The sequence below is a fragment of the Macaca mulatta genome, chromosome 5 (assembly GCF_049350105.2).
Source record: "Macaca mulatta isolate MMU2019108-1 chromosome 5, T2T-MMU8v2.0, whole genome shotgun sequence".
In the NCBI taxonomy this organism is placed as follows: Eukaryota; Metazoa; Chordata; class Mammalia; order Primates; family Cercopithecidae; genus Macaca; species Macaca mulatta.
Genome location: NC_133410.1, coordinates 129,510,195 through 129,798,552, shown reverse-complemented (window position 1 = coordinate 129,798,552; position 288,358 = coordinate 129,510,195). Strand labels below are relative to the sequence as shown.

Here is a 288,358-nt window from a genome sequence, read left to right as displayed (position 1 = left end):
ACTCTGTAGTATCAGACTTGGGAAATGGAAATGGAATTACTCCCAGTGCTAGGATTTGTCTGTCATTTACTGCTAAGTAAGCTCCAAGGCCCAACTCTCTTTCTCTTCTTGGTAAAACAAATGCAAAAGGCAGAAGAAAATTAACTATTTCTTGCTAAATTTACACAACTCTAGCAAATAATCTAAATTCTCAAATTATTTATTTGGCTTGTGGCAGACACATAAGTCATCCTCACAAATTAATTTATTGGATGATAGTTGAAAGTCCTTTTCCACTGGCCATTTATAAAAACAAAATGGTACTTCCTCACAAAAGTGTAGAAGATCAAGGAACTTGGAGCAATTCTCTACTGGTGAGGAAGCATTCATATTGTTTTATACATGGCTCAAAATTAAAAGGTAGAGTTTTCAATAAAAAGCATTTGCCGTTATCTAAAATAGATTTAACTTCATTAAAACATAAAAAGTGTTGATTAAATAAATGAGTTATTCAAAACACTTTTATTTAATGTCATGGATTTTTTAAAAAGTGGAGACAGTTCTGGAATTCAATTTTATATCTTATATTTATATCAGAAGCAACTTCACTTTTGTCAGCGATATCTGTAACTATAAAGAATCTTGTGTACATACCTATATTTTTCAATGGTAAGGTGGACACATTTTCAGGCAACAACCACACGTTTACTTGATTTTAATTTTTCTGGATGTGTTTATTAAGGGAAATTCTCTTTCTTTCCTGAAAATTTAAGATAATATCTACTTGTACCTTTTCAAGTTTAGGGTGAAACGACATCACCTACATTCTATTTACTCCCATTGTCTTCATCTGCAACAGACATAAACTATTACAAGAAGTAGATGGGTGTTCTAAAAGACAATGGAAATTTTTCCCTCAATGGAGAGTGAGAGAATTACCAAACTTAAGGTGCTAAAACCCACCCAGAAAATAATTTCTTCTTCTTTAATAGTAGTAAGGATAGTGATGATGATGATAGTAACAGTAGTAGTAGCAGCAATGACTAGGCTTAACTAAGTTTTTGGCATGTAGCAGGCACAGTGTGAAGCACTTAACATTACCTCATTTACCCATAGCCTAACCTGTCTCTGCATTCTGCCCACAAAGAGGTACTGCTTCCATAAGCATATCTTATCAAATAAGTCTACTCTGGGGAGAATCTATAGACATACCCAAAGTGGGATTCATTATAATAACAAAAAATCTGAAATCTCTTGTTTGATCATAACATATAGGTTAGTTGCACTTTCTATATCATAGTACATATATCTTTATTTTAAAGTAATATTTTAAATTACTTAACAATAAAAAATTTAAATTCCTTTTAGGGTAATCAGTATTCTTTATCTGGCATTTGATAAGCCAGGGGAACTGAGCAAGGCCAGTTTGTTCAGATTCGTCTCTGTGTCTCTGTGTTTTCAGAGGTAAAAACATAAAACATTTCCTACTTGGTATCTCTGGAATGGCATCTTATGACCCATTCTGGGGGGAAGGTCACCTAGTTTTTAAGCCTCGCTTCAGGGGAGAAAGGGTGAAGAGAATTCTTTCCAGTGTCTATGGCCGATTTCTGCTGTTTCCTGAAATACCCATGTGCCATATTGTGGGGTAGTGTGTCCTGAAGCCCATCATAGGTAAAGGAATGCAGGATGAAAAATGGAGACAGTTAAGGAGAATTCAGTGGAATAAGAGCGCTTACTATTGAACTATAGGACCTGAGACAAACCCAGGCACATAACAAAATGAGGCTCTTAGAGATGACTTGAAGTCTTTCATCTTCTTGCTCCAAGGACACTGTTAGTGACTATAGGAAGATCTGCTGCTGCATCACATTATTGTCATATATGAACATACTCCTTTCAGGGATAACTTGGATAATAATTTGGGTGATGTCTCAACCCACAGGATGCTTTTGAAAAGGATGACTCTAGTAAAGGAAACTAGAAAGCATAATGGCCTGGCGTGACTTGTAAGAGTTTCAGGAACGCTCAGTCAGGTCATAACAAGAGAAAGAACATTAAAAAGTGAGAACTGTTGTTCTTTTGCCAAGATGACTTTACCCTGTTCTGAGACATTCACAGCATTCTGGGCGAGTTCAAGCTTTCCTCCATTACCATGGAAAAAGAGGGGGGAAAAGTGACATCAAGGAAATCAAGTCCCTCTTGACCCTGATCAATTTTGTAAGCAAGGTTAGAGGAGGAAAATATATCTATTTATCTCTCCTTTCTCCTTGTCATTTCCTCCATTAACTGACAGTTTTGAAGTCCACACTCAAAGCACACTGGATACCCCTGCCAAATGATCCATTAGAACTGTCATAATTCAATTTTTCCTGTTCTTGTACCTTTGTTCTGTCACCTTTATCTTTTGAACTTTATAAGTAATGGAGAAGAATGGCACAAAGATGGTTTAGAGGCACATAGGTGAATAGACATGTGCCTATTTGATTTAAAAACACACCATTCCAATGGAAGACACATACAATTTCTTGAGATATTCCCCCATGGACCCAGCGCAATGAAAAGTAGTCCTTAACACTATGCAGCCTATAAACTTGCTTTTCCATGCCAGTTTGTTTAGATTTATCAACCTCCCCAAAGTTGTTGTGGAGGCATATATTTTCAAAGTATTTCTTTCTGTCTGTATGCGGTGACTCTGTACTTCATCTGTCATCAAAAGAAATATGTCTGGGGGTCAATTTTGTATGACACATTCTATCATATGAGCAAGAGAACTGCAAAAGTATGAAGTAATTTTTTTTTTTACATAAAGTACATGCTTGACCTATTTTTACAATGTACTGATAATTATAAAAACACTCAGAACGTGTCCATCTTTGCATCAATATTACCTCCCTGGCAGTTAAATTGAACATGGTCTCTTACTAATTATAACCATCCTATGTAGCTATTTGTCATCTTTCAAATAAAATTTAATAAATGATTAGGTGATCCAAATATAACACTTCACATTGAATATGAGTCAATTAGCATGGACCAATTAGGAAACTTCAGTTCTACAATAGACACATTTCCGTGCTTACAGAAAAACCGAACACAGAATATAAACTTTATATCCTGTTCAACAGCATTACAAAACACTTAAGACTGTTAAAACTCTTTCAGGAGTTCATAATGAATTTGCTGTATTGTTTTACTGCCAAATTTGGGGAGTTTACTGATAGACCATAGTCTCTAGATCAAAACCTAATTTATAGGGTTTTCCAAGAGGACAATCCTAACACTGGGGAAAATAAGCCAAGACTTCTAAAACACACTAGAGCCACTCAATCACTTGCTTAACTGTTCTACACAGTGAATAAATTCTGTCATTTTCAAGGTCACATGGGCTCTTTTACTGACTGCTATCCCCTTGTCTGCACTTGCACTTCTGTTGTGCTTGGATGACAAAGCAGACAGCTCTAACTCAAACCATGGAGAGCTCTGTGCAACTTGGAGTTTTCTTGTTTTCTTTTCTATCAGTTTTGTTTGGCCTCAGTGACCCAGATGTAGGCTAATGCCAAGCTCATATACTTTAATAATATTTAGTACAACTGAAAAATAACCCACCTAGGTTTGGTTCTTATAGACCTATTTAGAGTCTGGATGATCTCTGATTATTGCTCATTATCCTCAAAGTTGTTCACTGAGAGACTATTACAGCCTCTGCTACAGCACTAGCTTTCAAATCTAGTTTTTAAAATGCTATCTTTTCATCCATCCATTCATCACACATTTGTTGGGCCCTTCTATGTTTAAGTCATTGCATATTAGTTGTTATGGATTGTATCGTAATATAGAAGATCACTAAGGTGGTATGATTCTTCATTCTCAAATTCAGGTAAGCAAAATCAAAAATTGTATTTCTCTATTTTCTTTAAGGTCAAGCTGGGAGATAACTCAGCTTCAACCTTCACTAGGCTCCCCTGAACAAAACTATGCAAAGGCCCTAGACTTTCATATAAGTTCAAACATATCAGAGAGGTTCTATGGGTCACTGCTGGTTCATTTTTCTATACTAGTTACTGATGAGGCACACAGGGTTGTAGTCTAAAAGGATCCAACAAGATGGATCACTCTGATCCTGCTGTGCTACCCCTGGCATGGACCTTTTTTTCGGTCAAATCTAGTGTCTCAGACTGGCCTCTCTCAGTGTACTGTGCAGTCATTCCTTCCAGAGCCTCTTTAGAGAGCAAAGTGCAGTTCGCCTGTGCTCCACAGACAACCTTGCCCGTCCCAGTCTAAAAGGATCACTGCCTCTCCTGTCCTTCTTTCCAGGATACTGTTTACTGGCTTAAGCTTTAGGAAAATGGAACCGCAAAAGGAAGCATCAAGCAGGCAAGTTGTGATTTTTGACTTATAACATGAATCACAATCCCAAAAGGAGGTTAAAGAGATGCCTGAATTCCCAGAAAATGCCCAACTTTTTGCTGATAAGACCATTTCTTAAATAATCCCTATGACCAGGCAAATGTCTTGCACTCAGCTGGCCTAAGCATGAGTTAGCTTCCCTGCGGCAAAGGAGATGAAATTAACCTCACTGATTTACCAATCAGGATTCACTCTCGGAGTTTGGAGTTAAGTTTACCCAAACCAAATAGCTACCATATGGAAGAAGAAGTTGAGAAGAGAGTCTTAATGCATTTCATTAAATAGCTTAACAGACTATTTTCATCCCAGAACCTCGTAGTATTTTCTGGTACTCTGTATACAGAATATTTAAATACTGATTTCAACTTCAGTGGCTGTCCTAAAGAAGGTGCTAAATGAAGTGCAAGGGTCAGCAAGCCAAGAAATCAAAGATTCTGTTACTAACCACTCCATTACTAACCAGGTACATTTTATTTATTTTCTATTCACTAGGGACCTAGTATATACCAAGTTCTGTGTTGGACACAGACAAAACAGTGCCTGCCCTCAAAGAACCCAAGATGTTTTCTTCTCACGGCTAGCCTCACATTAAGCATATCTATTAAAAATATTTCCTGCACATCTCTTGAAATTGAAACAAAAATGTTAAAGAAGTGGGAAATTTAAAGAGTGATAAGGTATTTAAAAGTTTGCATGGACAGGTATGGTAGCACATACCTGTAGTCCCAGCTGCTTGGGAGGCTAAGGCAGAAGGATTGCTTGAGGCCAGGAGTTCAAGGCTGTAGTATGCTACAATAGTGCCAGTGAATATAGCCACACTCTCCAACCTGGGCAACACAGAAAGATCCTGTCTCAAAAAAATAATAAATAAATAAATAAATAAATAAATAAATGTTTGCATGAACATCCCTATCATAATTTCTGGCACATAGGTTCTCAAATTCCTTTCTCTTCAACTCTTAAAAAACCTAGCAAAAATATAACAGTTCTCACCACTTCTTGAAAAATTCAAATGGTCTTTTCTCAGTCCTCAACTTTGAGGCATTTGGTTCTTTGGAATTCCTAGACCATCTTAAAATTTCTTTCCTTGGCTTAACTTTAAGTTCTCTCCATTGTTTAAGTTTCTTCTTTGTTTTGTTGAGTCTCAGTCTTCTATCCCCTTACTGACACTGCCTCTTCTTGCCCAATACTCTGGTTTCATCCCCCACCCTAATTTTGTACCCAGCCGTGTCTGAGTACATCTGTTCATCCTTTTATGAACTCTCAACTTTGATTATCTTATCTAATTGCAGAATTTTGACCAATATCTCTTAAGATAATTCCTAAATGAACATCAAATTTCTTGTCTTTTGCCTATACTTCAGGTTCTCATTTCCTAAGTTTCAACAAGGCATTTCTCCTGACAGTTTTTAATATTACCTGAACACCACTATAGCTTAAGATCTGGCTCTAACTCTTACCACTCGATAACTTTGAATAAGTTCATTTCACTGTCTAGGTCTCAGTATGTCTCCACAATCAAATAAGGAAATTGAATTTAGAGATCATCCTAGATGATCTCAAAAGTTTCATGCATGTCCAAAGACTCCATGCTAATTCATTTCCAAAACTGAATTTATCTTCCTCTCCCTCAAAAAACTTATTCTTATCCCATTCTCTAGTTTCTGTTCCACTTTATTTTTGAACTCTTTTCTTTTACATTGTCTTTCACCATTTTTTTTCTCTTCAACATGTATCTTGTCTTTTGACTCTCCTCTGCCACTTCAGTTCTACTCTAATTTAGTTTATTTCCTCCAAGCCCACACTTTCCTTATAACTCTCTTAAAACAATGGTTTTTTTCAGGCCACTCTCTATGCAAAAATCCACAATGCTCGTATTGTCTATATTAACTTTCCTCAAAGTACACCAAATTGGGAAAAGTATGTGCATATCTCTTATAAGAGGTTCAAAAGCCTAGCCCAAGGAACTCTCTGCAAATGCAAACATTATTTCTCTTATTTTGTTTTAAAACAAAATTCATTTAAAAGGTGTTTAAGAATGAAATCTCCACTTTACTTCATGATATGCCCATATAATCAGCGTGATGTAAGGACAGTGTTTGGGACAGTGTACTGTAGTGGTTGCGTGTTCAGGCTCTGTAAACAGACTAGCATTTGAATCCCACTCCACTCATCATCAGCTAGGTGACCATGAATAGATAATAGTCTCTTTGTTCCTTGATTTTCCCCATCTACTGAATGGGGATGATAATACCCACAGTTGACACTTGAACAACATGGAGGTTAGGGCCATTAACTCTCCCATGCAGTCAAAAATTTACATATAACTCCTCCCAAACTTAACTACTAATAGTTTACTGTTGATCTGAATCCTTATCAATAACATACACAGTTGAATTAATACATATTTTTCATGGTATATGTATTATATACTGTATTCTTACAATAAAGTAAGTTAGGGAAAGAAAATGTTAAGAAAATTATAAGAAAGAGAAAATATATTTACTATTCATAAAGTGGAAGTAGATAATCATAAAGCTCGTCATCTTCATTGTCTTCCCATTGAGTAGGCTGAGGAGGAGTAAGAGGAAGTGTTGGTCTTGCTGTCGAAGGAATGGCAGAGCCAGTAGAGGTGGAGGAGACAGAAGGGGAGGCAGGAGAGGCAGGCACACTTCATGTAACTTTTATGGAAAAAATCTGCCTATAAGTGTACCAGTGACATTCAAATCCATGTTGTTCAAGGGTTAACTGTATAATGTAATATTCTTATGAGATTAAGCCATGAATGTAAGGAGCGCAACATACCTTCTGGCCCATGGTATGTGTCTCATAATATGTTTTGGGTTCCACACTCAACCACTTGGGGTTAAATCTTGGTTCCAGCCCTTGCTGGCTGTGTGACCTGGGTCAAGTCACTTGACATTTCTGAATTCCGTCATCTGGAGATGATGAAAGTGCTTTTCTCATAGGGCTACCATCAGGGGTAAACAAACTAATCAGAGGTGAATTTACCATAAAACTAATGACGTTTGAACTTCAGAACCTCTCACTTCCACAGGCTTCTTCCAAGAATCTGGGAGGTGGGGCGGGGCTGGTATAAATCTATTCATATGGTCATAGGTTTTTAATAAAATTGTAAAAAATAAAATGTTTTATCTACATGGTTTCTGTGGATAAGTTTGATGGTTCTAATCCAACTTGCCCTCCATCGCTGTTTCCTCTGGTTGGATGAGATTAGAATGATCCGTGGCATTTTTGAGATGCAGTAAAGGAAGCTAAGTTAGAAATCTATTTAGTGTGTGGTTATGGGGAAATTTTTACTGGCTCACACTACTTCCTATACGGGTTAGTCATCACCATCTGTCCCTAGTGTAGAAATAATTTCAGGAGTACAACTACCTCCACCTCTAACATGACAAAACATTGCATGTCATAATGTGAGGATGTTCTGTAGTGCCCAGCAGTGAAGTATGTGGATAATGATGGAGGAACCAGGTTTGAAATTCAACCAGAAGCCAATCTATAGGTATTATGCATTACTCCATAATGCATAATATAAAATATAAAATTATATATATTATATAATATAAAATTAGAAGTATACCATAATTTTTTCTTTTTCATGCATATGTCATATTTGATCAAGCTCTTATATGTCATTTTTAACTGCACGTTGGAAACACATTTTGGAATGTTTCAATAAAGCAAGTGAAAATTTATGAACTTCTAATTTGGACATAAATAAAGGGGATACTTCTTTTGTTGTCTTTCAATTTATTTATTAAAAAGTAATTAAAACTTTGCCCACAAATTAATGAAATATGAAACAAAAGTATTGATGAGTAAGGAGAACAACGTAAATTTTTCTGAAGTTTAGAAACAAGTTGTAATAAAAAATACATAATATCATTTCAAAAACAGAAATTAAAAGGAAGAGATAAGGTTTGAATATTAGGATAAACAGGCTCTTGGATTGTTTGATGATCAAATTAATGAAGAGAAGTAAATCATATGCATTCTGGAAAAGGATTTATATTTCTTGTTGATTGGGTGTTAAATAGTGACAGTGACAAAGGTAACATAAAAAGCTAATAAACAACACTACAACCAAGGATATCTATAACAAACTGGCTAACAGTGAATTTAATACATATGATTACTCCCTGCATGCATGTACACACACACACACAACTTCAAATGCCCTGAGGTGAAGTTGATACATATTTTTTAAGTAGGGCTTTCTTCAAACTTGACATAAAATTCCAAATATTTATATGACATACCAATAATTATATGTAAAGCTAAAATTACTTTTCTAAACTGTCAGTAACTATTAAAAAAATTTACAGTTTGTCATTGTTTTGGACTAAGACCTGCACTAGGTCCAACAGACCAGACCAAACCAGAATAGAGTCATGTGTGCTCAGTGCCACGGAATCAAACCGAACTTTAAAACTAGCCATTTTTCAAAAAATATAGGAGATTCGCAAAATCCAGTAGAAAAGGGACCTCGTCTACTTAAGTTTGCATGATAAGGAAGTCCCCTCTGCTTTAACCCTTACTAGGAAAGTTACCTGAAGTAACCAATCCAATGTTAGGTAATCCAGTTGGTTACCTAATGTCAACCAATTCACTTTTTTGTACTGTGCTATGTCCTTGTTCCTGCTCAAGCTACTTTACAAAATCAACTCTTCTGCCAGTTCGGAGGAGTGCCTTTCTATTTCATCGACTGGATTCTGCCTGAATCATGAATCACTAATCAAAGTCAATTAGATTATTAAACTAAAAATTTGTTTAAATTTTGTTTTTTGACATAATGAAAACAAGTTTCTAGCAATCATGGTAGGGAAGAGTCTAAATTATCTTTCTTTTGTCTCTGTGGAAAACAGTATCACTAAATCTTTGTCATTGGAAACAGCAATCAAAAAGAGTACAGCCAAAAAATAAGGCAACAAGATTATTACATAAGTGTGTACAAAATATTGCATCTTTTTTCTGGATTTTGGGATGTTTGTAGTTTTGTTGGCTTTTTAAAATTTGTTTTGAGATATAATTTGTATACTGTAAAATGCACATACTTGTTTTTTCAGCTATTTACAATTTAAAATATATTATTTCTTTTCTCATTCTAGGTAAACTCTCACTTTCAAACTTAATATTGTATTTGTGATTTTGTATTCTTTTTCCTGAAGGTACTCCCTTCCCCCACCTCAGCTGGATAAGCTTTAGGCCCCACAGAACCTGGTCCCACCCCTGGCGGTTTGTGGGGAGTGCCTGGCACATAGGAAGATCTCAGTCAATGTTTGCTGTGATGGCTGTCCTTCATGTTTTTAATTTCTTAGCATTGAGTGAAATTATGTACTCAAAGGTAGAGAGAGATTCAGATTTGAGAGTGAAAATATCAAATCCAAATTCCTTTGTTCAGCTTTCAAAGACTTCATGTTTCTGGTTCCAAACTCCCTTTTATGCAAACATTTGCTCTTGTTCTCAAATAGTATCCTTGGTTCTAGTATTTTTTGTTTGTTTCTGAGACTTTGCCTTTGCTATGATTTAGGAAAAAATAAATTGGCATGGAAATATATTCACACACACACATATTTCAGTGAAAAAAAGCAGTGTATAAACCTCAACTCAAGCATATCCTCAACTTTGTGAAATAGAAAAATTATGTACAGCAAATATACATATATATAAATGTAAATCTTTAATTATGATTTTCTCTGAATGGTGTGTAGTTTTTAAGAAAATTCTTCATATATTTCAAGTATTCTACAATAAACATGTGTTCAGAAAACTATATTGAAAAATTTAGTAGTTCAAGTACATATTTTATGTAGTTATTTTTAAAGAAGAGAAAGTGCTTTGAATAAAATGTGCCCTTATTCAGACTTTTCAATGGGCCATTTTTATGAATGTGATCTTCTAATTGGAGCTTAAAGGCAGGAACCTGGCATTCCTGTGATCTACTCTGAGAAAGAGTATTAACTTATTCAGTAGCCTTAAGCTCCTCACTTAACCTTTTAGCTTACCCTTTGTAAAGAGAGGATAATAGCCATTCTGCAGAACTGCAATGGCAAATTAGCTTAGGTTTGTAACGTGCTTTAAAGATGAATCCCTGCCTTAAATACCTTTGTAATTTTCGGTATTACTTAAGGAAACAATGAGGAAGGTAATTTATTATCCTATGTGTCTATGTTTCACATGGTAAGAGAAAACAGAACTTTAATAATGTATATGGTAAAGGCTTGGAATGGAGGCAAAATAGCTTGGTGGATGAGAGCAGGCATGTTTGAAAATAAGTCAGGGGAAAATAGCAGAGCGTGTGTCCTTTCCCCAGTACCCATGCAGTTGGTTCCTATACAAATTCTATTTATTTATTTATTTATTTATTTATTTATTTATTTTTGAGATTGATTGAGGATCGAGTAACCCAGGATGAGAGGAAAGACAATGTTCCATATAATGTTATTTAAAATACAAATAGGATGAGAGAAAACACACTAGAAAATCCAGAAATAATTTTAATCAAAGCCACTTCCATGTAAAGTAGCAAACTAACAGCATAATGTCACTTTAATAAGTATCTTTCCAGACCTGACCCAACCTAAATTTAACTTAGTTGGGTATGATGATACTCTTATAATTTCTGAGACTTCAGAAAATAATAGACTAAACTGGTACTGATTAAAGTGAAATGGTTTTGAAATAAATTCTAGAAGCAAATGTTACCAACCTTTATCTTTATAAACCATTTGTTTATAACAAACTAAAATATATTAGAGAAAAAATATGTTTTTAAAATAATCAAAAGTGTAGGCAGAGAAGACAGCATTCTAAAACGGGGGTGGTGGTGAAGGGGTAGCGTTTTCCCTAAGGGTGGGAGGGCCTTCTTAAATATTGACAAAAGGCTCATTTAATCATTGAAGAAAGTAGATTATGTCTTTGATTTCTTTTGAGAAACACAAAGTTCAAAATCAGTAGTGAACATGTGGTTTGCGTTGAGTTCATGTCAATGCAATTTGTTCCAGGCCTTATATCCCCAACTGTCCTGCTCCTGTCAACACCAGACTGTGAAGGAAAAAAGGGAGTCAAGAAGCTCACCCTTTCAGAAGCAGAATGTAGTACATAGGACATTATATGACCTTGCCCATGCCCTGCAGTGATACCATGTCCTCGTCTTAATCCTTATCCCCGCTAATGTCACAAGGGGACTCCCCTAATGCTGAGCAATTGCTGAGGAAGTATAAGAGCTGTCAAAGGCAATTTTAATAAAGTGGGGTGTCACCTTCCAGACCCACACCCTGAGACTTAGCCAAAAACTAGCCCAGTAGTTTCACATACTCTCACCTGCACCCAAGGAAACTTGCCCTTTGTAAAAGCTTAGTGAAGGTTTGTCTTGCAACTTCTGGCTCCAATTTTGTTCTTTTGAATGTTCACCTAAACCTTCCGGGAGTTCCTTCCAGGTTTGCAATTTTCTTGACCCTGCTCTACTTGCTTGGCAATTTTAATAAACAATGAGTGAAAACATAACTCAGTGTTAAGAAACAGTATTCACATATTTGCTGAACATACTATTTATAGAGCTCTTTTGGATTATGTCAGAAAAGAACCAACAGTTTTTCACAAGTCATGGACCTGTTGCTTTTGTTGTGTTGTGAAAGAAATGTACATATCTGAGAATCCTTGCCTTTGTTTAAAGAATATGAATCAAATACTCCTTGTCAGATTTTCTTATTTATTTAATTAATTAATTTATTTATTTATTTTTGAGACAGAGTCTCCCTCTGTTGCCTAGCTGGAGTGCACTGGTGTGATCTTGGCTCACTGCGACCTCTGTCTCCCAGGTTAAAGTGATTCTTCTATCTCAGCCTCCCTAGTACCTGGGATTACAGGTGCCCAACACCATTCCTGGCTTTTTTTTTTTTTTTTTTTGTATTTTTCGTAGAGACGAGGGTTTCACCATATTGGACAGGTTGGTCTTGAACTCCTGACCTCAGGTGATCCACCTGCCTCGGCCTCTCAAAGTGCTGGGATTACAGGTATGAGCCACTGTGCCAGGCCCCAGATTTTCTTGTCAGCATTGTCCCAGGCACTAAAATAAAAGGAAAGCGTAAGTGAGGGAAAAAAGTTTGATTCCAAGACTTCTTATAGTTCTTGTTATTGAACCCCTTGTCTCTGGAGTATAGTTTTTTTGGCCATCAAGTAGATTCTATAATGAATATTAATAACAGTAAAAAGATAAGGTAACATATACTAAAAATCTTGACCTTTTGAGATTTCTGTCTTGCTCTGAGTATTTTTTATGTGCTTTTCATAAGCAAATTAATTTGAATAGCAAGTTAAAACTGAATTCAACTCTGGGAACTCTTCACACTTTTTTTCCTTATCATTAACTCCAAGCGAATATACTCCCTAAGAAATTGGTTGGAATGTTAAGTAATGTAATGGTTTAGTTACCTGAATAAAATCCAGGGGGCATTAGGAGCTTTCAGCTTAACATAGTTCTCTGTTTAAGAGAAGAAAACTTGCTTTCAGCAGGTCAAAGACACAATCATTAGACCCTTCTTACTTTTTAGATTCCCTTAATGTTATTATCACATCTTTATAAATGTAGTAAAAGAAAAACTTCAGCCAAATTAAGTTTAAAGGAGTTTAATTGAGTAATGAACAATTTGTGAATTGGGCAACCCCAGAATCACAGCAAATTCAGAGCTAGTCCAGCACAGCCACATGGTGGATGATATACCAAAAAAAAGGGGGGGCAAATGATGTACAGAAATTAACAGTGAAGTACAGAAACAGCTGGATTAGTTACAGGTTGGCGTTTGCCTTATTTGAACACAGTTATTTGAACACTTAGCAGTCTATGAGTGGTTATGGCCACTGGGGTTGGCTAAGACTCGGTTATCGTTACAGGTGCATACTCCTAAGTTAGGTTTTCAATTTTGTCTGACTATTAAGCCAGGTTACAGTTCATCCACAAGGACTCAAATATAGATGTATAGAGTCATTCTCAGGCCATATTTAGTTTGCTTTAAGAAATGTTGTCCATTGACAACAGATTCTGAAAGGGCAAGAGAGTTGAGATGTCAGGGCTTCTTATTTAATTTATTTAAGAAACGTCTTTTAAAACCAAACATGAAGTATTGTGTCTTATCTACCCTGAGTACACTTGTGAACATGTTGACCATATTTTGGGAGAGGTTACCCTTCTTATATTTGTCCTCTGCAGAAGAAGGGTTGGCATGTACTCATCATAGTTTTATCTACACCTAAGGAAAGCTGATCTTTCCATGGAAAATTGCACATTGTTTTATATTTTTATTTATTCAAATTTACTTATGTGGGTTATTTATACTTGTCTATATTTCCATTGAGTTCTGTAATCACACTCCTCTCCACTTCCATGGGGAACTTGTAATGGACCAACCATGAGTAAAGTAATAGACTGCCCATGATTAAAGTCTTCAAGATTTTTTTCAAGTGAACAATATGAATCATTTTTGAAGAAAATACAGTATGATTACAGTCATATATTGTTCTTTGAAATACAAATCTTGACCATTTGAGACAGGAGAGGTAGTCAATGAGATTGCCATGTGTTTGGGATTCAGCAACGGTGGTGCCTATGGAGCCAACAGAATAAGCCTCAGCATTCGCACTGTAATTGAGTTCATTCAGACAAAGTTATCTTCACTGGGTACTTTCCTATTTAGAGACCATGTGGACTTTGATTTTACCTGTCCTCAAACTGGCTCTTTGTTCATTGTAATAGTATAAAATACACCCCTGGGTGGAGATTTAAGATGCTAATGAGACATGCAACATATGAACAAGCGTGTATAGTTACTGCGCTTGTGCACCCAGAGGACCACTCAGAACATGCTTACTGGTAACACCTCCTCCCACCTCCTTATGAATAATCATGTAAGAGTCCCATAAAAGAATCTCCCTCCTGCCAGTCTTTGCTGTCTCATTCTGATGAGTAGCCTGCCCTGAACTCTCTCTCTCTCTCTCAGGTTGTATTTCTATTCTGCACTTAACTTCCAAAATATTCTTTTTCTTTTGCAATAAATTACTTATATTGCATCTCCTTTGCTTTGTGTCTCTTGTTTAAATTCTTTTAAACTAAGGAAACAAGAAGCAAGGTCTTAAAACAGACATCAACATATCGATAATCTACCATTGATTTGCCTTAGAGTTATGTCTTAGTGAGATAATAATATTTTAGTAAATAAGTATAACTAACACTTATTTAACAGTTGGCATATGCTAGTCTATCTCTCTATGTTGTGTATGCCTCATCTCATTTACTCTCCACAGCAGCCTCAATAAATATTGTAAAATTTAGGTTAAATATTTAAGCCTTCTGTAAGTTAATCAGGGTTTGCTATGAACTAAGATAATATGGAAACCTCAAACAATTAGCAAGCTAATTTAGACAAAACACCTATTTTATACTTTACTGAATTACACAGTTCTAGCTAAAATAAATCATTTTCTGTATAGGTGTTTTTATACACCTTTGTGGGTGTTTGCAGACTCCAAGTAATTACTCTGGTTCAATTTTTTGTATGGGGATCATTTTTCTAAGGGATCTAAAGTTCCCTGTGTTTGTAAAGATAAATGAGAAAGTCTATGTGGGAATTTAACCAGTATTTCGCTAATATGCGCTCAATAATAGCTTCTATTGTTATGTTACCTTTCATTAATTCATTCAATAGTTTTATTGAGTGCTTTCTCATAGAAGATTTAAAAGGGAGATTAAAAAGTGAGCAAAACAGACAGAAATCCCTGTATAGTGTTGAACAGTGTGAGAAGACTTTGCAAGATAAGGCTAGACTACAGCCAATTTTTACAAAAATAGCAACTTCTAAATAATGCTTCTTGTTTTTATTCCTTATTATTATGTTTCTCTCGGGTGCTATAAGTGTTGTTAGATGTCTGTAATTTTAGCCAACTTGACAGTTCTTTTAAAACTTTTACTGTTTTTTATGTATTTGGCTGTATTTATGGAGTGCCTACCATAATTTAGCTATTCCTCTAAAAGAGTAATTAAGAGGCATTTAGCACTGAACAGCACTAAACTTTGCATTAATAATTTTTAAATACAGAAAGATTATTCATAGGCACATAATTAAGGGAGAGCAAGGGGACAATATCCAACATGTTAATACCAACTGTTTCCAACCAAAGTCAGAAAAGGTGATAGCTTTTTGGCCAAGCAGGGTGGCTCACACCTGTAATCCCAGCACTTTGGGAGAATGAGGCAGGTGGATCACCTGAGGTCAGGAGTTTGAGGCTAGCCTGGCCAATATGGTGAAATCCCGTCTCTACTAAAAGTACAAAAATTAGCTGGGCACAGTGGCAGGCACCTGTAATTCCAGCTACTCAGGAGGCTGAGGCAGGAGAATTGCTTAAGCCCTGGAGGTAGAGGTTGCGGTGAACCAAGATCGTGCCACTGCACTCCAGCCTGGGCAACAGAGTGAGACTCCATTTCAAAAAAAGAAAGAAAAAAGAAAAGGTGACAGCTCTTCATGCACAGCAGCACAGCACCCATCATGGGTAGGAGAGCAGTCATACATTAGGTATTTGACCATCCAAGAATTGGTGGGAGTCAAGTAGAGGAGCTCCTAGTGAGTTTGTGATACTGCCTTGTTTTGAACCATTGAGTAATGCCCTTTGGCCACATCGCTTTTTTTCTCAAAGTAGTAGGGGACAGAACAGGCATCTTACAGACTCAGACAAGACTCTGAGCCTAAATATCTTGATTTATGAATTAGTGGCCTGGGATGGGGAGAGAGGTGCATTAGATACAGGACTAATTTATAAAGGGTGACTAGGAGTGGAAAGGGTTGGCAGAGTGAAACCTGCTGGGTAAAGGGAGTTAATTGATGGCTGGTGGTGGATGGGCATACTATCTGATACCTAAACAGACTGTCCCACATAGGTAAAGAATGAAAGAAAGATTTGGAAACAAATGAACCCTTCATTCATTTCTATGAGAAACAATTTTCTTTTGGTTTATAATTTTTAGGGTGATAAAACTGTGTGCAACATTATATAAATACATTAAAATTCAGTTTAAAGTTTAATGATTTGAAGATAAAGTACAATATTCAGCCATGAGAGCAGCTATTGACTAGGCAAGAGAAAAAGAAGTATCAATTCATTTTAAAACAAAATTACTTGTGTTTTAAAATTCTGGCCAAAGATGAAGTTGGGTTTTCGACATATGGAGACATTTGAGGAAGTGTATACATGCTCCAGTAACTTATGCAAGGTAACATGATTATAAACTTCCTTTTGGAAGGAGCATAAAAATTATTTGGGACTATTAATCTGAATAGAAGTACAATATTTTAAGTGATTAAGTGTTTTTTTGATAACTTTCTTAAATGTTAATAAATATACCTAATACCAACAATATTGTACTAATAAATCCCTCTCTGGTTTTGTAGACAATAGGATGAAATTACTAAAGAACCAAATTCCAAGTTACAGTGTAGCTGTTCCTCAGAGATCTTCTATAATTTTCTTTATTTATGAATGATTGTGTAACATTTATATGAATATAAAAATACTTGTAATCAAAACATTCTTTATCATGATCATCTGCAGTAGAATTAGAGTAGTGAAATAAGCTTCTTATCTGAGCAGCTGTTTTAATATTAAAGCCACTTGTGTGTAAAAAAGGAAACAGGGGCTAGGGAATCAAGGAAAACGTCAGGGTTTGCATTGGAAAAGAGAAATGGAGAGGGTGTTCCAGATTGGGGGATTTTGATGAGCAAAGACAAGAAGAGTGAAAACTTAACTGTGAAAAGATGCATCTTAGGAAAAAAAAAAAAAAGGAATGGAAATTTCAAATGAGTTGTTAAGAAGCATTTCTAGGCTGGGCGCAGTGGCTCATTCTTGTAATCCTAGCACTTTGGGAGGCCGAGGTGGGTGGATCACTTGAGGTCAGGAGTTCGAGACTTGCCTGGCCAACATAGTGAAACCCCATCTCTACAAAAATACAAAAAATTAGCCAGGCGTTAGTAAGGTTTGCCTGTAGTTTCAGCTACTCGGGAGGCTGAAGCAGGAGAATCACTTGAATCCAAGAGGCGGAGGTTGCAGTGAGCTAAGATAGCACCATTGCACTCCAGCCTGAGTGACAGAACAAGACTGTGTCTCAAAAAAAAAAAAAAAAGAAGTAATTATAGAGAGTTTATTACTCCAATCATATTAATGCATATGAATCCTTTAAATATTATTATTTGTATTTATAAGTACTGTTTGTAATAGTTTAATTGAAGAATGATGGATTGAATGAGTACTTATTTGTCCAATAAAGATTGATAAAACAGATGAGTTCACCTTTGCAATTAATTTTCTCCAACATTGTTACACTTTGTATTTTCTCATGTTCTGGGAAGTTTGGTGAATGTCATCAAATGTGGAAGCCATGGACAGTTTTGGAAGGCTTGTGCTTTCCAGAGGACATAAACCCGAGTTGGTATACTGGGTGATGAGGGCTCTAAGTAGAACCTTTGGGGTAGATGTTTACCTGAAAACCCAAGTACTGTATTTACTGTAGATTTACCAGCAGATTCCTATTGCCTAGAGGGAAAATGTGGAAGAACTTAGTATTAAAGATAAAAGAACTCGTGTAAATCTGGTTTAAGTTACTTGATCTAGTGAATAGTTTACTTCTGAAAGACCAGGCCAGGTATGGTGCCTCATGCCTGTAATTCCAGCACTTTGGGAGGCCAAGGCTGGAGGATTACTTGAGCTGAGTAGTTCAAGACCAGCCTGGACAATGTAGTGAGACTCTATCTCTACCAAAAAAAAAAAAAAAATCGCCATTTGTAACATTATCAAGCAATACTTATTACATTGAAGTAAATGTAGAAAAACACATAGCTATAAAAAATGAATCTCTAGAGCATACCACTTCATCTGGAGATAAACAATTTCTCTAGTTCAACAGTAAGAAATAGTTGACTTTTGTCAATTCTTCAACAGCATTTTTTCCAGAAAGAAGATTTTCTGGAAAAGTGTGTTTTTTTGTTTCTCCAGAAAGAAGTGTTGCAATTTTGTGTTTTAAAACTTTTAATAATAAAACATGTTTGAGGATGAGAAAACAAAGCAAGAAAAATTATTAATAGCTTTACATATAATCAATATAATTAGCAATCACTAGATAATTGTCTCTCTACCAATGAAGAATAGAAGTGAATTTTGAAACCATTATACATTATATATATTGCAAAGTTTTAATTAGCAATGAAAATCAGCCTCAAAGTTAAGTATACAATTAACTATGAACTTAGAAAGATTTTGATGGTCATTCTTAAAAGTCTAGTTGACAATTTTCATGGGTACTTTCATTTGTATAATTTAACATTGAAATAAAGCATTTATTAGAATTAAACTATTTGAATAAAAGTTTTGCAATTTGCTGGGCGCGGGGGCTCACACCTGTAATCCCAGCACTTTGAGAGGCTAAGACGGGCGGATCACGAGGTCAGGAGATCGAGACCATCTTGGCTAATGTGGTGAAACCCCGTCTCTACTAAAGATACAAAAAAAATTAGCTGGGCGAGGTGGCGGGTGCCTGTAGTCCCAGCTACTCGGGAGGCTGAGGCAGGAGAATGGTGTGAACCCGGGAGGTGGAGCTTGCAGGGAGCTGAGATCGCGTCACTGCACTGCAGCCTGGGTAACAGTGTGAGACTCGTCTCAAAAAATGAAACAACAACAACAACAACAACAACAAAAAATTGCAATTTTACGTTTTTAGTCATTCAAATAATAGATGACTCTTACACCATTTAAAAAATCAGTAACTACTTGTTTGGTTAGTAAAACTCAAATGCTCAGTTATATATTTGAGCGTGTGAATGCATATTTCATTTTTTTAATGAACTTCTTTGAATCCAGGGTGAATGAATTAAAAAAGACATCCTGAAGGAATACCAGCACCTTGAACAACCTGGTAAGAGAGGACAGAACCCTACTTGTGTGGAGTATAGAAAGGAAGCTCCTCTCAGTTTTGTCTGTGAAAGTAAGGAGCGAGTGTTAAGACGGAGTGGGGTGTGTGGTGGAATCCATCAACTACTCTTACCAGCTTTATCTACTTTCTCTGAACCTTAGAATTTCTGAGGTAATTTATTTTCAGAATTTAATTCAGAATGCAGATTTTTTTTTCCTAATAAAACAGTGACACCCTGTCCATACTTCCATAAGAGTTTTATACCACTTCCTTAATTTGACATGAAAATTTGCCTGTGTCTTTACAAATGTTGAGGGCTGTAGGAATACTGGCAGACACAAGTAGGAGTTTTGGCTGGGTTTCTCTAGGTTTAGATCTCAACTTGGTTGTATGAAATCCACAAGCTTAGAGATGAGCTTGAGTGATTTAGAACAAATATGAAAAACAGAAATCATAGTGTTCTAACAATAAGTTTATTATGAAATCTATCAATGTTTCACTTATTACATAAGAAATGTACTTCATATTTGGCTTAAATCCATTCTCAAATCGTCATCACCAGATTAACTCCACAAATATATTGCATTTTACAAATTCCAAGAGATTAAAAGGAGGCAATCCAGACTGGAGAAAGAAATGCAATATAACTTGACACTTGTTTTTCACAGAGAACAGGATTTTCAAAGAAATATTTTTGGTTAAGTATTATTAGAGTTGGACTTAAGATCAGGGCCCATATCACTAGTCACATTATTATGGCCTGAAAGAGTTCATATGTCTTTGAAATGTGAATAGCCCTACTTTTTGGTAGTGCCTGATAAATGGTCTTCAATGTGCTTTAAACTCTTTCTTATTATATTCTCATTACATTCTTTTTAGCCAGGTGATTATGGAAAACTGTCAATTATACTTAGTGATGAAAAGCTAAGGTAGTACAAAATTGAAATCTACCGAGTAGACAAGCAATTCAATGTAGTTATTAATTTTGTAATACAGAATCATGGGTTAAGTGTACAGGTTTAAAGGTAGACTGTCTTCCCCATGTCTAGTTATGTGATTTTGGAATTTGATTTTGTTGTATGATAAATGAGAATAATAATAAATTTTACCTCCCTACAAGATAATTATGAGGATTAGAAAAAACATATTTTGGGCTGGGCGTGGTGGCTTACGCCTGTAATCCCAGTTCTTAGGGAGGCAGAGGAGGGAGGATAGCTTGAGCCCGGGAGTTCAAGACCTGCCTGGGCAATATACTGATACCCCAATCTCCACAAAAAGGAAAAAAAATAAAAAGACAAAAAAAGAAAAAACATATTTTAAAAGCACTTAGCTGTGTCTGGACTATAGTCAACAATCAAATCAGATACATTGGTGGCATATATATCAGTGTATGTAAAGAAGTTGCTCTCCATTAAACTGTGTATCCGAGTGGTTCTTGTTTTTCTCTTCCACTGACAATGATGGTAGTGCTTGGGAGCAAAGAGACTTGAACAATCTACAGTGATCATAAATTCAATAATGAAAAACTAGATTTCCTTTTGAGCAGGTCAGAAAATCTATGGCTTTAGAGAATCATTAAAATCACATAATAATTTAATGTTATTGAAAATATTAAAGTCTATGGGGTTAAAATATGGTTGGAATACCATCTCAGCTCCAAAAAACTCATTCCACAAGAGGCTTGTATCATAGTTGGGTGAGAGGTTTGGGCTAGCTAATGTGAATTTAATGTCCTATTCCAGCCCTTGGGTTTAGGATATACTTTTGGCAGAATGAATGCCATGGGTTGAATTGTGTCTTCTCAAAATACATATGTATTCGTCCAATGGATTCTTCTTGCCTGCTGCACAGATATCCCAATTATCTGAGACAGTATTACTGCAGTTTAAAAAAGAAGTTTAATTAATGCAAAGCTGGCCAAGTGAAAGAAGAGGAGTTTATCATTATTCAAATTGGCCTCCTCAAGAGCTCAGAGGCCAGTGTTTTTATGGATAATTTGGTGGGCAAGGGGTTAGGGAATGGGTACTGCTGATTGGTTGGGAATAAAATCATAGTGTGTGGAAAATGGTTCTCATGTGCTGAATCTGCCTCTGGGTGGGGGCCACAGGACGGGCTGAGTCATGAGTCATGGGTCCCAGTGGGATCTGTTGATTGCCGGAATGCAAAAGTCTGAAAAGCATCTCAAAATACCAATATTAGGTTCTACAATAGTAATGTTATCTATAGGAGCAAATGGGGAAGTGACAAATCTTGTGATCTCTGGCCACATGACTCCTGTGCTATTAGGGATTATAGAAAACCAAGCTAGAGGACAATGGCTGATTATCATTTAGCTACATCAACTTTGTAGTGGAATTCAGGCCCCTTCTATAATCTTAATCTTATGGCCTTTCATAAGTTGTACAAAGGCAGTTTTAGTCCCCAACCAAAAATGGGATCAGCTTTAGGTGGGTACTAGCATCATCCTTACTTTAAAGTTAAATTAAACTATAAAATAAATTCCTCCCATGGTTAGCTCAGCCTACATTCAGGAATCAGCAAGGACAGCCAGTCTGTGAGAGTAGAGGCAAGATGGAGTCAGCCATGCTAGACCTCTCTCACTGTCATAACCTTTGCAAAGGTGGCTCCACTTATGATGAAGCTTTTTTTTTTTTTTGCTTTTTTTTTTTTTTTTTTTTTGAGATGGAGTCTCACTCTGTTGCTCAGGCTGGAGTACAGTGGTATGATGTCAGCTCACTGCAACCTCTGCCTCCTGGGTTCAAGCAATTCTCCTGCCTCAGCCTGCCGAGTAGCTTGGATTACAGGCATGTGCCACTATGCCCGGCTAATTTTTGTAGTTTTGGTAGAGATGGGGTTTCACCATGTTGGCCAGGCTGGTCTCAAACTCCTGACCTCAGGTGGTCCACCCGCCTTGGCTTCCCAAAGTGCCGGGATTACAGTCTTGAGCCACCACGCTGGGCCCACTTATGTTGAAGTTTAAACCCCCAGTACCTCAGAACATGACCTTATTTGGAATTAAGTCTGTTGCAGATGTAATTAGTTAAGATAAGGTCATAGTGGAGAATGGTGGGCCCCTAATTCAATATGACTGGCATCCTTTTAAGACAGCCATTTGAAGCCAGAGACACACAGAAAGTATGGCATGTAAAGATGAAGACAGAAATCAGGGTGATGCAGCAGAAGCTAATGAACACTAATGATTGCCAGCTAACCACCAGAAGCTAAGAAAGAAGCATAGAACAGATTGTTTTCACAACTCTCAGAAGGAACCAACCATGCCGGCACATTGATCTCAGACTTTTAGCCTCCCAAGCTGTAAGACAATATATTTCTGTTGTTTAGGCCCCCTAGTTTGTGGTACTTCATGAGTGCATCCCTAACAAACTAATACAATTAGTAAAAAATATAAAATCAAGAAATGAGAACCAATTGATTCCAGTGACATATTAAAGTTATGATTTTTTTTTTTTTTTTTTTTTTGAGACAGAGTCTCTCTCTGTCGCCCAGGCTGAAGTGCAGTGGCACAATCTCAGCTCACTGCAACCTCCACCTCCTGGGTTCAAGCAATTCTTCTGCCTCAGCCTCCCGAGTAGCTGGACTATGGGTGCATGCCACCACGCCCAGCTAATTTTTGTATTTTTAGTAGAGATGGGGTTTCAACATATTGGCCAGACTGGTCTCAAGCTCCTGACCTGGTGATCCACTCACCTCAGCCTCCCAAAGTGCTGGGATTACAGACATGAGTCACCATGCCTGGCCAAAGTTATGAATTTTTTAAATTTAAAGAGATCTTAGAGATTTACTGGTCCAATTCTTTTTTTTTTTTTTTTTTTCTGCACCTGAGGAATTGAATTATAGAGTGATCTCTGTAGTATATATAAAGTAGTATTTGAATAAGACAGGTTCCCATGACTGGTCCTCTTCTCTCAGTTGCTTATTATTACTGAAGAGAAAGTACCAATAACCAAACTCAAGGATGACTATAAATAAAGTGGACAAAATAGATGAGTGTATCTGAAATTCAGGTTAGGTGAAAGCCACTTTTCTGGGATGATCAAGGTGGGGCTTAACAGGGAAAGTAGGGAAAGTGTGTGTGTGAGAGAGAGAGAGAGTAGGGGAGGGAGGGAGAGAGAGATTTTGTTTGTGTTTTGTCTTAATTTTTGGATTTGAATGAAACACAAAATTGATAGACAGCAGTGAAAGAAGGAAAAGCAAAATTGGTAGGCAGAGAGCAGTGAAAGAAGGACATTTCCACTGTGGAAAACAGCAAGAGCACACTGGATGGAAGCATGAACACACCGGGTATATTTTTAAAAGGTGAAGGATCAGTTTTATTGATAAATAGGGTCCTTGCGGAAGTTTAATAGTAAATAAAATTAGAAAGGGAGCAGAGGCCATCTTCGTCCATTTTCTGTTGCTTATAACAGAATATCTGTAATAGGGTTGATAGGGTTTGGCTCTGTGTCCCCACCCAAATTGCACACCGAACTGTAATCCCCATGTGTCTGGGAGGGGCCTGGTGGGAGGTGATTGAATCATGGAGGCGGATCTCCCCCTTGCCATTCTCATGATAGTGAGTGAGTTCTTATGAGATCTGATGGTTTAAAAGTGTGTGGCACCTTCCTCCTTCACTCTTTCTCTCCTGCCACCATGTGAAGAGAGTCCTTGCTTTCCCCTTCACCTTCCACCATGAATGTAAGTTTCCTGAGGCTTCCCAATCACGGTTCCTGTTCAGCCTGCAGAACTGTGAGTCAATTAAACCTCTTTTTCTTCATGAATTACCCAGTCTCAACAGTCTCAGGTAGTTCTTTATAGCAGTGTGAAAACAGACAAATACAAGAGTAATTTATAAAGAAAATGAATTTATTTCTTACAGTTGTGGAGGCTGCAGAATCCAAGGTTGAAAGGCCATATCTCATGAGGGCTTTCTTGTTTGTGGAGACTTTCTGCAGAGTCCTGAGGCAGCCCAAGGTATTATATAGCAAGGGTACTGAGTGTGTTAACTCAGGTCTCTGTGTTCCTGTGAAGCTACCAGTGCCATCCTATGATAACCCATTCATCTATGAAGTCATGAATAGATTAGATTAAGCCATTCATGAAGGCAGAGCCTTCCTGACCCAATTGCCTCTTGAAAGCCACAACTCCCAATACTGCCACATTAGGGTTAAGTTTCAACAAGAGTTTTGGAGGGGACAAACATCCAAAACATAGCAGAATCCATGCTGTCAAGAATCAGAGCATGGGCCAGGCTCGGAGGCTCACACCTGTAATCCCAGCACTTTGGGAGGCCAAGGCGGGTGGATCACGAGGTCAGGAGATCAAGACCATCCAGATTAACATGGTGAAACCCCATCTCTACTAAAAATACAAAAAATTAGCCAGGCGTGGTGGTGGGCGCCTGTAGTCTCAGCTACTTGGGAGGCTGAAGCAGGAGAATGGCTTGAACCCGGGAGGCGGAGCTTGCAGTAAGCTGAGCATGAGGTGACTGAGCATGAGTAAGGAGGGCCATGCAGTATGATAGTAATGTTAAGTTTTGCTGGGTGAGGAAATTTTCTTTGATTTTGAGCCCAGGTGTCCTAGGTGTCAGGATTCATTTCTTTTCTCTCTGGCAGAAGGTATTTGTCCATGGGTAATTCAGCTTTGATTATAACAGCATCGGGTAACTACTATAATTTTCTACCTGCTTTTAATTCCTCAAAATTGGTGGTTTGAGTGAATGCATGTATGTTTATGCATGTATGTGTATAAGAGACAGAACCCCAAAGTGAAGCCCCAAAATATTACACTTTTTTTTTTTTTTTACAGAAAGTTACAGTCTATTATAGCTGATCTCAGGCCTTTCTGGATATTAGAAAACTGTGGAAATCGTGAGGAAAAGAACCACAGTTCTGAAGACCATATACTTTTTGACAGGGAACGTTTGTAAATTCCACCATTCCCAAGAAGTAGAAGTGGTTCTTGGAGGAGATTACACCTGTTTATCCTTGTTCATCTCTAAAGGGAGAATACTAGTTTTAAAAAGGTTTACTTAGTACAAATGCTCATTAATAGCCATTTTTATTACATGTGCATTAATAATTCTTATAATGTTAATACACAAATGTAATTTTTAGTGTACTATTCTTGCAAAAATTTCTCACAAGCCACTTAGATCATGTGGCAACTACTGCAGAATGATGGTGACTCATTTTTCCATTTATATATATGTTAACACAAGGTAAAGTGCTGATGACTTTCTGATACCTTAAATTGCCACCTAGGGAAAATTATTTTCTGAATCAAAGATTAATCAAACTCAAGGTAAAGCAATGACACTTTATAAATAATGCCTGTTCTTCCTCTTCCCTTCCCATCCCAAATTGCTAAAGATTCTATAAATACTGATTTATGCTCATTCTTTGCAGAATATTATTTTTGCTATGGTCTGAATGTTTGTGTCCCCCAACATTTATATGTTGAAATCCTAATCCCTACGGTGATGGGATTAGGAGGTGGGGGCTTTGAGAGGTGATTAGGTAATTAGGACAGAGCCCTCATGAATGGTATTTGTGCCCTTATGAAAGAGACCAGAGAGAAACTCCTAACTCCCTCCACTATATGAGGACTCAACCAGAAGGCACTCGTATCATCCAGAAACGAGGCCCTCACCAGACACCAAATCTGTTGGAGCCTTGCTCTTATAGTTCCCGGCTTCCAGAACTGAGAGAAATAAATGTCTGTTGTTTATATGCCTCCCAGTCTATGATATTTTGTTATAGCAGCTCAGATGGACTACGGCTATTTTTTTTATTATAGTTTAAGTTCTGGGATACATGTGCAGAACGTGCAGGTTTGTTACACAGGTATACACATGCCATGGTGGTTCGCTGCACCCATCAACCCATCATCTACATTAGTTATTTCTCCTAATGCTATCCCTCTCTTAGACCCCCACCCACTGACAGGCCCCTGTGTGTGATGCTCCCCTCCCTGTGTCCGTCTGTTCTCATTGTTCAACTCCTACTTATGAGTGAGAACATGAGGTGTTTGGTTTTCTGTTCTTGTGTTAGTTTGCTGAGAATGATGGTTTCCAGCTTCATCCATGTCCCTGCAAAAGACGTGAACTCATCCTTTTTCATGGCTGCATAGTATTTATATATCTGCCACATTTTCTTTATCCAGTCTATCATTGATGGGCATTTGGGTTGGTTCCAAGTCTTTGATATTGTGAACAGTGCTGCAATAAACATACATGTGCCTGTGTGTTTATAGTAGAATGATTTTTAATCTTTTGGGTATATTCCTAGTATTGAGATTACTGGGTCAAATGGTATTTCTGGTTCTAGATCCTTGAGGAATTGCCACACTGTCTTCCACAGTGGTTGAACTAACTTACACTCCCACCAACAGTGTAAAACTGTTCCTATTTCTCCATATCCTCTCCAGCATCTGTTGTTTCCTGACTTTGTAATGATAGCCACTCTAACTGGCATGAGATGGCATCTCATTGTGGTATTGATTTGCATTTCTCTAATGACTAGTGATGATGAGCTTTTTTTCATACATATGTTTTTTGGGTGCATAAATGTCTTCTATTGAGAAATGTCTGTTCATGTCCTTCACCCACTTTTTGATGAGGTTGTTTGTTGTATTCTTGTAAATGTGTTTAAGTTCCTTGTAGACTCTGGATATTGGCCCCTTGTCAGATGGAGAGATCGCAGAAATTTTCTCCCATTCTGTAGGTTGCCTGTTCACTCTGATGATAGTTTCTTTTGCTGTGCAGAAGCTCTTTAGTTTAATTAGATACCATTTGTCAATTTTGGCTTTTAGCGCCATTGCTTTTGGTGTTTTAGTCATGAAGTCTTTGACCATGCCTATGTCCTGAATGGTATTGCCTAGGTTTTCTTCTAGGGTTTTTATGGTTTTAGGTCTTATATTTAAGTCTTTAATCCATCTTGAGTTAATTTTTGTTAAGGTGTGAGGAAGGAGTCCAGTTTCAGTTTTCTGCATATGGCTAGTCAGTTTTCCCAACACCATTTATTAAGTAGGGAATCCTTTCCCCATTGCTTGTTTTTGTCAGGTTTGTCAAAGATCAGATGGTTGTAGATGTGTGGTGTTATTTCTGAGGCCTCTTTTCAGTTCCATTGGTCTATAGATCTGTTTTGGTACCAGTACTATGCTGTTTTGGTTACTGTAGCCTTGTAGTATAGTTTGAAGTCAGGTAGCATGATGCCTCCAGGTTTGTTCTTTTTGCTTAGGATTGTCTTGGCTATGGGGGCTCTTTTTTGGTTCCATATGAAATTGAAAGTAGTTTTTTCTAATTCTCTGAAGAAAGTCAATGGTAACTTGATGGGGATAGCATTGAATCTATAAATTACTTTGGGTAGTATGGCCATTTTCATGATATTGATTTTTCCTTTTCATGAGCATGGGATGTTTTTCCATTTGTTTGTGTCCTCTCTTATTTCCTTCAGCAGTGGTTTGTAGTTCTCCTTTAAGAGGTCCTTCACATCCCTTGTAAGTTGTATTCCTAAGTATTTTATTCTCTGTAACAATTGTAAATGGGAGTTCACTCATGATTTGGTTCTCTGTCTGTTATTGGTGTATAGGAATGCTTCTGATTTTTGCCCATTGATTTTGTATCCTGAGACATTGCTGAAGTTGCTTATCAGCTTAAGGAGATTTTGGGCTGAGACAATGGGGTTTTCTAAATATGCAATCATGTCATCTGCAACCAGAGATAATTTGACTTCCCCTCTTCCTATTTGAATACGCTTTATTCTTTCTCTTGCCTGATTGCACTGGAAAGAACTTCCAATACTATGTTAAATAGGAGTGGTGAGAGAGGGCATCCTTGTTTTGTGCTGGTTTTCAAAGGGAATGCTCTCAGCTTTTGCACATTCAGTATGATATTGGCTGTGGGTTTGTCATAAATAGCTCTTATTGTTTTGAGATACGTTCCATCAATACCTAGTTTATTGAGAATTTTTAGCATGAAGGGATGTTGAATTTTGTCAAAGGCCTTTTCTGCATCTATTGAGATAATCATGTGGTTTTTGTCATTGGTTCTGTTTATGTGATGGGTTACGTTTATTGATTTGCCTATGTTAAACCAGTTTTGCATCCCAGGGATGAAGCTAACTTGATTGTGGTGGATAAGCTTTTTGATGTGCTGCTGGATTCAGTTTGCCAGTATTTTACTGAGGATTTTCGCATTGATGTTCATCAGGGATATTGGTCTGAAATTTTCTTTTTTTGTTGTGTCTCTGCCAGGTTTTGATATCAGGATGATGCTGGCCTCATAAAATTAGTTAGGGAGGATTGCCTTTTTTCCTGTTGTTTAGAATAGTTTCAGATGGAATGTTACCAACTCCTCTTTGTACCTCTGATAGAATTCGGCTGTGAATCAGTGTAGTCCTGGACTTTTTTTGGTTGGTAGGCTATTAATTACTGTCTCAATTTCACAACTTGTTATTCTTCTATTCAGGGATTCGACTTCTTCCTGGTTTAGAGTTGGGAGGGTGTATGTGTCCAGAAATTTATTCATTTCTTCTAGATTTTCTAGTTTATTTGCATAGAGGTGTTTATAGTGTTCTCTGATGGTGGTTTGTATTTCTGTGGGATCAGTGGTGATATCCCCTTTATCATTTTTTTCTGTGTCTATTTGATTCTTCTCTCTTTTCTTCTTTATTAGTCTGGCTAGCAGTCTATCTAATTTGTTGGTCTTTTCAAAAAACAACTACTGGATTCACTGATTTTTTGAAGGACTTTTCATGTCTCTGTCTCCTCCAGTTCTGCTCTAATCTTAGGTGTTTCTTGTCTTCTGCTAGCTTTTGAATTTGTTTGCTCTTGCTTCTCTAGTTCTTTTAAATATGATGTTAAGGTGTTGACTTTAGATCTCTCCTGCTTTCTTTTATGTGCATTTAGTACTACAAATTTCCCTCTAAACACTGCTTTAGCTGTGTCCCAGAGATCCTGGTACATTGTGTCTTTGTCCTCATTGGTTTCAAAGAACTTATTTATTTCTGCCTTCATTTCATTATTTACCCAGTAGTCATTCAGGAGCACATTGTTCAGTTTCCATGTAATTGTGTGGTTTTGAGTGAGTTTGTTAATCCTGAGTTCTAATTTGATTGCACTGTGGTCTAAGAGACTTTGATTTCCATTCTTTTGCATTTGCTGAGGAGTGTTTTACTTCCAATTATGTGGTCAATTTTAGAGTCAGTGGGATGTGGTGCTGAGAAGAATGTACATTGTGTTGACTTGGGGTGGAGAGTTCTGTAGATATCTATTAGGTCTGCTTGATCCAGAGCTGAGTTCAAGTCCTCAATATCCTTGTTAATTGTCTGTCTCGTTGATCTCTCTAATATTGACAGTGAGATGTTAAAGTCTCCCACTATTATTGTGTGGGAGTCTAAGTCTCCTTGTAGGTCTCTAAGAACTTGCTTTATGAATCTCCTGTATTGGGTGCATATATATTTAGGACAGTTAGCTCTTCTTGTTGCATTGATCCCTTTACTGTTATGTAATGCCCTTCTTTGTTTTTTTTTTTTTTTTTTTTTTTTTTGATCTTTGTTGGTTTAAAGTCTGTTTTATCAGAGACTAGGATTGCAACCCCTGCTTTTTTTTTTTTTTTTGCTTTCCATTTGCTTGGTTGATATTCCTCCATCCCTTTATTTTGAGCCTATGTGTTTCTTTGCATATAAGATGGGTCTCCTGAATACAGCACACCAATGGGTCTTGACACTTTATCCAATTTGCCAGTCTGTGTCTTTTAATTGGGGCATTTAGCTTGTTCACATTTAGGATTAATACTGCCATGTGTGAATTTTATCCTATCATGATGATGCTGGCTGGTTATTTTACCTGTTAGTTGATGCAGTTTCTTCATAGTGTTGATGGCGTTTACAATTTGGTATGTTTTTGCAGTGACTGGTACCAGTTGTTCCTTTCCATGTTTAGTACTTCCATCAGGAGCTCTTGTAAGGCAGGCCTGGTGGTGACAAAATCTCTCAGCATTTGCTTCTCTGTAAAGGATTGTATTTCTCCTTCGCTTATGAAGCTCAGTTTGGCCAGATATGAAATTCTGGGTTGAAAATTCTTTTCTTTAAGAATGTTGAAAATGGCCCCCACTCTCTTCTGGCTTGTAGGGTTTCTGCTGTTAGTGTGATGGGCTTCCCTTTGTGGGTAACCCGACCTTTCTCTTTGACTGTCCTTAACGTTTTTTCCTTCATTTCAACCTTGGTGAATCTGATGATCATGTGTCTTGGGGTTGCTCTTCTTGAAGAGTATCTTTGTGGTGTTCTCTGTATTTCAAGAATTTGAATGTTGGCCTGCCTTTGTTGGGGAAGTTCTCCCGGATAATATCCTGAAGAGTGTTTTCCAACCTGATTCCATTCTCCCCGTCACTTTCTGGTACACCAATCATGTAGATTTGGTCTTTTCACATAGTCCCATATTTCTTGGAGGCTTTCTTCATTCCTTTTCATTCTTTTTTTTTCTAAACTTGTCTTCTTGCTTTATTTTGTAAGTTGGTCTTCAATCTCTGATATCCTTTCTTCCACTTGATCAATTTGGCTATTGATACTTATGTATGCTTCATGAAGTTCTCATGCTGTGTTTTTCAGCTCCATCAGGTCATTTACATTCTTCTCTAAACAGTTATTCTAGTTGGCAATTTGTTTAACCTTTTTTCAACGTTCTTAGCTTCCTTGCATTGGGTTAGAACATGCTCCTTTAGCTCAGAGGAGTTTGTTATTATCCACCTTCTGAAGCCTACTGTCAATTCGTCAAACTCATTATCTGTCCAGTTTTGTTCCCTTGCTGACAAGCAATTGTGATCCCTTGGAGGAGAAGAGGCGTCCTGGTTTTTGGAATTTTCAGACTTTTGTGCTGGTTTATCCCCATCTTCATGGATTTATCTATCTTTGGTCTTTGATGATGGTGTCTCTCGGAACGGGGTCTCTGAGTGGACATCTTTTTGTTGATGTTGATGCTATTCTTTTCTGTTTGTTAGTTTTCCTTCTAATAGTCAGGTCCCTCTGCTGCAGGTCTGCTGGAGTTTTCTGGAGTTCCACTCCAGACCCTGTTTGCCTGGGTATCACCAGCAGAGGCTGCAGAACAGCAAAGATTGCTGCCTGTTCCTTGCTCTGGAAGCTTCATCCCAGAGGCGTACTCGCCAGATACCAACCAGACCCCTCCTGCATGAGGTGTCTATTGACCCCTGCTGGGAGCAGTCTCCCAATCAGGAGGCCCAGGAGTCAGGGCCCCACTTGAGGAGGCAGTCTGACCCTTAGCAGAGCTCGAATGAATGCTGTGCTGGGAGATCTGCTGCTCTCTTCAAAGCCATCAGGCAGGGACGTTTAAGTCTACTGAAGCTGCGCTCACAGCCCCCACTTCCCTCAGGTGCTCTGTCCCAGGGAGATGGGGGTTTTATCTATAAGCTTCTGACTGCTGCTACTGCCTTTTTTTTTTTTTTTTTTTTTTCAGAGATGCCCTGCCCAGAGAGGAGGAATCTAGAGAGGCAGTTGGGTCACAGTAGCCTTGCTGAGCTGTGGTGGGCTTCGTCCATTTCTAACTTCCCGGTGGGATGGCTTTGTTTACACTGTGAGGGTAAAAATGCCTACTCAAGCCTCAGCAATGGCAGATGTCCTTCCCCCACCAAGCTCCAGCATCCCAGGTCGACTTGAGACTTCTGTGCTGGCTGCAATATTTTCAAGCCAGTGGATCTTAGCTTTCTGGGCTCCATGGTGGGGGGGGCGGTGACCCACTAAGCCAGACCACTTGGCTCCCTGGCTTCAGCCTCCTTTCCAGGGGAGTGAACTGTTCCGTCTCACTGGAATTCCAGGTGCCACAGGGCTATGGAAAAAAAAAAAAAACAAACGTGCAGCTAGTTCGATGTCTACCCAAATGGCTGACCAGTTTTGTGCTTGAAATTGAGGGCCCTGTTGATGAGATTGAGGGAATCTCCTGGTCTGTGGGTTGCAAAGACCATGGGAAAAGTGCAGTATGTGGGCCAGAGTGCACTGTTCCTTAAGACACAGACCCTCAAGGCTTCCCTTGGCAAGGGGAGGGAGGGAGTTCCCTGACCCCTTGCACTTTCCTGGTGAGGCAATGCCGCACCCTGCTTTGGCTTACCCTCAGTGAGCTGCATCCACTGTCCAACCAGTCCCAATGAGATGAACCAGGTACCTCAGTTGGAAATGCAGAAATCAACCGCCTTCTGCGTTGATCTCACTGGGAGTCGCAGTCCGAAGGTGTTCCTATCCAGCCATCTTGCCAGAAATCTTTTCATAATTTTTTAAAAGAAAATATGTGGGTGTCTGCCAGGCCCTGTGGCTCATGCCTGTAATCCCAGCACTTTGCGGGGCCAAGGTGGAAGGATCACTTGAGGCCAGGAGTTCCAGACCAGCCTGGTCAACATGGAGAAACACCGTCTCTACTAAAAATACAAAAATTAGCTGGGCCTGGTGGTGGGCCCCTGTAATCCCAGATATTCAGGAGTCTGAGACATGAGAATTGCTTGAACCCAGGAGGCAGAGGTTGCAGTGAGCCGAGATCACATCACTGCACTCCAGCTAGTGCGACAAAGCGAGACTCTATCTCAAAATATAATAAAATAAAACATGTGGGTCAATTTAAACCAACACTTTTCATCTTGCATCAATAATTGCATTTAAGCATATGTTAGGTACAGTTCATAAGGCCATATATTTTTCTAGGAATATGATCTTTACTGCAACTTGTACATGGGTATGTACATTGTGTTTTTAGGGTCTGTTTTATTAACCTGTGGAATTATGCAACTCAAGTACTACCGTCAAATTCAAATTAAAATAGTTCACAAATAACTGAGAATAAATTTAGTCCCAAATATTTATCTCTAAGTTACAAAGTTACAGATGTTTTCTTTCCTCACTTTTCTGCCTTAGATGCATTAGATTCTTTTTTTTAACTTTTTAATCAGAGTTAAATAAATAAACGTTTCCATTGGGAAAATGATGGACTTTAACCAGCTGCAAACTTCACTGCATGGGTAAATTTATGTTTATTCTGTAGTAAAACAATAACGCATGGCTCTGGCCTGAATTCACAGCTAGAATTTAATCTGTTTAATAGGGCAAGTTCAGTCTGAGGTCCTTCTGTCCTTCATAAAACTGTACGCTGGCAGTTTACGATTCTAACAAACCTCCAAGAGTGAGTTACCTTTTGGTACTCAAACTGGAATATCCACAGGATTATTCAGAAAGTAATATCCCAATTGGGGGCACTTTATCTTTTTAGAATGGGATATTTAATTTTACTGTGCCCTTGAAATATTTGTCAAAGAAGCAAAAATGTCTTTTCAAAGAACTTTGGTTCTTTTCTCGAGTTTCCTAAGGTAATTAGTATAATAGTGCTTCAGTTCCTTTGATTGGAAAACAGAGTATATTAAAACTGTCACATGAGTTTTAAAGAGAAATCGAGGCTACACACAGGTTAATGAATTATGCTTGAATTTAGGTTTTGGGTTCCCCTCCATCCTCTTTGTTAAGTGTTTCTCAGATAGACTGAAAGTAGACTATGAACCCATAAATTAGGCATACCATCATAAAAAGGCTTCAAACGCTGTTCAGCTTGCTCTATTGAATGGAAAGAGAAGGAAACTGGCCCTCTGTGGAGCACCTAATGCTGTACGATAATCTACTACAGTATTTTGTTCTCATTTTGACTATTCTATCCATCTGTGATTTTATCATGTTTTGTTTCTCTATTCCTATATGAGAGGAAGTTGTGATTTCAATTACATGAATATTGTGACTCAAGAATATTCTCCTTGAGTATGTGTTAGTTTTTCTGTAAGATTAGAAGATTCCATGTAGAACTGCTGGGTCAAAGTGTATTGCAGCACTATTCACAATAGCAAAGACTTGGAATCAACCCAAATGTCCATCAGTGACAGACTGGATTAAGAAAATGTGGCACATATACACCATGGAATACTATGCAGCCATAAAAAAGGATGAGTTTGTGTCCTTTGTACGGACATGGATGCAGCTGGAAACCATCATTCTCAGCAAACTATTGCAAGAACAGAAAACCAAACACCGCATGTTCTCACTCATAGGTGGGAACTGAATAATGAGATCACTTGGACTCAGGAAGGGGAACATCACACACCGGGGCCTATCATGGGGAGGGGGGAAAGGGGAGGGATTGCATTGGGAGTTATACCTGATGTAAATGACGAGTTGATGGGTGCTGACGAGTTGATGGGTGCAGCACACCAACATGGCACAAGTATACATATGTAAAAAACCTGCACATTATGCACATGTACCCTAGAACTTAAAGTATTAAAAAAAAAAAAAGTGTATGTACATTTTTAGGTTTTAAAAGATGCTGCTCAATTTCTCCCCAAAGAGGGCCTCCCAGTTTTTACTTGTATGAATGGCATGTAATAGTGCCCATTTTGCCACATCTCACTAACATTTGTGGCTTTGTTCAGCCTTTACAGTTTTTTTTTTTTTTTTTTGCCTGATAGGATCAAAAAAAGTTATCTCACTCTTACTTCCATTTGTCTTTCCCTGATTACTATAGAAGTTAATAATCTTTTCAATGGTCATTTATATTTTTACTTCTATTTATTACTTTTTCATTTTTGTCCATTTGTCTTTCAAGTATTTGTCTTTTCTTATTGGTATGTTGTTTGTTAGATATATATCAAAAATTGTTCTTAGTCCGTAGCTTGTCCTTCAGCATTTTAATGATCTCTTGAACCATTCAGAATTTTATATTTTGTTGTGCTTTCCCATATCAAGTTTTTTTTTTTTTTTTTTTTTGAGATTGACTTTTGCTCTTGTCACCCAGGTTGGAGTGCAATGGCGTGATCTCAACTCACTGCAACCTCTCCCTCCCAGGTTCAAGTGATTCTCCTGCCTCAGGCTTCCAAGTAGCTGGGATTACAGGGGCACACAACCACACCTGGCTAATTTTTGTATTTTTAGTAGAGATGGGGTTTCGCAATGTTGGCCAGGCTGGTCTTGAACTCTTGACCTCCAGTTATCTTCCTGCCTTGGCCTCCCAAATTGCCGGATCATAAGGCAGTGCCCTGTATCAAGTTTTTACATTTAAAAAAATTTTATTCCTCAGAAAAGTTTTCTCCACTCCATAGTTATGAACATAGTCTTCTACATTTTCTCCTAGTAATTTTAAAATTTTCATTTTTATCAACTGTAAAGTTTTATTATAGTGTGAACTACTGTTTGAAATCTTTTCCTGTACTTTGAGGTTACCAATATTGCAAGGGTAAAGGTGGAAACAGCTCTCTGTTGAGAACAAAGTTACTAATTTTTCTAAGGTGGAGTTTAAAGAGGGCCTTCCCCTTGCTATTAGATTCCTGGTCTGATCTCAGGTACCAGTGGGACTAACCTGCTCTGCCAGCCTTTACCAATGAGATATGTGAGAGAGAATTTGGAAGGAGATCATACCTACTACTATATGTTTAGAAGTACAGCATTTTGTTTTCCACCTTAAACATTGTGGACAGTGAAAGAGATGTGTCCAGTGAAATTTATATTTTAGGGTGTTTTTTATCGTTTGAAGACTGAAGAAGAGATAGCTTCTTCCTTGCTGGTCATGAAGGGAGAAGAGTTCAATATGTGTCACTCCAAAGGTTCAGTATGGAAGGGCCACACCAACGCCCTATTTTCCTGTGAACCTTTGAATATGTGGAAGAGAACTCTAGTGGTTCCCTATGGTCAGAGCATGGAGAACAGCAGAGGGAGACCAAGGCCATGAGACTGCCCAGGTGGCCCGTCAGCCAAGCGATGGTATACCCAACCTGGAAATCCTGTTGGCGGTGAACCCCATGTAGCATATGAGTGCTACATGGAGTAAGGCTAACACTTTTGGGGTCAGAGGCGTTCATTTGTAACAGAGGCAGCCCAGGTAAAGCTGAATCAGTCCTTCTGAAAACCAACCTCAAATCAGATCAGTCAGAGCACAGTTACATAAGAATCTCTTATGCCTCTTCACTGCATTTGCTACCTGGACAGAGGCTAATATGAGCTAGTATTAGAGTTAGAGAGAGAAGTTCAAATAAAGAAAGATACAGGAGGCAAAGGAAGCAGAGGATATCCACTTCCTCACTTCCTGATGCCAGAGACACAAATCCAGCAGCTAAGACGTGGAGTTGCCAGATTCTGATTCAGGCAGTTAGGCTTCAAAATTGAGCTCTTAATAATTATGCTAATGTGTGACCCTCAGGTATGATCTCTGCTTCAGATTTCCTGCTTATACTCATTTTCAGATTAAGAATATTTCCTTTGAGTTCTAACTTGTGTATACACACTCACACATGCACACACACACATATACACACACATACATATCTATGATAAAGTTTAATTTATAAATTAGGCACAGTAAGACACTACCAGAAACTAAGAATAAAATAAAACAATTATAACCGTAAGCTATCATCACTGCTCTTGCACTTTGGGACCATTACTAAGGAACATAAGGGTGTTTGAACACAAGCACTTGCCGCCGGATCCGATAACCAAGATGACTACTAAGTGACTAATGGGTAGGCACAATATACAGTGTGGATCCACTGGACAAGGGAATGATTCACATCTGGGCTGGGCAGAGCAGGATGGCATCCGATTTCATCACATTACCAGAAAGGCATGCAATTGGAAAGTTATACATTGTTTACTTCTGGAATTTTTAATTTAATATCTTTGGACCTTGGTTGACTGCATGTAACAAAAACTGCAGAAAGCAAACCCACAGATGAGGAGGGGCTACTGTATATATAAAGATTAATGGGTATTGACTTTTATTTGGAAAATTGGGAGCATCTATTTAGATAAAAAGTTTTCTTTCTGTAAATTTGTTAATGCAGGGAACTAAAATGATGAGTTTTCTAACACTGAATTACCCTTGTAGCCTATTTTAAATATGTCATATTATTATGGTTTTTTTTTTTTCTTTTTTTGGGTCCGGGGGCAAGATCTAGCTCTGTCACCCAGGCTAGAACACACTGCAACCTCTGCCTCCTGGGCTCAAGTAATTCTCCCACCTTAGCTTTTCGAGTTGCTGGGACTACAGGCACACACCACCATGCCCGACTAATTTTTGCATTTTTGTAGAGAAGGGGGTCTCACAAAGTTGCCCAGGCTGGTCTCCAACTTCTGCACTCAGGCAATCCACTCGCCTCAGCCTCCCAAATGCTGGGATTACAAGCATGAGCCACCACACCTGGCCATGCATTTTCTTTTAATATCTTGTTGGATTCCATTTGCTAACATATTAATGTATTATTTAGGATACTGTTGTATTCATGTTCAAAAGTGAAACTGAATTATATTTCTTTTCTTGTAGTATTATTGTCCATTTGTGTTATCAAGATATTGAAAGCTGTGAGATTAGTTGATTAGATTTAATATTTTTCTAAATTCTGATGTGTTTACATAAAAGGGGGACTATCTGCTCCTTTATCTTAAATCTGTCTTGAGTCTGACAACTTCTGTATAGATAAGTTTTTAATGACCTGTTGAACTTTATTGTTGTTCTATTGGGTGGTTTTCTAATACTTCCTGGACCAGTTTCGATAATCTATATCATCCTGGAGAAGTTATCCAATTATGTAGATGACATGTCCAAATTCATTGGTAGAAAATTAGATGGTGCTAATTAAAATCTCATAACTTTGCAAACCTTTTAAAATTAGTAATGTCCCCCCTTTACTTACCTTATATCTAATAGTTGTATGTTCACATTTTAATTACATGTAATTGCCCTAAATTTGTCTATTTTATTAGATTTTTTTCAGATACCATCTATTATTATAATCAATTTTATTCATTTTTTGTTTTCTGTTTTCTTACTTTATACTTTTATTAGTATTATGTTCTTCCTCATACTTTGATTAATTTTTGTTTTTCCCTTTCTTGCCTCTTGATTACAAGATAAAGTTCATTTATTTCCATCCCTTTTTAAAATTAATAGTCAAGGCTGTATACCATTCCAACTAATTAACACTTTGCAGCTACCCTACAAGTTTTGTTTGGTATTGTTTTCTCTTGATAAGCCCTAAATATTTGATTACTATTGATTTTCAGTTTTATTGCTCTGTTCAATATGTTCAGTCTGTGTGATATAATTTCAGGTTATTGTTTTTTTGTTTTAATATACAGTCTTGCCAGTTTAGCTCTTAGGCCCTTGCAACGCAAACTCTGTTTCAATACTTGTGCTTTACAAGGCTACACTTTGGCCTTCATTGTTAAAACTCAATCAGTGACTCTGTCTTTTATAGATTGTTTTAAATAATTCAAAAGTTTATAATTGTAGTAAATAATATATAACATAACATTTACCATCTTAGCCATTTTTAAGTGTGCAGTTAAGTAGTGCTGAGTATATTTATGTTGTTGTGCAACAGATCTCCAGAACTTTTCCATCTTGCAAGATTAAACTCTATACCCATTAAAAAATAACTCCACATTTTCCCCTCCCTTTAGCTGCAGGTAACCACAATTCTACATTTTTTTCTAGGAATCTGACTACTTTACATACCTCATGTAAGTAGAGTCATACAGTATTTGTCTTTTTGTGACTGTTATTTCATTTAGCATAATGTCCTCAAGGTTCATCCATGTTTTACCATGTGACAGGATTTCCTTTCTTTTTAAGGTATGTATACACCACCTTGAGTTTACCATTCATCCTTTGATGAACATCTAGGCTGCTTCTATTTCATATAGATTATTTAAAAACCAGCTGCATTGATTGTGATTATTTCTATGTTTTGACTTTTCTTTTATTTTGTATTTTATCTTTATTTTTCTCTTTCCCTACCTATTTTTTCCCTTTTCTACTTCTTCATTACATCCTAAAAATTTTAACATATTGCACCTAAACTTTTTATCTGGCAAGTTATAAAGCTAATGGTTCAAATGAAGCTCCCAAATATCAACATGACTTTTATGTACCTCTGCTTCCCTTTACATCTTCCAAACAGACTTATACCTCTCACTTTCCACGTCAATAATGTCTAGAATTAAAGGTCAAGAGTGACATATTAAAAGATATTTGAAAATATTTGAAGTTTTGCAACCCATAATTATGTAAATTTACTTATTTTTTGTTATCATTGTTCATTATATCATTGCTTCAACGTAGTTTTATTTTTCTTCTTGCTTGTTTTCATCTCTTGGTTTCTTTCAGAAAGTTTTTGAGTAATAAATATTGTGAATCCATGTATATTTGAAAATGTCATCATATGATTTTGGGTGTGCATGATAGTTTCGTTGGATATAAAATTCTAGGTTCAGTTTTCTTTTCCTTTATTGGCTATCAGTTTTAAGATTTTGCTTCATTGCTTTACTGTTTCAGTATGGCTAATCAGATGACTCACACAAATCTGATTATCATTTCCTTTTAAGCTGTGTGTTCTGTTCCTCTTTCAATATGTAACAAAGTATAATAAGATAGTGATGGTTAGGTGCCAAATGAATGAACGGACAACAGAAACTATGGATATGTAAAAGCAAGAGAGGTCACTTCCAACGATGGTAGCCAGAAATAGTTTCATGGAAAAGAAGAAGTATAGATCATACTGTGGAGGATAGTACCAGGTAAATAAGAAGAAAACGATAGAGAAGACATTTCAGGCAACGGATGAAATGTAAGTATGACATTGAGCCAGGTATGATGAGGGAAGAGAGAACAAATGAGTTTGACTGAATGAGGGATTCTAAAAGAATGATAGGAGTTAAGGTACTAGGAGTAGGATGGAACTGGACTGTGAACAGCTTTTTGACTTCAGAATAAGGATTTCGGAATACCTGGTAGGTATGTGGACTTACTCAAGTTGCTAGAAAAAGGGATTGTCAAGATAATATTTTAGAACTATTAATCTATCAGTGATGCTGACAGTGCATTCAAGCAAAAAGATGCTAGAGTAGGGAAATATAAATATTGTAATAGATGTGGGGCTTTAGGGTCTAAACTATAATTAGTGCTAGCCATATGGACAGAGGCAAAACAAGAATCGAATGAATCTAAATCAAAGGCAATTGGTAAACAGGGAGTCCGTATTTCAAGCACAGATGCTGGTAGAACTGTTTCTAGAGTAAGAAAATCAGAATAATTAAACATATTGAGGTTGTGTCTCTAAAGGTCTAAAATAAACTTTTGACTCACGAATTTAGTAAAAAAAATTAAAGTTAGTTTTTCCCATTTAATTATCTTACTATTTGTCTCTATTTTTCTTAGAAACAGTGCTAGGATCTTTTGCTTGTAACTAAATATATTCCATGGCTCAAAATGCTTCTTTTATACTATACCTTAGGCAGTACTTGGAGCATTTTCAGGTTTTACATTAGAACTAAATGTCATATGAAATAGTGTTGGGCTAGACAATATTTATCCTTTGGAAAAAATGATGTTGGTACGAATAAATATTTTTGAATAAATAAGGCATTCTTTATTAGGTATATTCTTTAAAATAAGCTAAAAGTCTCCAAGGTTAGATAAATTAACAACTTATTTTTGATACTAATTCTAAGTTTTGTAATGTCTTCCCTTTTAAAAGTTCACAGCTACCATATAGTCATAAGCATAAGAAATATTTTACCTACCCTTCCTGCTCTACAATAATTTTACATTTCATGGATCAAATTCTCCTCTCAGATCTATTTTTTTTTTTAAATAAATCCCACTGAAGATAGTGGAAATGTAGCCAGACTATCTGAGGGCAAAATTTAAAATCACATCTGCAAAGGTATTGACTTTCCCCAATTCATATTTTATTGAGAATTTGGGCATTTAAATTGGTTGGAATTATCTGTAATAAAGTATTTGAACTTGATGTCACTGAGACATATTGGGAAAAAAAGAAAAATAATGTTTTACTGCAAGTTGCTACTTTTCAGATTTCGACTTTCATTTCCCATGGAAAAAAATGTAAAACTGGAGAATTGAACACCTCCACATTTCCCCCTACTGAGCTTGAAAGTTGAGAAGCATTGCAATTGCATGTGAAATATTTTGTACAGCATATAAGAACAGTGGAGCTTCAGGAGACTGGCAGGAAAAGGGAAAGGAAATGGGGGGAAAGAAGGGAGGAATGTATGTGAAATATTGGACCCAGGAATCCAAAACAAATTAAATAATTTTAAGGTTAACTCATATTGTTTCATCTCTACATTCTCATTGTGTAAAAATTATTACAAAGATTTTAAAGATTTCATTTTTTGGTGTTTTTAATGACCTTTTCTAAATATTAGATAGCATAGTATACCCAGGCAAAATTCAAACTCATGTATACAGAATCCTACAAGGGATGATGTTTATTGTGAATTGCCCACTCTGAGCACCATAATTTTGGTGGCAAACACAGAGGTCATTCAATTCTATTGACATTGAATTAGTTTTGGAGGAACTTTTTAAACACCTAGTGAATGATTTGTTTGAGATGATATTACTCATGCTCTCAGTGAGAGCAATTTGCACTTTATTCCACATAATGATTTATAAATCGCTATGTGTACAATTTACTACACATACATGTGTCTTGTCGCATGTTTCCCCATTTCCTAACCTTAAGTACAGATAAGCAATTCTGGCCCTTTGGGTCCTTTTCTGTGTCTATCATGTTTAAGTCCTTTTTTTTTCTATTTTTCCGAGATGGAGTCTTGCTCTGTCGCCCAGGCTGGAGTGCAGTGGCCTGATCTTGGCTCACTGCAAACTCCGACTCCCGAGTTCAAGCGATTCTCCTGCCTTAGCCTCCTAGGATGCTGGGATTACAGGTGCCCGCCATAACACCTGGCTAATTTTTTGTTTTTTTTGTAGAGACAGGGTTTCACCATGTTGGCCAGGTTGGTCTCAAACTCCTGACCTCATGTGATCTGCCCGCCTCGGCCTCCGTGTTTAACACATCCTTAAAATTCTCATTTCAGGTTAAGACGTCATGTCAACTTCTACCTTCTGGAAACTTGCTAAAGAATCTGTCTTTGCTTATGCACTTGCTCAAATGCAATATGTTAATGCTGAGTTTTATCAGTTGATGCTTAGAAGGCCTTGCTTCTTTGCTGTGAGGTCTGCAAGATGTTTGTATTGCTATGCAGGACTACAGTGCTCTGTCTCCAGTCTGACTGCTCAATATCTGTGTTCTCCTCTTATTAGTAGGTAAATGCTATCGTGACAGAAGTGCTGTTAAAGCCTCCTTGTTACAAATAATTTCTCCCCACCCCGACGCCCAAATTTATCCTACCTCCAATTGAGCAGTAATATGGACTGCATGACACATTCTTTTTTTTTTTTTTTTTTTTGAGATGGAGTCTCACTCTGTCGCCCAGGCTGGAGTGCAGTGGTGGGATCTTGGCTCACTGCAAGCTCCGCCTCCCGGTTTACGCCATTCTCCTGCCTCAGCCTCCCGAGTAGCTGGGACTACAGGCACCCGCCACAGCGCCCGGCTAATTTTTTGTATTTTCAGTAGCGATGGGGTTTCACCGTGTTAGCCAGGATGGTCTTGATCTCCTGACCTTGTGATCCACCCGCCTCGGCCTCCGAAAGTACCGGGATTACAAGCTTGAGCCACCATGCCTGGCCCATTCTTTGAAACACATTAAACAGGCTCCCCTGTCTTTCTTGCCTACCCTGAAGTAGTTTCAATTATAGGAATATTTTCATGTACCCTTGTATTTGCGAAATCTGATAAGTAGTGTTGCTTATTCTTTGTGCTTGGTGCTCAATTAGGAATTCTGTATGTACTTTTCAGGAATACATTGTTGTCTTCAAGGTTTATTTTTATACCGATACCATGTTTTATTTTATTTTATTTATTTTGAGATAAGGTCTTGCTCTATTGCCCAGGCTAGAGTACAGTGGTGTGATTATGGCTCACTACAGCCTTGAACTTCTGGGCTCAAGTGAGCTCCTTGCCTTAGTTTCCCAACTAACTGGGACTACAGTGCACTATCATACTTGGCTGTTTGTTTTTTTTTTTTTTTTAAAAGAAAACTGTAGAGACAGGATCTCAATGTATTGCCCAGACTGGTCTCAAACTCCTTTCCTCAGGTGATCCTTCCACCTTAGCCTCCCAAAGGACCGGGATTACAGGCATGAGCCACCATGTCTGGCCAGATACCACATAATTTGAATTAAAAAATTAAGGAACTTCTTACACAGTTTTAAGTAAATTTGGAGTATAATCAGGAACTTCAAAATGACAAAATATGTTTAACACAATTTAACTACTATTAAACTTATACATCCTTTGGAGACACAAGTGATCTATAAGCCCAGAAAACAAAAAACAGAAAAACAAAAACCATTTCTTACAAGCTCTTGCTAGAAATTTTTGGGAAACTGGTTATTTCTCTGAAAGTATCACTGGCTCATAGTCAGCTTCATGTAGATATTAATGACATCATTCTTGCCCTGGAGGGATGATTGGAGGCTGCCATGTGCCACAATACTAAGTAATAGATTCACTTCTGTATAATTATAGCAAAACTCAGATGACTTGGTGAAGAACATTGAAGTACAGCTATGAAACATAGTTCTAATCCATGGTAATAATAACAATAACATCCATTTAGTCTGAATAGGTTTTGTGTCTGGGGCTCTGCAAAACAGGCATTATCATCCTCATTGCCTAGGTAGGGAAATAGCACCTCAGAATGGCTATTAGCCTTTCCCGCCATCTCATGTTAATACATCTCAGATCTGTGATTTAAAACTCATACTCCCTGATTCCAAAATCTCCACTGTTTCCATGGCTCCTCATCACTCCAACTGAGACTGGGAAGCACTCAATATATGGGAATTCCCCTTAGGAGCAGTAGAGTCTATTTTAGTAGTTGTATTTGGAGGAAGAAGTTTCAAGAAACCATTTTTGTGGGTAGCGTATATAATTTAGCACAGACTCTGGTATGGCCTATGCAATTTGTTTTAAAAAAGTCTTTTTGCTTCCTTCTGGTCTAAGGTTCCTGATGGTAAAATTTTGCAGGAAAGTTTAGAACTTGTGATTTCAGAGATCAGCCCGATGCCAATTTTTTTCATTACAGTTGCATAGTTGTCTTTAATAAAAACAGACATATAATAACTGAACTCCTTACACAGAGAACAACAATGCGAAGGCTGGCTAGATTCTAACTCATGGAGAAAACATTTGACTCAGTCATGTAGGAGAATCTGTTATTTTTATGTATTTGATTATTATTATTATTTTGTATCTTTTCTCCAGGGAATACACCTGTCACACAGCCAGAAGTCTTCCAATTTGGTTTTCCATATGTTGACAAGTTTCTTATAATAAAGGATTTAAATTACCTTCAGGGCAAACAGTACTAGTCACTTTCAAAATTATATATTGCTTCTTATTTCAGTCACATATACAATTTAAATACTTTACTTCATAATTAGGGTTGGATATAAGAACTTGAAATCTACAGACCTGTTTCAGCAATAGAAAATTTTGCTGCTGTGTTAGAAATAAGTGACATTACTCTACTGTTGCCCAATTTAAAAAAAAAAACCTTTTAAAAAACACAGAACACCAATGTCAATAAATATTGTCTTGAACTTCTTGAAGAAGAATCATATGTAAAGACATATTAATATGGTGTCCAGTTACAATTGGAAACAACAGGGAGGAATTCTAAAATTAGTGATCTTCAAACAAGGTTAATTTTCTATGATTTCACACTCAGCATAACAGGATGGAGTTACCTTTCTGATGATAAAATACTACCTGAAACTTCAAGTTGCCAAGCAAAAGAAGAAATAAACAGTTGGTAGAGAGAAGGCCTTATGTGATCCTAATTCAGTAGGGGATAATCGGTCATTTGTGGTGTAAATGCCCCCTTTTATTGAGAGGTCACCAATCCATCAGCACTTAACTGTAATGTTTATTTGAAATATCATTTTCCAAGGAAAAGATGGTTTTTACTGTTATGCTAAATAATTAGTATTATATCATTATTGTTACTTTTTCTACATAATTTCAGAGAGTTTATAGAAAATGATCAGTTAAACTAATAAGAGTCCTCCTTACTCTGCTCTTTGTTTTTAAAATACTTTAGCTTTGAAGTTGCCATTTTGTTTTAACAAGGGCAAAGAAAAACAAATGGAACAAATTGCGAGGTTCTGACAAATATTTGGTATTGCTTTTTGATTAATTACTGATGTTTTTTAATGTTATCATTTCTGGGAAGTAAAAATTTGTGGATGAGCTAGGCTGTGGTTATAAATTGGTCAAGCCTCAAAATAGCTGCTAGAGTAAGAGAAACTTCCTGGAAAGGCATGGTCCTACCTTAGAGCCCCTCCCAGATGAAATATGTCCCTGGAGAAACTGTCTTCTCTTAGACACAGTTGACTAGACCAAAGTTGAACTGACCACAGATCAACCATTTTATTCTTTTTTACTGTTTATTGTTTGTATTGACAAAAACGAAGAGCTTGGCCAATCAAATTTTCTGCCAAGGTGTAGAGGAAAAATGGGAGGGGGAGTTGGAGGGAAGTGGGGAGAGAGAGAGAAATGGAAAGTTCTACCTGTCCTAGAGCCACTGCTAAGCTCCATGGGAAGTAGAACCGGAAAGTGGTCAGGACAGAGTAGGCAGGATATAGAATCAAGGGCTCAGCATGTTGAAACCAGCCACTCCTGGGCTTGAATCATCCCTATCATTTCATGAATATATGAAATTGACTAACAAGATTAATAATCTCTCTAAGATTTAGTTTCCTTGTATGTAAAATGAGGCTAATAAAATTACTTTACAGGTGATGAAGTACAGGACATACAACCCCAAAATATGGCACTTGGGTATTTGAGGAAACTGCACAAACAAAAAGGTCATTATTTGATCTTCCCTCACCCTTCTCTCTTGAAGCAGGTCATGAAACTTAGGAGGGGTTCTCTAATCTTCCCTGGGAAAAGGTTATAAGATCCTCATTTCAGAGGTACACTCCCTATATCTGGAGGAAAAGAACATCCTTATCCCTGAAGACACATAGACACAAAGAATCTGAACACACAGGCCTTGCTAAGTCCCCAAGTTTATCACCGTTAGCTCATACCCCCTTTGTCCAATTATATTTCTTCACAACTCTCCACTTCTTCATGAAATCTAGCATAAAAAACATGCAAGTTTACCTGTTTATTTGAGTCATTTCCTGATGAAGTCTCCTGTGTCACATAAAAGTTATTAAATAAACTTGTCTGTCTTTCTTAATAATTGGTCTTTTGTTATAGGGGCCTCAGGGATGAGCAAGGAACACATAATTTTTCATTCCCCAGTTTCTGGTGGCCAGAAGGAGATGGCCAAGACACCACTGGTTCTGGAACCTGAAGATGAGATCCTGGGAAAAATGACAAGTGCTGGAGAGAGGTACGAATTCTTACCAAGGTCACCTCTCTCAGATCTCTATCTGAAATGCCTAGTTGAGAGATGAAGGTAGAAATTTCCCCTTGTTCCTTCCTTTCCAAATTTAGATTAACAGATGAATTGCTTGTTTGGATAGTGAGATAGTGACTCTGGTTAAATTTGGTTTGGGGTACCCATTAGTTACTGGTCTTTTCTCTCTCAGAAACAGCTATTGCTTTCCTATTTGTCTTGTTTTTTTCCTCTGAAAACTTGGCTTGACTTTCTGCCTGTCAGAGGTGCATGAGTTATTGGGTTTGCATTGCAGGCAGCCAACTTCAGGATGGAGGCCCCAAGAATATGGCCAGGCAGAAATGTGGATTGCATCCCTTTTTGGCTAATACACTGACTATTGCTAGCTCTTGGGTGTGGGGGTGTTATATGTGTCTCTGTTTCTTTTGGCTATCTTTGAGAGTGGTTCTGGATCATGGGAGGGTTATATCTTTTTGCACCTGATTTTGAGGACATCTTTGGCAGCCATCATTAAGTCATAAAAGGCTTATTAGTTTCAGTTCTGAGTCACCTGAGAGATACCTTTGGTTTATTAAAAAAAAAAAAAAAAAAAGACAAAAAAAGGAGTTCAATACTTCTAGAAATATTTGCTATTTGTCCCAGCTGAAATCTGACAATAAGTTTTGAAAGAATGTATTTTTTAGGGCTCTATGGTCAGAAGTTGTCTTAATTGGAAGCTGATATTAAAGGCACTCCCTCTCCCTCTCTCTCTCTCTCTCTCTCACACACACACACACACACACACACAGACACATGGTTGATCCTTGAAAAACATGAGTTTGAATTGCATAGGTCCATATACATGGAATTTCTTCCACTCCTACCACCCCTGAGACAGCAAGACCAACCCCTTCTCTTCCTTCTCCTCAGCCTACTGAACGTGAAGGCAATGAAAATGAGCTTTATGATGATCCACTTCCAATGGAAATATGTTTTCTCTTCCTGTTCCTTATTAACATTTTCTTTTAACTATCTTACTTTATTGTAATAATTCAATGTATAACATGTATAACACAGAAAATATGTGTTAATTGTTTTTAATAAGGCTTCTGGTCAACAGTAGGCTATCAGTAATTATGTTTTGAAGGGTCAAAAGTTATACTCAGATTTTTCACTGCATGGGCGTTGGCATCTGTAACTCCTGTGTTGTTCAAGGGTCCACTGTAAATATATTTAAGGCGTTTTTGTTCTATTGGATAGCACTTATCTCATGGGAACTTCTCAGCTGACCACAACCTTCTTCTAGAATCCCTGCTGAGTATATGCTTCACCAAAGCTGTCCTATAGGCTCCATCAAAGGAAGCTTCCACTTTCTTCTTGTTGGAACTTTGGTAAGGCTGCTAGGGCTTTAAGATAATAGATACAAAGAACCTAGTCTGCTTTCTGGCATGTACTAGACACTCAGTACCTGGAACCTTAACCTTGGTTTCTTTCACATTTCTTTGGATTTCTGTTAATTTTCCGTACTCTGCTCCATGAACAGTACTGCCTGTTGGGTGAGATACTAATTTATCCTTCAGCTTTTTTTAAATAATGTGTCTTAGTTCATGTTTTGTTGCTGTAACCTGGGTAATTTATAATGAAAATAATTTCATTTGGCTCATAATTCTGGAGGCTGGGAAGTCTAAGCATGGCACTGACATCTGCTGAGGGTTATCCCATGGTAGAAGGGTAGAAGGTAAAAGCAAGCATGTGAGACAGACAGCAAATTGACCAAACTCACTTTTATAATAATTCACCCTCAGAAAAAGTAACCCACTTATCAGGATAATGACATTAATCCATTCATGAGGGATCTGCCCTCATGGCCCAATTCACCTCTTATTAGGCCCCACCTGCCAACATCATTGCATTGAAAATTAACTTTCCAACACATGAAATATTCAAACCATAGCATCCCACCCATGGCCCCCCAAATTTATATAATTTTCACAGTGCAAAATACATTCACTCCATCCCAGTAGCCCCCAAAGCCTGAACTAATTCCAGCATCTACTCAAAAATCTAAAGTCCAAAGTCTCATCTAAATCAGATATGGATGAGACTCACAGCATGATTCACCTTGAGGCAAATTCCTTCCAGATGTGGGCCTGTAAAATCTATTTCCAAAATACAATGGTGAGACAGGCATTAGATAGAAATTCTCATTCCAAAAGGGATAAATAGGCAAGAAGAAATAAGAGGTCCCAAGTAAGCCCCAAACCCAACAGAGAGCATTATGTCATAAAGCCAGGGAACAACCTCCTTTGATTCCATGTCCCACGTCCTGAGCACACTGATGTAGGGATTGGGCCACCATGACCTTGGTTAGCCACAGCCCCACAGCTTTGCTGGGCTCAGCCCATGACTCAGCTCTCTTGGGTCGATGATGTCAGCTCTATAGTTCTGGGGTCTTGGTGGCAGTCTCACTTCCACAGCTTCATTAGGCATTGCCCTGGTGGGGGCTCTCTTTGGCAGCTCTGCCCTGTGACAAGTCTCTGTCTGGGCCACCAAAGGCTGTCTGCAACATCCTTTGAAATATAGATGGAGAAAACCATGCCCCAATAGCTCTTGCATTCTGGACACCTGCAGACTTAACATCATGTGGAAGCCACTAAGATTTGCCACTTGAATCTTCTGGAGTGACAGGTCAAGTCACATCTAGGGTGTCTGAGGAACACTGTAATGAAATGGGTGGAGCAGAGACCTGAGGTGGCTCTGGACGGCAAACCAGGGCCCATTGCTCAAAACCATTCTGCCCTCCTATAGCATTGGATCTGTGTTGGGAAGGTTAGCCTGGAAGAACTCTGAAATACTTTCAGGATCTTTTCCCAGTATCTTGATGAGTAGCACCTGGCTCTCTTTATTCATATTAACCTCTTTAACAAATGGTCACTGGCCACACCCTTAGTATTCTCTTCTGAACAGGCTTTTTCAGTCTTTATCTGGCCAAGATGCAAATTTTCCAAATCTTTTCACTCTGCTTCCCTTTTAATTAGTTAAAACCTTTGCTCTCATATCTCACTGTGTGTAGTTAAAAGTAGCCACACAGAAGTCTGATTGGGTCACTGCTTCGATATTTCTTCCACCATATATCCTAGTTCATCACTTTTAAGTTCTGCATTCCATAAAGTCTTAGGATATGGGCATACTTCAGCCAAGGTCTTTGCTATCTTATAACAAGAATGGTCTTTATTCCAGTTTCCAATACCTTGTTCCCCATTTTTTTCTGGAACTTGTCAGAATGGCTGTTACTGTCCATATTTTTCTCAACATTCTGGTGATAATCCCTAATTAATTTTTAGGAAGATTTTCCCTAATTCTGGGATCTTTTTCCCTTCATCAGAATTGTCCTTCATGCTTTGTTCATGGCAGTATGTACCTTTTCTTGTTTGCTACTCCAAATTCTTGCAGCCTCTACTCATTACCCAATTCCAAAGCTGCTTGCACAATTTCAAGTATTTGTAACAGCAATAACTCCACTTCTTGGTACCAATTTTCTGTCTTAGTCTGTTCTCTTCTCCTATAACAGAATACCACAGATTGGTTAAATTACAAAGAAAAGAAATTTGAGGCCAGGCATGGTGACTCATGCTTATAATCCCAGAACTTTGGAAGGCCGAGACTGGAGGATCACTCGAAGCCAGGGGTTTGAGACCAGCCTGGGAAACAAAATGAGACTCCATCTATACCAGTAAAACAAAACAAAACAAAATAAAATAAATAGCTGAGCACTGTGATATGCACCTATAGTCCTAGCTACTTGGGAGACTGAAGCTGGAGGACTGGAAAGCCAGGAGGTGGAGGCTGCAGAGAGCTATGATTATACCACTGCACTCCGGCCTGGAGACCCAGCAAGATCTAGTTTCTAGTCTTGAAAAAAAGACAAAAAGTATTTGGCTCACGGTTCTGGTGTCTGGGAAGTTCAAGAGCCTACCACTGGCATCTGACAAGGGTTATTTCTTGGCAGAAGGACAGAAGACAGAAGCAAGCTCTAGAGACATAGAGAGGAAATGGGGTTGAGCTTGCTTTTATAACAACCCACTTTCTAGAGAACTAACCCTCTCCTGTGATAATGACATTAATTCATTCATGATGGCTCTGCCTTCATGACCAATCACCTCTTGTTAGGCCTTGCCTCCCAACACTGCTTCTTTGGGAATTAAATTTCCTATACGTTAACTTTTGAGGGACGCATCCAAACTGTAGCATAATGTTACTCAATTTAGTCACATTAATCTTCAGTTTTCGGGCCGGGCGCGGTGGCTCAAGCCTGTAATCCCAGCACTTTGGGAGGCCGAGGCGGGCGGATCACAAGGTCAGGAGATCGAGACCACAGTGAAACCCCGTCTCTACTAAAAATACAAAAAAAAAAAAATTAGCCGGGCGCGGTGGCGGGCGCCTGTAGTCCTAGCTACTCAGGAGGCTGAGGCAGGAGAATGGCGTGAACCCAGGAGGCGGAGCTTGCAGTGAGCCGAGATCGCGCCACTGCACTCCAGCCTGGGCAACAGCGTGAGACTCCGTCTCAAAAAAAAAAAAAAAAAAATCTTCAGTTTTCTTCCAGTTAAAAAATGTTATGATTTTTTTTTTTTTGGTACTACATACAAGTGTATGGTACCTTTCTAAAAATCAAGACATTAAGAAAAATTTAATGTTCACACTTTTTCAGGTTTCGGGGACATCTTTTCATGGTGCCATTGCTATTGTAGAATCAATGCTGAGGATAGATGTTTTAAGAGCAAGAATCTGACACCCTTACCCTGCATTTTATTTTAACAAACTTGTTTTTAATCACACCAACTAAATCTTTATTCTTTTCTGCTCTGGAAACTTGGTTTTATATTCAATTATTACAAAAGCCCTCCAGTTCTCTGGTAACTGAAGACAAATATGTTTCAGGTTATTATTATTATTATTATTTCTATCAATCAGGCTTTTAGTCTACCATGGTGCTTGGAATCAGTCATCAATAACCAAGACACAATTAAAAGAGTTCGACAGTATGTGTAAATACTGACACTATGGTAAAATAATTAATTAATATACAGTCATAATTCAAGCCTTCCCTAAAACAAGGCCCACTCAAGTACATACGTTTAAATGCAATAACTAGAGCTTGCTTTATCAATGAAGAAAATTCCCCCACAAGCAAATTTGAAAGTAAGGAACTATGTATTTTGAATAATTTCTTGTGTGTCAAGACAGTGCAATATTTTCTAGAATAAGTAAATCAGGTGCATGGTAGTACTTTAATACCAATTTTTTTGATTTTCTTATTTATTTTTTTAAAGACTGGATTTAAACTCTTGATATAAAGCAGACTTTTAATTTCCCGTTTTTCAAAGATAATATTGAAAGGTCACTTACTAGCTTTTAAAGTTTCGAGAAATGACTCATTGTACTACCACTGTCTTATAGGCTTCAAAATCAAATATCCGGTCAATATTGTGCATTTTGATTTGGCAAACATGTATCCTTTTTATGTGCTGTAATGGAACTTATTATTTTAAGAACTTTTTATTGCTAGTGTCCATGTTTTAGTTAGTAGATCTTCAGAACACTCCATTAAATAAATAAAAAAGAACACTGCATGCTTTAATGAAATATACTGAGTGTGTCAATTGTAACAAAACTATCTGATCAAGCTTCATAAAATATCTGGAAAGTTTCTCATCTTATTGATTTCAGATTTATCTTTAAAATTTTATTTATATACTTTTACCATTTTCTAATTAGTAAAGATGCCTACATTCAGAGAGGGGCATTCTCAAGGCTGCAGCCTTACTCCCCAGAAAGACAGCATGCATACCAATATTTGAGAGATATGACTAAATAAGGATCCCTAAATAAGGATTGATTCAGACTAAAACCAAAAAACACGTTTTCCTCTCCAAGTGATCAAAAGCTGTGGAAATTCTCACGCCCAAAGAGACAGTGGCATAGCATTTGACTGAGAGCCCTGTATGGCTTGAGGGTGGCTGGAAGCCTGTGTTTGACAAAGAGCTGGATGCTCCAGGAAAATGCCAGGGCCACCTTCTGGACTGTGGTCTGGTTCCAGCTGGGCCCAGTGGATCTGGTCTGGCTTGGTTTCAGCCCTGGTTCAAACGACCCCTGGAAAACCTACTTAGTCCAGTTCCTTGTGAGGCACAACAAAAAGCCAAGTAAATTCTAGGCTCACCATATAATTTTTGAACATCTCAGGTCACCCTCAGAAGTGACTTTCATTCAAGACATATTTACTGAACACCTACTACGTTTCAAGGCCATGGAACTCCAAATTCCCCCAAAAGAGAGTTTTTGTTTTTATTGATTTATTTTCCCCTAGAGAAGTTAGAGATCTTCTATGGCAAGTCAAAGGTATAAAAACTCACAGAGTGGCTAAGTGTTCCTCTCCCTACCGTGAAAGCTAAACTTGTATTTCTTAGAAAGAGGATCATGTAATCATTTACTGTGTTCCTTAAAGTCTCCGAATATTGACATTACATGATTTTTTTTTCCATAATGCCTTTTGTTCTTGCTTTTTAAACCTTTTTCCAAACTTGAATCAAAATCTACATAGGGGCTGGGTTTGGTAGCTCAAGTGTGTAATCCCAGCACTTCAGGAGGCCAACGCTGGAGGATCCCTTGAGCCCAGGAGTTCAAGATCAAGATCAGCCTGGGAGACATAGCTAGGCCCTGTCTATTAAAAAAAAAAAAAAAAAATCTACTTGGGAACTGTCTATGTTCCAAGGGTTTCTTGCCGGGACAGGAATCGTTTCCGTGGTGTGCGTGTAGTCTATAATTTTGTCAGACTTTTGTGTGTGCTTTTAATGGTTTATGAGAACTTCAATTAACAACATCAAATGGTTTCCAAGACAAGACCCTAGAGTAGATAATTACCATATCAAGAGAAATGAGTAGATGACCCCAGGCTCACCTTGAAGGATGAAACAGGCTTTTAAAGGTCCTGGGCACACTGCACAGCCTAACAGCTTATTAAAAACACTAGAACAACACTTGTGACTTTATTTCATTGTTGTGGCACCAGATTCTATTGTTTGGGTGTCCCCTCCTGTCTCCCACAAATCCACTTCCGTATGTCTGAAAATCCGTAATAGGTCGAATGATTATCAAGCAAGGGAAGTCTCAGGAATACTGTACCTTGAGAAATATAAGAACTTCCCAGAGGTTATGTTACCATAACATATCTAGTTTCTAGCGCTTTAAACATTAAATTGTTTGCAACATATTTCTCCGTACGTTAATCAACATACTTTGCGATCCCTTATTAAGTTCTAGCTTCTGCAACAAACGTGAAAAACAGTAAAGATGCATAACTCAAATGTGAGAAGCACGGAAATTTCCTAGACCGCAGGGTTTGTTCTCAGTAGTCGGCAATAAGCTGGTTTTCAGAGTCAGGAACTTGATAAAGTTGTTTTGGAGGATGCTCCAGCTGTGCGAAGGTCCATTTCGTTTTGCATCTGAAGAGAAGCAAGCGAGACTTCCCTACCGGGAGTAAAGGTTCAGCGGGGCAAGGTTCGAACACCCAGAGCTGGACAAAGGCGGGAACGCACGCCGCCGTGACGGGGCTAGGGGTGCTGACGGCCCGCGTAGCTCGTGGGCCTCCGGGTTTGAGGCCCCGGGGTCAGCCCTGCTACGGGCTTCGCGCCCGGGCGCGGGTCCGAGCAGCCAACTTCGGGCCAATCAGCGAGCGGCGTCCCGGCGCCCGCAGCGCCCAGGCCCGCGCCCCCAGCGCCCCCGCAGCAGGAATGGCAGCAACGGATCCGGGCCGAGCCCGACCCGGGACGAGGAGGGGCTGAGCCGCGGGGGATCCTGGAATCGGCAGGGAGGTGGGGATTCTGGGAGGAAAACTCCATTTCCTCCTTCCCTGCCGGCTTCTCCCCTCTACCCTGGCACCCCAAATTTCGATGTGTCGCCTGCCGGGCGCTGAGCGCCGGTGTTGAGAGACGCGGTGGCCGCCGCGGCCGGGAAAATGCTGGGCATGTACGTGCCGGACAGGTTCTCCCTGAAGTCCTCCCGGGTTCAGGACGGGATGGGGCTCTACACGGCCCGCAGAGTGCGAAAGGTGGGTGACCCGGCGGCGGCCTGCGCACCCCTGCACCTCGCGCGCCCTGCGCCTCCCGGAGTCGCCCTGCCGCAGGGCCCGGGGCGCGGCGGGCTTCCCCCCGGTCGCCCCTCGCCCGGGCCGGGCCAGGCGTTCCGCTGGACGGCCGGGGACCGCGGGGCGCGGCGGGGGTGGCCTTTACTCGCTGCGCCACCCGAGCAGGCAGCGCCACGTAGGTGGCGGCGGGGCGCGCTCCGCTGCCGGCCGGTCCAGGGGCGGAACTGCCACCGGCCTCCCTGCTGCAAGATGTCTTTCCTCTCTCCCGCAGGAAGTGAGCGCGGCGGGAGCCTCCCTCTTCCTCGGTTACGGGAGTGAGCTGCGTCTTTGCGTTGGCAAAGGCACGCGTGGGCGGGAGTCTTCCCCCGCGCGCACGGTGCTCCGCCGCCGCCTCTTTTCCTTTAGGATGAATTAATGTGGCTAGAAACTCCTAACTTTCCATGCGGGGATGGGAAGAACAGCCCAGAGCGCCGCTCCACACAGGCCGTAGAATCTCATTCATACACCCAGCATTTCCTTCCCTCCTGGAATGTGTTATATGTGCCTTCAGGGAGGTGCCAACCAGATAATCTTTGAATGTCTGTACCTTTTTTCTCTGATTTTTTTTTTGGATTTGTCTCCAACATCGGTTCGATCTCTCCAGCCAGAAAGTTACAGGCATGTGGTGAGAGGAAGCACATTGCTCCGTTCGTACAGGAAGGGCCTGGAAGTGTTGGATGTTGAAAGCAAAGGCCTAGGAAGAGAGGCCACAGGAACAGTCCAGCTCTTTGGATTTGATCTTATAATATTATAACTTGTTACAGTCGTCCTGGCCTCCCTCGTCCCCTTTTCTTAGTAGATATTTTGTAAGATGGAGGTTTGGGCAACAACAGGCTTGTTCAGGTAAGGTATGTTCACAAGAGGTTCAGAGGATGCAGTCAGAGACACTAGGGTCTCTTTCAACTGCATTTAACCCCCTCCCCTTAGCCTCTGACCTAAAGAGCTGGTGAAGAGTAGTAGAAAGTGCTACTAATCTCCAAAAAAAGGGCTCCATTGACAACATGATCTCCAGTCATCCTTCAGGGTGAAATTGGAAAAAATAAACCACTTATTTATTTTTCCAAATGGGAGTTGGGGAGAATGTTCAAATGTTAAAAACAGGAATAAATACTTTATCTGAATTAGAGATGTATTGAATAGTTGCCAGATGGCCAAATGTTAAAATCAACATTTTTTGAAGGCCAAATACAACCATCACCAAATGACTTCTGTACAGAGTTCAAATTCTGCTTTTAATTCCTTCTTAAAAGATGTGAAAAATTCTCAGACCTTCCTTGAAGGTTTCTGGCTTAAATGTAATTACTTTAAAAATTAAACACAGTTCTTAAAAGTCATTTTATTTAATGTTATGAATAGTACTATACCAAACAACTCTACAAAGATTAGAATTATTACATAGTCCTTGTTGTTTCCTTATATTACCATGTAGGTTTTTAGAAACAGCTGGCCAACCTCCTTTCTTTTGAGATTTTTATTAATTTCAGCTTATTTTTTCATATATTTGATTCTTTGTAAGTATTTTGTTTTTGGGCATGCAATGAAATGAACAGCTTCCAAAATCATCATATATTATTGCATCACTTTACTATTGCAATGATACTTATCTTTTCTTGGCCAGTTTAACTTTAATATATAAAACACATAGAGATTTTCATCCAGATCACATTTAGAATACTTCTCTATATTTCAAAGTGAATATGCAGATGTTTGCTATGAATCCAAACTATTATTGACTTTTAGTTATGATCCCAAAATATTCAGTCACAAGGTCATGGACAGGTTTGTTGATCTCAGAACTGACCCTAAAGGAAGCTTCAGTTCCTTTTCCTTCCAAAATCTGAGGACAAAGACAAGGCTAAAGCCAAATAGCAGACTTTAGCTGAATTGTAAGGCTGCAGCTGAGTATCAATGCATCCCTTACATGCTTGTGAAAGGCAAATGGTCCCTCAATTCTTAGGTATTTTCCAAGTTACCTTGTACTAGACCTAATTCTGGCCATAAATCAAGGGACCTGAGAAGACAGATTTATCAGCAGCTACATTAAGGACCTTACTTAAAAGTTTTCATGCTCTCTATTCTAAACAAACTTTAGAAGATACCGCTTTTAATACATGTGTTGGAAATTACAGATGTTTTGCCACACTTTTATAACACATCTACTTGTATAACACTCCTGTTTTAGAAAGTGATTGCAATTCAAGCCATCTGTTGATTTCAAATTCAAAGAATCTAATCCAGACTGAGGTTGGGAAATCTTGCTAGAAACCCCACCCACATTACATTCACCAGATTGAGATGGGATTTTCTTGCTGATAGGACCCCTTAATCCTTCTCTAGTCCTACCCCTTTTCGTGCAGTGCTTCCTAGAGTGGTGGTGTCTTTGCAGCAGAATCACCTAATTCCCTGGCTTTACCTTAGTCCTACTAGATTTTTCCTTGGCAATTATCCTTTTTTGCTGGTCTGTTGCCTCTAATTTTTTTTTCCCAGTATAAAAATCTGTACAGTGACAATTCAAGAAAAGGAAAAGAGTCAGTTAGAAAGCTTTTGAGAAGAAAAAGGAGACCTGAGTTCATTCACACTTTTACACATTGTGATTTGCTAATAATCAGAATAAGGAAAAATAATAAAATTGAAACTTTTTGCATGCTGTGTGCCAGACCCTGTCTAATGCTTGCTGTGTTTTCTCAGGAGCACAGTTGAATGCTTCAGTGAAAATGTGGCATTTTAGGTTGCAAAGTATTATGCAGATTAAAATTAATATTAGTTACTCAAAACTCATAAATTAAGTATACATCCAATAAAAATTTAAAGTTAAGCAAACACCTTACTACATTACATTTTTTGTCTCACGACCATTTTTTTCCTAGCTTGCTTATATGATTGACCGCCAGTGGGTGGTCTTTTTGACATTGTGCCTGAAACTGCAAAGTGGAAAGGTTATTTCAAGCTCTCAGATTATGTAATTTTAAGGGAAAGATTAAGGTGGAAATATACTACTTGCAGCTTTCTTTCCCTTTAGATATTTTAGGATGTAGGTTTTTCTTCTCTGACTTTCCGTCATTTAATCATTCATATGTGGCAGGTACTGTACAAGGCCCTGGGGATACACAGGTGAGCAAGACAGACAAGGTCTTTTTCTTCAAGGAGCTTGCTTTCTTGTGTGGGGAGATAGGCAGTAAACAAGTAGAAAATGGAAAATTACCAAAATGATTGAGGCATGTGTTAAATTAATTGCAGGAAATAAACAGGATGAGGCATTAAAGAGTAAATGAGGGGTGGGTCTACTTTAGGAGGGCCAGCAGGGAAGGCTTCTCAGAGGAAATGACATCTGTGCAGAGAGCTGAAGTCGCTGAGCCAGCCAGGAGATTCTCTGGGAAGACAAGTGCAGAGAGCCAACCTGTTCAGTGTAAAGCTCTTCCTCCTTCAAAGTGCCTGTCTCTGGGCTTTGGCCAGAGGCATGCTTCCCAGACTGTGGGATGGCCACTTGGCAGGCTGTAACCTTTTAGGAGAAATAAAGTATTGTCTCCACCTCTCCTTTTCTAAAATTATATCTTGTAATTTTTTGCTAAGTTAACAGACGTCATCTAATTGGCACATCCTCCTTTTACAGGTGAGAACACTGAAGCCCAGAGAGTTGTAGGGAGTCTTAGAGCTCACAGTTACCTCTCAGATTCCTATGCCTCTCACAGTTCCAACTCCCTCCTTTCCAAACAAAGACACACACCTTGATTCTCACTGAGGGATTTGTACTAAGATCATTTGGTGAGGTAAAATCCTAAGTAAAAATCAATCAATCAATCAATCAATACCTGAAGTAAAGGCTTAAAGGTGAGTTTGTAAAAATATAGTAAGATTTCAAAACAAAAGTCAAATTTTACAAAGTTTAAAAAAATATCAAAGAGAGAAAAAAGCTGAAACAGATGAGTAAATAAAAGCCTGTAGAGGAAAAATCACCATGCATAAATGTTAATACAGGAAGACCAGACATTGTGGGATGAGGTGTTGTGTTGATCAGCGTAGAAGGTGACTTGTCTGAAGAAACACGGATTTGTAGCCTAGGGCTAAAAATCTGCCAGCCAATGTTTGCTTACGTTTCCTGGTGGCTGATGATAACTTATCTGGAAACATTATTGAAGAAATGTAATCATGAAGCCTGCCATATATGCTGTCTCTTCCCTGTTTTCACACATTCACACTTCTCCATAGTGACTCAAGGCAGCTTTGTATTTCCTGGTGTTGTTAAACATTTTTTTAAATTATGTAACTACTCTAACATTTTCTCCAAAACTATATATATATATATATATATATATTTGTGTGTGTGTGTGATAATGGCAGCTACAATTAATTCAACAAATATTTATTGAACTATGGCAGTTTTTAGGCACTGTTTTAGTTACTAGTGGCAGAAGAGTGAGTGACAGAGACAACGGTCACTAGATGCTTTACACAGTTTTTAGTGAAGTCTTGCAGTAAGCCTGCAAAGGGGCTGTTAGTATCCCTGTTTTATAGATGAGAGAGCTGATGTTGAGGAAGGTTATTTCAATCATAAGTGGATTAATGAAAATTTGAACTCAGGTCATTCCATATACCCTTTTCCTTAAAAATGTTTTTTTCTCTATTGTGATGAAATGCTATATTCACAAATATACAAACACATGCACACTTTTAAAAAAACATGAGTTTACAAAAATAAGAAAAGAGTAAACTCACTTCATCATCTCACATTTTTCATTCGATGGTATCTTGTGGAAATTCCTTTAAGTTACCTACCTTGGCTCTGCTTTTTTTAATGTCTGAATATAGTCTAGGCTGTGGATATGCTGTAATTTGTATTTATTTAGGTCTTGTTTTACACATTCATTTAACAAATCTTTATCACTGTATATGCCAAGACCTATACTATTCACTTTGGGGTACAATAGTGAAGAAAATCGGTATTCTGGCTCTTGGGGAGCTTGCATTCCAATAAGGGAAGACACAAAATAACAGACCTATCAGACCTAACTTTTATACTATGTTAAATATGATAAGCATTATAGAAAAAAGAAAAAGAGCTAGGTGTGGTTGACTTGGCAGAAAAGGTGTGTGGGTGTGTGTGTGGGATGTTATACGTGTTAGATGGGTCAGTTAATCCTCACTAAACAGGAGAGATTTGGGCAATTATTTGAAGGGTGGTAGGAAATTAGCCAAACATATCTGCGGGAAGAGCATTCTAAGTGCAGAAGGGGCAGCTACAGTAAAGGACCTAAGACGGGAGTTTGCTTGTTGCTGTCCAAGAACAACGTGGTCAGTGTGGCTGGAATGAAGTGAACAAGCAAGCAAGTAGTTGAGGAGGTCAGAGGGCTAGTGAAGGGATGAGTATTAGGGGAAGATCCACTGCTTAGAGCCCTTTAGGCCACTGCAAAGCCTTTGGCTTTTACTTTGAGTGAAAGGAGAAGGCACTGCTGAGTTTTGAGCAAAGGAGTGACATAGGTTTATCAAGCATGCCTCTGGCTGTTCTGTTGAGAATAGTTTGCCCGTTTATCAAACATGACTCTAGCTGTTCTGTTGAGAATAGTTTGCCACAGGACAAGTGTGTGAACTGGGAGAGTTAGGATTCTACTGCAGTAATCCATGTGAGAGGTGATGACAGTTTCGACCAAGATAGTGGCTACTTTGGTAGTGTAGGGGTAATAGAATATGCTGACAGGATTGGATGTGAAGTGTGAAAGAATGGGAAGGATTCAGGATGATTCCAAGGATTTTAGCCTGAGGAATTGGAAGGATTGGATTGTCGGCCAGCAACTGAGATGGGGAAGGTTGTGGGCAGAGCAGGTTTGAAGAGGGCAGATCAGGGGTTCAGTTTAAGGCATGTTGTTTTTGAGATGTCTGTTAGACAGCAAAGGGATATGTGAAAGTGAGATACAATTATATAATGCAGTTCCTCCTTCCCATTCTTTAAAATGTCACACATTTTATGTTACATGTTATAAATCTTACAGTACATTTTTACTCTTGTTTCTTTAGATCATCAGTGATCTTTTAGAGCAATTAAAATGAAGACAAATTGTCTTTGTTATGTACCTTTACTTTTTACCATTACATTTATTTATTTATTTATTTATTTGACAGAGTCTTGCTCTGTTGTCCAGGCTAAAGTGCAGAGGGGCGATCTCAGCTCACTGCAACCTTTGTCTCCCAGGTTCAAGCTATTCTCCTGCCTCAGCCTCCTGAGTAGCTACCACCAAACCTGGCTAATTTTTGTATTTTTAGTAGGGTTTTACCATGTTGGCCAGGCTGATCTCGAACTCCTGACCTCAAGTGATTTGCCCACCTCGGCCTCCCAAAGTGCTGGGATTACAGGGGTGAACCACCGTGCCTGGCCCATTTATTTATTTTGAACTAAGTTTCTGTCTGGTATCATATTCTGAATGCTGAAGAACTCCATTTAACATTTCTTATATCACTTGTCTTCTGGCAATGAATTTTCTCAGCCTTTATCTGCCCTTCTGCCCTGCTGTTGTTGTTCTTCCCACAATGGACTTCACTGTGTTATTTTTTGGTGTGGGGTGAGCTGATGGTGAGGGGTATGGGAGAAGGGTTTCTGTTGTCTTGTTCCATTCTGCCTCTTATGTAGGCTTTCTCTGCCTGGGCCCTGGGAGTTGGGCTTTCTCAATATGCCTGTTCCTCTTCCCCAGGAGAGCTCATCTTTTGCCTTGTGTCAGTGGTTGGTCTTTTGTGGGTGAATATTTCTTGTCCCTTCCCCAGTGGTAGGGGTCCTTTGATGGTTGTGGTCTAAGTGCTTGAGCCTGTACTGTTTCCTGCCCTTCTGCCCACAGCGGTGGATCTTTACTGGGGTCATCCTAGGGATGACATAGTTTGCTGCTTTCCTTGCAGTAGCTAAAGGCTTTCTTCTGATATGAGAAAAGGGTCAGGACAGGAGGTGTACACTGTCATGCCATTCTTGCAGCAGCTGCTGTTCCGCTCTTGCATGCCAGCACCACTGGGGAAGTCTCTCTTTGTTTTCCCATCTGTTCCCAAACCTCTCTCACATGGGGAGGTCCTTGGAAAAGAATGTGAGCATGCCTGTGAGCATCCCTTGGGTCTGGGGCTTGCCATAGTTCTATACCTTCATGCTGTCTCACATTCCTCTTTTAGCAAGTGGTTAAAATGCTAGTTGATTTTTTACTTGTTTGGATGGTGGATAGAGGAGGACACTGGCCACAGGTAAGCTAGTGCTCTCCTTAAGAAAAGTTATGATTTTACAGTTTATCATTCTCATTGTTAGGTTAGTAGTGATACTCCTACTAACCTTCTTGGTGGAAACTGAACTTTTATGTATTTTTTATTTCAATAGCTTTAGGGGTACAAGTGGTTTTTGGTTACATGGATGAATTGTATAGTGGTGAAGTTTGAGATTTTGGTGTACCCCTCACTGAGTAATGTATATTATATCCAATATGGAGTTTGGATACCCCTCCTAGCCTATCTCTTCTGAATGTCCAGTGTTCATTATACCACTCTGTATGCCTTTGTGTACCCACAGCTTAGCTCTCATTTGGAAGTGAGAACATACGGTATTTGACTTTCCATTCCTGAGTTACTTCACTTAGAATAATGCCCTCCAGCTAGATCCAAGCTGCTGCCAGAGACATTATTTTGTTATATTTTATGGCTGAGTAGTATTCCATTGTGTATATACACCACATTTTCTTATATCAACTCATAGGCTGATGGGCACTTAGGTTGATTCTGTATCTTTATAATTGTGAATTGGGCTGTGATAAACTACATGTGCAGGTGTCTTTTTGATACAATGCAGTTGATACAAAGCATTTCCCCTGCTTGCACTCACTCTGTCCTGCAGCCCTGTGAAGAAGGTGCCTGCTTCTCCTTTGCCTTCCACCATGATTCTGAGTTTCCTGAGGCCTCCCTCAGCAATGTGGAACTGTGAGCCAATTAAACCTCTTTCCTTTATAAATTACCCAGACTTAGGGAAGTTCTTTATAGCAGTGTGAGAATAGACTAATACACTTCTCATCCCTTTAAAAAAATACTCTGGAGTTAGTTTTTATATGCAAGGTTTCCTGGATCTATTCTCTAAATATCATATTTTTATCTGTCCATGGTTTTCACTTGAGGTTTTGATTTTGAATTTGATTATAAATATCATATTTTTATCTGTCCATAGTTTTCACTTGAGAATTTTTTTTGAATTTGATTCTTGTCACTTTCTTTCAATTCATTCTCTAAAGATAAATATCTTTAAGTTAATGGTTTTTAACTCTTAAAAGTTTTTTTTTTTTTTTTTTTTCCTAGTGCTGTATTTGAATCTCCTTAAATTTTCTTAGGTAATTCAGGTATTCCCTTTAGTTGAGGTATTCTGTCTGCTGTAGAACACAGAGCGTGGGTCTCATTTTCCTGCCTTATCTTCCTCTTTCTAGCAGCTTTGCTCCTTTGTATGGGCTGTATCCCTTGGTTACCTCACTGGAGCTCAAGACTGGTTATTGAATAGTCCTCTGTGGCTTCAGTCCTGCAGGTGGTAGAAGGCAAATGGGTCTCTCTTCAGTGGGCCTGCACTGGCAGATAGGCTGTCAGTTCCCTGTCAGTCAGCTTTCTGGTCTCCTTGTACTTTCCTGGGCGTCAAGAGCAGGAAAAATTGTGGGTTGTGGCCCCCTCCATCTCTGACTTCCAAATTATTTTTGGGATTCCCTGGTTTTCAGCCCTTGTCCCTGGTTACTCTGCTGTTTTCTACTTTATTACCAAGTCCACTGGAGAGAACACCTCGCACCAGTTGTCTGTCAGAACCTAAGGCTTCATTTGCACCTATCTGCCCACAGATGCTAGTAGTAGTTGTTTTGCTCAAGAGAAGAAAGTAACTTAGGTTTGAGGGTGAAGGGGAAAGTTGCTGCCTTCAGGTCACCATATACCCACAATTATTATTTTTTTCACATCTCTGCATTTCCATTTTGTGTTATTTCATAAGTGATGCATTTCGTAAAGAAGAATTCTGTTTTATTATAGGCACCACTACATTTCTTTCCCCTGAGCTCTGCTATATCAACTGGAGTAAGAGAGACAATTGCAGTAATTAAACTTGGAGTTTTTGTTCTCCCTCTAACAGAAAGTTGGCAAATGGAACAAGATGTTTGTGGCCATTAGTTCAGTGGCTCAAAATGTCAGGGCAGAAGTCTTTGCAATTCTCTTGGACTCAAGATGGCTGCTTCAGCCTCAGCTATCATGCTGATATTCCAGGTGGGGAGAAACAGGATTGGGTATACTTTCCAGTTGACTCAGCTTCATTTAAGAACTTGTGTGATAGTTCCATACAATGATTTCTGCTCGCAGGTTGTTTGCTCCACTCTCTTCAAGATAAATGTAGTATTTTTACCTGGATACATTAGTACCCTGAACAAGATCAGTGTTCTAGTACTAAGGGGAATGGATATAGGGAGGCAACTAGTCTGCCTCAGACTTCCTACAGTTTGGAAGGAAGATTGGTTATTTTTCACATTGAACTTTTAAAAAGCACATTAATATACTATTGAAGGTCTAATTGTATTGCAAGGGCACATACATGCACAGTAGTTCAACATTGAAACATAATTATGTTCTAAATGGGGACTCCAGTCTCCTTCTGTGAAAAACATCATTATTTCAAATATAAATGACTCAATTGCAGATTGATTCACTTTAATGTATTTATGTCATCTGTATGTATATTTTTTATTTCCGAACTATTTCAAAGTAAATTACAGACATTGTGACAATTCACCCCTCAATACTTTAGCATAAGGACATTCTCCTAAATAGCCATGATGCCGTTTCAGCAAATCTAACAAAAATAACAGTAATTTCCTAATGTCTTCTAATGCTAGCCCATATTTAAATTACTCCAATTGCCTACAAAATGTTTTTATAGATATTTTTGAACAAGGATCTGATCAAAGACTACATATTACATTTAGTTATGTCTATTAACTATCTCTTTAATTCCTCCCCCCCACTTTTTAACAACAGTGACTCTCTGAAGAGATCATGCCCGTTGTAGAGTATCTTACATCTGGATTTACCTGATTACATTCCCAGGGCTTTATTTAACTTGTTTCTCTATCTCCTATAATTCCTGCAGTCTGGAAGTTAGATATAAATATTTCTGGCAAAAATACATTATGGAGTGATGCTGGTTTATTTGTGCTGCGTAATAGTAGGGGGCATATAATGTGTCTGGCTTCCCACTGTTACTGATGCCAACATTGGGTTAAGGTAATTTTTCTATTGTAAATGTACTGTTTCCCCTTTGTTATTAGCAAGTAATCAGTGAGCTGTTACTACTATATGGATATTTGTTTTCACCATCAACCTTTTGCCTAATGGTTTTAGTATCCGTGGAGAATTCTTGACAAATCAGTAATATTATTAGGGATTTCAAAATGGTGATTTGCTAACTCAGATATTCCCCCTTTATTTATAAGTTAGCATTCTCCTGTAAAGAAGAGCTTTTCATCATCAATTTCGGCTGTCTGGTTATCCTGAACTATGGTTACTATTGAAAAGGCAGGACCAAATGCTTAATTCCTTTTCTTTACTAATTTTAATAATAACTTATCCTCTAATGATAGCAAATGAGATTTTAAAAAAATTTCCTTTTTTCTCTCACTGATGGTATGGACTTACAAATTTGTTAATGTGTTTCGATCAGTTATCCTTTTGTCCCCTTTGAGTCTCGAATTGTTCTAAATTTGGTCTGTGGAAGCTCTTTCTATTGGGATTTAAAAACTGGAAGGAATCTTGGAATCAACTAATCTAAATCCCTAAGTTTTGTAGATAAGGAAACTGAGGCTTAGAAGATAGTGCTTTTCCCCACAATTCTGAGAGAGAGATCTTCAGTGAATCATGTTTTTAACTTACTAATAGCATTCAGCAAAATGAGAGAAAATGGCTCACATTTTTGCAATCATACAGTTTTTATTAAAAGTTACTGTCTAGTCCAGTGAATAGCAGATTGAATGAATTAATTATCTGCTTTATTCAGAAACAGTTTGAATAAAAACAAAGATGCTCCATTATGGACTGGACATTGGATCAGTCTGAGAAGTAAGTTTGACTCAGACAGTTTGGTGTGTACAGGCTGAATTTATCTTGAAGTCACATTTTATTTGACCTGCACAGTGTTGAATTCTTGGAATTCATTGCCAATGTAAAAAATTCAGTGATTTCACACACAAATTTGAGTTAGTAACTTCTCTAAAAATAATGTATATATCCGGCAACATTGGGTCCACATGGTGATATAGCAACATTCAACTGGAGTGGAAAAAGTTTTTGGGTGGCATGCCCTTTCCACCTTACCTCCTGGCTACTCTCTAACGTATCATTTACATGTTTATTGTTGGGTATCTGGTGTTGTGTTGCCTTACTGCCTAACTTGTAAGTGTTTGAGGTGGTGACTCTTGAGATAGAAGCTAAGAAGCCTAGGAAAGTTCTTGCAAAGAAATCACAGATCAAAGGTAATACCACTAATGCAGGGACAAATGGACAGCAAGAAAATGGAAGAGCGGAGAGTTTTCCTATCTGCTAGTGTGAAATTTTCAGCAGATTTATTACAAAAAGTAAAACCAATGATATCGGGAAATCAGCCAGAAATTTTTGAAGTTTTCAAGAAGAGTGTTTGAAACACTGAATTTTCAAAGATGTTCTTTGAAACCAATGAGAACAAAGGTACAACATATCAAAATCTTTGGGACACATTTAAAGGAATGTGTAGAGGGAAATTTATAGCACTAAATGCCCACAAGAGAAAGCTGGAAAGATCTAAAATTGACACTCTAACATCACAATTAAAAGAACTAGAGAAGCAAGAACAAACACATTCAAAAGCTAGCAGAAGGCAAGAAATAACTAAGATCAGAGCAGAACTGAAGGAGATAGAGACACAAAAAACCCTCCAAAAAATCAATGAATCCAGGAGCTGGTTTTTTGAAAAGATCAACAAAATTGATAGAGTGCTAGCAAGACTAATAAAGAAGAAAAGAGAGAAGAATCAAATAGACACAATAAAAAATGATAAAGGGGATATCACCACCGACCCCACAGAAATACAAACTACCATCAGAGAATACTATAAACACCTCTACGCAAATAAACTGGAAAATCTAGAAGAAATGGATAATTTCCTGGACACTTACACTCTTCCAAGACTAAACCAGGAAGAAGTTGAATCCCTGAATAGACCAATAGCAGGCTCTGAAATTGAGGCAATAATTAATAGCCTATCAACCAAAAAAAGTCCAGGACCAGACGGATTCACAGCCAAATTCTACCAGAGGTATAAAGAGAGCTGGTACCATTCCTTCTGAAACTATTCCAATCAATAGAAAAAGAGGGAATCCTCCCTAACTCATTTTATGAGGCCAACATCATCCTGATACCAAAGCCTGGCAGAGACACAACAAAAAAAGAGAATTTTAGACCAATATCCCTGATGAACATCGATGCAAAAATCCTCAATAAAATACTGGCAAACTGAATCCAGCAGCACATCAAAAAGCTTATTCACCATGATCAAGTGGGCTTCATCCCTGGTATGCAAGGCTGGTTCAACATATGCAAATCAATAAACGTAATCCAGCATATAAACGGAACCAAAGACAAAATCCACATGATTATCTCAATAGATGCAGAAAAGGCCTTTGACAAAATTCAACAACCCTTCATGCTAAAAACTCTCAATAAATTCTGTATTGATGGAATGTATCTCAAAATAATAAGAGCTATTTATGACAAACCCATAGCCAATATCATACTGAATGGGCAAAAACTGGAAGCATTCCCTTTGAAAACTGGCACAAGACAGGGATGCCCTCTCTCACCACTCCTATTCAACATAGTGTTGGAAGTTCTGGCTAGGGCAATCAGGCAAGAGAAAGAAATCAAGGGTATTCAGTTAGGAAAAGAAGAAGTCAAATTGTCCCAGTTTGCAGATGACCTGATTGCATATTTAGAAAATCCCATCATCTCAGTCCAAAATCTCCTTAAGCTGATAAGCAACTTCAGCAAAGTCTCAGGATACAAAATCAATGTGCAAAAATCACAAGCATTCTTATATACCAGTAACCGACAAACAGAGAGCCAAATCATGAATGAATGTGTCACAATAGCTTCAAAGAGAATAGAATACCTAGGAATCCAACTTACAAGGGATGTAAAGGACCTCTTCAAGGATAACTACAAACCACTGTTCAGTGAAATAAAAGAGGACATAAACAAATGGAAGAACATACCATGCTCATGGATAGGAAGAATCAATATCGTGAAAATGGCCATACTACCCAAGGTAATTTATAGAGTCAATGCCATCCCCATCAAGCTACCAATGAATTTCTTCACAGAATTGGAAAAAACTGCTTTAAAGTTCATATGGAACCAAAAAAGAGCTCGCATTGCCAAGACAATCCTAAGTCAAAAGAACAAAGCTGGAGGCATCACGCTACCTGACTTCAAACTATACTACAAGGCTACAGTAACCAAAACAGCATGGTACTGGTACCAAAACAGAGATATAGACCAATGGAACAGAACAGAGTCCTCAGAAATAATACCACACATCTACAGCCATCTGATCTTTGACAAACCTGACAAAAACAAGAAATGGGGAAAGGATTCCCTATTTAATAAATGGTGCTGGGAAAATTGGCTAGCCCTAAGTAGAAAGCTGAAACTGAATCCTTTCCTTACTTCTTATACGAAAATTAATTCAAGATGGATTAGAGACTTAAATGTTAGACTTAAAACCATAAAAACCCTAGAAGAAAACCTAGGTAATACCATTCAGGACATAGGCACGGGCAAGGACTTCATGTCTAAAACACCAAAAGCAACAGCAACAAAAGCCAAAATTGACAAATGGGATCTAATTAAATGAAAGAGCTTCTGCACAGCAAAAGAACCTACTATCAGAGTGAACAGGCAACCTACAGAATGGGAGAAAATTTTTGCACATCTACTCATCTGACAAAGGGCTAATATCTAGAACCTACGAAGAACTCAAACAAATTTACAAAAAAAACACAACCCCATCAAAAAGTGGGCAAAGGATATGAACAGACATTTCTCAAAAGAAGACATTCATATAGCCAACAGACACATGAACAAATGCTCATCATCACTGGCCATCAGAGAAATGCAAATGAAAACTACAATGAGATACCATCTCACACCAGTTAGAATGGCAATCATTAAAAAGTCAGGAAACAACAGGTGCCGGAGAGGATGTAGAGAAATAAGAACACTTTTACACTGTTGGCGGGATTGTAAACTAGTTCAACCACTGTGGAAAACAGTATGACGATTCCTCAAGGATCCAGAACTGGAAATACTATATGACCCAGCCATCCCATTACTGGGGATATACCCAAAGAATTATAAATCATGTTGCTATAAAGATACATGCACGCGTATGTTTATTGTGGCACTATTCACAATAGCAAAGACTTGGAATCAACCCAAATGTTCATCAGTGACAGATTGGATCAAGCTTTAAGTCCTTTAATAATCTTCCTAGGCCTGCATCCAAGCAGGCTTCCCCCCAACCCCCCAACCCCCCGATCCCATTGCATTTATTTCAGTTTCTATTCTTTCCTCTTTAGTCCTCTGAACACTACTTAATTGATAGATTCACATTTTTCTCCCCTCCAAATTTGTACTGCAAAGAGGAATTGATTGGTTTGGATAGATCAGTTACTTTGGAAAGTGTGTACTTAGATTATTATTACTTTCTGTAATAGTTGATAAAGGCTAAATACATGACAGAGTGGACTGAAAATTGAACCACATTCATTCATATTTAACCCTCACATTTATTACAAAAAACACACCTTATTTTTTGGTCTGTTTTCTAGATTGGCTTTAACATAAGCTCACGGTTTCTTCAATTCAGTACTCAACGTATTGAGTGTGTACATTGGGCAATTGCATGGCCCAGGTCATTGCTAAATTGTAGTCAATGGAAAGCTGAGGAGGTGGCATCAGGCAGCCTCAGCAGTGGGTCATGCAGCTGTCTGTCAGGGTTTTGAGTGTTGGCTTGGTGAAGTGGATGGTGCCTGAGCACTCCACTCAGAATAAACCATTGGTTCCTGATACTATGTCTAATCATTGCCACCTGATTGATCTTAATCAAGCAAACTATTTCAACTCCGAGGCTCAGTTTTCTTAGTTGTTAAACGGGGAAGCTCCCACATAGGATTATTTGGAGTGTGGCACATGGTAAGTGTTAACTTTTCTCCCCTGTTCTTGTGGAGCTTTTCCTACCTGCCATCAAATCCTGGTTAGGTCCCGTCTGGAGGAGAGAAGTGATTACTTTGTAAAGAAAGCCTCTTTGGGGCTGTGGTGTTTGAGTGTGATGTTGAATACCCATTTCAGCATGAGGGGACTAGTGAGGCATGAGAGGATTGCAGAGCAGGCTTCTAGCTTCTCTAAAATTGGCTATCTAACCTTTCTGTTAATATCTCTAATGTTATGAATAGTCAGCAGTCTCTCTGTTTCTTTGCTATGCCTGTATTCAAATTACTTGCAATTATAGTCTTGATTTGAGGAATCTCTGTGGGTATTTTCTGCCCCTAAGTTAACATTAAAGAAATGGTCTTCCTGGCTCTGCCAGTATTTATGGCTTCTGAGGACCTCTTTCTTCATCTGTAAAAGGAGGGGGCTGGGTTAACTATTAATATTTGTAATTCCTTTAAGTGTTAAAATTTTACTATTCTCAGGAGTTGGGTGTTCTGTTGTTCATTAAGTAATTTATATCTTTGAAACATTGCCTTGGTGGTTATCTTTTCTCCTTACAATGTTCATCAAAAGAGATTTTGTTGGTTTTTTTCTTTCATCACCTCCATGTGAAGGGTAGGATTCTGCTGAAAAATAGTCATAGGCAGGTTTAGAAGCACGAGTGACTCTGTGTCTCCTCTGCACACATTTCAACAAAACATCTGGTTGGACAAATTCAACTCATTCCCAATGTCTCTGCAGTCCCTGCTTTGGTCACTTTAAAGAGAAAAGAATGTTACTTGCTCATTGAACATGTCTTTAACAGTCCCTTTAGGGTAGATTGAAGGACAGCCCATTCCAGATTCTGATTTTAACAGAGACCAGAATTCTGTATCTCAAACTAATAACACTGGTGTTTCTCGTGCAGATGGGCTTCAAAGCACACGCTTCGAGAAAGCCTGGTTTAAAGTGTGCCCATTTGCCTGTTTGAAAGATTGGCAGGCAAATTTAAAGTTTATTTATGAACACTCTTCCTCTGAGAATGGCAAGCCCACTTCTTTCTTGTCCAGAATATGGATGAATTTATGATGTTTATGGAAACCAGGTGATTTTCTGCCTGGTGGGCTTGTCTCTCAAGTCAGACAAAACTCAGTGCTTTTTTCAGCATCGCTTGCCAGAGGCTATGAAGAGGATTGAAACATATGAAATACAATGTCCAATACCTCCTCAGAATTTGAAAGTAAATGATGTAACCCTTTTATGTTGGCTCCTATGTTGTGGATTTAGCGTTTTAGGCTAAAAACAGATTAAGTTGGATTGTAAATAAACATTTTGTGTTGGGTAAATTAGTTAATATTTTAAAAGTGTCTCTTCTTTGGGCATGAAGATTTGCAGAAAAACATTCCAGAAGAAAAAAATAGTTTATTTTAGTATGTTGATTTATTGTACTAATCCTTGTTCAATATAATCATTGCTACTCAGGGTGAAAAGTTTGGACCCTTTGCTGGAGAGAAGAGAATGCCTGAAGACTTGGATGAAAATATGGATTACAGGTTAATGTGGGAGGTGAGGATATGACTGTTATTTTAATGTTAAAAATATATTTCTTTTGTACCATTTAATGCATTTTAAGGCTATGTTAATTGATATTGATTCCAGTTAAGTATTTAAGTATTGAAATGTTTTAGTTTTTTTTTTTTTTTTTTGAGATGGAGATTTGCTCTTGTTGCCTAGGCTGGAGTGCAATGGTGCGATCTTGGCTCACTGCAACCTCCGCCCCAGAGGTTCAAGTGATTCTCCTGCCTCAGTCTCCTGAGTAGCTGGGATTACAGGCACATGCAAACACGTCTGGCTAATTTTGTATTTTTAGTTGAGACAGGGTTTTGCCACATTGGCCAGGCTGGTCTTGAACTTCTGACCTCAGGTGATCTACCTGCCTTGGCCTCCCAAAGTGCTATGATTACAGGCGTGAGCCACTGTGCCCAGCTGAAATGTTTTAGTTTTTAAAGAAAGTTTAGCTTTTTTTCTTTTTTTTTTTAAGAGAAAGTGGACTGTTGAAATATCTTACTAGACATTTGTTTTAGAGATCTGAAGTTCCTCATCGAAAAATAAGTGTGATGTTTGAATTTCAAAATAAGCGTACCCTGAATTTAGAACTTGACTTCTGTAAATAAGATTATACTTAATTTTTTTTTATTTAGTAGTTGAAGTTCTAATTGTATAGAAACAAATCTCAGTTTCATGTTGTAATAAAGGCCTGCCTTAAAATGTACCTTACCTTTAAAAATACATAGTTAAGGAGCTGTAACACTAGAGACAGTCTTTTGCAATCTAAAGTTTCGCTTAGGTAGAGATCTGTATATACCAGTATATATCTGCATGTTATGAGAATTTTCTTCTTAGTTTATGCCAATTATATTCGTTGCTATTCTTTTCTAGGTATTAGAAAAAGGACCCAAGGTATCAAAATAGGAAAGCAGCGGTGTAGACTGTTGAAATAAAAATTTGGAAAATGCAGCCCTAGGAATTATATATTCATGTATTACTTAATGACAGGGATTCATTCTAAGAAATGCATCATCAAGTGAACATCGTAGAACATATTTGTACAAGCCTAGATGGTATAGCCTACTGTATTCCTAAGCTATATGGTATAGCCTATTGCTCCTGGACTATAAGCCTATACAGCATGTTACTGTACTGAATAATGGAGGCAGCTGGAAGACAGTGGCAAGCATTTATGGATCCAACATATCTAAGCAAGCCAGGCACAGTGGCTTGTGCCTAATTCCAGCTACTCAGGAGGCTAAGGCAGGAGGATTGCTTGAGGCCAGGGGTTGGAGCCCAGCCTGAGTGACATAGCAACCGAATCTCTAAAAAAAATATAAAAAATTATCTGGGCCTTTTGGTACATGCCTATAGTCCCAGCTACTCAGGAGGTTGAGGTGGGAGGATTGCCTGAGCCCAGGAGTTCAAGGCTGCAATGAACTATGATCATGTCATTGCACTCCAGTCTAGGCAACAGAAGGAGACCCCTTCTCTAACAAATGAAATTGAAAAAGATCTAAATACAGAAAAAGTACAATAAAAATAATGTATTATAATCATATGAGACCACCATTGTATATACAGTCTGCTGTTGACTGAAACATTGCATTGTGGCACAAGGCTATTTGATAGTTTCTATGAGGAGGGTAAGACCTGAGATACATGTAGGAGGTAGAGATTACACAGTAAGAAAAGGTTGGAAAACTAGAGTAAGGAACTACATATAGAGAGTCTCTCTGTGCTTGTATCAGTAAGGGTCTTCAGAGAAATAGAACCAAGGAGATTGTGTATATGTTTGTTTATTATAAGGTGTTATCTTACGTTATTGTGGTGGTAGCAAGTCTGAAATCTGTAGGGCAGGTCCTCAGGCTGGAACTTCAGGCAGAAAGATGATGCTGCGGTCTTGAGGCAGAATTTCTTCTCCAGGATACCTTCATTTTTGCTCTTAAGGGGTGTGACTAAATGGATGAAGGCCACACACATTATGGAGCATGATCTCCTTTACTTACAGTAAACTGATTGTAGGTGTTAACTATATCTACAAAATACCTTTACTCCTATATCAGCGTTTGATTAAATCAGAATACCTTTACTCCTATATCAGTGTTTGATTGTTAGATGTTAACCGCATCTACAAAATACCTTTACTCCTATATCAGCGTTTGATTAAATAATTGGGTACTATAGCCTATCCAAGTTGACACATAAAACTATCAGTGTGTTATCTGTAAGCAAAATGCATTTTTAAGCATCACCCGTATTGTTGAAACTGCTGGGGGTGGGGAGTGGAGGTGACTGAGAAAGGATTCTAAAAGGTTTCTTCAGTGCAAGTGATAGAAAATGGAAATTAATAATATAGTCATCACTATAATTTAAGTGGGAAATGTTATTGATATTGCCTGAATTTAGCCTGCTGTTTTGTTTACTGTTATGAACTTAAACATCTTAATGGCTTTCACTATTTTTCTATAAGGTCTTAATTTTCTCAGCAGTTAATTCTTTTACTATGAAGGTTTTTCAGAAACCAAACATTTATGTGACCAAAAAAACCTGACAACTTAGTAAGTCATAAAATGATAAAAATAATACATTTTTAACTGTTTTTTTCTTTTTTAAAAATTTTATTTGTATACATTTAAGGGGTACAAATTCAATTTTTAACGTGTTATTAATGGTTTTTGATACTTGTTATCTGAAAATTTTAGTGTGATGATCACATTAATGTTTTGTGTAGCTATGAGGTATCATTAAACAGATAATTTTTATTTTAAAAGGAAGACTTGCATGTAAAACAGAATCATTTTTGTACTATTATATAGTTGATAGTTCCGCAGTACATCATCTAGTTTTGCGTTATCTATTCCTGTGTTCTTTAATGTCTTTGCATTATTATTTTGTTTTCACACTAGTTGTCTCCAGCTCTCTCACTCTGCTACCCAAGGAGCTATTGATTTTATACATTTTTATGCTCAGGTAATGGTACACTCACGTGATTGCCATTCTCTATTTCATTTTACTTCACCCTTTATGTCTTTGTTTTGAACAAGTAATATTTGTACTTGTTATACAATTCAGAAGGTAGAAAAGGGTATTGATGAAAAGTCTCTGTTCCCTTCCAGCCTGGTTTTTTCACCTGAGACCTTTTGATACATTTAATCCCTTAGTTTATATACCTTCCCCCTCCCCTTCTGGTTCTTTTTCCTCTTGGTGTCGTCTTCATTTTGGATTGTCAGCCATTGTATTAGTCTGTTCTCATGCTGCTAATAAAGACATACCCGAGACTGAGTAATTTATAAAGGAAAGAGTTGGGTTTTTTTTGTTTTGTTTTTTCTTTTTTTTGGAGAAGGAGTCTCCCTCTGTCACCCAGGCTGGAGTGCAGTGGTGCGATCTTGGCTCACTGCAACCTCCATCTCCTGGGTTCAAGAGGTTCTCCTGCCTCAGCCTCCCAAGTAGCTGGGATTGCAGGTGCATGCCACCACACTCAGCTAATTTTTGTATTTTTAGTAGAGACGGGGTTCCACCATGTTGGCCAGGCTGGTCTTGAATTCCAGACCTGAAGTGATCTGCTGGCCTCGGCCTCCCAAAGTTCTAGGATTTCAGGTGTGAGTCACCATGTCCAGCCAGGAAAGAGGTTTAATGGTCTTACAGTTCCATATGGCTGGGACAGCCTCACAATCATGGTGGAAGGCAAAGGAGAAGCAGAGGCATGTTTTACATGGTGGTAGTCAAGAGAGTTTGTGCAGGAGACTCCCGTTTATAAAACCATCACATCTCATAAGACTTATTCACTACCACGATAACAGTATTGGGCAAAAGGCCCCAATGATTTTATTATCTCCACCTGGCCCTGCCATTTACATGTGGGGATTATTTCAATTCATGGTGAGATTTGGGTGGGGACACAGAGGAAAGCCATATCAGCTGTTCCCTGCTCTGCCCAGTTGTGCAGTTGGGCAGGGGAAGGGACAGATTCTATGGTGGGTCTTCTAGAGGGAACATTTAAAGAACAACACCTTTGGAATTGCGGAGTTATTGCTTGCTGTCTTTAATCTTATCTCTTATTATGTTGAGTGAGCAAGCTGCTTCCAAACCCTGAGTTATACTATTGAAGGTCCTTTTTAATAATTATTATTATCATTTTAGCTTTGGAGGTGCTAGGATTCAGAAAGAGCAAGATACAGGAGAATAACTGGTTCTATTACTGGTCCTATGTCTGTCCCTTGTGGAACTGTTTGAGTCTTTTCAAAGGGAGATAATGAGCCTTCCCTCCTCTGGTGAGTAAATTTAAATTGGTTATGGGAGTCATTTCTGCTAGGCCCCATAGCTACGTTGCTAACCACAATGAAGCTCTCAAATGAATAATCCTTCTCAAGCCAATAGTTACGTATATTGTGGTTATGGAACATGAACCAGAACCTGGTGGTAGTGTCTGGAAAATGATGTCATGTGAGAGACCATGTGGCCTAACTCTTTCTCTGTTTATACCTGTATTCTGCTTAAGATGCCAATGGTTCTGGTGGACAAGGCCAGGAGCCCCTGGGGAGCCATTTCATATCAAAGAACTTGGAGGTACCAGTCAGGATTGAGCCTCCTGGTAGGTGTGAGCCTCTGTGAGCTTGGGACAGTATATGAAGGGACCTTAGGATCATGGGGAGCACTGATAGTGTCCGCTGCCACCTCTCCTTCTTTGTCCAAAGGTGTAGCTTAGAGCTTACTGATGCCCACTGCTTCAGAGTGCTCACTAGTACCTCAGTTACTTTCTGTATTGGCCATCAGGATTTGAGCTTGGTCTCTGAATAGACTGAGTATTTTGGGTCTTTAATCTTTCTTGATCACCTCTGATTTTTACTTTTCTTTTTAAATTAAGTGCTTAAGCAGAAGAACTCTGGATTTCTTGGGCCTCAGGCATATTACAAAGCTTGAGGATAGGAACCAGTGTTTGACTGTAAATGCTTCCGTTTGACAATTTGGTGGAATGTACCCAGTTTTCTGCATTGTATTCCATTCTTATCTTAATTAGAAGTCTTTCTGTCGACTTTTTGCCAGGTGGTTTGGAGCTTGAGATGCATTTCCTTCAATTCTCTACTAATTCAGACTCACTCTGTGACCTATGACCTATGTTCTACTTGCTAAACTCTCAATAATTCTTTGTTTTTACATCTCCAAGACATCCTCTTTCTGTAATATGTTCTTAGATGTTTCAAATCACAATTCAAATATGTTTTCTCCAGGCACTGGCTCTGTGCATCCGGCATATAACTTTAAGTTTTGGCACCTGTGGAATGCAGGACAGTTTGTGCATTTTCCTTGCTACCTGTTCTGACTATTATTTAGTTGTTCTAAAGTGACTACTGGTGAATCCAGTAGATGCTGGAATCCTCCAAACAGCTCTGCTCTGTTGGCTCTGGGTCTTTCTTTCCATTTGCAAAGTTGCTTGCAATAGGTTTTGTGTGGAAACTGGCCTGATAAGTTCTCAGAAACTTGGTGTTGTCCTGTATTTCCAGTGAAGTCATTCATTCTTGAACTGTATATCTGCTCCGAGATCACAAGGTCTCTACCTCATTCTCTTTTTCTCTCACTCATGCTGAGTCTGCATTTGCCTCTTACTCTTTGAACATTTCTGTGGATGCAGTGGATGTTCAGTGGTGTGATCTGATGCAGGTGGAGTCATATGCCATGCCACAGTTCAGTATACTGGGTGGGCCCTCTGGAAAGACAGCTCTTACTGTGTGCAGAATCCTAAAGAACCAGACACAAACTACAATTTCAAGTGAAATATCTTAATTCTGGGTGGCATTTTCATGGGAAAAAGTTAAGCCTCTTTTACTTAAATACATTATGTCATCCATAACTTATGCTAAAAAGGCATTTATCTCAACACAAGGAACATTAGGACAAAACCAAAACAAATAGAGGTGAAACTTTGCTTTTTAAAAAGGCCTGTGGCCTCGTAAGGGATCCAGATGTAACACAATTGGGATACACAGAGCACCGTGAGAGCCATGTACTTCACCTGCACCAGCCTGACTTAATGTCATTTTAAAAAGTTTTGTGTGTATTTATTTTCCTACATCTATCTCCTGGATCATTCATGAGAAAACTCTTATGTTTTACATCTGACGTTAGTGTATTACCAGGGTAATTAGTCATCACAACCTACTAGAAAATTGCATATTACAAAATCCAGAGTATCAAATTATGATGATTTTATTTATTTTTGTGGGCAGTTTCTGATTTTGTGGCCTGGGTAAATAACGTGTTTTCAAAATATAGCCATCATGGTGGGAAGAGGGTGAGGGATAAAAGACTGTGTATTGGGTACAGTCTATACCGCTTGGTTGGCAGGTACGCTAACATCTCAGAATTCACCACTGTAGAATTCATCCATGTAACCAAAAACCACTTGTACCCCCAAAGCTACTGAAATAAAAACAAAAAACTTAAACATTTAAAAAAGGATGGAGGCTTGTACATAATCTATCACTCATTTATTTAAATACATGAGGACATATGTAAAAATGCTTGATGTACCTCAAATATAAGTGAAGGGGTAACAATAGCTGTCTCTAAGGAAAAGGAATGGGTGACAAGAAATAGAGGAGAGAGGGAGACTTTTTTATTACTATATAATCTTTTTACCTTTAAATTTTTATTGTGTATGGGCATTACCTGTTGTGTTAAACTTTTTTTAAGCAATAAACCCCCCCAAACTCCACAAAATATAGCCATTAAAAGACATCATCAGAAGATTTGCAGCTGTTTTTGTATGATTGTGAATCTCTTACAGTTATAGCAAATTATTATTTCAAAATAAGTGTACATACCAGATGAGTTGGGGCTCCTTCTGTTATTGATGGGGTTTAAGACATCCATTTATCAGTTAAAATATATATGGATTGTTTTTGGAAACTTCTTTTCCAACCCTTGACTCCCCTCTTCACTTATACATGTTGATGATTCTTAGTTAATAACCTCTCTTTGTCCTTGGTTATTAATTTGAACCAATGAAGAACAGATAGGAGCCAGATGAAGATAAAATATCTACTTTATTAATAAGCATGTGTGATATTATGAAATCTATATTTGGTCCTCATCTACTTCCTTGACTTTTAACTCCTAACATCTTTGGAATCCCTAGAGTATAAGAGTGTTTTTTGTATGCTAATGAGATGACTGGAGGCTGGAGTCCCCTCGATACCCTCCAGGATGGGACCGTTTGCCAGGGGAAACAACCAGGTGATTAGAGGGTTGGAACTTTCAGCCCCCTGGGTCCCCCTCACCTCTAGGAAGAGGAGAGTAGCTGAAGGTTGGGTTGATATATAAGTGACTAATATCAGTCATACCTAGTAATGAAGCTTCCATAAAAACCCAAAAGAACTGTGTTCTGAGGGTTTCCAGATAACTGAACACATGGAGATTTCTGGAGGATGGTGCACCTGGAGAGGGCATGGAAGCTTTGCGTCCCTTCTTTTATAGCTATGTATCTCTTCTATACCTATGCCTTTTTCTCTATCTATGCATCTGTCCCATCTGGCTGTTCACCTGTATCCTTTGGAATATCCTTTATTAATATACCTGTAAACATAAATGAAGTGTTCTCCTGAATACTTTTAGCCTCTCTAGCAAATTAATTGAACCTGCGGAGAGTGTCATGGGAACTCCAGTCTATAGCAAGTTGGTTAAAAGTTTCAGAGGCCTGTACTTGCCACTGCCTAGTGCAGGACAGTCTTATGGGACTGAGTCTTCAACCTGTGGGATGTGACATTATCTCCAGATAGATAATATCAGGATTGAATTAAATTAGAGGACACTCAGCTGGTGTGATACTGAATAATCTGAATAATCACCAAAGAATTGCTTGCTCGGTGTGTGATGGGGGAAACCCCGCCACATTTGGTAGTAGAAGTGTTCTGAGTTGATTGTGTTGTGAGAATAAAGTAGGAGATACTAAGTTTGTAGTTTTCATACCCCTACAGCATGCAATAATGTTCTAAGTACCTAGATCCAGAAAAGCTGGATTGGTGACTAGGAGCCTAGGCCAGAATGGGGACTTCATGCCTGGCTTCTTAAATCTTGAAGTGTGTACCAACTGTGGCAGAAGTTGAGTCAGCAAAGTAGATTCTGAATCTATTACCAATCAGCTGTGTGACGAATTGTGGCCTCAGACTCACTTTGCAGCATAATTGGAATGGAAGATAACAGAGAGCATAGGAGAGAGACAGGTCTCCAGCCTGTGTAGAAGGCACACCCTGAGTCAGCTGGTACGTCTGCTTACTACGGAGCAGGCGGCTGGGCACAGGAAATTCTGGACCCCGCTTTTTTTCTGAGGTATGGTAACCAAAGTAAGTATCAGACCCAATGACTATCAGGGTCTCAGTAATCAGCTGAAGAGAGGGAACCATGAAGGAAACCTAAAGTATATTTATTCCAATTTATTTCTCTCATGGAGGAGGAAATAAGGAAATATGAAAAAGGGGAATAAGGATTCTTTATGAGAACATACAGAATTATGTTCTTCTCATTTCTCATATAGAAAAAATGATGTGCTCATTTGGAATTCTTCACAAAACAAAAATAGGCATGGTGAGTGAAGCGGGATGGAAAGAGGAGGGCTCTCAGACAGTCAGACAGTCTTTAGTATGATTGCTACCCCTAGGATGCAGTAGAGCCCTTGTTCTTCTGGGGCCTATGTTTTAGTAGCAAAGATAGAATTAAAACACCCCTAATAAGTAATATAGTGAAAGGTAGTGATATATGGTATAAAGAAAATAAAATAGGGCAAAAAACTTCTGTCTGATATGAACTTGAACACATCAATATTACTGCTGATAACAAATCCAAAAGACAGGTTAAATATAAAAATAATTTGTTTAATGCCTTCAAGGGTGTTAAAGCAAGGAGTCCTAGAGCGACTAACGCTCCAGCGAGGTGATAATTTTGGAGAGATAAACTGATAATCTGCAGTTTCTTTTCTCTTGGGGAAGTGGTCAGACTTTGCTGATTCTGGGTGTAGGCAAGAGGCTGAAAATCTGAGCTCAGCCTGTGTAGAGGGTTACTCTTTGAGGACACAGAAATAGGTAGAGCTTCTGGAAATCTTGTCCTGTTAAGCAACAATATTGGAGACCCAAAGGGACTAAAAAATATTGCTGTCTCCTTCTTAAGACATTTGCAGAATTATGAAGCTGCATGGCAGAATACTATAAAGTTAAGCCACATGCTTCTGAAAAGCAAGGTGTTCTGTGGTCTCATCTTGCTGAGGAGAGGCTTTCAGTGCATGCCATATTTTGAATTGGAAGCACCGTAGGGCTGTGGGTAGGAATATAGCACACTGAAACAGACTGAGCCTTGCTGCAACTGAAGCCCCGCTGTGAATCACCTCACTCCCTGATTCGTTTAAGGTGAACAGTTTCTGCTCTGCCTGATAGAAAACAGGGTAAATCTACTCCAGAGAAATATAATACCTGGATCCTCTAAACTTTCAAATATATAATATCCAGCATTTTATAAAAAATGACTAGACATGAAGAGATAGGACCGTATCACTAGAAATGATAAAAGCTGGACAATGGAAACTGACTTAAGGATGATTCAAATATTGATTGGAGTTGGCAGATGAGGACTTTGTAATAACCATGACTGTTACACTCTAGCATATGGAAGAAAAGATGAGACAAAAAGAGGAAGAGATGGAGAATTTTACTAAAAAATTGAAATGTATAAATGTCAAATTTATACATGTAGAGCAAATTCATATTTTAGAGCAGAGAACTCAGTGTGTGAATTACATAGTAGGTATGACAAAACAAAAGACAGAATGAATGAAGAGGAAAAGAAGTCAGTAGAAAATATTAAAAATGAGTTACAGAGACTAAATCGATATATGAGACAGTGAAAATAACTAATATATCTGTAATGTTAGGACCTTTTAGCTTGGCAGGAGAGGAGGTAGAAAATGGGACAGAAGCAATTTTGATGAGGTAATGGCTAAGAATTTTCCAGGACTTTTAAAAAAGGTTATCTGATGAATTGAGGAAGCTGTATGAGCCTCAAGCAGTGTCAGTAGAAAGATGGTTACACCTACAGATATCTTAGTAAAACGACTTAAAACCAAGACAATCCTAAAAGCAGCTAGAAAAAAAGGAGACAGTAAAAAAGTAACAGTAAGAGTGATAGTTGATTTTTAACAGAAAAATTAAAAGATAGTGGACAACTGAATAATATTTTTAAGGTGCAAAAAGAAAATAGCTGCCAATCTAGAATGCTTTACCCAGCAAAAATATCATTAATAAAATGACCTAGTTCTTCCCATCTCTTCCAAATGTGACCTAGTTCTTTCAGTCACTTCTATGTGACTATGTGACTGGTTCTTTGGAGTTGTCAAAGAATTAGCTTTAGTTTAAGGCCAAGGCTAACAGCTTAGCTTTAAATGTAAGTGTTCATTCATTCTTCAAATGAGAGTACTCAGACTACCTCCAGATCTTACCCAGAGGTAAACTTTGCTACTTTGGATTTACTGAAAGGAGGAAAAAAAAAAAAAACAAAAATAACTACGGTGGCTCAGGCCTGTAATCCCAGAACTTTGGGAGGCTGAGACGGGTGGATCACGAGGTCAGGAGATCGAGACCATCCTGGCTAACACGGTGAAACCCCGTCTCTACTAAAAATACAAAAATTAGCCGGGTGCAGTGGCGGGCGCCTGTAGTCCCAGCTACACGGGAGGCTGAGGCAGGAGAATGGCGTGAACCCGGGAGGCGGAGGTTGCGGTGAGCCGAGATCGCGCCACTGCACTCCAGCCTGGGTGACAGAGCGAGACTCCATCTCAAAAAAAAAAAAAAAATGTTATATATATATATATATATATATATATATATATATATATATATGAAATATTTAAGCACAGGGATGTTGCACAAATTGAAATAGACAGACTTTACAAACAAGCCAGTGAGGAAATTTCCAAAGTAGAACAAAAATGTAACAAACTTCAAACTATTTAAAAGAGGTCGTAATTGATCTCCTGAATTTCAAATTTAGAGGTAATGTTAATCAACTATGTGCAAGTGACTTCCCTGCTTGAGATATGAATGAAGAGATGCTGTACTATCTCTTTAGAATGAAAGTGACAGAATTTAAAGATATTAAATAATATTATAGATTTTTATTTTGCTGAGAAACCTTATTTTATTTTATTTTATTATTTTTTATTTTATTATTACTATTATACTTTAAGTTCTAGGGTACATGTGCATAACGTGCAGGTTTGTTACATATGTATACTTGTGCCATGTTGGTGTGCTACACCCATCAACTCGTCAGCACCCATCAACTCGTCATTTACATCAGGTATAACTCCCAGTGCAATTCCTCCCCTCTCCCCCCTCCCCATGATAGGCCCCGGTGTGTGATGTTCCCCTTCCCGAGTCCAAGTGATCTCATTGTTCAGTTCCCAGCTATGAGTGAGAACATGCGGTGTTTGGTTTTCTGTTCTTGTGATAGTTTGCTAAGAATGATGGTTTCCAGCTGCATCCATGTCCTTGCAACAAATTTCATCTCGAGTAGAGTGGCGGCCCATCTTCAGTGTTGACTAAAGTTAAATGGGAATCTGAGAAGGACTTGATTAAATGATCGTGTCAGAAGTAAAATAAAGCTGTCTGAAAGAGGAAGCATGAAAAATCTCAGGCCTTCTTCACCTGATTCACCATTGATTCTGATGCAGGTGCAGGTGAATTAAGAGAGCTCATCAAAGATGCTGTTTGGGACTAGACATGGTCGCTCATGCAAATAATTGCAGCAGTTTGAGAGGCTGAGGCGGGGGGACAGCTTGCAGCCATAATTTCTTTATTTTTTGTAGAGACAGTGTCTTGCCACAAAGCAAGATTTTTATTTTGCTGAAAAACCTTATTTTAAAATAAAATTCTCACCAACAGATTTCATCTCAAGTAGAGTGGTGGCCCATCTTTAATGTTGACTGAAGTTAAATGGGACTCAGGAAAGAGATTGCAACAAAGCAAGACCCTGTCTCTACAAAAATTAAAGAAATTAGCCGGGCATGGTGGTACATGCCTGTTGTCCTAGCTACTCATGAGGTTGACGTGAGAGGATTGTTTGAGTCAAGGAGGTTGAGGTGTCAGTGAGCTATGATGGTGCCAGCCTGGGCTACAGAATGAGACCCTGTCTCAAAATGAAACAAAACAAAAACCTGCTATTAAAGCACAGCTTGGCTTCTTATATGATAGATAAAGAAGGGGAAGGAGAAGAAGCTGATGTTCATGATGATGATGAAGAAGACTTGGAACATATTTTGATGAAGAAGATGAAGGCAGAGGGGAAGAAGATGAAGATGGTGATGATGTGGAAGAGGGAGGAAGGTTGAAGAAGAAGATGACTAATGGAATACTGATAGATTCTGACCCTCTTTTTACTTTTAGAAATTTTGCATTCTTTGGGAGCCAGTTGCCATCTCCTATTTTTCCCCCTTTTGTGCTCAGTTGCCTTGTTCTAATAAGGTCTCTTTCTCTCTCTCTCCCTGATCTGGTTCTTCACTTACTTTGTGGGAGACTCTTGAGCAAAATACAGTGGAAAAAACATCTCTTCCCATTTCTGTTCCAAGTTTCTTGTCTTAAAAAAATGTGAATTTAGTGATGTGGACCTAACACAGCAACATGCACTGTGGGAAAGAAGAAAATTTTCTCCCTTTGCTTTGCTGGAAGCTGTAGGGTGCTTATCCCCTTTGCATTAGTGCACAAAATTCTTGATTTTACTTTCTCTAAAGGATTCAGAGATTACACTATGTCTTTTTGTGATTATGGACATTTAACATTATCATGTACATGCACTTTCTCTTGTTAAATAAAAAAGAAAAATCTTATAAAATGGAATTAAGTCAGGAAAGGATGGATTTCCAATGTGTTGGTATTTAGTGTTACAAGAAGAGGAGAGAAAGACTGGAGCAGAAGCAGAAATGATAATGGCTTTAAGTGGGTATTTTGATAACATGGCTTCTCCTTGTGCATGGGTAATTGAAGTTGAACTTATATTTTTAAAACAGAATTCTAGTGATGACTTGAGCTCTACTGATTGCAAAATCATCCAGAATATGTAAGATCCTTGGAATTGACATTCTTTGTTTTAATTTTGTCCCTTTTCATTTGTAAATTCTACTTTTCTTTCCTGAGAAAGGAGAGTCTCAGTTTTAAACCCTAAAAATACATATATGTTTCTTTTGTTTTTACAATAAAACTAAATGTATACACAAAAGATTTGATGCTGTTTTCCTCAGAACAGATAAACTTGAGATCTTCCAAATTTCATTTATAAGTAATGTTGTCAAAATTTAAAGGCAAATAAAGATGTTTTCAAACAAGCAAAAACTGAGACTTTATCACCAGCTAACTTGCACCAGAATAAATATTAAACTAAAGGGAGCTCTTCACAGAGAAGGAAAAGGAGTCCTGATGGAAACATGGAAATGCAGAAAGGAGTGAAGAGCAATAAAGGGTAACCATATTGGTGAATAAACATAAACATTGTTGGTATTGAACAATAATAATGTTGGTTTAAAAATATATGCAATTTATATAATAAGAACAGTTTGAATGGCTGGAGGGAAGTAACTGTAATTAAAGCATTCCAAATTTCTAGTAAGTAAATTTATCTAACTAGATTATCTAACTAAAATGATACTAAAATGTGATTTTAACTAAAAAGTTAATACAAGGGAAAAAATAGGATGATAAAATCATTTTATTAATCCAAAAAGAAGACAAGGAATGAGGAGAAAGAGACAACTGTGTCATATAGAAAATAGTAAGATGGTAAGTATAAACCCAATTAGATCAATAGTTGTGCTAAATTTAAATGGACTAAGTATTTCAGTTTAAAGACTTATACTGTTAATGAATTGGACCAACGAACAAACCTGATGCCTCTTTAGAGACAATTTTAAAATTTAAAGGCTCAGAAAGCCTGAAAATAAAAGAATGAAACAAATATATTATGCAAATATGAATGAAATTAGGTTTAACCTTACTAATATTTGATAAAATGCACTTTAAGGAAGAAACATTACTAGAAATAAAGAGGGTCAATACATTCGAAGATAGATATGTTCCAAATGTTAACGCAAAAACTAAAATAATTAGCAGTAGAAATAGGCGAATGAATAATCTTAATGGGAGACTTTAGCACAACTTTCTCAATTGCTGATAGAATAAGCAGGAAAAAATAACCTGGAAAGGACATATAGACAATTCAATCAATACAATTAATACTAAATACCTAATTGACAGGTATAGAATACTGTGTCCAGTGACAGTTGGTCACGTAACGCACATGGAACACTTACCAAATTAACTATATGCTGAGTCATAGAGTGCAAGTCAACCAATTTCAAAAGATGCAGTCTTGGGGGAGGGGCCAAAGTGGTGGACTAGAGACAGCACATGTGCACCGTTGACAGAAAGGAAGCAAAAGGGCTAGTGAATCCTGACCCTGCAGGCTAGTCATCTGAGAAGTCACGTGGGCATCTATCAAGGCAGCAGGGAGACAGAGCAGAGAGGAATAAAGCTGGACACCAGTCTGTCGAGGTTCAGTGCAGGAGAACCTCTCAGACATGGGAAAGGGTGAGTGAATGAGAGCCTCCTGAGGTATTCATACTTCCCATAGGGACCTCTGCAAGACTGGGAACGGGAGAATCCCCCTGGACCCCCAGCACCCTGCCATTGTGCTGCTGGACTGAGGCAGAGAGCCGTCATAATGTTTTTCAGGGGCAACTCTTTTGAGTCCAAGGGGACTTAATAAGCCTTGGGTCCTGGAGCAGACCACCACTGGCACTGTAGCCCTAACAGAGGCTTCAGTCATGGGACCTGGGAGCAGTAAGATTGCTGTACTCCCCCTTCACTGGATGGGGCTTAGTGCCAACTTCTGACCCAGTGGTCCTGCTTCTGCCTGAACTTGGTGCAGCAGCAATTTTCTGCTGTCCTCGGAAGTACCCAGATGGCGGGGTGGGAGCCCCTACCCACCACTGCCACTGGTAGCCAGTCAGGCAATATGTGATAGAGCTGCCAGCCAGTCAGTGGTCCCACTTCTGTGTGAACTTAGCTCGCAGGCACAACCTTCTGTTTTCCTGAGAAACAACCAGATAGCAGGTAGGTGACTTCACCCTCCTCTACCTCTCATAGCCAGATGAGCCACACCCATTAGAACTTCTGGCCCAGTGGTCCTGCTTCTGCCTAAACTCTGTGGGCAGGTGCACCCCTGTGAAGCACTCAGACAACAGAGTAGGGCTGACCTGGCAAGTATATGGCCTGTCTGCCGAGTGTGGTTCTTACCTGAGAGAGCCCTGTGGACCAGAACACTCAACACCAGGAACATCCACATTCATAAAATGAGTTCTTACAGATCTACAAAGAGACTTAGATAACCACACAATAATAGTGGGAGACTTCAGCGCCCCACTTGACAGTATTAGATAGATCATTGAGACAAAACTATCAGTGATGTTTGGGACCTGAACTCAACACTTGACCAAATAGGCCCAAAAGACATCTATAGAACTCTCCACCCAGAAACAACAGAATATACATTTTTCTCATCTGCAGGTGGTACATACTCTAAAATTGATCACATAGGCATAAAACAATCCTCAACAAATTAAAAAAGAAAAAAAAATAACCCTAAAATCATAGTAAACACACTTTCAGATCGCAGTGCAATGCAAGTAGAAATTAACACTAAGAAAATCACTCAAAGCCACATGACTATATGGAAATTAAAAAACTTGCTTCTGAATGACTTTTGTGTAAACAATGAAATTAAGGCCAAAATCAAGAAATTCTTTGAAACGAATACGAACACAGATACAATATACTAGAATCTTGGGCACACAGCTAAAGGAGTGTTAAGAGGGAACTTTATGGTGCTAAACATTCAAATAAAAAAGTTAGAAAGTGGCTCACGCCTGTATTCCTAGCACTTTGGGAGGCCGAGGCAGGTGGATCGCTTGAGGTCAGGAGTTTGAGAACAGTCTGGCCAACACAGCAAAACCGTATGTCTACTAAAAATACAAACATTAGCTGGACATGGTGGTGGGTGCCTGTAATCCTAGCTATTTGGGAGGCTGAGGCAAGAGAATTGCTTGAACCCAGGAGGCGGCAGTTGTGGTGAGCCGAGAACATGCCACTGCACTCCAGCCTGGGTGACGGAGTGAGACTCCGTCTCAAAAAAAAAGTTAGAAAGCTCTCAAATGAACAACCTAACATCACATCTAGAGAAACTAGAGAAACAAGAGCGAACCAACCCCAAAGCTAGTAGAGTACAAGAAATAACCAAAAATCAGATTTGAATGGAAGGAAACAGATATGAAAAACCATACAGAAGATCAAAGGGTCCAGAAGCTGGTTCTCTGAAAGCATAAATGAGATCAATGGACCACTAGTTAGACTAGTAAGGAAAAAAGGAGATTTAAATTAGCACAATCAGAAACGACAAAGGAGACATTACCACCAACCCCACAGAAACACAAAACACCCTCAGAGACAATTATGAAAACCTCTATGCACACAAATTAGAAAGCCTAGAAGAAATGGATAAATTGCTGGAGACATATAATCTCCCAAGATTGAACCAGGAAGAAATGGAATCTTTGAACAGACCAATAATGAGTTCAGAAACTGAATCACTAATAAAAAGCCTAACAACCAGAAAAAGCCCGGGACCAGATGGATTCACAATCAAATTCTGCCAGATATATACAGAAGAGCTGGTGCCATTCCTACTGAAACTATTACAAAATATGTTAGGAAATTTCATTCTGGACATAGGCCCTGTCACAGATTTTATGACGAAGATGTGATAACCAATTGCATCAAAAACAAAAATTGACAAATGAGGCCTAGTTAAACTAAAGAGCTTCTGCACCACAAAAGAAACTATGAACAATGTAAACAGACAGCCTACAGAAGGGGAGAAAATATTTACTAACTATACATCTGTAAACATCCAGAATGTATAAGGTACTTAAACAAATTAACAAGCAAAAACCAAACAACCCCATTAAAAGGTGGACCAATGATATGAACAGACACTTTTCAAAAGAGGACATACACATAGCCAACTAGCATATGAAAAAATGCTCAACATCACTAGTCATTAGAGAAATGCAAATCAAAACCACAATGAGATGCCATCCCACACCAGTCAGAATGGCTATTACTAAAAAGTAAACAAAAACAAAAACAAAACAAACAAAACGTGGGGTGAGGTTGTGGAAAAAGGGAATTCTTATACACTGCTGGTTGAAATGTAAATAAGTTCAGTCATTGTGGAAACCAGTGTGGTGATTTCTTAATGAACTAAAAACAGATGTACCATTTGACCCAGCATTCCCATTATTGGGTATATACCCAAAGAAATTGATATAGTTTAGAGATATGTTCCTACCCAAATCATGTCAATTTGTGATTTCCCAATTGGAGATAGGGCCTAGTGGGAGGTGATTGGATCATGGGGGTGAGTTTCTCATGAATGGTTTAGCACCATCCTCTTAGTACTGTTCTCATGAGTGAGTTCTTGTGAGATCTGGTCATTTAAAAGTGTGTAGCAACTCCCCCTACTCTCTCTTTCTCCAGCTGTGGCCATGTGAGTTACCTGCTCCTTTTTCACCTTCAGTCATGATTGTACATTTCCTGAGGCCTCCCCAGAAGCTAAGCAGATGCCAGCACCATGCTTTCTGTACAGCCTGTGGAACCATGAGCCAATTAAATCTCTTTTCTTTATAAATTATCCAGGCTCAGATATTTCTGTATTGCAATGTTAGAATGGACTAATATAGGAATTTAAATAATTCTGCCTTAAGGATGCATGCACACAGATGTTCATCACAGCACTATTCACAATAGCAAAGTAATGGAATCCAGCCTACATGCCCATGAATGGTAGACTAGATAAAGAAAATGTACACTATGGAATACTGTGCAGCCATGAAAAAGAACTAGATCATGCCTTTGCAGCAACATGGATGGAGTTGGAAGTCCATAATCCTAAGTGAACTAATGCAGGAACAGAAAATCAAATGCCACATGTGTCACTTCTAAGTGAGATAAACACTGAGTAGACATGGAGACAAAGAAGGGAACAACAGACATCAGGGCCTACTTGAGGAGGGAGAGGATTGAGAAACTACCTATTGTATACTATGCTTTTTACCCAAGCCACAAAATAATCTGTATATCAAACCCTGTAACACACAGTTTACCTATATAAGAAACTTGTGCATATGTCCCTGAACCTAAAATAAGAAAAAGATGCAATCTCAATAGAAATCCTGGAAAATTTATTTTTATTAATTTTTTTTTGCAGGGAGGGTGATGGTATGGAAATTGATTTTATAATTTATGTAAAAAGCTAAGGGGCCATCAAGGCAGCTTTGAAGTAAAAACACAAAACTGGAGGACTTACACAACCAGATTTATAAAGGGACTTTGAAATTGTCATGAGAATAGACAAATAGAAACGGTTTTCCGCAAAAGTAACTTTAATGATATAGTGGAAAAGGATGTCATTTTCAAGGATTGTATTAGATCAAAATTATATCCTCATGGAAAATAGTATTTTGACCCCTAATTCACATCATATATGAAAAATCGACTTAATATGATTGTAAATTAAACATATCAGATGAAAGCAATAAACCTTTTGAAGAAATTTTGTAAGAGTTATGAACTTAAAGACAGAGGTTTCTTAAATAAGCACAATAAACACTAACCTTAAGTGGAAAAATGATAAATTGGTGAACACTAAAATTAAGAACTCTTTATCAGAAGATACTACAAAGAGAATGAAAAATTAAGTCACAGAGGATGATAAGATATTTGTAATACATTTCTGAAAAAAGGATTTGTATCCAGAATATAGTAAGAACTATAAAAATCAATTTAAAAAAAAGAAAAATGGGCAAAATACTTGAAAAAGGATGTCATACAAGAAGATGTCCACATGGCCAATGAACATGAAAAGATACTTAACTTTATTAGTTATCTGGGAAATGCAAATCAAAAGCACAACATACCACGATACGTTCACCAAAATGACTAAAATTAAAAAGGAGACAATGCCAAATGTTTGCAAACATTATCTGAAACTCTCATATACTGCTTCTGGGTTTTTTTAATTGGTCATATCACTTAGGAAATCTATCTAGTGGTATCTACTAGAGCTGAATATATGCATATAGTATGATTCAGCAGTTCCACTAGACAGATATTAAGTAGAACACATTACTGAAAGATTTGTACAAGAACTTACATAGCAGCAGTATCAGGAATTGTCTCAAACTAGAAGTAACACAAATGTCCTGATACTAGTAAATGGACAAATACATTCTGGTATATCATAAAATGGAATATTATAAAGATTTTATGATAATGAGTATATTTCTATTATGCTTAGCAACATGGGTGAATCTCAATAACAAAGCCTTGAGTGAAATAAGCTAGAGAAAATGAAGTACATCTGTTTGATTCACTTTAGCTAAAGTTTGACAGCAGGTGAAGCTAATCTATGAAATTATAAATCAGGATTGTGGTTACCTCACTGTGAGGGTAGTGATTAGAAGTAGAGATCTGGGGAGACTCTTGATCTGTGTGATAGCTATATGGCTGTGTTTACTTTGTGAGAATTCATTGAGATGTATGCACAAAGTTTCTGCACCTTTCAGTAGTTGTGTGACACTTCAATAAAAAGTTTAGTTAAAATAATAAAACAGAACAACAACAGGCTAAAATGCCTAGGCTGTGGGTTTCTGCTTTAGCTGGGCTGTCAAGTTATGGTAGGACCTAAATAATAAGAGTAGCAGCTACCTGAAGAAGATCTAGGTGAAGAAACCAGATTGTAGCAGGGATGACAATGAAGTCAGATTGTTCAAAGGACAGAAACAAAGCCAGTTAGGCTGATGGTTAGTGGATGAGAGGCCACTAGTGGTGTGTAGGATTAGAGAGGTAGTTCTAGATTAGATAACAAGGTTTATTCTGGTGGTAGAAGGAAGTCATTGAAGGGATTTGAGCAGGAGACTGATGAGATTTGAAAATTAGCCGGGCCTGGTGGCACATACCTGTAGTCCTAGCTACTTGGGAGGCTGAGGCAGGAAAATCGCTTGAACGCGGGGAGTGGAGGTTGCAGTGAGCTGAGATAGCGCCACTGCACTCCAGCTTGGGCAACGGAGTGAGACTTCATCTCAAAAAAAAAAAAAAAGAAAGAGAAGAGTCAAGAATGACTTTTAAATATTTGGCTTAAGCTATATGGGTGGAAGGTGATGACATATCTGAGCTAGGGCAGTTATATAAGAGTGACAGGGATGACAGGGTGGGGTGGACTATGTTGTAGACTTTTGAAGGGAGGGCATTATCTTTTATTACCTTATTATTAACTTTACTTCCCAGGTCTTTGCAGAGTATCTAGAACATAAATATAATTGAATAAAAGTTCATTTCATATTCATTAGTCAACAAATCATTCATATTGAATAAATGCATTGTGTTAATTGTATGGCTGTTTTTACCATTGACATTCTTAGAAAATAAGTTACTTAAAGGTTACAAAAAGGAAAAACTGATTAACTTCCTTAGTATTTTAATTGTTGGGTCTTGCCTACTTTATAGGCATTTTTCTTTTCTTTTTCATGATGATGGTGATTTGACTGAAATACAGTTTTTAAAGGAGCATATTGGTTGGATATTAAACTGAACATTTTGTTTACATGTTTTTCTCATTCTTTGCAGTTATTTTGTGATTACAGCTGTTCTGCTGTTGGGAACTTGATTCAGTACCAGGTTTCCAATGTGTTTTAGTTTTGGGAAAAAATGTTTTCAATTGTTTAAAATCTTTTATTTTCTTTATTGTTTATGGAAGTCCTTTTAGGTGTTTGGAACAAAGAATTCTTTTTACCAAATGTTTTTCTTTTGCAGATGATAACATGTTGTTATGGGGTCCAAATGGAACCACTTAGTGTAGACCTTGGTGGAAAAATACCACCTATGAAGCCTTATAGAATGCTGGAACTCCTAAAACAAATGTCATAGTGCGTTCTTCCTGACACTAGTCCTCTAGTTAGGGAAAACGCAGAGCAATCGAATGTTTCATGTCTTCTGGAAGTTCTGTGTTTTGCGGTTGTCCTTTACCTGCCATTCATAAGATGGGTCCTACCTAAATATGTCAACCAATTTCTGGTCATTCAGTGAAACCTGAGGTGTGATTAAAGAATGCTTGGAATTGGAGGCCAAGTAGTTTGACTAAAAGAAAAAATAACACGTAACTTTTGTGTTGTTGGAGTACTTCCACTATCTTTGTGGTTCTGATCACAACTTATAGAACTAGAGGAATTTTTTTTTTTTTTTTTTTTTGTCTTTCGGTGACAGGGTCTTGCTCTGTCACCCAGACTGGAGTTCAGTGGTATGATCTCAGCTCGCTGCAGCCTCTGCTTCCCGGGTTAAAGCAATTCTCCTGCCTCAGCCTCCTGAGTAGCTGGGATCACAGGCGTGCACCACCATGCCTGGCTAAGTTTTGTACTTTTAGTAGAGACGGGGTTTCACCATGTTGGACAGGCTGGTCTCGAATTCCTGGCCTCAAATGATCTGCCCACCTCGGCCTCCCAAATGCTGGCATTACAGGCATGAGCCACCATGCCTGGCCAGGTAGAACTAGAGGAATTTTATCAAATAGATGTAGTTGGGGTTGCAACTCCAAATCCAACTTGTTAAATAATGAGGGAAGGACTTTATGTCAAATAAGAGTAAGTTCAGTAGTCAAGCAGGCTTCAGGGCTGGTGGAGTAATAACTTAATGTTACCCAAGTTTTTTCTACCTCTTCACCTTTCTACCTTGGTAGAGGCTTAATCCTCAAGCTAGTGGCAGGTATCAGGTAGGTTGCAGACAAGATAGTGTCTGTAAGGAACAGGGGTACCTTTTGAAGAATCTTCTCCTAGTAGATCTCCTCTAATATGCCAGAGATGGGCAATATGTCTTTTCTTTTTTACTTTTTTTTTTTTGTTTTTAGACAGAGTCTCGCTCTGTTGCCGAGGCTGGAGTGCAGTGGCGTGATCTCGGCTCACTGCAAGCTCCGCCTCCCAGGTTCAGGCCATTCTCCTGCCTCAGCCTCCCGAGTAGCTCACCACCATGCCTGGCTAATTTTTTGTATTTTTAGTAGAGACAGGGTTTCACAGTGTTAGCCAGGGTGGTCTCGATCTCCTGACCTCGTGATCCGCCTGCCTCGCTGGGATTACAGGTGTGAACCACCGCGCCCGGCCGATATGTCTTTTCTTGAACTGGGAAAGGCAAAAAGATTGCTTTTATTCCAGTCAGGCATAACCTAGAGCTGGGATAGGTCAGCTTTTTATCAGACTTCGTAGGAAAGAGTAGGTATATGAATAAATGTAATGTTGTTTGAAGAAGGAGGATGGTCAGGGTGTACACTCAGAAGTAGTGTCCCCCATGAGAATGAACACATTTGTTATTTTTCATTCAACAAATATGTCTCGGATGTTTACTCTTTCTTAGATATTTTGTACTGGCTGCTGGATTTACTTAGAAAGATAAAAAGTATTGGACAGAGAAGGTAAAGCTTAAAGCCTGGTAAGGAGTCCAATATTTGTATCTTTCATTATTTCCATGTGATACAAATGTTTTGATTGGGGAGCATAGAAAGCATATTTAATGAAAGTGTTTTTGGTTGTAGGAACTATTACAAGAACATTTCTTTTATGTATTTTTAGGGGTTAAAGCAAATGTTTCAAGTAGAGAGAAAGTGTAAATGAAGGTAGAGAAAGTGTAAATTAAGGGAGATGCAAATATCAACCAGGTTATGTTTTCAAAAATTCTTATTTTTCATTACATATCATCACACATGATGTAAAAAATTATAGCAATACATACAAAGTTAATGTTCCACATTATTTTTTTGTCTATTCACTCTTGCTGATATTTTTGTGTGCATTTCTATGTATATATGAGACCAATAGGATGTATATAAATATTTTAAAGTAACTCTTATTTCAATATATGCATTAGTAATATTGCTTATCTGATGTGGTCATGGAGAGATTTGATTTTTCACTAATAGATTGAGCATAAATGCAGGAGGCATTTGTGAATTTTTCATAGCAGTTTTATTACGATTTATACACCACAAAATTTACCCTTTTAAATGTATAATTCATTAGTTTTCAGTGTATTTATAGTGTGCGATTACCCCCACTGTCTCATTTTAGAATATTTTCATCACTCCAAAATGAAGCCCTGTACCCTTTAGCAATTGTTTTTGAATTTTTTATATATTTCATTAATATCTTGTGCAAAATTTCATTTGAAGAGCTATGATTCTCTTAAGTAATCTATACACATTAAGTCCTTATATTAAAAATTCAGTTAACTTCTTAGAACCAGTTTCAGAGAAGTATTTTGGATTCTTAGAAGGATCTCCAAGAGATGAATGTGTGTACTTTTAGAAGTAAAACCATTAGCAGTGCAGAAAATTTTCATGCGGATTGATATCAGTTTTTAGTATTTATTGCATAAATAAAAATATGAATTGCATTAAACTAGTGGTAGTCAGGTTTCCTATGTTTTTAGATTTCTAATTGTATACTAGAAAAAGAAAACATTTAGCAAAATAAATGAAAATCAACTTTAAGAAAGTGCAATGTAGGGATGATTAGATTAATTGATCTTTATTGTAACTTCTAACACTGTAATACTTAATAATTCTGTTTGCTTTACATTGAGAGAAAAAAATGAAGGCAAAAGGGGAAAATGTAAGTAATTTGCTTGCATTTAAACTTGTAGGAAATATATGACTTTAAAAGACATTAATTTAACCTTAAGCATACAAATGGCCACTGTCCAGTATGGTAGCAACTGGTTACATATGGCTATTGAGCACTTGAGATCCAGCTAATACTATAGGGGACTGAATTTTTAACTTTATTTTAACCTTAATTAATTTTAAAAACTGAGGCAATGTAAAATATGTTTTTATCAAACAGCTTTATTCTTTGGTAGGACTACATTTTAGTTTACTATTGCATTGTGTGAGATATCACTGTATTGTAGGGTGTGTGTATGAGGCATGTACATTGTTTTGAAAATTACACAGAAATATATCACTGATTTAATTGTCAATGGAATAATTCAAATGATTTTTTGAAAATAAATTTTTCTACACACGAATGTAACTTTGTAATGTGTTCATTGAATATTTCATACAGACAACATGATTTCCAATAATACCTTTGTAGACTATAGATTAGTAATAATATAGATATTTGTTATACATGCATTACATACATGGTATTTATGTATTATGAAATGGTTATTTCAATTACTGTATTATTGCATAGCTTTCTTTTTTTTTTTTTTTGAGACGGAGTCTCACGCTGTTGCCCAGGCTGGAGTGCAGTGGCGCGATCTCGGCTCACTGCAAGCTCCGCCTCCCGGGTTCCCGCCATTCTCCTGCCTCAGCCTCCTGAGTAGCTGGGACTACAGGCGCCCGCCACCGCGCCCGGCTAATTTTTTTTTTTTGTATTTTTAGTAGAGACGGGGTTTCACTGTGGTCTCGATCTCCTGACCTTGTGATCCGCCCGCCTCGGCCTCCCAAAGTGCTGGGATTACAGGCTTGAGCCACCGCGCCCGGCCTATTGCATAGCTTTCTAATATAAACATGCAAATATGGCAAAAATTTATATAAAGAAAATATACTACTGATGCAGAATTAAGTGGAGATACAGAAGCTAGTACCAGAACAATAAAGGACAAAATGAAAATGGAAGAAGGTGGCCAGGTGCGGTGGTTCACGTCTGTAATCCCAGCACTTTGGGAGGCCTAGGCATGTGCATCACCTGAGATCAGGAGTTCGAAACCAGCCTGGCCAACATGGTGAAACGCTGTCTCTACTGAAAATACAAAAATTAGCTGGGCGTGGTGGCAGGTGCCTGTAATCCCAGCTACTCGGGAAGCTGAGACAGGAGAATCGCTTGAACCCGGGTGGCGGAGGTTGCAGTGAAGCCTTATGCTTCCTTCATTGGTTCAAGTCTCAGTGGCTTGCTGGACACACTCTCCTGGCACCGTTATTGCGCTTTTCTGCAATGCAACTTTGTTAGCAGCTTGTTGCAGGGACTGGCTTGCTCAGGACTCCGCTGAGCAAGGGGGAGAAGGAAGGAGGCAAGGAACCTGAGAGATTGCCCTCTGGGGCTGTGCATATGGTCAAGGGGCCCACAATAAATATTTTTCATATGATTTCAACAGGATCTGTAGATTTGATCACCTTGGTTCCTGCCTCAAGAGAGAGCCTGTTTTGGTCAGAGGGATTGCAAAAGAAATTATTTCAGTTACCGAAATTTTATTGCAAAAGTATGAGGAAAAGCCTAAAAGTGAAAGGTTAGACAATTGTCTGTAGAATACATGGCCTTTCCAACAATAAGGAAGATCAACTGAGTCGAAGTTTAAAAAATTGCAAGTAGGTTTTTACTTTTTGGCTTTAGGTGAGTCATATTACATGAGATACCAACCAGTTAATACTTTCCATACAGTTATTTTCAGAGGTTTTCAAGATGCACAAATAAATGTCAATTCATGGCCTAAATAAATGAACTTGTGGTGTAGATTTTTAAAAAATTGTTTATATGGTTAGTTTTCTCATAGAGAATGGTGCTCTAGCTATGGTAAGTCAAAAAAATCCAGACATGACATTTTTAAAGTGTGAGACTAATGTTTTCCATACTGGTTAATTCTACTTCATGACACGTAATGAAAATATTTGCATTTAGTTTTTTGAAGTAGACTCTATGAAAAATGTCATGGATTTAATTGTTAAATTCATTCATTTATTTGCCAATGATTTTAATTATTGCCAATTTGTGGAACTATTAGAAGGAATAGAAGACAATGAATTTAATGGATTTGTGCTCTTTGCCAGTACTCTGTGGTTGAGTTGCAGAAGAGTTTTACAAGGATTTATCATACTGCTGACTCTTAAGATTTTCTTGAGAAATAAATACCTGACAAATAATCAAAGACAAAAGAAAAATCTTGGTGTGATTTGTGTTTTCTCACCAATATCACATTGGGAGGGGAAAAACATTTTATAACCTAGCTGGTTGTTGAAACTTTCAATACAAATAATAATTATGTTTTTACACATAAAAAACATATGCAGTTGATTATAATTATAGTACAGTGTTATGTAAACTTGATGTGAAAAACCACAAGAACAATTTGATGAATGCTATATTGATGATGGTAAGTTTAGTGTTGTTTTTCAATTTATACAATATTGCTTGAACTTAATTCCATTAATACATCATTGACACCCAGAGTTAATAAATTTACTTGTTTTGGATTGATGTAGTTTTGAAATTGATAAATGTTTTCATCAAAGTCAAATCAATTATAAAAAAGGACAAACCAGCTTTGTCAATGTAGATGTAAATGTATTAAAGGACAATGATTTTTTGGTACTGTATTTAGATATTGGAATATTTTAAGTGTCTTTGGAACAACTTGCTTTTGTGAATCTATTTTTTTAAATTATGAATTTTATAAAACCTAAACTGAGATTAAGTATTAATGATGAAAATGTAGTATATGAATTGACATGTGCTGTAGGTATAAAATACAACCAGATTTCAAAGATTTTGAAGAAGGTAAAATGTCTCATTAATAATTTTTGTATTGGTTACATGTTGAAATGATAATATTGTGAGTATATTGGTTTAAATATAGGTATTAAGATTAATTTTGTATATTTCCCTTTGCTCCGTTTAATGTTACTACTATTAAAATTACATATGTGGCTTACATTATATGTCTGTTGGACAGTGCTGGCATAGACAGTGTCAAGAGTACCCTGAACTCCTTCTCAGGAATTAGCTCATGGCAAATTTAGAGAGAAGTATGGGTCATATTTATGGAGAAAGTGAACTTTAATATTTTAGTTTGTATATTCTTTACTTGTATTTAATTGTGACATTTGGCAGTTGATTTTAGCTTCAGTTTAATTCTTTGTGTGTCTGTCTTAATTTAATAGACTTTGTTTTTTGAAGTATATTAACAGAAAAATTAAGCATAAATTACAGAGTTCCCATGTCTACCTTCGTGTTACCCCCATTTTCCCCTATTATTAACATCTTACATTAGTGCAGTACATTTTTACATTTGATGAACTAATACTGATACATTATTATTGAGGTCTATAGTTCACATCAGAATTCACTCTTTGCATTGTTCATTCAGTGGGTTCTGACAGATGCATAATAACATGTGTCCACAGTTACAGTGTCATATAGACTAGTTTAACTGCCCCCAAATTTCCTGTGCTCTATTCGTTCCTCTCTCCTTCACCCCAGTGCCCAGTAGTCATTGATTTTTTTTTAAACTATTTCCATAGTTTTGCCTTTTCCAGAATCTCATAGTCAATTGATCCTTGAACAACACAGAGGAGGGGCACTGAATCCTCTGCTGTTGAAAATTGGTGTATAACTTCTGACTCCCCCAAAAACGTAACCACTAATACCCTACTGTTGACCAGAAGCTTAATGTAAATACTTGATTAATGCATATTTTGTATGTTATGTGTATTATGCACAGTATTCTTACAATAAAGTAAGATAGACAAAAGAAAATGTCACTAAGAAAATCTTAAGAAAGAGAAAATATATTTTGTACCTATTAAGTGCAAGTGGATCATCATAAAGGTCTTCATTCTTGTCACTTCACATTGAGTAGCCTGAGGGGGAAGAGTAAGAGGAGTGGCTGGTCTTGTTAACTCAGGGATTTCAGAGGTGGAGGAGGTGGAAGGGGAGGCAGTCATATTTGATGTAACTTTGAAAAAATCCACCTATAAGTGGACCTGCACAGTTCAAAAATGTGTATTGTTCAAGGGTCAACCATAGTTGCAATCACACAGAGTGTAGCCCTTTCAGATTGTCTTCTTTCACTTAGAAATATGCATTAAAGATTCCCCTCTATGTCTTTTTGAGGCTTGATAGCTCACTTATTTTTATTATTGAATAATATTCCATTGTATGGATGTACTACAGTTTCTTTATCCATTCACTTATTGAAAGACATTTTGGTTGCTTCTTAATTTCAGTAATTATTAACAAAGCTGCAATAATTATTTGTGGGCAGATTTTTGTGTGGTGTGGACATAAATTTTCCACTCACTTGAGTAAATGCCAAATTGCATGATTGCTGGATCACGTGGTAAGAGTATGTTTAGTTTTGTTAGAAACTGTCAAAGTATCTTCCAAAGAGGCTGTACCATTTTGCATTCCATTCAGCAGTGAATGAGAGTTCCTGTTGCCCCATGTCCTTGTCAGCATTTGGTGTTGTCAGTGTTTTAGATTTTGGCCATTCTAATGGATATGTAGTGGTATCTCTTTGTTGTTTTAATTTGCAATTCCCTAATGACATATGATATTGAACATGTTTTTCCTATACTTATTTGTTATTTGTTCATCTTTTGGCCAAGGGTTTGTTTAGATTTTTTTTTTTGCCTATTTAAAAGAATTGAGTTGTTCTCCTATTTTGAGTTTTAAGAGTTCTTTGTATATTTTGTATACCAGCAAAGATTTTTATATCACTGTGTAGCTCATCTTTTCATGCTCTTTACACTGTCTTTCACAGAGCAGAAGTTTTTAATTTTAATAAAGTCAAACTTACCAGTTTTTCTTTCATGGGTCTGTGCTTTTGGTGTTGTATCTAAAAAGTCATCACCAAGCACAAGCTTACCTAGATATTTTCCTGTGTTATTTTCTAAGAATTTTATACATTTAAAAAAATTTTACATTTAGATCTATGATTCATTTTGAAAAGTTAATTTTTGTTAGAAGTATAAAGTCTGTGTCTGGATATGTATTTTGTATGTGAACATTCAGTAGTTCCAATACCACTTGTTGAAAAGACAATCCTTTTCCCATTGAATTGCTTTTCCTTCTTTCTCAATCAGCTTATTTATTTATTTATTTTGATGAAAATTTCTACAGAGTACTTTTTAATCAGGAGGTAACTTCAACAAGTTTGTTTCTTAGGGAGAAGGGTCATAGGTATAAGAATACAGGAATGAAAGTCTACGGAAATTAGATCTTCTGTAGTCCTGCAGACCTCTGTAGCAGTTAGTTTCTGCTCAAATATTGTGTTATTCTCTTTAAATGTTTAGTTACCATATGGATGTATAATACCTGTTTGAGATTTTGGGTATATCTGAATGATTTCACTGACTTCCATTCTGAAAACAAGGTGGTTAGTTTTTTGGTTAATAATCCAAAACTAGTTGTTTATTATTTTATTCTTCTTTTATCTTTGTTGTGTGGACAGTAAACAGAGATTCTTACCTGCCACATTTTATGAGTTCCTGGGCAGTAAACACGAACTTGGCTGAAAGATAAGTTTGTTTGTTTGTTTATTAATTTATTTATTTTTGAGACGGAGTCTTGCTTTGTCACCCAGGCTGGAGTACAGTGGTGCAATCTCGGCTCACTGCAACCTCCCCCTCCTGGATTCAAGCGATTCTCCTGCCTCAGCTTCCCAAGTAGCTGGGATCACAGGCCTGTAGAGATGAGGTTTCACCATTTTTGGCCAGACTGGTCTTGAACTCCTGGCCTCAGGTGATCCACCCACCTCAGCATCCCAAAGTGCTGGGATTACAGGAGTGAGCCACCATGCCCGGCCCTGTTTATTTTAATATAAATCGTTCCTTGAGCAGCCTGGAGTTAAAAATTGAGACCAGGAATGGAAAAGCAACTGAATTGTTAAATTGCAAAGTTATCCCAGGAACATAATGTGGTTTTCACAGGAGCTGGCCAAATAAATAACTGCTAGGCTAAGTAAGTGTTACTTTGATTATTCAGTTAAAATTCCAGCTTAAGTAATGTGGTACATGAAAATAGCCATGGTCAGAAATATGGGTATTTTAGGAGGAAACTATTTGCTACTCGTAAAGGTCACTTGTGTTTCAGAAACAAAGTCTTCTGTTTATTCAAGGCCGTAAAAATATAGCTGAACTTACCTCATGCTCTCTTACTTGTTAAGATTATGATTCTGAACTCTGGCTGATTGAACTTACCTTGTCTCAGAGTTGGCACTGGAGTTATTTTTCAGCAAGTTAATCTTTATCCTTCTAATGAGACAAAGTTATTTTTTATTTATAATAAAAAATATAATATGTGCTGTTTCTCAGATAAGATTTTTCTGGATAGGTTTTGATAACACAACTATTTAGAGTTTTAAAAGAGAATGTCCTATAAGAGTTTATTTTGTTTTTAAGGATTCCTCTGGATTTGACTGCTCTCCCATGGCCCACACTGTAAATTTTTGTCAGTATTTTACTAAAGTTATATAAAACCTAGTACATCCTAGTTCCTATAGCAATGGAGAATAAAGGTGGTTTTTATTTTTCTAAAATTTTGCATGCATTCCTTTATGTCCTGGGAATTCCTGAGATTTGTAGTAAATAGAATCCTTATATTTTTTCATCAAATGTATCTCTGGTAAATAAAGCTTGTAAAATTTTAATTTCACCCTGGAATATATCCAAAGTGGGATTCATTTCATGGTCTGAAGTGCTTTCAACTTTTTTACTTTGTAAAATCTTTATATTTTTAGACCTTGTTTCTCTTTAATTGTTTGGTTATACAGTTGGTTCTGTTATAATGCAATTTATGTTCTTAAAAATCACTGTACTATGCCAAATCAAACAATAAAAATCACAAGTCTTATGGGAAAAATGGGGTTAGGGACATAATACACAAAATCTTTCTAATTGACACACAAAATAAAAGATAGGCATCTAATAAAAATGATAGCACAGTTTTACCTGAGTTAAATGATTAAGAATGATAAATAGTACAATAAATATTTCAGTTTACTTTAAAAAAGACCTGAAGTTTACTTGTGGAAGTCTCCAGCAAGAAGAGCTGCAGGTTGTGATTCTTTTGCAGTGGTGGAAGGAGGGTAATCTGAGAACAGATGGAAGGGTCATAACTCCTGATGTGGATGTGTGTGTCTCATAATACATGTGGTGAACCAAGGAAGGTGGTAGATATTTGAGGTGTGAGTGTTTTGTGCATTTCTCTGTGGCTCATGTGTATTTCTGTGTGGTTTAGCTGGATGCAGTTTTCTTCATTCACCTAGTGTTTCTGGGAGATGAAATTGTGCATGAGAAAAATCAGAATTTTTACTGTGCTCAGATTGTTCCCTAATATATCAATAGCATTGGAGCCAATTGTCATTTTACAAACAAGCATTCTAGCAGAACGAACTCTATACACTTTTGAAATACGATTATTTTATAGCTTTATAAAATAGTGTTTAGAGACAACTTGGCTTCAATTACTTACCCACTTGAACATGGCACCTATCCTGTAAGCAGCTATTCTCTGTGAAAAAGAAATTTTTGGAAGCAGTTTCTTACTTAAGGAATAGCTACCAAAATGCCCACTCATTTGTATCTTGCCCCTTGTTTACTACTCTACTACTTTTTTTGTGAAATCTGTCACTAACTGCACTGCTTTCTTTCACATCATGCTTTCCCCATGCCCTTGGGTTAATCATATTCTCATAGTTTCCTCAGAAATCTAGCTTTGGCTTGTTTTTTCTAAATGACCTGGTCCCCAGAGACCAGAGTCAGCTTTCCTAACTGCTCTGCCTCCAGGGCATAAATGAACTGATGGTTTTAGGGTTGTCCCTGTGAAGTATTTCAAGTGCCATGACCGTCTGACGCTGGTTTGAAGATAAACTCCTCTCCTGTACACTAATTCAACAGCTGGTGCAGACAGAGGCTGCTGTCTCCTTGGCAGTCTCAGAGTCATCCTCAGCGCAGTGCTCCAGGCAGACACCGCTGATCAGTTGGAATTGGCACTCAAGTTGAAATTGTTTTCCTGTCTTTGTTTTAATCTGTATTTGTGTGGTCTACGCCCTGGCTTCTAGGGTGGCCTGAGTCAGGGCCCTGGGCTGGCTAACAAATAGATGGAAACGATTAGCCACATGCTTTAGGTCCCCAAATCTGGCCAGGAAACTTTCTTTAAATATTCTAGCCAGTTCATGAGGGAGGGCCAGGCCAGGCCCTCTTGACATCACCACAGGTGGGGGACACTGTCCATCCACCGCGCATCAGAAAAGTGAGCTTGTTCTTAGCTCAGTGTTGTGATCTGCTGCTGAGAGCCAGGCCAGGTGATTATGCACCTGGCACACAGACCATCCTTAGAACAGGAGCCTCCCATCACTTCTTCCCTACAAGGTGCTACAATTGCTTCCTGAGCAGTGGCTGTAGTCCCAGGCCATAGGACACACATATACTTCCCATCAGGGCCAGAAGCTCAGATGCTTCAGAGACATAGACAAAACCTGCAACCTGGGGCCAGTTTCCTCAGTATACCCACAGGATCAGTACTGGGCAGGAAAAAGAAACTCAACTTCTTCTTCCCCCTCTTTGGCTAGATTTTTTTCACAATAGTGTTAAAGAATAAAGCTAATAATAAGCAATCTTGTCCTAATCTTGATTTCAGTGTCAGTATTTATGTGTTTCACCACAAAGCATATTGGCTTTGATTTAAATTGGCTATTATTTGCATTTTAAAATGATTTTTTTTTTTCCTTAGTGAACTAAGAGTTTTTATCAGGAATCTTGTGAAAATCGAAACCAATCACATGGAGTTAAGCTGGATGTTTCATTTGCTTTAATCTTCTCTTGTGATTCTGAAGCAGAAATCTATTTTAAATTCTACATATTTCACTTTAATCTCTATTTTATCTAATAAAGACAGAAAGCAAAGAAAACATTTCACCTCCACTGCTTTCTACTGCCACTTTGCATGCTTTGTTAATGTGTGATTAAAGTCATTATTATTAACTTTACATATTCATCTTCTACTTAAATAATAGAAGCTGTTGGACTTTGGAGTTCCTGATTTTGATTACTTGGACAATTGACTGTGAAATCTTCATTAATGATAGGAAGAATAAGTTCTAGTGTTCTGTAGCACTATAGGGGGACTATAATAAACAACAGTGTATTGTATGCTTTCAAATAGCTAGAAGGGCGCATTTTGAATATTCTAAACACAAATATCAGATACATATTTGAGGTGATGTATATGCTAATTACCCTGATTTGATCATTATAGATTAATGCATGTGTATGAAAATAGCACACTATACCCCATAAATACATACAATTATGTGTCAATTAAATTAAAAAACTAGATAAACATTTAATAAAGTGTACATATTAGCCCAAAATGCATGAGGAGCTAATAAAAAAAACCCACTTATTTATTTTTATTTTTTTTATACTTTATGTTCTAGGGTACATGTGCACAACGTGCAGGTTTGTTACATATGTATACATGTGCCATGTTGGTGTGCTGCACCCATTAACTCATCATTTACATTAGGTATATCTCCTAATGCTATCCCTTCCCCCTCCCCACACCCTACAATAGGCCCTAGTGTGTGATGTTCCCCTTCCTGTGTCCAAGTGATCTCATTATTCAATTCCCTGTTCTTGTAATAGTTTGCTGAGAATGATGGTTTCCAGCTGCATCCATGTCCCTACAAAGGACATGAACTCATCCTTTTTATGGCTACATAGTATTACATGGTGTATATGTGCCACATTTTTTTCATCCAGTCTGTCACTGATGGACATTTGGGTTGATTCCAAGTCTTTGCTATTGTGAATAGTGCCACAATAAACATATGTGTGCATGTGCCTTTATAGCAGCACGATTTATAATCCTTTGGGTATATACCCAGTAATGAGATGGCTGGGTCATATGGTACTTCTAGTTCTAGATCCTTGAGGAATCACCATACTGTTTTCCATAATGGTTAAACCAGTTTACAATCCCACCAACAGTGTAAAAGTGATCCTATTTCTCCACATCCTCTCCAGCACCTGTTGTTTCCTGACTTTTTAATGATCGCCATTCTAACTGGTGTGAGATGGTATCTCATTGTGGTTTTGATTTGCATTTCTCTGATGGCCAGTGATAATGAGCATTTTTTCATGTGTCTGTTGACTGCATAAATGTCTTCTTTTGAGAGGTGTCTGTTCATATCCTTTGCCCACTTTTTGATGGGGTTGTTTGTTTTTTTCTTGTAAATTTGTTTGAGTTCTTTGTAGGTTCTGGATATTAGCCCTTTGTCAGATGAGTAGATTGCAAAAATTTTCTCCCATTCTGTAGGTTGCCTGTTCACTTTGATGGTAGTTTCTTTTGCTGTGCAGAAGCTCTTTAGTTTAATTAGATCCCATTTGTCAATTTTGGCTTTTGTTGCCATTGATTTTGGTGTTTTAGACATGAAGTCCTTGCCCATGCCTGTGTCCTGAATGGTATTGCCTATGTTTTCTTCTAGGGTTTTTATGGTTTTAGGTCTAACATTTAAGTCTCTAATCCATCTTGAATTAATTTTTGTATAAGATGTAAGGAAGGGATCCAGTTTCAGCTTTCTACTTATGGCTAGCCAGTTTTTCCAGCACCATTTATTAAATAGGGAATCCTTTCCCCATTTCTTGTTTTTGTCAGGTTTTTCAAAGATCAGATGGTTGTAGATGTGTGGTATTATTTCTGAGGGCTCTGTTCTGTTCCATTAAAACCACCTATTTAATAGTTTCTATGTACTATCCCAGAAAAATTATATACTTGGGTGCTGAAAAAATAAGTACCTGTTCTTGCAGAAACTTTCTATTATATTTTGAGAAATTATGGCAAATAAAGGCAAATGAATCCCCTAATGTGGAAAAAGTAGATTTTGGAAATTATGAAGTCCTTCAGTTACAAAATTTTGGAATGAAGTAACCGACATATTGTTGGAGAGTATTCAGAACAGTGGCAAATCTAGAAATCTGTAGGATGTTTTTAATGGTCATGTGAACCCAGGAGAGTCCAATAGACATAATGAATTTTGATTTGAGTGAAATGTTTCGACAATGACTATTGTAATGTTTTGTGGGCGATGAAGAAATGTGGATTGGGTGATAGTAAACTTCGAAGTATTGGTGGATAGTTGACCACTTAGAGCTGGAGTGTTGAATTTTAATTGAAAAGCAGGCTCTGTCTGGGCTCTTCCTGTTCCATTATTTCTATCAAAGACTCATGAAAATTGAGCACATACCTTGAGCCCACTGTCTGTACAATTAGGGTGAAGGTAGGGGATACTGTTTTTTCTCTTCTTAAAAATTGTGGGTTGGGCGTGGTGGCTCACGCCTGTAATGCCAGCACTTTGGGAGGCTGAGATGGATAGATGACTTCAGGTCAGGAGTTCGAGACCAGCTTGGCTAACATGGTGAAACCCTGTCTCTACCAAAAAAATACAAAAATTAGCCAAGTGTGGTGTCACGTCTGTAGTCCTAGCTACTTGGGAGGCTGAGTCATGAGAATTGCTTGAACCTGTGATACAGAGGTTGCAGCAAGCAGAGATTGCACCGCTGTACTCCAGCCTAGGTGATAGAGTAAGACTCTGTCTTAAAAAAATAAAAATAAAAAATATGGTAGAAACACACAACATAAAATTTACCATCTTAACTGTATACTTACCACATTAAGTGTACACTTCAGTAGGGTTAAGTATATTTACATTGTTATGAAGCATATCTCCAGAACTTTTCTATCTTGCAAATCTGAAACTCTATATCCTTTAAACATCTTACCTCCCCACTACCCCCTGCCCCGGGTAATCACCATTCTACTTTCAAATTCCAGGAATTTGACTACTTTAGTTATTTATTTTTTTAGAGATAGGGTCTCACTGTGTTACCCAGGATGGAGTACAGTGGTGTGATCATAGTTCACTGCAGCCTTAAATTCCTGTGCTCAAGCCATCCTCCCAGCTCAGTCTCCCAAGTAGCTAGGACTACAAGTGTGCACCACCATCACTGGCTAACTTTTTGTCTGTTATTTTTTTGTAGAGATTAGGGTCTTGATATGTTGCCCCGACTGGTCTCAATTTCTTGGCCTCAAGTCATCCTTGTGCCTCGGCCTCCAAGGATTTGGTGACTTTAGTTGCCTCATATAAGTGTAATCATACAGTACTTATCCTTTTTTATGACTGGCTTATTCCATTTAGCATAATGTTTTAAAGATTCTTCTGTGCTGTAGTGTGCAATAGGATTTCCTTCCTTTTTAAGGCTGAATAATAATCCTTCGAGTGTATACACCACCTGTTGTTCATTCATGTGTACAGGGAGCAGGAGCTCCCTGTTCCCACATGGAGAGGGAGGAATTAATGTCCATTCATTCCTCAGTGGAAATTTGAGTTGCTTCTTCCTCTTGGTTATTGTGAATATGGGTCTGCAAATGTCTCTGTGAGATCCCACTTTGAATTATTTTGGATTTATACCCAGAATTGGAATTGCTGGATCATACTTGTGTACTGTTTTATTTTTTGTTTTGTTTTGTTTTGTTTTTGAGACAAAGTCTTGCTCTGTCACCCAGGCTGGAGTGCAATGGCATGTTCTCAGCTCACTGCAACCTCCGCCTCCCGGGTTCAAGCGATTCTCCTTCCTCAGCCTCCTGAGTAGCTGGAATTACAGGCATGTGCAACCACACCCAGCTAATTTTTGTATTTTTAGTAGGGACATGGTTTCACCATGTTGGTTAGGCTGGTCTTGAACTCCTGACCTCATGATCTGCCCACCTCGGCCTCTCAAAGTGCTGGATTACAGGCGTGAGCCACCACGCTTGGCTCTGTACTGTTTCAACAGCAGTTGCACTTATTTACAATCCCATCAACACAACACAAAGGTTCCAACTTCTCCATATTCTCACCAACTCTTACTTTCTTTTTTTTTTTTTTAAATAGTAGCTACCCTAATGTATTTGAGGGATAGATAATATTTTAAGATACTTAGCATTCAAAAAACTTTCAGTAACTAGAGTGATGGATTAAATGCATATATGATGAAATTCAGTGTAGATCAGTGTAATTTTTTAAGTTTGCAATGGAGGATACTAGACTTAATATTGACCCATATGCAAATGTCTTACTTGATTTATATGGACATTTTGGTTAACAATATTATTTGGCAGCAAAAACAAAAACTCAGAATGCAATAAAAGAAGTAGAGAGTGGTCAGATTAGAGGAGAGAATAGTGCTATGGTACTGTGCACTGGTCAGACCATATCAGGAGGGTCGTGTCAACATCTGCCTGTTAGACACAGACCTGGAAGTTGATAAACATGTGACGTACTACAGGGAGCCATAGCCAGAAAGGGTCTGGAAGCTGTGACCTGTCAGTCAGTGAGGGAACTGGGGCCCAACCCGAGGAAGAACAGAAGCAGATAGTTGCCTTCATATGATTTAAAGTGGTGTCATGTGGAAGATGGTGAAGGCTTAGCTTTCCTGTTCGATGACAGAACAACAACAACAACAAAACATTATGTGGAACTAGAGAGAAGTGTGTTTCTAATCAACATGAGGAAAATCTTTCTGGCAGGCAGAAGGGTACAACTGTGAAACCTGCTGATTCACAGTGTAGAGAGTTCCCTGTTCCCACATGGAGAGGGAGGTGTTCAAGGAAAGGCTGGATGATGGTGGGGGCATGGCTGTAAAGGATAGTCCTCTACTGGAGGGGAAATCTGGCAAGATGAATCTATACACGACCCATTCTGTGACACCTTCTTCTGTGCACAAGAGAGTAGGAGAAGATAGACAAAACATAGTTCCAGAGGCAAAACCCCTAATGTATAGTAGGTGGTCATTCTTGCCTGCCCAGGCTCAACCCTACCTAGACTCTGAATAAATCTCCTTCTTAGGAAGAATCTGAAACTCTGTCCTGACTGCTGAGAATCCACTCAGGGATGATGCTGAGCTACTCTCTGCTCCACACTGCCACCAAATGTCACATGGAGCCCAAGATCTGACCCACTGCGGACCTCTCTGATCCTTGTTCTTCAGAATCTCCTGCCTCACACTTGACTCTTTATAGCTTCACGTTTAATTCACACCCACACATGTGCCTTTCCTCTTGCTTGTCCCTTTACTTGAACTGTCAGCTCTTTTCTCATCCGTACTCACTCATTGTTTTTCCTGGGCTGGCTTAGGAGCCTCTCCCTGCTATTCTCTGAATACCCGAGGAAGGTCAGGCAGGTGAGGTTTTTCCCCCACCTCCCACTAGGTGGCTGTTCCCCCACCTCCCACTAGACTGTGAGCTCTTTCCAAGCAGGTCCTAGATGTTGATCTTTGATTTGTTGGTGCAAAGGATATTTATCAAATGGAAGAAAATGGGGCAGAGTTCTTTTGTTTGTGTGTCCTAGTGCCTAGTACAGTGCTTAACATGTAGTTGCTTAATGATTTTTGGAGTAATAGAAGACTTAAATATTTCTTAAGTGTTTCTTTCAGTTGAGATCATAAAATAGTCATAGGGCTCTCAGAAACCTTAATGTGGTTGGGATGTGCCTGGTGAATCAGACTTTGAGACCAGCAGGCCTCTACTTTCCTCCTCTTTCCTGCCTCTCCCTGTGCTCTTCCTCCTCCATCTTCCCTTGCTTTCTTCTTTTCCCTCCTCCTCCTTTCACTTGCTGTTCCGCCTCCCTTCTTCTCCTAGTCCTCCTCTCTGCTTCTTCCCTCCATGTCCTCCTCTCCTCTTCTTCCTCTCTCCTTTACTTCCTCCTTTTTTTTTTCTTTTTACTTTTGTGAACTGTGCAGTCTCCTTACACAGTGCTCTCATGTAGACTTTGGCAGGCTTTAAAAATTCTGCAGTTCATGCATGGGTTAATTGAGGCTGAGTATTTCACAAGATCTCAGACGCATAAATGCTAACAGAGATTCCAGACCTCTGTGTGTTGATGTGAGTTTTTTTTTCGACATGGCAAAGGAGGATCAAAGACACCTTGTTCAATTTCTACACATTTGCCTTTTTATTTACTTGTCTTTCTAGTTTTTCTGTATCTGTGCCAGTCTCCTGATGCCAACCATCTGTTGATTCTTTAATATTATAGCAACACAGGCTCTGTTTGTATTCAGGGTAGTTTACATTTTTTATGTTTGCCAAGACCTTTTGTTGTTTTTATGTACCAAATTAAATGTGAGAACAACAGGCAGGCTATGAGTGTCTTTATGAGCAGCTTGATTTATTTGTATCAGATTATATAAGCTGTCAGGAGGTTACCTTTTGGTCTGTTTTAGCAACCAATTGTAGGTCTAATTTATGTTTAACATAAAAAAGTGAATTCAATGAAATTTTTAAAAGTTAGGTATGGTATTTTCTTTCTTTCTTTCTTTCTTTTTTTTTTTTTTTTTTTTTTTTTTTTTGTTGGGACGGAGTCTCACTCTGTCATCCAGGCTGGAGTGCAGTGGCGCGATCTCGGCTCACTGCAAGCTCCGCCTTCTGGGTTCACACCATTCTCCTGCCTCAGCCTCCTGAGTAGCTGGGACTACTGGCACCGGCCACCATGCCTGGCTAATTTTCTTTTGTATTTTTAGTAGAGACGGGGTTTCACCGTGTTAGTCAGGATGGCCTCGATCTCCTGACCTCGTGATCCGCCCGCCTTGGCCTCCCAAAGTGCTGGGATTACGGGTGTGAGCCACTGCGCCCGTCCTAGGTATGGTATTTTCTACATGTGAAAACCACTTGAATGAATGTAACTACATTGAACAATGGAGGCTCTCCAAACACCGCTGAAAAAGTATGCATAATATTCTACCTGAGAAGTTTTGTTTTCTTTTTATATAAAGAAGATTAATGTTCATGGACTTGAATAAATTCCATTTAATGATTTGGCCTATAATTTCCTTACCTTATGATAAATGATTACTCAGAAGTACTTTGAAGAATTTTTTTGTGCAGCTTAGATGATTAATGTTTTGATGTGTATATTTGCTACATTTTAACTTCTGATTTAACAATCATGTTTTTTAAAAAAAAATCTGTCAGGCCATAGAGATCGATGGAAACATATATATGTATATTCTTTTGTCTGCATTTAAGGTAGTAATTTTGTGTTTTATAAATCTCAGGCATTTCAAATCCTAAAGGAGGGCCATGTTGATATATTGCCCAGGACTTGCAAGTTGTTTCCAATTTGCATATTAATAAGTAAATTGCAGGTGACATGGAAAAGAATATAATATTTATAAGTATGGAAGAGACTGTAAATGCCTTATTTTTATCTATGGGCTTCATTTATAGGTCAAAGAGAGTGTAGAATTAGTTCTCCAGAAACGAAATCAGTTTTCTTAGGAGCGTCCTGAACAGCAGTGTCAGGACATTTAATCATCTAATACTCCTTTGTGTTACCTACTATCCATGCCACCTTTTACAGACAGAACACATAAGCTTTGGTCCCAAATAAATTAACAGATTTTTCTTTAACTCTTGGCATTGCACTTTTCCTTGTTACCATTGCAAGAGGACCTGTCATCATTCTACTAAGCTTATATCTACTGAGTTATATCCTGTCATCATTCTACTAAGTTATATCCTCCCTGGAGGAAAAGGACTTTAAAGTCGTATCTAATCACTCCTTCTAACCTCTAGGTTCATAGGTCCTTAATCTAGAAATCTGAAATCCAAAAGGCTCTGAAAACCACATTTAGAAAAAAATAACTCGTTTAGAAGCAAATCCTGACTTGTAATTATGTGAAGCTGTTTGTAGCTTTTTGTTTTTATCCTACCTGGCTAGCATTACTATTTATACATTTCGTTGCAGGAATGTGAATGTGCTTGATTATTGAATGGTGTCCCAAACCCTGCGGAAAATGTTATATAAACACAGTATATATACCATGTTTTCTTTTACAATAAATTTTTTAAAAATCAGCTATCCAAAACCTCTGATTAAGGAATTCTGATGCTATGTAGGAACATTTCCACTTCTTGTTTAGGTAAAAATCCCAAAAGCTATAGATATTTCCATAGGAGAGAACCATTAGAGGAAAGTATAATAGGGTTACAATGTGAGAATAAAGCAGTAGATGTTAGAGTCAGTAAGAAACTGTTAACGAAAGTAAAATATTATGCATATTCATGATACAGAACAGGATAATACCCATATTTAAAATCCGTCTTGAAGGAGTTCATTGGCAGCAGCCCAATGTTGTTCCCATTTCACTCAGTGAACGCATTTGGAAGGTGAAGTTGGGTCCAGTTTGCTTGTCATTAGAGTTTAATATTAGGGTTTTTGTATGTGCTCAGGCCAAGTTTTTCTCACTTTTGTGCTAACAGCTGCCAATGAAGTGAGATATCTCTGGACAAAGAAGGTATCTTTGTCACTTTGTAATTTTAGATGGCTTATTTTAAAGGGTAGTTTGTTGCAAAATTAAAAACACTCCCTTGGGGAAAGCCCCGGATTTGTAAGCATACTTTAAAAAACTCTAACTAAAGTTACATAATACCTTTTGAGCATCGGTTTTCCCAACTTCTTCTCTTTATTGTGTTCTACATCTGTATATTTAATGGTTTATTATGTCTTTATGAGGTGAAAAAAGCAATAGAAAAAATATTTATGGTCAATAGTTTCCTTATGTGTTAAATTATTGATACAAGTTTGATATCTCTATATACACTGGTGAAAGTGTACTCAGACCATTCAGTAATAAATGAAAAATATATATAATTTAAGTCTTAAGATTTGGAGAAAACCGACGAAATGGGAAATGTAGAAACATATGTTTTGGTTTTTTAAATTTTATTTTATAAGAGGAACTGATTTTCTCTATTTGTAACACAAGAGTTAGTATTAAAATTTATGAAGATTATTTAATATTCCCTATACAACTTTTTTTTCTTTTTTAATCTCACAGTTGTGTGGGTGAGAAGTCCAGATAGGTTCTCTGCTTAAGGGTCTTACAAGGTCAGGTCAAGGTAGTGGCAGGGTTGGGTTCTTACTAGGAGGCTTTGAGGATCAATATGCTTCCAAGCTCATTCAGATGGCTGGCTGAATTGTAGGACTTAGGTTCTTATTGTATTGCTGGCCTTTGGCTAGAGACTGTTTTGAGTCCCTAGGTCTGCAAATGGCCCCTCTCAGGCCACCCCGTGAGCCCCTCAATCTCAGCAATATGTCAAATCCTTCTCACGCTTTAATATCTTTAACTTCTATACTTACCAGCCAGAGAAAATTCTCTGCTTTTAGAGAGCTCATGTGATTAGGTTGGGCTCCCTAAAGATAATCCCTATATAACATGATCATAGGAGTGATACCTCATCATACTCTCGGGTTCCTTTCATACTCAAATGGGAAGGCATTATACAAAGGTGTGAGTTATGGGGAGTCAGTCTTAGAATTCTGCTTACCAATTGGCAAACTAGTGACCAAGGTAGTGAGTGTGTTAAGGTAGTATAACACGGTGGGCTCTGGAATCAGACTGTCTTGGTTCAGTCCCAGTATCAGCTGTGAAATCTTTGGGAAGTTACTCATTCTGTTTCTGCTTCAGTTCCCTCATCTGTTAAACGTGGTGGTTAATATGTAGCACTTACCTCATAGAGTTGTTTTGAGGAGTAAATTATATAATAATATAAAGGTGTTTAACAAAGTGCCTGGCACATAATAAACACTCAATAACTATTAGCAGTTATACTATTATTATTTGTTTTTTAAAGCAGATTTCTTTTCTTTCATGCTTCGCTTTTCATAGAATAAACGAGTATAAAATGCAAAACACATGTTTGTAAAAGTAACATGATGTTGACCCACATAGGAATCTTTCATCCTTATGGAATCTGACTTATGTGAGAATCTCTCAGATGAAAGTGTGAAGCACTGTTCCCCTGCTCCAGGCAGTGGATGTGCGTTCTTAGATGGCCAGGGCCAGGTGTGTGTGCAATGAAGTGTGCAGTGAAGTGGGAGGAGGTACAGTGATCTTAGCTGAGACAGACAAGTCAGCATGTGAAGGGCCTCTTTTGTCATGCAAAGGAGTTTGGAGTTCTGGCAAGCAGCATTAGTATGAGGAGAAGGATGAACTGCAAAGAGTACTCGGCAATATTGTGAAAGATGCATTTGAAGATAGATTTTGAGTTGATATAGAAAAAGAGTCAATTATAAAAATGCTATTGATATTCAAATAGTGGGTCATTGATTGTCATAACATGCCCCAAATCTAACAGTTTTTCTTGACATCTTAACAAGAAAAGTTGAGGAAGCTCTGATGGGAGTGGGGGCTGAGTCAGGCTGGAGAAGTCCTGGTGGATACTCTTGGTCAGGAAGAGACAGAGAATTAGAAGCAAGTCCAGGTTTGAGTGAGATTCAATTTCTAGAGTAGATGAGAATCCAGGAGATCAGTGTATGAGGACAGTGTAAGTGATGACCAGGAACTATAATTCACCATTCGGGTTACCCGTCTCAGAGGAGTGGAACTGTGGATATGTTGAGGACCAGGGAGTGCCAGCTGGCAAGGATCTGAGCTAGCAGTCATCTGACCTCGAGCAAATCCAACCGTGCATGACTATGACCCTGTCACCAAAATGTTGGGATTGAAGAAAGCGTTTGATGAGTAGAGTGACTCCACGGTGTGTAGAGCAGCTGGTGGTAACCCAGTCACTTAAAAGCTTGGTTGGGAATGAGATATCAGATTGTCCTACAGGAGAACAAATCACAAATGCAGTTTTAGGATTTTGTGATGCTAGAGTTGGAGCAGGATTGATATCAAGGCTGACTCAGCAATGGCAAGGACTGAATAATCTCAGTGTCTGTCTGTGTTCTTCTTAAACAGGCCATGTGTTTTTCTCAGAGTGAGGAGATTTGAGAGTGATTATTAAATGCCCTGAGTGGTGGAGTCGTTGGACCCAGACAGACCATTAAGCCCCATATCTCTGGAAAAGACAACATTCCTGAAGAATTCCTCCCCACTTGGAGTTTCCCAGATTCCTTTCTTGAAAGGTTCCCGTGCAGCTCTCATTTTCAGTTCCTTTGGTCCAGGCACTTAATGCTGTAAGAAAATCACGTCAAGGGAAGAAGCCCTAGTTTTCTTTGTAGAAAACATCTGCTGCTGCAATATTTGTGTTCTAGATTTGGATGGCATTCCTTGCCAGATCTTTTGTTGCCAGAGCAGTTATTGATGTGAGACACAGCTGGGTCTGTAGCAGGGAGATATTGCTATGTCAGTGATCCTACCTTCTGGCAGCATGAGCCTTTTGGCAAAATTCTCAAAAATGACCTATAGCAAGAGAAGTGTGTACAACATGGGTGTACGGGCTCTTCTGAGTTGGTCCTTCTGTTCCCATTTGATTGTTAGGACATAAGAGCTTTAGTCAGGTTCTGAGTGAGGAAACAAAATCTTTTAGGAACAAGTAGAGATCAATTTCTTATTTTTATGAATAAAATTTTTACTTTTAGAGAATATTTTTTCTGAACGCTCCTTAACTTAAAGGATTTTCTGTAAATCACCCTTTCTGATACTGATCCACTGTAGGATGACACTGCTAGGAGATGGAGAGTTGGGAATCCTCTGCCAACCTATCTGATGGCTGGAAGTGTGGAAAGAGGATTTGGAAAGGATTTTCTGTGTTCCTCTTTGATTGCATGTAACATCAATATTTCTTAATTTTGTGTTTTTATTCTTTTCTTTAGTTATGTTAAGTTTGCCTGTCCTGATTTCACCTGCCTTGGATTAAAATTGTCTAGAATATCGGTCTGTCTGATTTTTAATCTTTGATACTGTGCTTTTTAGGTATCAGATATTAACTTTATGTTCAAGGCCTGTAAATCAGTACTTCCTATCCTTACCCTTCTCTCCTTATCTCCTAAGATGTAAATTAAAAAATTAATACATTTATTGTCATAATGTATTTAGTTCTTTCACCTTTCACAGAACTTTCTCTCCACACACAATTCATCCTGCACATTAGGGTTGTTGGTCACCCATCATCTATTCCCCTTCATCTTTCGCAGTTGAGTCGAGATATTGGCAGAGTTTCCACCCTTCCTCCATGCAGCAGTGTATTATTACTGAGAAGCTAACGCCCTACAGGGGTGGCCCCAGATTAGCCTTAGCCGTTGAAATTTCTGTTAGCTGGAGGACAGAATATCCTAATTCATATAGTCACCATTTATTTCCCGTTATTGCTTTGATTTTGCTGCTCCAGCCACAAAATTTGAGTCCTGTCATCCTGACTAACTGCATCTTCCTAGCCAGATTTACTTCTATCGTTCATTATGTCTCCTCCACACTAAATGATTAAGTTACTTTACCATTCTTTCATTGTTACAATTTTCTCTACAGTGGATTCACCTGTTTGCAAAACTTAGATTCTGAAGCCAATTTATAAGGCAATAATTTCTTACAATTACTCCTGATTATTCTTCCTTATCTGATCACTAGATGGAGTTGGTTTGTTTTTGGCCATGAAAGGGAAAGGTCTTTATTATTTCAATTTATTTTCTTTCTTTGCTTTTTCTCATTTTTTTAATGCTTTGGTTGAATTGGTATAGTTTAATTTCTGTAAGTTAAATATTTGTATGATAAAACTTTGTTAATCTTGAAATGACCCTCCGCCTCTCCTGTTTGCAAATTTGTATCCCATTTTCAGCACATGGAACTAAGTTCACCTTGTATGTTGAAGGTTCCCAACACTGCCCCAACATTTGATTTTCTAGAAGGACTCACAGGACTCAGCCCATTGTTGTACTTGTGACTAAGGTTTCTTCTAGTACATAGTAGGTGTGTACAGCCCTATCATAAGGGAAAAGGCACAGGCAGAGTCTGGAAGAACCTGTGTGCAGTTTTCCTTATGCTCTCTCCCCCCCGTGAAGGATCACACAAACCAAATATATATATACATATATATATGTGTGTGTGTGTGTGTATATATAATTATTTATTTATTTTTTTAGACAGAGTCTTGCTCTGTCACCCAGGCTGGAGTGTAATGGCCTAATCTCGGCTCACTGCAGTCTCCACTTCCTGGGTTCAAGCAATTCTCATGCCTTAGCCTCCCAAGCAGCCAGTTTATAGGTGTGTTCTACTTATAAACAGCTAATTTTTGTAATTTTAGTAGAGACAGGGTTTTGCCATGTTGTGCAGGCTGGTCTCTAACTCCTGGGCTCAAGCGATTCACCCTCCTTGGCCTTCCAAAGTGCAGAGATTACAGGTGTGAGCTACCGCATTTGGCCAGAGCGTACTCTTTGCCCAAAAATAAAAACGCAGCCACACGTGTGTGATGTTTCTGTACAACGTTCAATGCCCAAGATTTTTATTAGAAACTCATAGGCACCTTCTCCCTAGGATATACCAAAATTCCAGGCTTCCAGAAGGAAGACAGGTGTTCAACATAACCCATATTGTTTACACACGTCGTCTAGGCACAGTAAAACACCCTGATATGTTAAGTATTGACAGGGAACACGCTAAGGGCCAAGTTCCCCCATGCCCACCAAAGGCCAAACTTGCAGGCAGGACTTTTTGGCAGTCTCAGGTCTGCTAGGTTTGTTCTAGAGGCATACCTCTCTATTGGAAGCTTTTCATAATGCACCTCTTCTCTGCTGTAACTCTTACTTTTCATCTTGGTCCATCCTCAGGACCTGGCTCTGTATGTTACTTTACACCCATCTGTACCAATTCATTTTGGAAATGAATGCAGTTCATATGTATGTCCCTTATGGTAATCAGTACATTGCTTTGTGAGCTTTGTAAACATTGTGTTTTCTGCTTCCTCATACTGAAGGCATAAATTGAGTAAAGGAACTGTGTTCAAAAATGTCATCTGTGGCCTTTCATAGCACATTTGAAAATAACAAATAAAGAAATGTATAGTAAATGTTGTTCAGTAAATGTTTACTGACAAAGGATGTTACTTTTTAGAATTTTTCAGCACAGAACTATGATTGCTGGATGATTATGAGAATTACCTTAGTAACTGGGAAGTATTTGGTTGCCTTAAGTTCATTCTTATGCTAAGATCATTGATTGGTTTCTCTGTCAAGTTATGTACATTTTGAGGAGAATACTGTTAGATTTAAATGGTTTGGGTGGATTCAATTTTAATAGCTTTAGAAAACTATGCAGTTAGGAGAGGAATTTGGGTTAGAAGATCAAGATCAAAGGAAAAGTCGATTAAAAAAACTTTTTTCTCCCTGTGGACTACATGATGTTCTTTTCTTATTTAGAGTTTCTGTAACCTTTGCACAGAAGTTTTCAGGTACAAAGCATCTTCTCCTTTTTTTTCTTTTCTTTTATTCTTTTTTCTTTTTTTTTTGAGACGGAGTCTTGCTCTGTTGCCTAGGCTGGAGTGCAGTGGCACGATCTTGGCTCGCTGCTACTTTCGCCTCCCGGGTTCAAGTGATTCTCCTACTTCAGCCTCCTAAGTAGCTGGGACTACAGGCATGTTCCACCATGCCTGGCCAATTTTTATATTTTTAATAGAGACGGGGTTTCACCATGTTGGCCAAGCTGGTCTCAAACTCCTGACCTCAAGTGATCTGCCCGCCTTGGCCTCCCAAAGTGCTGGGATTAGAGGTGTGAGCCACCACGCCCAGCCCAAAGCATCTTTTTATAAAAACACCATCAAGACTGTGATCTCTGGATCTTGGATATTGCCATTGCTTTATATGTGATCACCAACTCTTTAAAATAATTTCATGTTTTATGATTAGAATTTTGCTACCAAAATAGCTTATTATTATTTAATACATTTTGTAAACTCTTTTAATATGCTATAGGGAAAATTCTCCAAAAGATGACTACAGTCTGGTCATGATAGCTCATGCCTGTAATCCCAGCACTTTGGGAGGCTGAGGCTGGCAAATCACTTGAGGTCAGGAGTTCAAGACTATTCTGGCCAAAATGGCGAAACCCCATCTTTGCTAAAAATACAAAAATTAGCCAGGTGAAGTGGTCACATCTGTAATCCCAGCTACTCAGGAGGCTGAGGCTGGAGAATTGCTTGAATCCAGGAGGCAGATATTGCACTGAGCCGAGGTTATGCGTCTGCACTCCAGCCTGGGCCACAGAGCGAGATTCCATGTGAACAACAACAACAAAAACATAACTGATGACTATAAGGCTAGAAGTCTATGCAGGTCTGAAATCTATATTAAAAATTGGGCAACACTAAGGCTTCATAAAACTTTAACAGGATTTAAAGTGTTATGAGTCATTGCTGAGGGATCTGATGGATACTGCCAAACTGTCAGAAGACATGGTGGCCTTATTATGGTTTTCTAATACCTTGGTGAAATAACACTTTTTGCTTATGGAAGTCATTTGCTTTACAATATTGACAAAATAAAAAGTAAACAAATAAGCCACTAAGTAGCTAAGAGAAATGCTGTAACATTCGTGCATAAAACCCTGCATGTTTTACAGAAAACCCCTAAAGCAATGGGTACAATAAGCTAATGTCAGTTAAACTCAACTTTATTCTTTTTTTTTTTTTTCCCAAGAAGGGAGAAAGTGGTCACTGTTGTATTCTTCATGTGATAAAAAAGCTTCTGTCCAAAAATGCCATTGAAATCTGAGGAGCTGAACAAGTTCATAAAACTATAGAAAAGGACAGTTTCTATGCTGTTAAGACACTTTCATAAATTTGCTGTGGAAAAGATGATGTGGTTTTCACTATGTCTTTCATTTTATGTCACGTATTTAGTTTTTTAAAAAAATTAGCCCAATTTAAAAAGTACTTTGAAAGGCAAAGACATGGAGTGCTTTAAAATATTTTACATTAAATCTCTCATAAAATATTTTTGAACATTTAAAGGAAATAAAGGCAACGAGAGTCAAAGAAAGGACACATTGTGTGAGCTTTTAGTTAATAAAATATTTATTAAGACTGTATCAAATGACAGGCTTCCTTCTTTGAGTGGTCAGCTGTCCAGGTATAGGATTTGCTTAGCTACAGAAACCTCACCAAGTTCTTCGGTTACACTTGTCTTTGTGTCTTTGACAGTATCATGAGACCTTCCTGTTTATAAAGGCAATCTCAGCTAAATGTCTGGTGTGGCAACCAAAAATTGCTTTTGTGATTTTTAAGCTGCTTCAATAGAAAGAATGCCCAGGTCAGAGGTCATAATCGTCCTTTCCAGGCTGGATTCTGTTCTGTGTTAGGAGGGTTTTGACAAGTTTGTGTGCACCCATGAGGATAGCCAGGACAGTGACGGAACTGAAAACCATGTCCGATAAGGAAGGAGTTACTTGTTTTGTGGAAGAGAAACATGGAGAAGGAGGGATTCTCACCTTCAGAAATTTGAAGGGCTATACATGGAAGAGAAATTAAAACTCCTTGAGAGGGCAGAGCTGCAGTTACTGGCTGTGGGTCACAGAGCAAGGTGTTTCAGTTTGGCATAAGTAAGTGTGTCAGTACAGCTAAAATGACATCTGGGTTTGCTACTACCTTATAATATTCAATTAGAGGCTATTTGAATATGTATTTGGATTTGAAGAGTAGTGTTAAGATATCCTTCATGGGAGGCTGAGACGGGCGGATCACGACGTCAGGAGATCGAGACCATCCTGGCTAACACGGTGAAACCCCGTCTCTACTAAAAAAAAAACATACAAAAAACTAGCCGGGCGAGTTGGTGGGCGCCTGTAGTCCCAGCTACTCGGGAGGCTGAGGCAGGAGAATGGCATAAACCTGGGAGGCAGAGCTTGCATCCAGCCACTGCACTCCAGCCTGGGCGACAGAGCGAGACTCCGTCTCAAAAAAAAAAAAAAAAAAAAAAAATGATATCCTTCATGTTTGTTCCTTGAAAAAGTTGACATGACTGGGTGTGGTCACTCATGCCTGTAATCCCAGCACTTTGGGAGGTCAAGGCAGGAGGATTGCTTAAGCCCAAGAATTCGAGGCAAGCCTCGGCAATATAGGGAGACCTTGTCTTTATGAAAAATAAAATAAAATATTAGCTGGGCAAGGTGACATGCACCTGTAGTCCCAGTCGCAGCTATGTGGGAGGTTAACATAGGATAACCATTTTTTGAGCCCGGGAGGTTGAGGCTGCAGTGAGTCATGATGGCGCCGTGCCACTGCCCTCTAGTCTGGGCAACAGAGATGCTGTTTGTAAAAAAAAAAAAAAAAGTTGACATGTTATATATGTCCCAGCTGTGTCATTGAAAGCAGAATGTTTATATTTAAGGTGTCTATAGCCACTGTGGGCCCAGTTTTCTCATTTTACTAATACCTTATGTTTGCAACAATAGACATTGATATAAAGAACTGTCAAGTATCTTATTTCATTTGATGCTCTCACAGGTTCTGTGAATGCGCAGGGCACAGACTGTTATACCTATTTTAGAGGTCAAGTGATCATAGCTTAGTTCAGTCAGACGAAACCACTCACCCAAAGTGATGTAGTCAGAGCCTTGGATGACATCTAGATTTTTGATTCCTAGTTCAGCATCTTTACCACTCCAGAATGGTTTTCTTCCACTTGAAATCTAAATATTTGTCACAAAAAGTGACTATTTTTCTCATCAGTCCTTTTATATTAACTTCGTATGTGTTATATGATGGATGTTAAAGAAACAGGGATCTGTAAAAGTCTGTATTTCCTTTCCATCTGCTTTCGCATATGAAGGCAGGGGAATCCATGGGTTAGGATTATCAGATAGCAACGAGCAGGTGGGAGGCAGAGGGAGGGAAGGTAGAAGGGAGTTATCAGTAGATAAGCTACAGTGATGTGTGTGTGCGTGTGTGTGTGTGTGCACGTGTGTTCATGAGCACACAAGCAAGTAGTAATTTCAGAGAGAATCCTTTGAACAATTGGCGGGGGAGATCCCATGCCCTTTTCTTGGAAACTATAAATCACTACCGTTTCCTAGCTATGATCGCTGCTGATTTCTGAAAGTGTGTCTCCCTTCGGTTTAAATCTGACAACAATGTGCCGTCAGAATTGATTACTTGAGCACACTTGCTTTTTTGTGCTCCTAAAGATATCCTGAAGTCTGGATAATTAAACACTGAAGGCAAGGCATATGGCCTTACTTAGGTAAAAACAATTGCAGAAAGAATGTCTGTAATTTAAATACAAAAATGTGATGGCATTTTAAACTCTAAAGACATCCATACTCTAAATTTTAGTGCTTAAAACTGCTTTCTTTGAAGAGCCTTGTTGAAAGACAGAAAGGTAAATATGTTTTATTTAATAAATAAATAAATACTGTAGCATAGCGTATTGTAATTTCTCATTAAGGATATTATTGCTGTCTTTTTTGGAACTGACTGTATTTGCTGCCATTAAATTTTACCATACGTTAAATCAAATTTTATCTATCAGTTACATTTTGCCACTTCTAGGGGGCAAATCTGGCTGACTGGCTTTGCTCTTGGAGCCTTGATGGAATGTACATAGTTAGTGAAAAATTCCTCAGGCATTTAAATTGTTGAAGGAAATAATAGAGTAAGCAACACTGTAGACTCTTCTTTGAAAATTAACCGTCCAAATAATAATTGAGCTTCTCTGTCTATAGTTGACCCAGTTTAACAAATAAAATATTTAAGTTTAGGGAAAGAAGATTTGTATCTCTCTCCCTACTCTCTGTTCCCACTTTCTTCTTTCATTTAAACATTAGAGTTTTCTCTAATCGATCTGAGATTTTTTGTGGTTTCCTCTGTCTTTTTCCGGGTGGGAAGACAAAATCAAGTATGACATATTCAATGTTGTGAACTTTTAGTCTGAAAAAGGATACAGATACACGGTAGCAATGACCAGCACATTCTTTCTCTCAGATACTTGAAAAGTGATGGCAGTAGCATTTAACAGAGGCTAAACCCTGCCAAATTCCCGTAAGGGAATAATTTCATTAAATGTGAAGTGGCAAAGTCATAGAGATGTGAACAATTACATTGAAGCATGAAAGTTTTCATTTTCACATGAGAGTATCTTTCTCTTTCCTACTTTATTTTATTTTGAGAGATGGAGTCTTGCTCTGTCTTCCAGGCTGGAGTGCAGTGGTACGATCTCAGCTCACAGCAACTTCTGCCCCCTGGGTTCAAGTGATTCTCCTGCCTCAGCTTCCCAAGTAGCTGGGACTATAGGCGTGTGCCACCACACCAGCTAATTTTTGTATTTTTTAGTAGAGATGGGGTTTCACTATATATTGGCCAGGCTGGTCTCAAACTCCTGACCTCAGGTGATCTGCCCGCCTCAGCCTCCCGAAGTGCTGGGATTGCAGGTGTGATACCTGACGTGTTTCCTACTTTAACTAACCTTTTTGTGTAACTATTGTGGGAAGCCTGTGCCAATCAAACAGGTTTTGGAACTGAGATGGTTTTTACTACATGGTGAGACTGTCGAGTTCATCATTGGCCCCAGGTATGCAGAAAATGATCGTAAGTTGGATAGTAACCAAACACACTTCATTTCCAAGAAAATTCAGGTAAAAGAAGATGATATTTGGAAGACTAAGTTTTGACAGTAACATAATATACTTTGGCAGCAAAAGTTAGTGAGATGCTGGAACATGGTACTAGGAGGAATTTTCTATCTTTTTTATTCCTTAGATTTAAAAAATGTTCAATTTATTACCTCAGGGTTCAGTATCAAATTGAAATAGATAAATGGAGACTTTAATAATAGCCAGTTGTCTGGAGTTGTTTTGATTTGGTGTCTCTGGGAAGAGGAAAGATGGATTAGATTACTTTTGGATGTCTCTTTCAGATGATATGTCAGCAAGGCGAACGCTGTGGTTAGGGTAGTGAGATAAAAGGCGTGTGCACAGGTCATCTACCAGCTTGGTGGAGTGTTGAAGATTAGACTGGTGGAATGAGGAAATGGCCAGCCACTTGAAAGCTGGAGAAAACAGGTGGGCCCCAGAGAGCAAAGACTCTCTAAGAACTTAAAAGTTGTTTGGGTAAGCATATTTAGAATAAAATGGGCAGTGATTCTGTTAATGAACAAAGAAAGTTATTTCAAATGTGAATATGTAGGTAATGTAGTCTATTGCTGGTTGTGATAGTGTTGTTCTGAGAATAAAGGTAAATCAGCACATAAATTTGTGTGTATTAAAAGTGATACATTTCAGAATAATTTTAGTATAAAATCAAATTATGTATTTCCTTTAAGATGGAATATTGCATGAGAAAGTGATAGCCAGGAAGGTACATATGTCTAATGGACTGAAAAGGAAAATAAATTGCTAATACTGAATAATTGAACATAGTTGGGGCCAAAGGGCCTGGGAAAAAGCTGAAGTACACAAAGGAAAAACAATGCCCCTGGTAAAAACTCAAATGTTCTTACTATAATAAGTCACAGAGAAATATTTCTTCTGTTTTGTATCTTTGAAGAAAGAATTCCAAATGTTATACACATCTGGTGTATATTGTGCTTACTACTGAGTGACAAATGTGTGATTAAGAAGGGCCATAAACTAATTTCTGTAAGTAGTGCTGTCCTCTCAAACTGAGATATGCCCTGGGCAAACCCATTTGTGTTTCACTACATAAAGTTAGTTGTGTGGATTTCAGTATCAGCTATAGATTTTCAATTTCAATTCTTCTGAGAAAATTTTTCTTTCAAGTATCAGGTGGCATTGCCTTAATTTAGCTTTTTGTCAATATAAACAGTTTTGGTGCTATTGCTGTGAGGGTACCTGAAAGGAAGGACTTTATATCCAAAATATTTAAAATTATTTGTTTACTCTGCCAAAAAAATGTGAACTGACATGCCCATTGAGGCAGAATTGTAGAGTGTACATTCTCTTTACCATATCAGTGTTCTGAACATTTTTGGAATTTCCCAGTGGGCAGTGAGTGTTCTGAGCTAAAGGGTAAGTAGGGAGGCAGGACAATTATGAGGCACCTCCCAAAGCAGATCTTTTCAGTGAGAGTTTGTTATTTAGTAAGAAGTATTACAAATTCCCATACCTTCACATATAAGCATCTTAAGTATAAATATGAGGTATTTATAGTCCTAAATTGCTCTTTTAGAAATTATAATATGAAAAATTACATTCTTGCTTCCCAGTGATGGTCTGGCATTAATTATTGAGGATCCTTGGGCACGTAAGAAAACAGGAATTGTCTGAGAAACATGGCAGTAGGTCAGATAATAGGAACAGGCAAACTGTATTCTTTCCTGGGTATTTATATATTAGAATCTTGAAATATCAGTTTTTGCAGTGCATGTAACAGATGTATTTAAAATGTTTTTTGGGTAAAAATAACTGTACCTACCCAAAGTAACTGTCTAGATGACTTCCTGGTCTGTTGGTCCCCACATGATCTGGTGTCTGCCAGTCTGTTAGATCTCAACGCCCACCACTTTCTCAGTTGCTCCTTCTGTTCCAGCCTCATAACATTTTTACTGTTCTTTGAAAGCACCTAATTCATTTCCAAACCCAAGGCCTTTCTCCTTGCCTTTCACTTGCTGTACCCTCTGCTTGGGAGCAGTCTTCCCCTAGCCCTCTACTGGTCTGTTTCCTCCCTTTAGAACTCTTAAGGTCCTCTCATCAAAGGGCTTTCCCTGATCGCCTCATCAAAAAGAGCCCTTCTCTTAGTACTCTATTTTCTCCTGCTCTGTTTTAGTTGTCATCGTAGTGCTCATCTTTACATGAAATTATATTCTACGTTTGTTTACTTTGAAGTGCTGTGTGGTCTGGGGCTTTGTCTTGTTCACTGAAAGATTCTTGATGCCTTCAGCCATTAACGACCTAATAATTATTTGTTGAATGAACAAATGATTGTCCAGATGTGTCATGAAAATACATACCTTATGGGACTGGTTGTCTTTTATTTTATAAAATAAAATTTTGGAAATCTAGAATTCTTATCAAGTCTGCCAAGGTGAATTTGTAACCTTCATGTTTGTGTTACTTGGTGTTGGAGATATGGAGTGCTCATCACTCACTCCTCTCCTTTCTTTTCTGGATTCCAATGGAATAGAAACATGAAATGAGAGTTGAATGGTGATTGGTATATAAGTTTTATAATATGGGCAAGTCCCTAGCAACTGATAATGCAAGGGTTTTGGAGAAGCTAGATTTCAAGTAATTTGGATTCAAGAATGTCCAATGGGCTATCTGCTTTGGGAGTTACTCCCCTCCTCTCTCCAGCTGAAGGTAGAGTAGGCCTGAACAGTGAGAGCGTACGGTCTGAGACAAAAACCAGAGAGCCCACCGTCCTTCTCAGCAATCCATTAGTGGGCCATGAAAGGATAAAATGGGACTGTTTCATTCATTCACTAGTAAAGAGCATGACATTTTGTCTTACTAGATGTCAGATTCCCACTGGCTAGATGAGCAGGTTCTCCTTTTATGGAGATGATTCAATAAACAGGTCCAGAGGGGAATTGAAATGATTGCTTCAGTTCCAACCCCTGTCAATTGGGAAATTAGCAGTATGACCCTTCTCTTTGGAGAAAAGAGGGAAGTTGCAATAATAATTATTCTCTGAACAATTGTGATTGCAATACATATACTGGAATGTACCTACAAAACGAAATAATTTTGACCAGAAAACAGCTATCAACATAGGATGTTTCTGAGAGTCCACTGCAATTGTGAGTCATCTAGACATCTGCCAAATGAAATAGTAGGCTCTATTTGTACATGTGTTTAAGAGAAGAATGCATGTTATTCCAACTTCTATTTATCACCTATCAATGAAAAAGGTATATACTTATGAAAAAACGTAACCTTGATGTGTTTAAAGGCTAATATTCTGACTTCCATTGTAAACTCAGGAGCCTTTAATGTTTCAGGTTCGTGGGAGTAAGGGAGAAGTTTTGTACATTTTGGATGCTACCAACCCACGGCACTCCAACTGGCTTCGCTTCGTTCATGAGGCACCATCTCAGGAGCAGAAGAACTTGGCTGCCATTCAAGTGAGCTTATTTGCTTCTTATTTGTACTGTGCACGGTGAGGGGGGATGAATGAATATATAACTGTACTCCCTGTTTTAAATTTATTTCCCAATGACCTGCTTTAAATAACAGTAACTAACTCATAAAAGCAGAGAAATCTCATCTAGTCAGCATATGTCCCGAAAGGGCAAGCCTAGCCGTAAAATAACACCAGGGCACTTACTTTATGAGAATTCCTGAGGGAACGAATTGCACAGTCTGATATTGTCCTTGGCAGATCTTGCTTTCAGGTACTTTTATTTCATTCAGTGAATATTTATTGATATTATTATTTGTTTGATAGTTTATTTTGTTCATAGTACTATACCCTGTGTTAGTGTTTGGGAAAGGCTTTATGGAGAAGGTTTACTTTGGGATATTCCCCATGACTAGGTTTTGAGCTTGTTGGAGGTGGTGTGTTAGTCAGGGTTTCCCAGAGAAACAGGTGCGGTGGCTCACGTCAGGTTTTCCCAGAGAAACAGGTCCAGTGGCTCACGTCTGTGATCTCAGCATTTTGAGAGGCTAAGGTGGTAGGATCACTAGAGCCCAGGAGGTCAAAGCTGCAGTGAAGATACTATTCCACTCCAAACTGCGCAACAGAGCAAGACTATGGCTCCAAGAAAAAAGGATATATCCTTATATATCCTTTCTTTTAGTATAAAAAGATATATATACACACATACACACACACACGTATGTATGTATATGGTTGTGTGTGTGTATATGTATTTGTATATGTGTGTATATGTGTATATATGTATATGTGTTTATATGTATGTATATATATGTATATATAAAATAGGGGATTAGCTCACATGATTATAGGAGCTGGTAAGTTTAAAATCTGCATTGCTGATGTTCCAGTTTAAGTCCAATGGCCAGAAGCTGCTGTAGAACCTGGAAGAGCTGATATCCCACTTGGAAACCCATCAGGCAAGAAGAGCCAGTGTTCCAGGTTGTAGGCTGTTAGGAGAATTCTCTCTTACTCTGGGGTAGGTCAGCCTTTTGTTCGATTCAGGACTTAGCATGATTAAATGAGGCCCACCCACATTATGGAGGGCAATATACTTTATTCAAGTCTCCTGATTTAAATGTTAATCTTTTCTGAAAACACCCTTACAGAAACACCCAGAATAATGTTTGATCAACTATCTGGGACCCTGTAGCCTAGTCAATTTAACATATAAAATTAACCATCACTGACGAGAACCATGTTTTATTGAATTCTATTTCCCTGTATCCTAGCATACTGCTGGACAAAACATAAGGTTTTGATACAAACTATGAGTTAAACTTAGGTGATCCCTCAGTGGAAATTAAGGCAAGAAGAGAAAATGATGCAGTTTTTAGAGGGGCCCTATATTTAAAACACATTGATCAGATGACCAAAATTATAAGGAAACATTAAATTCTGGCAGATAATTGACTGATTACATGTGAAAGCCCGTCTTTCTGGATCCTAAACTTCGGAAGAGGAAGTAAAGCTATGGTTGGCAAAAGTAAGAGGGGAAAGGAAAAGAATAAGACATGAACAGTATTTGAGAATCTACCACGTACACTGTTCAAGAAGCTTCACATACATGTGGTCATTTATTCACAGAAATTCTGATAGTTTGACAATTGGTTGACATTACACTGATTTCATTTAATTTTCAGTATAAAATCAACAGTAGCAAGAAGGAAAATGCACAGAATTAAGTTTTAAAGTAACTAGCAGTCATCTAGACTATTTAATTTCCTAATGTCATCTAACCAATTTTTTTTTTCAGTACAAATAAGTATTAGATAATCAATGTGATAACTGTCCCTTTTTGCATGGATACATGAGAGATGACTCTTACTAAACAGCTGAGGTAAGATGGAAAAATAGGATCTCTGGCAGCCAGAGATATTCAAGCTACTTTTCCAATTATTCATGATGGCCATTGATCCAACCACAAGTTTGAACTGATCTGTTTTTTTTTTCTTTTTTAACATGTAGACATTATTTTTTTCCAAGTATTTTTATATTTTTTCATGGTTTTCTGAGGCAAACTCATGAGAACATCATTTATGTCAATATTTTAATTTACAGACTCAGTTTGTTTCTTTGTAAATGTTACTATTATCAAAATTGCCTGTAGAGCCAGGAATTTACCTTAAGCCAACCCATTGTTTTGGTAGGTTCTTTATCATTGTGATTGTGGAGAATATTATTTATGCTAGATTGTTTTTCTTTTTAGGTATAAATAATGATTTTAAGCCTTCTCCAAATTCCTTCAGTTTGAGAAATATCTCCCTATTGCCTATTATTTCTATAGAATCAATAGGTCTCTTTCTTTGCCTAAACTTACAAAGTGTTATGTGAGTTTCGTCTTATATTCCCTTAGGTAATACTTGCTTAGGAGTTCCCCTTAACTGAACATCTTACTTGTAATGATCCCTTTAGTTAATAGAAAACAATGTCGGTAAGTGTTTATACCTTGATCTTTCACCATTTACTCTGCTACTCTACTATGACCTGTATGTTATCATGTTGTAGGCACTTTGCTCATTTTCAGTAATCACATTGTGTAAGACTTACAGTTTTAATGTTCGTTTAGTACATTCAATGCAGCACTTTCCTTCCTCTATATCAACTGTGTTTTTTCCTTGAAAGAAAATATAAATCGCAGAAGATGACAGGTACTCCAAGAAATTATTAATGACTTAACAAGGGGAGTGAGGGGGGATTAGAACAGGACTCATGTAACTGTAGACTCTCTGAAATTTCTCTCTTGAATTAGAATCTAAGTATGTTCAGCGGCCACTCTAAGAGGCTTTGGTGCAGAGCAATGACCGCGGCTTTCATTTCTTTTAACACTGTTTTGCACTTTCTCAATGGGGATGCAGTGCACTGCTACCATGTTTTTTGTCATAGATTACAATAGGGATCTTTGTTAGCTCCCTTGAGGTAACATCGTTTTTATTTTGAACAGTAGCTGGAGTAGAGGATTGCTGAGGGTTCAAAATCACATCTGAGCTAAGGGCAGAGAGCATAATAGTTGGGTCACATGGCTTTAAGGGATGTCAGCCTTCTAATTGGTTGGAATGATCGCCTAAAGATTGCATTCTAGAAACATTGAGTTGGTGAGATCACAATGTTTCCTGCATGACATTATGAATCACTTGCATTGCAAATTGCATCTGAAATTTAGGGTATTCAGGAAATTTTTTATTTGAGCTGTGTATCCCAGGAGTGGAATAAATGAGAAACATTTGTGACTATGTGGCTTGCTTGGTGGAAAACGTCAATACTTGGTCCAACTTTTCTGGACAAGGGATTATAAAGTTGAGGTCTGTTTTGGCAGACGATTGGAACTCCTTCTTGGAGATGTGATTATATTTCTAGTTTTGCAATTTATTTGATTTTGGAAAATTTGCTTTGGAAATGATGACTTAAGTATCTGTATTATCAAAGAAGGAGCTAGTAAGCAAACAGTTCTTCCCACATGCACACTTTTCAGAATAATCATTTAACTGTATGTTCAGTTAAACTGTATGAAAGGTTTCCAACTATGGCTAGAAAATTCTAAATGTGAAAGTTGTGGCTTAAAATGAACTAAAATGTCCTTAAGCTCCATAAGAAGCAGGCGATTCTTATTAAATGCTAATTTTGTTGCACTAAAGGAAAAAATGTATATGTAGCTTAAAAATGTTTTTGACCTAGTTAGTGTTTTGCAGGCTGTTAAAAATTTCTGATCTTTTGATAGAAAATGAGTATTTTATGCCACTTACAGTTGAAACTATTAATTATTTGAACATTTCAGAGATAGAGTGCTACATCTCATATTCTTAAGCACATATTTTCAGGCATGTCTTTCCTGGGACTGTTTGCCATACATTATCAATTTACATAAAAAGATAAAAACATTTGGGTCCTGGTTCTCTTCATGAGGGGTATCAGGATGTAAGGATGGTCTAAATGAGGTGAGAAGGCACTGGGTATTGAGACAAGATATTCTCACAGCTCTGCCCCAATTCTGCTGTCAGTTTAGAATCCTCATTACCAGCAGTTATTTTGTCACAGATTATTGAACCTCCTTTCTCTGCCTTGCCTGAGGATGAATAGTCATAGGCAATTTTTCCTGGGGCCTTCTCTGGTGACATGTGAAATTTAAATATGACAGAACTGGAAAATCACATGTAGATCTCTAAAGAGAGAAGCAATTTTGTTTTTCAAGCACAGATAAGACATTCTCCATTGCCACTAAACTACCAAGATCCATAGGAGTAACAAATAATGTTGATACAGAATTCAAATAGCAGCAGTACCAACTAAGCAACCAACAAAAATAAATACCCAAAGGATTTACTACTTATATGCAAAATTATGTTTTTTTTCCAGTTCTCTATCTTTCCTATTTCTGTTTTTTCGTACCAGATTTATACAGATGGCATTTTTACAATTTTTTTTGAATCTGTCACAAAATGGTGAAGTATAACTGTTTAGTGATTTTCTTCAATGATAGCATAAAAATAACACTTAAATAACTTACAGATCTATCTTTTAATAGGTTATCTTCCAGTAAGGTATGTATTTGTATTTTATTAGCGTAAAATTTTAAACTAAAGTAAAAATGCAAGCAATTGGTCCTGTGAGGTAATAAATACCTACTCTACTTTGGTCTTATGTGGGGGAATTTTATTACTTATCAATACTATTTTCATTAAGTTTGTAGTTTATTGACAGGGCAAATATGTATTTATAGAAATATTCTTAAGTTATATGTAGTGGTAAAGTTGAAATCTGTGTTGATCCTTAAAATGATGATGATGGCAGCTAACACTGAATGCTTACTGCATGCCAGTAAGCAGTTATTCATTTATTAATGTATTTGTTAACTATTTACTGTGACTGTATGAGAAAGATATTATTATATAATTTTCATCTTTCTTTGTCAGATAAGGATACTGACCCACAAGAACATCTAAGTAACTTGCTTGAGACCACACAGCCTTGTGAGTGCCTGAGTTGGATTTGAATCATTGTCCACTCTTTTAACCCCTGCATTCTAATACCTTAGAGTTGAGATACTTTTAAAAATGTAAATTCAGATCTTAAAAATGTTTCATGTTGCTGAACTTGGTATTAGATATTTTTGAAACTGCTGAGAATTTTCAAACCAGGTTAATTTTAGAATATGTATTTTGAGTTATTTATATTATGTATTCCTTGATTTTTTTTTTATGTTCCCAAACTGTCCTTAATTCATTGTGAAGCATTGCACCTGCTTCTTCTTCATATACAGGTCATGCCTAGGCAACATCTATTCTTGTCTCTTTTTCCTTTTGTCTCCTCTTGCTTCATTTTAGCTGCTAGCTAATGTGCTAGAAATGTGATAAAGGTAACATTTAGATCCTTTGAAATTATTATAATAATACACTGTAGTAAAATTTCAGAATCAGAGTCTGTCAGGTTGGGTGTAGGGGAAATTTTTAATTAGGTGGGACTTTCTGTGCCTCTCATCCTAGGAACCATAGAAGAAGTTTCCTTTTCTACTTCTATTGAAGACCAATCCTGCTTCCCAGTATCCATGTCCCACCCAGCAGTAAAACAGAATCTTTTATAACCTAATCTTTGACTAATATGAAGATTCTGCCGGTCACTTTTATTAGAATATGACTTTTGAGTTACTCTTCAGAATGACTTTCATCTAGTCTGTCTTATCTGTATGTATTTATGATTGTAGTAGTTATCCATTGCTATGTAACAAATTTATCCCAAATTTTAACAACTTAAAATAACAAACATGCATTATGATTTTATACAATTTGTAAGGATCAGGAATTTAGGAGCAACTTACTGAGCGGTTCTGGGGTTCTGGTTCAAGTACTTTCATGAGGTTGCCGTCAAGTGGTCAGCCAGGGAAAACTTGATTGAAGTCTCTGAAGACTTGATTAGGGCTGGAGATTCTGTGTCCAGGGTCTCTCACATGGCAGGAGGCTTCAGTTCTTTACCACATGGGCTCTCCTGGGGTTGCTCAGGACTTGACAGCCTGCTTCTCCCAGAAAGGGTGATGAAAAAGAGTGAGAGCAAAAGTGAGTGAGAGAGAGAGAGAAAGAGAGAAAAGGGGGGAGCTGCAACTGTTTATAACCTAATCTTGGAAATAACATTCCATAGCATCACTTCTATTGAATACTATTAGTCACACAGGCCAACCTTGGCACAGTGTGCAGGAAAGGACTACACGATGGTCTGGATACCAGGAGTTGAGACATCCTAGGGGTTGAGACATCCATCTTCAAGCTACAACAGTGATCAGTGGGGAGAATTTGCTTTATGTATGGATGGAATAAGGTTAGAGTAAATGGAAAAGGCAAGCACTTGATACAGAATCAGAAGGAATGCAGAACCCAACCCGGTTTGGATAATATTAAGAAAGGCAGTTTCAAGTAGTAGAAAGAGCATGAACTTTGTTGTCTAAAGGACTTGAAGTAGATCCCTGGCTCTGACTTTTGCTGGCTAAGCAAGTTACTTAACTCATTCATTCAACCCGTAGCTATGGAGCATCTGCTATGTGCCAGGCCCAATGCCGAGCACTGGAGATACTATGACTGAAGAGATGATCTAACTCTTGCCTTCATAGCAGTAAAAATAACCTTTAAAACTGCTCTTCTTCATGAGTTGATTGTAATAATGCTTACTTCATTGGATTTTTGTGAAGTCTACGTTAAATGAGATAACATATGCAAAACACTTAGCTTCTACACACCTGGGGATGCTCTGGGTTTCATTCCAGTTCACTCCAAGAAAGTGAGTATCTCAGTAAAACAGCATACCATCTTTGGTTTCACAGGGCACGTGAGTATAGGTTATATTTACACTATAGGTGTATTTACAGCATACCATCTTTGGTTTCACAGGGCACGTGGGTATAGGTTATATTTACACTATACCGTTGTCTATTAAGTGTGCAGTAGCATTATGTCTAAAAAATATACATACCTTTACAGAATACTTTGTGGCTAAAATGTGTTAATGATTATCTGAGCCTTTAGTGAGTTAGAATCTTTTTGCTGGTGAAGTGTCTTACCCTGATGTTGATGGCTGCTGATTGATCAGGGTGGTGGTTGCTGAAGGCTGGGGTGGCTGTGGTAATTTCTTAAATAAGACAACAATGAAGTTTGTGGCATCAATTGACTCTTCCTTTCACAAAAGGTTTCTATGTAGCATGCTTTGCTTTTTGATGGCATTTTATCCACAGTAGAACTTCTTTAAAAATTGGAGTCAGTCTTCTCAAACCCTGCTCTTGCTTTATCAGATAAGTTTATGTCATATTTGAAATTCTTTGCTGTCGTTTCAACAATGTTGACAGCATCTTCACCAGGAGTAGATTCCATCTAAGGAAACTACGTTCTTTGTTCATCTGTAAGGAGCAACTCCTCATATATATATAAGTTTTATCTTGAGATTACAGCAATTTAGTCACATCTTCAGGCCCCACATCTAAGTCTAGTTAGTTCTCTTGGTATTTCCATCACATCTGCAGTTACCTCTCCTGAAGTTTTGAACACCTCAAAGTCATCCATGAGGGTTGGAATCGACTTCTAAACTTCTGTTCATATTGACATTTTGCTCTTATCTAATGAATCACACATGTTCTTAATGGCATTTAGAATGTTGATCCTTTCCAGAAGTTTTTCAATTTACTTTGCTCAGATCTATCAGAGGAATCACTATGACAGCGATAGCATTATGAAGTGTTTCAAAAATAATATTTGAAAGTTGAAATTTATCCTTGATCTATGGGCTGCAGGATGGATGTTGTGTTAGCAGGAATTAAAACATTCATCTCCTTGAACACTCCATCAGAGCTCTTGGGTGATCAGGTGCCTTGTCAATGGCAGTATTATTTTGAAAGGAATTTCTCAAATGAGCAGTAGTTTTCAGCAGTGGGCTTAAAGTATTCAGTAGACCATGCAGTAAACAGATGACAGTGCCATCATCCCGACTTGGTTATTCCCTTGATAAAACACAGGCAGAGTAGATTTAGCACAATTCTTAAGGGCCTTAGGATTTTCTGAATGGTAAGTGAGCATTGCCTTCAACATAAAGTCACCCGCAGCATTAGACTCTAATGAGACAGTCAAGCTGTCCTTTGAAGCTTTAAAGCCAGGTGTCAACTTCTCCTCTCTCGCCATGAAAATTCTAGATGGTATCTTCTTCCAATAGAACTATTTCATGTACATTGAAAATCTGTTGTTTAGTGTAGCCAGTTTTCTTAATTATCAATATCTTAGCTGGATCTTCTGGATAACTTGCTGCAGCTTCTCCATCAGCTCTTGCTGCTTCACCTTGAACTTTTGTGTTACAGAGATGGCTTCTTTCCTTAGACCTCATAATTCTGCTAGCATCCAACCTTTCTTCTGCAGCTTCCTTATCTCTCAGCCTTCACAGAATTGAATAGAATTAGGGCGTTGCTCTGGTCTGGGCTTTGACTGAAGAGAGTGTTGTGGTTGGTTTGATCTTCTATCCAGACCACTCAAACTTTCTCCATATCAGCAATAAGATTGTTTCACTTTCCTTATCATTTGTGTGTTCACTGGAGTAGCACTTTTGATTTCTTTCAAGAACTTTTCCACTGAATTTGTAACTTGGCTGTTTGGCCCAAGTGGCTTAGCTTTCAGTCTGTCTCAGCTTTTGATATGCCTTCCTCATAAGCTTAGTCATTTCTAACTTTTGATTTAAAGTGAAAGACATGACTGTTTCTTTCACTTGAATGCTTAGAGGCCATTTTAGGGTTATTAATTGACCTAATTTCAGTATTGTTGTGTCTCAGGGAATAGGGAGGCCTGAGGAGAGAGGGAGAGATGGGGGAAGGGGCACTGGTAGAGCAGTCAGAACACACACACTATCAGTTAAGCTTGCCACTATATAGGTGTGGTTTATGGTGGCCCCCTAAACAACTACAATAGTAACACCAAAGACCCCAGATCACAGGTTATCCTAACAGACACAATAATAATAATAATAAGGTTAGAAATATTACAAAAAGTAACAGAGACATGAAGTAATCACATGGTGTTGGAGAAATGGCTCTAAGAAACTAGCTCGATGTAGGGTTGCCACAATCCTTTAATTTGTAATATCTGCAATGTCTATGAAGCACGATAAAGCAAAGTGCAGTAAAACAAAGTACGCCTGTAAGTGCTGATATAGTAAGCTGAAATTTTCATTATCACCACCCCTTGCCAGGTTTGTAGTTTTTGTCTTTATAATATTATCTGTATATGAACAAAATAAAATCTGTTTTATTTCTTATAAAGCTTTCCCAGAGTATCTAGTATAATTCTGTGCATGTAGAAGACTTCTCAGTAATTATTCACCACTCAAGAGACAATCTGCTGTGTGGAGTGACTGAATCCAGTGAGCCTGCCCCACAGTGGCCACAGCGGCCTATGCACCCTGCTCCTGAGCTCCTCCGTGGTCAGGTGCATGGGAAGCATCCTCTTAGGCCACTTGAGTACTATTTACTGTGGATGACATTGTGCTTACTGTGTTCTGTGGCCACTCTCCTCTTTGGAAAGATAAGGACTTTATAGACACAAGAAATGCCCTGTGGGGAAGAAGTGTTACTGTACCGTGTGCTGAGATCTTTATTAGATGTAGTAACTTGGTGACCCTAGGGATAGGATTAAAATCATTATGCTTATATGTTTGTACCAAACCACTTTTCAGCTTTTTTAAAGAAGAAAGTTTTGTGCAGGTTGATTCTTTCTTTCTTTTCTTTTCTTCTTCTTTTTTTTTTAAGGCAGGATCTCATTCTGTTGACCAGCATGCAGTGGCCTGATCATGGCTCATTGCAGCCTCCATCTCTGGGTTCAAGGAATCCTCCCAAGTAGCTGGGACCACAGGCATGTGCCAGCATGCCTGTTTACTTTTTAAAATTTATTGTAGAGATGGGGTCTTGCATTGTTGCCCAGGCTGGCCTTGAACTCCTGTGCTTAAGTGATCCCCCTGCCTTGGCCTCGCAAAGTGCTGGGATTACAGGCATGAGCCACCATGCCTGGCCTATAGAGCACCATTTATGTGCTCATTTATAGTGGTCTTGTGGAGGACATTGGCATTAAATTAAATTAATTAATTAACTTATCTTGAGACAGAGTATCCCTCTGTTGCCCAGGCTGGAGTGATACAATGGCACAATCTCTGCTCACTGCGACCTCCGCCTCCTGGGTTCAAGCTATTCTCCTGCCTCAGCCTCCCAATTACAGGTGTACACCTGTAATTACAGGGATTACAGGTGTACACCATCATGCCTGGCTAATTTTTATATTTCTAGTAGAGACAGGATTTCACCAGCTACGTTGACCAGGCTGGTCTCAAACTCCTGATCTCAAGTGATCTGCCTGCCTCAGCTTCCTAAAGTGCTGGGATTATAGGTGTGAGCCACCATGCCTAGCTGACTGATTATTTCTTATAGAAATCCTCTGAATTCTGCCTGCTCTCAGATGTTTTTGCAGAATGGGTAATGCTGGATATTGGAAAGTCGTGTCCCTAGAAATCATAGCCTTATAGGACTCATATTCTTTCCGTATTTTAGTGACCTAACAAAGCCTACCTCTGTAACATTAACCAAAAGAAGGCTAGAGGGCTGAAGAATGTTTATTCCCTCGTTGATTTGGGGCTTTTGGTTGTAACAGGATTGGTGATAGTGAAAGTGCGAAGTAGAATTGAAAATAGAAATTCCGTGAAGTTGTCCTGGGGGAAAAGTGGCAAATCTTACATTTCATATTTAGATTAAATTATAGTGTTTCATTTAAAAATTTTAAAATTTAAAGCATTTTAAAAATAGTTAATTTGAAAAATTCCCAAGACTCCTAGAATTGAAATCCAAAATACTTAATATTATGATGACACTTAGATAAACTATTTATTTACATTGTCATCTCTATCACTAGACTGAATTTCTCAAGAACGGCGTTTGTGTCAGTTATGTTTATTTCCTAGTGTTCATTGCATCTAGTGGGGGTTCAGTAAGTGCTTGTTGAACTGGCCTCCTTTGGCAGCTCTTCTGCCTCTTTCCTGATGTGGTACACCTAGTTGAATGTACCTTGTCACTTGGGAAAAGGCTTACATCTGTTTCCTTTAAAACAACGGAAAGCAAATGCTTCCACTTGAACTCTGGCCTGCAGTATATGTGCCTGTGAGTATTTGGTCTGGCAAAGTGTCACATTTTTACTCTGTGAGTGCTGAGTATCTACTTGTATGTGTGTACACATTTCAGTCTACTGCTAAGTAGTTTTATCTTAGCCAGACTGCTGTGCAGCCAACAGCACCTCATCGTTAATGTCAAAAGTCTTTTTACAGATATAACCACAGACAAGCAGAGCCTTTAATTCAGATACTCTGTTGATTAACAACCAGAGAGTTCAGTCTGGACTCACTCAGAAAACTAGGATATAGAATAATGAAATAGCTAAGCCTACTGAGAAAAGAAGTATTTACTATGAAGTGGTAGGGTGCTTTCAAACTATACCTAACAAATGTAATAACGAAAGATTAGTATTTGTGAATTAATCAATATTGCACTAAATATACTGAAACTGTGCTATATCATTACAAAATTTAAGAGATACGGTAGAAATTAAAAAGAAGAATCTTAAGAATGTTAGTCACTAGAAAATATAATGAAACATTTGTTATATACGGAGCCAAGCTACATAAAAGCTCACTTATCAGAGGAGGAAATTAAACTAACAACTGTGTACGTGTGTGTGTGGGTGTGTGTGGTGTGTATTTTTGAAGTGTTAAAACTAAAATCTAGACACTCAGAATAAGCACATATACTGCTTTTTGCCAGGCAAGATTTTTGGTGTATGAACATAAAGAAGGAAATGACTTTGTTTCTGTGTTTCAAAATTGGATATATGTTTTATGGTAAGTTTTGAATTATTTTTTAATGGTTGGCATTAAGGAAGTCAATAAACAAATTACAGAGTGAAGTAAATGTAATGGATACAACACAAAACAGTAGAATTAGCCACATGTAAGTCTTTATCAATGGAAGTTGAGTAGTCTAGGGAAATTTCTATTCAAAGAAAACTGTACTACATCCAGTGCCTGAATAGACTGTCATAAAAGGTTCAGCTACTGTTGAGCAATACAAAGTAAAATGTGAAGTTCTGCATTCTGTCACTGAATTCACTACTCAAAAGAAGGTGTAAAAATTATCTTGTACTTTATATACTGTACTCAGTGTAATTTGTGTAACAAAGTTATACTGTATTAAGCCAAGGATATTTCACTCTGATAATTTTGAGAAGTCTACTATGTCACAAAATCTAGGAAAATGTTACCTTAAACCCTAATCTAATCATCCTTGATTGAGTCTTAGTCACCATAGAAATCTCACATGATTTAAAAAAGGCAAGAATAGGGAGAGATTTGTTAAAGGATACAAAATTACAGCAAGATAGGAGGAATAAGTTCTATCTTTTTCACTGGGGTCCCCAACCCCTGTGCCATAGACCCATACCTGGCTGCACAGCTGGAGGTGAGCCATGGGTGACCGAGAATTACTTCCTGAGTTCTGCCTCCTGTCCGAGCAGCAGTGGCATTAGATTCTCATAGTGATGGCAGTGGAGGGCTGTCTGGAATGGCTACTGCCATCATGCCAGCCACTGCAGGGAGGGTATAGGGAGGAGGCACAGTCCCCTACAGCCTGCTGCCCTAGGGGCCACCATGATGTGGCCGGGCTGGGTCGCCTGCCAGGCCCATTGTGGTCAGAGTTGTGACCTACGATGGACAGAGGGGCCCCATGTTGTGGACCTGGATTGGGCAGAGAGGGGCCCTGAGACGAAGCTGGGCCTGGAGTGGTGCCATGCTTGCCCATGGGGTGACGGGGCTGGGCCTGGGTCACGTAGCTGGGGCCACACTTTTTGGGCCTGAGGTGGGAAATGGGAGCAGTACCTGCTTTGAGGACCCGGCCAGCCAGGCAGCTACTGCACCCACCCCGCCGAGGTTGCTGGGTTCCTATGCCTTGGGAGGAGGCTCTGCATGGGGCTGTCCAGGGCCATGTCCATGGAGTCCACCTCGCATTGGGGTGACTGCCAAGCCTGACATTTCCAATGGGTGGGCCTAGGGCCTGTGATCCACTCCCAGAGGAGCCCCTCCCCAGGCAGGGCCCTGAGCCAAATGAGGGGGAGCCCCAGGCTGTCCCTGAGCACAGGGACAATGGGGGGAGTTTGTGGCAATGTCACTTCTACCCCAAATGCTGGCCCTGGCCCAGTGAGAACCTGGAGCCCTGCCCCCAGGTGTGAGGGGGCACAGTTGGGATTGCATGCTCCATGGAGCCAGTGGGAGCCAGGATCAGGTAGCAGCCGCACCCTCCCAGATGCAGCTGCAGACACCCAAGTTGGTGCTGTGGACCCAGGCCTCCCTATGCTGCTTGCAGGCTCTGAAGTGCCCGCTCCTGTTGCCTGGCTTCTCCCAGCTGTGAGCACCTGCTCTGATCCCAGAGCAATGTGGGGCTGAGCCCAGGTGCTGTCACAGCCCGGCTGGGGGTGCATACACTTGGGGCAGTGCTGACACACAAGTTGCCTGCTGCCTTGGCCTCCCTCCAGACTTTGGGCACCAATGAGTGTGGGGGGGTTGGAAACTGATGCGGAGCTGAAGGCAGCTCAGTGTGGCCTGCAGGTGCCCCTTGGCACAAGCACCTGGGCTTCATGGAGGGTGGCAGGAGGCAGATAGGCTCCTGGACGAAAGGGGGCAGGTCCTCGGTGAGGCCCCACCTTCAGGCTAGGGAGTGCCTGAAGGCTGGGGGCCAGGCTGACGGTCCAGTCGACCAGAATGGGAACTTGTGGTGCCTTTTCTGGGCCTGCCCATGACTGTCAGTGGACCAATGAGTGCACACTTCCTCCCCTCCGAGGCCCATAAAAGCCTCAGACTCAGCCAGAGCAGAGCAGATGATGGAATGACCAGCTGCACAGAGGAGCTACTGTCCCTGCTGAGAACTGAATGCTTGTTGTGATGACTTGCCTAGCACAGAGGAGTTACTTTCTCTGCTAGCAGCTGAATGGATGCTCATTGGTATACCCTGCCTGTGGAAAGAAAACCTGCAGGTTTCCTCTGAGCTGTGCTGTTGCTCAATGAAGTTCCTCTTCATCTTGCTCACCTTCTACTTGTTTGTATACCTCATTTTTCCTGGTCACAGGACAAGAATTGAGGAGCCGCCGAATGGCGAGGCTAAAAGAGCTGTATCACAAACAAGACTGAGACCTGCTCCTTGCTTGCCACATTGCCAGTGAAGAGAAGGAGAGAAGAGCTGCAGCCTTTCAGGGAGCCCAGACCTGGGAGCGCCCCAAGCCAGGGCTGTGACTCCTTCTTTGGGGCGCTGCAGTTCCTGGTGTCTCCAAGCTTCTCGATGCCACTGTGTTCCCTGGTGTCAGCTGTGGAAGCTGCTTGCAGTGTGCCTAGCCCAGCTGCAGCCTTGCAGAGAGCTGGCACCTGTGCTGGCACCTGGAGCTGCCCACCATTCTGCTGCCCACCCTTCTGCGGCAGCTGGCATATCTGTGAACTAGCCAAATCCCACGCTCACTCTCACACCCCTTGCCACTCCATGCAGTCTCCTTTGGCAGGTGTGGAATCCAGGCCATTAGTGTGAGCTGAACACAGCCTGCCAGGTCGAGTGGGCAGAATGAGCTCAGTGGGCCGAAGCAGTGGGCAAAGGCACGATTGGCCACAGAGGTTTCCAGCCAGAAAAGCAACACCCCAAAGATCCCATAATAATAGGAATGCAAAACCTGTTGTAAACCGCACATGCCAGGGATCTAGGTTGTGCTTTCCTTATCAGAATCTAACTAATGCCTGATGATCTGAGGTGGAACAGTTTTATCCTAAAACCATCCCCCACCCAATCCCTGTCCATGGAAAAATTGTCTTCTACAAAACCTGTTCCTGGTGCCAAAAGGTTGGGGACTGCTATTCTATACCATTGTAGGATGACTATAGTTAACAATAATATATAGTTTCAGATAGCTAGAAGGAAGATATTGAATGTTCCCAACACAAAGAAATGATACATGTTTGAGATGATGGATATGCTAATTATCTTGATCTGATCACTATACATGATATGTATTGTAACATCACTATGTACCCCATGAATATGTATAATTATGTGTCAGGATAAATAAATAATAAATCTTATTCCCTGAAAAAAGACAGCTTGAGGGAAGGAAAAAGGAAGATTACTAGCAGAGTTGCAGGCTATTGTCTATGGTACTTTACTGCATGAGGAAGGCACAGAGGCTGAGTGGAAGAGGGGTTGTAAAGTTTGAGTATGGGCTTTCCTTTCACGTGGAGCTTTGTTTAACAGAAGTCTAGAAAATAATTATATGAATCATTATCATGGTTAGTTTATGTCAAAACTATACATACTGTCTTATTATACTTAATTAAATGGGTAATCATTTGACAAGTGTGTCTGTGATTTCTTAAGCTGCTACTTAATGGTCATATTATTTAATTCACCTCAGTGGACAGAGATTAAAACAGAGTCATTTTCTGGTTTCTTTTCCTGTGGTTAATTAAGTCCTTTGAGATGGTGGTTTACACATATTAGTTTTGCAGACAGTAGACAGGAACAAAAAGGGGCATAGTCATTCTTGCTGAGAATTAACCCTACACTTCTCCAAGCAGTAGAATGTAAACTCAACTAGGCTTTTGAGAACTTTCTCTCAGTGACTTAATTAATTCCATGCCCATTTCTGTACTTTGGAATATAGTATGCATCTATGTGGCCTGCTTTTTTTTTTTTTTTTTTTTTTTTTTTTGAGACAGAATCTCGCTCTGTCGCCCAGGCTGGAGTACAGGGGCCGGATCTCGGCTCACTGCAAGCTCCGCCTCCCGGGGTTCACGCCATTCTCCTGCCTCAGCCTCCTGAGTAGCTGGGAGTACAGGTGCCCGCCACCTCTCCCAGCTAGTTTTTTTGTGTTTTTTAGTAGAGAGGGGGTTTCACCATGTTAGCCAGGATGGTCTTGATCTCCTGACCTCGTGATCCGCCCATCTCGGCCTCCCAAAGGTGGCTTGTGTTTTACTTTATCAAATGTAAAATGTTCATTATCAAACATTTATATTTTTATATAAAACTTTGTAAGTATAACCTGCTTTGTTTCAGATATTTCACATGCAACATGACATTGGTTGGAATAATGTTATGTTGTATGTAGAAGTGTAAGTTGTATGTAAAATATTAATATCACAATCCTTTGAAATACTTTGCACCTTGCTATTGAATAAAGTTGATGATTTTTAATTCTGTTGACATCACCTAGAACCCATAGGGAAACGCTATGATAATGTTTTACTTCTAGAAAGTCAGTCAATAAGTAAAAACAAAACAGAACAAACATAAAAAAAACTTTTATTATCCATGCTTATGAAATGAGATTTCAAATGGAGTCATTTTGATGCATCATACAAATTTATCAAATTATTGAAATTTTGCATCATCAGGCATCTCAGAGATTAAATATATCCTTCAGGAAACCTAGCCTTATAACAGTATCACTAGCCTCATAACAATCAGATAGTTGTAGTAACCAGTCCCTTTTGACTTCGTGTTGGATTGAAAGTCAGGCATGGCAATTCCTGAGCATGTTGGTGGTAGATTGGTGGAGATGGTGCTGGAAGTTACCTCCAGAGCATGGTGAATTTGATAGGAAGGTGGGTAGAATAGCCTCAGAACATCTGATTTTCACTCTACATAAATTTTGTGGCACATAGCTGTTTATATTTGGTTTATTAATAATAATGATAAAAATAGTCAATGTGACTAATAGTAATTAGCACTATGCTTAACACTTTAGATATATTGTCTTATTTAATTCTAACAATCCCCCCTAAAGTAGTAGTAATATTCCCATTTTGCTGATGAAAAAACTGAACCCAAGTATATAGAGCTTGAAAGTGGTGGAACAGAGCTTTTCACCCTAGCCAGTCAAACACGCAGTTTTGGTATCTAGATTCCCTCAGTTACAGAGAGATGATAAGCATAATAGTCAGTTTTTATCTAGAAGATTCAGATGAATACTTGTACATTTTACAACAATGATACATATATGTTTTAAGTACATTTTAAATATATGAGTTGTGGTGATGTTTACAATTGATCTAACACCAAAGCTAATAAAGTAACTGTAAGACTTACAGGAGAAATCATGGGTTACAAGTCATTTGGAATTGAGGGCACTTTCAGTGCTTAAGAGGATGTTTCTATAGAAAAATACAAGTATCCTGTTTTATACTTGATCTTAGCAAAAAGACCAAGAAGAGATGTAATAGTCTTTGTTAACATTTGGAAATATATTAAAATTAAAAAGATATTATAAAACATATATTTTTCTCATTTTTGGAATATTAGGAAAGATGATAATAAACAATACTTATATATTCCTGAACTTCTGACATCAACATTCACACTGCCTTACAAATGCACACTTTCTCATTCTTTTTTTCCTAGAATAGAGAAATATGCCCTCCTCTTTCTTAAGAACAAATCTGTTTCTCTTTCTGATGAACACTTGCCTTGTAGGTTGTCCCTTCTCTCCATTTGATCTTTATCCTCTCCTTCCTTCAATTGTCTATAAGCTGTGTCTTAATTTTCTTACCTCTAGCGTACTCTGCCACCCACACTAACCTGGTTTCTGCTTCCCTCTGGCCTTCTGTTTGTTCTTTCTCAGGTTGCTAGTTCTGTCCTTGTCATGAAGCCACTTGATGCTTTTCAGACTTCCTTTTGTTAGACTCCAAGGCAACATTAGGTGTTGTGGACAGCTACCTCCATCTTTCAACTCATCCTTTGTTGGCTTCCCTGAAACCACTTTTTTTCTTTCACCTTCATAGCTTATATTCTTTTACCCAGCTACTCAATGTACGAGTTCCTTTCCTTTTGTATTAGTCCATTTTCATGCTGCTGATAAAGACGTACCAGAGACTGGGTAGAAAAAGAAGTTTAGTTGACTTACAGTTCCACATGGCTGGGGAGGCCTCACAATCATGGTGGAAGGCAAGGAGGAGCAAGTCACATCCTACATGGATGGCGGCAGGCAAAGAGAGAGCTTGTGCAGGGAAACCCCCATTTTTCAAACCATCAAATCTTGTGAGACTTAGTCACTATCACAAGAACAGCACTGGAAAGACCTGTCCCTATGAGTTACCTCCCACAATATGTGGGAATTCAAGATGAGATTTGGGTGGGGGCACAACCAAACCATATCACCTTTATTCTACAACTTTCAAATATGTGTGTACGTGCATGCGCACAGGCGCGTGCACACACACACACACACACACACACACACACACATATTTTCCCTTTGCAAGGTTTCTCCTATTTGAACTCTAGACTATGTCAGTTTTCTATTATATACTTCAATAGCACCGTGTTGCTCTTTGTCTTCACATTCATCAAGTTATTTTTATTTCTTTGGTGGTTGATTAATGGCTATTTCCACTCTTTAGGAATACTGTAAACTCTTTAGGAATAGGTACTGTATTTTATTTCATTATGTTATACTTAGTCCTAAGTGCTTCACCTTATGTGCTCAAGTCCTAAGAGCTCATAAGTGCTCAACAATTTTTCATATGATTTATCTTTATCAGAACTATTTTCAAATTAGTTATGTGAAAACAATCATAGAATTAAAAATTGTTGACATTGAAGGATTATGTGCAGGTGAGTCAGGAAGAAGAACTGGGAGAGCACATGTGTAATTCTGGTTCATGTTTAAAGGCATGAGAGCCAGGAGAAATGATGGTGTAGTTTCAGTCCAAAGGCAGGCAGACTTGAGACACAGAAATACCTGAATTTGAGTCTGAGGGCATGAAAAGCCAAATTCCTTGCTTAATAATAGTTGAAATTCTCTTGCTTGGAGGAGGGTCAGCCTTTTTGTTTTATTCAGGCCTTCTACTGATTGGATAAGGCCCACCTACACTTATTAGGGTAATCTGCTTTACTTAGGCTACTGATATAAATGTTGATTTCATCTAAAAACAACTTCACAGAAACATGCAGAATAATATTTGACCAAGTATCTGGACACTCCATGTCCTAGTCCAGTTGATACATTGTCTTAGTCTGTTCAGGCTGCTGTAACAAAAATAGAATGTGTTGGGTAGCTTATAAACTACAGAAATTTATTCCTCACAGTTCTGGAGGTTGGGAAATCCAAGATCAAGGTGTCCGCTGTTTCAGTTGTCTGATGAGGGCCTGCTTCCTGTTTCATAGGCAGCTGTCTTTTTGCTGTAACCTCATGTGGGGGAAGAGAACAAGGGAGCTCTCTAGGGCACTAATCCCATTCATGATTGATCCATCCTCATGACCTAATCACATCCCAAAGACCCCACTTCTAAATGCCATTACATGGGAAATTAGATTTCAACATAGGAATTTGGGGGCAAACAAATATTCAGCACATATAAAATTAACCATCACATTGATCAAATGAACATTTCTCACAGGCTGCTTTCAACTAGTTTTTTTCAAATGTGCAATCCATAGGCCATGTTTAATCTATGCCTGACTTTTCAGTCCCTCCAGATGTTGAAGCTACTTTTTAGTCTGATCGTTTATAACTTTCCTGTAATAACCAAGCTAGATTTGTTGCTTTTTATAGCATAAATCTACTTTTCTTAGTGCTTTGACCTTGCTAATGTTGTTTTCCCTATTTTAATGAGCCCATTCCCTACTAATATTATATTGTCTAGAACTTATCTAGTTTTCACATATTCAGAGTGAGTTTCAAACTTCAGCGTGAAACTACCTTGAAAAATTCTGTAACCACCATTCTCTGTACAACCATCTTGCCCCTTTTTACACTTTGTAGCCCCCTCTTTGGGGATATGTTCCAAGATCCCCAGTGAATGCCTGAAACTGGATAGTACCAAGTCTGATTGTAATTACTGGGAACACATTTCTGTTCCTGTCTTCTATCCACAAATTTAATGCCTTTTTCATCTTAACTAAGTGCTTATCACGAACCATGGCTATAATTTTTGCAGTTTGAGGTGCAACAGCAAGACTAGTATAGATTTCTTTTTCCTTCCTCAAAGTGTTATGGTAGAAGATTCATTTTTAGCATAGATGTTGTCAATCTCAGCATATTATTATTATTATTATTTTCTTTCCTCATTAGGTCAAGAGCTTTCACCTTTTCACTTAAAGGAAGCATTTTACAACTTCTTTTGGGACTATCCGAGTTGTTAGCATCACTACTCTGCATTTTGGGGCTATTACGAAGTAGAATAAGGGTTACATGAACACAAACACTGTGACAGGTGGCAGTTGGTCTGATAACTGAGAAGGCTCCCAAGTGACTAATGAATGGGTAGCATCTACAGCATGGATACACTGAACAAAGGGAGGACTCCTGTCCCAGGTGGGATGAAGCAGGGCAGCATTAGATTTTATCACACTGCTCAGAATGACACCCAGTTTAAAACTCATGAATTGTTTATTTCTGGAATTTGTCATTGAATATTTTTGGACCACTGTTGACCAAGGTTAACTGAAATAGCAGAAAGCGAAAGTGCAGATAAGAAGGGGACTACTGTACTGTTACTTAACCTGTTTGTTCTGTTTCCCCTGAGGGCATATAAAGTCCAGGGGGAAGGACCAGCCTTATATGTGTGGGTATTCAATACTCTGCACATTATATGATGTAGTAAATGTGTTGAATAAACTTTCAGCTATCTAATACGTTTCTGGTATGTCAAATGGGGGTATGCTTGGCGTAATGCTGGTTCTCTTTCCAGGGAGCATAGTTGCTTGTCTAATCTTTTTTTAAGATTTGGATGAAACCCTCTCACCCTCTCAACTGTTGACCAACTTTTGACTTCTTAAGAATTTGTTGAGAATAGGAAATTTATTCTACAACCCCATTGTAGCTCATTCTACTTTCTGAATGACATTCTTGCCTTTACTGTGTTACTACTTCAAAAGGAAATGACATTTTTTTTTTCTCATATTTGATTCAATTCAGCAGATACTTTGTTGATAACCTTCAGTGAGCAAAGTGTCAAATCAGGTACTGAGGTGACACAAAGGTCAATATGATATAGTGCCTGCCCTCAGCAGGCTTACAAGCTCATGGGGAAGTGAGGAGGCCAGGGAGAAGAGAGGTTTGTGTTTAGCTAATTCTCATGCAATACAGCATAAATGAATATTTGGAGAATAGTTTATATATAATTTGTGATAAAGTTTGGCTGTGTTCCCATCCAACTCTCATCTTGAATCGTAGTTCTCATAATCCTCATGCGTCATCGGAGGGATCAGGTAGAGATAATTGAATCATGGGGACAGTTTCCCTACCTTGTTCTCATGACAGTGATTTAGTTCTCACGTGATCTGATGGTTTTATAAGGGGCTTCCTCATTTATTGGGCACTGATTATCTCCCCTTCCCCCAGAAGAGGTGCCTTCTGCCATGATTGTAAGTTTGCTGAGGCCTCCCCAGCCATGCAGAACTGTGAGTTAATTAAACCTCTTTCCTTTATAAATATCCTAGTCTCAGGTATTTCTTCATAGCAGTGGGAGAACGGACTAATAGAATTTGGGTGTATAATCCCTTCTCCATGGAGCTTCCAACCCAGTTGGGGATTCAGCTAAATAAATACAGATGAACATGGAAGACTCTGATAGGACCAGCACAGATGGTTAGGAAGCATGTATGGGGGGGTCTGTTCCTCAGACCTGCTTATATAATAATTTAGTTGGCACTCTCTTTTCTGATGTGATATGGACCAATTCATATTAAGTTAATAAAAGTTGGCCCCAGTATGGCATCATAGACTTGATACTTCAAACATTTTATTTTACCTTAAGTTTTATAAATCTATCTTTATTTGCCAATGTACTGATTTATGATCAAAGCTTTCTTGGTTCTAAGTATAGGTTCTCTCATTAGCATTTGCTGTCATATTTTTTCATAACCACTCAATATCCAGTTTTACTCTTTTTAAAGTAGTATAAGTAGACTCTTGCAAAGCAACCTAAGTTCAGAGTCCTTCTAGAGTTGTGATTTTCCCCTATCTTTTATAATTGTTTTGACTCATATAATTTGACCGTTTCTCTTATAGACTTATCTTTAAGACTTTTCAACACATTCAATTGATTTTCTTAGAAACAATTGAATTTTTCTTACTCAGCTGTCTTTATTTAAAATGTAGTTAAATTATATGATTACATATATTTAACTTGTCCTCAGTGTTTTGAACAGGTGTAGGAATGAATGTTTTGAATAGGTGTAGAAACAGGTGTGGGACTGTTGGAAGCATGCCTGACAGTCAGGTGGTAGGAACAGAATGTGTGGGCAAATAAGAAGACAGCAGCTTACTAATTGACAAGACTTCGCGTGGGGCATCATTCAGTAGATTTTGTGATATGCAGAGTGTCAGTTAAGTTTAAGACCCAATTAAGGGGAGGTCAGTTAAAAGCGCTTCTGATGTAAATAAAGCAAATTTGCAATAAGAACATGTCTGCCCTCTAATCATTTGTATATAAAATGGCTGCCCTCTCCTCCGCAGCACTATCTGATTCAACACTTTCATGGTTTGTCAATATTGATAACTTATTTTTAAATAAAAGAGGTGGAGTGTATATATTTTTCTTTCAAAAGCCACTGCTACCCAAGCTCACATCACAAGAAAAAGTAGCGACTTCTTCTGTTTATGTTCTTTTCTGTTGATTCTTTTCTCCATGATATCAGATTTGTGTCATGAGATGGTTCAGACATTACTATCTCTGCTTGAGCCCCTCAGGGAAAAATATGTGTATACATACACACTTATGTTAGTAATTTGTGATTGATATTCTTTGCTTATAGATTTGATTTTTTTTGTTTAGCATAGTATTCTGTTTTTAGGAATCATATTAAACTGTTTCCTCACTGTATGACTGATTATAAGTTATGACTAGCAAACAACATTTTATTTGCAGTTCTTTGAAACTTCATTTTTCTTATAGGACCTGATTAATGTAACTCTGAACATGAAATCAGTATATCCTGCCCTGTTCTTTGTTTTAAATACATCTGTCATTTTCTGCCTCACATTATTTTCCTTGATTTCAAGTCACTTGCTTCTTATTTTCAAATAAAAAAATTTTTAAGAATATTATTTTGCTTTAGTCAATTTTTGCTCAGAAGACTGCTCCAATGAACAACCCTAAACTCTTAGTGGTTTATAGCTGCAGAGGTTTATTTCTTGCTGATAAAAGTATAGGCTGCCAGAGGCTATGACTCTGTCCACAGCTTGGCTCCACATGGCATCTGAAGATACAACCCTTATCAGGGACATGTGTTTTCCTGGCAGAGGGGAAAGACAGCAGTGGCCAAAATGTGATGATTTTTAAATCTTTCACTTGGACGCAGTTCACTTTGCTTCTGTTCACATTTCATCAGTCAATGCAAGTCACCCGGCCAAACTCATAATACCCACACCCCAAAGGTAACTTTCTGTGTCATGTGGCAAGTTGGGAAAGTCCTCTTACTGCGAGAAGAGTGAATAAACAGGAATCCTATGGTCTATTACATTTATGTCTTATTTCAAAGACTTTTGGTTTTATTGTTGGATTATAGGTACATTTTGTGAATTTTAGTGTGGAAGTGATTTTTTTTCTTGATGTTTGTCAGCTTTGTAGGCTGAGCGCTATAGACATACTGATACACAGATTAAGGCTGATTCAGGAGTTTAGTAAAGAAGCTTTATGTGAGAGGATATTAAATATGAAATCTTTACTGTTTCATTCTGTTTTCTTTTTTTGCACCTTCGTCACTTGTCTTTTACTTCTATTGATTATTGGATAGCAGTTCAGAGACTTTTTTTTCCCTCTACACTGCTATAAATTGTTCATTTGTAAGCCCTTGCATTGTTTTGAAGATAATTCCCTTTTCTGTGGATTACCCATTAGTCATGTTAGCTGGATAGTGTGGATTTTCACAATTTACTACCTTTTCAATACGATGAATTGTGCCTTTGTCAATTTCACAATCATGGTTTTTCTTACAGTGTCCACGTGTAGATAGCAGCCTGCCAACAAGTAAACAAAAACTGAGTTAAGCGACATACAGATACAGCTGAAATACCAAATTACCCGTGGCCTCTCCTGGAGTTGTATTTATTTGCACACAGTGGGGACTAGTATTTCCTTGTGAAACAAGAGACTTTTACTGTTTTGAAATAGCAGAACTGAACCTCAGATGTATAAATTCATTAGGATAGATTTATGCTAGTGAGGCATGGCACTTGAGAAGAGACAAAGGGCAAATTATCAGAGAAAGTTGAGGTATACACATAATGCCGGATGTGGAAGGGTCATAGGGAATTTGAAAATTAGATTTATCTCCTAGATATCTAGGAGTAAATGTTTCTGTGTAGTGATAGAAGCAGAAATAATTAGACTGGAACGCATCTTGAGTTCATTTGGTCCTAACCATTACCACAATACAGAAGTAGTCACATTGATAAAATCTTATCAAAGCATGGCTTATGTTACTCTATGTAATTTTGGAGAATGGGCCTCTCAACCTTACAAGGTTGTGTATTCCAGCTTTTCATAGGAATCCTAGTTAGGTATTTCTCTTAATTCCATACCATGTTTTGTTTTAGTAGGGTGAGGTCTGAGAGGGAAAGCAGTAATCAGATCAACCTGTGTATGTACTTTTCCTTTTAAATTCATTAACTAGACTCCCCAAAGATGAGTTTATTTCACTTGCGATTGAGTCTAGCTCTAGAAAGGATGAGATTATAAAGTCCAACTCCATCGTTTTACAGATAAAATAAGAGTTCTGATGATAAGAGGCTTCCCCAAGGTGACAGAGCCTCAGAGTGGCCAAGCCAAAGCCAGAAGATAGTCTTAAGTGTTCTTCCTGTTATATGCCACATATAAGGAACTACTCTAAGAATATATTAATATCAGATGTAGCTAGGTAGTGGAATGTAAGCTTCTCCTGTACTGGAGACTGAGACCACAAAGTAAACTATGTTTTGAGCCCAGTGCTTGACCAAAAAAGAATAATTTTGTAAGTCACTGAAGTAAAGAGAAAGAATAAAAAATTATATGAGGCCAAATTCCCTTCAGCACTTAAATGCATTGGCTTATTTTAGACTCATTTGGAAAATATTTTATCTAGTGAAGTTAAAATTATAGTTGCATAATTTCATAATTAATTCTACTTAATTCCTGACCTGATTATTCTAGTTCTCATGATGCTAGTCCTGGCCTCAGGTTCTAGATTGGCTCTAGAATTTACTGTTTGTGAGATCTTTACACTTTATTTTTCATCTCTGAGCCTCAGTTTTCCCATACGTAAAATGCAGTTGTGTTGGAGGGTCTCCTTTGGAGAAGTTCCTGTTGGAGACAGACCTTGATGCTAACCATTTCCTATCTGCCAGGTGTACTTTACATATTCTGTGTTAATTAATCCTCAAAACAATTCTTTAAAGTAGATACTATTGAACCCACTTTATAAATGAGGAAAGCTAGACTAAGGGAAGTTAAGATAACCTTGCCTAAAGATCTGTATCTACTAAGTTATATACTAGGATACAAATTCAAGTCTCTCTTACTCCCAAGCCAGTATCTATCCAGTGTACTGGACATTTCCATCCATATCTCCAAGGGTTGCATGAAGGTAAGATGAGATAAAGTACATGAAAAACTAGAAACTGCAAAGTGCTATATAAATGAGGGATACTATTATTCCTTCTAAGTGTTCTTAGCCATGTAATTAGCAGAAATTTGCAGTAGAATCCATTCCAAAGCACTAATAAGTCTAGGGGCGTTGTATTTTCTATTTTACAATGAGGACATTGAGGGCCGTACTGATTCCTAATCGGGTTCCAAAGCCTACCATCTGGCTGGCTTCTCCAGTGCTTTCCCTCAGGCCTTGATATTAGCCGTTGGCATAGGAGCTGGGATTCTCTTACCCACGGATTGATTTTCTGTGATGGAACTTCCCACCCAGTGCGCTGAGATACCTTGGGAATCTAAGAATTAGGTTACTAGTGTGAGATGAGATACTGATGATAGTAGTTTTTTTCTTATAGTGTTGTTTAAGACCATTTACATAAAGTAAACCATTCAAAATTCATGACAGTTGAAATGTTATTTGAATATCACTGTATTTATATGACTGCTCTTCTAAACTTTCTGAATTTAGCAATGATTAATTTGATGCATAAGAAGTTTGGTGGTGCCCCTGCCTCCAGAGAATGCTCTGTAATGGCCATACCACATGGCACTACCTCTGACTTTTCTGCTGAAGCATCCTAGCCAGGTTATTGCTTTTTTTTCTGGATTTGCTTATCTTTATTACAAAAGTTTTTTTGAAAACCATGACAACTACCGTATTTGGAGAAGCTTTTGTGTGTGTGTTTGCCAGCAAATCTGAATTCCATATTATATGATGTTACCAAAATGACCAGTCTGAAACAATCTAAGCCACTGGTATTGTTTTTCAGGTTTGTTCAAAGAAACAAAATTCTACTCTCTTCTTTTCTTATCAGAATGCATTCGTTGTCCGAAGGAAGGGCTTTGTGAGTCAATTTTTCATCTAAAATAATTTTTTTTGGTTGGGGATTATGAATGACTGCTTTGTAGATTTGTTGAAGGATAGTAAATGATTGAATTGACTAATATTCCAGGGTGCCTTAGTGAAGGTCCACATGAAATTATATTTATATATACAGAGAAGAGATAGATTTAAAGCAAAAATTCAGTTAGTGTTTTGTTTCGATTCTGTAAGAAGAATCATTATTAAATACAGCAACATCTGTGAATGCTTCAGGGAAAACTTCATTACCTTGGACTCATCCTTGACCCTTCCTCTCTCACACTCCATATACAATCTATCAGGAAATGGCATCTGCTTTCCCTTCAAAGCATGCTCAGAATGATTACTTCCCACTGCCTCCACTACTCACTGCTACAGTCCTCTCGAGTCACCACTATCTATGACCTGGATTATTTTAATAGCCTCCCAGCTATAAATAAATGAAGGAAAAGTTGCGTAAGCTTATGTGTTGTTTTTCTTCTGGCACAACTATTTTACTACCTATTATTTAAAAAATATTGAGCAAGTATTATGAGATTAGCTTATACTTGATAATTCTTGTCCACTTGAGAAAATCATCTTTTGGGGAGGTAAGAGCAACACATATTAGAAATTCATTGATCACATGAATTAAGTGACAAAAAACACAGAAGTAAATGATGTGTCCAATTGAAGTTAAGGCAACTGACATAGAGAACTCCTAATTAAAAGTTCCTACATGAATTTAGTAGATTAGAGAAAGTTTCTCGAAGGAGGGTGAAAGTGAGCTGTGCCTCAGAGGACATGGAGGAGTTATAGCAAGGGGGCCAAGTGGCATTTTTGCAGTTGTACTAAGGTAGGAATTAGCTCTGTGTTTTCTGAGAAGTGTACTGGTTGGATGGAAGAAAAGGAGCAGGTACATTTGAAGAAGATTTGGGGATAAGAGAATGACATGAAAATTCAGATGATGGGAGTTCACTTGGTAAGGTGTTGGAGTTGTATCTGAGAATATGACTGGCCCTAAATGTTGAGAATCCTAATCTGGACCTAGAGATGGTGAAGGAGGTAGACCCAGTCAATATTGTTGTTAGGAAATCTTAAGTGGAGTTAAGAATGGGATTATGGAGAGCGTGATGGATGTAGTTAGGGTGTCCAGCTATCCTAGTTTGGCCAGGACTATCTCAGTTTTAGCACTGAATAATCCCTGTCCTTGGAAACCCCTCAATTGCAGGCAGACTTCATGGTTGGACACCTTAGGTATGGTTCAGACAAGTGATTGGTATCTGAGGTCCAAACCAGAGCAACACTTTAACATGTTAACAGGGGAAGAGAGCATGACAACAGGAGATCCAGGGCAGAGCATTTCAGAGCTCTGCTAGGCAGGCAGTGGAACTGGATTATATTTTGACTGAGAGCATTTTGGCCAAATGAAATGTAATCAAAAGCAGCATGGTAAAAGCAACTTTGTGTGATAGTTTGGTTGAAACAGACTTTGGAAACAAAATGAATATGTTAACCACTGGCATTCAAGTTTTTGTTAAATAGTAATGATAGTAGCTGTCATTCATGAATGCTTTCAGCTTGTAGGGCACCTGGCTAGACTTTGCAAATATTACCAAATTTAATCTTCACAGCCATCCTATGAGATAGGCACTACTATTGTCTCCGTCTTACAAATGAGGAAATTGGTGATTTGGGAGATTAGGCTGTTGGCTCAGTCCCATAGCTAGTCAATCTAGAGTGAGATTTTGAACCCTGAGCAGCCCAAAGCCCTGCTTTCTTTGGTCACCATGTAGTACTGCTTCCTGGTATCAAGGAACAGGATTCATTAATTATCCATTGTTATCTTTTACTATAAAAGTAATAAATAAAATAAATAAATTAATTCTAGAAAAATTATAAAATGTAGAGTAGCAGAAGATGACTATACAAAGTCCTCACAATTTCCTCCATTAGAAACAGCCCTGTTAACACCTTTGTTTACATATTTTTTTTCTTTTTGGGGCATATTGATTTACATACATTTTTAAAAATTAAAATGACATTTGATAAATGTTTTAAAACCAATTGTTAGAGATTTGGCTTTTTTTTTCAACTTATATTTTTGGGCCTTTAGGCTGTGGTGACTTTTTGATATTACAGTGTGCAGTAGAAGTGATTAGCCGAAAAACAACGTGCAAATAAAATAAAGCAAAATGAAATGAGACTAAAAAAAGACAAAAAATTCAAAACAATAGGCAGTAATACAAGAGATGAATAACAATTGTAAAACCATTCATTCTATAAATATGTTGTATTCAAATTATAATGCTCTGAAAGTCGATGGCTGGGGAATATTTGCTTTTCAGCAGGCCTTGATGTTGAACAAGTTTCTAAGTGTTTTTAATAAAATCACCTGGAGCCAGTGACTTGAATCACAAGCAGGATCTCGGCCCCTAGGCAGAGTCACAGGAAGGTGGCTAATCTTAAGTGTATATACAAGGAGTCCAGGAGGGACTGTGCTCAAGGGAATAACCTAAGACCAGAAACGATAGACGTAGTAAGGAGAATTAATCTCAGGATGAGAATATTAAACCAGTGATGATCAAATCTGAACCACAAGTTTACTGCTAGGCTAACAATAACGTGACAACAAGAAGCTGATACTGAGTCCCAGAGCATTGGGGCAACACTCTTGCCTTAGTTCATTTGTGTTGCTATAAAGGAATAGCTGACACTGGGTAATGTATAAAAAAATGAGTATTCGTCTCACAGTTCTGTAGGCTTGTACTGAAGTATGGTGCCAGCATCTGCTTCTGGTGATGGCTTCAGGCTCCTTCCACTCATGGTGGAAGGTAAAGTGAAACCAACATGTGTTGTAGTCGAAGAGGGGATAAGGAGGGTGCCAGACTCTTTCTAATAATCAGCTCTCTGGGGAGGTAATAGAGGAAGAACTCATTCATTACCCTGAGAATGGCACCAAGCCATGTATGAGAGGCTTGTCCCCATGACCCAAACACCTCCCATCAGGCCCCACCTCTAACATTGGGGATCATATTTCAACATGAGGTTTGTGGGCACAAACACCCAAAACAGGAAGCAACTCTAAATCCTTCCTGCCAAAGGGCAGGAGATTAGGCCTGGGATGAGCCTCCAGGTGGACAAAATGGCTCCAGAAATTAGGAATGTGGCAGGACTTGTCAATCTGAGGTGTGCAGGGAGGCGAACAACACCACGAAGAGTTGCAGGATTTGTAGGATGATTAAAAATTAGTGCAGTGTATGCAAGGAAGTGATTTGAGAGGATACTTCTTAATAGTATTGGGGTAGCAAATGAAAGGACAGAGACTGTTGGTCTGCACAGTGATTGGAATTATATGTACAGAGATATCCAGACATCCCCATTAAATAAATAGATTGAAGTAATACCTGTAACTATATTCCTCTTTATATCACATTTTTTTGGCAAACAGAGAAAAAACATGCAGCTGGTCCTGTGGAGCCTGTAATGCTGCCATTACTTTCATGAAATTAAAGTTTTAGCTGGTATATGAACGTTTTCTTTTATTACAGAGCCTCTAAACAGATGTGCCATATCCTATTATTACAGTTTAAGTTAATCGTATCGTGTTTTAAAATTAAAAATTATTATCTTTACTTGGTGCTATCAAAACCATCACAAAATTAATCACTAATATACTAGGATGACGGTTCAATTAACTTTCGTGAATTTTGATCAGATAAACACTAAGATTTATTATTGCATTCTGAAGTCTTTATTAGGTGAGTGAGTTACCCGAACAGTTAAAAACTCATCTAATAAAGACCTGGAAAATGCTGCTTTTGAGTTAAAGAGACCTCTTGGTGTCTGTATATTTTTTGCTTGTTTGTTTTTGTTGCACTAAGAGTGCCAATTGTATAGAAGTTAATTCAGTGATCTTAACTAGAAATAACCTTTTTAATGTTTTTGGATATATAAAATTTAAAAACTTCCAAGAGTGTTCAAATGTTATAGGAATGTCTATAAATTAAGTATAGCTCATGATTAGATTTGCTTCAGTGCTTTGAAATTTTGGATCAAGTCTTCTTTCCATAGTATTGGATGAATATGATCATAATTTCTGTCTCTTCCATGAAATTTTCTGATATATATTGTTTTAAAACTATAAAGTAGTCTATGCTTGTTATTCAAAAAAGTCCTCCCAAACTAAAACAATGTTGAATATGGCCCCTCTCCCATCCTCAAAATAGCTGTGTAAACAATTTGATGCATGTCTTTGCGATTTTTCATGAAGGTTCTAATTGTGTTTACATATATACATAAATATATACATGCATACACTCTCCTTCCTCCCCTCTCTCTTCTTCCTTCCCCTCTCACTTCTTCTCCTTTGTCTTCCTCCTCCTCCTTTTAAACATAAGTGCTGTGACATTGCGAAAGGAAAGAAGGCTTTGTTCTGTGCTCTGTGCTTTATTGAATTTCATTCATTGGTGGAGCTTATTTTCTTTGTCCTTTCCTGCCTTTGCCACTATGAAGGTTCAATAAATTCAGTCTCTGTTTTGCTTTTCTTTATATTCAGCAGCCTCACTAGGAACCCTCCCAGAACAAATCCTTAACTATGTAAAAGAGAGCAATTCTGGGTGCTTTCTCCTGGGGACAGCCTCAGTTCTGGCTTCCCTGGTGATTGGCCCAAGGCCCAGCGTGGTTTTTGTATCAGTTGATTCCAAGTGTGAAGTTTCTCTGGAGTTTCCTTGGAAAGAAGGTCCTTTGTAGCATTCCTCTTCTGTCTGTTATTGGTCGAGGTTTCCTCTGCATTAGTTATCTATTATTTTGACTATGTCTGATTTCTGTTTTCTAGGACTTTCTAGAATACCTTGATATGTTGAAGGTGGACTTTGTTTTTTTTTCTTCTTCTTCTTGTGTCTGTCATTTCAGTGGGATTTAGAGAGACCAAAGAGGTGAGGTACACATGATGGCTCCGTCAACACCTTGAACTTCCCAGATGTCTACTATTTTTTCTAAATCAGGACCAGGTTTCAGTAAATTCTTTCAGGGAACGAACTTATTTACACTTCCTCTGGTTTGTGTTTATATTAGAACTTGAAAGGCTTTTTTTTTTTTTAAGTTTTGTGTTAGTGTTAATAATAACAAAATCATTGATATCTCATTGCTCTCTGTCTGCATGTGTAAATAACAGTGTTGCATGACAACTGCAGTTATAGGCCACCACAAAGTGTTGCTTGCATAAGGCCAGTTAGTGATACAAAATTCACTTTGAAAACTGGACATAATTATCCATATTTCATTTGACATGTATAAATGTCACTACCCTTTTGTCATATGTATTTGTATTTTACTTGCCAGGTAACTGAATATTGCCACCTGCCTTTTTCAGCGCCTAGATCAACTAGAAATTTAAAAAAAGTAGTAATAACTTTTCATGCACACATAGTACTCTATTAATGTGTCTTAAAATTATTTCTTAATTACTATCAGAAACAAATGAATGGTTCAGCATTTAAAAAAATTTGTTTCAGGAAGGAGAAAACATTTTCTATTTGGCAGTTGAAGATATAGAAACAGACACGGAGCTTCTGATTGGCTACCTGGATAGTGACATGGAGGCTGATGAGGAAGAACAGCAAATTATGACAGTCATCAAAGAAGGGGAAGTTGAAAATTCTAGAAGACAATCAACAGCAGGCAGAAAAGGTATTGCGTCTTTAATTGGTGATCTGGGAGAAGAAAAGTTGTAGAAAAAATGTAGTTTAAACTGTGGTTGAATTATAGTTGCCTTGTAATATGGCATTCTCAAATAAAGTTAGTTTTTGTCAAAATTATTCTCAGAGGGTATCCTGTGGTGGGCTCATCTTTCTTACAGCGGGAAAAGTATGTTGGGGATGGGTGATGGATGTACCCTATAGGACTGCCTAGGCTGTAGGCAGGTCTGCATTGCTGGGGCAGCTCCTGGCTCTCACTGCTCTCACTGGCACGTTGGGATAATGAGTAATGAGGATTTTTGTAGTCTTGCCCTAACTCTGCCACTAATCAGTCTTGTAACGTTGGGCAAGTTGCTGACTTTCTGAGACTTTACTTTCTCATCTGCATATGGGAAAAGGTGAGTGTGGAAGTGAGCTACACGAGAGCTTGCTGGATCTGAAGGGGATTGATTCCTCTTGTTTGGGATCTTTTGGGAACCTGCAACTTCTTGGCATGTCTTTCTGTTCTGATCACAGAAGCCTGGAGGATTGCTAGGTCACCCTAGTGTCATTCCCAAAAACTTTCAGTGACCGTAGGTCACACCTTCCTCAGTCTATACTGCAGCCACTTGCTTGTTAACTGCCAGGGAATAATCAATTCTTATTGGCCTTGTTTCTATGTTATTGTGTTTTACTCCTAAGGGAAATTTAAGGGATATGTGACTGATGCTGTAGGTATTCACATTTTGTAATAGGCCTCATCTTAATCCTTTCAGGCTGTTATAACAAAATACTTTAGACTAGATACTTGGTAAGCAGCAGACATTTATTGCTCACATTTCTGGAGCCTAGGAAGTCCGTCAAGGTGCCAGCAGATTTGGTGTCTGGGAGGGGCTCATTTCTAATTAGATAGCACCTTCTAGCTATGTCCTCATGTGACAGAAGGGACAAACAAGCTCTCTTGGGCTTCTTTTACAAGGATTAAGCCCATCCATGAGGACAGGGTGCTTATAACCTAATCACCTCCTGAAGGGCCCACCTCTTAATACAATTCCATTGAGGTTTAAGTTTCAACATATGAATTTTGGGGATTCATGAACATTCAGACCATAGCAGGCTGATACTTACTATACAGTACTTTTGCATTTTGTGGAGCAAAGCCACTTCAGAAGTGATACTGGTTTCATTAGTCAAAGTGGTAGTATGCTTTTCCTATACTTTTTCTGTGCTAACTGCATGTTACTGGCTGAGAAAGTGTGAACATTCTGTCACCATTGCCGGCTTATGCTTCTGTTTCTTTATTTTAGTTGAATTATTTAAGGGGAAGATAAGGACAGGCTTATATGCATTATGCTATTTGGAATATCATATTTTGGGTGATGGGAATTATTTCTATATTATTCTGTATTTTCTTTATTTTTGTATTTTATTTTTTCTCTGTTGTCCTCAGGGCAAGTTTTTTTGTCCATTATTTTAATTTAAAAATAAGTCATCTACTTACCTATTACTGCCTGATTTCTGCTTTAGTTATTAAAGTACCAGTTTTCATTATCTTTGTAAAAAGAATCAACAGAAAGTTAAACAGAATCGTATGAACCAAGCACTTGTATTGTGGCTATTTTTATTCTAGAATTCTTAGTTTTATTTAGAAAAGCAAAGAAACAAAATAAACTCAAACTCAGCAAAAGAAACAAAGAAGCCAGCCAAATGTCTAACAATGAAGAGTTTGGTTAAATAAATTGTGGTACTTTAAGTTTAAAAAAACGCCAGCATTTGACTTGAGAAGATGTTAAGTGGGGAAACATATAAGATTGTATATAAAGTATGATCCTAAATTTACCTCTTCTTAGACTGCACATAGAATATGTATGCACTAACGGCAAGTCAGGCTTGCCAGTAATATTATGACAGTTGTCTCTTCATGATGGGATTATTGGTGTTTTTTATTTTCTACATTTTCTAAATCTAATTTTATTTCATAATCAGAAACAAATGTGTTACTTAAATAGCACACTGAGAAATTTGGTCAGACCTGCACCGGTCTACATGGGACCGTGTAGCCTAACCCACTCTACTAGCTTAATCAGCACTGTTTTTATGACCTTGGTCTTTTTTTACACGTATGTGAGAGTCCCCTTGGTAATTCAATATAGTTTGCCTTAGTTGGATTTTTCTCCTTGCGAAGGTAAAAATGAGCTAAAAATGACCAATTTCAGGGATAGTTTTTGTTTTCTAATTTAACATTTTGATATGAAAAGTTAACATTATAGGTTGAATTAAATAAGGAATTTGACTTTGTATTAATTTGCTGAAAGACAAGTGATTTTGAAAATAATGTATTTCTCTCTAGTAACACTTGCTATTATTTTTTTTGTGGCCAATACTATTAATATTTGTAGTGATAATAAGAATTTACTCATATGGTATCTTTAAGCACAATTAATTAATTAATTTAAAATGAGAGCAAAACTTAGCATTTCTTGGCTCTGAATTTTTGTCTCATGAATATGCTTCCTTGTAAATGTGCAGATCACCTTGGCTGTAAAGAGGACTATGCTTGTCCTCAATGTGAATCGAGTTTTACCAGTGAGGATATTCTTGCTGAGCATCTTCAGACATTGCATCAGAAACCCACAGAGGAGAAAGAATTTAAGTGCAAGAACTGTGGGAAGAAATTCCCAGTTAAGCAGGCTTTGCAAAGACAGTGCGTATATTAAAGAATATCTTTAAAATTATAAGCTAACACAGTTTATTCCATTTGGCTTAACTCATAGTTTTTAACCTGTGTGTGTGTGTTTGTGTGCACGCGTGCACGCGCATGTTTTTGTGTGAGTGAGAGATTAAGCATTTCACATTGGTATTGTCATTAACTCATCTTTTCTTAGTATAGTATGTTGATATTTGAAATATTCAAATTACGAATTTTAACACGTAAACACTGTTTATGGTAATTGATTTTGTCCATTTAATAATTTGCCATTATGTATCAAACTTACTGGTTTAATCTGAAATTCAGATATGCCTAATTTAGTTACTCCTTCGAGGTAACAGACTTTTAGTTGTCTACATTTTATATTGCTTCTGGAATCTGTTAAAATAAAAGTTTAAGAAATGGGGAGAGTTCAAAGTATAAAGAATTCCTGGACATTTTGGGAAGCACTGTTTATTTGAGAACAACTTTGGAGGAATCATTTAAAGATGCATAGGTCCTGGATATAACAATATGATGAATTAGATGATCCCACACATAGCTCTGTACCCTTTTTTATTTTAACAATTTATATTAACAACATAAAATTATCTTTATTTAAATATTTTACAGGATCAGAAATTATTAAAAGTGAGAAAGTAGATACATGCATTTGTAAAGTTTTATTTTTTTTTACTCATTAAAGTTTTTAATTTTAATCAGATAATTGACTTTAAGTAATTTAAAAGCATATTTACATGTTGGATACAACTGTAGACTATCATTTTGTTGAAGCCAATGACTTCCAGTATGAAAGTAATATAAATTGTCCCATCTCATCAACATATGTCTTTTTCTCTTCTCTTATGTGCTGCCATCCTGCCATTTACTTTCTTTCTCCAACCTTAGCTTCTCATTTTAACAGAATGTCACCTTACTTATGAGCAGGAAATCTTTAACATAGGCTTTAATGTTACATTTTTGTGTTTCATTGAACTAAAATTCTGAAATATGCTACATTTCATACTAAGACTATAAATATTATACGCATCAACTTTTGCTTATAAAAATTGAGATGAAAAATTGTGCTTGAAACTTACTAAATGTTCAGAGTTTCAGAACTTTTATAATAGCAGGATACTACATATTTAGAAGTTCTATTGTATATTCTTAAGAAAACAAGCAAGGGCTATATGCTTTTAAATAAATAGATGTTAAGTTTCATTCTCGTTTGCTTTTATTGCATTTTGTATTATATATTTATACAAAAGGCACCCTGCTGAGCAGGAGCTTAGAGTTAAATAAGGTACTACTAAAAATTTAAAAAGGCAAAAGACAGAATGAAAAAAAGGATCACGAACGTGACTTTATTCAGAGTTAGCATAGTTTCATTTTTGTCTTAGAGTTCCAGTTTTTGTTTTTTTTCTTTCTCTTTTTCCTATTTCCCTTTAGTGTTCTTCAGTGCACAGCGAAAAGCAGTCTGAAGGAGTCTTCGCGAAGTTTTCAGTGCTCTGTTTGCAATTCTTCCTTCAGTTCAGCATCGAGGTTTTGTGTCTGAGTTATGAAATGGCTGTTATATAATTGTGGGTCATTTTTTTGCATGCACACTTTCATGCTTCTTAGTAATTCAGTTTCACATACCTACAGAATTTAAATGCTTTTCTTCTTACCTGCATAGGTAATGCATGGAATGACCCCAAAACTCTACTAGGGAGCATGTATTACAAAATCTTGCTGATGTTAGAGTTTTGTAGGTATGTCTTCACCATTTCTTCTCCCTGTTCCGCTTTGCTGGTTGTCTTGTAGTTTTGAGCAGCACCAGGAGACTTGCCGGGGGGATGCCAGGTTTGTGTGCAAGGCCGACAGCTGTGGAAAGAGGCTGAAGAGCAAGGATGCCCTGAAAAGACACCAGGAAAATGTCCACACTGGTGAGGAGTCATTGGAGGGTCGTTTCCGAAGGGGCTTCCTTTCCCCAGGCCACAGCGATCTGTTTTTAATTCTCACTCTTGAGGAGAGAGCTGGCTTTTCCATTGTGTTTCACACAGATGTGGAGTGCTGGCAGTGGAGTTTTTTCTTTCACTGAACACTATTTCTTTCTCAAGTTGAATTTAGCAGCATTTATTCTTTTTCCCATTTCTGAATTAATTGTAACTGTAAGCCTTAGTTAGAGTCTAGTTATGTTTGGGTGGTCAGGTGCATTAAGAATTAATATTTCTAAGTAAGAATTTTAAATGTTTCAGCATATGACATTTCTTTTATAAATTGTTAAAATGTATGATTATTAAGTGATGTCCTTCTGCCTTATTATTTTTACAGTAAAATCCAACTTGTGAAAATACTTACAGTTCTCCTAAGTTAGAGAAAATTGCTAAGACATTTTGACATTGGAATTGAATATGTATGGATTAAGAAAACAAATATTATTTGAATTTCATCTAATAGCTAGCTAAACAGTAAAACAAATATAAAATTTGACTGTCTTTTAGGTTTATCTGCTTAGCACATGGTATACTGTCAGTAAATATATTTTGGCTTAGGGATTAAATCTATAGCAGTGAGTTGAACAGATGGCTGTATTGTCCCAGTTAACTTTTTACTTCTTGTCTTTTTACCTCCGTAGACTTCCTCCTTAAAGGAGGTTGAGATTTATGAAACCCTGTATGTTCTTCTATTCATATTCTTTGTTCATGTGTTTATTTTTGCCTTGACTTCTGGGAAGTGGGTAGCTATGTGTCTCTGGATGTTGGGGAAAGTGGATTTCTTTTCTCCCTTCAGTTGTTTATTTTTATATTCAGGAGAAGATGATAATCTGCAACCAGCATCTGTATCCTATATTTGTTCATTGTCCAAAAAGTATTAGGAGGCTAGTATGAACAACTGCTAGCTGCAACTTTCCATCATTGGTTTGGGCTGCATATTAAGTGCAGCCTGTGGTGAAAGCTCTGTGTGGTGGAAGTAGGGCCTTGTGAAATGCACCTCCAGCTTGGTGCCCTTCACTAGGCTTTTACAGTGTTCTGGTTTCTTTCTTTCCTTTTGAAGAATACATGGCTGACTTAGGGAAGATGACATTTTTTCTGAATTCAGTATACCGGGATATTCCCTATGATTGCAAAAGGCAAGCATAACTTTTTGATAGACTTGCCTTCATAGTTTTTTGATTTTCAATGCTGTTCTAGTTAAAATGCTATTCTTAATTTACTTCATCTATGTCTGCAATAAATTGTAATAGAACTTTCATGTCAGTTTTAAAGTTTAGGTTTGCTGAACTAAGTGAAAAACCAGATGCATACGAAACTCTGGAAACTTTCATTCTTACTGGGCATGTGGTCTTCAGGCTGTGCTATAAGCACAATTTCTTTGAGGCTTCTTGTAGTTGACCTTGCATATTGTAATATTACTAATTCTGGAAATTTATGGTGATTTTGTAGGAAATAATTCATAAAAGGAAATCTTGTTTTATAATTTTTTTTTATTTGTTGACCATACAAAGTGTAAAATCTTGCTGTATTTTAGCTAACGGTTACTATGCCATGTATTTCACTGGGGTTGGTACATGATGTCATTCTCTCATTCATAGGATGTCTCTTGCTTCTCCCCTTTCCTCTATGGGCTACACAGGCATTTGAGGAAAGAATATTCCCTATTGGAGATAGTAAACAAAGAAGCTCTCATATACATGCTTGTAGAATCCTTTATTATAGAAAGACAAGGCACTCAAAGAAAGAGATCTTTGATGGCAAATTTTTTTTGTTAAGGTGATATGAATTGAGGATGATGATTAGAGAGAAGCTGATTTTTTTAATATGGATCACATTTTTCCATAGCAACCGTAACATGTGGTAGGTAGGTTCTCAGACCAGCTCCTAGAAGCATACTTAGCTTCACAGTGTGTTGAAACTTGAGTATTTAAGTGATTGTGTATTCAGTACAGTTGTATTAATTTCCTCACATGGCCTACTGATGTAAGTAATGTGTTCCTAAATGTTTTTGAAAGTTTAAATCTGAAAGTCAAATATCAGATTTACCTCAACAGGGAAGTTAAGACAGTATAACATCTAATTAGAGCTTTGCAGGTGCTGTTATCCATGAGCCCAGGGGAGCTGGTAGAGTGATGAGGCTCCTCATAGTTACTTAAGAGGAAACAGAGAGTCAGGGGGCCAAGCTCCTCATCACTTCCCATCTTTCTCTTTTGCTTAGATTCCATGGTTGCTGACAAAGAGACTTTGCATTTATGGGAGATAACATTTATTTACATTCTCAGATGAATAGTCATACATTTTTCCTGTGTGTCTTCTCAGAGGAGCTAGGATTCTTCTAGGGCGAAGTAGAGGAGAAGCCATGAAAAGGAGAGAGAAGATTGAAGAGTGGGGATGAGGGTTTGATGTATTCCCCTTGATACCTGGCAGCAGAGCTGTGTCAGGAGTGCAGGGGTAAAGTGAGAGTGGTGGGTGGAGAAATCTGTTTCGTTCTCTCCTCTCTCCTTCTCGGACCCACCCAATGGGAAGGAGTAGGGACTAGTATCAAAGAACAGTTGCTATGAGGGCTAGGACAGGGCAATAAAGGATTGTCGATGGAAGATGGACCATCCCAACGAGTAGGAGCTGGAAAAGAGGGAATATTCTTTCTGAATGGTGACTCTCCTAGTGGTGTTTAGGAAAGTGATGACCAAATATATGCTATCAGATATTCATTTTGCCGGGAGAATTTTCTCCTTTAGTAGCCATGTTACTTTTCAATCACTAAGAAGCATTTTCTTGGCTGTCATAGCCTATTAAAAGCAGCACATTAAATGGAATAGGCATCTTGAATAATAAGACAAAAATTCCTATTTGCCATTTAAAAGTGTATTTCTCTTTCATAAATGTAGTCCTATAATAAAATGAAATCATTTTGTAATATTGATTTTACTTGTTTTAGATTTGCTTCAAAATATAGAGAAGTGGGGGAGTGAATGGGGTTGAGATTGGGGCAGGAATAGTCATGGTGAGTCATTGCTGGGACCAGGTGATGGATAGATGGTGATTCATTATACTATATGCTTACTTTTTGTATATTTGAAATCAACCAATTAAAAGTTGAAAACACATTTTATGGTTATTCATTGTGGTGCATTTGATACTCTTATTATATCATGTTTAATAATGTTTGATTGCCTCTTCATTTCTATAACAACTGTGAAATTTGAAATATGAAATGAGCTACTATAAACATAATCACTACATAAGAAGACAGATTTGGGCTTTGAGTAATAGTATGAATTGCCAATATATTGTTTTATTGTACTTTATTTCTTAACATTAATTTGAAAAGCATATACTTAAATATTTTATAGGACCCTAGTGCTGGGAAGAATAGTCTATAAATTCTATCTTAAAAAACTCAGCTGATTAAATAAAATATTCAGTTGAAATATAGAAGAATTAACACAATCAATTTATGAATTAATTTAGTTTTTTCTTTTACAAACATTTGATTAAATTTAATTTTGATTTGAATTCCTTGTGGATATATCATTTTCTCTTTTACTAATATATAGTATTAGTACATGGAAAAGTGAAAGGCCGGTTTTATATATGTAGAAAATGGTATATGAAACTGTGAAGATGTCTCAAATTTAAAAAGAAAGCTTTTACATAGAATGGGAGAGCGTATTTGCGAACTACCCATCTGACAAGTGATTAATAAACAGAATATATAAGATGCTCAAACAACTCAATAGGAAAAAATCAAATAATCTAATTAAAAATGGACAAAAGATCTGAATAGACATTTTTCAAAAGAAGACATACAGATGGCCTACAGGTATATGAAAAAATGTTCAACAAAATTAATCATCAGAAAAAAATGCAAATCAAAACTATAGTGAGATATCATCTCACCCTAGTTAAAATGGCTTTTATCCAAAAGACAGGCAATAATGAATGCTGGAGAGGATGTGGAGAAAGGGGAATGCTTGTATGCTGTTGGTGGGAATGCAAATTAGTACAGCCTCTGTGGATGATGGTATGGTGGTTACTCCAAAGACTGAAGATAGAGCTAGCAATTCCACTGCTAGATATATACCCCAATGAAAGGAAATCGGTATATCGAAGAGGTGTCTGCACTCCCATGTTTATTGCAGCACTATTAACAGTAGCCAAGATTTGGAATCAACCTAAGTGTCCATCAATGAGAGAATGGGTAAAGCTAATTTTCTTAAGTGAAGTAAGCCAGGCACAGCTGCACAAATTTCACATGTGCTAATTTATATATGGAAGCTAAAATTAAAACTATTAAACTCATGAAGATAGAGAATGGAATGATGGTTACCGGAGGCTGGGAAGGGTAGCAGGGAAGGGGTGAATAAAATGGGGATAGTTAATAGGTGTAAAAACATAGTTAGAATAAATACAATCTATTATTCGATAGCACAACAGGGTGACTATAGTCAACGTAACTTATTGTATATTTAAAAATAAAACAACAGAATATATTGTATATTTAAAAATAAAAGAACTAAAAAAAAAAAAAACAGAAGGGATGTTTCTAACACAAAGAAATGATAGATGCTTGAGATGATGGATACCCCAATTACCGTGATGTGATTATTACACATTGCATGCCTATATTGAAACATCACATGTACCCTAAAAATACATACAACTATTATGTACCCATAATAACAAAAATTCTGAAAAGGTATATAAGCTTCTGCATTTTCTTGGGAGCTTGGGTCTTTATTCTGAAGGCTCCCCTATATACATGTTAAGTAAATTTGTATGTCTTTTCTCTATTTAAAAAATAATTAAAAAGAAGATTTAAAATAGAACTTACTCTTTTAAGTTTAATGGATATATCTACAACACTGAATAGTTTAGAATTCTAAATTATGAAGATGAACTTACATATCACCTCAAAACACTATTTGTTGTTCCTCTTAATAGTCTCATTTTTAAATCATGATGGTATTTTATTTCTATTTTAGGAGATCCTAAGAAAAAGCTTATGTGTTCAGTGTGCAATAAAAAGTGTTCTTCAGCATCAAGCCTACAGGAACATAGAAAGGTCAGTAAGATAAAGATTCACCACAGTTTAATATCTATCTTTAACAATTTTAATATGTTTTATAGTAAGTATAAAAGTTAACATTATTTTGATGTGAAAAGATAATCTGAAAAATCAATGGCAATTGTTAACTCTAACAACATTAGCAACTGTTTAATAGAATATATAATAAAATAGAATTAAAATGTAGTTTTAATTTTTGCTCTTGCCATGACAAGGTCCAATATATGCATACTATATTTTATTATTATAACAAAGATGTAAATGATCATTCTTAATTTCACATATTGTTTCTTTTAGCATAGCTACGAGCATAAGATATTTTCTTTTAGTTTTTACAAAAGGGAAGGAGATGGTATTCGTGAAAATAAAATTTTACTTTTGTTATGGTTTGTAAAATGAATTTTTATCTCTGTTTATATATAAAGTATTACAAAGTAATTTGACAGGACTTAAAATTTATATGATTTTTAATCCAGTAGCTCCAACCATGTGCTGTGGATTTAACTTATAACATGTGAGGTAGCTAAATTATTGTGTTGGTATGACTGTTATATCTTGTATGTTTAGTGATTTTGATCCTTAAGGAGAAATAATAGGACAAGCACCAGACCAGGAATCAGGGTAATGGGTTTCTTTTTCTGTCACCAACCTTCCATGTAACATTAGGCCTTTCTTCTCTCATTTATGAAACGGGACACTGAATTGATCAGTATTCTCTTGTTTGTTTGTTCTCTATGTACCATGAAACTACTTTTCTTTGGTTTTCAGTTTTCAAGTGGCAGTCTTTTTAGATTGTTTAGAGATATGGAATGCTTTATGAATTTGTGTGTCCTCCTTGTGCAGAGGCCATGCTAATCTTCTTTGTTACATTCCAATTTCAATGCTGCTAAAATGGGCACTGAGACTGCTTTTAAAAGAAGTTTTGCACAGAATGCCAATCCAGAGGACCCTTTTATAGGTCCTTTTTCCTCCTTCCCCATCACCTTATGGTTTCTGAAGCAGAACCCTTATGACTGAAGCAGTTAATCTTTTGAAGAGACAAAACAATTAAGTCTGCTGGAATAGATATCTTCTAAGCATCCTCTTTTATAATTCTATGATTTATTTTTCTGACCCATTTAAATCTTAGAGGTTGAAATTTAAGCTATTTTACCAAATAGAGCAATCGTTCCCAACCTTCTTGGTACTAGGGACCACTTTCCTGGAAGGCAAGTTTTCCAAGGACCAGGGGATGGGGAGAGGTGGTTTTAGGATGATTCAAGCACATTACATTTATTGTGTACTTTATTTCTATTATTATTATATTATAATGTTTAATGAAATAATTATACAACTCAGCATAATATAGAATCAGTGAGAGCCCTGAACCTGTTCTCTTGTAACTAGATGGTTTGGGGGTGATGGGAGACGGTGACAGATCATCAGGCATCAGAAACTCCTATGTGATGGTAATGGAATATAGAAACTATAACTCATGCCTCCTGAGTGGTCTTTGCAGAATGTTAGTAAGTTGCTAGCTCAGTGCAGCCCTTCCTCCATTTCAGCCATAGTCCTTCACTATGCAGCCTTTCCAAATCCATAGGCAACTTTTATTGACTCCAGTTGCAACTTTTATTTATTTATTTATTTATTTTTTTGTTGAGACGGAGTCTTGCTCTGTCACCCAGGCTGGAGTGCTGTGGCTGGATCTCAGCTCACTGCAAGCTCCGCCTCCTGGGTTTACGCCATTCTCCTGCCTCAGCCTCCCAAGTAGCTGGGACTACAGGCGCCCGCCACCTCGCCCGGCTAGTTTTTTGTATTTTTTAGGAGAGACAGGATTTCACTGTGTTCGCCAGGATGGTCTTGATCTCCTGACCTTGTGATCCGCCCGTCTCGGCCTCCCAAAGTGCTGGGATTACAGGCTTGAGCCACCGTGCCCGGCCGCAACTTTTCTTATAGTTGAGAGTGTCTAACGTCTCATAGAGTTTGGTCACAGTATTTCACCTTGCCAGTAGATGATGCTTTCTGACAATGCCAAATTATAGTATCGTCTTGTATCTTAAATTACTGTATATTATTTCATATAATGATAAGGTATATTATGATTCTTCTTGAAAATAATTTTAGAGTTCAAATTTTAAAATATTACCCTCCAAATTGGTATACTGTAAATTTTATAAAATCTCATAAAAATATACTTTATTTAGCATCTGGCATAATTAAATAGTATTACTTGTCATTTTCACTTTAAGTATGATCTTTTTATTAAGCATTTTAAGGAATTTTGAAAATAGCTTTGGCTTGAATTTTTCACTATAAATGAGATAGTCAATGCAAAAATGCTTTAATGTATAGTAGATGTTCCCTTTATAATTTTGGGAATATCAGTTCAATTCAGCCTTGAAAAGTGTTTCACGTTGAAGCCATGAGAATTGAGAAGTGAACAATATTTCACTTAAAAATGAAACAAATGAACAGTGTTTCATTTAACAATTTCCATTTTATATATGGATGAATAATTTTTATAATTTTATATATCAATAGAAATTTAACATTAAAAATGAAAACAAAACTTTTCATTTATATATGACTCAGAAGGTATGACATCTCTTTAGAGCATCTTGTCATTATAAAATTATATATTATATATTACAGAAACATAGAGTTTAAGAATATAAATCTGCTTTTACTGTCTTTAAATAAACATTACGAATCATATCATTGGTCCTCAAACATAGGTGTTTCACTGAAGCCACTGTGAAAGTCTTTGATGATAGAAGATGCTGCCTTTAACATGCCTCAGGCTGGAAGTTTTTCTTGTGTGCTGTGGGGCACTAGCATTGCAAACGCTTGTGCAGGCAGTCATACAGATCCCCCGTGCTTTCTAAAGGAACTCTTTGGATTCCAGATATCCCCTCATAGATGCCACTGGATCTAAGTAGGAGAGATAAGTCAGACTCTTGTGGAATGGCATATTTTGGCTTCTGCCTTGTTTCTCTACTTTTCCCCTGCTTTACATAACTGAATTTAATGACTCACCAAGAGTCAGACCTGACAGAAACAGAGGCCGGTTGGCAGCCTTCGACCTGCCACGTGCTTGGGTATTGAATTAAGCCGTGGGCTGCAGGCCTGGGATCTGTCAGCCTTGCCCCAGCATCTGTTTCCCTGCCTTGAGGCCTTCTATGGCCATTTAGATCAAGAGAACCATTTATCAGGGGCCAGCCGAGTCCTCCACTCATTACTCATGTGCTGTACCAGTTCAGGGACTTTTGCCTAGATCTTTCACTCTGCACCGTTGTTCCTAGTTATTCTGCAGAGACACTGTCTTGGCTTCTTGCACAAGGGCCTTTACTTCTCTGGGGTTTAGTATTGTGAGCTGGACCTTTAATGAGGTTCAGACAAAAACATGACTTCACCACAACCATTTCTGAGTATTCAACAACATAGTGTGATGCTGCTGTTCACTGGGATGATCAACATTTCTAATCTGATATGATATGTAATATATTTCTTTTAGAATTGAATACATTGTTTCTGAAAAACTAGACTTCTACTTTTCATACCACCTATCCAGTTTCTCTATGTTAGTGTCTGGGAGGGAAATAGCTAATTTAATATTCAATTTTAATATTTATATTAGCCAATTGTTTACAAAAGTTATATCCCCCCTTATTGTGGTTTTAAAATATATTTTATCTGTATATTTAAGTTATACAACATAATGTCATGAGATACACATATAGTTAAAATGATTATTTTAGTGAAATAAATTAATGCATGCATTATCTCACATAGTTACCCATTTTACCTCCTGTGGCAAGAGCAACTATAATCTACTCACTTAGCAAAAATCCAGAATATAATACGCTATTATCAATTGTAACATTAGATCTTTAGAGTTATTCATCCTGCATGTCTGCTACTTTGGATCCTTTGACTAGATTTCCTCATTTTAAGAATTGTGGTCCTCCTATCATGTGAGACTTTTTTTTTTTTTTTTTTTTTGAGACAGAGTCTCACTCTGTTACTCACACTGAAATGCAATAGTATGAACCCAGCTCACTGAAGCCTCAACTTCCCAGGTTCAAACAATCATCCTGCTTCAGCCTCCTGTGCAGCTGGGACCACAGACATATGCCACCACACCTGGCTATTTAAAAAAAGTTTTTTTGTAGGGACGAGGTCTCACTTTGTTGTCCAGGCTGGTCTCGAACTCCTGGGCTCAAGCAATCCTCTTGCCTTGGCCTCCGAAAGTGCTGGGATTACAAATGTGAGCCACTGCATCTGGCTCATGTGAAACTTTTATTGTGTACTAAATGCTTTTCTGAATCCTGTATTTTCTGATCTTTTACTGTAATTAATGTTGCGCTCTGTACTATGTACATTTAAGTTTAAAATATTGTTGGCTACTGTAAAGGGAATATTATTAACTGCATGCTACATATTTCCAAGTCTAAATTTGTGTCTAACAGAAGAGTTATTATATATTAGGTATAATTTTATTACAGAGTATAAATTTAATATGTACTAAATAGGACAGCTATATTATACTTTTAAGGACTATGAATATTATGTCTCAAATGATATTTTTTATTAGTTAACTTATGTCCATTGCATTTTCAGTGTATATAGGTTAGTGTGAACTAATTAGGGCTGAACTATAATATATAGTTTGGGTATTGCAGTAGCAGCTGTTCACATGTTTACACTTTTGCTTGAGAGCTGTGTAATTTACTAGGCTTTGACAGTTTTTAACTGTCTATTTAATCTTTTACAGATTCATGAGATATTTGATTGTCAAGAATGTATGAAGAAATTTATTTCAGCTAATCAGCTAAAACGTCATATGATCACCCACTCAGGTAAACTATATACTTTTTTTGTTTATAGTGATATCATTACAAAAGAATTACATTGTCACTTTTATAAACTATAAGAGTGGTAATCAGGGGCCTTAGCTATAAATTCGACTTTGGACATTTACTAGTCATGTGATTCTGAATAGGTTACTTTATACTCTAGACCTCAGTTTATTTACAGAGCAAAGGTGCTTAGAGTAGATGATATTGAAGATCTTCAGAATCACCATGTAATTTGTCTCTTAGTCCTCCTTGAGCCTCAGTTTCTTTATTCTTCGTTTGTGAAATGGGATACTGATGCCTACCTTTCATATTAGCTGTGAAGATTATTTAGGTACTGTGCTAGCATAGTGTCTGACATTTAGTAGATATTCAAAAATTTTAATTCTTGTATTTCTAGATACTTTTACATTCTAGCTAAGTTACTAATAAATGTTAGTAAGAAATCTATAAATGCATTTTGAGTATGTAAGTTTTTAAAGCGGTAGTTTCATTTAAGCAAGTCTTAGAATAGGTCTGTTTTACTAATGCAAATTTAAAAATTCAGCTCTGAAAATAATATTTACTTTGTGGAGTCTCTAGTGTTTAAGATATCTATAATTTGAGGCGATTGAAGTCAGAATGTTTTTGAATATGCACATTGTTGATACATATGAATATTTTAGTAAATTAAAATCAGATCAAAACCTATTACCTTTTAGGTATGCTTTACTTGATTCATATTGTATATTTTTAATTTAGGTATCAATGTTATATGGATATTGCATAAATATGGATTTTACATACCAATCTAAATGTCTGGTTCCTGCTGAGCATTGGAACCTCTGCCTCCATGAGGCCTCTGTGGCCCCAGGGGGAGGCAGCTCTGTTCTTTACCTACATCCCTGTCAGGTCACTTTCTGCATTCGGGGCCCTGACCCTGATTTAAACTCTCACATATCAGCATGGTTTTCATCTGGAAATAGGATTCCTTCCTTGAATTTAAACCTTTTCTTTATATCTATGCTACTTTAAAAATTCAAAATACATCTGTAAGAGAACAAGCTCATGTTTCATTTGGGAATAGACACATTTATGTGTCTATTATGTGGATGGTAGATGTTTTTTAGTTGTTTGACCATGCTTTAGTTTACTTACCATGAGAAGCAATATAAGGTAAGGGTGTTTTCTCTTTTATGCTTTACCTTTATATCGATATGAGATTGTCTCCACTCATTTTTTTAATAGAAAAACGACCCTATAATTGCGAGATTTGTAATAAGTCTTTCAAGAGGCTTGATCAAGTGGGTGCTCACAAAGTAATACACAGTGAAGACAAACCTTACAAATGCAAACTTTGTGGAAAGGGATTTGCCCACAGAAATGTTTACAAGAATCATAAGAAGGTAAAAGCTTATTATTATTATTTTTATGAATTTGCTGGTGTGATTTTTATGTTTTGATGAAGCTTTTGTACATCTGGGGCCTACTGTATATAATGCAACAACTAGAGAAGATCACTCACCTGGGCCATAAACCCTCACAGCCTCCTTTCTGTCTTTCATTCTCTTTTGAAACTGTCCTTATAAGCAGAGTGCTTAGTTTTTCTTAACAAAGCTGTTAGATTAATTTTATGGGATTTACTAATTGCAAAGTCTTTATTCTCTTCCTTCTTTCCATAAACTTTGATGCTTTTTATTACATTAGCTTTTTGAAATTCCCTTCATCCTTGGGATCCTTGTATGCTCTGCTAGGTCTTCTGCCAATTTCTCTGAACGTTTTTGACTTCATTTCCCCTCAGGAGGTTATGCTGGATCCTTTGCCTGTGAACCTCTTCTGTGTTCTCTCTCCTTAAGAAATGTCAACTACATCCATGACTTCTGCTATCAACACCATACTGATGAATTCCAAATGATTTATTTTCTTTAATCCCAAGTTTCAGACTCACATTTATAACTGGGCATCTTTTCGACATAATGAATTCAGCATGCCCCAGAATGGTTTTTTCTTTCTCTTTGCCCGAGATAGCTTATCTTTTGGAGTTTCCTCTTTCTCTTAATGACAGAAGCATATCATTATCCTAGTCTCTTTATTCAGCATTGGTCCCTTTATAAAATTAGAAACCAAATGTAAAGACTCTACCCTTTACATTATCTCATCACTTTCACAGTCATCCCTTCCTTTACCATTCCAACATCCTGATTATTTCTCCTCTGGATTCCTTTAATACTCATCTAATTAGACTTATCACTTCCTGCTGCAATCCATCCTACAAGGCAGCTCATCCCAAAGCATCACTCTGGTATATCACTCTCATACTCTAATATTAAAAGTAGATTGCCAGTGCCTACATATGTAATAGTATGTACACCTTCACCTGTCATTCAGAGTTCTCTACATCATGACCTCAGCCTACTTCTCCAGCTTTTTATCCTTTTATCTGCATTAACCATGCCTAAAACAACTAACTATTTGCCTTCCTTCTGTGTGATCTCTCTACCTTTCTCTTTCTCTTCAAGTTATTAATATAATGTCCTAGTTTCTTCTGTTGATTTTGGTTTACATTTCTTATACTTTACCTTTGCTCAAGTTCTTGTTTCAGAATGTATCATGTAGATAATACATCATGCTTGAATTGAATTCGGGAAATTTGTCCAAAGATATTCAACATTTTAGAAATGCATATAAAAACATTTTGTGATATACAAAATATTTGCTAATTGATTTTAGTTGATGTATTATAGCATGCTGTTAAATAACATGTATATGATCTTTTAAAAATAATTTGTTCATATTTTTCAGTTATTATGCTCCGTGAGGATTATAATTATTATAATATTTATGGGATACTTCCGAAGACTTCATTTTATCTCTTTTGAAATCATTTAAAAATTATGATACCAATTTCAACTTTAGTCCAAAAAGAGAAAGAAAACGGCAGATTTACCAAAGAATAAACTGTTGATTATAGTGTCTTAAGTCATCTCTGCCTAATTTCTTCCTTACCATCTTTATGTTTACCTCAAGCATTGTACATTCGGGGCAGGACTGTGTTCATTACTGCTGCTTTGGAATTACATGACTATAAAAAATTATCTGGCTAGTTCCTGTTTAGTCTCTGGAACTCTCTTACTCCTTTCTTTGATGAAACTGATCTATCCACATTTATGAGTTTTTCACAGTTTGGCTCATGTTATATGCCATATGGGAATTTGGCACAGGATCTTTGCACCATCTCTCATGCTTTAAGCCATAAATCATGTAAAAGTAATAATGATGTCTTGGGAAGCATAGAAACAATGGTGCCTATAATTTCCAAACTGGAAAGCACATTCAATCCTTCTGCACTAGACAAATGTATTTCTTACTGTGTTATGATCCTAGCGTATATTTGGCATTGTTACGTGAAAATACCTGAAATAGTCTCCAAGAATCATGTAAAAACAGAAGATCAACCTTTTCTTCCATCATAATCATTAATGGCTAGTTGGGAAACATAAAAGTAAGGATATGCCACAGAAATCAGAAAAAAACCTTAAGAGTCAGTGTGATCTTTATCTTTTAGTATGCTCGAGGGTTATTACTTTAAATTAATTAATTATTCTTTTCTTTTTTGAGTATATTATATATATTTTATTATACTTATTTGAGTTATTTTGGGTTGGTTCTTTTTTAACATTCAGACTTGCTTGAAAAATGGAATATTATTTTTCATTGTGATTATGATAGCATATAGATATATTTTATTTATTTTTATTCTTTGAAATAGAGTCTCATTCTGTCACTCAGGCTGGAGTGGGGTGGTTCAGTCTTGGCTCACTGCAATCTCTGCCTCCCAGGTTCAAGTGATTCTTGAGTCTCAGCCTTCCAAGTAGCTGGGACTACAGGTGTGTGCCACCATGCCTGGCTCATTTTTCTATTTTTAATAGAGACAGGGTTTCACCATATTGGCGAGGCTGGTCCAGAACTCCAGACCTCAAGCAGTCTGCCTGCCTTGGCCTCCCAAAATGCTGGGATTATAGGCGAGAGCCACAGCGCCTGGCCAGCATATAGAGAAATTTTAAAGGGGTGGTTTTTATTTTGAAAATTTAGTTACTCATTTATTTCATCATCTTGCCAGTTATGTGGGTTTAATAGGTTACTTTTTCTTCTCCGTTTTTTCTGACAATCATTTGATCTGAATTACAGTTGTATTTTAGGATCTGGCTAAAAAAACTCATTGATCTTGATTCAAATATACTTTGATTCTTTAAATCACAATTGAACCAGCGTTTCAGAGCCAGAGGAGATAGAAACCGTTCAGTTAGTCTTCACTCTCCATTGTGTTCCCTGTCAAATATAATGTAAAGCAAAATGTGGGTAAGTTGTATAGTGCTTCCCGCCTCCTGCTGTAGGATACATGTTTAGACGTACTGAACCATCTTGGATCCCAGAGCTGGCACTACTTGCTTGATGACGGAAGTGAGTATGGAGGGGTTTTGCCCTGATGAAGTCACAAACAAGCTCCTGGGGGACAGGTGTGTGTCTATTCAAATAAATGATCTTTTTTCCTGACCCTTTACATAGCCTTCCAGGGATGAAACTTTAGAGGCTTATGAGGAAATCTAGTCACAACTTCTCCTGGAATAATTCCATTGGGCCTTAATGTCTCATAAAGTCTTTTTCAAATTCTGGGCCATGACTGCTCTGTAGGTCTTGAAATCGATTTACTGAGTGATGACTGGCCGTTAAAAAATAGAATAGAAGGCTGGGTGTAGTGGCTTATGCCTGTAATCCTAGCACTTTGGGAGGACGAGGTGGGCAGATCCCCTGAGGTCAGGAGTTCTAGATCAGCCTGGCCAACATGGCAAAATGCCATCTCTACTAAAAATACAAAAAAATTAGCCGGGTGTGGTGGTGCTCGCCTGTAGTCCCAGCTACTTACTTAGAAGGCTGAGGCAGGAGAATCACTTGAAACCGGGAGGTGAAGGTTGCAGTGAGCCAAGATTGCGCTGCTCCAGCCTGGCGACAGAGTGAAACTCTATCTTAAAAAAACAAAAAAAAATAGAATAGAAAATATAGAGTAATACATGTGTTTGTGTGTTTATGTGTATATGTGTGTTAGATTTTGGAGTCAGAATTATTTATTTGGTCATAGTCAAACTATTTAAAAGGCAATACAGTTCACTCTTTGCCTGGTATAGATTTTATTAGACCTTAAAGAAAGTAACAAGTTTCTCCCTAAAAATATCATGGATTAGAATCTAAAACCAAAACATATGGTGTAAGTTTAACATAGTTAAAAAAAAAAGTTGTTGAAAATTTCCTGGAAAGATGACATCTTGGAGACTGCGTGGTATTCACTCAACAGTTAGAGCCCAGCCACTCTTTCCTTCAGCTTTTGCATCAGGTTACTCTTCAGTGATGCTGCAGGTAGTACCCATTCATTTAAGGTGTTGCTATATCGTACAAAATCACCTATCTTTGTATGCTAGAAGCACATTCACAATGAGCTGCGCACGTTATGAGGGACATGCAGGATTTGATTCTGACAGAAGGAACCACAGATATAGATCATTATCCAAAGTTTATTTAGCTAATGGCAAATTGCTTGCCCTATTTTAATTGTTCTTTTTCTTAGGTGGATGATGAGATAGCAATGTACAATTTAAAACAATATTTTTTACTTATATTTTTTCTTTATTGAAGCATAATGAGTGAAATTTGTATATGTTTATGGTATACAATATAATGTTTATATATATATATACACACACACATTGTGAAATGATTACCACCCAATTAATATATTCATTAGTCACACATGTTATCTTTTTTGTAGTGAAAATATCCAAAATCTACTCTGTTAATTTTAAGTGTTCTCACTACAAAAAAAGGATAAGCATGTGAAATAATGGATATATTAATTAGCTTGATTTAGCCATTTCACTAAACATCATGTCATACACCATATAGATACAATTTTTATGTGTCAATTAAAATAAATAAATAAAATGAAGATCTACTTTCTTAGCAATCTTCAAGTATACAATGCATAATTACTAAATGTAGCCACAATGATATACTACAGCGGTCCCCAACTTTCTTGATGCCAGGGACCAGTTTCGTGGAAGACAGTTTTTCCATGGACCAGTGTTGGGCAGGGGGATGGTTTCGGGATGATTCAAGTGCATTACATTTATTATGCACTTTATTTATATTATTATTACACTGTAAAATGTAATGAAATAATTATACAACTCACCATAATGTAGAATCAGTGGGATCCTTCAGCTTGTTTTCCTGCAACTAGATGATCCCATCTAGGGGTGATGAGAGACAGTGACAGATCATCAGGCATTAGATTCTCATAAGGAGCATGCAACCTAGATCCCTTGTGTGCGCAGTTCACAATAGGATTCGCGCTCCTGTGAGAATCTAATGTTGCCACTGATCTGACAGGAGGTGGAGCTCAGGCGATAATGTGAGTGATGAGGAGTGGCTGTAAATATAGAAGAAGCTTCACTTACTTGCCTGCCACTCACTTCCTGCTGTGTGGCCTGGTTCCTAACAGGCTATGGGCTGCTATTGTGGGGTTGGGTAACCCTGCTGTAGCAGGGTTGGGGACCCCCTGCTGTAGTATACATCTCTAGAACTTACTTATCCTGTGTAACTGAAACTTTGTATCCCTTGACCAACATCTTCCCATTCCTCCCTTCCCCTGCCCCTTCACCTCTACCCCTAGTTCCTGGCATCCACCGTTCTACTCTCTGCTTCTGTGTGTTTGGCCTTTTTAGATTCCACATGTAAGTGAGATCATGCAGTATTTGTCTTTCTGTGTCTGGCTTCTTTCACTTATCATAATGTCCTCCATGTGCATTAATGTTGCCAAAAATGACAAGATTTCTCTCTTTTTTAAGGCTGAATAATATTCCATTGTGTCTATATACCACATTTTCTGTATCCATTCATCTGTCAGTGGACTCTTAGGTTGTTTTTATATCCTGGCTGTTACGCTATGAACATGAAAGTGTAGGCGTCTCTTTGACAAACTTATTTCACTTTCTTTGAAGATGTACCCAGAAGTGGGACTGCTATGGTAGTCCTATTTTTAACTTTTTCAGAAACTTCCATACTGTTTTCTATAATGGATATGCTAATTTACATTTCAATCACAGTATACAGGGGTTCCAATATTTCTTGCTTTTGTAGTAGATATCTTATGAAAATAACTTTAAAATCATACATGCATGTCTGGTAATCAGTTTTGGAACTCATGTTGTGAACCTTCCCAACAGCTACCTTCTCCTGCCTGCCATGGTTTCAGTCCCCGCACCAGTGGAGTGACTTTCCTCAATATGGTAAAAACTGTACACATTGTTTGTACAAAGTATTTGTTAATTATTACCACATGTACCAATATATATGAAGGCCAATGATCCTAACTGGAGGATATTTTGTAGACTGAGGAAAACACAATTTTTATCTTTATTACAATGCCTTTGATATACTTTAGGTCACAGTTTGTAATGGGTTTGCACATAGAAGATTAGAGGTGAGATGGTGAGTGTCTTCAGTTTAAGCTGCTATAACAAAATACCTTGGGCTGGGTGGTTTAAACAACAAACATTTATTTCTCACAGTTCTGGAGGCTGGATAATGTAAAATCGAGGTGCTGGCAAATCTAGTATCTAGTGAGGGCCCACTTCCTGGTTTGCAGATGACTATCTTCTTGCATCCTCACATGAGGGAGAAAGACGGAATGCAAGCTCTCCTATCTCTTCTAAGGGCACTAATCCGGTTCACAAAGGGTCCACCCTTAGAGCCTAATTACTTCCTAGAGGCCTCACCTCCTAATACCATCACATTGGGGGTTAAGACGCAACATATGAATTTTGGTGGGATACAAACATTGAGTCCATAGCAGTGAGAGTTGGTGGTGGTTGGGTGGTAGAGACAGAGGGTGAGGGTCAGAATTGGAAAAGGTGGGCTTTGGAATGGAAAAGAGAGAATGAGATGTCACTCAATGTTCTGAGACTGAGAAGAGATTTCAAAGTATTAGATCAGACAGGAAGTTTTCAAGCGAAGTATTCCACCATAGAAGGCACCTCCTTCATATCTCTTGTAAAATCTTTAGTAACGTTTGCATTTCACACTAATGCTTTTGTGTAAGAGGAAGATCTTTTAGGTGAGTTTGGAGAAGAACAGAGTTCCAGCTGCCCATCAGGGAGATAAGTATATTTAAAAGTAACTGGTACTATGACACATACGTATCATTCAGGAACCTACTTATTTGCCTTAACATATGATTTGGAAGGATGTTTATATTGGTTCATATAAATCTACTCATTTTTTTTGTAACCACTGCTATTTTGAACAATAGTGCAGTGAACATCTTCTTACATAAAACTTTTTAACTATGCTGAGAGTATTTCTGTGCATAGATCTCATGTGGAATTTCTGGGTCAAATAGGAAGTCTACTTTATGTTTAGATGTTCCTACCCATTGCCTTCTGAAAAGCTCTACTTTCTCTTAACAGTATATAAAAGTGCCCCTTTACTCTTCACCAACATTTAATTTTGTTAGTCTTTTATTTTCAGTCTGAGAGTTAAAAAGCAATTCTCATTACATTTTATCAGTGATGAGTAAAATTGTGTATGTGTGTTTTTCTGGTTTTTTTTTTTTTTTTTCTGGCAGGGTCTTGCCCTATCACCCAGGCTGGAGTGCCATGGCATGATCTCGACTCACTGCAGCCTCTGCCTCCCAGGCTTAAGCAGTCTTTCATCTCAGCCTCCCAAGTGCTATGAGTTGTTACACATGAGTTGTTAATATTAGGCTGCCTATTTTTATGCAGAAAATTCTCCTGTACAATAACTGTGATGAGTGTGAAAACTATATCTTCATGAGTGAAGCTACAGGTGTATGTTATCTGGATAGTTCTGTGAAGCCACATGTTTGTTACTTCCATCTGTTTAAGGAGCTATCTTGTAGAAGAGAGAATACACCTGTTCTGCATGCTGTACGTTAGCTGTAATAAGTGGTAGCTGTTGTAAAAAGGCTTAACTTGTAAAAAGGCTTAACTTTTCAATTAATGGTCAAGTCAGTCAGCCTGGGAGGTCATGTGTTTGTTCAAAGCAGTGTTTGTGAGAAGCATCCTTAATTAGAGACATGAGATATGGTTCTTACCAGTGTTGTCGAGGGGAAAGTTTCCTGACTTGGAATCTGTGTCACTACCTTCTATAGCTTCATCTGAAAGTCTATGGTTATTAGCAACTTCCCTTTGCCCTAATCAGGGTTGTGGGGACTCAGTAGTTGATTCCCTGGCATTGTGGCTTTGTCCTGATGGAATTGTCTCTTTGAAGCAGTGGGAAGGTTGGACTTGGCTCTGCAAGGCTATGGTTATGTAGGAACATCACCTAAATTTCATGCCCTTAACTTCTCTATGTGGTGTGAGCTCCTCATTTCTGTACTGAGCTTAAAGACACTGACTTCTTCAATATCTCTCCAGTTTCAATTTATTTTTGTGAGGAGGAGTACTTTTCAAGAAGCCAGTTATAAATTTGACAGTAAAAATTTAATCCACAGACCTTGTAAACATCCAGATGACATACATTTTATGTAGCTTTAGCGTTATTGTGTGGCCCACTGGGACGGTAATGTACTATGACATGAAGCCTGAGACTTCAATAATAAAACTCTTTAAAAGTAATCATTCTAGCAAACATACCTCTAGAATATTTTCTCCAAATTTATTTGATCTTTAGTTGTTTCTTCTAATTTTAAGGTAGTTTTATTGGTTTGCACATACCCAAAAGAAGAAATACCATTACCAAGAAATACTTTTACCATGGAGTAATATATATTGTTGATAGTCAGTAGTATAGTTTTTAATTGTAAATGATCCTTAATTTCATTTTATTCTCATGGAATTAATATTTTATCTGTGTGGCTAGAAATGTATTAATCTGGTAATTAATGTACATTATGCTAGAAACCTTCTGAAACATTTTTGAGACATTCTAGTAGGTGTTGTAAATAGTGCAACACATTTTATGTATTTTTTATGTCTGCAAAAGAGTTGGTATATAAAAAGATATATTTCATAGTCCTCATTCATTTGTTATACTGGCAGATGTTGGTGTCATCAGTGACTTAGCATACAAATGGGATGTTCTACAGAACATCATGGGGTTATTGAGGATCATTTGATCAATAAATCAGTGAAAAGTTTGGCATTCTTTAGAGGTGAAAAATTGAAGGATAAGACACCTTTAGAAAAGCTTAATTTCATCTGATACTTGTGAAATATATCTTGGAGACAGAAGCTCTCTATCTGCAACATTTGAGCATCTTACTATGCCTTACTTAAATGAGGTGGCTTCTCAGTGTCTTCCAGTTGATTGAATACATGGGTTCTCTGCCATCCCAACTCAGATGGTGGCATTGGCATCCTTTTTGTCAAAAATATTTATTCACCTGGCTATGCACAGACATCTTACTACTTAAAATATGTCATTGACTTTAGGCCAATATCTAGATGTTGTGGCTTTGGTTGAACATAGTTAAAAGGCATTATGCTGTCCCAAGTTCTTTCATAATCAAGCAACTAAGTCAGGTTCACAAGTTGTTATATCCTAGATTTGGAAATAGAAAAAATGAATTAGGGAGGAATATAGTATTTTTAGAAGATGGGAGCAATCCCTGTATTCCAGCCTGGATGCTCTAAAAACAAAATAGTTTCTACCTTCTTATGATAATGCTATCTACTTAGTGTGGAAAATCCAAGCATCAAAGAAAGGTATAAAGAAGAAAGCAAACATTCTGTCAAATATCACTCTCTTTCCTATAAAAAACCCTCCTTAATGTTTTGTAGAATGTCTTCCTAGACTCCATTCTATGTGCGTATATGTAAGCAGCTTAAATGGTATTCTATATATTATGTTTTGCACTCTGCTTTTGACACCTAAAGTATGATATGCATGACTTTTCATATCTAAGAAAATAAATATATAATTATAACATCTACTACAATTTAGTTAACCAAGTTTATATCGTTTTATGGGCATTTAGGAATTTTCCTTTTATTTAAAAACAAGTATTTTGTGCAAGAATTTGTCAGATATAGTTCTATAAAGGGAATTGGTTAGTCAAGGGATGTGCACATTTGTCATTTTGGTACATAGAACCACATTGTTACCCAGAAAATTTTTATTCCCAATTACAGTATGTGAGATTGCCTGTTTTTACTCTTTAGTCAACACTGAATGATATCCATCATATTCATCTTTGGCAGTCTGATTAATCACAGATAGTATCTTTATTTTTAATTTTTTATTCTTTTATCATATTCATGGCTTTAAATATTGATACCATATGTAATCTGACATCTCCATCTTGTACCTTATAATCCAGACTTGAAATATTCCAGTACCTGTAATGCTAGACGTCTCATAATATTTATTTGAACTTGTCCAAAATGGAACCCCTGATGTTTTACTCAAACTTGTTTCTTGCTGCTCTTCTGAATATCTGTTAATGGCTAATCCATCATTGCATTGCCCAGATCACAAATCTTGGAGTCATGCTTGCCTCCTTCTTTTTGTGTCTCATGCTTCGTATCCAGGTACCTTCTCAAAACCTGTTCACTTTCAGAAGATATTTAGAACTCTACTACTTCTCTTCACATCTGTGGCTACCACCCTGGATAAGCTCGAATGATCTCTCTCCTGCTGCATTGCTGTTGCTTCTCTGCTTTCTGTTTTCCCCTACATTTTGTTGTCAACACAGCCATCATGGCATCCTGTTAAATGTCAGGTGAATTGTGTCCCTCATCTGCTCCAAATCCTGCAGAAAGTTACATCTCTCTCAGAATAAAAGACAAAATTCCTGCACGGGCCAGCCAGGCCACACACCATTTGCTTCTCCTCCTCTACTTCTCCCATTCTTCTGACTGCATCTCCCCACTTCTCTGCCTCTTTCACATGGCTCCAACCATGCTGGCTTCCATGATGTTTCCTGCCTAGGTCGCTCAAATACCCACCCTTGCTCCCTCATATCCATCAGATCTTCTCTCATAGGTCACTTCTCAGCTAGAATTTTCTTGACCACACATTTAAAATTGCTACCCCATTCTCTGAAACATTTGCTATCTTCTTTCTTGCTTAATTTTTCTCCATCACATTTATCTCTTCCTAATATAGTACATACTTTTTCATTTGTTTATTGTCCTTCTCCTCTGCTAGTGTAAAAGCTTCATGATAGCAGGGATGTTGTCTTTGGTTCGTGGCTATACGCTCAGCATCTAAAATAGGACTTGCTAGTAGAGGAATGAAATGCATAGCGCACAAAATAAAATGATGAATGAAATTTTAGGAGTGTTATTTGGAAGGGAGTCCTTTTGTCCGTTTTCATCTTTTCTTATTTATATGCCATAACTTCTTACATTAGCAACATTACACTTTTGTTTTATGTTTCAGATATTTGTTTGGTCATCAAAGATTTTTGCTTTGCAGCTTTAAGTTTATTTATTTCTGTCATTTTAATGTCTGGTTTTCTACCTTGCTTGGAAAGCCTTTCCAGATTCAAAAGTAATTTAAAAATTTACTCAGGTTTTCTTCTAGTACATTTAAAGTGTTATTCTTCATTTTAAGAAAAATACCTGAATTGATTTGCAATTTATCTTATTGTAAGAGGTGAGTAGTAGATCCAACATTACTTTTTCCTGAATATCTGAACATTTGCCTCAAAGCCATTTACTAAACTTTCTACTCTATTTTCCACCAATTTTAAATGCCATATTTTTCCTGTACTAAATGTTCATGTGTTTTATGTAATTCAAGAAACCTACTTGTTTTTCTGTTTTGTTGATCTATGTGTTTCCGTGCTGTCATTTTAATTTCTTTGGCTAAATAGCACATTGGATTATCTGTAATTTATCCTGACTAATCTTAAATATCTGTTCTTTCATGCTTTCTCTATATCTTTCACAACTAAAACCAAACATGAAAATATCTTTTTCACCAACATTATGCTAATAGGGTATCTTTGTATCTTTAATATTATGTTCACTAAACTAAGAAAATATATAAATTAATAGGGTGTGATAAAGTGACTTTTTAAAAATTACCTTTTTTGGTTTTATGTCATATGTATTATAAAAACCCATCAGTTATATGATTTGTTTTATGTAATATGAGATAATAGTTTAATTTTTAATTTTTTTTAGCATTTATGAGACTTACTATCATGCCATCTATAGTAGAATAAGATTTTATTTGCTGATTTGTACCAAATGGGTTTATACTGACGTGTAATGTAAAAGAGGTGGAGTTAGCAGTGTTTGCTGTTTTGTTTTGGTTTTGTTTTTGAATTTTAGATCTAGTTAGTGGCTTTTCATTGTTTCTTGTTTATCAGTATATTTTTGTTTCTTATGTACCTGGGTGCTTAATATTGTTTGGGGAATCTCTGCTGTTTGACCTTCATAAGTTACTGCAACTTTTTGAGCCTTAGTTTTATCACTTGTAAACTGGAGTCAGTATAGTGTTTTATTAATCCAGTTACTGTTGTAATTAAGAGAAATGATTTATGTTAAGTGTTTAGAATAGCATTTGACACAAATTAAATATTTAATGAATGTTAATTAGGGTTAATTATAACGTAAGTGCTCTAGTGTAATTTAGGGAAAAATAGCACCTAGGACTAAAATTATTTGAACTGATTCAGCGAAGCTGAGAGAAAAGTGTGAAAACAATTTCTCTTTTAATAATTTCCTTTATGTATATTGCAAATGCTGTACCAGCAGAGTAAAAGCCTGGCCAGTGATAGAGGAGGCTTAGTTCTCAGAGAAAGTACACACAGTTTCACTGCAAAGTCGGCCCTGAGAAATCTCAGTGTGTATTCAGATTAGCAGTTTGAGATAATAGGAATAATTGTTTTTACTGTTTATCAAATTAATAATTAATGTGAGCATTTGAAAGTGATTTTTCCTTTTGCAAACACAGCACATTTGTCTTTACAATTTTATGGTGGAAGAATGGCACTGGAAGAAACAGATACCATCCACCTTCCCTTCTTTCGTCTTTCGCATCATGAATCCAACCTCCACTCATCCATTGTAATGACTGGTTGATTCTAGATCCTCCTGACTCAGTATCTTTCCTCTGCAGACCCACTCTGAGGAGAGACCGTTCCAATGTGAAGAATGTAAAGCTTTGTTTCGGACCCCATTTTCTTTGCAGAGACACCTGCTAATACATAACAGTAAGTCATGATTCAGGCAGTTAAGAACATAAGGAATTATCTCATACTTTGTTCTTATAACCTTTGAGAATGTAGACATCCCAAAGGTGTGCCTGTATTTATATAATCTGACTTTAAATGTAAGAAAGAACGAAAATTCTGCCTTTCACCTTTTTACCCTTTAGATTTGCTTTATTTTTCCACAGTAATATTAATTATTTTATGAGATATTTTATTTTATATAATTTCTTCCCATTATTTAAAGTTTGTATATAAAAAGCATATTCCATATTCAGGAAGATATCTTTGAATTTTGTTTTGAAACATGATTTTGTTTCCTTTCAAATATAATGATTAAGAAAACACGTCAGACTCTTTAAAATATGGAGATATGTGGCATCATTTTATGAGTTCACAAACTTTTCAAGTTGAAAAGGATCAGAGTGCACATCTAATCTGACACCTTAATTTGAGGGGGATACAAAATATTGAACCTCTGAAGCACCATGACATACTCAAGATTTCACAGCGCAAGGAGTAGCAAACAGGTCCCTGATTGGTGCTTTTCCTACTTACCGCTGCCTGAGATTTCTTCTTTTGTCAATGGCAATTTTTTTCTTTTGCAGTAATTTTATACATACACACCTTGAGGTGCATTTCCTACTTGCTACTGTCTCAGATTTCTTCTTTTTGAAGTTGCATTCTTTTTCTTTCTGATTAAGTTTCATACATACGCACCATAAAAGTCTAACGCCTCCATTCAGAGCTCTTTTTATAACACCACAGAATGTCCAGTTATATCACTAAAGGATATCACTTTATTGAAAAAACATGTTATTGCCAAGCTGAGTTTGAAAGTGGATTCTCTGTTTAGACGCTGAAGTAGCCAGAAACTTACTACAGTACTATATCTAAAATTAACGGAAAAATTGTGTACCATGGATAATATTTACTCTTCTTACTTTTAATTTAATTAGCTTAATCAGTAGAAAATCCTCTATACACATTAAGTTCCTACTGCAGCTTAAATTTTTAATATTCTTGAGGAAAGAAAAAATAATTAATTTTGACAGTTGGTTATACAGAGGCAGTATCATGGAGAAATTTTCTCTGGTCAAGTGTTCAAAATGCAAAATAATAAAGATACTAAGTTTTCTTAAAATAAGTATTGAGTGGTAATGATGCTGATGAAATGCAATCTGCTTCCTGTTAAAAAAAAGGTAATGATATGCTCTCAGGCCGTTCTACATTCAGCTTATAGGTCTAAAGAAGTTATTAGCACAACTTACCATTTTTCTTATTAAAAAGAATGTGTTTAAAAATAAAATTTGTTGTGCAATTGCAGGAATTTCTATTTCATTACCAGTTTGATTTAGAAAAATAACTGTTATGAGATGAATGAATGTTAGAATAGAGATTTGGACAAGTAAACCTCATTCACGCTATTGAAATATGGCTAAATTTGACTTGATGCTCGGGAAATTTTGCTTGGGAATGATGCAATTTTATTTCTAATGACAGCAAGGAATTCTTAACAGAAGTAATCTACCACCTTTGCTTTCAGTTTTTTGGTTCTCATTCACTTGAGAAAATAGGATTAAAGTGACTATGTGTAGACTGTGCTGTGGAGTATGTATTTAATATGATGTTGATCAGCACATTAATCACAGGTTTTATGAAGCTGCATCATGACATTTGGCCAGGAAAATCAACTTTGATAATTGAGTGAGTAAATGAGTTATTTAAGGGAAATAAAGTTAGACATCATTAGTGAAAAGAATGGGAACACCAGAAATGGCTAAAATAGGACAAAATACTAGGCCTTGTCTTATACAATATGAAAATTAAAACCCATTTATTTAACTTTAAAATATGAAAGCTGTTGTTAGAAATTTACATCAGCTTTCTGGCTCAAAATGTGAAGAATAACTTGTAATAATTTTGGGAATTATTGCTATTTCCCAATATGCTGAAAACCAAAAGGCAAGTTGCTGGCTAGCTTGTACGTACTAAGATAGGGAAAAATTCTTATAAATTTAACACAAAGAAATCTGCAATTAAAGTATGAAAGAAGGAAGGTAAGGACTTCCTTGCTATAGCTTGACGAGATTTTGTACAGGGACCAACATTTTAGTTCACTTGGTAGTTTAATGAAAATGCTTTGATAGGAGCAATCTTAGAGGTTTTATAAAAACGTCTCTTTCAGTACCTGAATAGATTTGATATTAACATTAATGTTTACAGTCTTATATCAATTGATATTTCCTTATGCTATCACTGATTATACATCTTGTACAAACAATGTTTAAATGAAACAAAAAGAATAAAGATAGTTTACAGAAATAGTACTCTGCAACAAAAACGCACAAATAAACAAAGCTCTCAGAATCCACACAGTTCATGCATTGTATGGATGTGACTTTGTTTCAGACATTAAATGTCAACAGGACTCTAAGAGACTTTAAGTTAGAGAGGGATAATTCTATTTAGAAAGACAAAGAGAAGGTAATTTTTCTTTTCCTTTTCTCCTTCTTTTTGCCCCTCCCTCCATCCTTCCTTTCTTCCTTCCTTTCATGTAAAAAAATAATAGGGTCTTTACATTGCTAAATTTGGTGCTGGTTATGGTGGAAGGAATTTAGAAGAGCTTGGCTAAAATTGAGATAATCTCTTACTTAGATATAGAAATTTAATTATTATTAATTTTGCCTTGTTATCAATACAATATGGGAATCTATGCTAATATGACAATTTTCTAAAAAAGGAAATTATATTCAAATACTAGTCTGTCTTGTTTATACAGTCACATACTACATACATTTTATACTGTATTGTTATTAAACATTGTGTTCTAATTGCTCACATTCATGGCTGTAATTGTATTTAAAATGGCCACTAAAACTTAGGCCTATGTGTTAAGAAGAACTATAAAAATAGCATTATATGAAAGTAAGAAAGTACCATAAGATTTCTATATGTAGTTTCTGAGGTTGTTTTCCCCTCAGCCCCAGGCTGGATAATGAGAAGAAAGTGAAATACCCAGGGTGGCTGCTAGTCTTCATCTTCCTATCCCAATTTAATTCCTCTCTGAAAGACCCCCATCCCTCAAAGCCTTGGAGACTTTTTACAACTGCCCAAGGACTGAATCAGGGAGCCTCCAGTCCAGGTTCCTGAGTCAGTACTGAGGAAGCAGGGGCATTGTAACCCTTTCCCCCTCCCAGAATGGGAGGGCCTGAGCTCTGATGCACACCCTCTCCCCTCAGGAGTTTTCCTCCTCAACTCTCTACCTACGATCCAGTTCTGCCTATTATCTATCCACAGGAGGTCATAGGGACAGTGGTGGGATTTGAGGCGACTTTGGGAGGGGCCCAAAGGCAACTCACCTTGCTTGACAGAGGCCTTGTGTCACTGGAATCTATTTACCTCAAATCCCAGCCCCTGCTGCAGAAGTGCATACTTTTTAAAAATGTTCATGGTAACTTTGAGAATTTTGCTAATTCAGTCCCCACATTTTCCAGTTGAGAAGACTGAAGATGTAAGATGAAAGGACCTCGGCCTGGTCACACAGTGAATTAGCAGATAATGGAACTGAAATTTGTTGTAAAAAAAAAAAAAAAGTTACATTCTTAGAGCTACAAAGCCAACGTTTTGGAGAAAGCAACTAAGTCTGGCATACATGGGAGGAAATCAATAGGACCCTGCTATTGCTTCTTAAATGTTTCTCTTTGTTTCTAAGGTGAGAGGACTTTCAAGTGCCATCACTGCGATGCTACCTTTAAGAGGAAGGATACATTAAACGTTCATGTCCAGGTGGTTCATGAAAGACACAAGAAGTATAGGTGTGAGCTATGTAATAAGGCCTTTGTTACACCTTCAGTGCTTAGAAGTCATAAGAAAGTAAGTGGAAATCTGTTAGTTTGAACGGATTACATATTTAAGCAGTATGGGTATATATGTTAACTATCATGTGATAATTATATATTAATCTATCAAAATATTTACTCAGAATGACAAATGTGTGATTTCTATCAGCTCTTCAAACAATGTTCGCTTTCTTCATCTTTCAGGATAGACCTATTTTTTTCCATGAATGAGAACCTGAGTTAGATGGAGACTCTTCATAACCCATAGCTTTGCTGATAGGTGGTTTCTAAAAAGTACTCAGTGAGCAGGAGCTTATCAATTTTTATTCATTTTTGGTTAATGTAGGCTGCTTCTTTCAAAGAAATATGAGCAGTACTTTAATAATTTTATTTTTTCAAAGTGAATTCTTATGTTTATTGGCAAGTTAATAGACTGAGCCCTTTTGGTATTGGGATGGTCTTTGATCTTTACGTCTCTAGAGCATAGGGACGTTTCTGGTACGGAATAGGGACTCGATAAATTTTTGCTTAACTCAAAGAAAATGTTCATGTAATGATTTGGAGATTATATTTTTTTGTATTGTGCTACTTGGGTAATTACCTCAAGGGAATCGAGTTTATTTTTTACTTGCCCAATAATGCATTTTTAAGTATATATTTTAAATAGTAAAACTTGTAACAAATACACTTAAAGGTTTTAATGCTGACTTTTTTCCTTATTTTGGAGACAGAGTCTCGCTCTGTTGCCCAGGCTGTAGTGCAGTGGCGTCATCACAGCTTACTGTATCCTCGAACACCTGGGCTGAAGTGATCCTCCTGTTGAAACCTCCCGAGTAGCTGAGACTACAGTCATGTCTTACCATGCCCAGCTAATTTTTTTACATTTTTGTAGAGACAGGGTCTTGCTATGTTGCCCCGGATGGTTTTGAACTCCTGAGCTCAAGCTATTCTCCCATCTCAGCCTCTGAAAGTGCTGGAATTACAGGCGTGAGCCACTGCACTCAGGCGGTGTTAACTTTAGAAGTAACCATGAAGTGTGGTAGTTTTCTGCCATTAGTATGTGATACTGAATGAATGTGAAGAAATAACTCCTGCTTCAGTATCTGTCTTATCTATCTATCTTATCTATCCTTAATACAACTGTTTCAAAAGGATTGAATTGAGTAACTTTCTTTTCCTGAATTTTTTTTAATATTTAATTTTTATGGGTACATAGTAGATGTAGTTATATACAGGAGATATTATATATATATATATATTTTTTGTTTGTTTGTTTGTTTGTTTGTTTGAGTCAGAGTCTCACTCTGTCACCCAGGCTGGAGTGCAGTGGTGCCATCTCGGCTCTCTGCAACCCCTGCCTCCTGGGTTCAAGCAATTCTTGAGCCTCAACCTCCCAAGTAGCTGGGAGTATAAGTGCCTACTATCATGCCTGGCTACTTTTTTGTATTTTTAGTAGAGATGGGGTTTCACCATGCTGGCCAGGCTGGTCTAGAACTCTTGACCTCCAGTGATGTGCCCACCTTGGGTTCCCAAAGTGCTGGGATTATAGGCATGAGCCACTGTGCACAGCCTGAGATATTATATTTTGATACAGGTATTCAGTGTATAATAATCACATCTAGGGTATATGGGTTCCTGTATTTTTAATGCTGAGTAATAATGATATTATCTTTTTTTTTTTTTTTTTTTTTTTTTAGGTCTCTGAATAAAAGAGTCTTTCGACTTTCTTTGCTTGAATTACTTTTTGCATGAATTTAACATATTTTTGGTTGTCTTTCAATAAATAAAGGAAAAGTATAGTGAGCTTTCAAGAGAGTTTACCTTGTCTGCAATAATAGTCACACAGTATATTTTGTATTGTGTTACTCATTTTAATCTCATAAATTTATTCAGTATTGTTCTTAAAGTGAGCTGTTTCCATTCTTTCTTATTCATATTTAAGGTAGTTTAGTATTATACCTTTAATGTCTTTTGAAACTAGCTAACCAAAATTGGAACCTAATGATAGATATATTTTTGAGTTAAATGAAAGGAATATTTTAATTTTTTTCATTAATATGACTCTAATATCCTTCAATTTGGAACTTCTTCAGTTTGGAACCAATGACAGTCATATAAATGAACAATGAAATACATAGCAGCAAAAGAAATGCTGTGATTTTATGAATGAATTACAAATAGATTAGTAATTACCTGTTTGGAATAATTCAATTCTCTAACTGTATATATATAATTTCTAAACAACCTTACACTAATGGAGGACAAATTGGCATACTTTGCCCCTTCTGTCAGGTAATGAAAAGAAGAGAGATCAAAAATAAATAAATAAATAAAATAAAATAAAAAAGAAGAGATGTCTGTTATATGTTAAAATATTATGTATTTTACTTTAGATTGAACCATAATGTGGACCAGGGGAGTAAAGGCTCTTACTGAAGTGTAAAGATATATAACTCTTTTGTATATCAGCTTGTAGTAAAAATGGAAAGTTAAGTGCTTGCCAAATACAAAATCCAGGAGATGCTTGTTTTACACAGTGTTGTTGGCTAGCATGGTAGTTGATTCGGCTGTGTTTTTCAAACTTGAGTATAATATAAATTGTTTCAAGGAAAAAAAAGCAAAAGACACTGATACTGACTAAGGTCTTTAGTTTATAGCTCTTTAAAAATTGTAAATGTGATAGTATATATCCAAATACACATTTTAATACAAATTGCAAATTTTCAAATTAAATATTAATAAGGCTGCAAAGTCAGTTACATTAATGTTAACAATTTAATATGGAAGATGAAAATGTTTTGCTATGGTGATGGTTCTTTGATGTTGTCAGGTGATGAGGTAATTGCCCCACCCCTTTTTCTCTATGACAGCCAGTGTTCTCTTCTGAGAAACGTCATTAAAAGAAAACTTTTTCTATTCTTTTTTCATTAGTTTATGGCAGTTCAGATACTACTTGACTACTTGTCAGGAATTTGTTCTTAAGAACAAAGGCAAACATAGGCCCTGGAAGCTCTGTTTTGTGATTGTAACCTAGATGATTATAACCTAGACGATAAAATTAATACTTTTATTAATTTTTTGGTTACATTGAAACAAAAATTCTAAAAGTAGTCTTAGAAAGAATGTGTACATACCTGAAGGAATTGCATTCACCTCCCTTCTTCCCCGATCTCTTAAGTTTGAGAAACACTGGGACTTGAGAAGTAGCTCTGATCCTTCATTAATTGGAATTATCTGTTTTTATGTTGGGAGCAAAATTGGTCTCCTGATGAGACTGTGGGGCCAGTTTAAAATGCACAATCTTCCTCCTCCTTTGGGGAGGGGTCACTCTTTACTCTTTGAACTCTCCAGCATTTATCGAAACTTGCTTTTTAACCAAAACTTACTTACCTTTCCTCGTGTGATTGTTTATACCTAGATGAAAGGCATGTTGAGGGCAGAAATATGCTTTCAAATTGACTGCTCAGTTACCACCTGCTGATTTTAAGGGTCAAATCAGATTTATATTCCTTTTTGCTTTGCAGTAAAACCAGTCTAGTCAAACAGCATAACACAAGTAACAGATGACTTTATTAAGATTAATTCTGTCCTCAAGAGTTAAATACACACAAAGAATGTGAAAAATGCTTCAAATGAAGTGTTTCTTGGCAACTGGGAAGGGTAGCTATAGCCCTATTTTGATTATGTGGTTTTGCTAGAATATACTGGTTTTGTATAATTTAATCATTTTTGGTTGGGGCTCCATGAGGGCTTAAAAGAGTAAACTGCAGAACGATTTTGAAATTAACGCTAATGCATGATTCTAAGGCATTTTTTTGAGCCAATGGGAATATCCATCATAAATTGTTTAAAATCTCATTGTGAAATTAAATCATTTTAATGAAATGTAATCCTAGAAAATAAGGATTTACTATTGTCAGAGGCATTTAATCATCTTTACCTAATTCTTTGTATTTATCCTTAGCCTTTTTATCCCTTTCCATTTAGACACATACAGGAGAAAAGGAGAAAATCTGTCCATATTGTGGCCAGAAATTTGCCAGCAGTGGTACACTCCGAGTTCATATCCGGAGCCACACAGGTATGGAGACTGTAATTAGACTAGTGATAAAAACCACTTAGAGCAATCACATGCTTCCAAGACAGTAAATATTGTAATAGTACAAATATCTTCCAGATTAAGAATTAATCTTGGCTGTTTTCTCTCTCTTAAAGCATTGTAAAATCCAGTTTTTTCATCTAGAAGAATTTAAAATAAATATATTTTCTCAAACTAAGTAAAACATCTAAAGTGGAAATAATGTTTTTAATGTTTGGTTGTGATATAACTGTGATTAACTTCTATGTGATTCTAATGGATGGAATTAGAGAATAACAGTTTCACTTTATATAGATAGTTAAGGGCATCGACTTGATTTATAATCCCTCCTGTAACTCATGTCAAATGTGGCCTTTTTACCTTGGAATATTGCGTGAATGCTGTAGGATTTATTGGATACCCGGGTGGGTGCTGTGAGTGAATATCTGTTATGTCACTGACTGCTTCCTAAAGATCCCCTTCTTTTCTTACCACTTCTGTGTAATTTCTCCAATGAAAGAAAGCTGTGCCCTAGTGGAGGTTGAATGAACAACTGAATATACTTGAAAGAACCTTGTCTGGATCCTACCTATCACGTAGATAAGCCCTTGAAAAAGACTTGAAAGAACACTATTAATATTAATAACTAGATGATTTTACATCAGCCTGAAAACTTTTTTCAGTAGCTAGACTCTAATTACATGGAGCACCATGTGACTGGATTATACAGCTGAAGTTTCCTCTTCAAGGGCTGTAGTATTTGACTTTTTTTACCTTTGTATCCCCAGTACGTAGCTCAGTGTCTAGCATAATAACTGTATTGTCAATGGAGAAACGTTAAAGTAGGCCAAAGAATCAATACAGTGAATATTAGATATAGGTGGAGGAAGGGACACCCTTGGAGCGTAATTTTTAATTTTCTGACTAAAGCTTAAAGACATAAGGTCAGTTTAGAATTTATTATCTTAGAATAGGTACTTAAATACTTTTAAATGAAACACAACCAAGAACAGATAGCTGTGGAATAACAGGTGCTCTAAAGAAGAAAAGGAAGGTTTTTCTTAATTAGAAGTCATCTAGAGAAAGTGAGGCTTTTGAGATCAAGTGTTGCAGAAGCAGACTGCAAAATGAAAAGCAGAGGGCAGCACATGGGAATGAGAAGCAGAGAACCATGTTGAGGGCAGATGTACTTAAAATTGTGCCAATGGCTGGTGGCACCAGGTACTGATGGTACAGAAGTAGGGAACTAATGAAGAGGGACCAGAGAGAGTGTTGAAGTTCCTGGCCAGCACGGCAGTCTAGTGGTATAATCTTTGATGTCACTGGGCAGCGCTCTTTTATGTGTATTTGTGGCTGTATGGAGTTAGGATGGAGTAAGGGCAAGGGCGAAATCAACAGCCCTTCACTCTGATATCAGTAATTCTTAGAAGATATCTTTGTGCCATACTTAGATTTAGTTTGCTTAGCAGATTTCATGCTGTGTTAGTGTGCATGTACGTTTAATTTGTGTATGAGAAGAGGGCAAGTAGGGAATAGGAAACATATATTATATGTACAGATCAGAACAGTCAGTTTATGATAATGCCCCAAGACAGGATGTAATTGTGTTATGTTTGGTATAGTGTGTTTTTAAAAGGCAGGGACTTACGATTTTCAGAATGCGTTAAGACATAGCTACCAGCACAGAAAGGATAAACCCAATCCAGTAGAACCCTTGATTATTCAAAATAATTCCATCCTTGAGGATATTGTGTGCCTACATTTTATTTTACTCATAGTATGGCTAGGCAGTGGAGAAGAACAAAGCACTTATACTAGTAATTGCTCCTAAAATTTTAATTATTATTATCCTCCATAAAATTACAGTAATAAGAAAATTTTTAGAGTTCCAAGAATTCTCTCTGATAAAAATTATTAAATATATGTCATGGTATTTGTTATCTTATGTTCTATATTATGTATAAAGTATATTCTAAACTCCAGATCACTTTATGTATCATTTGGTTATTTATTGTGTACATGGGTCTGGGCCAAATGTTGTACAGATTCTGGCCTATTAAATTTGACTTCTGATCAAGAGAACTGGTCATCTAAATTCAGACAGCAGTGGTAAGGCACAATGAACCAACACATACAATTTGCTTGATAGATAAATAAATTATATATGTGTGTGTGTGTGTGTGTTTCTGTGTATATATATATATAGAGAGAGAGAGAGAGAGAGAGACAGACAGAGACAGAGAGAGGGAGAAAGTGGTGTATGTGTTTGTAGATCCACACAGAAACTATAATTCCAATTGTTTATCTAGTTATTTACTTATAACCAGATTTTTCTGTTTAAAATAAAACTTATTATACTTTCTCATTTTACAGTTCTTCTTTGGGTTATTTTGATGTCAAGCCTGTGCCCTCATTGACCACTGCCTAGCAGTGTGGCTGAGGTTGTGTTGGAAGTGGTTGGAAGTGGTTGGTGGCTGGCATCTGGGCCTCCATAACAGCCCTGGCACAAATTTGTTTTCCTGCATGGACAAATGATGCTTTCGCTTCCCTTTTATTTGCTTTGTCCTGTCCCTCAAATGATAAGCATTCATTTGCCCTCCCAGGCTACAGTCTGGTTCAGTAATCACATGGTTTTATGCAGTTATTTCACTAGTATGAAAGCAGAGCTCCAAATGTTTTGATTCTGTAAATACGGTGTTTTCTTCTCCCTGCATTACTTTTCCTTATGAAGTCACCTGGTTTTATTCAGCTGTTTTTCAGTGCTAGGTGTAGCACTTTATGGGTGTGCTATCACATGATGAAGGTGATGGTCACGACCTATTCTTCAAGAAGTATTTAGTTATACATTATTTAGAGAGGACACAATGAAGTGGCAAGGACCACGAGTGAAGGCAAGGTGGGGACAGTCAGGAGAGGACAGCTGATGCAGCCTCTGTGGAGCAGTGTTCTTTGAATCAGTGATGCTCATGTTGTGGCCTCATCACTGTGTACCACTCTTAAAAATAATCGAGGATTCTGGAAAGCTTTTGTTTATGTGGGTTATATCTATAACTATTTGCCATATTAGAAATTAAAGCTGTTTACCATATTAGAAAATTTAAAAATGTTTACTTGTTAATTTACTAAAAATAACAATATTATACCCATTACATGTTAGCATACATATTTTTATAGAAAATACCTGCATTTTCTAAACTAGAAATCATTTAGTGTGAAAGGAGAAGTTGTTTTACATTTCTGAAAGTCTATCTGGTTTAAGAGGAGACAGCTGGATTCTCATATCTATTTCTTCACTCATCCTGCTGCAGTATCTTTTGATTGCAGCAGGATGCAGAATATGAAGAAAATCTGGCCTCATGGATATGTAGTTAGAAGGGGAAAGTATTTTAATAGTTGTCAAATAATTTTGGATGTTATTACAGTGGATGATATTACCTTGGATATTATTCCTGCACTAAAACTCAAAAAGGGCTAGTGTTTTTAAAGGCTTATTGTTGTGTGGAACCTAAAATTATCTCAGTGAGTTTTGCCTATTCTGTGACAGTAGAATCAGTTGGTCTGTGTTGCAGTTCGAATGATCTTTTACCCATGCATGATTCTGTAACATCATCATGTTACAGATAACTTGGAAAATATTGGCTCACTAAATTATGCAGATCTTTTATGTTTTACTTTACTTAGAGGAAGAACGTTTTATCTTATTCAGGGGATGATATGTTAATATCATTGCTGATCTCATTACATAGCCTAAATATTCAGAAGCCTTCAAGCACTTGGGAGCATTCTAAATTTTGCTTGACTGCTGTAATTCCTATATTTCCTAACAATTCCTATCATTTCCTTTTTTCTTTATTTTTTTCAATGACAGGCTCACTTCTTTTATATTCAAAGAACAAATGTGCACAAAATGTTTAATAACCATAATTTGTCTATCAGTCATTTTGTTTCATATAAAAATGGTGTTCCGTGAAAAAAACTGCCAGGTCAGCTTGCAACTCAATCACTCAAGTGCTTTTCCTTGAGACAACTTTCATACATCAGCATGCGTTACAAGTGCTTTCTGCTTAATTTCCAAATATTAAAAAGATGACACACAAAGGCTAGAACTTAATAAATACGTTTATTTAAACATATTAATATGTTTTACTTAATCATAGATGTTCTCAAGTGAAACTGGCATTCATTTCTACTGTGAGTTGTGACTGTGAAGACTACAGTGACTAGTATTACAAATTGAGGTCACTAGCAGTTACCAATTTTACTCACCATTACTTTTATGCCATTAGAGTAAATGTCAACATGGTGAAAAAGACAAATAACATAATAGTAATATTATGAAAGTAATTTTGACCTTGCAGACCTTGTAAAGAGTCTTGGTGATTCCCAGGAGTACTCAGGCCATATTTGGGGAACAAATACTCTTGAAGGGCCCCCTGGCCAATGATAAATACCTAGGAAAAAGCAATTTGTGTGAAATATGTGTTGGCCCCTGTGAATAAGAACCCAGCTGACAGAGGCTATTCTGTTTAACTGGGCCCATTTCTCTCACTTGATTTCTCAGACTGGTATTGCTTCCAACTGTTGCTGCGGCATTCTTGATAATAAATTTTCAAGCTTTTGCCACTGCTGTTGCTGCCACTGCAACATGTTAATGTCCATTGGCATTGCCTTTGCTGCAGAAGTCAGTTGATGAGTAGGTTTGCCAACTTTGACTCTACTTTTGCACAGGAACTGTTCACTGTTGGGCTGATATTATTGTGTTTATGACTGTAAATAGAAAAACATTAAGACTTTCTAAATTTGGGCTTACTTGTAGATATATTCTAGAACTCAACTCCAAAACCTGCCTGCAGATAGCAAAAGATAGAAATTTGATAAAAGATCATCCTATCAGTAATGTTTTTGCTGATATTTGAAATTATGTAGTTAGGGTTCAGGGGACTCTGAGTTCTCATGAGATTGAATAACTTTTCCCGCCTGGGGAGTTGCCGTGATTAGTAGAAACAGGTCTCAGTGTGTTTCCTGTTATACCCTCCTCTGCCATGGGAGTCAGTCTTGCATAATGGAAACAGCAGGGGCTTTGGGACAGCTGGCTTGAGTTCAAATCCTAGCCCCCGCCACTAGTTAGTCATATACTTTTAAGCAAATTTCTTCATGTCTCTAAGTCCTGTTTTACATTGTACATTTTTGTGAAGAATAAATGAAATCATGTATGTAAAATACTTAGTGCTAGTTCATAGTAGATGGTCAGTTCATTGACATAAGCATACTTTCTAAAATTCTTCTATAATATCACTCCTTGTTAAGACTACTTTTCCAAAGTTCAATGAATTGTGTTTATTAATATACTGTGGCAAGCCTTTACTGAATGATATAACCTCTTATATTATTTTCTACATTTCTTCTTAGGTTTATTTACAGGACATCATATTGAGAATTTTCATGTTCAATACCTTTCCCTTTTATTTCTTCCAACTTTATCAAGATCTTAAATTGCTGAACATGCTGAAATTTTCATAACTTAGTTTTGTAGATATAATCTTGGTTGACTATTGATAAGGAATTAACTTAATATCATGGTGTTTAGCATACTTTTAATCATGGAATTTTCTTAATATATTAATTTGGGGAAAATGCATTTTAGATGGCTATGTTGCTGATTAACTAAGAGTTTTCTTTTTAAAGGCTAAGCATTCTTTTTAATATATGTTTAAATGACAACTCAATTGAAAAAATATTATTTGGTGGTATTTAAAATTCTGAACTGTTTATGTCCCACCAATTTTTTCCTTGAAATTAAACCATACTAACCTCCAAAATACAGTTGATAAATTGTTTGCCTTGCCACATAAAAACTTATCCTTGGCTTTTAATATTTGTACTGCTTTATTTATTAGGCATAAATCCAAAGTATACTTGATTCCTAAGTCTGAAAAGAGGTTACGGGCAACAATGTTTGTTTTATAAAAAGGACATTGTTATGTTCCTTGAAAAACTGTTTATAATGGCAAAAATTGGAAAAGATCCTACATATTTAACATTGAAAGAACTCATAATTTATGGTATATCTGTAAACTGGACTATTATATGGGTAATAAAAGTGATATGGATATATACTAATTAACATGAAAAGAAATGAGAAAGATAAGTTACAAAAACAGAAGGATATATTTTTGTAAGAATAAAGCATTTGTATTTAAAAAACTGAAAAGTTATCTACTAAATTATTAACTACTTTTATTTCTATGTTATAAATATGGTTAGTTTTAATTTTCTTTATGATTTTCTGTTTTCTAATTTTTATAATAATTTCTCTTGTATAATACAAATATTTAGTGTATATATCATGATTGTGCAAGTAACTGTTATTATAAGATTTGTGCTAAAATACTTAGGTGTGAAACTTCTCTGCATCTTATTCTCAAATGGACCAGGAAGAAGGAGGGCATATAAAAATACATGTAAAAAAAGAGAAATGAGTAGGAGAAAGCAAATTTGGTGAAATGTTAATAAATATTAAACCTAAGTGAGTTTATACAGTGTTCACTGTACTATTCTTTCAACATTTCCTCATGTTTGAAATTTTCATATTTAAAAATAAATAGGGGTCAGGTGCGGTGACTCACGCCTGTAATCTCAGCACTTTGGGAGGTTGAGGTGGGCAGATCACCTGAGGTCAGGAGTTTGAGACCAGCCTGGCCAATGTGGGGAAACCCCATCTCTACTGAAAATACAAAAATTAGCCGTGGCGTTGGGTACCTGTAATCCCAGCTACTTGGTAGGCTGAGGTGGGAGAACCGCTTGGACCTGGAAGGCGGAGGTTGCAGTGAACCGAGATCACGCCACTGCACTCTGGCCTGGGCTACAGAATGAGACTAGACCTCAAAAAATAAACAAATAAATAAATAAATAGGGATGTTTTATTCCAATGACAGCAACCGTGTAGATGCAGCTACCACTTAAGTGGACCAGAGAATTGTTCCCTTAACATCTAGCTTCATAGCTTAAGTCTTGTGCACATCTCCGCCAGAGCATGATTCTTTCAACAGGAAGACTTCTATTCCCTAAATGTAAGCAGACATTTTGTTGTTTTGTTTTTTTTTTCTTACAGTTATACTGCTTAGAGAAGCAGTCTTCTGAAGAAGCTGAATGTCATTATTTCATGCTTCATACATCTTGAGGATGCTAGATTTATCTCCTTGAAAAAGGAATCCCACAAAATTTCCTCTTCTCATGGGTTTTTCAGACATTTTCTTTGAAATGCACTGGAAAGTATTTGTCAGCCTTAGAAAAGAAGTTTTAAAGAATTGATAAAAAGGCTCACTGGGTCATTTTATTATCCTACTTAAACCCTTTCAGTGACTTCCCCTTGCCTTGTACAAAATGAATGCCCTAGACTTTTCTCATGAGACTTATCAACTACCGACCCCTCACTGTTTACATTCCAGACTGCTTACTGGCCTTCTTTCACTTTTCTCCAATCTCCAATTACATGTTACTTTCTTCTTGATGTGTTCCCTGACCTGTCCGCTACCCCTGCCTTGTTAGGTCGGCATATCCATGCTCCTTTACTCTCTTCAGCACAGCCTGCTTCTGATTGCCTGCACCTGTGGTCATCTTCAGTAGTCTGTGGGTTCTCAGTTTTCTTAGGGCCATGCCCATAACTGATACCTTACTTTTTACCATTCAGCGCACTGTCTGGCTTAGAAAGAGAACTTGTGAATGCTTGTTCAATAGATAAAATAACTTACAAGTGGGTTGCAGTACCTGTATGATAGTAAAAAGGATGCATGGGTTCACAGTGAGAAGTTCCAGATTTGAATACAAATTTAGTTGACCATAAAATCATTTTTTCATATACTACTTACAAAAATCCGTAGCATTCACTTTGAGAGGTGTTGGCATTAAAGAAGAAAATGCTACACTTCCCAATCTATGAGCTGGGCCCACCCACATTTGCTTTCCTTTCCATTTTTTATCCTGTTGTTTGTCATGTAATTGTTGGGAAACCGTGTAACAAATGATCATTAATAACATGGTTCAAGATCTAACTCGCTAGTGCCCATAAAGTTACAGTGCTTAAATGAGGGAATAAAGAACAACATGTGGTTAACCAGCACCAAACTTCCTGTTTGATTTCAGCTTGGAGTTTCCTAGTTTTTAAAGTTTCTCATTAGAAAGAACATAGAGGAAATCGGTCCTGACAAATGCCCTGTTTTGTTTGACAAGGGCAAGTCTGTGCTATTGGAGCAGGAATAATTACAAACAATTGTGTAGTACATTATAGTCTTTTGCAGTTGTGTAGCAAATCTCATCTAGTAGAGATCTGGGGGCTCTCATTGTTTATTATATATAAATACCTCTTTTCAGCTATTTTACACTGTACTTTGCTTATCAGCTTCCCATGAATAGATTCTAAGCTGAAGGACAGGGCAGATCAGACTCACCTCTTTAATCTTTAAATTTGTTGAAAAAGGAAAGTTCTCTCAAATATAGTATCTAAATTAATCCTTTCACAGCCATTGAAAGGATTCAGCCATTTCTAGGACCATTCTCATTTTCTACATGAGGAAGCTCAGATTCAGAGAAGCAAATGACCTGTCCACTATCAAGGTAATAAAACACAAGTCTTCTGACTTCAAATTCTGTTTTAAGTTATCTCTTTTTTTTTCTATATAGCTATTATAATTACCACAAGAATTACAGAAATTCTATAAACCCCCCAGTATAAAAGATGAGGAAATAAAAGTCATATCATTTCGTACTACGAAAGTTTTATGCTTACAGCCAAATGATGCTTTTATTTATTGATTGATCTTTTCTCATTGTTTTAGTCTGTTCTCACCCTGCTATTAAAGATATACCCAAGACTGGGTAATTTATAGAGGACAGAGGTTTAATAGACTCACGGTTCCACATGGCTGGGGAGGCCTCACTATCATGGCAAAAGGCAAAGGAGGAGCAAAGTCACATTTTACATGGTGGCAGGGAACAGAGCATGTGCAGGGGAACTCCCCTTTATAAAGCCATCAGATTTTGTGACACTTGTTCACTATCACAAGAACAGCACAGCAAAGATCACCCTGTGATTCAATTATTTCCCACCAGGTGCCTCCCATGACCCATGGGAACTGTGGGAGCTACAATTTGAGATTTGGATGGAGACACAGACAAACCATATCACACATTGACTTGTTCATTTTCTCCTAGTCAAGCTTTATAGTGGGCAGTAACATACAGAGGAAATAATGATTAAATTATATTTACTAAATTTCCCTTTTTTTATTTCTAGGAAATGGTTGCTAATTGGCAGTTGGACCTTTGAATATACTGCAGTGTGATGAGATTTTTATGGAGTTAGTCTTTTAATTCCATACCAAGTATGCCTGAAGGTGTCAGTTTAATTTTGTTTTTATAGTATTCAAACTGTCCATCAATAAGTTGGGAAATCAAATCTCTTTTTTATGATATCAAATAACACTTAGTTTTATGAAGAGGAAATAGGACTCTAGTTTATGGTTTTTCCTTCCAATTTGCCAGTTGGTGTTTTTCAACATTTCCTGTCCAGTACAGTGACAGTATTCTTTTATGGAACATTAAAGGCAGTCTCCTTCATACATATTAATGTTTTTAAAACAAGTGTTTTTGCTAATTGGCTCGGGACTAATGGTCATTCTACAAGACAGTGACAAATTAGCTATTGGATTATTACCTGTTAGTTGTGGGAGGAATTTTAGTATTTATGTTTTTATTTTTTGTTGATAGTGTCTAAAATTAAAAACATTCTCCAATTTCTTCATTTTATGATTGATTTTATCCTTCACTACCTTAAATAACCAACTGGTTGTATCCTTGCTTCCCCTTCATTCCGTTCTGCATACTCCTTCTCCCGCCTTGTTCCCATTACCACCATTTTGTAGTCTCACAAGACTTTGTTTTTTCCATTAACTTTGAAAATGTTATTTTTCATAAATCTTGTATCCACCTTCTAAAGTCCATTTATTCTGCACAGTTTGATAATTAGAATGAGAATGTGGCAAGCGTGCACAAGGCATCCACTTTTTTAGAATAAAAAAATAATATTCTTGACTTTAGAATAGAAAGGAGTTTCAGAAATCTAGTTCAAGCCTCTTATTTGAACTAATACCCAGCAAAGTGCAATGATTTGCCTAAGGTCATAAAACTTGTATGTGGTTCAGCTAGAACTAAACCGAGGCTTAAACTTTTTCCAATATATCACATTGCTGATATTTTTATTTCTTATTCTTCGACATGCCCCCGAACCCCTCCCGTTACTCTTGAACATACCACAGAACTACATACACTCCTTTCATCATGTTTGACAATATTTTGTTTTTGATATATCAACCAATTGAAGATAACTTTAACATAGAAACTATAGTTTGTTACCTATGGTCAACTGAGAACTTAACTCCAGCTATGGAGAAACTTTCCTACCGTAAAATTTGTATTTGTAATACATTGTTATTTAATGCCACCTTTATATCCAGAGTATTGATTCTGGAGTCAGATTATGGGCTTCAAACCCCATTCTGTTTATTTCCTTCTTGAATGAAAATTAATGAGCTGGTTAATTTCCTTGAAGCTTAGTTTCCTCATCTCTGATAAACGGAATAATAGTAGTCCCAGCTGGGTGCGGTGGCTCATGCCTGTAATCCCAGCACTTTGGGAGGCCGAGGTGGGGGATCACCTGAGGTCAGGTGTTCGAAAGCAGTCTGGCCAACGTGGTGAAACCCTATCTCTACTAAAAATACAAAAATTAGCTGGGCATGGTGGTGCACACCTGTAATCCCAGCTACTCATGAGGCTGAGGCAGGAGAATCGCTTGAACCCAGGTGGTGGAGTTTGCAGTGAGCTGAGATCATGCCGTTGCACTCCAACCTGGGCAATAGAGTGAAACTCTGTCTAAAAAAACACAAAGAAAAAAGAAAAAGTCCCAATTGCATAGTGTTGTTTTGAGGAACAAATGAAGATATAAATAACTTTGCATAGTGCCTGCACAATGTAAGCATGTGATACTGTGAGCTATTGCTGCTAGCGTTGCTGATGTGTTTCTGTATTTAGTCACAGGTGTTCATACTCCCTTGATACACCGTTTGACCCTCTATTCCCAGTGTCATCATGCTTATCTTTTCTTAAACTTTAGCTGCAGAATATAGATCATCTATAGAGTATAGATGAGGGTTTGCTGTCAAACAGGGCTGGTTTGGGGTGAGTGAATGTGCATGTACAGTGTGGTGTTGTCATCTTCATTGAAGGGGAGTGTTCAGGATTGTGCCTGGAGGGCAGCTCTGTAATTTATCATCTGGCTTCCTATGCTGGAACAACAGAGATGGCACTCTGTGGGTCAGCTGAAATAGTAGAGCACAGTCTCCTGTTGGTTTATAGCTTCTTAGGGTCAGTGAGAGCTGAGGTTAATTCAGCAAGGGAATCCACGGACTGTGACATGAATTCCATCAGTTGTTCATAAATTATGGAAGAAATTCTAGGAACTGCTTTTAGGTTTTTAAACCTCTGGGCCAGAAGGTTAATTACTTGCCTACAGTTCCAACCAGCTTTCTGTGTTAATAGATACCGGCTGTGTAGGCCCTTCTGTTCCAGGCTTGCTTGCACGCTGTTATTTCAATATAGTAATAAATCACTGTCTTAGGAAATACGTAATTTTTTGGATAAATACCTGTGATCAACTTAGCAATAAAGAATCAGTATATTATTATTTTATCGTATTTGGATTTTAGCCACTGTTTTTCTTTTGTCTTGAATGCTTTTTTAAAGGAGATAATTTATTCTTTTTAGAATATTTGTCCAACATTATAAAAACAGTAGCTTTAAATAATTATAAGTAATTATAGAGCAATAATAAAATTATTAAAAAATAGATGATTACTGAATTGTAAACACAAATGAAAATTTAAACATTTTAAAACAACATTTTAACACATTTTTAATAAGAATTAGATGACCTCTATATGTTGAGAGATAACTTATTTTGCTATATTTATTTTCTAAGTGTCTCATTACTAACATTAAACCAAATCAAATATTCTCTTACCTGCAGATAATCTAAGAGTTAACGGAAACATTGAGTAGAATTGACATAGAAATACATGATTTCCTTAGCATCATACTTCAAAAGCTTCAGGTTTTCCCCAAGAAATGTTTGAATGGAATTTTCTTGTAAGCAAAGTCTTGAACTGCATGTTTTTTGATGTCTCAATGTTATATTGACACTTTAAATAATTTCTGATCCACAATCACATCGATGGAATGTATCCTTTCTTCTACTGTTTTTTTTTTTCTTTTTTTCTATACTCAGCTCCTACTCAATTGATTTTGGGTTAATGACAAGTATGTCTAACAACTTAAGAGACAGACATTCATTTTGGCTTTCATTAGTAATATGATTATCTATTTTTTATTTCTTCAAATGTATCAAAGGCCCTAATTTTTTAATGTAAAAATTATAGCGCTATGTCAAAGTTTGTTATAGGTTGGATTAAGGGGCACAGAGTGAAAAGTGAGGGAGTGGCATTTGTCCTGGAATATAATGCTATGAACAATAAGCAAATGGATTAATAATATCATCACTGAGACTAATAAGATAGATCATTTAAAATATACCACCATTTACGTAGTTCATATTTTTATCATTTCTTCATTTTTTTGGTATACTAGAGTCCTCAAAAATGGGCATAGCCTAGGCCACAGTTTACATCAACTGTTTGAACAACTTTATCTATTGGTAAATTATTAGATAATATTAATAGCATACCTCTATTAAACTTGCATCACCAACATTTTTCTTTTGGAAAATAAAAGATTTGATTTCCTGTAATTTGTGCTTTCTTCTGCTGTTGCTACTATTTTTCCACACCAGAATAACTCTCTGTGTTGTTCTTCTGCAAATCAGCACTGTGCTTCTAGGCTGGGGAAGGTTTTATGTCTTCTCTAGTTTTATGGGAGAGAGAATAATTTTACGGGTTTCTTGCTACTCAACGTTACATACTCTTGATACTTCCTTGCTGGCACTATTTATAGGAAACTGCTCTGTGTGTAGGCACCAAAGGTTTAACTGCTTAGTTACTCCATGGCCACGGTTCACCAACTTTACCCATAAATATTGGGTTAAATAAAACTTTGGTAGAAATTCCTAAAAATAGAAGACTACTGGGTGAAATGATTGATAATTTTCTCACCAAATTCTGACTCCCTAACAACAAAACCAGATCGATGATGAAGAACACTCCTTCCTTGACTGAAATTCCTCCCTGCCATCGCAGTGTGGGACACTCAGGGAAGAGTTTCTGTTTGTGGGTCAGAACCTTGAAAACTTGGCCAGTGTCTGGATTGTTCAGACCTTTCTGCCATTTGTGGAACAGTCCCCTTGCTTTTGCCGCACTCGCATCAAGACCCTTTCTTGTCTGTCGTCTTGCTCCCTTAGACAAGTCACATGGAATGGGGGTCATTCATACACCTTGTTGGCTAAGCAAGAGCATCCTTAGTAGGGAATCTTTTACTTTCGCTTCGTTAACTTGCCTCTTTTTGTTCTGCATCTCTTATTCTTCTTTTTAAAATTTGCATCAGTAAATTTCGCATTTTGTTTTGCCCTCAATAAATTCACCCAATCTGGCTTTATGATTTCCAACTGAAAAGTTTGTGAGCACATGGCTCTCCTTTTTTTTTTTTTTCCTTCTTCCCAATGAACCTCATGTCCTTTGAGTTGGAATATCTTCAGAAATGAGGGAGGGATACTGTGACTGTAAGATTCTTAAGGTAAATAATGCATCCTTGAAAGAAATAGATTTTGAAAAACAGACTCCATTTGTTTTGAATCAGATGAAAAAAGTGTTTTGAGAAGTAAAGTTTCTCTTAGTTGATTTTTACATTTTATTGCCCACTTTCTCACAACTGTAAACTCTTTTAAGCTCTTAAAAGTTGAGGATCTCTAAATATTCAAGGAGTAATTGTCAAGTTCAGGTTTTTGTTGTCCTTCTTTCAAAGATGGTGTCCTTGGGTTTAACTTGTTTAGGTTAAGGGAGATTCCTCAGAATTTGATTAATGGAGCATTCCAAGAGTAACAAGGTGGGGTTCGGTGAGGTCGGTGGGGTTTCATGGCTCTTTTTGCTGCAGGGAAAAAAAAGTATTTCGATTACAGAAAGATGCCAAGAATGAACTTGAGTTACTCCTATTTGTCAGTATAGCATTTCATTTCTCTCTATGGTGTACTTCGAGTTTATTAAATACTCCATAAACTGAAGGGATTGGAATGGTGGGATTGGAAAAGTAATTGGGTGGTGCTTTCACAATTACATTTTTGGTTTAATTTTCATTTAGAATGATTCAGTTTGCTGTTTTGTAACTATTTCCTAGTCTACAAAAGCAAAATATCCCCTGATATTCATGGAAAAAAAGGTAAAGTTCTAAAGAATTCCCATATAATACATATATTTTAAAGTTCAACCATGTGGAATGATCTCAGAGTATTTTTCATGAAACATACACTTTTGAGGTTTGCTTTTTCACTTGAAAGTGTTGCCATCTCTAAAACTGATTTTTGTTAGAAAGCTCAAAGTAAGAAGTAAAGCTATGGTTCCAAAATCTTTAAATATTATTTAATTTGGATTCATTGAAAATAATAAAGTTTGACTTTATTCCATTTTAAATTACATTTTCTGTATATACATCTTTTCATATTTTCAAGGAATTATGAGTTCTTTGAAATCTACATTGGTTTTCAAAATATGTTAAATGACAAGTTAATGTTATTGAAGTGCTTTTTGAAAATGGTCTTTTTATATTAATCCAGATAATTATATATATATATATATTATACATATATATTTAAAACACATTAAGCTTTGCTGCTTGTTTATGAATGTTTCAAAGCATAGGGCACATTGGCTGTACACTTTTTAAAAAATTGTGGTAAAATATACATGATACATAATTTATCATCTTCACAATTTTGCATTTTTTAATCTTCAAGTTTGATTATGGTCATTATTAACATATTAATTCAGTGTATTTAGTAGCATCAACAAAACTTTGATTTCTGTGTCTCTGCTAGAGTGGTCAGGTTCACTGCTTAAATTAAATCCATGTTCTAATTTAAGAATATCAAGATTGAAGTGATTTGCAAGGTTTTTCTTCATTAATTTCATGTATTGTAAACATAGATTTTTTGAAAGGATTTGTGTCAAGATGTTGGATATTGAGGTGGTTACATTGCAGTAGATGGCTATTCACTGATGTGACTTTAGGATCATTTTATCAGTAAGATTAATATCCTAAACTGCCTTCACAAATTTTCTTAAGATGCTATTTTAGTAACAGTATGTTAATCCTTTGGTGAGGGCTAGAATTCTTCTGATGTCTTTAATTAAAATTATATTCCATTTATATGGAACATCTATATGGTAACATATATAAATTTTAATCTGAAAGGCATATATTAAACTAGGATTTGATTTTTTTCGTATTGTTATTAGCCATACTTGCTAGTGGGTGGTTGTCATCATAATACATTTTCTTTGTCAAAGGCTCAAGGTAGCTTGTTGGGGCCAGGCTGGGCTCAAGTCGAGTTAGGTGTTCCATGTGGCGTCCAGATGTTCCCTTTCATTACTACTAGCTGCCTTTGGAAGGCTAGCTCCAATTTTCTAGAGCTGTTTTCTGAATATCCCCCCCAAACATTTCAAATAATGTAGTTTTAAGCTACTTCCATCTCAGGTGTTCCAGCAGTGAGAATTTGGATACACTTACTTCAAGCCGAGTAAGTTAAAGTACCTCCAATTCAAAGACGAAGAGCTGTAAGAAGTCTGCTTGAATAATGTTAAATTGGCATTAAGGAACTGCATTTATTCAATCCTTTTGCCTTTGCTAGTGACTTTAGCTAAGTCCTTCACCTGCCCACTTCTCCAGCCCAGTGATCTTTCTTAAACCTATGTCCTTGTTTTGTATAATTTATCAGCATTTGAAATTATCTTATGTATTTTCTTTAACTTTTTCTTGTCTTTCTCATTACACTAGTAAAATTGAAGAGACAGTGATTTTGTGAAACTATTCGCAACTGCATTCTCAAAGCCCAGGACAGTAACTAGAAGATGGTATGTGCTAAAAAAAAAAAAAAAAAAAAAAAAAAAAAAAAAAAATCTATTTAATGAATGAATAAATTAGCTTCATGGAGTATCCACTTTGTGGCATCTTTAAAAATTAACCAAAATCAACTTTTTATAGTTACCATCATGCTTCTGTTTGTTCCTTGATGTGTTGTTCAAAGAAAACACTGTGGCTTTCAATGTTGTTCAGTGTCAGCACATAATTTAAATAAAGAGATGCAAAGAACTCATCTATTTTCCTTTAGTTAAATGAAAAATGTTTTGCGCTTATGTACACATAAATATTATTATTTATGCTGCTGTGCTCACTAAATCTATTTTATTAATCTAATACCTAAATCTCATAGGATGGTATGTCATATTTACCAATATTGTATTTCCGTTCTAAACATTGAAAGTGACTACCTGTGTATAGTTCTCAAGACACAGCTTAATATTATGTTAGTATTTGCATTCACCTGGGAACTGCTTCAAGACATAACACACATTCCTAACCTGCCCCCTACTTTTTCTTGATGAGCATTGATAACCAAAAGAATGCTGGAATCTACCAGCCAGAAAGATCTGGTTAATGTTAACAGTTATTGTGAGAAGCAGAGTTTTTGTCATTAACTTTAGAAAGTCTAACCCAATTTATGCAAAATGCTAGCCATATTACTAATATATGTGATGGCATGAGGTTAAGAGTGGGTTCAAACTCAGCCTCCACTACATAAGAAGCTATGTCATCTTGAGCAAATTACTTATCCTTTCTGTGCCTTACTTTCCTCATTTGTAAACTAGGGATATGAATACTTAGATTATAATATTGTTGCAAGAATTAAAATTGCTAATGTGTGTTAAGCATTCTGAACTGTAGAATAAAACCTAATAGACTCTATACATTTTAGCTATTGTTATTGTTTCCATTTAGATTTGTTCTTAGCTACTTTTTTTGGCTAATTTTCAGATTAATTAATTTACATGTTAGTCAGAATTTGAATACTGTGACTAGCCTAAGCAAAATAGAGATAATGTCTAAATACACCTGAGATATTAAAACATAGTAGTTATTTGAAGTTGGATCGCATTGTACATCAGAGCCCAGGTACTGACAGTGACCTGTGTTCTTAGAGTTGACTAAAATTGAAGATAAGTTTTTGTTCTCTGCAGGATCATTTTATGTGTAGGTGAAAATATTTCCTAGAAACATTCTTCACAGTAATTTGAAATAATGAAGGCAAATATCATATGCATAATGTGAGTTTGAAAACCTAAGAATAACAATTTATCTTTAATATGAAAATTAGGAAAATGACTTTAGTAATTATTAACATGTTGACTGTACAGGTAACCTTCAGGTTCCAATTGTGTGATAGCTTTGTTCTTGGAGATAGCAGATAGCTTTGTCCTTGGAGTCCGAAAGAGATGCAGGAGTGCCCTAAGCATCCTTCAACCAAGAGGGTAGAAGTTTAATGTAGAGTCTGAGCTGATTTGCAAACTACACAGTATAGTTTTCAAATAAATTGCTTATAAAAGCCATTTACATGGTCATGCACTTTGAAGCTGGAGTACATTCTAGGATGGAATGAAGGAATAGAGTTGAACTTACCCAAGTTTCCCAGATATGTCAGCTCAGTGTTGGGGAGTGCCATGGGGTAGAAATACCAGTCATCTAGAGGTGTTCTGAGTGGTTTATGTAGACCTCATGGGCAACAGATGTGTAGACATCAGTGATAAGAGTAATTGCCACTGTTAAGAGTAGGATGACTGGGCTGGGCGCAGTGGCTCAGGCCTGTAATCCCAGCACTTTGGGAGGCGGAGGTGGGTGGATCACGAGGTCAGGAGGTCGAGACCATCCTGGCTAACACGGTGAAACCCCGTCTCTACTAAAAATACAAAAATTAGCCAGGTGTGGTGGCGGACACCTGTAGTCCCAGCTACTCGGGAGGCTGAGGAAGGAGAATGGCGTGAACCCGGGAGGCGGAGGTTGCAGTGAGCCGAGATTGTACCACTGCACTCCAGCCTGAATGACAGAGCGAGACTCCATCTTAAAAAAAAAAGAGTAGGATGACTGTGTTAATTTGTTAGGGCTGTTGTAGCAAGATGTCACAAACTGAGTGGCTTAAACAATAAAACTGTGTCGCCTCTCAGTTCTGGAGGCTGCAAGTCTGAGATCAAGGCACTTGCATGGCCATGCTCCCTCTGAAGGCACTAGGGAAGGATCTGCTCCAGGCCTCTCTCCTGGCTTCTGATAGTTCTTGGTTTGTGGCAGCATAATTCCAGTCTTCACATGGCATTCTCCCTGTGTGTCTCTGTCTTCACAAGGCAATCTTTTTATGAGGACATCAGTCATATTTGATTAGGGTCCCACACTACTCCAGTAACGTTTGCAACAACCCAGTTGCCAAGTAAGACCATATTATGAGGTACTGGGGTTTAGGACTTAAACATATGAATTTGGTGTGGGAGGGCACAATTCCATTCATAACAAGTGACCTTGTATCTGTTGTCCCAATTGAGACACTGGTGAGAGTGAAATGGAGTAATATTGTATTAGGGTTCTCCAGAGAAAAAGAACCAATAGCATATGTATAGATATATATGAGGAGATTGATTATGGGAATTGGTTTACACAGTTATGGAGGCCAAGAAGTTCCACGATGTGCCATTTTGCAAGAGACCCGGGAAAGCCAGAGGTGTAATATAACCTGAGTTTGAAGTTCAGCAAACCAGGTGAGCCAAAGGTGTAACTCAGTCCAAGACCAAAGGCCTGAAAACCAGCAGCAGGGGTTTGTTGATGTAAGTACTGGAGTCTGAAGGCCAGAGAACTGGGAGCTTCCTTATGCAAGGGCAGAAGATGGATGTCATCTCAGATCAAGGAGAGAGATGGAGGGAGGGAGGGAGAGAAGAAGTAGAAGAGGAAGGGGAAGAGGAGGAGGGGGAAGAGGAGAAGAAGAAGAAGAAGAAGGAGAAGGAGGAAAGAAAAAGAAAGAAAGAGAGAAAGAAAAGAAAAAGAGAAAGAAAGAGAGAGAGAAAGAAAAGAAAGAGAGAGAGAAAGAAAGAAAGAAAGAAAAAGGAAAGAAGTGGAAAGGAGGAGGAGGAAGAGGAGGAGGGAAAGAGAGATAATTAATTAATTCACTGTTCCTCCATCTTTTTGTTCTATCCTGGTCCTCAGTGGATTGAATGATGCCTGCCCACGTTGGTGAGGGTGGATCTTTACACAGTCTACTAATTCAAATGCTCATCTCTTCTGGACACACCCTCAGAGACCCAGAAATAATGTTTTACCAGCTACCTGGCCACATCCCTTAACCTAGTCAAGTTGACATGTAAAATTAACCAGCTATTACTATATTGTTCTAGGATAACAGGCATAAACTGAGACTACTTTAGACAAATCTGGATATATGGTCGCCACACCCATAGGATAGGTATAATTTATCCAGTTTTTCAAAGGTTCAATGGCGTTGGATGATTTTCTCAGAGTTACAACTGGACAGAGGATGAGCAGTATTCAAACCCAGGACAATCACATTCCAAAAAAATAATTTAAAAAAGCTATGTCTTAAAAGAAGTTAGCCTTTTTAAGTCTATGGACAGAATTCCTATATTATGACAGTAGGTAAAGTTGGAAATGGATTCGTTATATTCCCTTCTTTAAAATTCCTTACTAGTCTTTAACTATATATTTCTTTCTTTGCTTGATGGATTTTGGCTGTTATGACAGGAAATAGTAACCTGGTATACTATATTAGGATAAACATAATTATTTACCTGATGACTGCAAGTCTTTTGTTTTTGTTTGCTGGCCTCTCTATTGGTATTTGGAGAACAAAACCAGATGTAAAGCTATGTGATACAAAGAGAATAGCTATGAATATTAAATTATCTTAGGCTTGCTAGAAAAATAATTTTACATAAGTGTAGAGCATGTTGCTATTCTTATCGTGCTTTATCCCTAATATAGATTTGATTTATTGATGATTTCATTGTTCATAAATAAGAAGGAAACATTTTAGCCTTCTTTATTATCTATCACCAAAGTAAAATAAACTTTGAAAATCTAAAAAATGACTTTTTGTACTTTATGAAGAAGAAAATGAAAAAATTATCTGGAATTGTGTGATGCAGGAGCTACCACCATTTAGCAGTTGCATTCTGCTATGTTTTCTTCCTGTCCTTTTCCTTTGTGGTTCAAAGTTAAATGATTAAGATCTCAATAAATGATAGCTCCTGCTGCACTCCTACTGTTGCTGCCAATGCTGTTACTGCTATTACTGTGATGTTCATTTTATATCATCATCCTGAAATAGAAACATTCTAGATACATCAGAGAAGTGATATCATTGTGACTTAGAGTCTGGATGGAGGGAGAAGTGAGTAAAAAAGTGGGGGGTTATCTTGAATGGCTCCCAAGTTTTTTATTTGCTAACTAGGTACAACAAGTTTTTTATTTGCTTACTGTACAACTAATCAGGACAGGATATATAGCACACACAAGACCAAAGGATAAATACCACAAATTCAAAACAATGCACACTGATTTAAGCTGTTTGTGAGATACCCAAAGGAGGGTACCTGTTAGACATATCTATACCTGGCGATTGGGGCTCAATAGAGATCTGGAATTTAGATAAGCATGTATTATCAACTCAGGGTTAAAATAAGATTATGTTTTCCTAAATGTTACCAAGCCTTTGTCCTACTGACTTTGAAAAGCCACACCTTCCCAGAGTCATGATGATCCTAAGGTCAATAAGTCTAGGTCAGCTTACCTAGTACAAAGGTTGATTTTGTCTCAGAGAAGTTGGCAAGTCTGGATAGCTCATTTAAGGACCTGTTCCTGCTTGTGTTGTGATTGTTGTTTTTAGTTTCTTGCTAGTTTGGGTGTTTGTCACCATTTTACAGTGCCTGGTCCAAAGGGAGAATCCTGGGTGCTCCTCCCCAAGGAGGAGAGGCTAGAAAATGCCGCCTGGCAGGGGCACTGCTGCAGGTGCTTCCATATGATGTCACTGCTGGAAACAAAGTTTGGGAGAACAGTGCAAGGCCATTGTGCAATGGGGCCAGCCTTGAGACCCAGGAATGTAACTGTCCATTTCATGAAGCAGTGTTAGGGACAGGGGAGAGGTCAAGTAAGGCCTTGTTGAAAAGTAATCACTGGATCAAGCAACAAAGGGCATTGTTGACCCCATAAGGGAGTTGACTGGGATAATGCACATGATATCCAGGTTGAATTAAAATCAGAACCAAATGGAACATGAGAGAGTAGAGGAAGAACATACACTGCTAGTCAGAAGGCCTGGCTCTGAAGGGAAGACAGAAGTTTTACATTAGCTGAAGGAAAATATTTTATTTTATTGATCTTTGATTGCAGCCAGGGTCTAGCATCCTGCTGTGTAAGTACATTGTTAAATGAAATAATAAATCAATTAGTGATTTTGAGCTACTGTCCATCCTAAATAATTTGGCTTTTATAAGAGGGCATCTTCAGATCCCTTTTGGAGATTAAATTTTGTCACAGTTTTGTCATTTCACAGTAGAATTTTTTTTTTTTAAATGTGCTGTGTATGCATGTGCTTGTCTTGAAAAACATCTTGGCTATTTTCAAAATTATAGCCTCTAGGTGAGAGGTAGTTGATTATATCAGAAAGTGTGGCTTAATTATTATTTAGTTTAACTACCAATGGTCCTTTTGAACATACACCAATTTTATGAAATTCTTTTGAAACTCACAGCCTTAACTGAGTCAAATTCATTTATATGAAACAAAACAAAGTGTCAATAAATCAGGTAAATAATTCCCCTTAGAGTAGTACAGTGACAGAGCAAATTGATTAACATAAAATATTTTTAACAAATTCTTAAAATTACGAGATTTAATTCGGACTCAAGTATTAAAAGGAATATGCAGCAAATATGCTACTGGCAAATGTTTATTTTTGAGTATCAGAAGTGCCCTGGGCTCGGTGCCCTCTCCACAGGAGGGGAGGCCACAGTCCACTGCTGTCCTGCACAGCCCATGCTTGGGTCTGCCCTGCTGTGCCTGGAGCCCACTTGAAGTAGCACAGGGCATGTGTGGTGGCCAGGATCTGAGTGTATGAGAAGTGATAGCACAGGACTGGTTCTGCTACTTCACGTTTTCCTGACATTCAGGCTTCCTTTATTTGTAGGTGAGCGTCCCTATCAATGTCCTTACTGTGAAAAAGGATTCAGTAAAAATGATGGACTGAAGATGCACATTCGTACTCACACCAGGGTAAGATTATATTCTATTTCATTAATATTGATCATGAAAACCATACTTTTTTAAAGGAAATATATTTAACTTTATATTACAAAATAAAGGCAATATACTGGAAGTTATATATCTATATTTATGATAGACATTTAAGGATAATTTTTTTAAAAGACAAAAACAATGAAAAAAAAGATGAAAAAAAACACGAATTGAAACCCCAAAAACGTTTTTATTCTTTGAATCAGGAATCAATTTTCAGGAGATGTAAATGATGAACTGCAAGATAAATAGATTTTTAACATTTTAATACTACAATATTTAAAGGTTTTTCCTGCAGAACATTCACCAGTAATAGGAACATTTTTTAATAGAGTCTGCAAATTTGTCAGCATTTGACCATTAAGTAATACTGATGAGCAAGTATGTTTGCAAGAAAGACATTGCAGATAAATTACCAGGACAGGTGGAAAATAAGGAAGTGTAACTCAGTGCTTCACAGGGCATGCCTAGTGCTGTGGCTTATTCTTCCCAGGATACCCTTTGTTCCTTTGCTGTCAACACTCTCACTGAACTATTGTCGTTCTGTTATCTATGCCTTTTCCAGACTCAAGCATCTGTTTCACATGCCTTTAAAAAAATGTAGGCAGCTTACTCACCATCACCACCATTTCATAGCTAACTATTCCATTTAAGGCACAATTAGACACTTTAAATGAACTTTCCACATGGAAAATTTGTGTTGTTTTAAATAGCTATTGTTGATTTTGCTCTATTCAACTTTTCACTGCATTATCTTTCAGTTTCTTTTCAGTTTCGCCTTTTAAAGTGCATATGGTCTGTATGTAAATGATATTTTTTTTCAAATATTAAGAGACTTATCTAATCCCCTTTAGAACAATTCTAATTTAAACCGCTCCTGGATTTTACTTTTTACCTTAGCTATAAAAGAAAAACTTTAGAGAAAACACATAATAGTAATATTCTTCCTGGTAAAATAATACTGTAGCCCTCCACTTCAGTTCGGCAGCACATAAAATCTATCCCCTGAGGTCCCCTTAAGAAAATACTTTATTTGTCTTTGTGGTGAAGAGAGGGAGCTTCTCCACTCATTAAAACAAATCTATAGCAGGTTTCTCATTCTAGTTTGTAGTATCATATTCATATTATGTGAATATTAGGAATTGGAGTACTTCCTAGATATAAAAGTACTTCATAAACCGTAAAGCATTAGAAAGATATTCCTGTTTATAATAGCATGATTTAAATATACAATATCCAAAATATTTCACAATGAGTATTATGAAAGAGGTTTAAATTAGCTTTAGATTAGGAGGTTATTTTACATGTGAGCAGTTGTCACAGATGTATCAATAATGTATTTATTTAAAAGATGCGGACATAGGCAAAGGGGCCCTGGTTCCTTTTAATAGAAACCAGTGATATTGACAGAAATTTACATATGATGTTGTTTTACTTGATTACTGAAGGTAGACATGATTACAACACGGAAGAAGCTGTTTAAATCACTGCAAGAAAAATATTTTTGGGGTTTTTCAGGAAGGTGAGACATTTCCGATTCAATTGAGTTGGTTTTTACTTCATTTTAATATAAAGTTATTAATGAGAATAATACAGATAGTTAAGATGAATAAAAATAAACACACAATCACTAATTACATGCCAGTACTCTTTTAGACCTTTGCATTTATTAATTTATTTAAGCTTCACAACAACTCTATGAGGTAGCTGTTATTATGATTTCTTTTTGAAAAACAAGAAACTGAGGCACAAACAAATAAGTGGCAGAGTTGAGATTTGAACCTAGGGAGATTGGCTACAGAGACCATTTGCAATTTTTTGCCTATTATTCAACTGAATATTTTCTCATTCCACCGGCTCATATATTTTCTGGTATATTTCCACACTAAACAAATTACAGTAATGACCCCAAATTTAAAAGTCCCGTATCCTTTTGAATTTTTGAACCTCGATATAAGGATTCCAACACTGTCTCCAAAGTATTCAGCTGCAGATGGTCCCTTGTCAGAAGTTTTCTGACATTAACTGCACAAAAAGAAAACAAATTCTAGGCTTTGACTAAGGGAACTCAAGAGAATGTACAGACCAGGAGCACTAAGGATTTTAGGCAGGATCGCCCACAATGAGTAGAAGATCCAAGGAACAGGGTAAATATGTGTAAGCCTTTTGGGTTTTACCTCAAACTCTTTTTTAATTTTCCTTTTTTGTGCATTTTTAAAATATTTTACCCAAGCAGTTTTATTTTGAAAATACTGTTTCCTAAGCATTGAATAAATACAGATAGTCTTTGCATATTAGTTCAAATTTTCAAAAGCCTACTAAGGTTATCAGCTAGTACAATCAAACTATTATTAAAACTCAAAAGAGATTTTAAAAAATATTCTAGAGGAACAACCTCTGCAAGATCATATTTTCCCAGTATTATTTGCATTTTGTAAGACTCCAGTCAAAAAAGATACTGTTACATTTGGGCCATAACACATTTCAGTTTCAATTTTGCATTCACATTACATAAGCATTTAAATAACTCTAATTCCCAGACATTTTTGGTCCTATTTTAAAAGTTTTTAATTCCATTTTAGCAACAACAGAAAAAAAATAAGCTATCTAATTCAGTAAGGTACATCTTTAGGAAGTTTTGCTGAGACAACCCAAGATGCTGTGTCAGGCCTGTACCCCCAAGTTTGCATTCTGTGGTGACTGCATGAATGCCTTCTAGAAGGAACATAAAGCCATTTACTCTCTGGTTATTGTCTATAGGATGCAGTAAGAGCCCCAGATGTGGGAGATAATTTTGCCAAAATCTAATTAATCATTGACCTTTCTTGGAGAGACCAGGGTTTGAGGTGAAGTCTGGTGATTTTACTTCCTTCAGTATATTCTCTTTATATTTGTTGTTTTCAGCTTCTGGCTATGTTGTACCTAGTTGTGTTTTTCATTGTATTTTTGCAGCTTAAATCTGTAGTCTGCTATCTTTAGTTAAATTTCAGAAAATTCTTGGCCATTTTTTTTTTTCAAATTTGTTTTGTCCCTTTCTTTCTGTCTTCTTATGGGACACCAGTTACACATGTTAGACTATTTGATATTGTTCCAGAGTTCTTGAATACTCTATTCTCTTTTTGTTTCCTTTGCATTTAAAAAAAAAAAAAACTCAGTGTTTTTCTCTGTGTTTCTAATTTCTATTGATATTTTCAACTTCATTGATTTTTCTACCTCTGTTGTGCTGTCTGCCTATTGAAGGAGTGCATCTTTGATATTATGTTTTTCATCTCTAGCATTTTCACTTGGATTTTAAAAAATTGTTTCCATAAGGCCTGGCACAGTGGCTGATTCCTGTATTTCCAGCACTTTGGGAGGCTGAGGTGGGAGGATTGCTTGAGGCCAGAAGTTCGAGGCTGCAGTGAGCTATGATCGTGCCACTGCACTTCAGCCTAAATGACAGAGTAAGACCCTGTAAGACTCAGTTAAAAAAAAATACTATTACATTTAGGCCGTAACACATTTCAGTTTTAAATTTGCATTTAAAAATAAAATAAATAAATAAGAAAATAAATGGTTTCTATATTTCTATTGAAATTGCCCATTTGTTCATCTGTGTGACCCACCTTTTTCACTGAATTCTTTGACATATTAATTGTAATCATTTTAAATTCTTTCTTTGGTGTTTCCACCATCAGGGCCATCTGTGGATCTCATTGTTTTGACTATTCTATCTCTTGATAATGAGTGGGAAGATTGCAGGAGTTTGCTTTTTAAGTGTAACATAATTTTTGCACGTCTGTTTGTGTGTGTGTGTGTGTAAAAGAAACTAAGTCTCTAAGTCTAATTGGAGACTAAAGTAAACACTGCTTATGCCTGGAAATAGGTATACTTCTTCTTCTGCTAGGCTGTTAATGTGAGTGAGGGCTTGAGTCAGTCTGGTCAGGAGCTAAGCTAGGTTTGGGGTTTATTGTTCCTGTGGTCACCACAGGCTATAAGCTTCTCCAGTGGGTGGACTGCTGCTGCTGTGTTCTTCATGCGAGGCCTGGAGGCTCAGCAGGCTTTTCTTGAGGATCCTTCCTCACCATCAGGTTTTGGCCGATCCTGTGTACCTTTGCCACAGAACATGTTTCTCTCTCTCTGCCTTTGTCCCTCCACTGGCAGTAGCCTGCTGGTGCTTGTTACTAGGCACGAGACTTAAGTAGGCCAAAGGGCTTTCCTGGGGCCCCTGCTCTAGCATTAGTTGGGTAGGTGCTCTGCACTTGAGTCTCAGGGTTGTGACTTTATCAGAATTTCTGCCTCTACCCTGGTGCTAGGTGCCCCCTGCCTCTGACTCCACTCAGGGTCAGCTGTAGTGTCCTAACCACTAGCTACCTATTGCTATCGAAATTTAAATTTTAATTAAATCTAATTAAATGCAATTAAAAATTTACTTTTTCAGTCACATTTGCCACTTTTCAGGTGCTCTAGAGGCACATGTGTCTGGTGACGACTGTATGCCACAGCACAGATATAGGACATTACAGTCACCACAGAAAGCTCTGTTGGACAGCACAGGCCTAGAGGGTGGATGGTTTCCTGGCCCTACCAGCTGTGGCAGGTGAGCTCCACCTTGTATCTTTGGAGTAGAAGGTTTGGGGCATGAGAAAGAGGTTTCTGCCCCACTTCCCACAGCAGCAGACCTCTCCTGTGGATCCCTTGGGTTCTTGGGCTCCCCTGGGTGTCAGTGCAGGATATGTAGGCAGGTTCTGTCTCTCTCCAGAGGCCACGGGTCATTGCCTGGGACCACAGCACCTGAAAGTTTCATGTTCCCAGCAGCTGGTAGCTTTTGCCTCCTGTCAAAGCACAGTAACATCTGGGATGTGGCAGGTGTCTCCCTCCTCACTCAGAGGCAAAGACTTTTGTTTCCTGTGTGAGGCAGGTTTGTGGCCTGGGTGGTTTGTGCTGCTCCCTGGCAGCCGCTGCTCATCACCTTGTACGCACAGAGACAGAAAGCAGATGGGTTCCTTCAGATACTCCTACTCCACCCTCAGATCTTGTCTGTGCCACCCGGGGGCTCTCTAAGGTATCCTGCCCTGCGTCTAATCTTTCTTACGAATGCTGATGGAGCCAGTGGAAAAGAGATGAGTGGCTGTGGACTTTCCATGTGCCAGGGTCCCCAGGATACTAACCTAAATGCTAGTCCGCAATCCTTAAGGAATCAACCATCACTTGTTTTCTTCCTACCCATTTTGTGACAGTTCTGTCTTCCTCTGACAAAGGTGAGACCATTCTGTGTTCCATTTTTTTTTTGACATTTAGTTCATCTGATTGTCTTGTGACCTTATAGCTCACAAAATGTTTCATGACCTTAAGCTTGAAAGAATGACTAAATTTTTCAGTTTTTTGTCACTATTAAGTTGGGGGTGATGTTCTTTGTGGCTTTCCACATCCTATGAGTAGTGATTTATTTTTAACTATATAGGGTTTTTGGGGATAACTTTTCCCACTTAATGGCTCTAGATTAATTTCCTGCCCGGGAGCTGATAAAAGCGGAACTTCTTACATTCCATGTCCAGTTAGCTCCTCCATTCAGTCAGGGAAGCACCCCTATTTAGAGGCCCTGTGTGAATTTAGGCCATTTTGCTATGGTTTCTCTAAAGGGGCTCTGTTTCCTAGGATGCAGTCAGATCCTGGCAGCCTCAGGCAAGCCTCAGCATGCTTGCCCTCGGGGCACTGGCACTTGGAGTCATTTCTCATCCCTGTCTAGATCTACCTTTTCCTGTCACATTCATAGTCTTTGTTCTTTGCTTGCATGGTGGAGGAGAGAGCTATTTGGAGGAAGCAGGTCCTCTTTTGGGGAAGATTTTTTTTTTTTTTTTTTTTTTGAGAGAGGGTCTTGCTCTGCTGCCCAGGCTGGAGTGTGTGGTGCAATCATAGTGTACTGCAACCTTGAACTCCTGGGTTCAGTGGTCCTGTAATCTCAGCCTTCTGAGTAGCTGAGACTACAGGCATGCACCACCATGCCTGGCTAAGTTTTTAAATTTTTGTGGAGACAGGATCTTGCTATGTTGCCCAGCCTGGTCTTGAGCTCCTAGGCTTAGGTGATCTTTTGGCCTCAGCCTCCCAAAGTACTGGGATTATAAATGAGAAATACCATGCCTGGCCAAGATTGTCTTAGTTTTCACACTGTAGCTTTAAACCGAGATTTGGTTTAAAGATTTGAATTTTTCCAAGGCCTTTGGCCTTGGGGGTACCCCAGGTATGCTGCCAGACCTTTCCCTTCTTCTCTCTGTTGTCTTTGTCTCAAAGGTCTGCTTTACCACTCCAAACTACATGAGGTAGAGAAATGCCAGTTGCTGAACTCTTTGTATGCAGTGCCTCAAGTCCATTTTAGTCTTAGGAACTATGGATCATCTGAAAATTATAGAGCATATGTTTTTATTGCATTAGATACATTGAGCCAAAACAGTCACTCAGTGAGTTAGGACACAACCTCATAAATACCCATTTTATAAACATTAGGTTCAAAAGAAATTGTTGTTTGTAACTGTTTACCACAGAAAACTTCATGTCTTGTATAACCACTTTTGATTTCAACATGGAAGGCACCTGGACCAATTAGAAAGTTATTTCAGAAACTCTGTCTTTTGAACACCATTTCAAAAACCCAATTAGCTTATACAGGTTTCAGGTTTCTAAGATTGCAGTTCTCTCCAGCCTTGTTTGCAGAAATAGCCAAATTAGTTCTTACAAAATTAAAATGGAATTGCCAGTGGTTACAAGTAACAGCAAGTCTGTTATATTGTTTTATATTTTATTAATTTTCTTTCATGAGCTTTCTCATCCCTGATCCTCAGGTTGTTCAGGTTGTAGGTCTGGGTTTAACAGACATGTGCCTTTTGCACTTTCTCTTGACACTGTGAGACCGTGAGTCTCTGAGTCCAAATGAGGGTGGGTATCTCAGAGTTCCTAGGCATCAGACACCTTTGAATTTATCTAGAGGCTTTGGGTGGTCTATTGATGTAGGATTTGGAAATTATCGCAAAAACTTTTTGACCAATACATCAAGCTGATGAACCATGTGAATGAGTGTAAGCGTGATGTTGAAGGAAAAAGAAAAGAGCTCATTCTATGTGAATTAAGATGTTAAGGTAGGAGGAGTGAGGGCTGCTGTATGCTAAAGGGAGGAAAAGGCAAGAAGAACTTTCCTAGCTCCAGGAGCATTGTATAGAGTATATGCAGCCTTGGTTGAGAACAGAAAGGAGTCTTTTAAGGGGAGAATCAGCTTGAAATCCTTATGGACACATTAGGAGGCATGCATAAAAAGCTTGGGAGACAGATACAAAAGCAAGTTGGTTGAATCAGATTGGGAGGGCTGGTGGATTCCAGGACTAGAGATAGAGGGTGATATTTGAGTTGTGTTTGAAGGAGTATGGTAGAGGGCAGGCCAGAAAAAAATGTGACTGCATAAACAAAGTGCACACCTACGGATACAGTAAGGGTGGCCTGTCCACTGTAACTGAATGTGAGGATACATGTTGAAGGATGACTTATGTTGAGATAGGCTGAGATTGAGGAGTTGGTATGAATTGTGAAAACATTTTATCGTGTGTGTTTGGTTTGGTTTCGAGTAGAGGAGTGAAATTATAAGTTCTATCTCTTTGAAAGGTTGCTCTGAATTATTCTCCAGCAAGAATTGAAGAAAGCAGCACTTGAGTCAGGGAGGCCCAGTCAGGAGACATGATGGAGCCAGGTGAGCAGGAGTAGGGACCCACATGAGATGGCCATGGGATCTGAGAGTCAGGCATGTATATGAGGGACACCTTTGAGGTAAGTGTTGACAAAGTTTGGACAAAGTTTAGACATACTCAGTATAGGTGGTGAAGAATAGGGAGGAGTCACAGACGAATCTAGGATGCCTACAAGGGGCATTTTGGGGTATTGTGATTTTCCACCTAGAGATAGGAAGAGCAGCTTGTGGGTTTAGAGAGGAAGGAGGGGGAGGAGCGGATACTGGATTCACAATTATCTTGGTTAAGTGCCTGAGGAGCACTCATAGCTGTGTCTGTCTTTATGTCTGGATAAGAAAAAGAGATGTACAAATTTAATAACTTTTAAAAATAGTTTATTATGATTTTGGAGAAAATTTAACATTTTTATAATTTCTAAACTTCATCAGCTTTTGTCCTATAGGAACAAAAGAATATGCCTCATTGTCACTGTTTGAAAATATCTTTAATTCAATTTTGGAATTAGTGAATCTTTTATTGTTTCTACAACCCTTATATTTCTTGGGGAATTTTGTATGCCTTGCCAAGGAATCATTTAAGATAAATGACTTTAAAATACCATTGTATTTTATTTGGCTCCAAATATATACCTGCATGAAGTTGAGCATTCTTATTCTATCACAGTAAGGCATTTTCTTTTGTAAAAGGGAAATCAGACCACTTGAAAAATCACTTTCCTTTCAGGGACCGACAGCATCGTTACCACCTTTCTTTTTCTTCATTTCTCCTTTGTGAAAATTCTTTCTGATGGTCATCAACCTACTTGGCAGAGTGCCCTCTATTCTTAATCTCTGTGTAACTTCTGCCCATGAGCCAGTCAGCTCTCTTAAATATCACCAGAAAAGAAAGTTTTAAATTTCCCAGTTAGGAATACTTTTTTGGCATGCCAAATGATGTTCTTGAAATAAGGACTTCTGGTCCAGGCATGCAAGATCATGATTCTCTGGATTTTGATAGGCTTTGAGAATAAAAGGTGAAATTTTTAAATAAGCTGCATTTCATTCTCTTGGCAAACTTTTTGGATTGGTTAATTATCCCATAGGAAAATAGACAAAAGTCTTTTGTGGAACAAAATTCTGTTTTACTATAGTTAAGGTTACAAGAGTAGAGTTACATTAATGTGAGGGATTGAACTGACTAGAGGCATTGGCTGTGATTTTTCTACAGTTTTTAAATGGTATTTGCATTCTCATTCAATATGTCTTTGCTTAGCTTGAGGTTTTTGCAGGGAGGGGAAGCTAGTACTACCCACCTACCCATCTAGAACATAATGTGCATTAGTTGGAATAATGGTGTAATAAGGTAGTCTCCAAGATGGTGCCAGTAATCTCTTTCCTCCCTGTATGCACATGCTGCTCTTTACATTAACAAGTACAGTCCAGTTTCCCTTTCCTCAAATCTGAGCTGGGAACAATGAAATGACTTGCTTGGACAGTAGAATGCAGCAGAAGTGATGTTCTAGGACCTCTGAGGCTGGAACAGAATAAGCTTTGAACTTCTGCTTATATCTCTTGGGACCAACCACCATGTTGTGAGGACCCCAAGGAATGTGGAGGGGCCAGATAGGCATGCCACACAGTAGCCAACATGTACTGCCAGTCATCTGAGTAAGCCATTTTGGCTTTCTAGCTTAGTTGAGCCTTCAGATAACTTCAGCTACAGCCAACTGACTGCAACTGCAAGAAAGACTCCAAGTGAAAACTGTTGCAGAACCCAGTCAATCCACAAAACCATGAAAAATTATTTTATTTTTATATCATTAAACAAAATAATTACAATAAACAAATATTAAACCATAAACAATAATAATGTATTTTTTGGAATGGTTTATTATGTAGCAATAGATAACTAGAACAAGTACTAAATATTACATAATGCTAAGTACAATTTTAATTGTGTAATATTCTTTTATATTTTAAATGATCGACATTTCTGGACAGAGCATTAAAGTGAGCACTTACTAAATGTTCCCAAAGAGAAGTTAGCTGTTGTATCTCAATATCACTGTTTACCAATGGGAGCTGTGTTTTGTTTTTGGAAAATACACACCTTACAACTCAGTGTTAAAAAGTATACTAACAGTTGTTTAGAAAGGCTTGTAATATTCTGAAAAAGATTTTTCTTTAAGTTCACAGGAAAGTGTGAACTTAAAGGCTCTCATTATACTTACATACTATTTAATCTGTAGATCCAAAAATCCGATGGCAAATTTGCTTATGTAACACTGAAATTTGTATAAATAAATTAAGAGCTTTCATTTTAAGTAATTGGTCTTATAATTGGTGTGATATTAGGATGGCTAAAGTGAATAGGCTCATCAGCATTATACAGTTTTCTCTTTAATACTTTCTAGAATATTAAATGATAACGAAAATGTCTGAAACTGGGTTATCTAGCAGTACTGCTGTAATCAGAATGATACTTGTTCGGGGGCATCAGGAAGGTAATTCTTGCTGTTGAGGTTGGGTGTCTGGCAAACTCAAGCGTGGGTGATCTCTGGTTATGATTAGGAGGTTGATTGGGACGTTCCCTATTTGGGACTTTCTTTGTTAATGCTCTCTGACTACAGCTGTTTTAAATACACAAACCTCTGCTTTTGAATTTAGAAAAGTTGTTACAATTTGTTTATATGTTTCTCCTTTTTAGGTTGTGACTCTCATGTGGACAGGAATTGTAGCTCACATCTCTTTTCCCTTAGCAGCCGTGTGCCTGGTACCTAGTGAGTTATTAGGTTTGTTGAAAGAATGAAGTGAAATTATGTCAGAAGCAAATTATTAAATTTGTCAAATTAACTCAGCAAATATATAACTAGATAAGATACATGAATCCATTCATTTATTTATTCAACAAACATTGATTAAATGACTACAGTGTGCTATGAGCTTGGACTACAGTAGTACACAAATCAGACCTTGTCTCTACCTTCAGTGGAACTGGGAGTCACTCATAAGTTTAATTCTTTTTTAATCAGCAATTCCTTCTCACTAAAGACTTGACAAGAAGGTATGAGAAGGCAAGAGTGTGTGCATTCATCAGATGTTTCTGACGTGCCCAACTGTGTGCCAGAAGCTGTAGTGTCACAGGCCCTGCTTGTGTCTGTCAGGAAAGGTGGACCCTAAGGACATTATTTTAAGTAACACATAATCCCAAGTATGCCATGTGATGGCATGGGAAAGTACTGGGTCCCAAGTGTATAACTGGTGCTGGGCCTACTCCGAGGTCCTGGAGTCTTTAGCATGGCTCTCTCTTAGCTCTCAGTTGCCCTTCCTTGTTGCTCTGGTCGTCTTCTTCAGTTGCATGTGCTTCTCTGCATTTCCACATTTTACCATGTGAGAGGTAGTTCTATCTGTCTAGGCAGGAATAGGCAACTGTACACCTATTACTCTGAACTTGATGCTCTGCATTGATGTATGCTGGGCCCAGCCTTCCCTGGTTGCCTGTCTGGGCCATTCTTGTCATCTGGCTCTGAAGAGTTTGTTTTTAGAGATGTACTTGCCACAGAAGGAAGCCAGAGATCTGTGATCCCCTGATGAAGCCACTCTCACCCTACGTATCTGCCTGACACACCTGACAGATGAAGCTCAGGTGGGCAGACACCTCAGGCCACAGCATGGACCGTGTACAATTCTTCAAGCTCAAGCCTTAACTCTCCTGCTTATTGCTATTGTAGGACAGCATACTGGGATGGAAATGAATGAAAATGGTGTTATTAGGGGTTAAGATTAAAACCCACCTCATTTGTGAAAAGGAAGTAGACTATTTGCAATTATAGTACTTTATTTTTAATAAGAAATCACTTTACAACTAGTCGCTGTCTGTGTGCCATTAATATGTCACTGTGCCAGGGCTTTGGGATTGTGCTCATTGATCTAGACTGTGCTTCTTGGATACCTGGATATAGGAAAATTCACTAATTCTGCAAATGTTTAGTAAGCCAACTGTATGCCAGTACTCTGCTAGGTATTAGGGATACATTATCTAATATATAGTACAAGATGCCTGAGAGTGTCAGAAAACTTCATATGGGTGGGTTATGGAGTAGAGTAGAAGGTGTACTAAAAAAGAGGCTTTTGGGATGCACAGAGGGCAGATGATAAAAGGTCGTCTCTGAATGCTGGATGAACATGTTTGGGCTTTACCTAAGCTCAGGACTCTTGAGGAGCTTTTGAAGGTCAGTGATCTCAGAGTGTTGGCATTTTCAGCCCTGCTAATTATTTTGTCTCTTGCTAGTTACTGGCCAGTACCAGCATCATCAATCATTGATTAGTTCTGTTTGATCCAGCAAGCCCACTACTGGATATCTGTCCAAGCGAAAAGAAATCATTATATCAAAAAGATACCTGCACTCGTGTTTGTTGCAGCACTATTCACAATAGCAAAGATGTGGAATCAACCTGAGTATCCATTAACAGATGATTGGATAAAGAAAATGTGACACACACACACACACACACATACACGAAACGGAATAGTATTCCAGCATAGAATGAATGAAATCATAATTTTTGCAACAAAATGGATGGAACTGGAGGCCATTATCTTAAGTGGAACTAGCCAGACACAGAAGGCCAAACATCACATTCTCACTTATAAGTGGGTGCTAAAAAAAATGGACATAGAGAATGGAATGATAGACAGTGGAGACTCAGAGGGTGAGGGGTGGGAGGAGTAAGGATGAGGAGAAATTACTTCATGGGTATAATGTGTATTATTTGGGTGATGGATAACCTAAAAGCTCTGACTTAATTGCTACACAATCTATGCTTGTAACAGAATTGCACTGGTACCCCATATATTTATATATTTAAAAAGTCTTAGACATCTCTTTTCTTGAGCCTCTGCCTGGGTTCTCCTCAGCCTGCCAACAATTTTTTTATTATCCTGTCCAGGTGATTTTGGGCAGAGATAAGGGAGTGTCTCAAGAAGATACTCCCAGGCACACCATCCTTAGAGAATCAGTAGAGCCCTTTTCAGTGGCCTTTTCCTAGTCTCCATTTGGTCTGCCTCTTCCTCCCACTGCTCCAGAGCAAGGCATAAAACATCTGTGGTTAAAATCAAAAGACTGTATCTCCCATCCACCCTCCAGACCTGACAGGAGAGATCTCAGCATTTTAAGTGAACAGCTTTTTTCTGCCCCAATAGGGTACAGTAGCACAAAGGCCAATGTCCTGTAAGTGCCTCATTTTCTGTCTGTCACATAACTCTCAGGGACTGTTACTACAGCTGGAATCAGTGTCTTAACTGAGGTATTAGAGAAGCTTATGAGCTCATTATCATTTGAACATATGAATAATGTAAAATTTAGACAGAGTTTCGTTTGAAAGGATTATTTATTGGAACTTTAAGGATTGATTTATATACTGTTATTCTGCACAATAGGAATAAAATCAGATCCCTGTAGTGTAAGTTGGATGACACCATGGTGACACAGGGCCTTTCTTGATTATCTCACATAATGTCAAAAATTAAAAGCAAAAGAATTGATCTTAGGGAATTCCATGACAGTTTCTATTTAACTTCGCTTAACAATGACTTCAAACAGTTGTTGCATGTATAGAGAACTCCTGATTAAAGAGACTTTCTTTGACCAATGTGGTATGTTTCTAATCGTAACTCTTTAAGAACATGTATTTGGTCTCAGATGGCCAACTAAATGTTACAGAGTCAGCTTATGTGCCATGTACTGAAGGAACAGTTAAGAAAAGACTGCAGCCCTTGCACAGTCTGGGGGAGAAGACAACGAGATAGAACATGGAAAAGACCATGCTGAAAGTATGCACATACAGTATCCCAGGGTGCTGTGTGTGCACATAGGAAGACCACCTACCTCAGCATGAGAGGAGGGCCAGTCAGGGAAAGGTACTGGAAGAAACAGAGGAGCGTTTAGTCTGCAGGAGTAGAAAATTCACTGGAGACATCTATGTGGAATGGAAAAAAAACGGCTGAGCCCCAGAATATTGTCCAAAAGGAAACCGGGAAGGAGCAGCTAAAGAGGCTGAAGGAGAACCAGGAGAAAACAGGGAGATGGCACTGAAGCCAAGGGAAGGGAAGCGTTTCAGCATTTCTGGGAAAAAATCACATGGTATGTCTGAATCTTGCAGTTTTATGATATATATAACCATATTCCAGATTCTAAGAAATCCAGCAATAAAGGCATTTCTTATAGTTTGTTTAGGCTAGCATTTGCCAGGAGAGTTTGAGTGTAGCGAGTAAGGGGGTGTGTGTGTGTGTTCTACTAACATCTCACTGGAGGTAGTCTTTTACAAAACACAATTCAAGAATCACTGGTCTAATGCATCCCATGTATGGCTGCATCAATACTTATAAAGATTTGCTTTGATCAAGTGTCTCAGTTACTAAAGACAAAACAAACAAACAAAGCCCCTCCCCCCCCTCCCCGCCTACAGTGGCTCTTCTCTGCCTGCAGAATGGAGCCCAGGTGGCTTGGCCTGGGTGCCCTGTGCCAGCCTGGCTGTGCTGCCTGCTGTCTGCCCCTCCTGTGCCCCCTTCCTCCTGGACACTCTGGGCCTTGGCCAGTTTGGACCATGTGTCCTTCTCCTAAGGATGACCATGCTTGCCTAGGTCCACTTCAATACTTTTTGAGGGTACAAATAAAACAGTCCCTCTCCCAGTCTCCCAGTCAGGTCTCACTTTTTATACAGCCTTCCCTGCCACCTCTGCCATCGGCATACTTTACTGGTACATTAATTATATTAGCGCAGTTTTGTTTTTTTTTTTAATTTTTACGTCATTGTTTTTCTTCTCTTTCTTTTTTTCTTAGAGCTTAGTTCACGTATTCATTCAGTCATTCCATAATATAACTGCATGTTGTATGATTTTATCATCATCCTCATTGGTATTTATATATCTTTTCTGTAAAAATGGAGACTTTCTAAATAGATCTTTATTAACATTGAAAGGACAAAGTGTTTAAAACCTGGTCTCAGCCACCCGGAGTTCTCTGCATACCCAGGAGGGGAGTGGGAAGCTTGCATTGTTGCATTAGATATTCTCACAGTAAAAGAGAACCATGTGTGATGGGAACATTGGAACATGGAAAACAAAGCATCTGGCTTTGCTCAAGGGAGACCAGGTAGGGTCCACTGAGGAAGTGTAAATTGGATCAGAAAGCATGAGTCTGAGTTTTCTAGGAAAAGGAACAAGATTGGGGATAAGGCATTGCAAACCAACTGAGTTCTGTGTGCAAGGATGCGAAGCTGTGATTTGTGGGTGGGTGAGAAGCGCAGTGTAGGCGAGCCCATGGTGTGTGTTGTTGAGAACTGGAGCACGAGGTGGGGGTCAGGCAGGCGTGACAAGACTGTGAGGAGCTTTTGGTGCTGGGACAGGAAGACAGGATTGATTCTGTAGATAACACTAAATCAGCACAGGCTTTCATTTGTTTCCGAGTGAGAGAATGGAGTAATAAAATGAACAATAATACTAGGTGTTCCCTCCTTATTAGAAACACAAACCTGTGAAATAAAGAAAACGTTCAGTCCAAGCAGCTCCGTCTACCCCTTGAACTGACCTATTTTTCTTTCGTATCTTTTTTCTTTTATGTTACACAAATGGTCTTGTAGGTTGAGACTAGTAAAACTATAACAATTGCTGAGGCTGTAGTTATTTGCTATTACAAGTGAGAACAAAATACAATGCACAACATTTCTAAAATGTCTTCATTATTTGTGACCTATTTTGAGTGCAGTCTAGAGTCATAGAATATCCCAGCTGCAAAGCACATAAGAGGTCAGTTAATCCAACCCCTTTATTTAAAAATGAGGGAATTTAAGTCAAAATATGTTGAAGACTGGGTATAGCTAGTTATAGCAGGGATATTGCTCTCTCTCTGCAAGCACTTTGATGACATTATCTCTCCTCAAATTCATTTGGTCATGAAATTAAAGGGAAACTGAATAACAGATTAGGTTAGAGAGCAGGAGTATTATACCATTTTTTTGTTTTTATAGTTTTTTATTTTTAGTAACATGTTGTATAAGATTATTACCTGTTTAAAAATATTTTATTGTGAAGTAACCTGTTGTATTGTCCTGCATTTTGTTACCTCAGAGATCAGTTATTTTCCAGCAGTACATCTGATTTCAAGAGATAAGTTACAATGAATATAAAATTTACTTATTAGGAATTTATATTTTTATTACTATTGGAATTTGTCTATCTTTTCTGTAATAATTGGAGATCTTGTAAGTGACTATTAATGTGAAAAGGACAAAGTTTCTAAAAGTGCATAAAACAAATATTATAATCTGATTACTTAATATTAGATGTTACGAAGCACATTTTAGAATGAGTAACTATTTATTGACCATTATATACTATGTACTGAGTTAAGTACTTGTATTCTAATCAAGAAATCTTCCCAATTATCATATGAACTATGTATAATATACTCAGTCTTAAGAATAAAACAATAGATAATAGATCCTGCAAATTCTCCCTTTTTTATGTTCAGCTACCAGTGTTTTAGATGATCTCCATATAGTAAAGACTGCAGGAGCTCCTCTTAAGTCACCCAAATGCCTACCCTTATTCTGAGATGGTTCAACATTAATTTGAACACCTCATCAGACACACAGTTTCTTAACTGTTTTAGCTATAGGGACCATTACAACTTCTGTCACCTACTCACAGAATTACCCTCTCTATTAAAAAATACGAAAAACTAGCTAGGCGAGGTGGCGGGCGCCTGTAGTCCCCAGCTACTCGGGAGGCTGAGGCAGGAGAATGGCGTAAACCCGGGAGGTGGAGCTTGCAGTGAGCTGAGATCCGGCCACTGCACTCCAGCCTGGGCGACAGAGCCAGACTCCGTCTCAAAAAAAAAAAAAAAAAAAAAAAAAGAATTACCCTTCATATTTTCAACCAGCTTGGCATCAGAAATTGCTTGCCTTGCTAATCACAGAGACCCAGCCATGTATCTTAAACACGAACAGGTTTATTCATAAGTGTCCAGGGCTAGGCATTCCAGGGATAGTTTGGCACTTCCACAAAGTCATCAAGGCGTGTGGCTTCCATTGTCAAGGTTCCAGTGTGACTCAAGGTGGATGTTGCCACGTTAGCCATCGCATCCTCATTCCAGGCAACAGGAAGGAGGAGGAAAGAGAAGGAAATAGGATATGCCCCTGCTGATTACACTTCCACTAAAGAGCTTTCTGGAAGTCCTACCCCTCAGCTTCCACATGACCACACTTGGCTATGAGGAATTCTGGAGTTATCGTCTTTTCTTAAGCTTGTTGCCACACTAAATAGAATTAGTTCTATTACTAAAAACAAGGGAATAAATATAAAGCAGATTTTTCTCCAGTCTCATTCGCAAGCCCAAAATTACACCATTCTTATTCTTGTTTTAACTGACATCTTCTTCTCTGCTTTACTGCCTGGCCTCTTACCCATAAGCAAATTTTTGTTAAAAAAAAAAAAAAAAAAAAAAACCTCTGCTTAAGTGAAATCACCTCCTCCATCATGTTCTGACCCTCATGTCATAGCCGGGTGAGGGACCCCTTCTCTGTGCTATCATCACTTGTTGTACATTGCCCTGCACTGAGCTCTGTTGGTGTCACTTTCTCCCTCAAATTACACAACATCTGTGAAAATGTCTTGCTCATGGGTGGGCAGAACTTCAGAGTCTAGCTGACTGCCTGGCACACAGTGGGAAATTGTTAGGCATTTGCTGAACTGACTATAAAGTGTCAGAGTCAATATTCAAGTATAAATAGCAGGGCTTTAGGTGAGTAGTGTTTTCATCCGCCTGTCTCTTTATTTCTCACGGCTGCTGCAAGGGAAATTCTAAGGGCTTTTGTATCTTATCTGCACCTCTTCTTGTAAGAGCCTGGGCAGAGTGGTGTCAGAGAACAACTTCATCTCTCTGGCTTGGACAGCCCCGTTTGTAACAATAATACAGTATAGTTGTTTCAGGGATGTCCACTAAACTCCTTTATGAACTTGGTATATCCACAAAGAGTATGTGTAGAGCAGATGCAGATTTAGCTAAAAGAAAACTATAAATATTTAGCATCTAAGCTGATTGTTGCTTCACCACCACTGTATTATCTTTAGACTTTAATAATATACTTCAGGATTTAAAGGAAAGTACATGCTTTCTGAAATACATATATATAGTTTTTCTTTGTTTTAAAGATAGGCAATATGCAATTAATTTTTAAAAGAAATGAGGCCATTATTCTTAGAAAAGGAATACATTATTTTCAAACTATTTTCTTTCTGGAACAGAATTTTATGTTCATCTTATTCTCTATTCGGAGAATTTTAAAGTATCACAAGTATCTTGGGATAAAGATTTATCTGTATGAAGATCCCATTAATGGATTTCAAGAACTATGCTATGTTGAGGTTCCTACATAATTTTATTTCTACATAAAGTTACCCAGTTATATTTACATGATTCATGTGCCTTTTTCAATTTTGGATAACATTATATTTATATTCATATTGCAGTGTTGAAGAGAAGAAAGCAGGTTAATATAATATGTAAAATATCCTTACTGTGTTCATATTATGTGCCAACCATTAAGATAAGCAAAATGCTATGACATAGGTATAATATTCCATGTTACAAATGAGGGAAGTGAGGCTTAGAGAGCTTAAGTAGCTTGTCCAAATCCCAGGTTGTCATTACTACAATGACTAGTAATAGGCAGCACCAAGATTGGAAGTTAGCTTATCTTTAAAGACCTTATCCTTCATTCCTAGATATGCAGCCATCAAGATGTTCTAAAGTATTATGTTCCATATTGAATGAACTAATCTTTCAGAAAAATTGTAAGAAAACTGGTGTCAATTTCCCATTCAGTTCAATAACAACTTGTTGCTGCTCCAGTATCTCTTGGGTCTACCAGACTCCCTCAGTACATGGTCCTCAGGATTCCTGTTCTAATATTGCTTGCTGGGACCACACCAAGATGACTGGCATGGGGACACCCCTTGCAGGAAATCATGTGGTAGTGCCACTAGGACTTCAACACCATTTTCCCTTCACTTATACCTTAGAAGCTATTTTCTTTGAAATATTTTTAAAATTGTGAAAGCCACCAGGAAGAGATACTTCATGTCCCTTGTAATACATTATAATAAGGGAAATTTCAATGTAGAGAGACTTACTGTCCACATTTTTAACTTAAATTCCTTGTATAGTAGTTTCTTTGCTCATAGGAAATCAAAACAGCATTTTCAATATGAGTCTTTCATATCCTTGAAGATGGCTATTTTTGATATGGTAATTTTTCAGGAAGATACGCCTAGGCCAATGACGACTCACAGTAGATCACATGGCAAGTTTATATCAAGATTGGTATTTAGGCTGTGTGAATTATTGCTTTGAAGGACCTATGGGGCCTCTCAGTCATGCTGCCTTCATCTCATGGATGTTGTGGGGTTTAAAAAAATGCTTTGCTTTCAGTATTCCTAGGTATTGTAATAAACCATATTCTTAAAATCATGAAGGAAATAGAGTCTTAAGGATAAAGGTCACTCATTAAAATATACTTATGGATTTTTCCTTTTGCTCCATAAAAAAGCTGTTATTCTTTGATTTCTTTATTTTTACTCTAATGGAGGCAGTTAGATATTCTAAGAACGTGGTATCATTTTCAGTTTGACCAAAACCATACTGATGCTGAAGTAAAAACCTGCTTATCCTGAGAAACATCAAGGGTCTGGCTATCTCTTTCTTCACTTCCTGCTTGAGACTTCATCTGTATGTGCTGTGTCAACCATAATTCGTTAGAGGGAAAGCCATCTCCTCTGGGGTCCTAGATTCATATCTTTCTAGGCGGGCTTCAGTTTCCTTGCTTCTGAGGAATATTTAAATGTGCTACTTGTTAAATTACATTCTTTACCTTCAGTTTTTGCCTTTCCTTTAGTTCTGCTTTCAATTGTAAATTACATTTCTTTATCACACATTTGGGTATTTTTCAGACAAATCATATTTCTTGTGTGTATTTTCTATTTGGTGTACCTCTCCATTATGGAAGCTCCGTAGTGTGGATGTTACCCTTTCTTGTAACCTCAGTTGTTTCTAGAACATTTTAAAATATGAATATTAGAAGGCCAAGGCCTTGCTTCTAATGCAACACTAGGCAAAGTATGTAAGGGGCAGGGGGCAGGGTAGATGTTGCTTGGTGGGAAAGTGGAGGATAAGAATTGGTACAAAACAAATTAGTACACCAAGTTCCATGATGTCATATCCTTGCAAAATGAAAGCAAACATTCACCTAAAGAAAAAATTGATTAGTCTTTTTATGAATATTGTATATTATTAAGTGTAAATGTTCTCTGAAATAATAATTGTCTAGAATCAAATCAGAAATTATATATATACACACACACACACACATATACATACATCATTTAGTTTCCTATGTCATTATGTGTTCAAGATTATAAATGGAAATAATAGGAACCAGAAATGGGAACAATTTCCCAAACACATTTTCATCACCAAATGCTATTTATTTATACTGTAATGACATATTGGACAGATGGATTATTAAGGTTTTTCCTGTCTTTTATAAATCTCAGATTTACAGTGATTATGATGGTCCTGATTGCTTGTGGCCTTGATACTGGATTCTAACAGATGAATAGGGTAGATAACTGATCTAAGATTTGTTGTCTAGAAAACATGAAGCAGGAGGACAGGGCAAGAGGGTCTGGGGACTGGCAATGAGACTGGAAGCCTTTCACCCCAGGGTCAGCAGTTGGGCTAGGCTAAGCTGTGAGTGACATAAACCACTCATCTAAGGACCAGCCATGATCATGACAGAAAACTGACAGTGGTCTGATGTTCTTCACTGGTACTTTCTTTCTTCTTCCTTTTTTTTTCTTCCTGAGATGGAGTTTCACTCTGTCACCCAGGTTGGAGTTGCGATCTTGGCTCACTGCAATCTCCACCTCCTGGGTTCAAGCGATTCTCCTGCCTCAGCCTCCTAAGTAGCTGGGATTACAGATGTGAGCCACCGCATCCAGCTAATTTTTTTGTATTTTTAGTACAGTCAGGGTTTCACCATGTTGGCCAGGCTAGTCTCAAACTCCTGAACTCAAGTGATCCACCCGCCTCAGCCTCCCAAAGTGTTGGGATTACAGGCGTGAGCCACCGCACCCGGCCCTTCACTGGTACTTTCAAAATGCAAAATACTTTTCTGCTTCAGCAAAAAGTGACAGACATTTGGAGACACCTGTTAAGCTTTAGTACCACCCATGAGGCCCACTGAGTGCCTGGTGACCCAGTCCTGCAGCCTGTAGCACTGGACTTGATCTCAAATATTCTGGAGTTTTCATTGCCAGACACAGACTGGATTGCAATCCAAAAACTCAGCACATCAGTTGGGCAGTTCTAGAGGCTTTCCCACGACTAGCATCAATCTGCATTACACTGAATTCCATTTAAGTCTAACCTTTTTCATCACCTTATGAATCATATCTATACGTATACATATCATACACACACACACACACACACATATACATACATCTTTCTTGGATGCTGCTGTAGGTTGCTCTTTCAGCTACTCCTTCTATTCAGTGAATGAATGTACTCCAGTCAAATGTTCACTGTGCCAGTGTAAGTTAAAATTAACATTTTACTGGAATGTGGTGTGCGTGACTGCTTTGGATCTGTTACATATGTTTGGTTTTGTAGAGGCAACAGAGTGGAGGGACTAAAATTAACATGTGTTTTCAGACATGTAAGCAGTCTACCATGTCATTGCCAAAAATAATGACATTCTACCTAGAATATAGTCTTTAACATGCGAGACAGTTTATAACCAAGTAATATATGACTCAATGACTGAATTTTAAATTTTTTAAATACTAAATTCTGTTTCTATTCCCCACTGGCAGAGCATGAGTGAGTTTTCCACGTCTGTCCCATTAAGAGTCATTGCCAATGCTGCGGCTGCTGCATGCTAAGTGGTCTGTTCCTTTTCTTGCAATACGTGGCTCAAAGCCCTAGAGGCTTCTATCACTCTCCATCCCACCCCCATTTGTATCTTCAGGTGCCCAGTGTATCTTCTTTTATTCTTTCCCAGAGAGAGGCCCTTTGGAGATTGTGGACATTCTTTGAGGGGAGAGAAATGTGTACTCACTGAATTCTCTCTGAGCATTCAGGCTTGGTTTCTTTATGTACAAAATAAGAATTATGTTAATTGAATCTTCTTCTAGGTGTGTTATTTATGTTGACTTGACATAGAGGATCACTGGCTACTAGTAGAAAAACAATTGCAACTGCAATTATAAAAGGAGAGAGAACAAAGTACTGGGAGGTTGTGCTGGCAGTTCTTTTCTTACAGGTTAGCATACTCTGAAGGCACTAGTGTATGTAAACCAAAGATCCAATGTAAAGAATTACAGCAAAACAAAATCATCTAAGCATGCAAAGGAATGATTCAACACTGAGATCCGTGAGTCCATGAGGCTCTCTATGTCTTTGGATGTAATTAAAACAAGGAAATTGCCTCAATTCAGTCTTCTTTTACCTAATATATTCTAAGAGAATGGGTTGGATGATTTCTTGGTAACCTAGACAGTTTATAAGTAGCTCTCTCTGTAAAAATATTTTTTCTTAAAATAACAAAGTATCATCATCTTGAGGGAGAAAGCATTTTGTTTGGCCTGAGGCAAAACTTGGCACTTCGGTCCAAAGCACTGCCCTTCTCCCACCCTGGCCCAACCCTCTGTCCCTGTCCGTGTAACACTCTACCTTGCGCCCACTAGGATGAGCCCACTACCTTGCGCCACTCTTCTCAGTGGGGAAGCGTGTGATGGGAAGGGCCTAGCTAGAGGTCTTGTCAGTACTTTTCCTTGGTAACTGAGCTTATTCTGCCAGTGGAATGCTAGACTGTGACTATTTAGATAAGAGATGAGAAATCAGGGCATAGGAAGAAGGGGAGATTGTGTTAGCAGAATCCTTCTATATTTAGTATATTGCCTTATGACAGCTGGGTGGATTTACAGGCTAACACAGACAGTCTGTCTCCTAGATAGTATCTAAATGGGCCATTACAATGGGCTGTGATTCCTGAATTCAGATGATGCTGTTTAATACAGAAACGGAGGTGGCATTATCTTGTTCTAAGCATGAGCTTTCTGGTTTGCACCAAATGGAGGGGTTTCCCAGGATGTAGGATTTTCAGAGTTAAAACCAGGCTAGTCCTGGGCAAACAGGGATGGTTGGCCACTCTTTTCATGGTTTTCGAAATAAGTTAATGAGGTGTTCTTTCTCAAGGAACACACTGAACTGAAAACAACCAAAAGCTAGTAGGTAAAAAGTCACCAAGGCCTATTAGGAAAAAAAGTGAAATGTGATCTGTTTCTGATTACTACTGATGACAGTAGGGTCATTTTATTTTGGAGGTAGCAATGACTTTTGCAGAGGTGTGAAGTATATATCTGCCTAATGAAGTCTGCGTAGCATCATCATCAGAGATTACAGAAGTTTTCACAAACACCCATTTGTGAAAGAAGATTAAACTCAAATTTGCTTACAGAAAAAAAAAAACTATTGGATGACACATGATTATCTCAATAGATGCAGAAAAGGCCTTTGACAAAATTCAACAGCCCTTCATGCTAAAAACGCTCAATAAATTCGGTATTGATGGAACGTATCTCAAAATAATAAGAGCTATTTATGACAAACCCACAGCCAATATCATACTGAATGGGCAAAAACTGGAAAAATTCCCTTTGAAAACTGGCACAAGACAGGGATGCCCTCTCTCACCACTCCTATTCAACATAGTGTTGGAAGTTCTGGCCAGGGCAATCAGGCAAGAGAAAGAAATCAAGGGTATTCAGATAGGAAAAGAAGAAGTCAAATTGTCCCTGTTTGCAGATGACATGATTGTATATTTAGAAAACCCCATTGTCTCAGCCCAAAATCTCCTTAAGCTGATAAGCAACTTCAGCAAAGTCTCAGGATACAAAATTAATGTGCAAAAATCACAAGCATTCTTATACACCAGTAACAGACAGAGATCCAAATCATGAATGAACTTCCATTCACAATTGCATCAAGGAGAATGAAATACCTAGGAATCCAACTTACTAGGGATGTAAAGGACCTCTTCAAGGAGAACTACAAACCACTGCTCAGTGAACTAAAAGAGGACACAAACAAATGGAAGAACATACCATGCTCATGGATAGGAAGAATCAATATCGTGAAAATGGCCATACTGCCCAAGGTAATTTATAGAGTCAATGCCATCCCCATCAAGCTACCAATGACTTTCTTCACAGAATCGGAAAAAACTGCTTTAAAGTTCATATGGAACCAAAAAACACCCCGCATTGCCAAGACAATCCTAAGTCAAAAGAACAAAGCTGGAGGCATCACGCTACCTTACTTCAAACTATACTACAAAGCTACAGTAACCAAAACAGCATGGTACTGGTACCAAAACAGAGATATAGACCAATGGAACAGAACAGAGTTCTCATAAATAATACCACACATCTATAGCCATCTGATCTTTGACAAACCTCAGAAAAACAAGAAATGGGGAAAGGATTCCCTATTTAATAAATGATGCTGGGAAAATTGGCTAGCCATAAGTAGAAAGCTGAAACTGGATCCTTTCCTTACTCCTTATACGAAAATTAATTCAAGATGGATTAGAGACTTAAATGTTAGACCTAATACCATAAAAACCCTAGAAGAAAACCTAGATAATACCATTCAGGACATAGGCATGGGCAAGGACTTCATGTCTAAAACACCAAAAGCAATGGCAACAAAAGCCAAAATTGACAAATGGGATCTAATTAAACTAAAGAGCTTCTGCACAGCAAAAGAAACTACCATCAGAGTGAACAGGCAACCTACAGAATGGGAGAAAATTTTTGCAATCTACTCATCTGACAAAGGGCTAATATCCAGAACCTACAAAAAACTCAAACAAATTTACAAGAGAAAAACAAACATCCCCATCGAAAAGTGGGCAAAGGATATGAACAGACAGTTCTTAAAAGAAGACATTCATACAGCCAACAGACACATGAAAAAATGCTCATCATCACTGGCCATGAGAGAAATGCAAATCAAAACCACAATGAGATACCATCTCACACCAGTTAGAATGGCAATCATTAAAAAGTCAGGAAACAACAGGTGCTGGAGAGGATGTGGAGAAATAGGAACACTTTGACACTGTTGGTGGGATTGTAAACTAGTTCAACCATTATGGAAAACAGTATGGCGATTCCTCAAGGATCTAGAACTAGAAGTACCATATGACCCAGCCATCCCATTACTGGGTATGTACCCAAAGGATTATAAATCATGCTGCTCTAAAGGCACATGCACACGTATGTTTATTGCGGCACTATTCACAATAGCAAAGACTTGGAATCAACCCAAATGTTCATCAGTGACAGACTGGATTAAGAAAATGTGGCACATATACACCATGGAATACTATGCAGCCATCAAAAAGGATGAGTTTGTGTCCTTTGTAGGGACATGGATGCAGCTGGAAACCATCATTCTCAGCAAACTATCACAAGAAGAGAAAACCAAAGACCGCATGTTCTCACTCATAGGTGGGAACTGAACAATGAGATCACTTGGACTTGGGAAGGGGAACATCACACACTGGGGCCTATCATGGGGAGGGGGGAGGGGGGAGGGATTGCACTGGGAGTTATACCTGATGCAAATGACGAGTTGATGGGTACTGACGAGTTCATGGATGCAGCATGCCAACATGGCACTAGTATACATATGTAACAAACCTGCACGTTATCCACATGTACCCTAGAACTTAAAGTATAATTAAAAAAAAAAAAAGGTAAATAGTAAAGATGCTAATTTTCTAAGTAAAAAAAAAAACAACTTCTACAGTTACCTTTGGAATTTTAAAATGTTAATGGTATTCAAATTTAGAAAATAAACATTTCTCATTTATTACAATAATACTGTTGTCATCTTTTTCTTTGTTTTTAATCTTTTAGGCTGACTGACTTTTTGTCAAAATATTTTATGAGTTTTGAGCAAATTAAAATCTAGCAAGATCTCTGCCAGGACAACTATGGAATCCTCACCTGTGCAAATAGGCTGTTTCTTCAGCATTTTTAAGTTTGCCTGGGGCAGGTTTATGCTACTAGCTCCTTGCATCTGTGCAGAGTGTTGACTCAGAGATGTAATTTATATTGATATGATTTCCTCTGAATTCTGCCCGCTCCTTGATGGTTTTGTTTCACCTGTTGACATAAACTTGGCTGAAATGAATGCTGTGTTAGTCATGGGTGAACTAGCTGCATGTGTGATAGCACCTTTCTGCTGTGTTCTTATTATTTTCAAAATTGTGTAATGGGATAAGTATGTTTTTTTTAGAATTAGATATCCCTTTTCTAAGGCTTCACATGTACATAATTCCTTTCTCCTACACACCTCTGGATAAACTTTATGGTTTTATTCAAAGATGGATTACACTTGCCACCATCACATATGTCAGAAAGCATGCTTGTTATTTTTGGAAGTGGCCGAGTTGAATTAATTCAGTTCTGTGTGGCCTGGCTGGATCTGCTTCTTAAATGTAAGAGTCTGTGACTATGTTGAATTCTCATTTCACTTCATTCTCTGTACTCCTATATTATCCCCCCAAATTGACAAGGATACTCTGTATTTGCTGCATACCATACTTCAAATTGTGTAGCAACAAAAGCTGAAGGTGATGGACAACTCAACTTCATGATGGACATCTCAACTTCATCTACTCCACCGGCCAGGATTTTCTTTACTAATCTGTTGTATTCTTCTTGAGAATAAGGACCACATTTGAAACCGTTTTGTGTTTCTCTTGGTTTCTAACACAGTGTCTTACCTAATACTCCATGCAGACTTTTGCTGATGAAATGACTCTCAATTACGTCATCTAATCATGGGAATTATCTTGATTGTTGTCAGATCCTTTGTAAGTAGAGCTGGGAACACTTAAATTAATTGGTATGTAAGCTTAAAGTACTAGTTCAAATATAGGAAAAGACCTTTTTAAAGGAAGTATTTAATATTTTTCTTCCTAAATTTACCTTTGGTGGTGGATTACTGGGTCTGAGACTATACACTTGTCAGGAATGTTCCATTGATAAAGGAAATTCCCAGCAACATGCAAAAAATAAAAAAAAAATAAAAATAAAGCTATCTTAAATTTATGACTTTGATTTTCATTAGCAATTTTTTAAGATAACACAAAGCAATGAGGATGATACATGACAACAGAAAAAGACAGTTACATCAGAAACATGCTCTCCCAACTCTGACAATTTATTGTTTTCTTAGTTGACTTCCACTCTCAATGTTATTTGAAAGTCAACATTTTTGTCTTGGACACTATATATCAGTTGGCATAAGTGTGTGTATATACATATTTTTATATTTTCTGTATATCTTCTATATTTTTATCATATTTACTTCCCTTATATTTCTTTCTCTTTCATTTATGCTTCCTTATATTTTCATTACAATTTGCATTGATTTTTCAAAGTTTGTATCATAATTTTTTAAGATGGTAAGCATAACTTTTTTCTTGTAACAAAATTTTCCTGTTCATATGATTCTTGTTCTTTTGTAAGATTAAAATAAAAAATCTAAACACTTAGTCATTATGCAGGGAATGAAGTAATTTCCCATGAGATAATTTAAATAATAACACTCTTTCATTTAACTGCATTCCTTTTCTTTCAAGGATTACAAAGGACATTCTTTACAATGCACAAGTACATTGTTCTCAGAATTCTTATCAGCAAATTTTTTTCGGCTTCCTTTGTAACTCTCGTTACATGTGTAAGAAAAATGTTGCTGTGTAAAAGAACACTCATTCCCATTTTTAGAGCCGGGATTCTTAGACTGTGTTGTGTATTATCATTTTTAATAGCCAGCCACTGACTTTGAATTTTTTGTTCATTGTCAGTGCTATGCTTCAATGTAAGCTAGAAGTATTCTGTGTCACTGGGATAGGGCCATTAGCATATGGTGTAATGATTGGGAAGATGTAGGCAGTAGGATGATTTTTATCCCAAACTAACCAAAAGCCCAACTGAAAGGGCCTTAAAAGATGAGGATTTGTATTAAGTCACATGACAAGAATTTCAGAGGAAGGGCCATCAGTGGTTGCTTAATAGCTCAACAGGGTCGTTAGCGGCCCGGACTTTTCTCACGTCTCTTGCTGTCCTCAGCCAGCTCCTCACCTGTTCAGCACATGGCTGCAGCAGCTCCAGCAGGCTCTCCTTATGTGGTCTGCATCAACAGGCAGAAGAGGCCTTTTTCAGAATCTCCTGTAGACTTACCTTCTCTTCTCAGTAATTACAGTCCGGTCACATGCTCTAAGCTAAATCCATCGCTGCAAGGGAAATGGAATTGCTGTCATTGGGTTAGCGCATCACTCCCCAAATGCATCTGCAAATTAGAATCACCGGGGAATATTTCCAAACTGCCAAAACGCAGGCCATACCTCAGACCATGAAATCACAATCTCTGGGGGTGTGCATCAGCATTTTTTGAAGCTCTTCAGGTGATTCCAGTGTGTAGAAAGTGTGGAGCCGAGGCTTAGCCTGATCAAGGGTCACTCTTTCGTCTGGGCTGGGGAGGGTCCTCCTCCAGGGTGCTTAACCAGGCAGAAGGCAACACCCAAATAGAATCAGGGTTCTGCCAGCAGTGATATAGACCAGGGAAGAGGCTCAGGTAGGAAGCAGAGTCACCCAAGACACAGGCCTGGGATTACAAGTGCCTTATTTTTTGTTCTGCTCTCTCTGATTGTATAACTGTCAGGTTCACGACTATGCCAAATGTCATGGCAAGAGTCAGGTTCTGATCCATGCTGAGGTTCGAGGGAGTGGGTGGATGAGCAGAAAGAACACTCGGGGGATCGTAGGCAGCTCTCATTAACAGCTTTCTCACACTGTCCACCCTGTCTTGGCTGCTTAGTCCAGCAGCCCCCATACACAGCTGTGCTGCCGGCTCTCCCTTGCCTTCAGGGTCAGTGACTTAACTCTTTCTCTCTTTTGCTACAAGCAAGCTGAGCTGTGTCCTGGCTCCCCTCTGTCCCTCTGCAAAGACAGACAGCTCTGATTTTCTCTCTCTCTCTCTCTCTCTTTCTCTGGGCACCCACGTGCCCACCATGTCAAGCCATGTTGAGCTGAGCCTGCGCAGTGTCAACAGGGCAATTATACCTTTTACAGAAAATAGTGGCTTAGAGCCAAGTGATGGCCTTCCCATGTTATGACTACATGGCTATGATAACAAGTGGAGTTCTACGCCTGCACTGTAGACTCACTGAGTCACTCTGGATGTTTACCTCGACTTATCCTTTACCAAAGCACAACATTACCTTACAATAACCTTGGTCATGTTTTTCAACAAATGTTTCTTCATTGTAAAGCGAGAATAACCATAGCAAATTTGCAGCATTGCTTAACAGCTAAATGGGAAAACAGTCTCTAAATTTCTTAGCACTTTGCCAGCCAGCGGAAAGTAGGCAGTTTGTGAACATAGGCAGCAGTGCAGGGGTGGCAGAGTATAATAGTAGTAGTAGAAAGAGTAGGAGTTGTTACTGATGCTGTTTTTGTCATTGTTATTATCATTACAATGCTTATGGTAGAGGGTGGTGAACTAGATCAGAAGTTCTCACTTCTGGCTGCACATTCGAGGCACCTTGGGAGCTTTTAAAAAGCTAGTGCCTGGCCCTGCCCAAACTAGTTAAATCAGGCTGTGTGAGGGTGGGCCCTAGGCATCAATGTTTTTAAAAAGATCCCTAGGTGGTTTAAATGTGCAGGCAGGGTTGAAGTCCACTGGACTAGAAATTAGGAGAACATTAGGGAAAAGTTTATGTTTTGTCTCACGATTCCAAGTGGACTAGTTTGAGTCACCCCTGCAGCCCCAGGAAAACAAGGCTTTTGAGCTAGTTTGGATGCTTCTTTGCGTGCTTTATGCCAGATAAGCTCTTTTATCACCTCTATGCAAATGATAGGACTTTCTGGCTGCCCAGCCATTTCATTTACATGCACTATTCTGTGGGCCTCAGAGTGGATTAATTAAAAGGGACCAGGTGCCTCCTTGTTTCTATTTAAACGCTGTGTGCGACACTTTAATATGAAAATTATATCCTATTTACTGGGCTTGTTTTTAGTGTTCTATGTGTTGCTTGTGCAATTCATTTTCCTAATTTATAGAAGTGTGTTTTTCATTAGCTACAATGCAAAACCAATTATGGATGTGTTATGTAGAAACCTGCTTTAAATATTCTCCTAGCTTCCTAAGAGTTATAATTTTTAGGTGCATTGTTTACTAGGCCATGGGTATGTTTTGTCATATGTTGAAAGATCACACTGGCTATAAAAATAAGACGGTGAATAAAAAGTCACAAAAGCTATAAACATCTGTAAAAGAAGTTTTCTAAGCAAGGCTGCTTGTTAGAGGGAAGCGCAATGCATTTTGATTGTATGCAGCTGGTGGCACATGCACTTTCAGAAAGGGCCCATTAAGAGGAACTGTTAGATATATGGCATGCCGTACTGTGGGCTGTAGCTCTGTTCCCTCAGCTGTGTGTAATAGAAACCCATGGGACCACACTTGCAAACCCTCCTCTAAATTTCACCTGCAATTCTGTTGCGAATTTGATATATAGAAGCAGGTAGTCATCTTTTCGTCTCAAAGCCCATCATACTAAGGGAAGATTACTAATCTTACCTGACTCCTAGGAAAGTGGAGGACTCTGAAAAATCACAGCATGGGTTTCTCAGCCTCTGCCATGTTGAGGAGCACACATCAGTCTGACGTCTGATCAGTGGTCAGGGCCACCGCAGGTGCCTATCTGTAGCTCTCTTTTATTCTTGGAGGATCTGTTGTGGGAATTGCCATATGAAGTACAGATGTAGGCCCAGTTATACACATACCCTGTCATACAAGAGTACAAGAAGGCCCTTACTGCAGACCCCTGTGAACAGCCTGGCTATGCTGGGGTTGGGGAGAGACGGGCCAGGTTTTGAGAATCTGCTGCTCACCAGTCCGTTTTTGTGGCTCACAGCGAGGCCAGTCGCTGGAGCACTGGGTTGTCTCGAAGCAGGCGTGCAAAACACAGTTTCTGACTTCTGAGATGGCTGAATGTTTACACGATCCATCTTCCTGATATCAAAAATAGTTCCCCTAGATAGAGAAAGACAAGACTCCTGATGCAGAAGGATAATGGCGATATTTTTAAGTTCTAGAATAGCATGAAAGCAGCTTTTAAAAAAACAAATTTAACTTTTTAGAAGAAAAATGTGAAATCTACAGAAGCAGAGAGTAGGATAATGAATCCACAAATATCTGCAGTCAAGTTCAACAAGTATTAATTCTTTTTCCATTTATAACCTCCTCACTACCCTAGCCATAAACTTGAATTTTTAAATGTAAAATTAAAATTATATCTAATTCAAGATGTAAGTGTAATTATGATGGTAGGCATCTTTATATAAGGTCTATTGTATAATTTGTTCATCTAGATTATGATAAAATTGAATTATGGGCATCCTAAGATCAAAGATACTTGCGTTCTAGACCAGTGCTATTCAAAAGTGTGGCTCGCAGACCAGTGGCAGCCCACAAACTCTTTATTTCTGGTCTGTGATAACTAAAGAAATCATGAGGAAGTGTTTAGAACTCTTGTAGCATTTTGGCATTGCTGTGACATTGAAGTACATGATAATTTTTCTAGTAATTCATTTTAAGTATATTTTATAAAAGTATCACTCTGCAACAGACTGGGAAAAACAATCTTTCATTACAGATGGTTTGAGAAGCACTGTCTATAGTGTTTCTGTGGTTTGACCCCCAGGGGACATTTGGCAATGTAGGGAGATATTTTGAGTTGTCACAACTGGGTGGAGGATGGAGTGGGGAAGGGTGTACTACTGACATCTAGTGGGTGCACAGGACAGTCCTCACACCAAGGAATTATCTGGCCCTTTTGCTGAGATCCAGAAACCTTGCTCTGGACCACAGTGGAGAGTTTAAGTGCTCTGTGCCTTGTCTAAGGAAAGGTTGGCAAATAGTTTCTTGCCACAGTACAGGCTAGAAAGTCAACAAGTGACTGTCTGTAATCACAGACAGCCTCACAGTTGAGGCTCCATATCCCACAGTGGAAATTAGTGAGACATTTTGCAGAAGAGAAAGTTTGAGGGTTAAGTGAACCTGTCCCACGTCTTTTAAAAATATAACACAAGCCTTTTTTGTTTACAAGTTGTCAATTTCATCTATGCCACAGTTTGTAATGTGTCTGACAGATCAGCCAGCCACTACCATAGCAACAGAGAAAATGGGAAACTAGAAATTTATAAAATTTAGTTTATCTAGAAATTTCATATTTAAGAAATTGACACCAAATTTGTGCCTCATGGTTTTTTTTTAAATGAAACACTATTTTGCTTTCAGCTGAACCTTTGTTTTAAACATTTTTGGTAAGGCAAACTTCTCTAAAATCAATGATATAAAATTAAAGACATTAAAATGTTCCACTTTTGCAGAAAGGTCTAAGTGTAAATTGATGATGTGGTGTTCTCAGGGTCTCTCCTTAGTGAGAGTCCCTTATGAATTTTTTAGATTTTGTTTTAAATTTAGAAATAGGAAATAATTATCTGGTGAAATATGTCATTTTTGTGAGTTTTAATAGAGTAAACATTAATGGCTATAACATAATCTAATCTACAAAAAGTAGCCAAACAAAATTATTTTGGAACAAAACGTATGCATACCCTTTAAGTCCTAAAATGTCTTTTTGTGTGTGTGAGAGAGAGACAAAGACTGTCTTCCACATCTGATTCCTCTTTGGTAAACATCTCTAAATTTTATTTGAAATCCAGGTTGGTCACTTGGACATTGTTTCATTAAGTGTGTACACAGTGACTTTATTACAGCTTTGATCGAGACAGATAGAGAAAAGGTGTATCCATAGTGTATTCACAGAAGATACAACCACACATCCTGGCTAACACGGTGAAACCCTGTCTCTATTAAAAAATACAAAAAAACTAGCCGGGCGAGGTGGCGGGTGCCTGTAGTCCCAGCTACTCGGGAGGCTGAGGCAGGAGAATGGCATGAACCCCGGGAGGTGGAGCTTGCAGTGAGCTGAGATCCGGCCACTGCACTCCAGCCTGGGCTACAGAGCGAGACTCCGTCTGAAAAAAAAAAAAAAAAAAGATACAACCACAGAGGAGCTAGTGTTTCACTCTCAAGTTGAACCTTCTCCTAAGCAAACCCGTAATTATATATATTCAGAAGACCACAAGCTCTAACAGTCCTCACCATGCTCACTAGTCTTCCTGTTTTCTTTCATCGCTTACAAGTTTCCCTTTCTCAATTTCAATAGAGTCAGGCTAGAGAAAGAGAACATATCATGAAAGAGAACATATTAAGCATCAGTCTATGATTTTGTGACACCTTTACCTTGGCCTCTGACTATAAGAGAAAGAGCTCATTGGTCTTATTTTCCATTTTATTTGATTGTGGTCTAATGTAAACCATAGAGAGCAACCACAGGATATCTTTGGATTATGTACCTACTGTGTGTGGATCAACCACCCTTGATCCATCCAGGGATCCGAGGTTGACCCATCCTTATCTTTGGTAGCCTGTGTGATGGAGTCATACCTCTAACCTTTTGGTCAGGAATTCTTAGCTCTACTAAAAGAAAGCTTCTAATCAATTTCTATTTCTAAGGACTTCACGTTCAGAGTCCTCCAAAGTTTATCTAAAATTTAACTTTGTTTCTGTAGAACCCTCTCAGATGATGTTGAGATTTATTAATTCATCTTATCAAAAAAAAGTAACATTTGAAGATACTGTTCTTTTATATAGGTGGGTATTAACTACACAAAATATGACTTTTTATTAGCTAGATTACAAGGTGCAGGGCATAGAGCTGTGTAAATCCTATCTTTTGAATGAATTCTGCCAAGTATTGTTTGATTAAAGCTAGACTGATGAGACTCCTGATTAATTCTGCCTCTAATAGATTACAGTTTAACTGACAAATACATTGCCTCCATTTAGTAATGATTCCCAAGTTATGATGACAAAGGACAAGCTATTTGTCAGTTAAACTGTGTAATCATCCAGAAACAGAATTAATCAAGAACCTAATCATTCTTTCTCTACTTAAACTCAGCTAATGAGTTAAAGTGTATAATTTATACTACATATTCTACTCAGGAAGGCTCTAGAGGCAATAAAGATTTTTTTTTTTTTTTCACAGTTTTCAGAGAAAGGAGCAGGAGCAGAAATCAGTGCCTCTCCAAGTATATCCCCTGTACCACTGAGCTTGTTCTAACTGTGTTGACCATGTTCAGATTGGTATTTCTTTGGCATGGCTTATTAGGGGTAATGAAAAGAAATTAGTAAGGGGAGGGGTATGTGAGGGTTTGCTCTCTGAAAAAGAAAATGCATTTATTTTCTCCTATTTTGGTTTATTTGGTTCTCTTAACTTTAGAGGTGAGTGACCTATGACCTCTTGGCTCTGCCTCCAGTATAAGGGCCATTTACTGGAGCTGAAATTCTCTAACACTTGCTTTGAAGACATTCACTATACGTTGGAATCCTTTTCCGTGGTAGGCATTAGAAGTTCCTTCAAGGAGCACTGTAGACAGTCTGACTAGTATCTGCCATGAATTATATATCTTCTTGTGATATCTTCAGGAATAGTGCAGGCTCTGTGTAGGATCTGAGATGAAGAGGAGAGGCACTTAAAGGGCAAACACAGCTGCCTGTTAATATACTTAGTTATGACAGAGAGCGTTTCTTGCCAGACTGACATAGAAATATGATCGTGGGACCTTCATGAGCTTCTCTTAGGGCAAAACCCCAAGGACTCCCTGACTTTAAATGGTTCTAGGTAGAGAAAAGGGAGTCCAGGCAGGTTGAAAACTACTTAATCAAATGGATTCCTCTTCAAACTTCTTTAATTGGAAGAACTTTCCAATTTTATCCTTTACTTTTTTTTATCCATTTTGTCCTTTACTTTTCTTCCAACATGCATGTATAAATACATGGTGGTTGTACTTGTAGTATATTGTGAAGGAGAAAATAAGGAAAGGTAATATAATTTCAATGACATTTGTAAGTGAAGTATATTAAATTAATCAGCAATAGCATATATAAACATGTGAAAAGTATCAGTATGTGAGTGGATAACGTGTGTCTGTGTAAGTGTATAAGACATTATTTATTCAGCTAAGCCAATGATTAATACATGTTTGCATTTTTAAACCTCTTGTGATAACTACAAAGCCCTCCTCCCTCACCAGAATCTCAGTATACTAGCAGGGAACCAGTCTCTTAAGCATCTGTATGAGCAATGTCTAGGATACTCACCTAGACAGTGTCTCCTAAGAGGAAATTTGGGAAGGAGTGAAAGGGTTTTTCTTAATCTCTGGTGCTCAGGCCTTGATTTTCATTTCCTTTTCTTCCCTGATACCTCTTCTTGCTCTTAGGATGGCATTTTGGCAGTTAGTTCTGTCTCAGGATGTTCTCTGCAAAACCCTCACCTGTCATTGACAGCTACCATGGGTGCTGTGCCCCTCATGTCTTCATGACTTCTGGTCTTACAAATAAAGTGTAGGGATTAAGCTTCTTTTTCTTCTCATAACTTCATAATAATGTCTTTGTATTTTTTTAAATAAAAGTTTAAGTAGAATATTTGGATATAGTGAAAGCCTTAATAAGAAATCCCAGCAACTTCAAACAAATTCTGATCCAAATACTTAAAACTACCTTTTCATTTTCAAGTTTTTGAAAAACAGTGGAATATTTGAAAAAATATTTGAAGTTGCCAAAGGTATTGTGATATGTGAAAATAGATTATGTTTATTCAGACTAGAGGGGAAAGCACATTGTATTTTTTGGACTGCAAAGAAAATTCAACGTTTTTCCTGATGACTGTGAAGACTCATTAAACATTTTTTTTACATCTTTAAATTATACACATAGTTACTTTCATTTCTGGCAACATGGTAGACACTCCATATCCTGGAAAAAAGGCCATGTAAGGAGTACTTATTAATGCTGGATAAAGCAAAGCAAACAACAAACATCTGAACTTGTAAAAAAGTAATGGTAACCCTCAGGATTCAACGAGCAAAAATGGAGCTGAAAGTGAGTGATAAGTTCAAGTTGAGGATGCAGCACCTGCAGGGTGTTTGCCAGTATTGGTGATGTCAAGACTTGGTTTTTCATGGTGTCAGAGAAAACGAGACAAACTGTATGTTCAGATTATAGGAAAAGATGGAATCCCATACCACTATTATTCTTGGACTCTAGAAATGCTATGCTCAAAATAAAATTGAGAACTAGACATAATCTTCCTTTGATAAAGGGGTTGGTGCTTGAGTCATTTAACTGTTTTGGAGTAATTGCTGGCTAGGGAAAGCTTTCTTCTTAGAGTTTTTAACCGCAATCCCTCCCTCAAGTGTGGAGTTCAGACTTACAATATCTGCCTCACCAGAAAACCCTAAGGCAATAAATCAACTTAAAACAGTCTTTGATTGATAGCATCCCAGAGTGCCTGGCAGAAGCAAACACAAATGCTGTCTGGAGGGACTTACCCTCAACCTAGGGGTCACAGGATTTTAACAGATAAAGACCACCAAACGTGTGCTCATGATTTCAAATCCCAGACACCCAGGGAAACAAAAGCCACGAGCAGGAGACAGGAGAAACCACAAAAAGCAGAACTAGACTTCCAAACATCTTAAGATAATGCTTTATCAGATAAAGTAAATTATATAAATGTCTAGAATATTTTCAAATAGGCATAAACAACATGAATTGCTTATGAGAAAAATGAGATTGTATCAAAAATTAAATGGAGTTGGGAAATAAGCAAATAAAACTTCTAAAAGTTAAAAATATGACAACAGAAATTAAAAGCCCTAGGATCCCATTAAACAGCAAGCTGAAAAGAGAATTGATCAACTGATTTTTAAAATCAATTGACTTTAAGAAATTAGAGTATAACTCCCAATTATACCTGATGTAAATGACGAGTTGATGGGTGCTGACGAGTTGATGGGTGCAGCACAGCAACATGGCACAAGTATACATATGTAACAAACCTGCACGTTATGCACATGTACCCTAGAACTTAAAGTATAATAATAATAATAAATTAATTAAAAAAAGAAATTAGAGTACAACACAAAGAGATGGAAATGGTAAAGAGATATTAAGAAATATAAAGAGTAAAGTGAGCCTATGATATATATCATTGGATTTTTAGACTTTCATTCAACAACAAATGAGAAAAGTAGTCATTTTCAGTCAAAAACAATTTGCCATCAACAGATCCTTGGAAAATCAGATAAATAAAAAAGCCTGAAAAGTAAAGAAATTGTTAAACATGTATAAAGCTAAATCACATTGATTGTATAAAGTAATAATGATTTCATATTAGGCACTGCAATGGACTGAATATTTTCATTCTCCCCAAATTCATTTGTAAAATCCTAACCATCACTATGATGGTATTAGAGAATGGGATCTTTGGGAGCTGATGGGGTCATGAGGGTATAGCTGTCATGAATAGGATTAGTGCCCTTATAAGGAGCTGAAGAGACCAGAGTACTTTCCCTCCACCATGTGAGGACAGGGAATTTGCAACCCGGAAGAGAGCCCTCACGTGAACCTGACTACAGTGACACCCTGACCTTAGACCTCCAGCCTCCAGAATGGTGAGAAATAAACGCCTGTTGTTTATAGCGACCCAGTCTATGGTATTTTGTTATGGCAGCTCAAAGTGACTAAGATAAGCATTAAAAACCAAGATATAAATAAAATACTGCTACATACTAACTTGCAAGAGGATCATTCTACGGAACCTGTATTATTCAATAGGAGAGAAAACATGTGAGTAAACTTTAGTTTTAAACATACAAAGTAAAATATTTTAAGGATAACCATTAAAAGGATAGAAATAGAGATAATAACTTTTAAAGTAGTACCAGGGAAAGGATCAATCTAAAACATGTAATAAAATATATGGGAAAAACTTGTAAAACAAATAGGATAATAGTAGTGCACAAAATAAATATTGGAAATATATTCAAGTATATCAGTAATCACAAATTTGTAAAGAGACAAAACTTGCCATCTTAGATAGAAATAATCTTTGGATCACAAAAAAGTTTGGGTGAAAAAAATCTAGTCATATGTTGTTTATAAAAGTTACTCCGCATACATAAGGATATAGGCTGTTTGAAAGCAAAAAGATGGGTATAGCAGGCAAGTACTAATTTTAAAATGCTTTTATAGCTATATTGCAGTCATATTAATTTCAAGGTAATGAAGAATTATTACAGATAGAGAAGGTCATGTCAAAATGATAAAAGGTTCTAATTTCCAATAATATAATAGTTTAAAATTTATGTATACTTACATACCTAATAAAAGTCTCAAAACATCTAAAACAAGGTGATAGAATCACAAGGATACACTGAATATTGGAGTATAAAATGGTTTATTAATTTTGCAGAGCTATTTATTCATTTGTAGAAAAGTTGAAGAGTCAGTCCCACTTCTAGGTACACATCCCTTAGAGAGTTGCTTTCACCTATATTCAAGTGTACAAGATTTTTCAGGGCAACATTATTTATAAGAGTGTACAACTGGGAATAACATAGCTATCCATCATTGGAGAATGTATATACATAAATTGTGGTATACCTGTATTTAATTTGTAATATGGCACAACATTGAAAATTAGTAAATATGAGCTACATGTGTTCACAAAAATGAAAGTGAGGCCTAGAAACCTGTGAGGATAATGTTGAACAAGGATAAAGTACATCTCAACAGAACACGCACAAAAAGTGGATACAGTATGATAGTATTTACATACTTTAAAATGGCAAAATAATATTCTATCTTAAGGTTCCATCCATACATAGGTAGTAACAATATAGAGAAAGGCAAGGGAATGGTACTTAACATATCTGAGGAAGCTGTCATCCCTGAGGAGATGGGACAGTGCTGCAGGTGGTGGGGGAGGAGGCAATTGAGAGCAGCACCTGTATTGAGAAGGTTGGATTTCTTAGGCTAGTTGGTGGGCACATGTATGTCTGTCTGGTTATTTACATACTGTTTTTTATGGGTCTGCAAAAAAAGTTATAGATTTTTGATACTAGGGAGAAAATATAAATACAACTTGTTAACAAGAAACATGCATACGCTACCTCAATTCAAAAATGTTTTTGTTTTCTCTTTGAGAGGGAGTTGTGCTCTTGTCATCCAGGCTGGAGTGCAATGGAGCAATCTCAGCTCACTGCAACCTCCACCTCCTGGTTTCAAGTGATTCTCCTGCCTCAGCCTCCCAAGTACTTGGGATTACAGGTGACCACCGCAACGCCCAGCTAATTTTTGTATTTTTAGTAGAGACGGGATTTCACCATGTTGGCCAGGCTGGTCTCAAACTGCTGACCTCAGATAATTAATCTGCCTCGGCCTCCCAAAGTGCTAGAATTACGGGCATGAGCCACCATGCCCAGCCCAAGAACATTTATAGCAATATTTTTGAAGATATATTTGATTTAAAAAATCTCACTGCAAGTTTACCTATATCTGAACGACACTTTTTAATGATGCACTAAGTAGTAACTTGCAAGCTGTTGGAATGGAATAATATTAATTTATTTATTTCACAATTAATCCAGGCTAAAAAGATGGTGATATGACTAAGTTCCTGGTATCAAAGATGGCTAAGGAATTATAAATTATTTTTCTCTTCATTTTGAGATACTTCTTTGCCTTGAGTTTTCTTAATTGTTTTTATAATAAAAATGCCTCATTTAAGAAATGTAATTTAGATTTTATAAAAGAATATCCTCCTGGAAAAATATGAGGTAATAGAAATGAAAATACATAAATCAGCCAGGCGCGGTAGCTCAAACCTGTAATCCCAGCACTTTGGGAGGCCAAAGCACATGGATCATTTGAGGTCAGGAGTTGAGACCAGCCTGGACAACATGGTGAAACCCCATCTCTACTAAAAATACAACAATAACAACAAAAATAGCTGAATATGGCAGCAGCTACTCATGAGTAGTCCCAGCTACCCAGCTACTCATGAGTAGTCCCAGCCACTCACGAGGCTGAGGCAAGAGAATCGCTTGAACCAGGGAGGCAGAGGTTGCAGTGAGCCAAGATCATGCCACTGCACTCCAACCTGGGTGACAGAGGGAGACTCCCATCTCAACAACAAAAAGAAAACACATAAATCACAATTGATTTATTTTTAAACTTATCTCCCAAAATCTGTAGAAAATTTAGTTCTAAAGTTTTTATTTCTAGGAATTCCTCTTAGACAGTACACAATTTGTACCCTCTAGATCAAGGGTTCTCAAACTTTCTTCATTCATGATGCCCTGAGTATCTCCGTAGATTTTTATGGTACCCATAAATCAAAAGAAACAACCTAGAAGTGTAAGCAGTTACATCACAGCAACCATCCAGTGTCCACCATTGCAAAGACAGGACATCATTGGAAGAAATGTAGCACAGTCCAGTGTTGAAACTGAACTGCCTTGAGCTAGTCATTTTCAGTGTCCAACAGATGTGGGTTATTCCTGTTTCCCCTGAAAATGTAAAATTGCTCATAGTACCTGTATTAGTTTGTTCTCACACCACTATGAAGAAATACCTGAGACTGGGTAATTTATACAGGAAAGAGGTTTAATTGATACTACAGTTCTGCATGGCTGGGGAGGGCTCAGGAAACTTACAGTCATGGTGGAAGCTCACTCATCCCTCTTCACATGGCGGCAGGAGAGAGAAGCATGGAGCAAAGTGGGAAAAGCCCCTTATAAAACCATCAGATCTTGTGAGAATTCACTCCCTATCGTGAGAACAGCATGGGGGTAACCACCCGCATGATTCAATTACCTCCCATCAGGTCTTTCCCATGACATATGGGGATTATGGGAACTACAATTCAAGATGAAATTTGGGTGGGGACACAGCCAAACCATATCAGCATACCTGTGAATTTGCTGCAGTATCCCGTAGATCCTGTAACAGTCACCTGAATATGGAGGGCTCTGCATTCATTCATTCACTGGCAATTTTGGTGGTCTCTTTTTGTTGACTGCAGGAGAAGCCGTACAAGTGCTCAGAGTGCAGCAAGGCCTTCAGCCAGAAGCGAGGCCTGGATGAGCACAAGAGGACGCACACTGGAGAAAAGCCTTTTCAGTGTGATGTGAGTTTGGATTTTTTTTCCCCCATAGTTTGTGTATATGTGTGTGGGTGTGGGTGTGTGTGTTGCATTGCTGGTATGTACCTATGTCTGTTAATGTCTTGTGCTATTTATAGCTTTTTCTTGCATAATACATGTAACTGCATTGTAATCATTTTATTCATCCGGTTTGTTGGCAGCAAATAAATTCTGATTTTCTTTTAGACATGATTGTACCCTGTTTTAATACCGTTGTGTCGTTCTTCCAAGGTGTAAATGCATGATGATTTGAGGCAGCTTTCATATATCTGGCCAAATCTTTACTGATTAATGACAGTTAAACCGGAGATTCGACTGGTCATACATATTATTTACTTGGGTAAAGCCAAACATGTACAAAATTCCAAAATGCATATAAACTCCTTTGTGTTAAATAATGCTGTTACTAAGTGTTGTCTAAGTTTTCTGCTTATGACATTTGAATTAAAATTGAATTATTTGACATAGCATACATTATTTCTGAAATGAAAAAAACACTACTGTTGACAGTAAAATTAATCTGAATATTGATCAATTTAGGGGAAAAAAAACACTGTTCTTTTGTGTGGGATTGGCAGTTGACAAAGAATCGACACATGTTAGGGAATCAATGCAAGAAAAAACATTAAAACTGTACAGTGTGATATGGCACAGTGCAGAATTCTGCTTAAATGTTGAGGGAAATTCCAGAACTTAGATCCATCATCATGTCCCAATGGATACAGCATAGGGTAAGCAGTCCATATGAAAGGAAACTCACAAACACAAGATATTTTCCTTGTCCTTTCATGAAACTTCAGTGGTAAGGTTAAGGCAACAATGTACTCCCAGTGGGCATACTCATAAAAATACTTTTATTAACAGTGCACTTCTTTTGAGGAAAGAAACAGCTGTAGAGAAAAAAAAACGCACACATATAAAGCTCTACTGAACAGAACTACAGCCCTAGTTCAGTGATTTCAATTAGTTTAAGTCATTGCTGCTTTTATTGGAAGCATTTTCATAAAGGTAAACCCTATTTAGATGGTTTAATTGTACTGCTGCACAAATAACTGATACAGCCGAGAAATTAAATACTAACTGCATCTTTCTACCATCACGTTCAACCCATCTTTTAATCTATGCTGAATGCTTTTGTTGAATATTCCCTTAGGTGAATTGAAACGTCATGTTATGTTTTTTAAAACTATGATGTTACAAGTTGACTTTTTTCTATTTGCTTCTGTCCCATTTATTTCTATGATGTGTTTAAAACTCTGAAATCTTCATTTGCAGCCCATACTGATCTGTTGAGTAGAGATCCATATTTCTAAGTGCCTCCTAAACATTTCTGAAATGCAGACTGCTCAGTAGAGAATTGTCTGCCTTTGCTGCAAAATTTTGTCCTCTTAACTTACTCGCTGGGAATAGAAGTCACCCTTTCTCACCCCACTCCAGTCTCTCTCCCTCTTAAAGAGCTCTCAGATTCTTTAATTTCTCTTAGTTTTCATTTCTACTTGTAACACATAGCTCAGACCTTCACTGTTTCATCTACATCCAGTCCCCGGTGTGTGTGTTCTCCACACTGTCACCCTACCAAGGTGATGCATTTTTTTAATTGAGGTGAAATTCACATGATATAAAATTAACCATTCTAATGTGAACAGTTCAGTGACATTTAGTATATTGACTGTGTTGTACAAGCACCACCTCTCTAACCCCAAAATATTTTCATCACCCCAAAATAAAACTCCATACCCAATAAACATTTACACCTCACTTCCCTCATCCCTTAGCAGCTACCAATCTGCTTTCGTTTCTATAGACTTACCTATTCTAGATATTTCATATAAATGAAATATACAATATGTGACCTTTTGTGACCGGCTTCTTTCATTGAGCATAATGTTCTCAAGGTTTATCCACATTGTCTCATGTATCAGTAGGTCATTCCTTTTTATGGCTGGATGATGTTCCATTATATTTTTATATCACAATGTGTTTATCCATTCATCTGTTGATGGACACTTCTTTCTACCTTATGACTATTGTGAATAGTGCTGTGGTGAACATGGACATACAAGTATTTGAGTACCTGTTTTCAATTATTTGGGGTATATACCTAGGATTGAATTGCTGAGGTATTTGGTAATTCTGTTTAACTTTTTTGGGAACTGACATACTGTTTTCCTCAGGAGCAACACCATTTTATATTTCCATCAGCAATGCACAAGGATTCCAATTTCTCCCCATTCTTGCCAATACTTATTTTTTATTTAATTACCCATATTGGTGGGTGTGACGTATCTGACCATGGTTTTGATTTACATTCCCCAAAGAACTAATGGTGGTGAGCATCTTTCCATATGCTTCCTGACCATTTCTATATCTTCTCTGGAGAAATGTTTCTTCAAGTCCTTTGCCCATTTTAAAATAGTATTGTCTTTTTGTTGTTGAGTTTTAAGAGGTTTTAAAGTTTGGATATTAGGCTCTTATCAGATATATGATATGCAAATATTTTTTTCATTCTGTAGGTTTTCTTTTCACTTTGTTGAAAATATCCTGAGATGCATAAGGCCTTTTAATGTTGATGAAGTGCCTGTTATGCATTTTTTTCTCTATTTGATCATGCTTTTGGTGTTATATCTAAGAATTCATTGCCAAATCCAAGTTTGTGGGATTTTTCCTTCTGTTTTTCTTTGTTGTTTGTTTGTTTGTTTTTCTCTAAGAGTCTTATAGTTTTAGCTCTTATATGTGGCATAAGGAAAGGGTCTATTCTTTGCATTCTTTTTCAGTCTTTCACTATTGAATATGGTGGGTTTTTCATAAATGCCCTTTATTTTGTTGAGAAATTTCCCTTTTCTCCTAGCTTCCTGAGGTTTTTTTTTTTTTTAAATCAAGAGAGGATGTTGGAGTTTGTCAGATGCCTTTTCTACATCAATTGAGATGACTATGTTTTTTCACCTTTGTTCTGTTAGTATAATTTGTTACTTTGATTTTCTTATTTGAACCACTGTTGGAGTCCTGAGATAAATCCCCATTGGTCATGGTTTAGAACCCTTTTAATACGCTCTGAGATTCAATTAGTATTTTGCTTGTTTGTTTGTTTTAGGATTTTTGCATCTAGATTTATAAGAGATTTTGGTCTGCACTTTTCTTTTTTCATAACATCTTTGTCTGACTTTGGTGTTAAGGTAATGCTAGCCTTACACAATGAGTTAGGGAATGTTTCCTCCTCTTCTGTCTTTTTGAAAGACTTACAGAATTGGTGTTAATTCTTCTTTAAATGTTTGGTAGAATTTATCAGTGAAGCCACCTGATCCTGGACTTTTCCTTGTTGGTATGTTTTTTATTTGATTCAAACTCTTTATTGGTCTTTTTAATTTTTCTATTTTTTCATGAGTCAGTTTTGGTAATTGCTGTGTGTTTCTAGAAATTTGTTCATTTCATCATGGTTACCCAGTTTGTTGGCAAATTGAGTAACCATGATAAAATGGATATATATATATGAAATCATTTTTTTACAATTTTGCTCAAATGACACGTCACTCATTCATACTACTTTAATCTCTTAGGCACAGTCATTCCAGGCTGTGCAAATAGCCCAGCATGCCTATAGCGATAACTTTGAAATCTTTCTTTCTCCTGCCCAAGTATCTCTTTTGAACCCTAGGCAGATATTTTCAACTGCCTATAGGACATCTCTCTTGTATTTCAAACTGAAATCATGATCTCTCAGCTTTCTTAATCTGTCAACATGATCCTTTCCATTTCCCATATCTCTGAGTACTGTACCATCCCCAAATAACCCAAATCACATATCTGAGCCTCATGTTGGACACCTCTTTTTCCCTAAGCCATGAATGATAGCCACTATTCTAGTTAAGGTCCTGTTACGGGAAAGGCACAGAGATCCACGGTTTGCATATATTCTCTCTGATCTCCACTAAAACTCAGGAATATATAGGTGTTATTTGCATGTATATGAAGCAGCCGAGGTTCACTGAGGTTGAGTGACTTGCCTACAGTTCACAGCAAGTCAAGATTCTAGAGTTCAAGGTTGCAGTGAGCCAAGATCGTGCCGCTACACTTCAGCTTGGGCAAGGGAACAAGACTCTGTCTCAAAAAAGGAAAAAAAAAAAGATTCTAGGATCAAAACCCGGTCTTTCTAAGCAGTTTACCATGCAGCTTTCACTCAGACCCTGTAATTCCTGCCTTTGCTTCTATCTGTTTTTCAAACATACCACCATCTCTAAATTCTCATTGTCACCTTCATTTCTCTAATTCTCTCACACCCTCTCACATCCAATCCAATAGCATAACCAATTGGTTCTACATTAAAATAAGTTCAGGGTCTGAATAATTCTCATAACTCCATAGCTTTATCTCAGTCTCCTGGAATATTGCAATATCTTTTTACATGCTCTCTCTTTCTGTCTTTGCTCCCAGCAGTCTCTCCTAAACTTGCCATGTAGAGTAATCTTCATAGAACCTGAGTCAGATTATATATTTGTAAAATGAATATAGTATTCATTTGCTCAAACCTTCCCATGACTGTGTATCTCATTTAGAGTGAAAACAAGTTTTATCATGGTCTGAAAGACCTCACGTGACCTGCAGCCCTCACTCTCCCACCCTGCTCTCTTTGACTTCATCAGCACCCTCCACCTCACTCTGGTCACATGGCATCTTTACCCTTCTTTGGACACATCGAACCTACCCTGCATCTACATCTTGGCCTTTGCATCTGCTGTTGCTTCTGCCTAGAACACCTTTCTCCAGGTTTCTTCATGGCCTGCTCATGTGCTTCTTTCAGATCTCTGCTCAAATTACTTTCTCTCTTATCTCCATTACTTCCTTAGCTCTCATTCTATATTATTTGTCATCATGGCACTTATATCTACCAAAAATTTGTTTGTTTAATAAACTTATTTATCATTTATTGTAAGCTCCATGACAACAAGGTTTTGTCTTTATTATTTATTGTTGGATCCTCAAGCCTAGAACAGTGCCTGGCATGTGGGAAGCATTCAATATTTTGAATGGATAAATAAGTGAATTAATAACTCCTGCTTTTGTTCATGTTGAAATCATTTCTGGCCTGGAGTGGAACAATAGTACTGGCCTCCCTGGATCCAGTTTCATACTCTCTTGCTTGCTAACTGAATTATACTTTAGTTTCAGTCTCTATTTAGAATCCTTTAGTGAATTCCCACCACTTACAAAATATACTTCCACTTTCTTGTTATGATTACCATGATTTCCAGGATTTGTTTCCAGCTTTCAACTCTAATTTATTTTCAATTTATTTCTCTAGTGACATCTAATCTTTAGCTTTTGTGAATTCTTTTCACTTCCCCAACTGAGCCATGTTCTTCGCACTCACAGTACCTGTGCCTATCTTCTCCCCTCTCCCTGTCATATGATCCCCGCCCCCTTAGGACATGATAAACCCCCATGCATCTTTCCAGATCAGGCCTTCTGCCACTTTTTCCTTAAAGCCTGCCCTCTTCTCTCCAAGCCATGGACTGCACTCTTCTGTTCCTCTCTTTGTACTATGCTCGTGACTTTACAAATGTTTCTACTTATAATGTGGACTCCACAAAGGCTAGACAGTGTGTTCTTTGTCATTTTCTTCCCAGAAGAAGTGGTAGGCACATTGTATGTGATAAGTATGTGTTAACTGAAGATATTTGTATAGAATTTCCCAAGGTGCTTTCTGTTAAACATCTTATTTCACTCTATTTTAAAACAAAATCAGTTTACCTCCAGTCTAGAGTAAGAATAAATATTTTGCTAATACACTTCTAAGTTGGAGTAGGGTGAAAGTTTGGGTAAGAATCACAGGTGGAAAGAAAAGGAAGCATCCGTATTATACTATTTGAACTCGTTTTTGCTCTCCCCTGTTTGTAAAATGAATGTTCTTGCATTTGGCTGATTTATACAGAGCATCATTTGGAGTCTTTTACTGACTGCATTCAAGTTCATGAAAACAGCTTTTAATGTCTGAGTAGTCAGTTTTACAACTGTGACATCAGGTACTCTCTCCTGATATTTAATCCTGTACTCTGGCTCTCATTCAGCAAGCTGTTGGATTGTTCCCATCTCATCTCCAGTGTGGAGCTTCTAGGACTTCCTTAATTCAGACCCATTATCAATGATTTCAGCATCTTGCTCAACTTCCTTTCCATTTTTTCCAGCTTGCCATTGCTCTCATTTTCCCATGGTAACTGTGTAAATGGACTTGCACTTTGTATCCCTCCCACCACAGTGGCAAGCTGAACTGTCTGAGAACCTTTCTTACATTCTCACAGTGGTTTTTTTTATATATTTGTTAATGGTGTCAGCCAGGCAAATGGAAAAAGTAGGTGAGTTCACGTATCTTTGTTTGAAATGAGATATTTTAGTAATAGTCGGCCTTTGGGAGGGAGGATAGACTCTGAACCCAGACTGTCTTGGTTTAAATTCTGGAAACACTGCCTAGTTCTTTGAACCTGGGAAACCTAGTTAACATTTTGTGTTTTCATTTTCTTCTGTAAAATGGGTTTAATGGTAACATTAGTATCTACTTAAAAGTATGACTGTGAGGATTGAACAAGTTAATATTTAGAAATTGTTAAGAGTGGCTCCTGGCACATGGTGAAAGTTGTAAGATAGTTAAGCCTAGGCTCTGTGCTGGCCACTGGGATGAAATAGTGGAAGATGCCATGTCCCACCCTCATAGAACTCACATTCTTGTGGAGTATAACATTAAACAAATACATGACACCAGGCATGGTGACTCATGCCTGTAATCCCAGCACTTTGGGAGGCCTAGGCAGGAGGATCGCTTAAGCCCAGCAGTTCAAGACCCATCTGGGCAACATAGCAAGACTTCATGTTTACAAAAAACATAAATAAAAAATTAGCTCGGCATGGTGGCACACAATTGTAGTCTCAGCTACTCAGAAGTCTGAGGTGGGAGGATTGCTTGAGCCTAGGAAGTCAAGGCTGCAGTGAGCTATGATCAGACCACTGCACTCCAGCCTGGGTGACAGAGCGACACCGTGTCTCCAGAGAAAAACAAAAATGAAAAACCAAATACATGAATTAACATGTAATTACAATTCATGATAAAGACTGGGAAAGAGAAGGAAGAAAAAAGCCATGAGGCTATAAATGAATAGTTAGGGAAAAATTCTCTGTGAAAGCGACTCTAAGTAACCTAAAAGATGAGAAGAGTCATCCATGGGGAAAAGAGCATCTCAGGAGAGGAACAGCATGAATTGAGGCTGGGAATGGGCGTGGGGGAAAGAGACGGCTGGTGAAACTGGAGCACAGTGAAAGAAAGAGAGGGGTGCAGGGTGAAGTAAAAAAGAGAATTGGAGGCTTTGCAGCCATGTTAAGAAAGGTATTGTGAATCTAATAAGAAGCCATTGAAGAATTTGGTATCAGTTTTTTATGTTGACATTGGGTTTGGAGAAGGGGTGAGAGAAATAGAACACAGGGGATAAATGTTAAATCGATCTTCTTTATGATTATGAATTTTAATATATACTTATAAAAACAATTTAGCATTTCTTTCCCTTGAAAGTACTCTCCATAGATACTGTCTTCAGTTTCTCCAGGATGATTCTGCAGTCTTTGGGGATCCTTATATTGCCCATAGAGATTCAATCAATCAGTCAATCAATCAGTGAATCTATCAACCATTATTTGTTTCTTTAATTCAAGAAATATTTATGTAGTGGCTACTCTTGCCCTCATGTTCCTTAGTTTAGCAAGGAGACAGACATAAAAAGATAACACAAATCATGAATGACACTTGTGGAAAGTGTTGTGAAGGAAAAGTAAAGGCTGCTATGAGAGCATTTAACAGAGACCATCAGCCGGCAGATGAGTCACGTGGGCTTCCTAAGGATGAGTAAGAGTAAGCTGAGTAAAGAGAAGTGAGAAAGTTCTGAGGCAGGAAGCCCAATGATATCTTCAAGAACCGGCAGGAGGCCTATTTGGTTTGGCGACAGCTCCGTGATTACCCTACAAGCAGCGAAAAACCATGGAATAATTTTAGGTAATATTGTGACATTTGTGTTTTCAAAAAATCATTTCAATTGTTATGTGGAGCATGGACTGGAGGGGAGGAGGAGGAATGCAGGGAGATTCAGATAGTATTTAGCAGTGGGTTACTTTTGGCCTCTATGAGCGTGTCCTGCACATTAGAGGGCATTACATGCATGCTTGCTCCTATGCAAAATGCAAGTAATATTCCCCATTTGTGGAGACAGTGAGATACCCCCCACAATTCCAAACATTTCCTGCAGAGAGGGGAAGTTGTACCACCTCTATCTGAGGATGATTGAAGCTGACTGTTGCAATAATCTAGGCTTTAGTTTTCAGAGTGAGGAGATGTACATTGAAGCAGGCATACATGACATCCATTGGAATATGGGAAGAAAAAATTACCACTTTGATTCCCAGGTTTTTTTTCAACTTCTATTTGAGATTCAGAGAGTCCATCTGCAGGTTTGTTGTACATGGGTATATTGCATGATGCTGAAGTTTGAGGTGTGAATGATCCCATCAGCCAGGTACTGAGCATAGTACCCAGTAGTTTTTCTACCCTTGCCTCCTCCCCTCCTTCCTTGCTCTGCTAGTCCCCAGTCTCTGTTGTTAGTTACCACCTTTATGTCAATGTTTAGCTCCCACTTACAAGAGAGAATATGCAGTGTTTGGTTTTCTGTTCCTGCATTCATTCACTTAGGATAGTGGCCCCCAGCTGCATCCATGTTGCTACAAAGGACATGAGTTCATTCTTTTTTTATAGCTGCATAGTATTCCATGGTGTATATGCACCACATTTTCTTTATTCAGTCCACTGTTCATGGCACCTAGGTTGATTCCATGTCTCTGCTATTGTGAATAGTGCTGCAATGAACACGCAAGTGCGTATGTCTTCTTGGTAGAATGATTTGTTTTCTTTTGCATGTATACCCAGTAATGAATGGGATTACTAGGTTGAAGGGTAGTTCTGTTTTAAGTTCTTTTAGAAATGTCCAGACTGTTTTTCACAGTGGCTGAACTAATTCACATTCCCTTCAACAGTGTATAAGCATTCCCTTTTCTCTGCAGCCTCACCAGCATCTGTTGTTTTTTCTACTTCTTTGTTTTTTGTTTTGTTTTGTTTTGTTTTTGTTTTTTTGTTGTTGAAACAGAGTCTCACTCTGTCGCCCAGGCTGGAATGCAGTGTCACGATCTCAGCTCACTGCAACCTCTGCCTCCCGGGTTCAAGCAATTCTCCTGTCTCAGCCTCCTCAATAGTTGGGACTACAGGCACCCGCCACCACACCCAGTAATTTTTGCATTTTTAGTAGAGACAGGGTTTCTCCGTATTGGTCAGGCTGGTCTCAAACTCCTGACCTTAGGTGATCTGCCCTCCTTGGCCCCCCAAAGTACTGGGATTACAGGTGTGAGCCACTGTTCCCAGCTGACTTCTTAACAAGAGCCATTCTGACTAGTGTGAGATGATATCTTATTGTGGTTTTGATTTGCATTTATCTGATGATCAGTGATGATGAGCATTTTTTCATGTTTGTGTCCACTTATATGTCTTCTTTTGAGAAGTGTGTGAATGTCTCTTGCAATAATATATAAATACAGTAGTGCATATATATGTTTTATTTAAAAATACAGATACTAGAGTTGCATTTTTTAATGGGGCTGTTTCTTGCTTATTCAACTGTTTAATTTCCTTACAGATTCTGGATGTTAGAACTGTTGGATACACAGTTTGTGAATATTTTTCTCTCATTCTGTCAGTTGTCTATTTTATTGATTGTTTTGCTATGCAGAAGCTCTTTAGTTTTACTAGGTTTCACTTGTGAATCTTTTGTTTTGTTGCAATTGCTTCTGAGAATTTAGTCATAAATTATTTCCCAAGACTTCTGTCCAGAATGGTGTTTCCTAGGTTTTCTTCTAGGATTTTTATAGTTTGAGCTCTTACATTTAAATCTTTAATTCATCTTTTTTTTTTTTTTTTTTTTTTTTTGAGACAGAGTCTCGCTCTGTCGCCCAGGCTGGAGTGCAGTGGCCGGATCTCAGCTCACTGCAAGCTCCGCCTACCGGGTTCACGCCATTCTCCTGCCTCAGCCTCCCGAGTAGCTGGGACTACAGGCGCCCGCCACCTCGCCCGGCTAAGTTTTTGTATTTTTTAGTAGAGACGGGGTTTCACCGGGTTAGCCAGGATGGTCTCGATCTCCTGACCTCGTGATCCGCCCATCTCGGCCTCCCAAAGTGCTGGGATTACAGGCTTGAGCCACCGCGCCCAGCAATTCATCTTAAAGTTAATTTTTGTATACGTTAAAAGGTAGGGATCCAGTGTCATTTGTCTGCATATGGTTTGCCAATATCCCAGTGCTTATTCAATAGGTGTTTATTGAATAGGGAGCCCTTTCCCTGTTTCTTATTTTTGTCAACCTTGTCAAAGATCAGATGGCTGTAGGTGTGTGACTTTATTTTTGACTTCTCTATTCTGTTGCATTGGTATATGTGTCTGATTCTGTACTAGTATCCTGCTCTTTTGGTTACTGTAGCCTTATAGTTTGAAATTGGGTAATGTGATACCTCCAGCTTTGTTCTTTTTGCTTAGGATTGCTTTGGCTATTAGGGCGTTTTTTTGTTTGTTTGTTTGTTTTTGTTTTTGTTTTTTTTTTTGGTTTGTATAAATTTTAGAATAATTTTTTCTAGTTCTTTGGAAAATGATATTGGTTGTTTGATATTTGGTAGTAACGGCATTGAATCTGTAGATTGCTTTGAGCAGTATGGCCATTTTGATGATATTGATTCTTCCAATCTCTGAGTATGGAATATTTTCCCATTTGTCTGTATCATCTGTGATTTCTTTCAGCAGTGTTCTATAGTTCTACTTGTAAAGTAGAACACCTCCTTGGTTAGATGTATTCCTCAGTACTTTTTGTATGTGGCTATTTTAAAAACAGGAACACAATTAAACTTTATTATCATTAAACAGAAGATTTAACTTTGGCACCCTGGCTTGGGCACTGCTGGCTGGTCTCTTCTAAGGTGCAGTATCACGTGTGATCCAAGGGAAGAAGGTCAATTCCACGTTGGTGCTGGTTGGCTGACAGTCCCGAGGCACTTGTTTGCTTTCAGTGCACTCTTAGGATTGCAATTTGTGTCTCTTGGGTTAACAGAGATATGGATTATATTATCTGTTTTTAAATAAAGTAATGCTTACAAAATGAACAAGTGGCTAAAAGAAGCCTGTACAGAAATACAGAATGAAAATAATACTAATGATACAAACAGAAGGTAACGAAAAGAAAGCAGAGTTAATACTACTAGTAGCAATTTGAGATAAAATATAGTGACATCATCATATGTGATGAGAAATAAGCCAAAAATGGAAATTATTAAGGAGACATCTTGCCTTTACATTTGTTAAGGATGACTCCGGCCCTAAATATGCATCCCATCTTAAAATCTTGCCTAGTAAAAATATAAAGCCATAAATATTAAATTAGCATTAAAATATTTATTTTGTCTTTATCATCAAAATTTTGTCTGTCTTTAATATAATATATAAATACAGCAGTGCATATGTATGTTTTATTTAAAAATACAGATACTACACTTGCATGCTGAAACATTTTCTTAGTGAGAGAGAAGCACTGGTCTGAGTAATCAGTGTCTCTGACTAAGGTGGTGGCAGTGGACATGGAGACGATTAGATGCCTTCATGTCTTTGAGAAAGATGTGCAAAGAAGAGCTGGTGGAACTTTGTAATTGATTGGATCAGATGAGGAGAGTGAGACATTGGGTAAAGGTTGACTGCTACATTTGCAGTCAAACCAGATGGAGGGTCGGACCATTTTTTGAGACTTAGGTTTGAGAGACAAGAATTCTGAGTTCAGTTTTAGAATTCAGGAAGTTTGGAGTACCAGTGAACTATCCAAGTGGTCAGTTAAGTACTCCACTGTTGAGATCAGAAGGGGGACTGCACTAAAAATATTACTTGCTAGTGATCTACGTATATGTGGTAACAAAAGGTATGAATATGATTGAGATCACCAGAAGAGAAAATACCTAGTGAATGGAGAAGAAGGCCAAGGATTGGGCACTGAAATCCTGACTGACTTACTTAGGATGGAGGAAGGGCCTATTCCAGAAAACAAAAGGGAATAAAAGGCCAGATAATTAGAAGGAAAACAAGGAGAGTAGGTAATTATAGAAACTAAAGGAATGACAGGGGAAAGTGGTCATGTATATCAAATGATGCTAAGAATTCATGTTAAATGAGAGCTCAAAAGTGCCAGGATTTAGCAATGTAGAGATCATCCATAACATTTCAGAGAGCTGTTTGGAGAGTTAAGAAGTCCAAGGCAGAAGTCTGATGTGAGTGGACTTGCTGCTAAGTGAACATGGAACCATCACCCAACTAACTGCATTTTTTCATTCCAAAATCATACTTCCTGATTATAAAAATGTACTTTTTAATTAGAGATGAATGAGGAAATTTGGAGACAAAAGAAGACAAAAAAAATCCCCAATTTTCCAGCCGATGTCAGCTAATATTAATCTATTGACATTTCCTTCATATACTTATTAATACAGATACAGTTATAATTTTTATTTCAATATTGTAGACTAAGTTACATTGATCTTATTATTCTGCTTTCCTTTCTTTATGTTTCTTCTTGCCTTTAAGTATTTTTGAAATTACTATCTTGGCCGGACGTGATAGCTCACGTCTGTTTTCCCAGCAGTTTAGGAGACTGAGGCAAGAGGATCGCTTGAATCCAGGAGTTTGAGATCAGCCTGAGCAACATGGTAAAATCTCATAGCTAAAAAAATACAAAAAAAAAAAAAAAATTAGCTGGGCATGGTGGCATCTGCCTGTAGTCTCAGCTGCTCCAGAGGCTAAGATGTGAGTCCAGAGAGGTCGAGGCTGCAGTGAGCCAAAATTGTGCCACTGCACTCCAGCCTGGGCAACAGAGCGACATCTTGACTCAAAAAAAAAAAAATTAATATTTTTAACAGCTGAAAAATATTTCTGAGTCTGATTATATCAAAATGATTATGCTTATTAACTTTAATTGGCCAAGTAAGTTGTTTGTAATTTTCACTTTTATATATGAGTCTGTATGAGCATCCTGTATATAAATCTTTGACTAGGAGACATTCATACAAGTGATACTCCTGGTTCTTCAAAGGTTTGCTGTCTCTCTGTCTCTCCAAGATTCTTTTGAGGAAGTACTACTGAGTATCCATTACATTCTATCAGCCTCGTTTTATGTAGTTTCATGCACATTTTAATCCCTCTTTTAAAATAGTGTTTGTGTGTGTGTTATTATTTTGTAAACGTATTTCTTAAGTACAGTATGTGTGTGTTTGTAGTTTGCTTTTTACCCTAATTGAAACGTATCTTTTAATAAGGGTACTTAATACTTTTATATTGATTATTATAATTTGCATACTTTACAGTCTGTCATCATATGTTATGCTGTTGCATGTTTCCTGGGTCTTTACCCTTTTCCTCTGATTTTTGCAACATGGGCTTGGCTTTATTTTACAGTTGCTTCAAAGGTATTGAGTTACAAACCTTATGCTTACAAGCTATTCCAAAAGAAAAATGTCATTTCCTGAGATGAACTGGCTGCATTGTATTTGTTTTGAGAAATTGTTTGTCTGCAAAGCCACTTGCATATTCCAGGGAACTGCCACTCTTCGGAACAGAGGTGCTTTCTTTGTATTCCACTGGTGCTGGCCTTGCCTCCCTCTCCTTAACATTTGTCTATTCTTTCCAATCTGCTGAGGAAGATGAAAGAGAAAAAAAAATGTACACTGACATTTATTGAGTGTCTGCAGTATAGCTCTTATTTACACAGAGTATTTTATTTAATCTTAATAATCCAGCGAGGTAAGTACATTGTCATTTTACAGGTGAGGGAACTAAAGTTAAAAGGCATACTTGGTCCATTTAATTTCCTTAGTAAATAGTAGAGTCAGTATTCAAACTCGAGGTGGTTCTTCAACAAATACTTATTGAGTGCTTACTCTACAAAAATTGTTGTACCCTTTAGGGTACATAAGGGAATAAAATACAGGAAGATCCCTGCTCTCATGGAGCTGAGACTCTAGTGAGCAGAGGGAGACACTAAACAAGAGAGTAGGTAAATTACAGTGGGACAGAAAGTGATGGGTACTATGTAAAAAGTAAATTTGAACAGAGTAAAGGGAATCCAGAAAGGATAACAGGCTTCAGTTTTAAATTGGGAGGTCAGAGCAGGCTTCCTTAGAAAGTGATCAGACTCTAAAGCCTATTTTCTTTATACCGCACTATGCTGCTACTTCTGTGTCAAAATTCATTATTATTGGATTACCCTCTCCTTACCCAATTAAGGCCTTGAGCCTTTCTGGGTTTCTTATTGCTGTGAATGTAAATCTTCTTTCCTCCATAAAGAAAAAGGGCAAGGGTTTTTTGTTTTCTTTCATTTTGTTTTACTGTAAGATTTTCCCAAGCCTAACCTCATTTAAAACTCCAGCTTTCTTTACAGTATTTTTACAAGCCATTTCCTCTCTCATTATATTTTTCATGGTGTTTTCACGTTATTTAACATGTCTTATTTCACAACGGATATGGTTTTGAAGAGTTTCATGTCAGTGGAATTTTTGTGAATAATATCAAACTTTAAATTCCATCTTTTTTTGTAACTTGGATAGTTGTGCCTTGCATTTTTTTGTGTTAATATTTTTAGTTATGGGGCTGTTTAATGCATGTTGAACCAGGTGGGAATGTGGCAGAGCTCATGTGAAATAAACTTGTTACCTTCCTTAGTTAAACAAAGTGTATATAATAAGAAATAAAGAAAAGCAACAGTGAGTAATAAATTTCTGCTTATGATACTTAAAGCAGCATTAGCTTTTCATTTCACAAGTGGTACTAAACTGAAGGGATCACTGGTGAGAAATGTCTTATGCCATTTATGTTATAGAGAGAGATGCCATCTAGACCATAAAGCATTTTGCTTAAATAGTTTAATATGAAATGGCAAATACATTCCATTAGGATAAGAAAGGGATTGTTGCCAGGGGTTTCTCTGGAGATGTTTAAATCCGGCAGCTGGGAAAAGGGAAGGGTGATTGGGGTACAAAGGACACCGACTAAATGCAGTAACTCTTATTAATTTTCTTTGCCCAATAGTGTGGGTGTTAAATTTTGTTTATTCCAAGAGTGCTTTTTGATTTTATGCCTGTTACTGCATACTTGATAGTAGGAATTTGCATAATGTGTATTGTATAAATGATAAATTGTTGTATCTTCAGGTTTTTCAGTATAATATGGTTGGTCTTTGGGTCTTTTCTAGGTTTGTGACTTGGCTTTTAGCCTGAAGAAAATGCTGATTCGACACAAGATGACTCATAATCCCAATCGTCCACTGGCAGAATGCCAGTTTTGCCATAAGAAGTTTACAAGGAATGACTACCTCAAAGTGCACATGGACAATATCCATGGTGTAGCTGACAGCTAATGGGGGCTGTAAAGGAATTAAACTATTCAGAAGGGCTCCTAATATGAATCCCAGATTTTTCTCACCTGATCAGCATAACAGAAGTAGCCAAAAGTGACTTACTGGTCTCATAGTTCTTATTTGCCTACATTTAGAGTCTGTAGATGTGTATGCAACCAAAAAAAGTCTTACTTTTACCAAGAAATGGTATAAATGGAAAAAAAAATACAACTCCATAGCCTTGCAAAATGCAACTTGTGCTCCGTCTTATAAAAATGGAGAAAGGAGTTATGGCCCTCTTTCTTGGCCATCCCTCTTTAATGAAGTTTATTAATATACTTCCCTAATAGGCCTTTTCATTTTATTATTATTCTTTGTGTGTCTGTGTGTCTGTATGTGTCTGTGTGTGCGCACTCAGTTGCAAATACCAGTTGTTGCAGCTGGTTTTACCAATTTAAATAGAAATAAATCAAGATATCCAACTATTTCTTTGCAGATTAGGGTAAGAAAAAGTTATCAAAGACTCAAGTTTGATAGGAAAATAAATACTTGCTATTTTATAAGACAAAAAGAGTTGAGCTTAACTAATAGCTCTGTGCAACAAATGAGTTTAAAATAAAGAGATGTTTGATAACTAAAACATCTATTAAAATATTGCTCATTTTAGAGAATTCTTAGGAAACATTATTTACTCTTATCATTCAGATGCAAACATTCATGGTCTGGAATACTTTTATAAATTCTACACAAAAATGACCATCACATTTAAATATTCATCAGGCAACCCCTCTTGAATTTAGACCATTTAGCTTTAGACATTAGCAGTATACCAATATATATAATTAAAAATAGAAACCAAATAGATTCTCCGTATTTGCTGACAGAGTGGCAGAACCATAGTGGCATTTCCACATTAGTTATGATGAACACAGCCCTTTCCGCTCTCCTTCCATAAAAGTGCACAGAACGTGTTAGTGCAGATACAGTCCTCAGAGCATTAACATTCCATTTTGCAAAAGACATTTTCCAGAATCTTGGCAGTAGGTAATTCTGAAACACTTTTGAATTACCTTCAATCATCCCATATAATTAGGAATCCAGAATACAAAGTACAAACCTGGCAATTGTTATGATTGAAATTGTCACTGATGCTTAAGGAAAATTGAAGCAAGAAGCATAATTTCTTCCTTTAGAAGGTTATATTTCAGCAAAATACTTGACAACAACATACAATGAACAGCTTGTTTGGAGAGATGATATGATACAATGTAATAGTGATGTCAAAATAACCTAGAGGAATATCCAAAAACCAGAAAAACATTAAAATGAAGCCCAACTCATGAACCTCTCTAACTGAAGCCCAGTCAAAAGAAAGGAAGTGTAGTTTTAAGGAAGTTATTTGGTTCTAATGAGTTAAAGAGAAAGGTTCTCTGAGACACAGTTCTTTGACTTCAGGAATCTCATTTTAGAATTGTATTCATGCCCAATTCCAGTTTTAAAAAGAAACATAAAGATTCAATGTAGACATTTGAATGTTGTAAAATACTAAATTTGAAACTCAGAAGAGATAACTTTTAAAAATATAAATCCTAAAATTATAATTTAGAAGATATTTAAGTATAGTTATATGTAGTATTTTGTATCTGAAATTATAGACTGTATTTTATAAAAATAAATTTTGGTCTTGTTTCTCACTATATCATTTGTTTCAACAATATATTTTTAGATCTAAAGTGTTTTCATTTTAACATGATAGTGTGTTTAATATCATTTGAATATAAAAAAAGCTGTAAAATTTGGTAGTGTGTATTATTTAAACACATCCTGTATATTCCTTTGAATGCTGCTTTCTCTATATGGGATGCTTTATATCCCGATTATGTGATGAATGTAAAACTTGAAAGGAGTCCAAATACCAATTTTGTGTAATCTCAGCGAGTCACAGTTCACATGGCTGCTGGGGAAATTACCCTGAAAACTGTGGTGTCGCTATGCTGTGGAGTAAATGGACAGGGAAAAGGTGCTGGGCTTTATCCTGCTGAAGGTTTATAGACAAGGAAATCTCTAGAAAATGGTGTAGAAGGACCTGTGCCAGAGAGTGGTATACCACTGTCTCTTCAGAGGACTGAAACCAAAATAAGGCCTTAGAAGACTATTTGTATGCTGTAATTTTGTTGTAATTTTTATCCAAAAGACAAGTATTCATGGATAGTTTCAGATATATTAGCATTTGCTTGCTAAAACTTTTAAATTAGTAATAACCAAAAAAAGAGACTAGGCATGACTGATCAATTGAAAGCGTAGATAATCATAGAGGAAAAGTCTTACAGACAAGCTGAAGTACAGGTACCTACTTTGAAATGTCTTTTGTTTCCTGCTGTGAAAGATTTTGGCTGGGGTATTTTCTTGAGAAAAGACCAGACTCTTGGGTGCCTATAAAGTCTAAGTAATTGAGACTTAGAAATTGGCTAAGTAAATTTAAGAGACGTTCAATAATGTAGGTGGGTTCAGATACCCTTTTATAATAAGTGTCTTCTTTGTATATTAACACTCAAGATGTTTACGTATCTTTAATTTGTCTTTGTTTCACAATAACTGGCTTTTGTTTTCCTTTTCATGGTATGTTGTTGGCTATATAGAGGTATTTATTGGTTAATTATAATCAGCAGTTGCACCATAAAAGTATTCTTGGCGATACATTCTTGGGGTTACATAGTATAGTTAACATGTTGCTTTCAAGAAACGTGAGTGTGTGTGTCTGTGTGTGTGTGTCTGTCTGAAGAGTATCACTTATATACAGTGCATATACATGTAAGTGCATTACTTTGCTCAAATATCTTCTGACCTATTGCAGTCAACTCATGCATGAGTGTGAATATGTATTATAGAAGGTCTTACAGCCTTAGTTTCTGTTTTAGATTTTATGTGCTGCTTCTTTTCTCAAACAAAAGTCTGAAAGGAAAGAGGATAGGTACTAGAAATATTCATTTTTTTTCCTTCACAAATCTAAATGTTGCTTATGAAAACTCATCTTAGAGTAATGAATATATGGAGGTGGGTAGATCCGGCCACTGCACTCCAGCCTGGGCGGCAGAGCGAGACTCCGTCTCAAAAAAAAAAAAAAAAAAAAAAAAAAAACCCTAAAATTTTACCATTGATATTGACATTTGTTTGCGTGTATATAAATGGAGCATGTGTAAATATAAAATTCCAATACCATTTTTATTTTACTATAAATCTATAATAAATCTATATAAGTCACTACCAGACTTGGTGTTAGCATTTTATTTTACTATAGAACTATAGTACCATTCTATGGTAAAATCCAAATGAATGCTTTAAAGTTGTTTTTGATGAATGAAAGAACTGTAATTGCCATTACCTCCAGACCTCATGCTTTTATACTTTATACATCCAAGTGTTTTCAATCTGCAAAGTACCTCTGAAGTTGAGCCAAGTTGGTCTCAGGGCTATAAGAGACAGCATTTTCCTTGCCTCTCTTCTCATTCCTGGTTATTCAGAGAACAATGTGAAAAGGAACATCACTAAGAATGAATGAAACCTGATAACTAAGAATGAGTGAAACCTGATATAGTAGCATCTTACGTAAAAATAACTTGATGTTCCCAAATATAATTTATGGGTAATAAAAGTTATGGCAAATGTTTCAGGTATTCCTTTTTTTAAAAGTTATGTTTATCATTTTGATGTTGCCCCAATCTTGTGAGATTTTCTTGATACAAAAAATAATCATTTGAATAATGGATTTAGAAATTATGCATTCATTTAACTTTTATTTTTCAGAATCAGCTGAGGCACTAGTTCTTTGGAGCTGACTCATAGCCTTCGCTAGCTTGGGCCTAAAACTGTATTATCACCCTACACATTGTTAATTTGTTGTATGACAGAATAAAAAATTAACTCTGAAACCTTCATTGTGGGCATGTTAAAATATTCTAGATATTCTAGGCCCAGGAAATAGTCTGGAATGTAATAGCTATCTTATATACTAAAATAATGCTGCTGATCCAGTGTCCAAATTCCTTTTCTTCCTTTGAAAAAAATTCTTAACACAATACTGAAACAAATGTTCATATTTAGTTAGAAAATATATAATATTTAGTTTCCTGAAATTAAAAAATATATTTAGTTACCTAAATATTTGATTAGCATGTTTAGTTTCCTAATTGTGCAAACTTTTAGCCAATTAGAATAAGGTCTTAGTCCTTGAACCCATGCCACCTTTGCATATTACATGGTAGGAGGAAACTAAGATGTTCAATTATGTCAGTAATGCATATGTTTACAATTAAGAAAGGATATAGGACCACTTAAGCTTGATCATCTAAATCAATGCAAAACAGTTCAAACAAAATATCACCGCTCCTGACAAGAGAAACTGTAGACCTACTAGGAATTAGGTACACTTAAAAAATTCAAAAAATATCAGTTTGTCTCTTTAAAATAGTATAAAAATGAAAAGAATCCCAGGTCACTGTGGATACGTGAATCACTCCATTACTATTTTTTGATTTTGTCTTCTTACAGACCATCTAATAATGCTTTTTTTCCTTAATTTTATCTGATAGCTTTTTCTTTAATGTTTGACTGGCGTGTCTTTTTTCATTTTTCTACTGAAAGCTTTTCTGTGATTATATGAAAATTTTACATTTTTTAAAATAAACTGATGTTAAGATTTCTTATTTTTTATCCTGTCTGACAACACTGAGTTGAGTGCTTTTCAGTCCGCGATGATGGCTTTGTCCTGCCTTTCTCACAGTCTCATCTCGCCTCATTTGGATGGTGGCCTGAGCTTGTATTGGAGACTCTACTCAGAGAATTCTGGTGCCTCATACCTAACATATGAAATTTATCTGGACACATGTATAGTAAAACATTGAAAGCTGAACGAATTCATTATTGGAATTAGTTTTTAACAATTATATTATCTATTTATTCCTTAGTATTTGATAAAGCAACATAAAAACATGAAGTACATTGACCCCAACTCTATATTTTTTATTTTCTAAAGTAATTATTAGCATCTGAAGAAGCAAAATTGCCTTTAATGGACAAAAAAAGGTTGGAAAGTAAATGTTAATGACATAGAAGCAAACTATATAGTTCCCATGCTGTGTAGGCATGTAAAGAGTATGGAGATGGGGAGCAATGCTACATTTAATTGATTACAACACTTCTATTTAAATTGGCAAACTGATGAGTCCTTTTGTGGATTACTACATGTAGTAATTAAGAATTTTGAGGCTGGACGCAGTGGCTCATGCCTGTAATCGCAGCACTTTTGGAGGCTGAGGTAGGCAGATCACTTGAGCCCAGGAGTTCGACAACAGCCTGTGCAACATGGTGAAACCCCATCTCTACCAAAAATACAAAAATTAGCTTGGCGTGGTGGTGCATGCCTGTAATCTTGCCTGTAATCTCAGCTACTCAGTTGAGGCAGGAGGATTGTTTGAACCCCGGAGGCAGAAGTAGTAGTGAGCCAAGATCGCGCCACTACACTCCAGCCTGGGCAACAGAGAAAAAAAAGAATTTAGAAAAATCCAACTGTGTGGAAATTAACCAATCATTACTTTTGACTTCTCTGGTTTTATTACTGAAATGTAGGAAATCTCCAGACCTTACTTCTAATCAAAAGGCTCACCACATAAGTAAAATAACTGTTTGCTTCTCATCTTCCACCTGACAAATACAGTACATAGCTTTCTCCAGAAAAAAAAAAAAAAAAAAAAAAAAAAAAAAAAAAAAGAAATAATATAAAGCAGGGTCAAATACAACTCTATCACTTTCATTGTTTCCCTCTCTTCTTGCATAAAATCCATCTCTTGTGCTGTTTCAGCTGTAGTATAACTTTGGTGTAGTCTCCAGTTCTACCCTCTTAAGAGTGATAAGCTGATTTTGTTCCTAGACTCAAATTACGATATTTAGGATATTAAGTTTTTTCCTTTCTGCTCTGACTAAAATATGAAATTGGGGTCTACAAATTTAACTGTTTAAGATACTATTAGACTAAGTATGTGAGTTGAGCCAATTGACTTTCTCCTGATAAAAACTATTCCATACTTTTCTAAGCTACAGATCTGACCCCAGTTGCTTAAAGGACCCCAGTGCAATAAAGGGCATACGACTGGTTGCTTACCACAGATCTAGAGAGAGAAAGGGAATGTATGGATGGCACAGAGTCACTAGAATGAAATAAGAAATACAAAATATATGTTCTATAAGCCAAACAATCCTGAGAAAGAACAAAGCTGGCAGCTTCACACTTCCTGATTTCAAAACATATTACAAAATTACTGCCATCAAAACAGTATGTTACTGGCATAAAAACAGGTATGTATAGGCCAATGGAACAGAACAGACAGCATAGAAGTAAACCTTCATGTATACGGCTAAATGATCTTCAACAAGAGAGCTAAGACTACACAGTGGGAAAAGATAGTCTCTTCAATAAATGGTGTTAGGAAAACTAGATATCCACATGTAAAAAAAGAAGTTGGAGCCTTACACCATATACAAAAATTAATTCAAAATGGATTGAAGATCTAAATTTAAAACCCAAAACTTTAAAACTAGAAAGAAATATGGGGGAAAATGCTTTATGACATTGTATCTGGTAATGATTTCTTGGATAGGACACCAAAAGCACAGACAACAAAAGCAAAAATAGACAAATGGAACTACATCAAACTTAAAAACTTCTGCACAGCAAATGAAATAATCAGAGTGAGAAGCAACCTATCCAATGGGAGAAAACATTTGCAAACCATATATCTGTTAACAAGTTAATATCCAAAATATGTTAGGAATTCCTACAACTCAACAATTAAAAAAAAAAAATTGAAAAATGGCAAAGGACTTGAGTAGACATTTATCCAAAGAAGATAAATGACCAAAAAAAAAAAAGCACACAAAAAGATGTTCAGCATTACTAATCACCAGCGAATTGCAAATCAAAACCACTATGAAGTCTCACCTCACACCTATTAGAATGGCCACATCAAAAAAATAAAACATAACCATTGGTGATGATGTAGAGAAATTGAAAATACTGTGCACTGTAGGTGGGAATGTAACATGGCACATTATGGGAAACAATATGGACATTTCTGAAAAAAATAAAATTACCATATGATCCAGGAAACCCACTTTTGTTATTAATCTTAGTCCATTTTGTGCTGCTATATCATAATACCTAAGACTTGGTAATTTTTAATGAATGAAAATGTATTGCTCACAGTTCTGGATGCTAGGAAGTCCAAGATCAAAGTGCAAGCATTGGCGAGGATGTTATTGCTGTGTCATTCTGTAGTGGAAGGTGAAAGAGAGAGCAAAAGAGAAAAGGGGATTGAACTCATCCTTTTATAAGGAAACTATTCTCACAATAGTGGCATTAATTCACTCATAAGGTCAGAGCCCTTGTGGCCTAATCACCTTCTAAAGGTCCCACCTCTTAATACTGTCACAATGGCAACTAAATTTCAACATGAATTTGAGAGGGGACAAAGATTCAAACCATAGTATTGTCCCAAAGAATTGAGAACAGGATTTCAAAGATTTGAACAGTTATTCATTGTAGCATTATTCACAATAACAAGAGGTAGATGTAGCCTAAATGTCCATCAGTGGATGAATGGATAAAGAAAATTTCATGTACACCTACAATGGAATAATATTTAGCATTACAAAAATTATTTCATATGCTACAACATGGAACCTTGAGGACATTATGCTAAGTGAAATAAACCAGTCAGAAAAAGACAAATATTGCATCATTTCACTTAAATGAGGTATCTAAAGTAGCCAAACTGATAGAACCAGAAAATAGAATGTAGATACCAGGGAAGGCAAGGAAGGGAAAATAAGAGTTGTTAAATGGGTATAGGGTTTCAGTTGTGTGAGATGAAAAAGTTCTGGAGATCTGTTACACAGCAATGTGCAATAGTTTACTGCTGTGCTGTATACTATACACTTAAAAATTGTTAAGGTGAAAACAGAAAATGTATGTCCTATAGATAGGGTTACAATAATACTCTTCTAAAAGTAGATATGTCTAAATTAAATTTCAGATAGAAATACTGCAACTTAAGAATAAAAACATCCTTCCCAAGGAATATATGTTATATGTAGAGTTGAGATTAAACTTTCATCTCCTGTGTTTTGTCTCTCTTCTTACTGGAGGTCATAATACAAATATACAATTTCAATTCTGAGTTTGAATTTCATCTCTATATGGATAAATATGTGACCTTCTAAATATCTGACACATTCAGTACTCCTTTGAAGGAGTGATTTGTAACTTATGTATAGAAACGTATGATTGTATATAATATAAATTTTTGTTTCTGATGATTAAATTAAAACTAATGTTCAATTAGACCAAGTTTAGCTAAGTCAGAAAAGTAAGTAAAACATATTTTGGGGGAAGGGGAAGGGAATGGTCAATTATTACCAACTTTGAATTTGAGATGAGTGTTAATATAGATATTTAATAGAGAAAATCTTTAAAAGCTTAAACACCAAATTAATGACATTTTCACATTTCTTATATATTACCTTCTTCTTTGTAAATCATACCTTTAGCTTGTTTCCTGGATTGTCTATTGCAAATGCACAAATGTATGAGAATTAAAAATACACATACAAAATTGAAATGAATAGTACACAAACTTCATGTTTTAAATCAGATATAAGATTATCAGTTAGAGGCACAAAATATCCTGAACCGTTTTTCTTTAACTGAGGAAATGCTTTAACAAAGGTATAATGTAACACAGCAATGAAAATGTAGTTACAAAATATATTTTAGTTGATACTGAAAGCTATATAAGTCCACAATTCTCTCTCTACCTAGAAGAGACTAAGAAAAGAAGAATGAAAAGAGTATTAGGCCGTTCTTGCATTGTTATACATACCTGAGCCTGGGTCTCAGGTATTACCTATAAAGAAACAAATGTTTAATTGGCTCACAGTTATGCAGGCTGTACAGGAAGCATGGTATTAGCATCTGTTGGGCTTCTGGGGAGGCCTCAGGGACCATTTCTCAAGACAAAGGCAAAGGCAAAGCGGGAGAATGCATGTCACATGGCCAGAGCGGGAGCAAGAGAGAGAAGTGGGGTGGGTGGGGACGTACTACATGCTTCTAGACAACCAGATCTCACAAGAACTCACTATTGCAAGGAGAACACTAAGGGGATGGTGCTCAACCATTCATGAGAACTCCACCCCATTATCCAATCAACTCCCACAAGACCCCACCTCCAACATAGGGGATTACAATCCAACAAGAGATTTAGAGAGGATACATATCCAAACTATATGAAAAGCAATAAAGGACAAAAAGAAAGAAAGAGGGAAGAAAGACCATAAATTTGAAAAAAATGATAAATCCGTAGCATCATTTATTTAACTGAATGATGTCGATTTTTTTAAACAAAATAGATTTAATAGTATCTACTTGTGGAGTTTGTTGTGATAAATAAATGAGAAAAAGCATAACACTATCTGCAATGGATGCTTGACACAGTTCAAGTTCAATAAGTGGTATTGCCTTAGCTCCTCCAAATATTTCAGCTGTCATCCTATGTATGCTGCTTAGAAACCTCCCACCACTCCCCAGCATTCCAGCTCACATCCTGAAGCAAACTTGCCATGAGCCAAAATGATACCATTTTAATTTGTATATCATGACATAACTATAGTGGTAGAAGTATTTCATTTGGGAATATTTTTGAAAGTTCTTAAGCACTGTATTTACCAATTTAACACATAATACTTTATTAATGATACCTATTCTTTTAACTCAAACGTCAAAGGAAGATATTAGTACCTAGATTATCAGGTATTTTTTATTATGCTTAAACTATATCCAGCTCTTATCTTAAGGCTTAATATAATCAATAACTTTCATTTTTATAAACCTTCAGCTACCTACCTCCTCATCAACAAAATTAAATAATAGTATTCAAATATTCAAAAGAGGGAATATTTTAAGTGATATAGCTCATATCAAAATGAAATTTGCCATAAGTAATAAAAACTGACTGTTAAAAATAATGTAATTACATCAAAAACCACGATTTAGTTCAAGTGTGTACATATGAATGTAAATACATGTTTCCTTTTTAGACACATTAAAAGAAAAGGAAGAAATACTCTGAGAAGATTAAGAAACCGAAATTTGTCATGTATGCATTATGGCTAACTTCAGCTGGTATTTTGGGGGGAGAAAAAGGTAAAATGACATACTATGAGATGAAAAACAAGTTTATATCTTTGAAAAATAATGTTAAGCAGAAACTTTTTTATTCATGTGATTATTCTTTGAGATAATTTTTGAGTACTGGTTCTCTGAGCAAAAGAACAGTAGTGAAATATTATAAAATTAAAGGCATTTTATAATACAGGATCATGTTGGTCAGACATGAGTACTGTTGCAAATTAGATAAGCCACAAAAGGAAAGAATTCATTAGAAGTGCCCCAATGTGGTTGATAAAGGGAGCCTGAGCAGCCAGAAATGATAAAGAACATAAATATTAAAGACTTGAGTGTCTTTTGGCCTTCATGGGATCTGAATAGTAGGATATGTTAACATCTCTGAAAAAAGCCTGATTTTCATATTCTCTTTAGTCTTGCTGTCGTTAGAGACTCCAGGAGAAGTGGAATTGTTTTCTTAATCAAATTAGATATGTTCATGGAACTGGTCCAAATATGACCTTCTTCCTTGCTGACAAGTGCTTATCTGACGGGGTATGTTTCATCAATTAAAATAGTTCTCATATTATGTGGATGCTTTGTAGTCCCTGATATAAGGGGATGTGCTTGGATATGAATGTTAAATGTCGAGGTTCACTGTATATCAAGCTTTTGTTGTTTATAATTGTTGTGATGTGTTTTCAAAAGGAATTGTCTCGACCAAAATGTCTGACATTAACTGATCTTTCTCCACAGAACATCCTGTGGTAAATTATTACATTAGTAACTCCCAATAAATCATGGCTCCTGGCACATAAGTAAGCATAAGCAAGACAGTAGAATAACCTCTCACTCAACCTACAGAACCATGAAAAAAAATTCATTGCTGTTGTTTTAAACACCCAAGTTATGCGGGGGTGGTTGTTACAAAGTAATAGACAAATACAGAAATTAGTATATAGAAAAGAGTGTCTACTTTAACAAAAACCTATAATATATGCCATTGTCTTTGGGACCAGACAATGTGTATAAGCTGGAAAAATAATAGCAAGTGAGCTTCTGGTAGAGGTTGGAGGAATGGCAAATACATTTTAGTGAATGCTGAAAATGTGCTGAGGCTGCTATTGGAGGTTTGAAAAACAGCAACCCATGTTTTTTCATTATGAAGCAATTTGTCTCTGTAGTAAAATTAAAGTTAGAAAATATGTACCTAATGAATTTGTAGACCTAGCTAAAGAGCCTCCCACAGAGAATGATAAAACTGCAATTGACTTCTTTTAGCTGTATATGATAAGGTATAGGAAAAGAAAGATTAACCAAAGAAGGAATGTTCAATTTGCAAACAGAATTTAGAGGAAATATAGATGAACCAAGTCATGCTGGGCTGAGGAAAATAGAATAGTTTTACATTTCCAGTCTTTTTAGCCAACAGATTCTCAAAGTAGGAAAAGCCTCAGGGCAAAATCAATTCAGGGATTTTGATCATAAAAGCTTTTTTAAAGATGTCAGGAAGACTGAAGGCAATGCCTAGTAGACCCCCACTTCAAATAGACAAAAATATTTCTAATGATATTAAGAGTGTTGTTCTTGACATTTCATGCTAACCAGAGCGCTCTGTTGTAAAAGAATTATAGAAATGGTATTTGGGGTGTGGAATAAACCTCAGTCATAAAAGTGCCCAAAGAGCATCAGCTCAGATTAAAAGGGACTGAGTCAGTAAAGAATGAAAAAGCAGCTGGACCCACCCAACATTCTGTGAGCAGGAAGAAGACTGGGAAAACTCTTCAACTATTTGAAGCTATTCAAATAGACCATTTCCTATGAAAAAAGAAGACCCTCTCTAAGGATGGAACCAAGAAGAACAATGAAGAAGGGAGCAACTCCTGTGGAACGAGACTGGGCTTTCATTCCTTGGCTTTGAATGGGAATGTGGTTTTAAACATGTCCAGCTGAATTTCAAAATTTCCATGTGCCTGTTATGTGCCTCTCATTTCTCCTTTATTTGTCATCTGTATATAGGAAAAGTTTTATTTGCCTGTAGGACTCTTCAAGTTAGCTATTTTATCTTGGGTGAGTTTCAGTAGTTTGTGGTTTTCTAGTCATTGGTCAATTGAACAATTTCGTCTAAGTTGTCAAGTTAGTGTATACAGTTATTAGTTAGTAATGATAGCTCCCTCATTCCTGATACTGGTTTATTGTGTCTTTTCTTCTTGGTCGATCTGATTAGAGAGTTATTAATTTTATTGATTTTTCAAAGAAACAATTTCTGATTTTATCGATTTTCTCCATAGATTTTCCGTATTTTATTTTATTAATTTCTGTTCTTATCTTTACTATTTTCTTTCTTCTACTTGCTCAGAACTAATTTTGCTCTTCTTTGTCTGGTTTCTTATGGTAAGAGCTTAAATTACTGATTTGAGACTTTTTTCTTATATAAGCGTTTAATGTTGTCAGTTTCACTCTGAATTACTATCACACCATCCAACAAATCTTGATATGTTGTAATTTTATTCGGTTCAAAATATTTCTTACTTTTCTTTTAGACTTACTCTTTGACTCATGGAATATGTAGAAATGTATTGCTTGATTTCCAAGTACTTGATGATGTTCTTGGTATCTTTCTGTTGTTAATTTTCTGTTTGACTCTATTACGGCCAGATAATATACTTTGTATTACTTAAATATTTAAAAATTTATAGTATTTGTTTTATGACCCAGGGTATGATCTAATTTGAAGAATGTTTGTGTTCAGTTGAAAATAATATGATGAAGAATATGGATGCAGTGTTCTATAAATATCAGCTAGACCTTTTGGTTGATGGTGCTGTTTAATTCTTCATGGCCTTGCCAATCTTCCTGTCTCCTAGTTTGAAAGAGTAGTATTGA

At 37.4% G+C, this 288,358-nt stretch overlaps 1 protein-coding gene and 1 non-coding gene across 6 annotated transcripts; one reads left to right on the top strand and one right to left on the bottom strand.

Moving 5' to 3' along the window:
* The first annotated feature begins 54,465 nt into the window (after positions 1 to 54,465).
* On the top strand, positions 54,466 to 276,956 carry PRDM5 (PR/SET domain 5). 5 transcript variants are annotated; one of them, XM_015139146.3, is made up of 16 exons: positions 54,466 to 54,808; positions 71,609 to 71,692; positions 127,285 to 127,407; positions 159,495 to 159,669; positions 162,186 to 162,360; positions 163,798 to 163,890; positions 164,152 to 164,273; positions 169,310 to 169,389; positions 174,149 to 174,233; positions 175,458 to 175,615; positions 188,355 to 188,448; positions 192,161 to 192,321; positions 196,275 to 196,368; positions 218,654 to 218,739; positions 259,655 to 259,759; positions 275,116 to 276,956. In XM_015139146.3, the coding sequence occupies exons 1-16, from the start codon at positions 54,716 to 54,718 to the stop codon at positions 275,278 to 275,280; spliced, it is 1,893 nt and encodes a 630-aa protein (XP_014994632.3). In that variant the 5' UTR covers positions 54,466 to 54,715; the 3' UTR covers positions 275,281 to 276,956. The 5 variants fall into 5 exon arrangements, with proteins under 5 accessions (XP_014994632.3, XP_014994633.3, XP_014994636.3 ...); XM_015139147.3 differs by lacking the exon at positions 163,798 to 163,890; XM_015139150.3 differs by lacking the exon at positions 218,654 to 218,739 and having other exon boundaries at positions 275,116 to 275,464.
* LOC114678518 (U6 spliceosomal RNA) lies at positions 170,191 to 170,295 on the bottom strand. The gene has a single exon (XR_003729959.1). It is a non-coding gene; the product is annotated as a U6 spliceosomal RNA (small nuclear RNA).
* Positions 276,957 to 288,358: the final 11,402 nt, after the last annotated feature.

Excerpts from the sequence above, each read along its gene's own strand:
- PRDM5 (XM_078002698.1), top strand. The coding sequence starts at position 54,716 with ATGCTGGGCATGTACGTGCCGGACAGGTTCTCCCTGAAGTCCTCCCGG. Across the intron at positions 162,361-163,797 it reads AAGCAGGCTTTGCAAAGACA|TGTTCTTCAGTGCACAGCGA; the intron begins GTGCGTATATTA and ends ATTTCCCTTTAG. Across the intron at positions 163,891-164,151 it reads TCCTTCAGTTCAGCATCGAG|TTTTGAGCAGCACCAGGAGA; the intron begins GTTTTGTGTCTG and ends GTTGTCTTGTAG.